At 44.1% G+C, this 288358-nt stretch overlaps 2 protein-coding genes and 1 non-coding gene across 9 annotated transcripts in view; 2 read left to right on the plus strand and 1 right to left on the minus strand.

Moving 5' to 3' along the window:
• Positions 1-3501: 3501 nt before the first annotated feature.
• NRF1 (nuclear respiratory factor 1) lies at positions 3502-148897 on the plus strand. Of its 3 annotated transcripts, none has more exons than XM_047097458.1 (12): positions 3502-3578; positions 52494-52725; positions 61651-61765; positions 63804-63930; positions 82355-82495; positions 98331-98489; positions 99262-99459; positions 100304-100405; positions 104215-104373; positions 106774-106931; positions 114462-114586; positions 146861-148897. In XM_047097458.1, the coding sequence occupies exons 2-12, from the start codon at positions 52503-52505 to the stop codon at positions 147022-147024; spliced, it is 1671 nt and encodes a 556-aa protein (XP_046953414.1). In that variant the 5' UTR covers positions 3502-3578; positions 52494-52502; the 3' UTR covers positions 147025-148897. The 3 variants fall into 3 exon arrangements, with proteins under 3 accessions (XP_046953414.1, XP_046953415.1, XP_046953416.1); XM_047097459.1 differs by having other exon boundaries at positions 104215-104361; XM_047097460.1 differs by lacking the exon at positions 104215-104373.
• On the plus strand, positions 138717-138820 carry LOC124525264 (small nucleolar RNA U13). The gene has a single exon (XR_006965471.1). It is a non-coding gene; the product is annotated as a small nucleolar RNA U13 (small nucleolar RNA).
• Positions 148898-214186: 65289 nt separating the features above from the next.
• UBE2H (ubiquitin conjugating enzyme E2 H) overlaps positions 214187-288358 on the minus strand; it is a 104187-nt gene continuing 30015 nt past the window's right edge. For 2 of the 5 annotated variants that reach the window (XM_047094471.1, XM_047094472.1), the window contains exons 2-7: positions 260764-260840; positions 259865-259939; positions 239772-239811; positions 238259-238311; positions 223312-223440; positions 214187-218536 (exon numbers count right to left, since the gene is read on the minus strand). In XM_047094471.1, the coding sequence (XP_046950427.1) occupies positions 218412-218536; positions 223312-223440; positions 238259-238311; positions 239772-239811; positions 259865-259939; positions 260764-260840 (499 nt within the window). In that variant the 3' untranslated portion in view covers positions 214187-218411. Of the gene's footprint in view, positions 218537-223311; positions 223441-238258; positions 238312-239771; positions 239812-259864; positions 259940-260763; positions 260841-287427; positions 287482-287562; positions 287601-288358 lie in introns of those variants that run through there. The other 3 variants (XM_047094470.1, XM_047094473.1, XM_047094474.1) reach the window with 3 other exon arrangements.

Raw genomic sequence — 288358 nt, forward strand, 5'->3', positions numbered from 1 at the left:
TTATCGCTGAGTTCTGAGGAGTCCCTTGTGAAAACAGTTGCTTCAGCCACTTTCCTTCATCTTTATCTCCCTTGCCATCCCCCCATCCCCACCCCACCCCACCCCAAGGGACACAGGTGACACTAGAAGACTCTGTTCTATAGTTAAAAACCTCCTGCAAATCAGCTCCTGTCAATTGTTGTTTAGAGGGTCTGTCCCGCTAGTGAGCAAAACACCTCACACAGGCCTGAATGCTGGCTGCTCCGAGACCTGCCTTGCTGCTTTACTTACTAAACACACTCTCACCCCCGCCGATTGCTCAGTCTCCCCCAACAATCCACCCAGTTAAAGTTATCTTCACCTTTCTGCTCTATGCCCATAAGAATCTTGCCCACCCTTCAAGGCCAAATCAAGGTACATCTCTCTGTGAAATGCCCCACATAACTTCAATTCTGATTACCTGAGTAGGGCCACTCATTTGGTTCTCAGCACACACTCTAATTTTTTCTGGGTGATCAGTCAGTCAAAACGACCAGCAGCTTATTGAAAGCAAAGCCAACCTAGGAATCTCCTTCATTATCCAGGCTGCGGAACTCCCTATAAGTTCTCAAGGGTCTGGGCTTCTTTTTATCCTTGCTCTGGACCCTAAAGTTAAGTCATTTTAAGCCTTCCTTCCTCCCTTCTTTCATTTTATTTTTAATCTGAGAGAGAGAGAGAGAGAGAGAGAGAGCGCGCACATGAGCAGGGGGAAGGGCAAAGGGAGAGAAAATCTTAAGCAGGTTCCACGCTCAGATGGAAGCCCAATGTGGAGTTTGATCCCACGACACTGGCTGGGATTATGACCTGAGGCAAAATCAAGGACTGGATGCTCAACTGACTGAGCCACCCAGGTGCCCCTCTTCCTTCCTTCCTTCCTTCCTTCCTTCCTTCCTTCCTTCCTTCCTTCCTTCCTTTTTTCTTTTTCTTTCTCTTCCTTCCTTCTCTTTTTCTTTCTTCTTTCCTTCCTTTCTTTTCTTTCTTCCTTTTCTTTTTTCTTTTCTTTCAAGTAACCTCTATATGGGGCTTAAAATCACAACCCCAAGACCAAGAGGCAAATACTCTACTGACGAAGCCAGCCAGGCGCCCCAAGTCATCCCCTCTTCCTTAATGCAGCCACTACCTACGTCTTACCTTATAGAATTGTCTTCCCACATTATCCTATCTGTAGTTTTTGACTTCCTTGTGCTGAAGCTGATCATTATGACTTCGCTGGAATCCATTCTTTTAATCTCTTAGGGTAGATTTTTCTGCTTTTTTCCTAAGACTGATTCTAGAATCTTTGGTTATCCAGAATAAAAAGCCTTTTGGACAGAGCAACAGGGGTACACAGGCTCATTTGTCTTAAGAAAATAATTTGCATTTCTGAGGAGGGTGGACATATAGGTCTCTCATTATATGTTTACTGAAGGTCTACTATGAGCTGGGCATTGCATGGTATATAATCATGAACAAGATGAAATCCCTGCCTTCCTGCAGCTTCTGGATTACAGAGAATTCATGGTCTGAGAAGTGCTGTGGAGAAAGTAATGCAGTGCTTTCCAACTTTTTGTAGCTGTAACCTGGTACGAAATGTGTTTTATATCATGATTCAGTACAGATACACGCACCTATGTACATACACTTATATATCTGAAATAAAAGTTTCACAAAACTGGAGCCTTACTAAGTTTGGTGTTCTCTGATATTTTCTATTTCTTTTATGATATCTTGGTCATTACCCACTAAGTTAATTGTGTGCTTCATCAGTGGGTATCAACCTGCAACATGAAAATTCCAGTAATGGTCAAGAGCATAACTCTGAGGTTAAGCTGATGGCTTTCAGGCCTGGCTCCACCTCTTACTGTCTGGATTTGGGCAAGTAATTTCTACGTGCCCTTGTTTCTCTATCTGCAAAATGAGATAATAATAACAGTAATATCTGCCTTGTGGACCCTCCTTGGGAATTAAATGAGAAAGGAGATAATGTGTGTAAAGGACTAAAAACAGGGCCTGACACATTGTGGGTGCTCAATAAGCACAAGTGAGCACAGAATTTTCTGGGTATGATGATGGAAGAGTCAAAGCACTCAACTGGGGGGATGGGAGAATGCTTCTTGCAGAAAAAAAATGGCATTAATGTTGAGACCTTAAGAAGTGGCGGGAATTATTCAAGTTTGAGCGGGTGACTCGAAGGAGTAACGAGTGAGAAGCAAGTTCCGTGCAGAGAGAGCAGCCCTTGCAAAAACTATGAGGCGGGAGAACTTTCTGCCTTGTATGACTTGAGAGCTTCCCAATTTGGCTGCAGTCTGAGGGGGGTCAAAGATGGCAGCAAGAGTGAGGTCATGGAGGGCTCTGAAGCCAGCTCAAAGAATTTTAGGCTTTAACTTACGTGCGCTGGGATCTCATTAAACCTGTTAAGCAGGGAAGTGACATGATTTACTTTTTTGAAAGACCATTCAAACTGTAGGGTGGAGAATGGATTAGGGAGGGCAATTCCTGTGGCAGGGAGATCATGAAGTCTTTTGCAGTGTCTTGATTAGAGATGATAGAGTAGCCTGAACTAACCATGCATCTTAATGCAATGCTTCTTACATTATGCTGTCCATGAGAATCATCAGGACGTGTGAGTAGGAGCGTTTTTAAAAATGCAGGTTCCTGGGCTAACAAGCCAAGATTGTGGCGACACCACTTGGGGCCCAGGATTTAAGTAATCATTGTTAGTGGTTCTGAAGCATGTAGTTTCCTCATCACACTTTTAAAAACCAAGAACACAAACTACCTCTCCTATGTCTCTTACATTGTTTTTCTGCTACCCACTCCTCTTTACTTCTCACCTGCTTCGGGGGGGGGGTCCCTCTTGCTTGCACTCCACGTACAAAACCCTTGAGAGCAAGGACTTCGTCTACATCTCCAGTGTGCCCAGGGCAAAACTGGCACATAAAGGGTCCTCTAGAAATGTTCGCCAAACGAATGAATGAGCGGATAAATTAATATATTGCTTTGTACACAATTTTCTGCTTTTAAATACTTGGGCAGGGTTTGAAATCGGAAAACAAAGGTCATTCCATAAGAGGATGTAGATACGACTGGCAAGGCTGAGGAAACAGAGGAAGCTAGTTACCGATTGCCGAGGCTCATTCAGGAGGTGCTAATTCTCGGGGCCGGGGGGCGAGAAATGTTACTATTTCCAGATTAGCAACCATCTTGGGCTGCTTGCGCCACTCTCCCGAGAGTCCCAACTAATCCAGTTGCCTCCGTGGTTCCGGCCCCATCCAATCCTTTGAAGCTAAATGCGTACTCGAGGAGGCCGAAGATAACGGCAGGGACCCTAGCTCAGAACCCCCTCCGGGCCAGCCCCGCAGAGGCAGCTCCGACCTCCCCATCATGGCGGCCGCCGGGCGGGGAAGCCGAGCCCGTGCGTCGCGTGCGTGCCTCATCTCCCTCCCCTCCCCCTCCTCGGCGGCGGCGGCGGCGGCAGAGGCGGCAGCGCTCGCCATTGCCGCTGGTGGCAGGAGGCTGCGAGGAGCCGGCGCGGTCGCAGTCTCCACGGCGCAGGCCCACGGTAGCGCAGCCGCTCTGAGGTGAGTGCCCTACCGCGCAATCTCCAGCTATTTCAGCCCCGGCGCAGCCGCAACACGCCGCCCGCCCGCCGGCCGGCCGGCCCGCCCCGCAGCCTGCACCCTGCCGCCCCCGGCTCCGGGCCTGGGCCCCCGCCGGATTCGGCCCGCCTCGGGCGGGGGGCCCCGGCCCGGCCCAGTCAAACCGCCACCCCGAGGATGCGCAGGCCGCACTAGGCCCCAGGCGTCCTGGCGGGCTCGGGAGGGAGGCGCTGCCCTCCCGAGAGCCCCAGGGTTCCGGCCTCCCCCGCCGCCTGAGGCTCTAGGGGCCGCGGCCTCCTCTCCACCGTGGAACCCGGGGCCCGGGCCCGGCCTTCCCGCGGGCTCGGGAGCGGGAGGCCCGGGAGAGCGCGCCGGGAGCGGGAGGTGGGCGGGCTGCGCGGGACCGGAGCCGCGGCTCCCCGCTCGCCCCCTCGGCCCTTCCCGGGGCTGGTCTGCGGGCGGCGCGGCGGGCTGGGCCGGGGCGCGGGAGCTGCTGTCTCCTGCGGGAGAGGAGGCTGGCTCTTGGGCGGCTTCCGAAGCTTCCCTCCCGCCGGGGTGGCGTGGGCTTGTTACCCAGGTAGACCGGGGGACGCTGGAATATGGCGCGTTGCCCACCTTCTTGCAAGTTAGGAGGCGGCCCGGGCAGCAGCGGCGGCAGTTGGAGGAGGAGGGCGCAAAGTCCTTTTGTACGCAGAAATAAGGAGCGACATTGTGTTTTTTCCCCAGCTGAGATGCTGCCCGCGGAGGGGCCTCGGTTCTTCCTGTGCCTGGGGTGGTGGTCCCCTGGGTGAGGAGAGGGGGAGTGGCGCGACCCTCGGAAGGAACAGAACTGTTGCCACTGTAAAGACGGGGTCTTGGCCTTGTGCATGGGTATTATCTCATGTCCCCAGCCTTTCGGGGAACTCAAGGGTTTGCCCCTGCATGTTGTCCACCTCACTGTGCAGTGATGTCCACCGCCTCTCTCACCTGTTGTGTCGTTGCCGCTGGTCCCAAAGTTTTATAGTGCATCTGATTGTACCCATCAGAACTTGGAGTTGTTTAAAAATCTTAGTATTTTTAGGGCTTCAAATGATAATCTGCTCCAGCCAGTTGGAGGAGCTGTTGCCTGAACTCCATCCCTTCTTAAGCGTTAGATTAGAATATATTAATTCCTTACTTTAGAGCTGGTGTCAGTTGTGCTTAATTCTTTCTGCGGTCAGAGCAAAATTCACATTTTCTTAAGTGTGTAGAGACAATGTATCGGGAAACTTCTAAAGCGAAGGCAGTGTGAGTGAACCTGTCAGCTTGGACAGTGCTCACAGGAGAATGGGTTTGTGCATCTCACCTTTTTCCCCAGGGCATCATCTGTGCCCACAGTGATCCTTTTCCTTTTCCTATTTCATCTTGGTCCAGGCCTTTAAAAAAAAAAAAAATCCTTTTACTCTGGCTTTTAACAGTAAGTTACTGGGTTGTTTTTCACTCAAGGAAAGAGGGGAGGAGGGGCCTTGGAGATGCTGGGGATTTTTTGTTTGATTTGTTTTTAAAATTCAGTAGTAGTATCCCGAATCCCTAGAATTGTGTTTGAAATCAGTTTGACATGTTTTCTCATAAGGTAGTGAAAATATGAGTGTTCTATCTGCGCATGAGTGTAATTGCCTTGTTTTATGAGCAGGAGAGGAAACATACAATTATCACATGTAGTGCAGTATATTGGGTCCTAAATTGTGTGCAAAATTGTTTGTGTCAAGGGACTTTTTTTTTTTTTCTGACAGGAGTTAGATGTGACTTTTGATTGGGTTCATGACAAAGACAAAAAATATAATGAGATTAATAAATACTGCTTACTATTTTTTGGCACATCCTTATTTGAAATCCTTTGATTTCATCCTATGTGCCTTTCCCCTCCCCCCCCCCCCCCGCCCAACGCAACATATATGACAAAAAATGACTTTTTGCTTAGTGGCTGTCATATTTCTTATTTAGCAAAAAAAAAAAAAAAAATCTTAAGCCAAGCGTTTTCATGGAAATAGATTTCTTATCAGGTTTTAAGGAAATTTAGCTTCTGGATTTAGGAAGTAACTATAAGAACAGGAAATAATGAGAGACTTTGTCCAGATACAGAAAGGATTTCAGGTTTCCCTTCCAATTCATGTATATTCCCCAAATTATAGGTTTCTTGTTTTTATTGAATTGCAAGTATACATCCATCTCTAATTTTGTTAGGGAGCTGAAGACAAACTCCCTATGATTTAAATACCTGAATTTGCATTGCCTATGTACTGTGAATTCAACCAGACCCCTGGGTTGGTCTTTGAGAAGTATTTTATGTGAAGTAATCACAAATGGGTAACTGTTTTAAGGGAAATTTAAGCTCCTTGGGGTCTGGGATTAACTTTTTTATACCTCTTTCCTTATATAATGATATTCAGTAAATAACTGGGGAATAATAATGATGAACAGTAATTTTTGGAATTAAAATTTTTTTTCAAAAGTATTTGAAAAGACATATTGACTTTTGGGTTTTGAAAGGTTTATGAATTGTCAGCCTATAGAAGCACACCCTCCAGTCCTCTGGAGAACAGGAAGTTATTGCGTGTGTTCAGCTCCTGTCAGACCTCTTTAGGCAAGCCCAGCTTTGTGTGGCAGTGAGCTTATTCATCTACTCAGTGCCACTGTGAAAAACTGGAAGTTTAAAGTGGGAACTCTGGGTTGTTGAGTCTCAGAAGTGTCTACTCTAACCTCAAGAATTTGAGTGCACCCTCTTGGGTTGTAATTAGTCCAGGAAATGTGATATTTGAATTTAGATGTTTGTGACTGTGTGATGCTCATTAATTATATAATTATGTGTGTGTGTGTGTGTATCTATGTATGTATATATGTATATAGTGTATATTGTATTTGGAAAAGCAGCCTTAAAATAAATACCGATCTTTTGTTTTCTAAAAAAAAAAAAAAAAAAAAAATTAGAAGATTTTTCTCTCCATTCTTTCATGTTTTTCTTGAGAGTTAAAGCTAGCCTGAGCTTACCCAAATATAGTTTTCCATAAATGCTCAGTAAAACAGCAATGAAAAAGAAACCTACTTGTTAAGCTTATTTAGACCAAGTCCAGTCATTGGGGGGTTGTTTGTTTGTTTGTTTGTTTGTTTTTGAGGCTCTGGATACATGTCAATTTTTGTGCATTATGTATCATAGTTCCTTTCTTATTAGCTAGGGGATAGATTATCCACTTTCTGGACTTTTCAGTTAGAACTTTTGTCCATCAATATTCTCCTAAGGTGAACAAGCTGGAAGAGAAAGAGTAAAAGGAGGTGAAACAAATCAATTTCAGGTGTTTCCAGAAGATTACAACCACATTGAGCTATTGGAAACTTTTAATCCTGGAGCAACAAGAATGCTTTGTCTGAAGTTATTTCGATGTAATATGGACAAAACTTGGAAAATGAAAAGAATTTTTGACTGCTCAAGAAAAATAAGTGGATTATATATGCTTTGGAGCATACATTTTTTTTTTTTTCTGAAGTGCAGTTCAGAATTAGGCTAATGAGTTTTTGACCCTGCTCAGTGCAGTTTAGTTACTGAAGCTTCAAACACGTTTCATCATGTCTTTTTTTTTTTTTTTTGTCTTTTCACCAGGTCTGTATGCCTAAAATGTGAACATTTATATGAACTGAAGAAAAGACAGAAATACAAGTTGAGAGTGAGATTCTAGTATATTTTTAAAAGACAAAAAACAAAAAAAGTAGGGGACGGTTATGGCAGGTCTACCACATTTGTGATCTCTTGAGGCAAATCTGTATTCTGTCACCAACAGCAGTCTCTTAGAAGATAATTGTATCATATGGAATCTTCTCCAGAATCCCAGACTGTGTAGCCTGCCTTATCAAACTGCTCCTAAGCTATCAGATCATTTCTTGAGGAAACCAGGTCTGTAAAGGGAGAGGTGTGTGTGTGTGTGTGTGTGTGTGTTTTAGGAAAGTTGGTGGGGAGAAGAGGGAGAAAGGGTGATACTGATAAAAGAATCTAGTCTTATAGATTGGGATGATCACTGGAATTTTGGACATGTATTTTTAAAAGAAGCTAAAAGAGCTAATTATGTATGGGTCATCTGGTGACTTAGACTACTATTTATAGTGTATTTAGTATATAAGCATATTATTTAGGTTAATTCATGCATGCTGATTTCTATGGTTATGAATGTGTAAATTTTGGTTGAGATAGTTGGACAAGTGGACATTTTCTTAAGAACTCTTAAATGGTGCCTGTTGGATAAACTATGCCAAACCTTTTTCAGAATCTTGAAGAATGAGATTTGTATGCATAAACGTTAAGACTATTTTTAAAAAGGAGCTTGTATTTTACTATTGGTAATTGTAAAGTCTTTGCTTTTTAGAACTTGGAGAGTCTGTTTTGTTGCTGCTCCTGAATGCTAATGTGGTTAGGCTGGCAGCTAACCCTACAAAGAACAAGAGGAAGTGAGGAAATGTCCCCATGAAACCTTGCTTAAAACTAAGCAGTAGACTAGAAATGGGGAGTGAGGGACTAGGGGACTTAATTATTGTTTTATGTTCAAAAGGGGGCATACCCTCCATTGAGAAATAACCTTAACTATGTCCTCACTTTGGAGTTTTGCCATTCATTCACCAGACATTGATTAAAGACCTACTTTATTCCAGGCACGTGTTAAGTGCTACGGTAACATATAAACCACAGGCCTTTTCTACTAGGGGAGAAAGATAAGGGCTCAACTATCCATTCATATAGCATGTTGAGAAGTAAAATAAAGAAAAATTGGTGTGGGATTTATAGAGGGAGAGGGTGAGTGATGCGAGTAGAATAAGTGAGGTTAGGGAAGACTTCATGTAGGAGATCTTTAAGCAGGGCTTGGAAAGGTGAGTCGCTGTTTCGCCTGATAGAGAAGAGGCTAGGAGAAGGGCATTCATAGTCTGAGAAATAGCCAGTAGACTTTTCTGTACTTAGGGAGTAGTGGGAAATGAAGCTGATGAGGTTGTGACCTGATTGGGAACAGCATGGGGGAGTTCAAAGATTAGAGTTCGTTAATGAATGATGATGCCTTTAATTAAGATAGGGAATGTATTGGAATAACAGAATTTGAGGAAGAAGGTAATAGGGTATGGTTCTAAATGTGGGAATCGAGATATGTCATATAGGTCACTATTGACAAATTTGGGCTGGCGCAGAAAGGGAAGTGGGGATCAATTATGAGATTTGTATTCATTAGCATAGTGTCATATAGAAATTGCCAAAGAGTATAAAATCAGGACTGAAGAAAAGACTAAGGGCGACCTTGCCAAGCAGCTACATTTGTAGGTCAGGTGGAAGAAGAGGGGCTTATGAAGGAAGTTGAAAAAGAATGGCTAAAGAGGTAAGATAAATAGTATGGGGTTGAAGAAGCTGAGTCTAGAGGGTAAGGGAATTTTAATGGGGAATTTAGCAACCTGAAATACTACAGAGAGCTCATTAGGGTGAAAACTGGATTTGGCAATTCAGAGATAAAAGGAATTTTCAGAGATAAAAGGTGTGTGTGTGTGTGTGTATTGTTTTGCCAGGAATCATGTTAGTTTAAACACAATAGATTTCTGGAGCATTATTGAATACAGGGGGTAAGGTTTATAAAACCCGATTTAATAGATGACCCATGCTTAGAAATAGGTCCTATTCTTCCCCTTCTCTTACGGGAATTACAGTATAAAAGCTTTGGGAGGAAACTTAAATTCTAACAATTAGAGTTTATAGATTTGGGGTGCCTGGGTGGCTTAGTTGGTTAAGCATCGACTTTGGCTCCGGTCATGATCTCGTGGTTCGTGAGTTCGAGCTCCATGTGGGCTCTGTGCCGACTGACTGCTTGGAACCTGGAGCCTGCTTCAGATTCTGTGTCTCCCTCTCTCTCTGCCCCTCCCCCCCCATGCTCTGTCTCTGTCATAAATAAACATTAAAAAAAATAATGGAGTTTATAGATTTGAGTGTATAGTATAGTATGTTTGAGTTTATAGTCTCTTAAAATACAAATTCCTCTTGAAGAGTTTTGAGGTTTTATAATATTTACATGTTAAGTGCAGAGGTATTTTAACCTGGGTTTTATAGTTCTGGGACTCATGGATATATTTTGGCCATGTAACCCTGATCTCTTGAAACTGTATGAAAAATTTTGTATGTGTGTGTGATTTTTCTGGGGAGAGGGTCCATAACTTTTCTGAGATTCTCAAAGCATTCTTGACACACAGAAAAGTCAAAGGCCTTTTCAGTATTGGTAATTCAGTCAGATATTTATTGTGTTAGTTGTCTGAAATCAGTTAACCAGATTGACTGGGACAGACCAAGGGGAAGAAATTTTGAGTGAGTATCTCAAGTGAGGAACTTTGGGAAGATCTGAGGCACCTCTAGGAGATGGGACTACGAGCACCAGAAGGAAGGTGGGAGGAATGTCAAAGCAAAGCTTCACCAGTTTCAGAATCTTGCCAAGTCTTCTGGATTCCTTGGGGTTTTGTTTTGTTTTCTGGGGTTTTTTTGTTGTTGTTGTTTTATACTCCAGGATTCACACTAGTATATGACTATCTATTCATGCACTATATACAGTGGGCTTTGTCGGGGATCAAGTTACTATTTTATTTTTATTTTATTTATTTAATTTTTATTTTTTTAATGTTTATTCATTTTTGAGAGACAGAGTGTGAGCGGGGGAGGGGCAGAGAGAGAGGGAGACAATCCAAAGCAGGCTCCAGGCTCTGAGCTGTCAGCACAGAGCCCGGTGCAGGCATTGAACTCACGAACTGTGAGATCAAGACCTGAGCTGAAGTCAGACACTCAACCGACTGAGCTACCCAGGCTCCCCTCAAATTACTATTCTAAAGAGAAAATAAGTTTTGAAAGAAATCTAACTGGTTCATAGATTGCACTAAAAATTTTTTAAGTTGGGAGTTGCTTGTACTTTGGAAATTTTCTGAAATGCACAGATGTTTCAGTCTACTCATTTGGGGCAAGAAATTCTCTCCTTAATTTTTCTGACTATGAAATGAAAATACCTTTGGACCCCTATAGAGTCTTTCAGAAGTATGACAGTTATGGAAGGGCAGAGAAAAGGGGACAGAGGATCTGAAGCAAATTCTGCACTGACAGCAGTGAGCCCCATGTGGGCTCGATCTCACAAACCAATCATGACCTGAGCCAAAGTTGGATGCTTGACCGACTGAGTCACCCAGCGCCCCAGAAATTTAGGCAAATTTTTAAAAATGTTCCATATTAGATCTTATTTATTCCAAAATTATTTCATTCTAAAATTCTAGATAACTGGTCATTTTTACTTTCTTCCTCTATAATTTTTGGATCTTTGATATTAGGAGACAGTTTTGTTAGCTAGGCCCTAGGTTCGGGGTGATCTCCAACTTATTTTGAGAGAGTGCGTGCATGTGCACGTGTACATGAGTGAGTGGCAGAGAGATGGGTAGAGAATCCCATCTAATAGTGCAGAGCCTGACCTGGGGCTTGATTCCATGAACCATGAGATCATGACCTGAATTGAAATCAAGAGTCAGAGGCTTAGCTGGCAGCCACCCACATGGCCCAGTGATCTCCAACTTTTGATTGTCATCCTTACAAGTAAAATTTTGAGCACACATTCTGAATCGCATTTATTTATAAATGATGTTCCTGTGCTCTTGTACTAATACATTTATGTGCTTTATAAACAATATAGAAGGTGGGGCGCCTGGGTGGCTCAGTTGGTTCAGCGTCCAATTTCGGCTCAGGCCATGATCTCGGGGCTTGTGGATTTGAGCCCGACGTTGGGCGCTGTGCTGACATTTCAAAGCCTGGAGCTTGCTTCAGATTCTGTCTCCCTCTCTCCCTGCCCCCCCCCCCGCTTGCACTCTGTCTCTCAAATATATAAATAAAAACATTAAAAAAGTAAAAGTGTATAGAAGGTAGGAATTTTAAAAGGACAAGGTAAAGGTGAAATAGTTTTTTTTGATGTCTTGCAAATTGAGTTGATGGTGGTTCAGTAGCTTATGAGTTTGATTAGCTTATTTTTATATTTGTTCATAACTTACGTGTTTTCTATAATTAATGCCATCAATGTTTTTCTAAAGTGCTCGTTTATTTATTTTAAAAGATTTGTTTATTTTTGAGAGAGAGAGTTGTGTGCACACACCTGGGGTAGGGGAGAGAGAGGGAGACAGAGGATCTAAGGCAGGCTCCATGCTGACAGCAGAGAGTCAGATGCTGGGCTCGAACTCCTGAACCATGAGATCAGGACCTAAGCCAAAGAGCGACGCTTAACTGACTGAGCCACCCAGCGACCCAGTGCCAGCAATTTTTTATAGAATACCCTATAGAAGTATTGGTAAATGCAAGAAAGCAATGAATAAATATTTTGGGTAATCTTAAGCATAGAAAATGTGTGCTTGTAACTTGTAATTAGCTTGTGTATGTGGATTATCTTTACAGTCACTAAACCTACAGATAAGATCCCTAAATAGAATTGGAGTATTTTTTTTTTTTAACGTTTATTTATTTTGAGACAGACAGAGACAGAGCATGAGCGGGGAAGGGGCAGAGAGAGAGAGAGAGAGAGGGAGACACAGAATCAGAAGCAGGCTCCAGGCTCTGAGCCGTCAGCCCAGAGCCTGACGCGGGGTTCGAACTCACGGATGGCGAGATCATGACCTGAGCTGAAGTCGGATGCTCAACCGACTGAGCCACCCAGGCGCCCCAAGGAGTATTTTATCTTATCCTTTGTTCGCTGCGTTTTGGTCCTTTGTCTTTTTGTTGTTGTTGTTTAGAAACATACTTTTTTAAAATGTTTATTTACTTTTGAGAGAGTGCAAGCAGGGGAGGGGCAGAAAGAGGGGGACAGAGGATCTGAAGAAGAAGTAGGCTTTGTGCTGACAGGCTGACAGCAGGGAGCCCCAGGTGGGACTCGAACTCACGAACTCATGAACCGTGAGATCATGACCCTAGCCGAAGTCAGACGCTGAACTGACTGAGCCACCAGGTGCCCTAGTCCTTTGTCTTTTATTAAACAATTATGAAATAAAATTCTTAGCCCCTACATAAAAATAACCCACCAATTAAAGAACCAACCAAGGCTTGCTAAATAAAAATGCCATCACAGAAGTAGTCTTTTGATCCAAAACTGGCTTCAGGTACTAAGTCTAAGAAAGTAATGATTCAGACATCACCAGTTATATAACGGAATGTTAAAATTTTTGTCTTTTCTTCCTTAATTTTTGGTTCTATATTTTAAAAGTTTTTCTATATTGAAAATATATAATTTTTGTAGTGAGCAATTTAACAAAGAAAACAACCCAAAAAAACCCTTCAAATTAAATGGTTATCTTTGATTTATAAGCATATCGGTGATTTTCATCTTTTTTCTTGTAACTTTCAAACTATCTTTAGTGAAAATGCGTTAACTTTTATAACCTCACCCCCCCCCCCACCCGACACACACACACAAGCATGGATGATATAATTACGGCCCTAAGGACTCACTGTCAGATTTTGGGCAGGCAAGTTATTTATCCTCACTGGGCCTGTTGTCTCACTTGAAAAATGAAGAGGATAGAAATGATATCTAAAATTTCTTCTGAATAAAAATTCCTTCTAAAATTAATTCTGAGTCTGTGTTATGACATGTTAATAAATCTGGTATTTTCTTAAAGTAAAAAGGTATGTATATGTGTTCATTGTAAGAAAGCAAAAAGAAGAAAATTTAAAATATAATTATACAAAGATAATGAATAATATTTTAGTTTTAGATATTCCTTTAGGGGTATATGTATGTGCATGCACATACTGTATATGATAAATGGAATTATACCCTGCATATTGTTTTGAACCAAAAATGTCTGAGGATATTTAATTCATCTGTTTATCTTTGCCCTGAAATATTCTTAGTGCAGCAGTTGTAAATCCGTTTGTTTTAATGAAATATTAAAGATATTTAAAAGTTTCTCTCCAAATTCAAATTTGTTCAGAAAATACTTGCTGTTTGTTTCGTGCTCTGTGTGGTTTTGCTGAGGCAAGGATAACTTGGAGTAAGGGCGAAAGGGCTTGCCTGTGAAAGCTTACTTAGTGAAGAATGAAAGCTAAATCCTGGGTTAACCTCAATTTCATTCACATAATAATTCCTTTTTTTCTCCACTCTGCTCTCGTACTTCCTGAGCTAAGATGTCTATTTGCAAGATAGTTTCTGAAGTGAACAAGTTCATCTCAATATATTATTGGTTCTTTTATTTTACCCTAGGACCTTCTGAGTTTTTCTGTTCCTATTGAGAACAAATTAGATATTAGTAGCATCAGTAGTGTAATACAGAAGTATTAATACTTGGGTTTTTAAGCATTATCTATGGGGATTTCAAAAGATTTTGTACATATAAAATTAAATATGTGTACAAATATAAAATGCAATGTAATCTCATTTGTGCTTCCCCTCAGTGAAGTACGTGGTATATATAATACTAATTTTATGTAAAATAACTTGATTTTTCTCAAAGTTAACTTCCTTAAAGATTTTATACAGTGGATTCTCTTTGCAGTTGGTGATATAACCCAATTTTCCTGCCTTCTCATTTAGGTCTGTCTTTAATCCCTCTGGTAGTTGGTTTGCATTTTGTATTTTATACAAAATGGAAAACAAACCTAGGGTAAATAGTTCCTTAGTTATGGCAACTAATGTCCAAAGCAATTTAGTCCTTTTTCAAGCAAGTATAGTATAAAGCCTGTGGAAGTGTGTGTCAGAAGAAAAAAGTTTGATTTGTTTATTCTCTTCCCTTTTACTTTGAAGATTACAATCTTTTTTAGGAGAAAAACTATACCTGACAGTTAAGATGCTTAAGTCAGGGCCGTCTGGGTGGCTCAGCTGGTTAAAGCGTCCGACTTTGGCTCAGGTCATCATCTCCTGGTTCGAAGGTTCAAGCCCCATGTTGGGCTCTGTGCTGACAGCTCAGAGCCTGGAGCCTACTTGGGATTCTGTGTCTCCCTCTCGCTCTACCTCTCCCCTCCTCACACTCTCTCTCTCAAAAATAAACATCAAAGGGGCGCCTGGGTGGCGCAGTCGGTTAAGCGTCCGACTTCAGCCAGGTCACGATCTCGCGGTCCTTGAGTTCGAGCCCCGCGTCAGGCTCTGGGCTGATGGCTCAGAGCCTGGAGCCTGTTTCTGATTCTGTGTCTCCCTCTCTCTCTGCCCCTCCCCCGTTCATGCTCTGTCTCTCTCTGTTCCCCCAAAAAATAAATAAACGTTGAAAAAAAAATTAAAAAAAAAAAAATAAACATCAAAAAAATTTTTTTTGAAAAAAAGATGCTTAAATCAATGTCTTCCAGACAGCGAGAGGTAGAAAATCTGAGAATAATACGTACAAACTTATTGCCTCTTAAACTTGTTTTCAGTTTTTGTGTCCAAAATACTTGAGAACAGTAGCTAATTCTAAGTTGAGAGTCCACCAAGATGAATTGTCTTTATTCTGAAGAAATCCATTTTGTAGCCAGTGAGTGGTATATATCCAAATATCCAGTACCCTTTAAATAGGTAATCTTTGTTTAGTAGTAATTTAGGGCTTTGAGTACAGTAGTGATTCTTGTCTTTTAGCATGATTTTGAAATTATCTTTTTTTAAGAATAATGATTACTGGGGCGCCTGGATGGCTCAGTCAGTTGAGTGTTTGACTTCAGCTCGGGTCATGATCTCACAGTTTGTGGGTTCGAGCCCTGTGTTGGGCTCAGTACTGACAATTCAGAGCCTTGGAGCCTGCTTCAGATTCTGTGTCTCCTTCTCTCTCTGCCCCTCCCCTGCTCGTGCTCTCTCAAAAATAAATAAATGTTAAAAAAAATTTTTAAGAGAATTGATTACTTTGTAACAATAATTGGTTTCCCTTAATGATAAAAGTCTGTGCAGTTGTTCCATGTAAATATGCACACTCAGATTCGGCCTACAGTGAAGTTTCAGAACCCTAGATCCAATGGCCCAGTTGGCATTTCTTGGATGCTTCAGAAGCACTTCTCAAAATGAAATTCCCTTATCAAACTTGGTCCTGTTCAGCTCTGGCTCACCTCAGTGAATGGTACCACCATTTCATCTGGTTTCTTAGAAACTTTCATCTTTCAGTGCCACCAAATCCTTTAGAAAGTTTATTTAACTCTCTAAACTCAATTTGCCCTCTTCATTTCACCTTTACCACTTATGTCTGAGTTGCTATGGTTTCTTTCTTGGACTGTTGGAATAACCTCCAACTGGTCTACCCGCATCCACTCTGGCTAAGCCCTAGTCCATTCTCCTCAGTGCAGCCAGAATGAATCGATCTTTTCTAAATACACAGCTCTGGTCATTTCCCCCATTGAATTTAGGATGAAGACAAAGCTCTTTTATGTGGTACCTAGTAACTTTTGGACTCATTTTGTATCAGTCATGCTCCCCTAACTATAAGGTCTTTCCTGCTGGTGTTCCTTCTGCCTGGAAAGCTTTTCCCTTTCATCTCTTTTTAGTAAAATCATATACATTTTATGACTTTGAGGTCCGTCCTCGAGCATAATTTCCTCAGGAACTTTATTCAGATATTCCTCATTTTTGCACTTTACCATGTGTGTTATACATGTCATTTTACATTTGTTTGTATATTACTCGATACATGTCTGTCTTTCCCACCGGCTTGTAAAGCTTCATGATCATAGATACAAACATAGTGTCCATTATCAACCACAGTGCCTGACAATGTAACAAGCAGTCAGTATTTATTTGAATGATTGTGGAAACATTGCAAAATTCATTTAATATTTTACCTTACTACCACACTTTGTGGTGCCATCTAATACTTTATAATTTCTGGGAACGCCGGGTGGAACCAGATTCTAAGTCATCTAAGCCACCCCTCTTCCCCAAAGTTACATGATCATCAGTCTCTCCTTGAACACATCCAATGATAGGAAATTTACTACTTAACAAAGGCTGTTTAATTTTTAATCTTTAAGACATAAATTAGAAAACTTAGTTTCAACTGAAATTTCTCCCTGTAAGTTTTACCTGCTGGTCCTACCTTTTGTTCTCTAGGACTTCCCAAATCAATATTTTATATTTTCTTTATAAAGTCCTCTGAGTTGCCTTTTTTAAAAAAAAAAAAGTTTATTTTTGAAAGAGAGAGAACATGCAAGTGGGGGGAAGGGCAGAGAGAGTGGGAGAGAGAATCCCAAGCAGGCTCTGCACTGTCAGTGCGGAGCCTGATGCCATGGGGCTGGATCCCACAAAACCGTGAGATCATGACCTGAGCCAAAATCAAGAGTCAGATGCTTAACTTACTGAGCAGGTGCCCCTTTTGAATTGTCTCTTGGTTTAAATGTCCCTGGGACCTTCAGCCTTCTTGGAAAGGTAATGGGGTATGCTGGAAAGAGTTGAGGGGGCTGTTTCCTAGGGCTACCATAACAAATTACCATAAAGTAAGTGCCTTAAAATAACAGAAATTCTCTCATAGTTCTGGAGCCCAGAAGTCAGGAATCAGGTGTTTGTAGGGCCACAATCCCTCTGGAGGCTCTAGGGAGGAGTCTTTTCTTTACCACTTCATGCTTTTGGTGACTGCTAGCTTTCCTTGACTTGTGGCTATATGCCTCTGAGCTACTCTCTGTATAATCTCTGTTGGCCTCACTCATATAGGGGCACTTGTCGTTAGATTTTGGACCAACCTGGGTAATCCAGGGTGATCTCCTCATCTCAAGATGCTTAGTTTAGTTATATCTGAAAGACCCTTTTTTTCCGAATAAGGTAACACTCGCAGGTTCCAGGAATTAGGATGCGGACTTACCTTTTGGGGAGCCACCATTCAATCTGTTACAGGGGCTCTGGGTTTAAATCCTGTTAATGCTAAGTTGCATGCAAATTTGAGCATGTTACTTGCCCTTTCTGAGTCTGAATCTGTGTAATCTTAAGACAGGGTTAGTAATGCCTGTATCATTGGTAATGTGAAGATTTAAGAAAAATTCATGTGAAGGGAGCACCTGCATAGCACAGTTGGTTAAACATCCAACTTCAGCTCAGGTCATGATTTTGTGTTTCATGAGTTTGAGCCCCTGTGTCAGTCTCTGTGCTGACAGCTCAGAGCCTGGAGCCTTCGGATTCTGTCTGTCTGTCTGTCTGTCTGTCTGTCTGTCTCTCTCTCTCTCTCTCTCTCTGCCCCTCCCCCACTTGCACTCTGTCTTTCAAAAATAAACATTAAAAAAAATTCATGTGAAGTACTTTCCACATGATACCTAACTCATTAAATGTTGCCTTCCACATATCAAACTGTTCTGACCCTACTGTGCTTTGTTAGGGTCTCTAGATGTTATGTGTGGCCTAGAACCCAGCACGAGTTGTGAGATTGGCCTGATAAGTACAAACTACAGTGGGTATTTGTATTCTGGGCACTGTGTAGCCACTATGATTAATAAGCCCACATTTGAATATGTGTATTGTAGCCACATCATGAGATTGGCTTGTTAAACCGGGAAATTGGTTAAAACCTCCATCTTTTTTTATTGGTGTAACTATTAAATCCAAAGCGTGTAGTTAGGTTTTAGACCCAGGTGTACATTGTTACGCATTATGTTGTGTGTTACGAGTGTTACGTTATCAAGTCATGGTGCCTAGTGCATAGTAGTAGCTCTATTCTGAATTTTATGTTGCTGCGTGGTTTAAAGGAGTCTTTAAACTTACCTACTCTGGTGGTATTCCGAGAATATTTCTTAAAGCAAATGCTGTAGTGAATATAAAAAAGAAAAAAGTTACCATTGAAGTAGCAACTATATCAATGTTGGGCACGTGGATAGCATTGTTAGGTGCTCCTTCTGTAATCAGGTCTTGGTTGATGGACAGGCTGCTTTTGATTCTTCTGTCAGGTATATGAAATGTGTGTCCACTGCTTATGTAATAAATATGCATTTAATGATTTCCATACCTACTAGTAGTGTTTGGAATTTGCATTTGAGATAAAAGACTAGAGGAATGGATGATGTAGAAGTGATGTTCTAAAAATATTTATTTTGGGGGCACCTGGGGCGTCTGACCTCGGCTCAGGTCATGATCTTGTGGTCCATGGGTTTGAGCCCCACATCAAGCTCTTTGCTGACAGCCAGAGCTGGAGCTTGCTTCAGATTCTGTGTCTCCCTCTGTCTTTCTGCCCCTTCCCCACTTGTGTTCTCCCTCCTCTCTCTCTCTCAAAAATGAATAAACATTAAAAAATTAAAAATATTTATTTTGCATAAGTTTTATATGCACATGGCTAAAAGATCAAATAATATAAAAGGAATACAGTGAAAAAATGAGTTTCTCTTCCAGTCTCCCTCTCCAGAAATCATCACCACTGCCAGTTTCTTGTGTATCCTTTAAGGTAGGCTAAGCAAAAAGTATGTTTGTATCTCCCTTTTTAAAAACACAAATGATTGCTTATGTGCGTATGGTCCTTTAGAAAGTGCTTCCCTTCCACCCCCTTTTTGGAATGACATCTTTTGTGTCCTGATCCCCAGCACCAGTGTAGGATTTCTAGGTTTTTTCCCCCCTATTGTTGAGAGGCAGGGAACCAAATTCCATGGCTTTCCATTACTAATTTGATTGTGTGGGATGCATTTCCAGTGGAGTTGTATATTATATAGTCCTTTGTGAAAGACTTCTCTTTATAGGCTAAGTTTATACCAGAGAAATAAAACCAATTTAATTCGGGCCATTTATTTAGAAAACTAGTAAAGAAAAAACTATCACTTCAGATTGGTTTAACATGTTATCTTGGTATTGCTTAAGCCCTTTTTATGCTTGCTTAAAGACTTACTCATTTTGATTATTTTGATTATTATTGACAGCAGGGCCAAATAAATTACTTCACGAGTCTGGTAGGTAGCACAGGCCTAGTTAGGAAGAGCCGGGATGCCCAAGAACAGATGGTCCGTGACGGTGGTCACACTTTCGACCTTGGGTTATGACTTGTGTTTTCTGTTTTTTCTCTTATTATGCTGGTTCTTAATCTTTGGTCTCAGGACCCTTTTATATCCTTAAAAATTACTGAGGTTTATGTGGGTTATAACTTTTGATATTTACTGTATAAGAAATTTAAACAGCAATTTTTAAATGTTTATTAATTAATTTGAAAATAATGGTGCACACTACATGTTATAGAAAAAACTGTATTTTCCAAAACAAAAATTTAATGATGAGTATTGTTTTACAGTTTGTGGAAATCTTTTTAATGTTTGGCTTGACAGAAGACAGCTGGATTCTATCTGTTTTTGCATTCAGTCTGCTGAGTATGTTGCTTTGGTTGAAATATATGGAAAACATCCCATCTCATACCAAATGTGTAGTTGGAAAAGGGAAAAGCGTTTTAAGAGCCTTTTAGGATAATTGTGGATACTCTTCTTTGATATTACACCAAAACTCAGCAATATTAATTTCTTAAAGGTGAGTTGCCGTGGAGATTCAGAAACCATGATTGTACTTTGTTTGGCTCCAGTCTATTGGCTTCTCATACACTTTGAAAGAATCTTTTAACCCATGCATGATTTTATAACATCATACATTGGTCAATTTGGAAAATATCAGTTCACTGAGTTAGGCATATCTTCCAACTATTGACACAAAAATCATGTTCATTAACACTACCACGGATCTTATCCAAAAAGGCTTTTTAAAAGTAAGAGAAAGCTATCAGGCTCACTGTGGCAGATACAAGTTTTCCAAAATCCTAATTATCATTTGAAATCCCCCAATTTTATCATTGGCAACAAATACTGTCAGTTATTTTCCTTGAAGTGACAGGCTCACTTGTTATTTTTGAAAAAATATTTGTCCTTTATCCAGGTCTGAATAACCATATAGTTTGTTTATTAGCTGCTCTTTGAAGTATAGTAAAGAGAAGTAAAGTAAAGCTCTTTGAAGTGAAATAAAAATGGTGTTTTTTGGGAAAAAATAGCTAATTGAGTTTGCAGCTCAAAGCATGATACGTCTGCTTTTGAAACAACACACTTCTGAACACAGAATTACTTTGTGAATACTTTCCATTTGGTTATACAGAAGAGTAAAAAGACAAGAACTCAAGGGTGAAGATTTAATAAAATTAATAATTTGTACTCTTTCATCAACACGTTCTTCAATAAAATTGACTGTTTTACTATGTGCACATAACGACGCGGTATACATGGTGCTAAGGTGGCATTTAGTTTTACCCTACCATTGCGTTTACACCGTTAGTGCAAATATAAGCACAGTGAAAAAGGCACATGTCTTGGCTGATAAATTGTTCTGAGACCAATTGTGTTTTTTTTAATGTTTTTATTTATTTTGGGGGGGGCGGGGTAACAGAGGATCTGAAGTGGGCTCCACGCTGACAGCAGAGAGCCGGATGTGGGCTCAAACTCACAAACTGCAAGATCATGACCTGAGCTGAAGTCAGAAGCTTAACTGCTCAACCGACTGAACCACCCAGGCACCCTGAGACCAGTTCTAGTGTGTGTGTGTGTGTGTGTGTGTGTGTCTCTCTCTCTCTCGGAGAGGTGGTTTCCTATACATACAACCAAGCAATTCTTGGGCATCAGCAGGGTATCCAAGAATTCAAGTCAATTCTGACACTATTGATCCAGAGATAGCATCAGGTTAAGGGCTCAATCCCATAAGACTGCCCCCTGGCCCCCTACTTTAGGCACCAATCACAAGTCCCAGGCTGTTACCTGTGCCTCTGACCAACTAGCTGCAGATGGAGGTTGCAATGACTCCCTCCCACTCAGAATGCTAATCACAAGTCCAGCTTGTACCTACACTTCTAACTGGCTGGCGGTAAATCAGACATTCCCACGAGGTTTTACTAATTTGCTAGAGAGGCTCGCAGAACTGAGGGAAACATTTATTTTTACCAGTTTATTAAAGGATATAGCAAAGGAAATCAATCAACAGCCAGGTAAAGAGAGACATCAGGCAAGGGATGGGAAGAGGGCGGAGAGGGCACGGGATTTCCATGCCCTCTACAGGCGTGCGACTCTCCCAGCATTTCTATATGTTCACCAACCTAGAAACTCTGTGGACCCAGTCCTTTGGGTTTTTATGGAGGCTTTGTTATGTAGTCATGATTGACTAAGTCTTTGGCTATTGGCTGATTAAACCTTCAGCCCCTCTCCCCCTTCCTGGAGGTGGGGGTGGGGCCAAAAGTTCTTCCCTGCCCTTTTGTAGACTCCCAAAGTCACCTTAAATAACATAACAAAAGAAAGATAGTTTGGTTGGTCAACCTTATCACCAGAAATTATAAGGGTTTTAGGAGCTGTGAGGCAGGAACTGTGGACAGAGATCAAAATACAATACTGGGCATTTACCCCCAAAATACAAAAACACTAATTTATGGGGCTCCTGGGTGGCTCAGTCTGGCTCTGCACTGCCAGCTAGCTCGGAGCCTGAAGCCTGCTTCAGGTTCTGTGTCTCCCTCTCTCTGTCCCTGCCCTGCTTGTGCTCTCTTTCTCAAAAATAAATAAACATTAAAAAAAAAACCACATTAATTCAAATTGGGTTTTTTTTTCCCCTGAGGGAGAGCATAGGGGAGGGGCACAAGAAGGAGGGGAGAGAACCTTAAGCAGACTCCACCCTCAGCACAGCACTGCCCTACCTGGGGCTTGATCTCATGACTGAGATCATGACCTGAGCCAAAATCAAGAGTCACACGAGGGGCGCCTGGGTGGCTCAGTCGCTTGGGTATCCGACTTCAGCTCAGGTCATGATCTCACAGTCCGGGAGTTCCAGCCCCGCGTCGGGCTCTGTGCTGACAGCTCAGAGCCTGGAGCCTGCTTCAGATTCTGTGTCTCCCTCTCCCTCTGCCCCTAACCCACTCACATTCTGTCTCTGTCTCTCTCAAAAATAAATAAACATTAAAAAAATTTTAAAACAAAAAAGAGTCTCAAGTTTAGCCATCTGAGCCACCCAGGCACCCCCCAGAAACACTAATTCAGAGAAATACATGCATTCCTATGTTTATTGCAGCATTATGTACAATAGCCAAGATATGGAAGTAGCCCAAGTGTCCATCCATAGATAAATGGATAAAGAAGATGTGGTGTATACACACAATGGAATATTATCCAGCCGTAAAAGAGAATGAAATCTTACCATTTACAACAACATGAGGAGAGCTAGAGAATATAATGCTAAGTGAAATAAGTCAACCAGAGAAAGACAGATACCAAATGATTGCACTCATGTGAACTTTAAGAAACAAAACAAATGAACAAAGAAAAAAAAAAAAGAGAGAGACAAACCAAGAAACAGACTCTTAATTGTAGAGAACAAACTGATGGTTAACGGGGAGGGGGGGGCGCGGATGGAACAGGGGACAGGGATCACTTACTGTGATGCTGTGATGAGCACTCAGTATAGAATTGTTGAATCACTATATTGTACACCTGAAACTAATATAACACTGTATGTTAACTATAATGGTCATCCCCCATTTGGATGGCCAAATATATACTTCTTGTAAATCACAGTATCACAGTTATCAAATAGTTTTGATCTCATGGATCCCTTGAAAAAGTCACAGGGGTCCTAGGGTTCCACGGTTCACTTTGAGAACTACTGCTATAAGCTATTTGAGGGTTAAACTAATTATTCAGATGTCCTTCTTCAGTTTCTGCTCCAGGATTTTACACAGAGCAGGTGCCTAAAGAATGTTTGTTTAGTGAATGTGATATGACATTTAAACAGGACAAAACTTGGTGAGTAAAATAATGTAGGTAGTCTTGAATAAGCAGCTTTTCCACAGTTGTTAAGGATAAGATGGTCAAATGAAGTATTGATGATAATATATTTAGTAAATACAAATTATGAAATAAAGAACTAAATATGAGGTGATATTAAAATCAGGATTAACCTGGTTTCAGAGAAGCACAGGGAACGGACACACGCATCCAAGTACCTACGGGAGCCAACAATTCCAGCCTTGTTAGGCTTCTGTTAAGGAGTCCTCTAGTTTTTGGGTCCTTAAATTTGTAGTGGTCTAAGAAAGGATCCTCAAGTCCATGGATTTGATCTGAAAAGCAAACATGTCATTTAAATTTCAATGGGTCACTGCTTGATCTAGTAAAATCTTTTCAAAAACAGTTACAGAAGGTGAATGTTAAAAACAAGTCACTTTTTATGAAGAATAGTAAATAAAAGTCTTGTGTTCGTATAAACTGCAGATCCAGGTAGATAGTTTTAATTGAGTCATTTTCCCCCTTTAAGGGAGCCTGTCTGATGAATACTCTATTGTGATTATGGACTATTGTTTTCTCCTTTTGTTTGGGGCAGAGAATTGGGTTCTAAAAACAGCACGATATATCCTTTTCTTTTAGTGTAGAAGGAAGCCTCAATCCATCTTGCTACTTTGATAATTTCAGTTTGCTAAATAAATAGTACTCCTTTTGTTATCTGGTGATTTGTTTGTAACAGTCTATTTTTGGTTTAGGGCTAGGTTGTAAGAATGGGCGGTGACATTGAAGGTGGAAATGGGGAAGAACAGTACTCGTTCTTCTTAAACCTTGCAGGTCTTTCCCTACCCACCCCCCATCCTTACTTTTTAAAACCTTTGACTTTTATCTCAAGTAGGGATTGTAAGAGATAGGCGAAGGCATTTCTAACAATCATAATAGTACACTTTTTGGTTTCATGTTAAAAGTTACTGGATTTACCTTAAGGAATTTCTTTAAAGATCTTGTGAATTTACCTTCTGTCCTTGAAAGTTCTTGATTCAAATTATAGTGGAGACTGTGAAAAACTTGGGTAGGATAGGCCATTACCTAAACTTTTGTCATTATCATAGCTATGTAACAAATGTGAGAGGATGTAGCTAATACAGGGGTTGTGTTACTATGTGAGCTACTTCTGTGGCGCTTTTTGTGGTAGATGTCATGTCCTGGTTAGAATCCATTTTAGGGGCACCTGAGTGGCTCAGTCGGTTGGGTGGCCGACCTGGGCTCAGGTCATGATCTCACAGCTCATGAGTTCGGGCCCCCATCGGGCTCTGTGCTGACAGCTCAGAGCCTGGATCCTGCTTCGGATTCTGTGTCTCCCTCTCTCTCTGCCCCTTCCCTGCTAACGCTCTGTCTCTCTCTCGCTCTCGCTCTCTCGCTCTCTCTCAAAAATTAAACATTAAAAAGATTAAAAAAAAAAAAAGAATCCATTTTAAATCCACCAAGATGGAAAATACGAGTTCAGAAATTAATCTTATTTTTACATCTTTAAAGTCTACCGTTTTTAAACCGACTAAAGGAAGAAGTCTGCTTTAAAATGGGGTTGCAAGTGGAAATGTAAAATGAGGCCATACCCCAAATAATTTATATATTACATGGGACAGATTTAATTTTGAGCTATGTGCAAGGTACCGATTAGAATGTTTGCTGCAGATACTTTATGGAATATAGATTTCAAGTTTTTATTTGCTTGTACAAATACACATGAAAACCCACTTTCAGAACCTCTGCTTTAAAATTGCCCAAGAATGTTCTCACTTATAAAAGATACATTTCTCTCTTTTATCCTCTAGTATCATATTCCATTTAAGTAGTTTGAAGAGATCGGGGTTAAATACTGCTTTGGCGTGACTTCTGTAGCTGCTGCTTTAAAAGAATTTTGAAATACTTCAGGCATAAAGAAGGATATAGAACAATATAATGAATACAACGTACCTACTACCCAGCTTAAGAAATAAAGTATCATAGGTATTATTGAAGCCTCCTGGACACTCACTCCTTCATCCTAGACCCCGTCCTTCCCAGCTTTGACCATTATTCTGAATTTGGTGTTTATCATTCTCCCGCATTTTAAAAACCTTTATGTGTTGTATCCATGGAAAAGACATAATATTTATATGGTTTCAAATTTTACACAAGGAATTAATCTTTATTGATCAATGTAGTTATAGTGTGCTCATTTAACATGCTGTAAATATTTGATTTAATGGAGTTGTGAAAGTAATATGTGATCTTTGTAGAGAATTTTGAAAATAAAGTACAAAAGTGAAAATATTTGTAGCCCTGCCATCCAGAGATGCCACAGTTAATATTTGGGTGTGTTTTGTTTTGTTTTTCCCCTTCCTAATTAAGTTTATGTATTTTTGTTACCTTTTAATATATAAGTAATACAGTTTTATTGATTACACAGAATTGCAAAACAGCCACATAAAGGCTGTAACTCCGTTTTAGTTGCTTCTTTGCTGGAAATAGAAAATGAATGAGCATTATATATTAGACATATACCTGGTAAATTTACTGTTTATACCAAATATTGTGGCATATTTTTTAGTATAGAAACACTGTATAAAGACATCTGGGAGCACCTGGGTGGCTCAGTTGTTAAGCGTCTGACTCTTCATTTCTGCTCAGGTCATGATCTCACGGTTCATGGGTTCTAGCCCCACCTCAGGGTGCAGAGCCTGCTTGGGATATTTTCTCTCTCTCTCTCTCTCTCTCTCTCTCTCTCTCTTTCTCTCTTTCTCTCTGCCCCTCCCCTGCTCACTCTGTCTCTGTGAGCATATTTTAAACTTACATGAGAGATTTTTATACTGAGCAAATTTACTGGATAAGTGATGCTTATCTTTAAATGTATTCTTAAACTTACATGAGAGATTTTTATACTGAACAAATTTACTGGATAAGTGATGCTTATCTTTAAACATAAGTACTGTTTTGGTTTTAATCATTTTTTATTTTAAAAAATGAAAAAGATGAAATACTTGGTTATACATATAACAAAATAAGGACAAAATCTATATGAGGAAAATTATAAAACTGATGAAAGAAATCAAAGAAGAACTAAATAAATAGAGATAGATTCTGTGTTCATGGATAGGAAGACTCAATATTGTCAGGATGTCATAACTTGATCCCACAGGTCCTGTCCCCATGCTTTAATAAAAACACCTTTTGATCTATAGACTCAGTGGAATCCCAGTCAAAGTCCTAGCAAGTTATTTTATGGATACTGACAAACTGATTCTAAAGTTTATATGGAGAGGCAAAAGACCCCAAAAAAGTAACACAATATTGAAGCAGAAGAACAAAGTTGGAAGACTGATACTACTTGACTGACTGTAAAGCTATAGTAATCAAGGCAGTGTGGTATTGAGGAATAGACAGACAAATCAATGGAACAGAATAGACAGCCCAGAAATAGATCCCCATATATATAGTCAACTGATCTTTAACAGAGGAGCAAAGGCATTACAATGGAGCAAAGAGAACCTCTTCAACAAATGGTGCTAGAACAATTGGATATCCACATGCCAAAAAATGAATCTAAAAAAAAAAAAAAAAGGAATCTAAACACAGACATTATACCCTTCCCTAAAATTAACTCAAAGTGGATCATGGTCCTAAATGTTTTAAAATATAAAACTACAAAAATCCTGGAAGATGACATAGAAAATCTAGATGATCAGGGTGCCTGGGTGGGTCAGTCGGTTAAGTGTCTGCCTTCAGCTCAGGTCATGATCTCGCGGTTTGTGGGTTTCAAGCCCCACGTGGGGTTCTGTGCTGACAGCTCAGAGCCTGGAGCCTGCTTCGGATTTGTGTCTCCCTCGTTGTCTCCCCCTCCCTCACTCATGCGCGCTCTCTCTCTCTCTCTCTCTCTCTCTCTGTCTCAAAAATGAGTAAACATTTTAAAAAATTAAAAAAAGAAAATCTAGATGATCAAGGGTATGGTGGTGACTTTTTAGGGACAACACCAAAGGCAAGATCTGTGAAAGAAAGAATTGATAACTGGTACATCCATACAATGGAATATTATTCAGCACTCAAAAGAAATGACCATCAAGCCATGAAAAAACGTGGAAGAACCTTAAATGCATATTACCAAGTGGAAGAAGCCAATCTGGAAAGGTTACATGCTGTATGATTCTAACTATATGAGATTTTAGAAAAGGCAAAACTATGGAGAAAAGAAAAAGATCAGTGGTGGAGATAGGGGGAATGAATAGGCAGAACACAGAAGACTTAGCGTAGTGAAAATACTCTGTATCATATAGTGATGGATATGTCATTTGTCTAAACCCATACAATATCAAGAGTAAACACTAAGTAAAAAAAACAAAAAACCTTTTTTAGGTAGGCTCCACGCCCAACACTTGAACTCAGCACCCTAAGATTTAGAGTTGCATGCTGTACTGACTGAGCCAGCCAGGTGTCCCAAAAATAAGTCTTAAAGAAAAAGCGCCTACAATGTGTATTTCTGTACAGTTTAAACCAGAATACTATGTACTCTTTATAATTTTATCTTTTCTTGGCAACTCAATTTCACTGTGGAATGCGCTGATTACTGAACTGTATTGGAACTTCTTTTGGCCTCAGTGCCTCCGTTTGAACTCTTGTGCACTTTTTAGTTGAACTTTATTAGCAGTGTTGGGAAAGCTGTAACAAGCAACATCATCTCTTCATGAGATGAAGCTGTCCCACCCCCGGTTTCTTCAGTCTTTCTTACCACCATACACTCCATACACTCAAATGTATTTAGCACTGTATAACTATTATAAACTATAAGCTATGTATACATTTTACATATAAACCATATTTTAAGAATAAATATATATTATATATAAACTGTGAAAATAAATATCACATATATGTTACTATTCAGCATATGTAACTCTAGGCTATGGTGATTTAGGATTAGAGGAACTCCTGGCTGTGCCTGAAAGTTCCTGTCCCCCACCTTTACCCTGATTTCTTATGGGAACATTGATTTTTGACATATAGTTAAAAAACTAATATACTTCATTTTTTAGAGCAGTTTTAGTAGAAAAATGGAGCGGAAGGTATAGTAAGTTCCTGTATACTCCCTCGCCACCCCATCCTTCTATTAACATCTTGCTTTAGTGTGGTAAATTTCTTACCGTTGATGAACCAATATTAACGAAAGGCCATAGTTTACATTAGGATTCACTACATTGTACAGCCTGAGGGTTTGACAAGTGTATTATGATGTGTCATCCATTATGGTATCATACAGAATGGTTTCAGTGCCCCCAAATCCCCTGTGGTCCTTCCTTCCCTTTTTCCCAACCCTAATCTTTTTACTGTTTCCCTAGTTTTGCCTTTTACAGAATGTCATATCGTTGGAATTATTACAGTATGTAGCATTTTCAGATTGGCTTCTTTCACTTAGCATTGTGCCCTTCAGGTTCCTCCATGTTGTTTCATGGCTTGATAGCTTATTTCTTTTTACTGCTGAATAACATCCCATTTTCTGGGTGGACCACAATTTGTTTATTAATTCACCTATTGAAGGATATCCTTGTTTGGCAGTTATGAATAAAGCTACTGTAAACATTAATGTGCCAGTGTTTGTGTATACGTAAGATTTCGACTTATTTAGCTAAATACCAACAAGTGTAATTGTTAGATCATATAGTAAGAGTATGGTTTAGTTTTGTAATAAACTGTCAAACTGTCTTCCAGAGTTACTGCCATATGTATTTTAGGTTGTTCATGTTTTGTGAAAAACACATTACTCAGATATGTAGAAGAATGCTTGTTCTGTGATAGGATAATGCCCTTATACGCAGGTGAGGTCTGTAGGGCCGTCTGTCCCTCCATCACACCAGCTCGTGGTACTTTGTTCTTGTCTGCTTTTTGTCTTTTGTTCTTACCCTCTTTGCCTTGCTTTACCACCTCTGCATTAGCCCGGGAAATCAGAACTACACTTGTTAGAATAGCACACAAATTTAAAGGCAAAGTAAGTCAAAACTAAAATCCTTTCCCAGGCTCTCTTGGCTATATTATGGGTGACTGAGATTACAGCATTCAGTAAAGGTGTTGTTACATTATCAGTTTCACTTTACATAATCTTCAAAGATGAAGCAGTGCGTTAATAAAACCTGCTCTCCTTTACAATTTGTTACTAAGGAAACTATAAAATGTTTTAAGACTATGATAGCAGAAGAGTTTTGGTGTTTTCCTACATTTCTCTAGGAAAGCCTTTCAGCTTCTGTTACAGTTCTCAGAGAAGACTAACCCTTTGGTTAAAGCTAGTTTTATACTATGTGCATGATTCTGTTTGTGTGTACATTTGTACACACCCCCAAATGCAGTAGAATTATAGATCAAAAAATTATATTCTCCCAATAAGTGAAGAGCAAGGACTGAATCACAGTTTATTTGGGGTATGTATCCATTTCGCCTGGGACAGCCTCCCTGATATAGTTCACAGTGGACCCCATGGTGCAGAATCTGTTTTTTGCTCCCTTAGTTTCTGCATACTAGTTTGATGTGCCCAAGCCCACTTCTCGAGCGCCCCCAAGTGGTTATGTGTGCTTTGCATGCAGGTATCTAGTGACGGGAGAACTTCTGTTTTCTGACAACTCACTGTCTTCACACCCCTGTTAGATAAACGATCTGTTAACCAGAATTCTGCCCTTCCTACCCTAACTTCTGGCCTGTTTTTTCTTATTGGGGCCATACACCCCATTTATAATTCCTCTTCCTTATGACAGCCCTTTAATATTTGGGAAGTCATTTTCCTAAAGCCCTTTCTTCTCTAGACTTAGACATCTCTATTTTTTTTTCAACTGTTTCTTAAAATATTGGATTTTTCCGCATCTTTAAAAAGTAGAGTGCCCACTTGTTGGGATGAACACTGGGTGTTACATGTAAGTGATAAACCACTAAATTCTACTCCTGAAACCAATACTACACTGTATGTTAACTAACTTGTGGTCAGGCTGATGCAGAAACCACCTTTGATTATCCACATTTATATGTGTTACTTGTCCTATGCTCATTTCCATACTAAGTTTAGTGTGAACCAAACCCTTGAATCTTTTTTTAAGTTTGTTTGTTTGTTTTGAGAGAGAGAGAGCCCCAAGCAGGCTCCATGCTGTCTGTGCAGAGCCCAACACAGGGCTCGATCTCACAAACTGTGAAATCATGCCTGAGCCAAAATTGAGTTGGACACTTAACCACAACCACCCAGGTGCCCCAGCACCCCAGAACTTTTTTGTGTGTATGATAATGATATAAGTCTTTATCATCCTATGTTTTCCTGCAATGATTTTTTTAGACCAAAGTTCAGAATGGTATGTTTATCCCTCTTAAAATACCTCCTATGAGATTTTGTTTATTATTATTTCTTTTTAAGGCATCTATTTTTTTGTTTTTTGTTTTATATTTGAGAGAGAGAGAGAGCGCACGAGCAGGAGAGAGGCAGAGAGATGGAGACAGAATCTGAAGCAGGCTCCAGGCTCTGAGCTCAGCACAGTGCCCCACGTGGGACTCGAACCCACCAACCGTGAGATCATGACCTGAGCCGAAGTCGGACGCTTAACCAAATGAGGCACCCAGGAGCCCCTTGTTTATTATTTTTAGGCTGTTGAGAGTGTATGGAATTCGATTTTACCCTTCAAGGGTGGACTTCACTATCTCTTGCATCACTAGACTTGCTACTTGACCTTCCTACTTGACCAACGTACCTTTTCTGACATTTTAGTCTCAAACTGTCCTGTTGCTGCCTTGTTTCCACTTCTTTATCTCAGTGGCAGATTCCAGTTTCCATTACTTTGATGGATATGTATGGCTAAACATGACCCTCAGACAGTAGAAAAACACAGTTGCAAAGCCACTAAGTTGTGTCTTGAATCATGTTGAATAGCAAGAACCTTTATGTTTCTTTTTCCTTTTTGGACATTTGTACATTAATTTTTATTTTGCGGTGTTCTTTTGGTATTTTGGAGCCAATGGATCTATCTTTCCCACTTTCTGTAAACTATTCTGTATGTATTTAAAAAGATAATGGCTCAGGGACTATGTCCGTCATGACTAGCAGATAAAATGACCCTGGGGCCAGTCTGTAAGGCAGAGGCCTTAACAGGAAACTAATCCTTGGGGTCAGCTTCCCAACTGCACAATGGAAGACTTGCATGAATCAGGGAGTTTCCACTTGTGCTCTGTGGAGTCCTAAGGAGCCTCAGAAGGCCTTGCAGGAGATGAGGAGGATGAGTGTGTATAGCTGTCTGTTTCCCAACTCCTTCAATAGGAGAAGTTCTACTGTTATCCTGTGTTTTCAGATTCCACGTAGGATTCTGCTTAAAGAATTCCCACAGAACCTCATGGAGCTTTGACAGTCTAGATTGTGTCTTTGTGACTTCATGAGCTTGGAGGCCATCCTCAGATTTTTCCTTTGGTAAAGGGGGAGAGAGAGACTTATTACCGTGTTTGTCTTTTCTTTCCTAGACCTAGAAATCTCCACCCCCACCCCCATTATAAAAGTAATTACATACTTATTATTTTAGAGGGAAAAATTATATAAAAGAAATAGTCTTCATAATTCCATTCTGCACAGAAGCATTCTTAATAGTTTCAGTATATCTTTCTAGATTAATTTGTTTGCTCATAACCATATCTATACTTTTTTTTTTAGTGAGACCACACTCATTCTGGTGGATTTTTATCATCTATTTTTTTTTAATTTCATACATATATTGTGGACATTTTCTATGTCAGGACAAATTCGTCTGCCTCACACTTTATTAATACTTCGGTAGTATTCCTCCTATACTAGGTTGGAGTGACTGTTCCTCGTTGAATAACACATGGAATCAGTTCTAAAGTATAACCCTAGTTGTACTTACATATTGCTACTGGCATAGTAATTTTTTTTAAGTAGTCTACTCTTTATTCACTCTTTTTTGGGGTTGTGATATTTGTTGCTTTCTTTTCCCCCCCAGTTGGTTCTCTTTCCTCTGGTCTGATTACCGATCAAGACCTCAGAAATATTATCCCAATTAAGCTACAGATGTAGATAGTCCTTTTCTTTTAGGCAATAGCTCTAATTTAATGTCGCCTTTAATAGTTGCAAGTCTGTTCTTAAGAACAAAGTCTTGGCAGTCAGAATTGTACTTGACACTTTTATTCCAGTATATTACTGCTGGTGAGAAAGGCAGTTGACTTGTTTTGACCTTAGTGAGCTTAGTTCTAAGAGATTAGGAAGGTGGGTGACAAGCAGCTTTTAGTGGTTTGACAGCCAGCTGCAGGATGTCTATTGTGGCCAAGGCCAAGTGGCTGCTCATAAATGTATATGGTAAATTACATTTGATGGTCCCTTTTCCCCTTCTGTTTTTTAGAATTTTATCAAAGATCACATTGGGAAATGTAGTGAAAAAAATTTTATTCTTACAGGATGATTATTCTTCGTACAGTGCTCTATAATTCTTCAAAGACTTATTCTAAATGGATGCAACATTTGATAGTCATGGAAAAAAAATTTTTTTTTTTGAATAGAGAATATAGTATAAGTATTATTTACAGAGCTTTTGTTCCTTTAGAAACTTAGGGTAGCATTCCCCCTCCTCCCATCAGCTTAGGGATATCTTGGACAGGTTAAACAAATTCTAAAATGGAAATGTTATTCCTAGTTTTAAGTGAAGTCGTTTAAATTTTATATTCAACCACTTTCTAAATTTCATTTATTTCAGTCCTGAAACATATGTGCTTTTTTACTTTTCTCTAACTTCCTTTTCTAATCTAGGATTCTAAGATGATTTTTTCCTTCTTACTACTGTTTGTAACTTTGATTATATGCAATCCTAAATTTAATTTTGTAAGTAATTCAAGATACAGTTTATTTTAATGGATGGATTACTCACAAAGTAAATGTGGGGATTTTTATTTCTGAATGGGTAGTATTCAAAATTTGGATGTCTGACACTTTTTGAAATGTTTAAGGGTAGAAACTGTTACTTACTATCGTATGCCATTCGGAAAGATGGTTTTATTTGTTATTGTTTACATCACAAAATCTCAGTACTATTTATCTGTGTCTTAAAATGTATTTCATGTATTCTTGTCCAAGTAATTTAGGAAATTCTAATTTCTCAATTTTTTCAGCAAATGAATTTGAGTGATTACTGTGAGCTTTGAATAGTTTCTGAACAGCACTGAGTAAAACAGAAAACTCTTTGCCCTCGTGAGCTTACTTTCTAATGGACTGAGAAAATATTACATCAGATAGTGATCAGTGCCATGGGGGAAAATAATGTCTGCTTGAGATTCTCTCCATACCTTTCAGAATATTAATGCTCAAAATACCAAGACTGCAAATAGAAACGTGGGTTATTTATAATGGACATATATATAATGGACTTTTTATTGACTCTTGATTATTGATGTGCAGTTTGAGTGGATTTCTGTATATATAGTCTGATCCCTTTCATACTACTTTCAGTGTCACAGTTGTATTAATAGTTCTTTTTTAAAGTTTTATTTATTTATTTTTGAGAGAGAGAGGGAGAGAGAGAGAATCCCAAGCAAGCTCTGCCCTGTCAGCACAGAGCCCGACACAGGGCTCGAACTCAGTAACTGTGAGATCATGACCTGAGCTGAAACCAAGAGTCAGACACTTAACTGACTGAGCCACCCAGGCACCCTGTATTAATAATTCTTAGTGTGGTTCTATTTGTTGTTGCCTAAAATAATACCTTCCATAGTGCTTTACAGTTAAAAAAAATTCATATTTCTTTTTTTTTTTTTATTAAATTTTTTTTTTCAACGTTTATTTATTTTTGGGACAGAGAGAGACAGAGCATGAACGGGGGAGGGGCAGAGAGAGAGGGAGACACAGAATCGGAAACAGGCTCCAGGCTCCGAGCCATCAGCCCAGAGCCCGACGCGGGGCTCGAACTCCCGGACCGCGAGATCATGACCTGGCTGAAGTCGGACGCCTAACCGACTGCGCCACCCAGGCGCCCCAAAAAATTCATATTTCAATTTTTAAGGTGTCTATAGCATAATAGTTAAGGTTGAACCATATGAAATTGATTTGACTGTTTTGGATCTACAGAAAGCAATTTCATTTTTTCTAATACTTAAACAAAATGAGATGTGAGCACGTTTTGTACACTGTAAAGCTGTGTGCATATTGTCCAGATTTAAATTTTGTTTCTGCTACTCCCTGTTGGCTCTAGAACAATTAACTTGACCTTCTTGTATCTTACGTCATTGAGGATAATAATGAACAATACCTCATAGAGTTGAGGATTACATGAGATTATATATGTAAAAGTCTTAGGAAAGCATCCAGCATATAGTTATAAGGACTCAATAAATGTTAGCTATTACTGCCCTATGAGGTGGGCATTATCATTCTCAGTTTTGCAGATGATAAAACAGAAGCTTGTGGAAATTTTACGATTTTTTTCCCCCAAGGTTATGTGACTAGAAATCAAGCATTTCTGACTCCAGGTTCTGGTTTCTTTCTGTTTATACTAGGGCAGCTTTTAGGGAAAGAAAGAAAAGAGAATGAAGAAAGAATACGTCCATAGTAATTTATAGAGCACATTCTCGAATCTCTCCGGTGGTTACTTTAACTTATTTATGTATATTTATACGTATGTGTGTATATATATATATAGTTTTTATTGTATACATATTATATATATAATTTATATATATTAACTTATTTATGTATATATATATAAACATATAGTTTTTGTTGTTTATATGTTATATATATATTTATATATGTTGTGTATAGAGAGAGAGAGAGTTTTGTTGTTAACTTATGTATGTATATATGTGTGTGTGTGTGTGTGTGTGTGTGTGTGTGTGTGTGCATAGTTTTTGTTGATTGTTTATCTCCCTCTGGTAGGATGCAAAATCCAAAAAGGCAGGGATTTGTTTTGGTCATTGCTGTCTCCTCTGTCTGCATCAGTGCTTAACATAGTAGGTAATAATCATGTATGTGTTGAATGAATGAAATGTATTGAATCTTGGCAAGTCATTATCTCAATTCTTCTTTCACTGTATTGTTGACTTCTCCCTTCATTTGGCTACCCTGACACTACTGTCTTCTGATTCTCATTTTTTCTTCTAACCCTCTCATTCTTCTTTGTATGTTACTGTTTTTTCCTCCTGTATATACCTTTTGATTATTCCCCAAGTTTCCTTGCTTCTTTTTTTGTCCAGCTTTACATATTTACAACAATTACATGCATTTCCTGGTCAGTTTTATTCACGCTGTCTGCTTTCCTTGCCATCTCCTTGTTGATGAATCCCGAACTTAGACCTGTATCACAGCTCCAGCTGTGGGTGTCTGTTTGGAGAGCTCATGTGAATATTGTCATGAACTGTCTTCCTCTGCAGTTCTGTTCTCCTTGCCTCGGTTAATGAGCCACTCACTAAACCTGCCAGAAATGTGGGCATCACACTGGACTTACTTTGCTCTCACTCTTCACATCCAGTTGTTGACTAAGTCCTTTCCATTTTCACCACCTAAATAGTTAAGACATGCTTTGCCTCCCCATTGTCTTAGCTCAGGTGCCTGTGAGTGCTTCCTCACGGACCATTGAATTAGTTTACCTGACTGGCTTGACTGTCTCCTAGCTTCAGTTCACCCAAACCATTCTTTAACCATCCAGTATTACTTATTTTAAATTAGTAAGAGAATGCATACACCATCCGAAAATTGTGTACAATTTATGGAAAATACAGCAGATACTGGGGTTTTGGTTATTAGCTCTTTTTTTTTTTTTTAACTTTTATTTATTTTTGAGACAGAGAGAGACAGAGCATGAACAGGGGAGGGGCAGAGAGAGAGGGAGACACAGAATCGGAAGCAGGCATCCAGGCTCTGAGCCATCAGCCCAGAGCCCGACGTGGGGCTCGAACTCACAGACCGCAAGATCGTGACCTGGGCTGAAGTCGGCCGCTTAACCAACTGAGCCACCCAGGCGCCCCTGGTTATTAGCTCTTGACTGCTCTGCATATACTTGCTTTCCAATGATTGGTCTGGTCTCCATTTTTACATGTTTTTTATTTCCATGTTTCCATAATCTATATAAATAATAGAGACTTTCATACCATTTAAAATTTGATTTTAAAACAATTTTTATAAAATGATATAATCATCACAAACATAAAAATAATGTGCACAATTCTCCATTTTCCTCAAAATTTGTAATCAGTTTTGTTCTCTTTCCATCTGCCAAAAGTGAGAGTGGGTAGTTAGCTAAATCATTTAATCTGGGTGAAGAAAAACATGAAATCAGTTGTCCACCCTGGTGCTCACAGCAGACATTGCTTCAAAAGACGGAGCTTTGGAAACCGTGCATTTATTCCTGCGGCTGGGAAGCGTGCTGTCAGGCCTCTTGGCTTTAGGGGCCAGTCCTCAAAGTAGCTGTATCCTTTCAGGCAGGGCTGGTGGGGGCATCAGGAGGCATTGTAGTGGGTGACTGCAGGTGCAGTTTTGAAAAAGTATATGCATGCATATTTGTAATTTTTTCAAGTGTATATATTTTTCAGAGAGAGAAAGAGAGAGAGAGAATGAGTGGGGGAAGGGCAGAGAGAACGGGACAGAGCATCCGAAGGGGGCTCTGTGCTGACAGCAGAGAGCCTGGTGTGGGGCTCGAACTCACGAACCAAGAGATCATGACCTGAGCTGAAGTCCGATGCTTAACTGACTGAGCCACCCAAGCGCTCCCAACATGCATATTTACAATACAAATTTATTATGATACAAATTCACTGCACCCTGAGTAAAAGCCACATTTTGGCTTGAAGGTATAGACATAGTAGTGTGGGATTAGCAGTCAAGGAGCCCAAGCCAATAATAGATTGTACTCCAGGACAAAGGGTAGGTCTCTGATGGAACGAAAGGAGCACTTGATTGGAAGGCAAGAGATGTGGGTTTGAATTTTGGTTTTGCCACCAACTAGAGATGTGACTTTGAGTAATTCATTTAACTTTTCTGGGTCTCAACTAAATCTGTAAAATGAGAAAAATCAGACTAGATGGTCTTCAAGGTCTTAAGTATTTTTAAGTTTGCCTCTGGTTAAAGGAAAGCTCTATGGGCAGTTGAGTGTGACTAGCTATCAAGGTAGAGGGATATGAGGGTTCCCGGGTGGCTGTCAGTTAAGCGTCTGACTCTTGATTTGGGCACAGGTCGTGATTCCAGGGTTGTGGGATCGAGCCCCGCATTGGGCTCTAGGCTGATCTTGGAGCCTGCTTAAGATTCTCTTTCTCTCCCTTTCTCTCTGCCCCTCTCCCACTCGCACGCTCTCTCAAAAAAAAAAAATAATAAATAAAAAAGGATAGAAGGATATAGTCAATGGGAATCAAAGTGAATAGTTACAGATTTTTTTAAAGTTTATTTATTTATTTTGAGACAGAGAGCATGAGCGTGTGGGGGGGGCAAAAAGGGGGGAGAGTCAGAGAGAGAGAGAGAGGGGGAGAGAGAGAATCCCAAGCAGCTTCTGCACTGCCAGCATGGAGCCCGATATGAGGCTTGAACCCACAAACCATTAGATCATGACCAGAGCCAAAATCCAGAGTCGGACACTCAGCCAACTGAGCCACCCAGGCACCCCAGTGGTTACAGCTTCTTTAACCAACCTTCATCTGGATGGGAAGAAAAGAGATGAGGCAGGAGACACGTTTTTTTCATCATAAGCTTTTCGATGTTAAAAAATCGAATAGGAGGGAGAAGCTTATGATGAAAAAAACGTGTCTCCTGCCTCATCTCTTTTCTTCCCATCCCCAGCCTTACCATCTAAAGACCATGTTTAAAAACTATTTCACTGGGGCACCTGGGTGACTCAGTCAGTTAAGTGACTGACTTCAGCTCAGGTCATGATCTCACCATTCGTGAGTTTGAGCCCTGCATCAGGCTCTCTTCTGTCAGCACACAGCCCACTTCATATCATCTGTTTCCACCACCACCACCCCCCCCACCTTACCCCACTCGTGCATGCTGTCTCTCTCTCAAAAATAAATATTTAAAAAAAACATTTCACTATTTCTATTTAAAAAACTTTTTTTAACATTTATTTATTTTTGAGAGAGCGCACGAGCGAGGGATGGCAGAGAGAAAAGGGGACAGAGGATCTGAAGTGGGCTCTGTACTGACAGCCCGATGTGGGGCTTGAACTCATGAACCATGAGATCATGACCTGAGCCCAAGTGGGATGCCCAACCGGCTGAGGCACCCAGGTGCCCCCACTATTTCTATTTATAGCTTCTCCTGGAGTCACTTTCATAAGGCTTATTAATATGTATAAACTTCTGTTCCTTAGTCATCAACTTTAGACAATATCTTGTGGATTTTTTGATATGAAAAATAAGAATTAACTCAATTTTACTGCCTCTTTCTCTCTCCATCTCCCATTAGTTGATATTTATATTATTTTTAGACTCTGATTAGTTATCTTTAAACTTTTAAGAGATAAATTTTTATTTTTTGATCCATCAACTTTCAATATGGTCTCAACTTGTCATTTTGTAAAATGGTGTGAGTACCCCTCCACTCACTTCCCTCTTCCTATATTCTACCTTCTGGGAGCCATACCTCCATTTTTCATTGTCAAGGTTAGTATTTTCATTCTGTCCTCCATCCACTGCCAGGTACGTGCTTACTTTTATGTCTCGGTTGCTGTTTTTACTGCATTACCTTTCCATGCCTGCTATGATAGCAAGTCCAGAATTATAACTGTGTGATGAAACAAAGTTTCATGTCCTTTAGAAACTAAGGACATAATCAGGTATATGCGAAGACTTAGCTCAGCAAATCACTTGTCTACTTATTTATTGAACAGATATTTATTGAATATCAGAATTGTCATCACAGTGCTGTTTATAATAGTGAAAACTTGGAAACAACCTAAATCATTGACTTTAGGGAATTAGTAAAATAACCATTGTACAGTTTTACAGGGGAATGCTCTGTAAATGTTAAAAAATGGTCTGAAAGTGTTAATAACATGAACAATTTTATTATGTATTAAATTTTAAAATATTTATGAGACGGTATGTGCACTTGGGACGCCTGGCTGGCTCAGTCGGTGGAGTGTGCCACCCTTAATCTCAGGGTCGTGAGTTCAAACCGCACGTTGAGTGTAGAGATTACTTAAAAATAAAATCTTAAGTAAAATAGGATATGCACTGTAGCCACACTGTTGTTTTTAAAAGGAAGAAAACAAAAGCAACCATATAAGAAGCTTCGCCGCCACAGGGGGAAGAGGGATGCTAGAAGCATAGGCCAAATTGGTAACTTGGTAACGTGGCCATCTCAGGTTGTAGTGATTCCTGTTTCTTTTTTGTTTCTCTCACCTGTGTTTCTCAATTGCCCAAACAGTTGCTTCTATAACAATACATTTTTTTAACTAAAAATAAAAAGTTAAGAGCTGCCAGCCATAGTTTTTCTTGGACTGCTGTTGCTAAAATAATCTAGGAGTACGTGATAAGAGTTCAGTGAATATTTGTAAAACGAGTGAGAGAATGACTGACTTGCAGGTCCCTACATCTGTAGTACTGACATTTCTTCCTTCATGATTTTCTCCAGAGACCAGCGTTAGCATAGTTATCTCAAGAGAAAAATGATGGGTTGAACGGTCCGCCAGAATCTAAGAGACCGCTTTAACTGAATGTCGGCTGTGTAAAGGCAGATCCGGCAGGACTGAGGCCCAGCACAGAGGCAGCCAGGCAACAATGCTATATTTCACAGAAAGCAGGATCTGAAATAAACGTGTCCTTTGTGCTTGTCTGAGATGGAGGGATGGGACTTCTGGCAATTTAAGTTATTTCTCCTTAATGGAAATTGAGGCAGCCTCTGATCTTGCTGTCACATGACAACCGCTAATTTGATTTTTGGTGATTTGGGGAGCAGCTGTGGACAAATGATTTTTCTGCAAAAAAGGGCCAGCTGCTTTCTGACCGTTAGCAAATGCCTGGGCATACTCAACTCCCTATCCACCGTGTTTCTAATCCGGGGATAGCTTCAGCAACTCACCTGCTTTTTATTGATATTCGTGGCTGTTAATAAGCATCCGAATAGTTGCAAATGCATTTTCTAATCCTTCTTATCATTGTCATCAGCATTCAGTTAGGTACCTTTTTCATTCAGGGCACCGCGATTGACACAGGGTTGTGAGCTGTGAGATGTTTTACAATGTGGATAGACTACTGTTCTCTGACAGGTGGGTCAGCATTAGCTTTATTTTTAGCAGATTAAATTGCAGTATAAAGAAAGAATCTGGAGTGAAGGCAGCCGAGAGCTGTGTTCCTTTGGTCCTCTGACTTTTTGTGAGTCCTCTATCTGGATGTTCGTGGATGCCCCCTTAAAGTTCTTTAACAATGCTGTATAATGCCTGTGATTAGAAGCAAGTCATTTCAGAACTTAAAAATAGAATGGAGAGCTGCACTCTTCAGTGTGGTAGCCACAGCCACATGTGGTTTTGAAGTTAAAAATCAATTAAAACTAAATACAATTTTAATTTTAATGCCTTAGTCATAGTTGTCACATTTTCACGTGGTCAGTAGCCACACGTGGTTAGCGGCTTCTGTTTTGGACAGTGCAAATTCAGAACATTTCCGTCGCAGAAATTTCTGTTGGATGGTGCTCATCTAGATCCTGTAGAAGAGTTCATGTGTTTTACAGCATTGGGTGAAGTAGATTCACCCCATTCTTCTTTTCTGTGGAAGGATGTTTGCTTCAGTTGAAGAATTTTAAGCAATCTGAAATTCTCTGTGCTTTCTTTACATTTTTGTTTGGTTGTGGCACCCTCTAGTGTTTCAGCTTTGGTGTAAATGCATTATCATGAAATAATCTGTGATTTGAGTCCAAGAATGTTGAAATATTTTGGAAAATTCTGTGTATATATGCATTTTTATAGGGAGGACGTCTGTAGCTTTCATATATCCTCAGAAGGGTTCATAATCCAAAAAAGGTCAAGAACTACTTCTGGGTAGAGGTCCTTATAAGCCCCAAACTTTTTTTTTTTCCTAAGATTTTATTTTTAAGTAATCTCTACACCCAGTGTGGGACTCCAACCCACATCCCCGAGATCAAGAGTCACATGTTCCACTGACAGCCAGCCAGGTGCCCCTGGCCAAAACCTTTTGGTTTGTGATCTATAAGCATTTTTTCCCCCAATATAACAATAAATCATGTAACTTTCCTTTTGGCATTTCTATGCTTTGCTTATATTTCTATGTGGAATTAATAATGATAATAATAATAGGTAACACTTACATAGGACTTGTTACATACCATGTCCCGTTTTAAGCCCTTGTACCTATTAACTTATTTGGTCCTCAGTAATTCTATTAAGTAGGTTCCGTTAGTCTCCCCATTTGAGAAAGCTGATGAAACCAAGGCATAGAAGTCAAGTGGAACTTGTCTAAGGTGCTAGTGAATGGCAGGGCAAAGACATGAATCCAATAATACTTGAGCTTCACACTCTGTACTCTTAATAACCACCTCGCTATAGAAGTGGGGTTAAGCCTTTAAGCAGGTATGAGGGGGAATGGAGAGGAGACTTTGTACACCCTTGTACACTTTGTGTCCGGTTCTATTCTAAGAAAAAATAACAACTCTGAATTGCTGCAAGCCACACTGGAAATTATAGATAGTACCCACTGTTGATTTTCAATAGATGTGCAGGATCTGTGCCGTCTGCCAAGAGCTTAGAGCGGTAGATGAAGGTCAAAACTGCCATCGCTGCCACGTTTTCTTTGATTGGTCCAGACACCTCAACTAGTCTGTTAATTGAATAATATGACAAATATTTTTGTGAATAATAGTTTGTCACTAATATTTCCATAAAAATACATTCATTGTGTTTCTGTGATGTTGATTTTGAGGTGTCTGGAATGTTAGACTTTTTATAGGTGCATCCGGCTGGCTCAGACGGTAGAGCATGCAACTCTTGATCTCGGGGTCCTGAGTTTAAGCCCCATGTTGGGTGTAGAGCTTATTAAAAATTAAAAAAAAAAAAGAGTCAGTAAGATACACTCAAACAGATACAGGGTTATATTTATATCTCCCACCTCCCTTTCTGACTGTTACCCTCTTAACTTCTAAGTGGTACATTTCTCTCTTCATGACTCATATTATACTCTCTAACTTAGCCTTGTTTTAATGATTCATCAGACTCAGGATTTGAGTTCACCTTCCATCAGTGTGTGGAAACAAACCCTAGTGGTAATCTTACCAGAAAATGTCCTTAGAATCTACTTTATTGACAATATAAAATATCAATACATTTTGTTGTATTGACTTATACAAGTCAGTATAAAGTTTTGCTGCTTACCAGCACCCTAGGAGTTATTCCTGATGAGGGTACATATTTTCTTCCCTTTGTATCAATCCAGGCCTAGTAAACCATAGGAGATATTTCAGGGCATTTAATTCTGGGAATGGGCTACCCAGGTGCTGGAAGACTGAAGGGGCAAAAAGTGGACATCGAGGTAATCCAGATACTAAGAACTACGGCTGGCAGCCACCACCCCTAGGGCTGGAGGAACAGAAGAGAAGACTCTCGGAGTTCAGAGGGGCCCCCACACAGCTGGTAGCCGGATCTCTGAGTGGGATGCCAGGCAGCTGGTGCTCACCCACCAGGGGAGAAGGGGCAGCTGGAGCTGGGAGATAGAGCTGCCCTCTTTGCTGGAACAACATGGATAGGAATGAGAACTACAAGGAAATCCCCTGTCCCTCCCTCCTCCTAGTCCACGCTTTTGCTTCCCCTTGGTAAAACCTAACAGGAAACTGGCAGGCAAGTCTGGTAAAGGTTGGCTGCTGACCCAGCCCAAAGCTGGGTAGACAGCACTTCAGCACAATAGAAGGGCTTGGGACTGAAAGACAAGAGATGAATAGCCATCACAGCCTTATGGGGAAACTACAGAAACTGTAATGCCTGGGTTTTGCTTTAGTAATTAAAATATGCAACCAATTATATACCCAAACATTTATTAAAGAGCAAATGATGACAGCTGCTATTCATAGAGACTTGATGGACCCAAGTGCTGCCTTCAATGAGCTTACAGTATTATTTTGACAATACTGCGAATACTCATCCGTAAGTCATTATGATGTCGTGTAGTGAGCTTTTTTTTCCTCACATATTATATAACAGCACTATTATTAACTGGATTCTTGGGCTGTTATTAATAGTAACGAATACCTACAAATTCTGTCAACATATCAGAATGAAAAATACTATGTGATTGCAGTCATACAAAATGTTGTTACTTTCAGATGCTCCAAATTAAGAAGTTACTCTTTCGCAAGGCAAGATGATTTCTAAACTTGATCTGTGCTGTTCTCTTGATTCTTAGCATAAGATAAGAATTTGATTTTTCTAGTGACGATTTGCTATAGTATGTCACTTAAATTTCAAAAGGCTCAGTTCGGAAGGCTATCTTCTCGTTATTTGTTTTAAAAGTTTATTTTGGTAGAAGCCAAAGTATACACTCATGATAAAAAATCAAGTAGAAGGATTTATAATAAAAATCAATGGCCTTTGCCACACTCTTCCCTACCCCCTGAAAAGTCCTACTTTTCAGAGATGATTGACCATTTTTGTATCTCTATAAAATATATAAAATAGTTAAATTTTGTTTATGATATTGTCAAACAATAAGCACTCTGTAACTGTAAATAATATATCAGTACCACTTCTTGGTTTATCAGATGTGGGCATTTTTGATTTCCTTCTGTATAAGGATTACCTCACTGTTCCCTGTGCTCCCCTCTAGTTTTGTTGGTTACATCATCATACTGAGTTCTTCCATTCGCTCTTTTTTTTTTTTTTATTAAAAAAAAAAATTTTTTTTTTACTTTTATTTTTTTTTTTTTTGAGAGCTAGAGTGAGACAAAGCATGAGCGAGGGAGGGGCAGAGAGAGAAGGAGAGAGAAGGAGACAGAATCTGAAGCAGGCTCCAGGCTCTGAGCAAGCAGTCAGCACAGAGCCTGATGCGGGGCTCGAACCCATGAACTGTGAGATCATGACCTGAGCCGAAGTTGGACACTCAACCGACTGAGCCACCCAGGCTCCCCTCTTTTTTTTTTGATAGAGAGTGTGAATGGGGGGGGGGGAGGCACAGAGAGAGAGAGAGGGAGAGAAAGAAAGAGAGAATCTTAAGCAGACTCCACACTCAGCACAGATCCCGATGGGGGGCTTGATCCCACGACCCTGGGATCATGACCTGAGTTGAAATCAAGAGTCCAACTGAGCCACTGAGGTGCCCCTTCCATTAGCTCTTAATAGCATCTCCTGACTCCCTCACTGCATGAAGATGGGATGTCATTGCTCCTAGCCATTCCTCCACTCCCCCACCCCTTCTTCCTCATTTCTCTCAGTTTTATCTGTGCTTTTACATGGTCATGGTTCATAACCCTTACATTCTATTTTGTACTATATTTAATTTTCTGCATTTTTACCTATAGTTGGAGTCTGAAAATGGAAAACAGTCAACTGTCTACATGACTGTGGCTTCATTTTTTCTCCCTCTTTGGAGAGCACAATGGTGTGGGAGGATATTTTTTTCAAGTCCGGTATCACCAGTGGGCTATTTGAAAGAGAATATTCCTAGGAAGGTCAAATGGATTCTTCTAGTCTTAAGCTCCACTTATTACTCAGAATTAAGCTACATTTTACCCATGCTGCTCTTTTCACCTTGACTTTCTTGTGCAGTTTTTTTTTTCCTGCTGTGTTGAGATTTTGATCCATTACTTTACATTCCCCCAAGAATCAAATTCTACTGTTAACTTTAGGCTTTCTTGAGAAAGGCTCTTCTGTCGAGCGAAATTTCTATCCTAGTTATGGAGTTTAGATTCTGGACATGTCCGAGAATATAGGTTGAACCTCTTGGTTTTACTCTGCCTGGTTTGGACTGTGGATGCAGCCTGGCTCTGAGATTTTCCCTTCGGCAGTTCTTGGCAGTTTTTCTTTTGATATGATAATGCTATTGATTAGCCAAGTGTTTTCCTTTACGTTAAGTTATACCTCGATTGGATTTCCTGGCCTGCTCTTTATACTTTGATTTTTTAAAATATTCTACACTTAATCTTACCCATTGTGTGTGGATTAGATTAAATTGAACTCTGTTGGATGTGTCATCCAAATTCCGGTAGCTTCCTAGGCGTTATTGACTTCAACTACCAGGGTGCTTGGAGACAGGCAAATCCGTTTTTCTGGGCCTTTTTCATTACCTTTCAGTCTCGCCCTTCCTGGCCCAGAATGGCAAGAGCAGGAACTCCTCTGTACCAGACCACTCCTTCCCAACCCCATGATGATCCAGCTAAGAAAGAAAGGTTTTAGTAAACTTATTAAATGCAATGTTATTGTTTTGGGGAATGACTTTCTTGAATGGAGTGTTGACTAATCTGCTGAACATCACTGGCCCCACATGTACCATCATTTGGATGCGGTATCTAGAGTGACAAGTTGCTTTCACCTTGCTTCTCACATCTGTTTGGAGGAGTCACTGTAGGTTCATCTACTAGCTCTCCATTTTGTGCACTCTCATGCAATTAGGCTGGAGTTGTGGGTTCTCTACTGTTTCCTTATGTCTAGGAGGACAGTATCTCAGTTGCCAGAGTTAGTATAATAAGGAAGGGCTTTTTAGATGCCCGACTCAAAATCTTGCACACAAGAAAACCATATTCTCAGAGCTGGATGTCTCATGTAAAGATAAAGAAATTGAGACCCAGTCCTTGCAAGACTAGTCAGGTATTGAGTCAAGAAGGGTATGACCATAAAGGGTATGAGGAATTCTGATGTCATCATCATAATTAATATTGAGCATTTATGTGCCTGAGCATTGTGTTTTTCACTTTATCTGGGTGATATCGTTCATATGCTTTGAGGACAGGTACTATCGTTTTCTTTTCACTTAAAAACAAATGTTGAAATTGAGGCTTACGGGTTAAGTAACTTATCCCAAGCGTCCTGGACAATCTGATAATAGTCTGTGCTGTTTTAAACATTCTTACTATCTGTTTTCATTTATTAGCATTTCCTATCAGTTTTGCTGTCTGCAGAATCTGACTCCGCATGGATGAAAGCTAAAATGGTTTACTAGAAATGATGACCTCCAGCAGTGTGTGTGTGTGTGTGTGTGTGTGTGTGTGTGTGTGTGTGTGTGCGCGCGCGCGCCAGTCATATCTGGCTTTAAACACCCTATTTTATGTGTTATTTTATGAAAACATCGAAAGCATCATTTACAAGTATCCCTCTCTGGTTCAGAGAAGTCTGAAATACCTTTGCCTTTGCTTTTTACAGAGTGCTGAAAGAAATGGTTAGAGAGGCTGCAGGGTGGGATGGGGAGAGAGGTGGAAAGTGATGAGGCACTGGGCACAAGTGACAGGCCTGTGAAACAGACTGCCGTATTGATTTATGCCGCAGACCGCATTCTGCAGGAAAAAATGGAAATCCATTACACCAAGTACATGGTGGACAAATCCCTTTGAAAGGCAGTTAGATTGCCATCTAATCCCAAATCATTTAAAAACAATTTTGAAGAACCCAGAATTTAAAAATGACCTACGTAGTTTGTCTCTCACTCTAGAACAGTGAAATGGATGGAAAAACAGTATTTCATGGTGTTTTCCTCTCATATATTGTGTTTAATTGTGCAACTTAAATAGTGTGTCCAAATTGCATTTTGGATATGTGCAAACCTGGGAGATAGGATATAGTCCCTTGAATATTCTGAAACACACCAAACTTAGGATATGGAAGAAACCTTACTAGATAGCTTTCTTTAAAGAAGAAGAAAAGAAGAAGAAGAAGGAAAAGGAGGAGGAGGAGGAGGAGAGGAAGAAAAGAAAAAAATGATTTCAACATAATTTTAGATTTTTAGAAAAGTTGCAAAAATAGTATAAAGATCTCTCATTACCCACATTTCCCAAATGTTAACGTTTTACCTTTTTTAAAAAAAATTTTTTTTCTCTTATTAAATACATGCTATTTTACCAGGTATCTTCCAAAGCTCCATTTGAAGAAACAATCATGAAAGCATTATGCCACACAGAGATACAGGGCTGGGGAGATGACCTCAAGCAGAAAGAACGTGTGGAAAGAGGGGGGTCAAATGATAATCAGTGATTCCTGACCTTTGTAGATTTGAGACATCATGTGGTTGTTTTATTTTGTAATTAAAGTGAATTTTATTTTGAAATAGAGAATACTCCTTGAGATAATTGAATAGTCCCAAAGTTAGGAATCAGAGTTAGAAGGATGAGTTGTTATATGTATAGTGGTGTGAGAGTGACAGAAGGTAATAAAAAGTTAGAGCAAAAAAAATTTTTTTTGGACACAACACAAGAATATTAAACAGAAATCAAGAGCCTCTCTGAAAGGCGAAGATCTGGTCATCATCTACATGGAACCAGTTGACCTGAAGAACGAAGACATAACAAGATGGGGCTTAAGAAAGCTCTCTGGAGGGGTAAGGGTAGGGGTAGGCCTTTAGGGAAAAGAAAGAAACAAAGCAATCACTCAGAGAAACCAAGGATCTCAGAATCAGAAGTCTTCAAAGAAGGAAAAGGAGAGTTTTACAATAGAGTAGAATAAAAATGATAGAAGAATTTTGCTTGAATAGATAAGTATGTTCTTCTTACTTATAGCCATAAGGCTATACTTATAGCTATCTGGCTGCCTTTCTTTTTTTTACTAGTAAACTCTAGAATGCAGTGCTGTATTTATTCTGTTGCATGCTGGTTGAATTCCAGATTGGGGGTGGGTGGCTGGGTGGGTTATACAAGTAGAGATTAAACACTCAGCTTGTCAGTAAGCGTCAAAATTTAAAATCTATATACTCTTGACTGAGAAATTTTACCTTTAAGAATTTTTTTTAATTAAAATTATTTTTAAATTTTAATTCCAGTATAGTTAGCATGCAGTGTTATATTAGTTTCAGGTGTACAATATAGTGATTTAACAATTCCATACATTACTCAGTGACTCTTAATTCCCTTCATGTATTCCCCCCACCCCCCTGCCTTCTGGTAACCATCTGTTTGTTCTCTATAGTTAAGAGTCTGTTTCTTGGATTGTCTCTTTTTTTTCTTTGTTCGCTTGTTTTGTTTCTTAAATTCCACATATGAGTGAAATCATAGCATTTGTCTTTGACTGACTTATTTCAGAGTATTGTACTCTTTTTAAATATTTTTTTAAAGTTTATTTATTTTGAGAGAGAGACAGTATGAGCGGGGTGGGGGGGCAGAGAGAGGGGGAGAGAGAATCCCAAGCAGGTTCCGTGCTGTCAGTGCAGAGCCCGACGCAGGGCTTGATCCCACAAACCATGAGATCATGACCTGAACTGAAACCAAGAGTTGGACACTTCACCAGTGAGCCACTGAGGTGACCCTGTATTCTTTTTTTTTTTTTTAAATCAAACAATATGCAAAGTTTTTTTTTTAAGATAATAAGGGCTACTTTTATTGTTCTGCTCTATGATGTCATTCATTTATCCTTCACACAGTAGTTACACTGATGTCAGGGATGATTTTTTTTTTTTAATTGTGGAAAAATCTACATAACATAAAATGTACCCACCACCTTAACCATTTCGTAGTATACAGTTCAGTAGTGTCAAGTACGTTTATATTGCTGTGTAACCTCCAGAACTCTTTTCATCTTGCAAAACTGAAACTCTGTCCTGTGAGGCAGTCCCTCTGTTTTCCTCCCCTCTCAACTCCTTGCAACCACCCTTCTGCTCTCTGTCTATGAATTTGACTGCTTCAGAGACCTCATATAAGTGGAATCCATCATACAGGATTTGTCCTTTTGGACTGGCTTATTTCCCTTAGCGTGTCTTCAAGTTCATCTATGTGGTAGCATGTGTCAGAACTTCTTTTCTTTTTTAACCTTTATTGAGGTATAATTGACACATAGATGGGGCGCCTGGGTGGCTCAGTCGGTTAAGCGTCCGACTTCAGCTCAGGTCACGATCTCGCGGTCCGTGAGTTCGAGTCCCGCGTCGGGCTCTGGGCTGATGGCCCAGAGCCTGGAGCCTGCTTCCGATTCTGTGTCTCCCTCTCTCTCTGCCCCTCCCCCGTTCATGCTCTGTCTTTCTCTCTGTCTCAAAAATAAACGCTAAAAAAAAATTTAAAAAAAATTGACAGAGGGGAGAGCATAGTTTCCCCATGGACCCCCCCTCAGCCCCACACCGGCACAGCCTCCCCCAGTACCAACATCCTCCATACCAGAGTGGTGCATTTGTTCTAATAGGTCAGCCTACACTGCCACACCATTATCATCCCATAATTCACATTATGGCTTACTGTTTGTGTTTTCGTTCTATGGGTTTGATAAATGCATAATGACATATTTTCTACCATTTATAGTATCATACACAGTAGTTTTACCACCCTACGGAATTTGTGCTCCACCTTTTGATTCTTTCTTCCCCCTTATCCCTAGCAACCACCGATTCTTTTACTGTCTCCATAGTTCTGCCTTTTCCAGACCTTTCATATAGTTGTAGTCATACAATATGTAGCCTTTTAACATTGACTTCTTTCACTTAGCTATGCATTTAAGGTTCCTCCATGTCTTTTCATAGCTTAATAGCTCATGTCTTTGTAATGCTGAATAATATTCCATTATCTGGATGTTCCACAGTTGATTTATTCATTCTGTTGAATGGATATCCACCTACTGAAGGATATTTCAGTTACTTCCCAGGTATAACAATTATGAATATGCTGTAAACATCTCTTAACAGGGTGTTTTTTTTTTTTTTTTTTTGTGGACATAAGTTTTTAACTTCTTTGGTAAATACCAAAGACCACAATTACTGGATTGTGTGTTAAGAATATATTTAGTTTTGTTAGAAACTTCCAAACGATCTCCCACAGTGTCTATACCATTTTGCATTCCCACCATTAATAAATAAGAATTGCTGTTGCTTCACATCCTAACCAGCATTTGGTAGTATTGGTGTTTTGGATTTTAGCCATTCCAGTAGATATATATTATTCTCTCACTGTTTTAATTTACAGTTCCCTAATGACATGATCGGACATCTTTTCACATGCTTATCTGCCATCTGTATAACTTTTTGGTGAGGTGTCTGTTCAGGTCTTTTGCCATTTTTTAATCAGGTGGTTCATTTTCTTATGGTTTAGTTTTAAGAGTTCTTTGTATATTTTGGAAAATCGTCCTTTATCCAATGACTTTTACAGATATCTTCTCCTAGTCTGTGACTCGTGTTCTCATTATCTTCATAGAAAGTACTTTTCATAGAGCAGAAATTTTTAATGATGTCCAGCTTCTCAATTATTTCTTTCGTGGATCAAGCATTTGATGTTGTCTGTAAAAAGTAATCACCATAGCAAAGGTCACTTAACTTCTCTCCTATGTTATTTTCTAGGAGTCTTATAGTCTTCCATGTTAATTTAGGTCTATGATCCATTTTGAGTTAATTTTTGGAAGGGTGTAAAGTCTGTCGAGAGTCACTTTTGACATGTGATGCCCAGTTGTTCTAGCACCATTTGTTGAGGAGACTCCTGGCTCCGTTGTATTGCCTTTGCTTGTTTGTCAAAGATCAGTTGACTGTATTTATAGGGATCTATTTCTGGTCTCTCTATTCTGTTCCATTGATTTGTTTGTTCTTTCACTAATTCCATATTGCTTTGATTACTGTAGCTTTAATAAGTCTTGAAACAGAGTAGTATCAATCTTCCAGCTTTGTTCTTCAGTGTCATGTTTGCTATTCTGGGTCTTTACCTTTCCACATAAACTTTAGAGTCAGTTTTGATATTCATAAAATAACTTGCTGGGATTTCAGTTGGGATTGCATTGAATCCATGGGTCGATTTAGGACATCTTGACAATATTGAGTCTTCCTATCCATGAACATGGAATCTGTTTCTGTTATTTAGTTCTTCTTTGATTTCCTTCATCAGAGTTTTGTAGTTTTCCTCAAATAGATCGTGCCCATATTTTGTTAGCTATATACCTAAGTATTCTGTTTTTTGTTTATTGGTTTTTTTGGTTTTTTGTTCACCTGCTAATGTAAATGGCAACGTGTTTTAAATTCAAATTCTACTTGTTTATTGGTATATAGGAAAGCAATTGACTTTTGTATATGAACATATGTATGTTTGCTTCAAAAAAATTTTTAAGGATAACACACTTCTGTAGGTTGAGGGGGAAGAGGGGACAGATTAAAATTGCCATAGAAGTACAAACCTTTATGTTACTACTTTATAAATTACTGCATCATGGGGAACCTGGGTGGCTGAGTCGGTTGAGTGTTGGACTCTTGATTTTAGCTCAGGTCATGATATCACAGTTCGTGAGATAAAGCTTCATGTCAGGCCCTGTGCTGATAGTGCAGAGCCTGCTTGAGATTCTCTCTCTCTCCCTCTCTGCCCCTCTCTGCTTCTCTGTCTCTCCCTCTCTCTCTCTCAAAATAAATAAACTTAAAAAATTACTTTATCATATCAAGGTTTATAAGAATCACAGTTTTATAAGCAGAAAGACCATTTTAAGTGATTTATTTTTGGGAAAAATAAAGCTTAACTTCCATTTGTCTGAAATACAAAGAAAATGTTAAGTATTCATTTACTTCCTGGTTTTTTTTTTTAAGTTTATCTATTTTGAGAGAGAGAGCGAGAGAGAGTGCACATGCGCGCACACGCAAATGGGGGAGAGGCAGAGAGAGAGGGAGAGAGAATCCCCAGCAGGTGCCATGTTATCAGCACAAGCCCGACACGGGGCTTGATCCCACAAACCAAACCATGAGATGATGACCTGAGCTAAAATCAACAGTTGGATGCTTCACCAAATGAGCCACCCACATGCCCCACTTACTAAGTGTTTTTATGTCTACAATTTCAAATGCGAGTCATCAAGATCTTTAAAGTATCTTTTTATTGTTCTTTAAAGTATCTTTTTATTATTATATGTGATATCAAGAGTACTTAAGGTTTTGTGACCTGAGGCATAAAATTAGCACAGTGAATTTCTATCAGAATGGTTTTACATCAGGGAAACATTCTACCATTTTTAGGTCATATTTGAATGGTGCTTTCCATTTCCTATGACTTGGTGTGGTGAGGTATGTAGTGAAATTGTAGCCTTCCTCTGCTCTTAAGGAAAATATTGCTTAGTATAAGCATTGTGTTATATTACATACTGAATTCTGTTCTTTGCCTTTTCTTCTGACAGTGAATCTTCATGGAGGAACACGGAGTGACCCAAACTGAACACATGGCTACCATAGAAGCCCATGCAGTTGCCCAACAAGTACAGCAGGTCCATGTGGCCACCTACACTGAGCACAGTATGCTGAGTGCTGATGAAGACTCTCCTTCTTCTCCTGAGGACACCTCTTACGATGATTCAGACATACTCAACTCTACGGCGGCTGATGAGGTCACCGCTCATCTGGCTGCTGCAGGTAATGTTGTTTGGATCAGAGGCTCTTTATTTTTCGCTTACCTCTGGTATTGTGCATATCTGAAAGGGCCTAGGATGCAGGCACTCTCACATACATCTCCATATCATACCTTCATGATTTTTTTTTTAAACCTTGCATTTACAACTTGTGCTTGTATTATACTGAGACTGAAGCTTTAGAATCATATAAACGATATGACTGTTTTTGTTTTTTCATCCATTCCAACAGTCTTTTGACTTTTTAACTAAAGCATTTAGTCCATTTACATTGAATGTAGTCACTGGTATATTTCGATTTAAATTTATCATGTTTATTGTGTGCTTTCTCTTCATCCCACTTATTCTTTGTTTACATTTCCTTCATGTTTTGGAGGGACTGGAAAATTTTAAATTTTTTTTCTTGTTAGTTTGGAAGTTATACATATTTTTACGATGAGTGGTACCCCTAGAAATGATAATATATCTTTAACTTATTTCGAAGTCTTCTGTAACTGGTACTTTTGTCCTCTTAGGGATAATGCAAGTTTCTTGGAACACTCGGATTTTATTCCCCTGATCCTGATCTGTATGCTCTTGTTGTTCTGTGTATTGATTCTTTGTGTATTTTAAGCCATGCAAGACATTATTTTTTGTTTTATCCATTGTTAGTGTTCGTTTTTTAAAAATTTTTTAAGGTTTTATTTATTTGAGAGAGAGACAGAGATAGACTGTGAGTGGGGGAGGGGCAGAGAGAGAGGGAAACACAGAATCTGAGCTGTCAGCACAGAGCCCGACATGGGGCTCGAACTCATGAACCGTGAGATCATGACCTGAGCCGAAGTTGGAAGTTTAACCAACTGAGCCACCCAGGCGCCCCATTGTTCGCTTTTTCCTTTATATCCAACTTGCCTTCTGAGAATTTTTCTTCTACTTAAAGATACCATTTAGTATTTCCTTCATCATGGAAGTCTTTCAGTTTTTATTTGTCTGAGAATGTTCTTATTTAACCTTCAGTCTCGAAGGATGTTCTTACTGGGTATAGAATTCTAGGTTGGTACTTATCTCCTCCCCCCCCCCCCCCTCATATTTAAGAAACTGTTTCCACTGTCCTGGCCTCCATCCTTGCTTTTTGGAATTCAACTCCTTTATTCTAACAGCTGCTCCTTTGAAGGTTATCTCCCACACAGACCCCACCTCCCACTGTTCTTAAGATCTTCTCTGTCTTTTGTTTTGTTTTGGTTTGGTTTGGTTTGGTTTGGTTTGGTTTTCCTGTGTTCAGTTTTTGTGCTGTATCTGGCTCTGGACTTCTCATTTAATTGTTTAGGATTCTTTGAACATCTTGAATCTGTGTATTGATGTCTTTCATCAGTTCCAGAAAATCTTAGTCACTATAGATTTTGCTTCAAGTTTTGCCTTTGCTCCATTCCATCTCTTCCTTCTATGACTCCAATTAAATATGTTAGTTTTTCTCATCGAGTCCTTTATGTCTCTTACCTTCTATTCTGTATTACTATCATTTTGTCTCTTTATGCTTCAGTCTGTGGACTGAGTTTCTTCAAACTCTTTTCCAGTTTATTAATTTTTCTCTTCAACTGTGTCTAAGGTGCTTTTAAATCTGTCCACTGAGATCACTGAGAAAGCTAATTTTAGTAATATAGTTTTTTTTCTTGTTTTAGAATTTCTAGTACGTTTTTTTCTCCCCAAATTTGTACTATTATAGTTTCTAGTTGTAGTAGAAAAAAAAGTTTTTTTATTCTCTGTGAGTGAAGTAAGCATCATGATTTTATAGTATATTTGGTAATTCTACTCTCTGAAGTGCCCGTGAGTCTTTTTCTGTTATATGTTGTTAGTGCTATTTCTGGTTTACATTAGTTTTTCTCTTTATCTATTGGTTATATTTAAATGAATGCCGGATGGTGTGTTTGGAAATTTACTTGTAGAAGTAATTTGGGGTCTAGAATAATATTATTGTCCTCTAGAGAGGATTTTTCTTTGCTTCTGCCAGATGCCCAAGGACACTAGAAATCCTGTATTATCTTAATCCAATTTAAGGTTTTGAGATGTTCTGGGCCACTAAATGACTTAAAGCTGGGCTATATTTTGTACCATTCTCTTTGCTATTTACATTGTATGTTAAGCACTATGTGGAAGACTCCATGTAAGCCATGCCTGGATGGGTTTGATACTGTATAAGGAACATTGATCTTATAAGATATTTAGGGAAAGCTGAACAGTAAATCAATTATCGGGAATAGCCAACGTATTTCATCTTTTTAGTATTTGCTATGTTTCAAGAGAAGAAGACAAGTGTAATGAAAAACGATCTAATTACTATCAGTTATTATCCACTGTGTATTTCTGGAATTGTGATTTTTAAAATAAAACTTAGTGGCAGGAACACATGAAATGTTTGCAAAATATATTTTTGAAATTTTTATACTTCCCAGAAGAGGGCATCCTAACATAATGAATCCAGGTCAACTTCTTTCCTAGGAAGGAAGATGCTTTTGAGACAGAGTTTTGCTACATTACTGTATGTGCTGAATTGTCATAGTGTTAAAATTAGGAAAGGAGTCTAATCTAACACTTTCATGTGGCAAATGTGGAAACTGAGGCCTAGCTAGTAGGAATGATATACCATTTAACCATTCAGCAATTATTGAGGAATTACTATATACTCTCTGTCACTATGTATAGCCACTACCAACAAGACAGGCAGGAGCTTGCTCTTACAGTAGCTTACAGACCAGTGGTGGAGAGAAGGGTACAAATAATAAAGTAAAATAAAGAGCACGGAGGACTCTGGAGAAAATAATGAAGTAAGGTGAATGGAGAGGGAAGGGAAGCAGGTTGCTGCTTTTCTAATCCTATTCTTTTCTCTCCCTCCACTGAGGTAACCGCTATTCTAAATTTGATCTTTCTCATTCTCATGCATTTCTTTTATACTTCTGCTGTACACCTATGTATCAATAAATAATACTGAACCTGGTTTGACATGCGTTAAATTTTATATAAATGATATCATTTCTAATCCTCTCTCTGTGTAACATTGTTTATTCAGTTTTGGTTTTTTTTGAGATTTCATTCATATTGATAATGTGGCAGTTTTATTTTAACTGTTATTTGGTATTCCATTCATCATCTAAATACGTCATATATCATAACATTTAGGTTGTATAAGTTTTTGCTATTACAGTAGCTACAAATGAAAATTATTTTGTGTTTTCTTGTACAAATTGTGAGAGTTTCTTTTGGCATTGGTTTTCAAACTCTCGACAGTTCCCACAGTGATACATTTTACATTGTGATCTAGGAGAAATGAATGCACATATAACTGAGTAAGTTTCTCATGGAGTAACACCCCTCTGCAAGTGGCATGCTCTCTGATATGTTCTAGAATCTTTCACTTCATTGCATTTTATTTTAAAAAACACAAAATACAGGGGCGCCTGGGTGGCGCAGTCGGTTAAGCGTCCGACTTCAGCCAGGTCACGATCTCGCGGTCCGTGAGTTCGAGCCCCGCGTCAGGCTCTGGGCTGATGGCTCAGAGCCTGGAGCCTGTTTCCCATTCTGTGTCTCCCTCTCTCTCTGCCCCTCCCCCGTTCATGCTCTGTCTCTCTCTGTCCCAAAAATAAGTAAACGTTGAAAAAAAAAATTTAAAAAAAAAAAAAAAAAAAAAACACAAAATACAAAAAAAAAAAAAAACCCAAATTACTCATAAACCACCAAAGAACAGAAACCTGCAGTTTGAAACCAATGCTGAAGGGTATACCCAAGAGGAGAATTAGAGGGCAAAGATGGGCACATTTTCAACTTTACTAAATGTTCCAAATGTCTTTCCAGATCGTTGTATGAACTTACATTCCCACAAGCAATATGTTAGAGGGCCTTTTGCTTCCAATCCATACCAGATTTGGTATTGCCAATCGTTTTTTGGTTTTGCCAGTTGGATGAATACGAAATAATATCTCGCTGTTGGTTGAATTTACTTGTGTCTGCGCAAGAGGCTCCAGACAGTGCAGAAAGACAAGATAGAGCACCACTTCAGATCTTTTTTGACTATTCACTTTTCTTCTTGTGCACATTTCCTATTTATGCCTTTGTCCATTTGGGTTATCGTTTTTTTTCTTATTGATTTGTAAGAGTTATTGATATATTTTTAATACTGTTCTTTTCTTGATAATATGCATTGCATTTATTATCTTCTCCCAATTTGTTGACCACTCCTTTCCCTAAGTTTTTATTATTTCTTCTTGTCCATAAAGGTTTTAATTTATATTATTGTGAAATTTATCAGTTTATCCTTTTGGAGTCTTATTTAAGGAATTCTTAACCCTGAGTTTATAAATGCTCTACAACAGTGTATTATAGAAGTTATGAAGATTTTTACTATGTTGGGTTTTTAAATTTTTTTTCTGATGTTTATTTATTTTTGAGGGGGGTGAGAGAGAGCACGCACGTGCACGCACACAAGACGGGGAGGGGCAGAGAGACGGATAGACACAGAATGTGAAGCAGTATCCAAGCTCAGAACTGTCAGCACAGAGCCTGATGCAGGGCTTGAAACCACGAACCATGAGATCATGACCTGAGCCAAAATCAAGAGACATTCAACTGACTGAGCCATCCAGGCACCCCTGTCCCAGTACCCTTTTTTTTTTTTAATCTTTCAAAATGTTTATTTTTGAGAGAGGGATAGTGTGTTAGCAGGGGAGGAGCAGAGAGAGGGAGACACAGAATCCGCAGCAGGTGCCAGGCTCTGAGCTGTCAGCACAGAGCCCGGTGCGGGGCTCGAACCCATGAACCACGAGATCATGGCCTGAGCTGAAGTCAGACGCTTAACCGACTGAGCCACGCAGGTGCACCCCAGTACCATATTTTTAATAATTCATCCTTTTCCCACTTTGGTCTTCTGACACAAGATGTGTGTGAACTCTTCATTCAGTTGCATTGGTTTATTTGTCTATCCTTCAGGCAGTTCTACACTGTCTTAATGACTATTGCTTTATAGTAACTACTTTATAGTAACTACTGATATTTGATAGGAGTGCACCTTTTAAAATTCTTAAAATTCTTCACAGTTATTCTGGCGGTTCTTGGCCTTTTGCATTTCCATTTAAATTTTAAGATCAATTTATCAATTTCCACAAAAACCCATACTGGGACTTTTATTCGAATTGTATTGAATTCATAAATTAATTAAGCATCTTTATTCTTAATAGCCTAAAACTTGAAATTCCCTGAGTGTCTATCAGTAGGGTAATGGATTAACTATGACTTATTCATACTATGGAATATTACTCATCAATAAAAAGGAACAAACTACTAATACATATAACAGTGTGGATGAACCTCAAAGACATTATTCTAAGTGAAAGAAACCTTACACAAAAAAGTATATTCTGTATGATTTCTATTTATTTGAAGTTCTAAAATAGGCAGAATTAGTATAGGATGATAAAAATCAGAATTGTAGGTACTTTTTGGGAGATTGGATAGGAACTGACTGGGAGGGGACATAAGAGAACTTTGTGTAGCAGTGCTATTATATATCTTGATAGATTAGTTATCATCGGTGTGTACATTTTTCAAAATTGATTGAAGTTACACTTAAGATTTTTACATTGCAGTATATGTAAATTTTACCTCAAAAGAAAAAATTATAAACAAATATAGAACTCTAGCCCATGATTTTCCTACTGAATACTTAGGAGAACCATATATGAATCAGAATTTAAAAAATGATATGGATAGAGAGATGGATGGGGGCACCTGGCTGTCTCATGCTCAGTCAGTAGAGCATGCAACTCTTTATTTGGAGGCTTGTGAGTTCAAGCCCCATGTCGGGTGTAGAGATTACTTAAAAATAAAACAGTCTTTAAAAAAAAAAGATGGATAGATGCAGATAGTAAAATATTAATAGTAGAGTGTAAGTGGTAGATATATGAATATTTGCCATAAAAATCTTTCAACTTTGCTCTGTATTTGAAAGTTTTAGTAATAAAATGTTGGACTCCTACAACTCAATAGAATAAAAACAAATAACCTGATTAAAAAATGGACAGGGGCGCCTGGGTGGCTCAGTTGGTTAAACAACCAATTTCAGCTCAGGTCATGATCTTACAGTTTGTGAGTTTGAGCCCCATGTCGGGCTCTGGGCTGACAGCTCTGAGCCTGGAGCCTACTTCAGATTCTGTGTCTCCCCCTCTATCTACCCCTCCCCTGCTCACGCTCTGTGTCTCTCTGTCTCTCAATAATAAAACGTTAAAAAAAATTTGTTTTAAATGGACAAAGGACTGAAGTAGACATCTCTCTAAAGAAGATGTACAAATGGTCAACAGGCCCATGAAAAGATGCTCAACATTAACTAATCATCAAGGAGATGCAAATTGAAACCACATGAGATGTTACCTAACACCTGTAAGGATGGCTCTTATAAAAAAAGGCAGGGGGGGGGGGGGTGCCTGGGTGGCTCAGTCAGTTAAGCATTTGACTCTTGATTTTGGCTCAGGACATGATCTCATGGTTCATGAGATTAAGTCCCCCATTGGGCTCTGTGCTGTCAACACAGATTCATTCTCTCTCTCTCTCTCTCTCTCTCTCTCTCTCTCTCTCTCTTCTCTCTCTGCCCCTCTCCCTCTTGTGCTCTGTCTCATAAATAAGCATTTAAAAAAAAACAACAAAAAACAGAAGATAAATATTAGCAAGGATATCGAGAAATTGGAACCTTGTATGCCGTTGGTGGGAATGTAAAATGGTACAGCCTCTGTGGAAAACTTAATGAAGTTTCTGCAAAAAATTAAAAATAGAACTACCCTATGATCCAGCAATTCCACCTCTGGATATCTATTTGGAAGAATTGAAATTAGGACCTCGTAGAGTTATTTGCATTCCCATGTTCATTATTCACAATAGCTAAGTTGTGGAAGCAATTCAGATGTTCACTGATGGATGAATGGCTAAAGAAAATGTGTATATCTAGAAGGGGATATCTTTTTAAATGTTTTTTTTTTTAATTTTTTTAATTTTGAAAGAGAGAGAGAGTGTGTGTGCAAACAGGTGAGGGAGGGAGGGAGGGAAGAAGGGAGAGGGAGAGAGAGAGAATATCCCAAGCAGGTTCCATGCTGTCAGAGCACAGCCAACAGGGGGCTCGGTCTCATGAACTGTAAGATCATAACCTGAGCCAAAATCAAACTTACGCTTAACCAACTGAACCACCCAGGAGCTCCTATATAGAATGGAATATTATCCAACCATTAAAAGGAAGGAAATCCTGCCATATGGCAACAACCTGGGTGAACCTTGAGGGCATTATGCTAAGTGAAATAAGCCAGTTACAGAAGAACAGATCCTGCATGATTTCACTTATATGAGGTATTAGTCAAACTCGCAGGAACAGGGGTACAATGGTAGTTGCCAGGGACGGGGGTGTGGAAATGAAGAGTTGTTCCTCAACAGGTGTAAAGTTTCAATTATGCAGGATGAATACATTCTAGAAATCTGGCGTACAAAATAGTGCCTATCTTATACACTTAAAATTTTAATATGGTAGATTAAAAAAATAAAATTAAAAAAAGGAAGAGCATCAGAGAAGGAATAAATGAAGATAAAATTTTTAAAAAGTTAATATGGTAGGTCTCATGTTCAGTGTTTGTATCACAATTAAAAAAAATAAAATGCTGGATAAATGCATCAGTAAGATTTTTTTCATCTATCAGCTGTTTATGTTGGAAAAGAAGGTAAAAAGGATGAATTTATTTTTTGACTTGCTCTGGGGCTCTTTAGAGGAATTTATTTAAGTCAGACTGATTCTACTACTAAATAACATGTAGAGAGATTTGTCTAGATTTTCAGGGAGGCTTATTTAAATATTTTTTAATGTTTATTTTTGAGAGAAGGACAGACAGACAGAATGTGAGGAGGGGAGGGGCAGAGAGAGAGGGAGACACAGAATCTGAAGCAGGCTCCAGGCTCTGAGCTGTCGCACAGAGCCTGACGCAGTGCTCAGGCTCATGAACCGTGAGATCATGACCTGAGCTGAAGTCAGATGCTTAACTAACAGCCACCCAGGCACCCCCAGGGAGGCTTATTTTAATTGAGCCACTTAGAACATATATAACACATATGCCAGTATAAATGTGAGTAAATATAATTTTCATTTTAGCTTTTTATAGGGTTTACAAAAAAAGATAAAAGTGGATCATCTGCTTAAAAAAAAGAAAAAAAAAAGGAATGTCCTTGATATATTGAGGTCCCATGGATCAGAGACTCCAATAATTCCTTAGGGCCTACGCTTCATTTTAATCTCAGGGCAAGCCAGACCAACTTTTATTAACATGTTTTCCTTAAGAGTGGCATGGTTTTCATCTCTTTCCTGCCGGCGTCAGGTTTTTTGTGATCAACAACTCCATTTTAGGCACATTTCTCAGATATGTAAGGAAAGAATATCCAATTAAGATAATATTCTTCCAGATACTCCTCTTACAGGTGTTGTTACTGTTTGAGATCCAAGTATGAATGATTGTCCCTGACTTCTTTAACTTGGGGTAATGGAAAGAGGGGCACAGGGATGGAAGTGAGATTTGAAATCTGTGATTTTGTTTTCTTTTGGCAAGCTCTTCCTCTCAATGCTGCAGTTTCATCTGGCACCTCTGAGAATATTGCCTCAACAGTATGGGCATGCTGGCAACCAAAACATGATGTAAAATTTAGCTGGTGTATGGTCGGGAGGTGTTTAAATCCATCACTTTTCTAGATTCATTGTAAGTTTTATTGGTAAATGAAAATATGACTCATGTTGCACAATAATGAAGTATGTTGATCATATCAGGAACATTCTGTATTGAGAAGATACTAGGAGATAAGTGCTGCCTTTTTTGTACCTCTGTTTTCTGTCTTGTACAGTTCACAGGCTTTGCCTGATGTCGTGCATACGTTGTTATTTCAGGTCCCGTGGGAATGGCTGCTGCTGCTGCTGTGGCAACAGGAAAGAAACGGAAACGGCCTCATGTGTTTGAGTCTAATCCATCTATCCGGAAGAGACAGCAAACACGTTTGCTTCGGTGAGGGCTCCCTTATCCATATCGTTGCTGTTCCTCAAACGCTTCATGGTGCGGATGACAGTTAGAACATATGTTATTTGGTGCATTGAGGATACCGAGTTAGATCCCTTGATGGCAGAGTTAGACTTCAGAGTACTCCTATGGAATTAAATAAATGAAACTAGAAATGATGAACAGATGTATAATATCACTTCAGTTCATTCAGAGAAAATTTTTATGCCGGCTCTGTGCCAGACATTGTTCTAGGCCTTCCTAGACACGGTTCTAGGAATAGAACAGTGAATACAACAAATTCCCTTAAAGAGCTCTTATTCTAGTGGGGGGAAAAAGAAAAATGTCAAATGAAGGTAGGTACTTTGGGAAAAAATAAAGTGGAGTAAGGAAAATAGAAAGGTTGGGGCTTGGGGATATAGAGTAGTTTATTTTACAGGGGTAGTCTGGGAAGTCTTCTTTGACAGGCAAACTTTGAACAGAGATCTGAAGTAAGTGCAAGGGCATTGTTGACATCTAGGAAGAGAGCTTTTCAGACAGAGGGAATAGCAAGAACAAAGTTTCTGAAGTAGGATGGAACATGCTTGTCATGTTTGGGGAACAGTCAGGGAGAGAATGAGAGGAGACTGAGTCAGAGTAGTAGTATATATGATAAAGGGCGCCTGGGTGGCTCAGTTGGTTGAGTGTCTGACACTTGATTTCAGCTCAGGTCATGATCTCAGGGTCGTGAGATCGAGCTCTGTATTGGCTCCCGTGCTGGGTTTGGAGTCTGCTTAAGATTTTCTTTCCCCCTGCCTCCCCCACTCACCCTCACTCTATGTCTCTTAAAAAAAAAAAAAAAGTAGTAGAGAGCCATGTCATGGGGTCTTTGGTCCAGTATAAGGGCTTTGACTCTTGTTCTGAGTGAGATGGGCAGTCAATGAAAGCTTTTTTTTTTTTTTTAAGTTTATTTCTTTATTTTGAGAAATAGAGAAAGAGAGGGAAAGAGAGAGAATTCTAAGCAAGCTCCATACTGTCAATACGGAGCCCAGTGTGGGGCTCGAACTCACAAACTGAGATCATGGCCTGAGGCAAAATCAAGTCAGATGCCTAACTGACTGAGCCACCCAGGTGCCCCAAGAAGTCAGTGAAGGCTTTTGACCAAAGCAGTGATATGGTCTGATTTATATATATATATATTTTTTTTTTAATATTTATTTATTTATTTTGAGAGAGAGAGAGAGAGTGCTAGTGGGGAAGGGCAGAAGGAAAGGGGGAAAGAGAGTATGGGGAGGGGGAGTGGCAGAGGGGTGCAGGAAGAGAGAGAGAATCCCAAGCAGGCTCCGAGCTGTCAGCGCAGAGCCTGACAGGGAGGTCGATCTCATAAACTGTGAGATCATGACCTGAGCCAAAATCAAGAGTAGGACACTTAACTGAGTCACCCAGACACCCCCTAATGTATATTTTAAAAGGATCCCTTGGGCTGCCATGTTGAGAATAGAATTTGGGTGTATAAGAAAGGAAGCAGGGTGAGTAATTAGGAGGTTATTTTAGTAATCCAGGACAGAAATTATAGTGTCTTAAAACTAATAGAGCGGGGCTCCTGGGTGGCTCAGTTGGTTAAGTGACTGACTTTGGCTTACGTCTCGCAGTTTGTGAGTTTCATTAAGCGTGGAGATGATATGATAAAGTCTACAAGAATACCTCTCAGCAGTAATCTTTATTATTATAAGTAGCAGTAAGAGGAAACCCCTTTGGTGGTTCCGGAAGAATTATATTCTCCATGTTCAATATTGTGTCACGTCTGTATCCTGAAGCAAACTTGTGGCGACCCGTATATCAGTGGGCTAGTCATTGGTCTTTAGGACAGAGGAATGCACATATTTTAAATGAATGAGCTATCCAACCTCACGCTCCCCTTTTCACATTTCACATAAAAACAAAACAAAACACCTGTATCTAATCAGAATACATTGTCAAAGTAAGTTTTGTTTCTGTGTCACCATAATTTCTATGTCACCATAATTTCCTTTAACTGTTTTTATTCTTTTTTCATTCTCTGATTCAGGAAACTTCGAGCCACGTTGGATGAGTATACTACTCGAGTGGGACAGCAAGCTATTGTCCTCTGTATCTCACCCTCCAAACCCAACCCTGTCTTTAAAGTGTTTGGTGCAGCACCTTTGGAGAATGTGGTAAGAAGACTCAGCTGTGTTCTCGGATACTCTTTGCTTTCTGTGGGTTGTTGTTCATTCTTTTGATCCTCTGTCTAGTACAATAGCTATTACTCCTATCCTCCCCTCATCCAGGGGTGGGAGTGGGACCCATTTTCAAGCTACTTTATGTAGATCAAAATAAAAAAGATTATTTCTGTTTCTTTCTTTCTTTCTTTCTTTCTTTCTTTCTTTCTTTCTTTCTTTCTTTCTTTCTCTTTCTTTTTTTTTTAATTTTTTTCTTTTAAAGTAATCTCTATACCCAACACAGGGCTTGAACTCACAACCTCAAGATTAAGAGTCACATATTCCACCAGCTGAATCAGCCAGGAGCCTTTATTTCTGTTTCTACTTATTATAACCACATATTCTACCCTATTAGATATCCTATCTGATAGATACGTTGCTATCTATCAGACGCAAGGGGGGAAAGTGGTATTATGTTTGGTAAGAAACCCACGCAGGTTTTGTAAGAAAGTTACTGATTTATGTCAGAAACAAAGTGGGAAATAATTCCACAATACAAATTTCATGAGACAAACCTCAGGAAGCATTTTACTGGTTGTCCGTATTTGAGTTGCCTATTTAAATCTCTTGCATTTCTTCAAAGAAATCGATTTAACACTCTGCTTCAGTTTAGAAATAGAGTTGAATATTTTGATTGCCTAACTATCCATAGCTAAGTTGAGAAAGATAGTATTTTACCCTTTCATACTTATGCTACGTGAACTGCTTTTTCTCTGGCCAAAATAACTTAGAATAATGGTCTGTCCAGATTTAAATTATATTTTGTTTTTATTAGGATAACTTTTTTTTTTTTTTAATTTTTTTTTTCAACGTTTATTTATTTTTGGGACAGAGAGAGACAGAGCATGAACGGGGGAGGGGCAGAGAGAGAGGGAGACACAGAATCGGAAACAGGCTCCAGGCTCTGAGCCATCAGCCCAGAGCCTGACGCGGGGCTCGAACTCACAGAACGCGAGATCGTGACCTGGCTGAAGTTGGACGCTTAACCAACTGCGCCACCCAGGCGCCCCTATTAGGATAACATTTATTAGCTAAAGAGACATTCATTAGATTTTTCCCATATAAAATATAGATATTTTAGGAATTTATGACTGATTAGTGAAATTTTGTTTATTGGTTTTTCTTTCACATACAAATGTCGTGGTTCCTTTCCAACATGTTTGTGTTTTGCCAAAAATTCCTGAGGCCCTAGAATGGGATGCATATTAGGACCTTTCCTTAGAAGAGTATGGTGGAAGGCTTCTACCTCAAAATGGCACCTGAGAAGCACTCATTAGTGTCATGATGTTCACAAACATGAAATCTGGGCATGTCTTCTTTTCTTCGGTGTTAAAAATTTAAAATAATTTTACTACTACTAATAGTAATGTGACCTATGAAAAAGACTCATCTAGAAGACTCAGAAAAATACCTCTGAAAATTACTCACTGAAAAGAGGGGTGCCTGGCTGGCTCAGTAAGTTGAGCGTGCATGACTCTTGACCTCAGGATTGTAAGTTGAGCCCCATGTTGGGTGTAGAGATTACTTAAAATCTTTAAAAAAAAAATCAAAAAGAAGTTTTTGGGAAATTGTTGGAGTCTTCCATAGAGTACAAAAAGGTATAGACTCTATGAAACAGAAGCAAACTATTGTATGATAAACTAGACTGAGATAAAAAGCAGTAGCTATTTTTTCACTGACTGACATTTGATAAATACAAGCTAAAGAATAAATACTAGTAGAAATAGAAGCAACATATGTCTTCAGAACACTAAAGAGAAAAAAAAAAGTCCATGTAAAAGGAATTAAAAAAACACAATATATAGAACAAAGTAATTTGAGTGAGATCAATTAATTTTGTCATAAATCATAAATATAAATAGATTAACTCCTTTGAGAAAGACAAAGATTGGGGCGCCTGGGTGGCGCAGTCGGTTAAGCGTCCGACTTCAGCCAGGTCACGATCTCGCGGTCCGTGAGTTCGAGCCCCGCGTCGGGCTCTGGGCTGATGGCTCAGAGCCTGGAGCCTGTTTCCGATTCTGTGTCTCCCTCTCTCTCTGCCCCTCCCCCGTTCATGCTCTGTCTCTCTCTGTCCCAAAAATAAATAAAAAAACGTGGAGAAAGACAAAGATTTTCTTTCAGATGGAACAACAATAATCTAAACCAAAACCCAACTGTATTTAATTTATATGACATACTTACATTGACCACAAATGTCCAGAGTGGCTGTAAATGATACCATTAAGAAAGTGAAAAGACAATCCACAGAATGGGAGAAAATATTTGCAAATTATGTATCTGACAAATAACTTGAATCCAGAATATATAAAGAAAAATAAACTGAAAATGGATTAAAAACCTAATGTGAGACCAAAAACTATAAAACTCTTAGAAGAAAACATGGGCAGTAATTTCTTGTACGTTGGCCTCATCAAGATATTTATGGATGTGTCTCCTCAGGCAAGGCAAATGAGCAAAAATAAATTATTAGGACTACACCAAAATAAGCTTTTTGTACAACAAAGGAAGCCATCAACATAATGAAAACGCCATCTGCTGAATGTGAGAGGATACTTGTTTTTTTTTAAGACGTTGCTCTAAACGTATTTTATTTTTGAGAGAGAGAGACAGAGCATGAGCAGAGGAGGGGCAGAGAGAGAGAGGGAAACACAGAATCCTAAGCAGGCTCCAGGCTCTGAGCTGCCAGCACAGAGCCCAGTGCAAGGTTCAAACTCACAAATGACAAGATCATGACCTGAGCCAAAGTCAGATGTCCAACTGACTGAGCCACCCAGGTGCCCCGATGTGAGAGGATACTTGTAAATGATATATCTGTTAAGGAGTTAATATCCAAAATACATTAAGAAGTTACATGGCTCAACACCAAAAAAACCAAACAATCCAATTAAAAAAGGGGCAGAGGACCTGAGTAGACATTTTTCCAAAGAATACCTACAGGTAGCCAACAGATATATTAGAAGATGCTCAACCTCATTCATCATCAGGGAAATGCAAATCAAAACCGCAGTGAGATGTCACATCACACCTGTCAGAATGGCCAGTACCAAAACAACAAGAAGTAACAAGTGTTGGTGGGGATGTAGAGGAAACACCACTTGTGCACTGTTGGTAGAAATATACTTTGGGGCAGCCACTGTGGAAAGCAGTATGGAGGTTTCTTAAAAAATTAAAAATAGAGGGGCACCTGGATGGCTCAGTCAATTGAGTGTCCAACTTTGACTCAGTTCATGATCTCGTGGTTCATGGGTTCGAGCTCTGCCCTGGCAGTGTGGAGCCTGCTTGGGATTCTCTCCCTCTCTCTCTCTGCCTGTCCCCCACTTATTCTCTCTCTCTCTGTCTCTCTCAAAAATAAATAAAACTTAAATTTTTTCTTTCTTTTTTTTTTTTTTTTTTTTTGAGAAGAAATAACCAGGGGCACCTGGGTGGCTCACTCCGTTAACTGTCGGACTCTTGGTTTCAGCTCAGGCCATGAACTTGCTGTTTGTGGGTTTGAGCCCCACCATTGGGCTCTGTGCCGGCAGTATGGAGCCTGCTGGGATTCTTTCTCTCTCTATCTGTCTCTCTCTGCCCCCAAAACGCTCGCTCTCTCTGTCAAAATAAATAAACTTAAAAAAAGAGAAAAAGAAATACCATACAATCCAGTAATTCTACTACTGGGTATTTACAGAAGAACATAAAAACACTAATTCAAAAAGATATATGCACCCCTATGTTTACTGCAGCATTATTTACAGTTGCCAAGATGTGGGAGCAACCTAAGTGTCCATCCATTGATGAATGGATAAAGAAGAGGTAGTATATGTCTACAATGGAATATTACTCAGCCATAGAAAAGAATGAAATCTTGCCATTTGTGACAACAAATATGTACTCTAGAGGGTATTACGCTAAGTGAAATGAGTCAGACAGAGAAAGACAAGTATCATATGATTTCGGTTATATGTGGAATCTAAAAAACAAACCAAACCAATCAGAAACAGACTCATAAATAGAGAACAAATTGGTGATTGCCAGAGGGGAGTGGTGGGGATGGGCAGGCAGGTAAAGGGGGGCAGATGGGTAGAGGGGAGCGGGAGGTACAAGTTTCTAATTATGGAATGAATAAGTCCTGGGGATGAAAGGTACAGTATAGGCTATATACTCAGTGGTATTATAATAGCGTTGTATGGTGACAATAGCTACACTTATGAGCATAGCATAATGCATAGAGTTGTCAAATCACTATGTTGTAATAGCTGAAACTCATGTAAATTGTTTTCAACTACACTAAAAGTTTTTTAAAAATGGCAACAAATCTGATTACCTATTTCTCCAAATATATATAGAGAAGTGGCCAGCAAGTATATGAGCACTAATGATGAATAGTCATTAGGGAAATGAAAACCAAAACCAGAATTAGACAGGATTATTCTAATCAAAAAGATGGACACCAGTAAGTGTTGTTGAGAATATGCAGAAATTGGAACCCTCCATACATTGCTACTGGGAACATAAAATGATAACAGATGCTTCAGAAAGCAGTTTGGCAGTTTCTTAAAATATTAAAAGTAGAGTTACCACATGACCTGGCAATTCTGCTCCTAGGTTTACCCAAGAGAACTGAAAACAAATCTTATGCACACAGTGTCCATAGCAGCAAGACTTATACATAAAACTTACACATGATATTTTTAACAGCATTATTCATAATAGCCACAAAGTGGGAACAACCCAAATGTTCATCAGCTAATGAACGGATAAATAAAATGTGTTATTATCTATATATGGACTATTACTCAGCAGTAAGAGGGAATGAAATACTGATAAAAACTACAGCATGGATGAACCTTGAAAACATTGCACCAAGTAAAAGAGCCCAGTCACAAAAGACCACATGTTGTATGATTCCATGTATATGCAGTGTCCAGAACAGGCAAATCTGTAGAGACGGGAAGTAGATTGATTAGTCGTTGCCAGGTTGGAGAGATGGGAGGGAGAAATGGAAAGTGACAGCCATTGAGTACGGAGTTTATTTTAAAGGGAATCAAAGTGTTCTAAAATTAGATTATGATGATGCTTGCACAACCCTACATATATACTTAAAAAGGTTGAATTGTACACTTTAAATGGTGAATTGTATGGTCTGATAGGCTGAATAGTGACCCCCAAGGATATCCAGGTCTGAATCCCTGGAACTTTGGTGTGTTACCTTGTGTGGCAAAAAAAACTTTGTGATGTGATTAGGTTAACAATTTTGAGATGGGGGAGATTGCCCTAGATTATCCAGGTAGGCCCTAAGCCTAACCACACTGTCTTTATAAGAGGGAGACAAAGGGAGATTGATAAGGAAATAGAAGATGTGTTGGTAGGAGTAAAAGGTTGGATGCAAGAGAAGGGGTCAGGGGCCAAAGAATACAGGCTAGGAGCAGCTAGACAAGACAAGGAAATGGACTCCCCCTAGATCCTCCAAAGGGACCAGGCTTGCCAATAACCTTGACTTTAGCCCAGTGAAAAACTAAGAAAATGAATTCCTGTTGTTTTAAGCCACTAAGTTAGCGATACCTGTGTCAGTCATACGAAACTAGTAGATAAGGTGTATGAGTTATAGTCTCAATAAAGCTGTTAAAAATGTTAAAAGTAAAATAATAGGCAAAGACATGTCAGACAAATGCCTACAAAAATAAATCATGGATTACAGCATTAATATCAGACAAAGCCAAATTCTCGAGACAATATTAACTGAGAACCAGAGGTAATTTGGTATTGATAAACAGTATAAATTTACACTGAACTTTTTATGCCTCAACTACCATTAAAGCAAAGTGTGCAGATCAAAAAATTACAAATACAAGAAAAATTTTTAAAAATGACAGTGGCAGGAGGCCTTAATAATCTTGGTCAGGTTAAGGAAGAAAACTGTAAATAAGAATATAGAAATCTGAATAAAAGAATAAACAAGGTTAATATAGAAGATATGTATGCTAGGGGAGCCTGGGTGGCTCAGTCGGTTGAGTGTCCGACTTCGGCTCAGGTCATGATCTCACAGCTCGTGAGTTTAAGCCCCGCGTTGGGCTCTGTGCTGACAGCTCAGAGCCTGGAGCCTGCTTCAGATTCTGTCTCCCTCTCTCTCTGCCCCTCCCCCGCTCATGCTCTGTCTCTCTCTCTCTCTCACAAATAAACATTCAAAAAACATTTCAAAAAAGAAGATATGTATGCTAGTATTATTACTACACAAGGAAATAACATGCCATATTTGAAAAATAACATGAATGAATTATAAGAATTGACCATATATTAGGCCCCAACAAAAATCTTAATAAATTACAAAATGCAGAAACTATACAAGCCATATGTTTTTTTATTCAAGGAACTACTTTAATTTTGTTTTTCATCCAGAACTACAAATCTCTCTTTTTTTAAAACTGAAGTATAATTAACATACAGTGTTATATTAGTTTTGGGTACACAATTCAGTGGTTCAGTGATTCTGAAAATTGCTCAGTGCTCAAGCTAAGTGTACTCTTGAATACCTTTTATCTATTTTATTCATCCCTCACCCCTGGCAGCCAACAGTTTGTTCTCTGTATTTAAGAGTCTGTTTTTTTGTTTGTTGGTGTTTTTCGTTTGTTTTGTTCTTAAATTCCACATGTGAATGAAATCATGTGGTATTTGTCTTTCTCTCTGACTTACTTCACTTAGCATTTTACCTTTTACATACATCCATGTTGCAAATGGTAAGATTTCATTCTTTTTTTATGGCTGAGAAATATTGCATTATGTATATATACCACCTCTTTTTTATCCATCTATCTATGGATGGACACTTGGGTTGCTTCTGTATCTTGGCTATTGTAAATAATGCTGCAATAAACATTATAGGGCACGTATATCTTTTCAAATTAGTGTTTTCATTTTCTTTGGGTAAATACCCAGTAGTGGAATTATATAGGCCATATTTTTGACCAAATTACAGGAAATTTTGAACTTAAAATCAAAAGATGGACAGGAAAAATTTTTTAGCTACATGGAAATTTTAAAATGCTGATACATACATACATGCATACTTCTTAAACTTTTAAAAAATGGTTAGGGAGGTGTGGCACCTGGGTGGCTCATTGGGTTAAGCGTCCACCTCTTGATTTCAGCTCAGGTCATGATCCCACATTTTGTTGAATTGGGCCCCGAGTTGTCTGTGCTAACAGTGTGGAGCCTGCTTGGGAGTCTCTCTCTCAAAAATAAATAAACTTTAAAAAATGTAAAGCAAAACTTAAAAAATATGATTCGAACTGGTACTCAAAGGAATATTCACTGCCTTAATTTTTTTATATACGCAAGAAAGATGGAAAAGAAACTATTGAATTCGAGAAGCTGGAAAGGGAATATTAACATGAGTCTAAGAAAAAAATAGAATAAACATGTGGAAGAAATGAACGAGTCTGTGAGCAGAAAAAGTAGAATTGTTACATTCCAGAAATGATACTATGAAAAATCCAATGAAATAGAAAAATTTCTAGCATGCTAGTTGAGGAAAAGGGAGAAGAAAGCAAATATATAGACTTAGAAATTAGATAAGAGTTTTAACTGCAGATACGAATAGATTGAAAATTGTAAGGAAATTCTGTGCATTAATTCTGTTCTTCTAAATTAAAAATCTCAACTAAGTGGGTAAGTTAGTAAAAAGTAAAATCACTAAAATATACCTAAACCTCAGTAGAACAATAAATATGTACAAAATTGAAAAAGTAATTAAACTCTATCCCTCAAAGGAAACACTATGCTCCGATTATTTTGGGTGACCTCTGTTGACTTGCAAGGTGCAGGATATTCCTTAATCTTACTATACACTGGTATAGAAAGTGGTATTAAATAATTAGAGCCATTGTTTACCATAATCAGTATGCAATGTATTACACATAATCTCTTGTTAATAAAAGTTAAGGAAATGATTTAGATTCTGTAATAATGTCTAACATTTATTGAGTGCTTACTGTGGCATATATACTGTAGGTATAACTATACTGTAGGTATGTTATAAGCACTTTGTATGTATACTCTCATTTAATAATTTTAAAACTGATATTTGCATTTTGTCCTGCCTGAAGCCATCCTTAATCTTCCTTTTTGCTTTTCTAGCTGGAAGCTGCTGAGAACTCTAGGAAAATTAAAATTCAGTAGGGCTGTTCAGTTTTGGAATATGGATTTCAGATTCAAGATTGTCTGTTATTTTATGAGTTTGTTAAAAGGGGATTGGAGGGGCGCCTGGGTAGCTCAGTCGGTTGAGCGTCCAACTTCGGCTCAGGTCACGATCTCACGGTCTGTGAGTTCGAGCCCCGCGTCAGGCTCTGTGCTGACAGCTCGGAGCCTGGAGCCTGCTTTGGATTCTGTGTCTCCCTCTCTCTCTGACCCTCCCCCATTCATGCTCTGTCTCTCTCTGTCTCAAAGAAATAAATAAATGTTAAAAAAAAAAATAAAAGGGGGAGATTGGAAACTTTACAAGGCCTTTAATAGTTGATGTTAAAATGTTTTGTAAATATTTTTCTGCGTTCTGCCCATATTACCTCCTTGCCTACAATTGGGGTGTATAGCAAAGCACTGTAAATAAAATTAAATGGCTCACAACAAACTGGAAAAAATGTTTTCAGATTAATAACAGCAATTATAATTTATTGAGTATTTTTAACATGCCTGTTTTCTGCTGAGTACTTTATGATTTTTACTTAATCATCACAATAACCCTATTTTATAGATAGATAGATAGATAGATATAGATAGATAGATATATCTGTTGTTATTTGTGCTTTACAGATGTAGCAATTTGAGGGTTTGAGAGCTTAAGTAATTTGTTCAAGATCATACAGTAAGTAGTGAACTAATGATTAATATTCTTCATATATAAAGAACTCTCAAAAGTCAACAAAAATATGAACAGATGAATAACAAAGACCCAAAGATAGGTTTGAATATGGATTAGCTATTAGGTGATATTAAGGAATTCTGTTATTTCTGTAGGATGTGATCATTGTATTATAGTTATGTATGAAAATGCCCTGATATTTCCAGGATGCATGCTAAAGTATTTAGAAGTGTTTAAAATATACTTTAAGTGGTTAGCCCCAGAAACATTGCATGTGTATATATATGTACAGATGGAAGATAAAGTAATTATGCCAAAATATTGACAATTATTGAATCTGTGTGGTGAGGGTAGAAGCACTTATTTACTGTTCTTTACATCTTCCTGGATATTTAAATTTTTCATTTAAAATTCTATTTTCAAACACCCAAAGACAAAAAAGAAAAAGACATAAACAGAAGGAGGAAATACAAATGTCTAACAAGCCCAAAATTTTCAAAGAAATGGGAATTAAAACAGAAAGCCATTTTACATGGCTTGGGAATGGCAAACGTGAAAAAGATGTACATCTTGCAATGTTGGTATCTCAGACAGTGTAATTTTCTACAGGGCAGATTGGCAACTGGTATAAAAAGTGCCCAAATGTACACTTTTTAACCCAGCTTCCTTCTGAAATTTTATCTTAAGGAAATAATTGGTTAAGTGGGCAAAGATGTATGTACATTAGTCACTGTACTCTTTATAGTATTTTTTTAAAATTTGAGAATAACCTAAATGTTTAAAGATAAGGGATTAAATTGATGGCCCATCCAGAGATAGGACTGCTATCCTGCCATTAAATATCATGACATAGATCTTTTTCTTAACATTTTCAAATGGTGATATTGTATTAAATGAACAAAGCACGTTATGGAACCATACAAAGAGTCTGGTCCTACTTTAAAATTAAATCTGCATTTTATACATGTTTATCGAACCTCTGCATTTGTATAGTATAGCAAATATATGGTTAGTAAGTTACTAACATTTGTATCATTTTTTATAAAAACTATTAAAAAAACTTTGAAGTATACATAGTCTCAGTAATTCTGGCAATAACCTGGAGGTGTAGGGATATTACTATTTTCATTTTGCAAGAGAATACTAGACCAGAGAGGCTAAGTGATTTGCCTAAGATTCCCCACCTTCTGTGTAATAGAGCCACTGTTGGGATTTGGGTTCAAGGTGATGGCGTATTACATCTTCCATAGGTTTGTCTAGGGCATTAAATATGGGGTTTCAAATTTAATCTCATTTCCTTAGTCCTTGCCTCTTCTAAAAGGGAACAGAGCTACCTTTCAGTTCTCCACAGTCCTGTGAAAGAAAGGTCAGGATGGTTGTTATAAAGCAAATACCCACTGTAGCTACTACCTGCTTCTTTCTGGGGAGGAAAGGAGACAGTTTAAAGCACATTTTTCTGGTGGTGGTAATGAACAGCAGAAGTCACTCCTCCTTTCCCTCTTCTTGGTCATACCCACAGAAACAAGAGGGGAGGCCAACAGGGCACCTTGAGGGTGAGTGAGTGATGGGGTGAAAGATAGTAGGACATAGAAGTGAAATTTTGGGGGCACCTGGCTGGCTCAGTAGGTAGAGCATGTGACTCTTCATCTCAGGGTTGTGGGTTCAAGTCCCACGTTGCATGTAGAGATTACTTAAAAACAAAATCTTAAAGGGACGCCTGGGTGGCTCAGTCGGTTAAGTGTCCGACTTCAGCTCAGGTCATGATCTCACGGTCTGTGAGTTCGAGCCCCGCGTCAGGCTCTGTGCTGACAGCTCAGAGCCTGGAGTCTGCTTTGGATTCTGTGTCTCCCTCTGTCTCTGCCCCTCCCCTGCTCATGCTCTGTCTCTCTTTGTCTCAAAAATAAACAAAAACATTTTTAAAAATTTAAAATGCCCATCTATATGCCCATATGTTTGTATGCAGTTTTTAAAAAAGAAAGAAAAGTTATTTCTATATACATTAAAGATACAAATAACAGAAAACAGACATTATCAAAAATACTTCCCAAAAGATTGTCACTGAAATAGAACAGGAAAGAGAAAAATCTCCTCCTAGATATCTTAATAGCACTTCAACTTGAGCAAAACTATAAACTTAAATCTTCTCCACCAAAAAAAAATTCTTATGTCTATTTCAGTGTCTGTCTGTCCCTCATCCAGTTATGCAAGGCAGAAACATAGAGCCATTTCTGACACCTCCCTCTCTCCTCTCTTCCCCATACCCATTATCTTGTTCTCCATTTCCTAAATAGCTCTCAAATTTGCCCAATTTTCTCTCTTTCCATTGCCATAAGCCTGGCTACCAACTCTGGTGTCCATCCAGTTCCCTTTCCGCAGGAGGCCTTTGCGTGACTCTCCTCCACCTCTAGCCATATCTTCCCCCCTCCCCAGCTTCTCTCCACTCCAGCCACAAGAGTGTCCGCTCACTCCTTTGCACAAACTGTGTCATCCCTCCACAGAGCTTTTGTGTATGCTCTTAACTCCAGTTTGCTCTCTTTCTGACCTCCTTCCTCACCTTATAACTCTGACTTGTACTTAAGAATTCAGTTCAGTCGACACTTCTTCTGCGAAGCCTTCTCTCACCTCCTGCATAAGTCACAGCCCCTCATTCTAGCCAAGGCTCTCACCGCACCTCCGCCTACTTACTACAGATGCGCTCTTATTTGTGTGATTATTTGGTCACTGTCTGTGCCCAGCTAGATTGTGAGCCCCAAGACAGGAGGGGCTGGATCTACTTTGTTCTCCATTGTGCTCCCAGTGCCGCACGTTCCCCCTGCCACGAGTAGTTGCTCGGTAATATTTGTTGCATGAAAAAAAGCATCTTAAACATTCGGCAGCACTCAGCAATGCAGATTTGGTTTCTAGGCTCGAATCCTACATTGGCTCTCAGTTGAGACCTTGGGAAGTAAAGAACTACGAAGTTAGCTTGTGTCCTTCTTTATAGTACTTGTCCTGGCTTGTAATTGTACATTTATTTTTGTGATTATTTTTTGTTTGTCCTCTCCACTAAACAGGAATATACACAATAATGGGACACTGTGACTGATTTTGCTTTCCATTTTGTCCACAGCCCTTCCTTAGCACAGTGCCTCACATACGGGAGATGAATAATAAATATTTGTTTGATGGCTGGCCGGATGGGGGAGCTGCCGGGTTCAGAAGTCACATATGCCATGTCTATACTTGTAATGTGGGATAGTGAAATAAAACCAGCTAAACTCTCAGAAAGAGCCTTCGACTATGATGTAGAACGAGATTTCCTTATCCAGAAGCTCAAGGCTTCTCTACGTCTCTTGGGATCTAGACTTTCAGATCTAATGTTCTCTGCAGTTTAAAACCTTTGTCTTTTTAAGCCTCAGCTTTTTAAAACAAAAAACAAGTTAAAAGACCTCCACAGCAGCTCCATTGAGTGTTTTGACCCTTTTTGATATCCTTCCTAAGTGAAGGTGTGGCTCCCATAGTAAAACATAGCATTATTAACATTTAGACAAGCTCATTCAGTTTTGCCAATGGGTTGGTATTAAGCTAGAGTGGGCATATATAACTATAACTCCACATTTGTGAAATCTGTTTTTAAGCTTTGATTTTTTTTGTATAGTTCCGCACATGGATTTTTCCTGTATGTTGCTCAGTGTCCTCGTGTAAGATAATACCTACCTCACTGGGGAGCAGTAGAAATTAATTAAAGTTGATTATCATCCCCCATATATGTTTAGAGAGAGCTGGCATGAGAAGCATTGGCAAATGGTAGATTTTTTAAGTTGCTGTGCCCTGAGGGCATTCTCTTGGCTTACTGCCATATCCCATACTTTCATAGGTGTAGTAGGAATAGGCCTAGAAATATTTTGTTGAGGAACAGAGAGAGAATTTCTATCCGTTTTTAGAAGAACTTCAAGAGTCTCTGGAGATGTAGGTCTTTTCTCAGAGTTAATAATCCATAGCAGTGGGGTGCCTGAGTGGCTCAGTCAGTTGAGCATCCGACTTCGGCTCAGGTCATGGTCTCATGGTTTGTGGGTTCGAGCCCTGCGTCAGGCTCTGTGCTGACAGCTCAGAGCCTGGAGCCTGCTTCAGATTCTGTGTCTCCCTCTCTCTCTCTCTGCCCACCCCCCCCCCCCCGCCCACACTGTCTCTCTTTCCTTCAAAAATAAATAAACATTAAAAAAAATAATCCATAGCAGTTAGATGGGGACACACTGGATATGACTAACCAGTTCTACAGGTACAGAAATTAGTCATAGTCACAGAGGCAAGAGGTAGCTCTGGGGTTGTCACCAGCTTCTTTGAAATCATTCTTCTGTCTTTAATTCCTCTTTCCCAGTAGATGGGTGAGCCCTGGAGTTGGTCATGATTTCTTGTTCTAAGTCATTCACTTTTTTGTATAGGTTTTTAAAAATAGCTTTGAGTTAGGAAATGTGGAAGCATATTTAAAAAATAGTAAAGTAAAAATACCTTATAGTTTCACTCATATGTGGAATTTAAGAAGCAAAACAAATGAACAAAGAAAAAAAAGAGAGAAACCAAAAAGCAGACGCTTAACTTTAGAGAACAAACGGATGATTACCAGAGGGGGGTGGAGTGGATGGGTGAAGCAGGTAAGGGGATTAAGAGTACACATTGGGGCGCCTGGGTGGCGCAGTCGGTTAAGCGTCCGACTTCAGCCAGGTCACGATCTCGCGGTCTGTGAGTTCGAGCCCCGCGTCAGGCTCTGGGCTGATGGCTCGGAGCCTGGAGCCTGTTTCCGATTCTGTGTCTCCCTCTCTGTCTGCCCCTCCCCCGTTCATGCTCTGTCTCTCTCTGTCCCCAAAATAAATAAACGTTGAAAAAAAAAAAAAATTTAAAAAAAAAAAAAAAAAAAAAAAAGAGTACACTTACCATGATGAGCACTGAGTAATGTATAGAATTGGTGAATCACTATATTGTACGCCTGAAACTAGTATAACGCTGTATGTTTACTGGAATTAAAATGTTTAAAAATAGTAAAGTAAAAAAAAAAAATAGTAAAGTAAAAAATCTTCATTTATCTACGTACTTAACAAATAACTAACACTGTTAGGTACAAAGTAGGAGAAGATAAGAATTCCATCCAAGTCCTTTGAGGTTTCAAGGTCCAAAACTAGGGATCCGGGGGCGAGGGGAAAATTAGGAATCTGGACTGAGGCGGGGGAGGAAAGAGGCTAACATTGGGGCTGGAGAGAGAACAGGGTGAAGCCAACATAACTTCATGGGCCAGAGTCTGGCCTGGCTCCACGCCAGGTGTGCTTCAGGATCACAGGTCTGAGGGCAGCTCTGCACTAGGGCATCTTTTTGTTTACCTGAGATGGCAATATATTTTTCATTTTAGAGGAGCTCATAGATAAAAAAAAAATTTTTTTAATCTTCCATGGGACCTTCCTGAAGACTTGTCTTTTCTCCAGAAAAGCTTCAGGTATACAGAACTATGGTATTTTGTCGGGGACTGTTTTTTCAACCAGACGAAAGGCCTGTTGATACTATGTTTGTAGCAGCCAGTTCCTAAATCCTCAACAAGCACATTCTGTGCCCAGAACTCTGATGGCTCTTGTAAACACCTTAAATGCTTTCCATCTCTGGCAGTTATGAGAATGTTTGTTAATATATCTTCTGCACATGTCTGAGTATGTCAACTGTTTCATAATATATGTTAAATAAAAGACCCAGTCCCTGTGCTCAGTGATGTCACACGCTAGTTGTATACGGTATATATAACAATCTAAGTGACCATTTGAGTTTGTAGGAATTTAAAAAGGAGTAAGAGAATTATGGGTAGAACACTTGGGGATTTTTCTTAAAAGAAGTGGAAATGGGGTTGGGCCTTGAAAGATGGATAATGTTTGGATAGGAAGCAGAATTAAAGACCCAGAGGTAGAAAAGAACTTGCTAGATGCAAAAGTTAGTGAGGAAACTGGCCAACTAAGAGGGTGCCGTCCCCATAGTCTACAGAACTGGGCAGGCACAACTGTTATCTGGTGGCCCCAGTGGAAAAGTAGGGAATGATTAGAAAGGTTGAAATGCTGGACTGAGAGTTTGGCCTTCATCCTGTGAGAAGTAGGGAGCTGCAGAGATGGTTTTGAGAAAAAAAGAAATGATAGCTAAGTGGCTGAACATACAGGCTTTGGAGCTAGATAAAAATTAGTTTGGTTTATACCTATATTACTGTTATACTAGCTATATGATTTGGGGAAGTTACTTAAGTTCATTAAGCCTTGTTTTTCTTAGCTGAACAATGGGTATACTACAATTTTCCTTATAGAATTGTGTGAAGATTAATTGAGATAATATATGCAGTGCTTGGCACCTGGTAAGTGATCAGTAAATCATATTCAGTGTTTCAGAAACTTACTTATTTTCATATAGTCCCAAAGGGGCTGAGATTTTTTTTTAATACTTTTTTTTTTTTTTAAAGGAATCTCTATACCCAACATAAGTTTGAACTCACAACCCTGAGATCAAGAGTCACATGCTCTACTAACTGAGCCAGCCAGGCACCCTGGGCTCAGATATTTTAAATGTCATTGGTCAATAGGATGAATTGGGGGAAGAGAGATTGGTAGACAGACCAGCTGATTTTGTTTGTAAGTGGTTTTTAACTTTGTAAAACCAGTTAGTTGACAGTGACATTGGTATGAAGTAATAAAGGCTTAAGCTATGGTTTTTGAAATAGAGGATAGAAGTTGGAAAAACAAACCTCTATTTCATCATATCTATGACATCAGCAGTTATAAGATGCACCATTATTTATTTACCATGAAGAAAGAAAAAACATTGACAAACTCTGGCACAGTGCTTATCACTTAGAATTTTTATTTTATGTTTATTGAAAGAACTTTTTCAAGCTTATTTAGACATAGATTTTAATCACATTGCATTTTTATATAATACATAAAAAGGAAAATGAAAGTGAAATAAATTGATACTCCTAAAACGTCCTCACTTTCACAGCTCAGTGCTTCTGAATGACTTCTTGTTTCAAAGACATCATTGGCTGTGACATTTCATGTGATATTGTCCTCGGTGCCATCAAGAGCATATGGGTGGTGCTGCATGTCTTTAGAAAGTGCTCTGAAAAAAAAAAAAAGAAAAAGAAAGTGCTCTGCTGCTGTCTCCAAGCTGCAACAAGTTTGATGCTGGGGCTTCTTGATCTTACCAGAAATATCACTGGGGAGATTATCCAACTATAACCAAGACTCACATTCTTTCTCAAATGTTGCTCAATGGTTTGTTGATTGAAAAGGCAAGGGATTGCATTGCTCCCAGGGATAACAGCCATGTTCATATGTGCAGGAAGTGACAACTGTGCCCCAGGTTGCCTCATCCACAGCAGTTTTAAGATGTATCCCAATTTCAGGGACACCTGGGCGGCTCAGTTGGTTAAGCGTCCGACTTGAGCTCAGGTCATGATCTCGCGGTTCGTGGGTTCAAGCCCCAAGTCAGGCTCTGTGTTGACAGCTCAGAGCCTAGAGCCTGCTTTGGATTCTGTCTCCCCCTTTCTGCCCCTTGCCTGCTCACACTCTGTCTATCTCAAAAATTTTTAAAAAGAGGTATCCCAATTTCAGAGGACATTTAAATATGAAAAAATATGCATTTCAGAGGTGATAGAATTAAAGCACTAGCTTGATAATTCTGGGAAACTTTATTGAGCAACCTTAAAAATACTGTGGTCACAGCTGAAGTTTTGTTGTAAATTACTTGGAGGAATGCTCTACCAACAATTATGGTTTTTTTTGATACTCAAGATATTTTTAAGGAGTTATATGGCACTGATAAGTTTAGCAAAATGCCTGGTTATAAATTCCTAGCATTTTACTGACCCATAAAAATGACCAAAATTGTTTGAAACTAGCTAATAATGTAATAGTAGTAATCTAATGATTTCCTGTCTTTGAATGCCAGGTATTTCCAACACAGTGAAATTTATTTTTATAAATAAATATATTTATATATATCCTTACTATGGGCCTGCATACTAATATAATGATTTAACCTAATACATTAAAGTTCAAAGACCAGAACTTAGGCTAATAAGATTGAGTTTTTCTGTGGGCTGGTAGTGTAAACGCTCTACATCAGATACAGAAACCTAGAAAGCAGAACATATAAATCCTTAAGTGGGCATGGCAACACCCGCTGCTTTTGTTATAATAAATACGTGTTGGCAATGATTTTTCAAACTTTCTTTTTTTGTTAGAAACCAGGATAAAACTGAATCTCTAGGATGATAACGATTCTACGCCTTTATACAATTTTTCTGTCATCCCTTCATTGTTGACCTATTTGGAAGGTTCTGTAACTGCCAAAGTTGTACTTCATAGCCAACGATGATTTTTAGTTTTCCACAGGCTTGAGGTGGAGTATGAGAATCTTTCTTTTTTTTAGCCCTCGTAATGAGATACTTACAAGGAAACTTGTCCTGATTGAGAGTCCAGTCTGGAGTAGAAAACCCAGGACTCAAACATTATCCTAATTTCTGGGATACCTCATTTTCTCTTCCCTTATTTCCTAAGATAAGTGAGCCCTGAAAACAGGTTAATTTCCTGCCTCACCTTGTCACATTTCCAAAATTCCCTGGCTTTCGTGTTATCCACGAAGGTGTCCTTATCCCCCCCGCCCGGTGTCCTTGTAAGTGAATGCACCCGTTATTGGTGGTTGTGGGGTCCTGTGTCTGCCTACTATTTGTGCTCATCATGGAAGAATGTGTGTATGTACAAATGCGCTGCTGTTAAGTTCTGTGTCTTTGGAGAGACCTTTCACTGGTAGTAGAAGGAAAGGAGTCAGAACAATGACATCTGGTTCAGACCCACATGTCTGAGCTACAGAGACATCGTGGATTTGAAGTTGACCTCTGTCACCAGGGAGTACCAGAAACAAGGAAGGCATGACCTGCAGGGCTCTCTTTTGGCCCTGAGCCTTATAGTGATAGTGGCACCTTTGACATACAACTACAGTATATGCTTCTTGTTTTTATCTCAGACGCTCTCAGCCCAGCCTCTCAAGCACTGAATCACCTGTTGGGTAGTCTGGCCTTGCAGGAAGGTAGCAGCAGTTTCAGATAGGTTGCTAAGAGTTTTAGAGATGCAAGTCCTTGATGATCTTGGAAGTGATTTTGGTGATGAACTGCCACAGCTAGGTTTTATCAGAGGGCCTGGGCAACACAGAATAAAGAATTCCATTCCTATTAGATCTGCAACAGGTGATGGTGCCAGTGTTGATGGAGAAAACGTGATTTTAACTGAGAAGCAGTGTTTCTGTAAAACTTCCCACTGGCTCCTTTCTGCTGTTATTACCTGTAGTTTCATCATCTTTTCACTGAACTCTGTACGGTGTGATGTCTTTGGGGCCATCGGGTATTTTTATCTGCTAGTTGTAGAAGTGTTTGTGCTTAGGACTCTGCTGTGGTTGAGGGGGGCGGCCCTACCCACCTTCCAGTTGCTTGGCACCAACCCTCCCTGGCTGTCGGGCATCTTGTTTATTTCTGCCCTTAATTCCCTGCAGGTGCGTAAGTACAAGAGCATGATCCTGGAAGACCTGGAGTCTGCCCTGGCAGAACACGCCCCTGCACCACAGGAGGTTAACTCGGAGCTGCCCCCTCTCACCATCGACGGAATTCCAGTCTCTGTGGACAAAATGACCCAGGTAAGGGGCGGGCCGTGAGGAGGAGACAGGCGAGTGGCCCAGGTGTGGGCGGGCCTCAGATCTCATTTCTCGGTTTTGTGCTTGGTGACACCAGCAGAGAGAGACGCAGGCTGGAGTCTGACAGTGAGGCGGTAACAGCCTTGGGGAAGAGAATGTAGTGTTGGAAGAATGCTCCCACCCAGAGAGCACGGACGTGGTCTCCTCCTTGGTTGACAGCTCTTTTCTTTCACTTGGGCCATTAGATTAAAGAAACTTGGCTTGGAGTTGGTTTGGACAGGTGACTGTTAGGACTTTGATGAATCACCATCAAGCAGGCAGATAAACTGTTATTCTTTGGGGCTGAGCTGCTCCTCTTTCCATGTAAATCTGAATACCGCCATGCTGTCACCAAGGCTCCCCTCTCTGGGGAATAAGTATGGAAAACTCAGAAGGACACCCTCCTGAGTCATTGTTCTCTCCTCTTTCTTTGACAAGGGAAGTCAAAATGGACTTAGCCTGATAAATCAGCATACCTCAGGAATTTTGCTGAGATGGTCTGTTTTACATATCTTAGCTTTGAAAGTGATAGCTTGATCAAGATCAAATGCCCTTTTGTGACATTTTCCCACCGTATTTCTTTATTAATATACTCCTCTCTTGCTAAATCCAGTTGTGAGTTTCCTTTCCTTATCTTATTCAGTGTCTTCCAGCAACATTTAACACAGTTGATTATTCCTTCCTTCTTAAAATGTTCTCTGTTTCTGACCCCATACTCTCCTGAATACCCTCCTACCTCACGGTGCTCCCGCTCAGCTCTTCTGCTGACTCTTCTTCCTGTTCTCACCTGATCGATATTGGCATGTCCGTATCTTTAGTTTCTTTCCAAGTGGTCTCATCCTGTCCTGTGGGCTTTATGTCTTCTCTATATGCTGTTTATAGCCCAGCTTATACCCCTGTTTGATCTCCAGTGCCCAGTGTGCCCCAGACAGGACCTTTCATCGCCCAACCCTCAGTTCCCCCTATCACTGCCCCCCCCCCCCGACCCCATCAGTTAACAGCACCACCATCTGTCTGGTTGCTCAAGTGCTGGCATAGGAGCAACCCTTCGTTTCCCTGTTTTGCCCTCGCTTGCAACGTGATTCATTAGCAAGTCATGTCAGTTCGGCTCTGAGATGTCCCCTAAACCTGCCTGTTCTTCTTAGTTCCCATTACCACCCTCACCCAAACCAAGTATCTCTCCCATGGAGACTATTTCAGCTCATCAGTTCTGTCGCTCTCCTGGTTGCTGTTCCTGCTTGGCTGCCGTCTGTACCTCACAGAGCCACCAGAGATTTTTTTAAAAACTTAAATCGGCTCTCATCACTCTCTTGTTTAAGCTCCTTAATGGCTTCCCACTATTCCTAGAATCAAATTCAGACTCTGCTGTGGCCTCTGAGGCCCTGTATAATCTGAGAATCCAGCCTCTTCCAACTTCATTCTTCATTTTCCCTCTCAGTCACTGTGCTCTGGCCGCACTGGCCTTTTTTTCTCAAACGCTCCAGGCCAGTCTTTCACTTTTGCTGTTTCCTCTGCCTGAAACACTGTTTTCCCACGTCATTGCCTGCTTAACCTTACCTTATTCAAAGTCTGGCTCAGACATCACCTCCTGAAACAAGCCTTTCTTGATTATGCCATCTAATGGAGCTTTCTCTTTGCTACCAAGTCACTTCCTAATGCATCCCATATTTTATGTCTTTATAACACTGATTACCCTGGAGCTATCTTATTCGTCAGCATTTATATTTGTCTGCAGTCCGTCTTTCCAGCTAGAATTTGAGAGCCAGGATTTACTTTCTATCCTTTACTGCTGTCCACTGCAGCTCGCAGCACCTAGATAACATCTAAATTCTAAATAATAGTATCTGTTCAGTAAATGACCTAAGGGTCAGAGTAAAACGAATCCCATGTGGTAGGTACCCGGATTGCAAGTCTTCCGAGCGGGGTGTTCACTGGCTGCAGACATCGATGCTGCTACTTGGGAGGTGGCACTTTTTTTCTTGCTGAGTCTGAACCTGCAACTTAGTCTAAAGCAGTACAACATTTTGTAAAGCTAAATTGTGATCTTTTGCTTTTTGGATTCATAGGTCTTTCTGCAGACATTTGGAGACTATCTAGATAATGGTTCAAAAAGGAAAGCATTATCTAAACTTTTTTCCTGTCACTTCATACCTGCTATTTTGTCCTTAGGACCATTCTGAGTAATGAAAGAAAACATAAGGTGAATTTTTTTTTACCTGATTGATATAAAGAGTCTACTCTGGGGGCACCTGGGTGGCTCAGTCAGTTAAGCATCTGACTCTTGATATAGGCTCAGGCCATGATCTCACAGACTGTGAGATTAAGCCCTGTGTCAGGCTCTTTGCTGACAGAGCAGAGCTTTGGGGGGATTTTCTCTCTCCCCCTCTCTCTGACCCTCCCCTGCTTGCTCTCTCTCTCAAAATAAATAAATAAACATTAAAAAGAAAAGGATCTACTCTGTGTCTCAGATATAAAGTATATGTAAAACTGACTAAGCTTCTGCTTAAGAATACTATGTCAGGAGGCACCTGGGTATCTCAGTCAGTTAAGCGTCCAAATCTTGATTTCGGCCCAGGTCCTGGTGTCATGGTTTGTAAGATGGAGCCCCACGTCGGGCTCTGCCCTGACAGCATAGAGCCTGCTTGGGATTCTCTCCTTCTCTTTCTGCCCCACCCCCTGCCCGCCCCGCTTGCATGCACGCGTGTGTTCTCTCCCTCAAAATAAATAAACTTTAAAAAAAAGAATACTGTGTTAGGTATGTGAGGCACTATGTCCTCTCCTGTGATGGGCATTTTTTTCTTCCTTGTCACATTTGATGTGTTAGATTGAAATAATCTGAGGTTTTGATTATATTAAATGATTAATATCAATCAACAATAATATCACTGATAATTACAAAACTTGGCTGATGGCCTCAGAAGTCAGAACGAACAGTTTAATTTTCATGCTGGAGGTAAAACATTCGAAACTGTGTTGTTTTCCATTTTTGTGAAATATACACTCAGGAGAGCTTTGTGTAATGATGGATCCAAGGGAAGCTGGTACTTTGTTGGGGGCATGCATTTTCTTTATCATCCTACATTCCTTTCTTTCCCTTCTCATCACAGATCATGACTAAAAAATAATACATAACAAAACGAAACAAACAGATGGTGACAAGTGAGCAGGGCAATGAAAACTCCAGCTCCTAATTAAATGGGAATTTCTGAATATTTGGTTCCCAGGTTTTCTCCTTGGAACCTTTTTTTTATTATTATTATTTTTTCTCAGATACTTGTTCTTAATGTGAGCCAGTTACCATTTTTGTAATTGATCCTAAGATTTTTCACTATTAATGGCAGAAAAGCATGGTGTTATTTCAAGCCAAACCTCCAAAGGAAAAGGAATGTTAAAAAGCATTTTAACACACTGTCAATAGAAATGTGCAGTGGTACGATCTTTCCAGAAAGCAGGTTGGTAGTGCATATCAAGACGTAACACGTGTATGTCATGCCCTCTAAGTGAGCAAAGATGTATGTTTGTGGCATTGTTTATAATAGGAAAATCTGGGAACAATGTGGTTGAATAAATTATAGTAGTGATGTTTAGTGTTTACATGCAAGAAGAACAGCTCCCAAACGAGACTAGAAGTTTATTATCCAATGAAATATTAGACACTAAAAATGCTGGCTTGCTCTCTATTGCTGTGGGATAGAGGGTTCCAATTGTTTTAACTGCTTGTAAAATAACATTTCTTATGTACTCTAATTTGAGTGCTTTATTCGAGTACTTTGTTTAGCACTTCATTTTGTGTTTCTTTGGGAAGGGCTAGTTTTTTTTTTCAGGGAATGTATAATTGAGTTCATCAATTTCATTTGTTTAAACATGCACACAAAACTTGGCCTGTGTGTGTGTGTGTCTGTGTGTGTATAAAACTTTAGAGAGAGATAAATCTGTTTACTGTAGAACCAAAATATTACCCGTGATTATCTGGAAAATGAGAGTTATCTATCCCCTCCTACTTTATGGAGTCAGGGGAAGAAAAAATATTATAGGGAAGGTAGTTTGAAAACTAAAGCATCACACAAAGATATTATTACCAATTATTAATACTAACTATATACAAACTATATTAACTTTTGAATAACCTGAACATACCATTTCTCACCCATTTTTCACCTACAGAAAGTTAGTGAATCTGGAATTTTTATTTGGCTCGGCAATGAAGTGGGACAATACAGGTGACAATATATTGAAAAATTGAGGCATAAAGAGAGGAAGCAATTTATGAAGCAAGCTAGTAACAGAAATGGAATGAATGGTTGAGTCCATATTGCCAGTGCTTTCTCTGTCTCTCTTTATATAAAACTATATTGTAATCATCACTCAGGTTGAGTATTTCAGCTCATCTACACTGAACATTTACTGTTTTAAAAGGATTTCTTGGGGCGCCTGGGTGGCTTATCGGTTAAGCATTGACTGGCCCAGGTCATGATCCCAGTTTGTGAGTTCAATCCCTGCATTGGGCTCTGTGCTGACAGCTCAGAGCCTGGAGCCTGCTTCAGATACAGTGTCTTCCTCTCTCTCTGCCCCTCCCCCACTCACGGTCTGTCACTCTGTGTCTCTCAAAAATGAATAAACATTCAAAACAAAATTTAAAAAAAATTAAAGAAGAGGGTTGCCTCAATGGCTCAGTCAGTTAAGTGTCCAACTTCAGCTCAGGTCATGATCTCAGGGTTCGTGAGTTTGAGCCCCACATCGGGCTCTGTACTGACAATGCAGAGCCCGCTTGGGATTCTCTCTCACTGTCTCTCTGCCCCTGTCCTAGTCTCTCTCTCTCTCTCTCTCTCTCTCTCTCTCTCTCTCTCTCAAAATAAATAAATAAAATTTTTGAAATAAAAAAAATAAAGAAGAGTTAATACCTAAGAGTTAATACCTATTCTTCTCAAACTATTGCAAAAAAAGAGAAGGAAGTGAAATTTTCAAATTAATTCTATGAGACCAGTGTTGCTATGATACCAAAACCAGAAAAAGACACTCCAAAAAAGAAAACTACAGGCCAGTAGCTCTGATGGACATAGGTGCAAAAGTCCTGAACAACATATTAGCAATTTGAATTCAACAATACAAAAAAAAAAAAAAAAATCATTCCCATGATCAAATGTTATTTATTCTGGGGATGCAAGAGTGGTTCAGTATTGACATTCAATCAGTGTGATACATCACATTAACAAGAGAAAGGTTAAAAACCATATGGTCATCTCATGAGATGCAGAAAATGTAGTTGACAAAATACAACATCCACTCATGATAAAAAACTCTCAACAAAGTGGTTTTAGAGGGAACATACCTCAACATGATAAAGCCCATATATAAAAAACCCACAGCTAACATTATACCGAGTGGGGAAAAACTGAGAGCTTTTTCTCTAAGATCAGGAAGAAGACATGGATGTCCACTCTCGCCACTTTTATTCAGCATAATTCTGGAACTCTTAACCACAACACTCAGACAAGAAAAAGAAATAAAAGGCATCCAAATTGGTAAGGAAGAAGTATAAAACTGTTAATATTTGCAGATGACATGATACTATCTATAGAAACCCTAAATACTCCACCAAAAAACTATTAGAACTGATAGATGAATTCAGTAAAGTTGCAGGATACAAAATTAATATACAGAAATTTATTGCATTTCTGTGCACTAATAACAAAGCAGAAAGAGAAATGAAGAAAATAGGTCCATTTACAATTGCACCAAAAAGAATAAAATACTTAGGAATAAACTTAACCAAGGAGGTAAAAGATGTGTACTCTGAAAAGTATAAAACACTGATGAAAGAAACTGAAGAGAACACAAACAAATGGAAAGACATTCTATGCTCATGGATTAGAAGAATTAATTAATAATGTTAAAATATCCATACTGCCCAAAGCAATCTACAGATTCACTGTAATCCCTATCAAAATTCCAATAGCATTTTTTCACAAAATTAGAACAAATAATCCTAAAATTTCTGTAGCACCACAAAAGACCCCAAACAGCCAAAGCAGTCTTGAGTAAGAAGAACACAGCTAGAGGTATCACAATCCCGGATTTCAAGATATACTACAAAGCTGTAGTAATCAGAATAGTATGGTACTGGCACAAAAATAGGTACATAGATCAATAGAATAAAGAGCCCAGAGATAAATCCACCTTTATATGGTCAATTAATCTATGACCACAGAGGCAAGAATATAAAATGGGGAAAATATAAAATGGGAAAAATGGTGCTGGGAAAATTGGACAGCTACATGCAAAAGAATGAAACTGGACTACTTTCTTTCACCCTTACACAAAAATAAACTCAAAATGGTTTAAAGACCTAAATGTGAGACCTGAAACCAGAAAACTCGTAGAAGAAAACATAGGCAGTAATCTCTTGGACATCACTTTAGCAACATATTTATGTATATGTCTTTTTAAGCAAGGAAAACAAAGAAAAAATAAACTACTGGGACTATGCCAGAATAAAAGTACTTTGCCCAGCAAAGGAAATCATCAACAAAACAAAAAGGCAGCCTATTGAATGTGAGAAGAGATTTGCAAATGATGTGTGTGTTAAGGGGTTAATATCTAAAATACATAATGAAGTTACACAACTCAATACCAAAAAACCCAAAGAATCCAATTAAAAAAAAAAAAAATGGTTGCAGGACCTGAATAGACATTTTTCCAAAGAAGACATATAAGTGGCCAACAGACACATGAGAAGATGCTCAACATCACTCATCATCAGGGAAATGCAAATCAAAACCACAATGAGATATCCCCTCACACCTCTCAGAATGGCTAGTATCAACAAAAAGACAAGAAATAAGAAGTGTTGGTGGGAATGTGGAGAAAACAGAACACTTGTGCACTATTGGTGGAAATGTACATTGCAGCCAGTGTGGAAAACAATGGGAATTTCTCAAAAAATTAAAAATAGAAATATCATGTGATTCAGTAATTCCACTACCGGGTATTTACCCAAAGAAAACAAAAACATTCATTCAAAAAGATATATGCATCTCTGTGTTAATTGTAGCATTATTTACAATAGCCAGATTTACAATAGCCAGAAGCAGCCCAAGTGTCCATCCATAGATGAATGGATAAGGAAGAGGACGTATATATACAATGGAATATTACTCAGCCATAATAAAGAATGAGATCTTGCCTTTGCAACAACATGGATGCACCTACAGGGTATTACGCTAAGTGAAATAAGTCAGACTGAGAAAGAAAAATACCCTATGATTTCACTTATATGTGGAATCTAAAAAACAAAACAAACAGACTCTTAAATACGGAGAACAAACTGGTGGTTGCCAGAGGGGAGGTGAGTAGGGGGATGGGCAAATAGATACAAGGCATCAGGAGGTACAAACTTCTAACTATAAAATAAGTCATGGAGATGAAATGGCATAGGGAATGTAGTCAATAATGTTGCAGTAACATCATATGGTAACAGATGGTGACTACAGTAATTTTGGTGAGCATTGCGTAATATATAGAATTGTCAAACGAATATGTTGTACACCTGAAACTAATATAAATATTGTATAATAATTACGCTTTTAAAAACCCCACTGCTTTTTCCCTTGTCCCTTCCCTTTCCTCACTTGAACTTACTGTCCTCCTCTTACTCTCACTGGGGCAGTCTGTGTTGCTTTAATATTCCCTTGGAGTGATGATGCAATGGGATAGTAATTCTTCACCAGTTTTCAGGAAAAGCCTTCAGAAACATTCAGCCTAGTGACTGCTTCATTAGGAAGAAGTTATTCACAGGGTTTGACATGCTTTACCTAGAAAATATTCATTCGTTTAGGTTTTTTGAGTATTGTTTTGAAAAAGCATAGGTTTGGTCTCTCCTGCCCAAAGAATGGAAACATTATGCTATGTGAAATAAGCCAGACACAAATGACAAATACCATGTTGATTCCACTTATATGACTTACCTACAATGGACAAATTCATAGAGACAGAAAGTAGAATCAAGAGGCTGGGGAGTTAGTGCTTAATGCATGCAGAGTTTCTGTTTGGGATGATGAATAAGTTCCGCAAATAATACAGCATTCTGAATGTACTTAATGCTCCTGAATTGTACATATTTAAGTGATAAATTTTGTTATGTATATTTTATGACAAAAAGGATTATTTTAGTAAAGTGGTCTTTAAACTTGACCACATAGTAGAATCATTCAGAGAACTTGTAATCCTAGTACCTAGGCCATACTCCAGACCAATTAAATCAGAATCTTTGGGGGTGAGATCCAGGCATGTATAGTGTTTAAAGGCGATTCCACTGTGCAGCCAACATTGAGAACCACTGTTGTAGATAATTTGCAAACTACTTCTCCTTCCTGTAATGTCAAAACCTATATGCAGGGGCGCCTGGGTGGCGCAGTTGGTTAAGCGTCCAACTTCAGCCAGGTCACGATCTCGCGGTCCGTGAGTTCAAGCCCCGCGTCAGGCTCTGGGCGGATGGCTCGGAGCCTGGAGCCTGTTTCCGATTCTGTGTCTCCCTCTCTCTCTGACCCTCCCCCGTTCATGCTCTGTCTCTCTCTGTCCCCAAAATAAATTAAAACGTTGAAAAAAAAAAAAAAAACCTATATGCAGAGTAGGCTTTTCCTACTAAATTATCAAAAAATGTTTATGTATACGATGCCACTACACATTTGGTAAATGTTAGGTAGGCAGGATGAAATTAAGAGAATGACAAAATTATTGGTAACAAAAATATTGAATTCTTGGGGCACCTGGGTAGCTCAGTTGGTTAAGCCTTTGACTTTGGCTCAGGTCATGATCTTGTGGTTCATGGGTTCGAGCCCCGTGTTGGGCTCTGTGCTGACAGTTCAGCCTGGAGCCTACTTCAGATTCTGTGTCTCCCTCTTTCTCTGTTCCTCCCCTGTTTTCACTCTGACTCTATCTCAAAAGATAAATAAACATTACCAAAAAAATACATATCTATCTATCTATCTATATCTATCTATCTATCTAGATAGATATATCGAATTCTTAAGTAGAACATAGCATATTTTGAGTAGAGTAAAAGAATAGTGGTATAATTAGGAATACTAATAAAAGGGAGTAGGCATATAAATTCCATGTGCAGGATACAACTAGACTAGCGAAAAATATTTGCAAATTATATGGCAAAGTATTAATATCCAGAACAGATTAATATATCCTTCAGATTAATAAGAAAGAGATGATTTGAAAAATAAGCAAAGCATCCTAAACAGTTCACAAAAGAGAAGATAATCAGTGAACGTATGGAAAGATTCTCAACCTCACTAGTAATGAAAATTAAAATGATTACCATTTCCCCCACATTCGATGAGTCAAAATAAGAAAGCTCGGTAATAAATGTGAAGGATGGTGTGAAAAAATGGGTATTGTTGTGTACTGTTGATGAGAGCAGGATTGGCCAACTTTTTGGAGGACAGTTTGGCAGTGTCTATTAAAACGTTAAATGCATGTACCTTCTAAGCAGCAATTTCACTTTGCTACTAGAGAAATACTCATGTGCACAAAGAAACATTTTACAAGGCCCGTAAATAACCTAAATGTTCATCAGCAGGAGAATGGTTAAATAAAAGGGCAAAGTCTGTATCGTGGACACTAGGCAACTACTTTTTAAAAGTGAGGTTATTCTAGTTGCACTGCCATGAGAAGATCTCTGTGACAGCATGTTGAGGGAGAAAAGTGAGTTGCAGTAAACTATGTACAATATGGTACTGTTTGTGTTTCATTTCATCACATAAAACTTTGCTCTTCCATCATATATTCATGTAAATGTATAGATTGGCCTATCAGGAAGGATGTTCTGCTTCTGACAGGTGACTGGATTGGGGAAGGTGGATGGAAAAAAGGACTGTGTTATTTCAGTTTTTTTTTGTACAAAAGAGTACAGCTGGGATGAGGTAGCAGAAACGGACCAATCTGAGACTCCTTCAAAGAGAAGGTAGAACTTTAAGAGCATTTTGATGAATGTGAGGGAGACAATTTGGTAGGTTGATGGGATGTGGAGACAGAGCAGAAGGGCTGGCCTGAGAGAAGAGTCTTGAAATGAGTGTCTTCATTGACTTGTGTTCTCTGAACTTCTTGTTCCTTCCAACTTGTTCTTCCCCTGTTTCTATGGGACTGTGTTTTATGGAGAAATGAGATTAAAAGAAGCTGCTGTTTCTGCTGGTGCTACTAGGGAATAGGGATATAGGACTGGCATTTCTAACAAGGAAAGCCACTTGCACTGTGAACAGAGGTCAGTGGTACAAATAATTCCAGATAGTGAGCAAAAAAATCTTTGCTTTTGCTTTCTAATGCCCTTTATTTTTTTTTTATTTATTTATTTTTTTAAGGAAAGATGTTTTCTTTTTTTTCAATTTTTTTTTTTTAACGTTTCTTTCCTTTTGAGACAGAGAGAGACAGAGCATGAATGGGGGAGGTTCAGAGAGAGAGGAAGACACAGAATCTGAAACAGGCTCCAGGCTCTGAGCTGTCAGCACAGAGCCCGATGCGGGGCTCGAACTCACGGACCGCGAGATCATGACCTGAGCCGAAGTCGGACGCTTAGCCGACTGAGCCACCCAGGCGCCCCTCTAATGCCCTTTAAATATCCATTTGAATATAATTGAGTCTGTCAACCTGGAGGGTCATGATTTTAAATTAAAATAATGAAGCCGCATTTCTCGAAATTTCTCGAAATTTATTATGTATACTCTTTTCCGTAGAGGGGGAGTTGGCAAACATTTTAATTTGCGAGGTCTTTTCTTGGTAACTGAATCAAAGTAAACACCAGGAGCCTCAAAAATCCTAGACTCGGGTACAAGCTGAGCGAAGAGTAGGCAGGCATTTGGGAATGTGTAAGGGTAATGTGTTGCTGGACGGCAGATTTATAAGGGGAAAATTTCTAACATAGTAAGGATTATTATTTCATTTTGGACAGATTAAACTTTTTAGAATTTTAGAGAATCTTTTTAAAAACCCTCTGTGGTTTCCACATAATCTTTACTTTTGACTGCCACTGGCAGGAATTTGGTATGTTTTTTCTTTGCTGAATGTGCCCTGGAAGGAGTGGTACTCTCCACTCTTTGCTGGTTTGGGGTGAGTTCACTGACCAAGCTAGGCACTTTAAGTCCATTTAGAACCCTGAATCAGAATGGGAGGCTGGGAAAGCTTGTCCAATTAAAGGACAGCCTGGGAGGGTAGGCTTTACCTTTGCTGAGCCTATTGATTGTCTCCCCTGGGGATTAAAGACAAACCTTCCTTAACAAGCACATTGAGTAGCTTGGGTTTCCAAAACTCTCCAGGACCAGTAATTAATCCAACTGGTAATGAGAACACAGTGCTGAATTCTGGAAAGAAATCATTTAACTCTTTCTGTACTGAACAGTTCATTTTCTCTTATTGATAGTCCCTTTAGCCTTAGCACTGTTTATTTGGGACATTATAAAAACAGCCTGATGGGGGCGCCTGGGTGTCTTAGTTAGGAGTCAGACTCTGGATTTCATGGTCTCATGGTTCATGAGTTCTAGCCCTGCATTGGGCTCTGTGCTGACAGGGCAGAGCCCGCTAGGCATTCTCTCTCTCCCCCTCCCTCTCTGCCCCTGCCCCAAGTATGTGTGCTCTCTCTGTCAAGATAAATAAATAAACTTTAAAAAAAGTCTGATGGAAAATTTCCTTTTTCAGTGAAGTCACATTATTTCTGTGCATTTAAAAGCAAAGAACAGTCTTCATCCCCCAAATGTACAGACTTGACAAATGAACTTTTATTGTACAAAGTGCTTTTTGCCTCTTGTTTTGATATGTGGGCAAATTTATACAGTTGGTAATTAATAAAAATCTAAAATCTGCCTCTGAATCAGAATTTGTACACCAGCAGTTACATTGCACTCTGGTCCCATTTTTTAACTGTTAATGGAAGTCTTTGCCTGTGGGCGTAACCATCCCCCCCCCCCCCCCGCACCCGCCCGCTCCACCGTGTTGCTTGTCTCTCCTACTCTCTTCTTCCCAGGGCTTTGAAACATTTCCTATCCAGGTTTCTGACACATAGAACATCTTTGACGGGCTTCCTAGGTCTTGTTCTCTCTTTCTTCTAATTATGGTTACACTGAGTCCCATTTTCTAGTAATTTCCGTTAGTAATCTGCTTGTACACTTTAAAAAAAAATGCTCAGGGTCGCCTGGGTGACTCTGTCAGTTAAGCGTCTGTCTTCAGCTCAGATCATGATCTCATGGTTTGTGAGTTCGAGCCCCACGTCAGGCTCTGTGCTGACAGCTCAGAGCCTGGAGACTGTTTCAGATTCTGTTTCTCCCTCTCTCTCTGGCCCTCCCTGGCTCGTGCTCTGTCTTTCAAAAAATAAACATTAAAAAAGGAAAAAAAAAATTTTAAATGCTTGAAGATCCCGCAGAACAAATCACCTGCACTATCTATGTATTGGGGATATGTGAGTAATAACTCCCTTCCTGAAGGCATGGAATTGGTCTAGATGGTCGCTTTTTGATTCTAGCATTCTTTATTTCTCTTCTTCAACCATATTTACACAGATACTTACAAACTCATTCTTCTCCCTCTTCTGCATTTTTTCACCATACCCACCTTGAAGAACTAAGGATAAATGTCTTTCCGTACATCACTGTGTTTAGTATTAGAAAACCATTTCAGAACATTGGTTTTTTTCATTGAATTTGAAGAGGCGGGTGCCTGGGTGGTTCAGTCGGTTGGATGTCTGACTCTTGGTTTTGGCTCAGGTAGTGATCTCACTGTTTGTGGGTTCAACACCCACATCATGCTCTGTGCTGACAATGAGCCTGTTGGGATCCTTTCTCTCCCAAGGCTCTATCTCTCTCTCATATTAAATAAATAAACTTAAAAAAAAAAAAAAGAGGGCTGATGACTGAAGTAATAATAGTAAAACTGCTATTCATCCAATGCAGCTATGTATATATACCCACTATGTGATCCTTTGAATTGACCCTATATGCTTGCCATTATCATTACTGCTTTGCAGTTGAGGGAATTAAGATTCAGAGAGCGAGCTAGTGTTCCGAGCCAACTCTCTGAGTCTAGAGCTTGTGTTCTTATTGAGTGATTGAGAACAAACTGACTCAAGAAGTAGTCAAGATCTATTTCACAAAGAATGTGGGATTTGCTGGGCAATAGGGAACAAGTGTCGGCTTGAAGCTTGAGCTTGAGAAGGTGCTCCCATGGGGGGAACAAATCCGAAGGCATAGAAGCAGAAATGAGTTCAGTTTATAAGACAGTGCAGAGACTCACCTAATGAGGACCAAGGCTGCTTGTTGGCAATTAGCGGAAACTGGGTGTGGTGGGAGGCCAGGCGGTGGCAGGTGGCAAAGCTGGACAGAGGAGTCCAGTTGAGTTGCTAGTAGTGAGAAGCCATTTGAAAGTTTTTGAGCCTTGGAGCTGCGCAGCATTTAGGGAAACCTGTCTGTTAAGGATTCATGGGATGGGAAGAGAGGGGAGAATGTGGAGTTACACAAGAAGGTCATCTGGAAGGATGCACTAGCCTTGGGCTGGGAAGTGGGGACAAAGGTGGGACTAGAGAAGAAGTGATGGAGAGCCCAGGCACTTCAAAGAAGAAAGAGCTGAACCTGCGTGGAGTAGCTAGATGGGTTTGAAGGAAAGAGGTAAAGCTGACCGAGATTTTGAGCTTGGCTGTCTAGGGAAAGAAGGTGGGGTTCTCCTGGCCAAGAGTAAGACTTCAAGAAGATAGGTGGTTGGAGAGAGGGCAGAGGAGGCTTTGAAGTGAGTAGGCTGGTGCTCTGCCCACACTTCCCATAACCTATGAGTCCTTGAAACCCAGTGGAAAGCCTGATATGAGAGAGCCAAAATGCAAGACAGCCATGTGCCAGGGTGACCCAGGACTGGGGAGTGTGGGAGACTGTGGTGCGAACGGGTGGGGCATCAGAAGCTGGAAGTCAGAATTAGAGAATGCGTGAGGTTCCAGGCGGGATTTGAGCCGACTCTGACAGCAAGTTCTTTCTGAACATTGTCGTCTTTTGTTAATTTAAAGGTATTTAGCCTTCTTATTTCATTATCTCCAGCCTCTGCTAGGTACAGATATAAAGAACTCTCCTTTTGGAGAATGTTCGTTCATGGGATTAAAAGAAAAGAGACGGACGAAAGCCATTTTTTTTTATATGAGGAAACACAAATATTGTGTGTGAGGATTAAGCCTTTTCCTTCTCTATGTGTCTGAGGCTAGAAAAAAACACACTCCCAGGAAACTAAGATAAAGGGAAAAATGACTTTGAGATGCACTTTCTTAAAATAACTGAAGAGATGACCTCATGAGCCAGCTGATAGCCTGGGTTTGCAAACGGATACATTTCTATTAGCCTGCTGCTTGATGTCGCAGAGCCAAATATATATGCAGTGTATTATATCATATCCTGTAGGCAGGAGACTGTCTGGGAGAGGCGGACTTGGGGAGGTGAAGTAGCAGGCTGGGCACAAGGATTGACGGTGTAAATATCGTCAACCAGAGCTCTGTTTATTAGGGAAGCATGATTCCCTATTATTATATGATATGATAATTATATAAGAATTGGTATCATCTTCTGGTAAAATATTATTCAGATAAGAACACCTGATATTTAAATAGGCTCTTCAGTATAAAAGTGGTGTTGCACTCATTCTCTCATTAATACTTAAGTATTTCCATTTCTGTTGCCCCTCCCCCCCCCCACCGCCTTCTCTCTCTTTTACACCTGCAAGCCCATGTCCTTGGGTCTGACTCATTGCCGAAATTGTCTTATCCTTTTGGTCTTTAGGTATAGAGGCAGTGTGAGTGTGTCCTTAGTTGAAGGATGCTGCTTATCTCTGAAGTGTTGCAGGGGTTAAAAGGAAAGCAGTAGGTCTGGGGAGGGATGTTATAATTTGATTAGTTGCTTCTCTTGCCAAAAATCATTGCAGACGATTAAGAATGTTCACAAAGTAGGCTCCCCTTCTCCTCCAGCATATACACTCAATATGGTTACTGTGCCAGGAGATAAAGAATGGCCGTTGTCTCTGGTTTAACACCTGCTTGGTCTGGATTCAGTTTGTAAAATAAATCTGCATGAAGTCCATAATGTGTTTAAGATGACATATGCTTGACTCTATTTGTATGTCAGACTCACAGACATTGGCCTAGCATACTAGAAATTTTCAGGAAAAGCTTTAGGGTCATTTTCCCTTTTTAAGTAGAGCCTATTTATTTTCCTGTTTGTAAACAACCAGCTTCCTGAATTCTCTTGCTGTTTATAGTAGCTTTTCATTTGATTCTCTGGGGTTTTCCAGATGCACAGTCATATCACCTACAAATAATGATGATTCTACCTGCTCCTCACCTCTTATTTCCCTTATCTAATTGCCAGGTTCCTAACTCCAGAACAATACTGAAAACATGTTGACTTTGTTAGACACCTTGAATGCATGGAAAACTGTAGAAGGGAAATGAGGGAAATATCATCAGTGGTATCTTAGGGAGAAATCAAACTTGAGGGCAGGTATTCATCTTCTAAGGACAAGTAGGGGCTGTGAAATACAGCTTAATGTATACTTTACCAACATACACACACACACACACACACACACGTGTATAATTCTCAGTCACCCATGGAGCTGTGGTAACCTGTGGAAAACAATGGGTTCTCATCATTCACATCTTGGAATTCTCTGGGACCCTCCAGGAAAGCTCTCTGTTTTATTATCTTAGAATTTGGTGGAAGATACAAAGACATCCCAGATGTCTTTCATGACTGCTGATGACCACACTCTTGTCTTCTAGGCCCAGCTTCGGGCATTTATTCCAGAGATGCTCAAGTACTCCACAGGTCGGGGAAAACCAGGCTGGGGCAAAGAAAGCTGCAAGCCCATCTGGTGGCCCGAAGATATCCCGTGGGCAAATGTCCGGAGCGACGTCCGCACAGAAGAGCAAAAGCAGAGGGTGAGGGTTTCTCAGACCTGAGTAGCCTGTTGTTTTTCCATTCTGAATCAACTATGCTAAAAAGCCTAAAAACATGTGTGTGATAGTTGAACCTGTCTCCCAAAAGAAGTCTGATATTCTCTGATTTGCAGCCTTTCCCATTCATCACATCATCACTGTAGACGTGGGATGGGTCCCTGAATTTACACTTCCTTCTGCCTAGTTGCCTTTTGGAGCAGTTTTTATATTATGAGATGATTGGAAAAAACGGAAGAAACTTCACAAAAAAGCATAAATTACTTCAAAGACTTAGAAATGTCCTTATTCCTGGTTAGCAAGAACCACCGTTGAAAAATATAAATAATAGAATTAGATGTGAAGTTGGTGGAGGCGGCTGATAACGACACTTTTTAAAAAGGTGGACTCAACTAATTGTCATCCCTTGCCTTTTCTGCATATTTGTTTCTTAGCTTGGAAGTTTATTGGGAATCTTAACATAAAATTCTTGGCAAAAGAGTAAGCTTCTTTTGTGAGAAGTTTAAGAGTTGGCCTCAGGTTAGGATGGGGTATAAAACCCAAAACCTAAACCAGACTTTGCTCAGGAGGGAAACCGGTGGGAGATCTTTGGCATTTAGTGCCGAGTGTCTTTGTGCCACAATCGGCCTGAGGGAGCTCACTCTGTATAGGTTTGATTTGGTTTGTTAAATAAGCAGCTGCTTATTCCGTAGTGGGACTGAATGGCCAACATTCTTTGTGACTTTTTAAATGTGCTTTTCTGGTCTTTTCGTGACAGGTTTCATGGACCCAGGCACTACGGACCATAGTTAAAAACTGTTATAAACAGCATGGGCGGGAGGACCTTTTGTATGCTTTTGAAGATCAGCAAACACAAACACAGGCCACAACCACACACAGTATAGCCCATCTTGTACCATCACAGACCGTAGTCCAGACCTTTAGTAACCCTGACGGCACTGTCTCACTTATCCAGGTGAGTAAAACTATGGTTACGAAACTGTGGTTTCTGAGGTGGACCGGTGGGCACCTCACCTCAGACTGGAGAAAGTTTGCTTCATGTAAACCCTTATGTAACTTTTTAAAGCTCCTCAAGATCTTTCTATCTGAAATTTATTTTTAAAAAATATTTTAAATTGTTCCCAATTTGTTAGCTACAGAGCTATAAGATAGCTTTTCTGGACGTTTCCCGAACAAAGCACTATAAAAATGGCATCTTTTTTATGCTTTCATTCTGTCAGGGGCTAGGAGCTATTCCTTCTAAATTACCTCTTCTGAGGGGCGCCTGGGTGGCGCAGTCGGTTAAGCGTCCGACTTCAGCCAGGTCACGATCTCGCGGTCCGTGAGTTCGAGCCCCGCGTCAGGCTCTGGGCTGATGGCTCAGAGCCTGGAGCCTGTTTCAGATTCTGTGTCTCCCTTTCTCTCTGCCCCTCCCCCACTCGTGCTCTGTCTCTCTCTGTCTCAGAAATAAACATTAAAATTAAAAAAAAAAAAATTACCTCTTCTGAGGTAAAATGCAATTTGTTAGTAGATAGGGAATGTCTAAAATTCAGATTGGGATAAGAATAGAAAGTTGGTTGACTGATATTGGGCACCGATGGTGAAACATGATAGCTTCTAATATTGATTTATTTGGTTGAAATAAAATTCTGGAACTCCTGTAAGTGTCTGAGACGACTTTAGAAACTCATTTCACATTATGAAGCATATTAACCAGTACCTATGCTGAATTGTGGATTAAATGAATCTTGACTCCTGAGTAAAGGAAAGGTAGAAGAATCCATCCACTGACACGTCTCACTTTCCATATTTTTCTTTAGGTTGGTACAGGGGCAACAGTAGCCACATTGGCTGATGCTTCAGAATTGCCAACCACAGTCACTGTTGCCCAAGTGAATTATTCTGCTGTGGCTGATGGAGAGGTAAGAAAGAGGATTTGTTCTGCAGCTGCTTAAATACTTAAATGTGTAGGTGAGGGAGTAGTTAGGGTCCAGAAGATAACGACACCAGGCAGCTTACACATGTGTAGCATAAACCTTTTGAAACATCAGACCATGACAGTTTTGCAGAGTATCTCATGCTGTGTATATGAATTATAATAACTAAAAGTCCTAGATCTTTATGATTTAGACCAGTCAGAAACTTACAACTTTACGTTTGCAGTATAGCATTTTTGTATAATACATAGCAAAAAGAGATCATCTGTGTCATACTTTTATGCTGTGAATCCCAAAGAATTTAATCGTTGGGCTTAATTTTTTAACAATTAGATCGTTAAAACTAGAGCTGACCAAAGAGTTCTTTGAAGGGATAAATATGTTTGTAAATCAGTAGTCATCAGTTATTACATTTTAAATATGCCTTTGAAAAGACTTTATGAGAAAATACTCCTCTACCAAAATCAAGGTAACCATGGGATGTTAACCTAAAGGTAGCTACCTTTAACTGAGCACTTGATAAACTAAGTGCTCAACCCTCTATTAAGAATAGGTTCTGTTATCATCTTCACTTTATAGATGAGAAAACGGAAACATGTAGAAGTTAGGTGACTTGCCCAAAGTCACAGAATAAGTGTCGGAGCTGTGTAACACGTTTAGAAACTGCTGTCTAGGCTCTGAGCTCTGAGCCATCAGTGAAGGTCAGGAAAGGGTTCGTTAAGGCACTGCAGGCTTTTCCCCTAAAGGTACCAGGGTGGTATACCCGTGAAGTGGGAAAAACAGCGAACAAATGTCAAAGAGCAGTGTTAGAAATAAAGCTAAAGGTACCCTTGTTCAAAACCATGGCGCATTTCCACTCAGAACACCACAGAGTCATTTTCACTTGCGCAACTCAGGAAAGGGAGAGAACTGATAAAAGTCTCATGGCTAGGGGGATGAAGAGAAACAACCGGGCTACCCGGTCAGCCAGCATGAAGTGAGCCCCTGCCATAACGCAATGATATGTTAGATGCGTGGAGTTGATTTACACAGGAACCCTGCTCCTCAAGAAGCTCCTGTCTGGAGGGGGAGAGAAATGTCTGCAGAAATGAACCATGGTCCATGCTGTACGACATGCTGCACAGTGGTCTATGCCTTCAGGAGAGATTGTTTCCAGCTAGGGAGTCTGAGGTTTGGGGGGAGGAGCCAGCGTTTGGTTTTGCAGTATAGAAAGGTAACAGTCAACAGGATATTTACTTTTAGAAGCATATAAACATCATGTAAGAGTATGGAATAGCTGAGGGAAAAACTCGTCAGTCCCCAAACACTAAAACTGGAGGGCTCTCCTTGAAGTGTGAAAGAGAGAGAAAAGACAGTGGTGGGTGCGTTTACTGAATTTGTTAACTCTTTGACTTATTCAAAGTTATCAACCATATCTCCTCCCTACTGGATGTTTCGTGATACTATTTAAAGAAAGTGACTTTGTGTTTCTTAAACACTTCTCTAGGGACTAATTCTTTGGAGCCCATTTTACTAAATAACTTCACATATATGGTGGTAATTAACACATTCAGAAGTTCACGGAAAAATATGAAGAATAAAAAAAAAATCTCAGTTACTTACCTAGGGCTTTTTCAGCACACTAACATTATTTATAAGTCATCTGTTGTAGAAGTGGGTGGATGACAGAAATAGCCTGCTGGTACACACCTAAATTCAGTCAGATTAAAAAAAAAAAAAAAGGAACTCCTCCCACGCTTCCAATGAAACAAAACAAAGAGAAGAAGCACAGGTTATCTCAGAAAGTGACAAAATGTTTTCCATTTTATAGTGTGATTTATTTGGCTTCTCATTTGTCCTAGATGTTGACATGGTTGTTAGCATCTCAGTTGTGAGCCGTAAGAACTGAAATTACTCAAAATACCTCACTACTTAACGGCAGATAAGACCACATCAAGTTAATGAAACATTACATCAGATGACTCAGTAAAAACATCCTACTGCCTTTTATTTAGCATCTTTTCTCCCAAGGAATAGAAAGTACTCTACAAAAATAAACGATACCTACACTTTTAGAAGTTGTGAGGTCATTTTGTTATCCTAACCTTGCCTGTGAGAGGGAGCTCTTACCATGAGACCACACTGCCTTCGAAATCCAGTTAGTTACCTTTAGTTACATTTATTAGAAGGACCGCTGGGGGTCTGTCTCTTGTGGTAATATATGGTCTCCCAAATCTTTTTGAGTACTCTTTTTGAGTACTCTGTGTGCTCAGAATACCCAATAATTCTAAGTACAGTTGACCCTTGAACAGCATGAGAGATAAGGGCGCTGATCCCCCTGTGCAGTCAAATTCACGTACAGCTTTGACTCCTTCAAAATTTAATAGCCTACGATCAAGCAGAAGCCTTACTGATAACATAAACAATCGATTAGCACGTATTTTGTATGTTATATGTGTTGTATCCTGTATTCTTACAATAAAACAAGCTAAAGAAAATATTAAGAAAATTATAAGGAAAACACGCTTACAGTACTGTACTACTGTGTTTATTGAAAAACAAATCCACTTATAAGCAGACCCAGAGAGTTCAAACCTGTGTTGTTCCAGGGTTGACTGTAGTTTCAAAGAAACAAAAAAATCTCTCACCTTAGGCAGCTTTAAACTAATTAAGGACACAGAACAAGTTGCATAGACATTTAGAAATGAACAAGGAAAGAATTTCAAAATATTGTGAAATAAACTATGTTGATTTCAAAGTATTTATACAATTTCAGTTTTGATGGCATATTTGCAAATGCACATGAGTTTGAGAATTTACTCTGTTGTGTGATAAGACCACCAGTTGGTAGTGGTGATGTTAATTGCATTTAAGTGGCAAGAAAGTCAAATTTTGAAATAGAATGGTATCTGATTATCATGGTATATATATGTGGTTCTGTTAGAAGAAGAAGAAACCAAAGTACAAAGACATTGGAGACATGAATTTTAAAGTTGTGTTGTGGTTTTTTTTGAAGTTTATTTATTTTGAGAGAGAGAGTGCAAAGTGGGGTAGGGGCAGAGAGAGATGAGAGAGAGAGAATAATGCCAGACAGCCCCGATGTGGGGCTCCAACTCACGAACCATGAGATCATGACCTGAGCTGAAATCAAGAGTCGGACGATTAACCGACTGAGCCACCCAGACACCCCGGAGACATGAATTTAAAACTGAACCATCAACACGTAACAATAACAGTAGCACAACTTACTTTAGATGGTTTTTTTAACGAATGTCAGTTTAACTGAGATCCAGGTAGGCTAAAGAACAAGTAGGAAAACATGAATAAAGGAATACGTTCTCCATCCTGCCATTCAGTATACTTTCTGAGCCCTATGCCAGGTACTGTAGATTCTGTAGATACAGGAAATTAAAGGCTGCTCTTGCTCTTCAGGAGCACACAGGTAGGTGGTAGAGAAAAACATACCAAAGCACAATGGCAATGAGGTAAGAATTTAGTAGAAGCAAGCCTGGGGTGCTGTGGAACACAGAGGAGAGGTCCTGAGCCTTGGACCATAGGGGAGTGGAGTTGTCTGGGCTCCTTCGGGCTCACCTGAGTTCAGACTAGAAGGGTGAACGGGAAGCAAAGCTAGGAGTTGTGTTCCTGTCAAAAGGAGTGCATGTAGCGCACTGCACTGGGAAGGCGTGGAAGGGCCTCGGGGTTCACTGTAGCTAGAGGGATAAGAGTAACCACAGTTTGGAGGGCCTCGTTGGAGTGGGTCTCTCAGAAAAGCATTGATGCTAACTGTACATCCTCTGAATATCTTTCCCTCCTAGGGCTTGGGGCCCTTTCTCTGGGACATGGTGACATCCGGCATAGATAACCACACAGTGGCTCCCAACAGATGGAAAGGGAGAGCAACAAGAGCTCAAGCAAATACAACTAAAGCACTGAGGCTGAAGAATAGGAAATTCCAAAGAAATGTTAACACCCAAGTGATTTATTTATCACCTGCCATTATTCTGAATAGAAATCTCTTCGTCTGCTTCTTCTTCCTACTTCCTCTCTACCCTTTGCCACCATCCATTAATCTTTCATGCCATATAATTTAACTTCCTTAAAGTATACTGTATATGGCAACTTTCTAATACCATTTTTACTGCAAATACAGTTGTAACTAAATGTGTATACATTAAATTGCTACCATTGGAGTCTGAGTCTTGGGAGAGCTGCACTAGGCCAAGCTCTGCAGTGGGATGGGCAAAAATCTAGACGGGCAGATCTGGAAAGAGGAAGACTGTTTAATGGCAAAAGGTGACAGGGCTGGCCGGCTTCGGCTGATGTTTTGAGCGCAATCATAGACCATCTGCGGATTCGCGGTGTAGCTTGCCGTTGAAAGTGGCATTATTTACACTGACACTCACTGGAGTAATGAAATCAAAGAGATACTAACTCCCGGGAAGCAAGAGTTTTGTGAGTTCCCAAGTGGGCAAATTTGCAGCTCTAAGGGAAGGAAGTGGGATGTCTCTGCCTCTTAGTGACGGGCCCTGAAGTTTTGCTGGCACAAGCCACTGCCTGTGCGAACTCAGGGCGAAAACTAGGGTAGTTCAAAGGAGTGTCCCATTTTCTGGGAGGCTTTTGGCAGGCATTCTGAGAAGCACCATCATAACCTAAGTGTGGTCATAGAACCAAAGCAGGAGGCATTTTAAATCTCTACCTCTCCTAAGCTTGGGACACAGTAAACATGCAGGAGGCACGAGGTCTCCACTCACCGGGCCCAAGTAGTACGAATCAGGAACAGTAAGAGCTCCAGTAAGCAGAGCTAATGTCCTGAGACCCGAGTCCATAGAAACATTGTACCTGAGCTGATTGATTTGCCACCCTCCATATTTTCGAATAGAAATTGCTTTCACGCTGTCCCTGCCGCTTTTTGTTTTTGAGGGGGAATAATTCATCAACTAACACTTACCGAGCAAAACCGACTGAAGTAGCTAGACACGGGTATCTAGGACTGAGAAACCTCTACATGTGGTTCTCAGGGCACCGCCCACCACACACCCAGGACATTTGATAATATCTGGAGATGTTTTGGATTCTCATGACCGAGGAGGGTGCTGTTAGCATCTGGTAGTAGGTAGAAGCCAGGGATGCTGCTAAACGTCCTGCATGGCACAGGACAGCCCCCCACAGCAAAGACTTGTCTGGCTTCAAATGTTAATCGTGCCGATGCTGAGAACCCCTGTGCTAAATCTTGCACACCTGAAATCTCATCTGTCCTGTCACCAGAGTTTTTTGTTTGTTTCATTTTGTTTCTTCATAATTCTACCCCCCTCCCCGCCGACTAAAAGGCAAGCAGTTTTTGCTACATTTAAAAAAAAAAATTGTTTCCTGAATTTGGCAGTTTCCATCAAAAATTAAAATACAGCGTAACTGATATACAATCCCACTTCTAAGAATTCATTCTATAAATAGACTCCCCAAAAATATACAACATAGGATGTAAAGATATCCATCACAGTATTGCTTGTAATAGCAAAAGACTAAAAACTACCTAAATGCCCTTTAAAAGATGGCTGGTTAAATAAATCATGGTGTACCTCTACAATACAATGCTTTGCAGCCATTGTTATGAATCATGAATGAATGAAGCAGTTTTATACATTCCAAAATAGAATAATTTCAGAGATGTATTGTTGGCGACACAAGCAAGGTACAAAAAGATAACAAAGAATATGCTGCCATTTATATTTTTTAGGAAGGCGTAGAAAGGGGGAAATAGTGAGTGTGTGTGTGTAAATAAGCTTGCATATAAAGAGACTATCCCTGCAAAGCTACACAAGAAATAGGGAACAGTAGTCACTTCTGTACCCAAGGTCTGGAGTACTGGCATTATATGCCCTTTGGTACCATTTGAATGTTTTCAAAATTATATTTATTGTCTATTCAAAAATGCTAATTTTTAAATTTTTTGGTTTAGTCAAAATGTTCAATCTGAGCCATGTCAATGTATTACCTATTCAAAAGAACTCAAAAGAATAGGTAATACATTGATATGTCTCAGATATTTTTAAAAGTATACATTGGAAAATCTTGCTTTCTGTCTCCTATCCAACCTATTCCCACAACTCCCTTCCCCCCACACACACCAAGGAAAATAATTTCAATGGTTTCTTTTGTGTCCTTCCAAAATTTCTTTATGCAAATATAAGTAAATTCAAATATATATTCTAATACCCCCCTTTTCATACACAAAAGATAGCATACTAAAAACCCTGTTCTGTACATTGTAGGTCATGCTAATTTAAAAATGTGTCTGTATTTGGCTGAGCACATAGCAATGTATCATAAGCCTTTTGTGACTTTGATTCTTTACTATCGTGTCCTCTCTGCCTCAGGTGGAACAAAATTGGGCCACGTTACAAGGAGGTGAGATGACCATCCAGACGACGCAAGCATCAGAGGCCACCCAGGCCGTGGCGTCACTGGCAGAGGCCGCAGTGGCAGCTTCTCAGGAGATGCAACAGGGAGCTACAGTCACCATGGCACTCAACAGGTGGAGGCAGGGGTGGGGGACTAGATGAGGACAGTGGATCTGCCCCTGCCTGTAGGTTGTAAAGAGAAATGTTGCACTGCAGTTTGTCACAGTTGGCAGTTGGAGCTTAATCCTCTCAGCCCACGGAGTATCGTCATTTGACTTATCACCAGCCTTTCCCAGCCCGTTCCTGCACTCCGTCACCCACCCCCACAGCCAGTCCTGCCTTCTGACTTCCAGCTCGAGTCTGCTGGTCAAGAGACCGTGACCCCTTTTCCTTTCTCCTATTCTGTGCCCTTTAACCAACCAAAAAACGCAAGGTTTGAGGACTTTGTGTTTTTAATGGGACCAAAGGATATAATAAAGCAAGAAGCTTCAGGATTGATTTTCTATTTACCCTACAAAACAAATTGCTTTTAGTCATTCTTTCACTTCTACAAAAGAAACCACCTTTTTTTTTTTACATTTATTTATTTATTTATTTATTTATTTATTTATTTATTTATTTATTTATTTTTGAGAGAGAGAGAGAGAGAGAGAGAGAGACAGAATGCAAGAAGGGGAGGGGCAGAGAGAGAGGGAGACGCAGGCAGGCTCCAGGCTCTGAGGTGTCAGCACAGAGCCCGACGTGGGGCTCGAACTCACGAACCACGAGATCATGACCTGAGCTGAAGTCGGACGCTTAACCGACTGAGCCACCCAGGCGCCCCTACACTTATTTATTTTTGAGAGACAGAAACAGTGAGCAGGGGAGGGACAGAGAGAGAGAAGGAGACACAGAATCCAAAGCAGGCTCCAGGCTCCGAGCTTTCAGCACGGAGCCTGACGCAGGGCTCGAACCCACGAACCGTGAGATCAGGACCTGAGCCGAAGTCGGATGCTTAACTGACTGAGCCACCCAGTCACCCTGAAACTACTTTTTGTTAGGGACATTAATCCATTTAATCCATGTTGAGAGCTGATTTTACTGACTTTCCAGGAAATGTTTTCCTTATCAGTGACTTTCTGAAATCAGTTTTGGCTTACTGGGAAAAATCATTGAAATATTTCTTTTCAGGGATGTTTAGGAAGGATGCTGCAGAATGGGTCACTCCAGTGATTGAAGGTTTCCAAAACTAAATTATATTGTTCCCTGCTTGGTTTCCTTCTGTTGGTTCTGTTGACAGAAAAGATCATCCCCACATCGTTCTTTTTCTTCTTCATTGCGGACATAATTTTATTTTCCAGTGGACCCAGGCATTTGAACCAATATTTAAGAGTGTGGGCCTTGAAGCCAGACAATCTGGGTTTAAACTACAACTCCATCACCCACTTAGCTGTTTGACCTTGGATAATTTACTTGAACTCAGTGCCCAGGCTTTCCTCTTCTGTAAAATGGGGATAAAAACAGCAGCTACCTCTGTTGGGTAGGGGTGTTGTGAGAACTGAGAAGGCCAATGTGTGCGAGATCCGTAGATCAGTGCCTGGCATACGATAGGTCTGTTGCCACCATTATGTGCAACAGCTGTTGTTAGTCTCAGACAGTCACTGAACTCTTAGGACATGCCTGCACTCTGCTAGGTAAGGTTGTAAATAAACAGCGCTCTAAGATACCATGCCTGCCCTCAAAGAAGTCATGTTATTAACCCTGGGGAAATTGACTTAAGTAAAACAGTTAGTGAACACTATTCCTCAGAATTTAATGCACTGTCGAATCATGTAGTACACACCACGAGCACTGCAGAAATTCAGAGGAAGGGGATCACCTCCTCCAAAATTGAAGAGTCAGCCGAAGTTTAGATTGGTTGTGATAAATAACTAGAAAGCCTCAATAAGCTGACGCGCAAATGACTTCCATGTGGCTGTATAGTATGGGGGGCTGAGAAGAAGGTTCTGAGGTCACATAGATTCAGGTTCGAATTCTAGCTCTGCCACTTACTAGCCATTTGATCTTGAGAAATTTAACGCCTAGGCCTTGGTTTCCTCATCATTATAAGGCTAATTCTCATCATATGGAATTAAAAAAGTTTCACGGAGATGATGTAAATAAAACTCTCATCGAAGTACACAGCCCCTAGTTAGCACTTCAGGAATTACAGTTACCATGTAATTTTCATTTTTTTTAAGGTTTTATTTTAAAGTAATCGCTATACCCAACTTGGGGCACAAACTCACAACCCCAAGACCAAGAGTCACATGCTCTACCAACTAAGCCAGCCAGGCACCCGAGGGTTATCATTTAAGTTGTATTTTCAATTTTGTGTATTCAGAATCGCTTATAATGAGAACAGATTAGCAATAGAAGGTCAGTTAGGAAGAGGCGGACCAGGTGTGATTTGTTAAAGACTTGGAAACTAAAGTAGTAAGAGTGGCGGTAAAGTGAGTTTGAAGGGAGTGTGGCCAGACTTGGTGGTTGATTAGGTATGGAGTGCACGAGCGCGCGCGTGTGCACGCACACACACGCACACACACATGCACTCACCCAGGGGTACTCTAAGTGACCTGGGATTGAAACTCTTTTTCTTAGCCCATTGAACCATGTGGCTTTTCAATACCGTGAAAGTCTTATTTGACCCCTTACACTTTGGCCCAACCCCACTCCTTTGAGGAAGGACCACAAATAAACTTCCTAAAAAAGCCATGGCCAGGGTAGGAACCTCCCTCTGGCCTGGTAACCCCTTACTGTGGCATGGAGCCTAACCATTAAAGACCAGCAAAACTTGATTTCATTGAGCCAGCACCTTGGATATTCCAGTGAAGTGTGAGTGTCCTGGGAACCCTACACATAGTGGAAAATATGAGGCCCATTCTGGCTCCCTTTAGTGTAAGGAGCAGGGCTTATTTCTAAAGGCAAAGAGAGTAATGGTTTCCCCTGAGGGCTTGTTAACAAACTCAGATGCAGCTGCGGTGGCTATAGTGTTTACTCCAAAGGAAGGAGAACATGGTTCACTGTGGCACGTAGGAGGAGTAAAGATGTTGAAATCTGTTTGCAATCAGTTCAGAACCCAGTGAGTGTTGGGGGATGGTGTTTTGCAGCCTCTGCTGGGGGTGAAGAAACCAAGCCTGGCAACGAAAACTAGACTATAGCAGGCTACTAGGGGCTTTCTGATTCCAAGAGAGGTAACCCACTGGCCAGTGGCAGGAAGTTTGGACTTAAGACACACACCCTTGGTGTTTGCTGCTTTGTGGGACGAGATGATACTCCCAGCCTCACCACAGAATTTGTTGCTGGAAATTATCTTAGAACTACACTGAGAAATCCAGCCTTTGTTCCCATGGTAACAAAGTGATTTCTTAGCGCTGGTTCCTTCTAGCCTCTTTCAGGTGCGGTTGGAACAAGCATGGTTCTTTACTGATCACCTGCCCTCCGCTGCGCCGTAAGCGGCAGATGTGGGCGCAGAGTGAGGGGAGAGAGGGAAGCCGCACAGCATGGCAGGTGGGGAATAAGAAGACAGAGGAGCTCCTTCACCTGTTGGAGGGGAGATGGGGATAAGGACAGATGCAGGACAGACCTGTTTTTCAGCCACGCTGTTTAAAAGAGTTTTGTGTAACAAGTCGGAACAAGGGCCCCGGGCTCAAACAGCCCACCCTGGCATTATAAATAATCCAAAGAGGTATGGAGAAACAGTCATTAAAAAATGTGGAAACTGGTTAATTTTTTAATTATTTTCAAAATACATATAAATCAGCATCTTTAGAAAGGAGATGGGGAGAGAATCAAAATGAACAAATGAAGTGCAGAGCATTACAGCTGGAAAAAAAAAAAAAGTATTCGGCCAAACAACCAGAGGGGAAAGGAAGTGAAATCATCATGTGATTTGTTGCGATAAAAAGATTAATTTGATGTTTCAGTGTGTTGGTTAAACTGTCCTGGATTATATTCCCTCTTAAACAAGTAAATTTAAGTCAGTACAGCCCTTGCATATACAGATACATGATAAGTATTCATAGACTGAGTCTACATTTGCTCTAGTAGAAATTGACGCTGTGCTGTCGACACGAAGACAATTTTTACCGTCTCCTGTGACTCGGCACTATGGGAAAGCAAAGGCTCGCATTGAGTCCTCTTGTTCCGGAACTTAGAGTTGCTTTTCTTTTGCTGTGAAGACACTGGGTTCAAAAAAAAAAGTGAATCATATTTTTGAGGAAAAATTTACTGTTTTTTTTAAATGAAAGTACTATTGACTTAAAATTAGACATATTTGTCAAAAACTTGTGAAGCAGTAGCTTAAAGCCCTTTTCATCCCTCTTCATCTTAGAAGTTAAAGGTCATCTTTTTCTAGCAGTAAGTTTGCCCTCTCTCCATGAAATCTCGTGTCAGCGGTTTTAAAGTAGATTTGGAAATGAAGGCCTGCTGACCACAGAAGTCACAGTTGTCTTTATGCCCCCATGGAAAAGATCCCTCCCTCGCTGCTTTGCCTCTGGCCTCTGGCAGCCGATGAAATAACTGACCTCGCTGGCCTACGGGCCTGTCATCCCCCTTGGACTGCTGCTCCCAGGTTGCACTAGGGTTGTGCTTGTTCACAGCCTTTCTTCTACCAAACATATTTTAGAAAGTTGTTAAAGAAAATGACCTCGGGGCACCTGGGTGGCTCAGTCAGTTAAGCGTCCGACTTCAGCTCAGGTCATGATCTCGTGGTTCGTGAGTTCGAGCCCCGCGTCAGGCTCGGTGCTGACAGCTCAGAGCCTGCTTCAGATTCTGTGTCTCCTCTCTCTGCCCCTCCCCAACTTGTGCTCTGTCTGTCTGTGTCTCTCAAAAAATAAATAAATGTAAAAAATTTAAAAAAGAAAAGAAAGAAAGAAAAAGAAAAAATGACCTCAAACACGTGTCCAGGAGTTCCAAGACTGGCAGGACGTCACCTTGGATGGTCACAGAAATAAAATTATACACATTATGATAAAAACTGGGGAATGAACAGTCACCGAGGTAACGTGTAAACAAAGACAGTATTTCCACATAAGCAGTTTTTATATACAGCTTCCTTCTTGCAAATACCACACTGCTGCAGCTTTTCGGAAAGAACAGAATCTTCAGCTTTCTAGGAAGTCTCAGGCCAGAGTATGAAATATTTTTGTCATTAATCAATGACACCTGGGTACTGTAAACTTGGCTGGTAGTGTTATTTGACATAAGTTTCTTAGAAAAATATTAAAGATTAAGGATGTAGACACTGAATCATCACTCATTTTACTATGTTTAATAAAAACTCTTGAAGGACTTTGAAATTAAAGTCTACCATGTGAAGTGTAAAGAATAGCCTTGGTAGGAATTCCAGATCAAAGGTCCCCTTTAGTTCTAAATTCATGTTATAGATACCATGGAATGACTGGCTTTGGACATCACATCACCAAGAAGTGTGCCTCTGAGTGGAGGGTGATCTTAATTTTTACGGACTGCACGTGCACTCCATGACTGGTGAGCTTTTTGCTCAGGCTCAGTTAGTCCCCAAATGTTTATGAATGGGGGCGCCTGGCTGACTCAGGGGAGCATGGGACTCTTGACCTTGGGGTTGTGAGTTCGAGCCCCACAGTGGGTGTAGAGATTACTTTAAAAATATATATATATATATTTACATTATTCATAAATATATAAAATATGTAATAAATATATAATATAAATATTCACAATTATAAGTATATATAATATTTATGAAGGAAGCAAATAAATTTGAAATATATAACTATAACCTTGAACTAAGTCAAAGGAAGCCTGGAAATTAAAAGTTGCCACAGATAAATGACTAGGAAAAAAAGCAGGGGGATCAGCAATTTTAATTTATTTATTATTTTGAATAAAGGTCGGAATGTTTACATGGGGAAACAATGTTAGGTGAAAAAAGCAGGCTATAAAACTGTAGCAGTAAGTGTAATCCTCATTATTAGCTGTTTAAAGCTGTATTTAAGATTAGAAGGAAATAACTTATGTCTGTGATATTTTTAAAGTTTCTTTTATACTTAATGAAATTTTTACAAGCCTTCCGCATGTATTTTATTATCAGAAAAAGATAGCTTGAACACAGACATAAAAATTAAGTCAAGTTAGGAAGAGAGTGGGAATATTCTATTTAATGAGACTTTTCTACCCATTGGGTTTCTTTTACTGCTTCCTAGAATCCTTCTATTCCCCCAGGGAAATGAGAGTGTCAGTTGCTTTACTTGTCTGCTGGCTTTCTTAAATGAAAGTGACACTACTGAGTGTGGTGCATGTTGCTTTGCCCATAGTCAGGACACGTCTCCCCTAACCAGTCCACAGTCCCTCACCCAACCCCGCCTACAGCTTGTGACCACGAAGTGTGCCTGCCAGAGTTAGGCAAAGTCTGCAACTCAGAGCAAAGCTTATTCATCTGGCTTATTTGGTGTCAAATCCAGGGCTTTGCCCCCCCTGCTAAACTAAATGACACCACCTCCTCCACTCTGAGCCCACGTTTGATACTCCTTCAGGAATCGTGCAGAGTGGGAGCTGACACTTTCCCAGGAGAGGTGCTGAATTTCTGCTTCTTTCACATTTTAACATCTCTGAAATTTGAATGGTAAACCACAGTACTACAATTGTCAGGCTTTTTTTTTTTTTTTTCCTTGCTTGCTGGCACAGAAAATAATGGTGCATTTTTAGTTTGTGGTATCATAGAATCAATAAAAATGGGTATTTGTGCATTTGGGACCAGCATATCACAAGAAGAAAGGAAAATAGGATACAGACTGCCAGAATAGTGCTCACTATAAACAGATGGTTAATACCTTTCTATTCTGCAAAGTGTTTGCAAGGAAGGGAGATTTTATTGTTTCTTTGTGTTTCTAGAGGCTGGGAGTTTGGGCTTATGGTGATCATTTAAAATTTCAAGCCTTAATTTAGCACTGCCCACATGTATAGTGAGGCAAAGAGAAAACCTAGACTTCGCAGGATGTTACGGTGTTAGCCATTACTTTGTACTTGAAGTCTCGCATATAAACCACATTGTTACTATTTAATATTAATTGAATAGCCGGTCCACGTTGTTGACTCCTCGTACTGTCATCCTCGGCTACAAAAGGGTAGTTTTTGTTTTGTCTGTTTGGGTTTTTTTGAGCAGCAGGCAAAAGTTCATTGGAGACAAGATCAGAAAGGAAGAATAGTATGAAAGCTCTCTTTACAGAGAGGGGACATTCGAAAGTGAATGTCCCCAAAAGGGCAGTTTTAGGTAATCTGCCTAGTGTTGCCATAAAGAGAAAAGAAAACAAGAAAACCTTGTAATTACCAACCAGACAGGCTTTCGCGCTGTCAATGTGGATCATACCTTCCACTGGCAGTGAGTGCCTTCTGTCCTCAAACACCCGTTTCCTAGATTTAAAGAAAATCTCACATTAGCTCTTTAAATCTGTAAGACTTGGGGTTTCTCTAGCTACTTACTGTTACCATTTAAAAATTCCCCTGGCTCTCCCCAGCAGCAGTGGACTCCAGTTTTCGCTGGTAGGCTCATACCCATGGAGTCAGTAGAGAGATCCAAGGAAGGGTTGGAAGGATGGGTTGTCTTGCTGCAGTGCTGTACCTTTATCCAACTTACACGTCCCCCTCTCCTGTTCCTGTGCCCACAGCGAAGCCGCCGCCCATGCTGTCGCCACACTGGCCGAGGCTACCTTGCAAGGAGGGGGACAGATCGTCTTGTCTGGGGAAACCGCAGCAGCTGTCGGAGCACTTACTGGAGTCCAAGATGCTAATGGTAAGAGAGCATAAATATTTTATTGAATGTCTTCCCCGTTTCCATTTAAACCTTCATGACATGACTGACAGCAGACCCTTCAGAAAGAGGTTGAGCTTTGATTTGAGTTTTTCTTTATTGATAGGCAATTGATGCCTAGGAAAATTCTAGGAGCCTCTGATTCCTTTCACTAGGAGGAGACTTGGGGTTTTCTGAAGGAAAAAAAAATCCATGATAACGCATATCTAACTGAAATGCTCATTTGAAAACTGTTTTGCTGTGACAGGACTTACCAAGAGGCACTTTAAAATTTGCCACGGGCCACATTTTGTCCTTTACTCTCCCATGGGGTAGATCAATGTCCTCTGCTATAGCAGAGGTCCTCCCATGGGCGGGTGCGTTGTGGTAGGGTAGAACGTTCCATCTTGAGAAAGGCACCACCATCTCACACAGATCAGCCAGCAAGCTGTGACGAGGGCACTTTTCTGGTTGGTGCTCTGAGTCTGCATCCTGTTAAATGTGTCCTCACCAAGGACCTCTGGATTTAGCCAGTTACACACGCCCACCCTTCCCTTCTTTCCCAGCTCTTTGACTACCTAGATATTGGTGACTTCCTGAATAAACAAAAGGGATAAAGTTCATAGAAATATGGTGGCACAAATTTACAGCTCCAGCCCAGCTCTTTGGATCCACTTCGGCAGGCTCCAGAAGTCAGTTACCAAGACTTGGGCTGCCCTGGGAAGTGCCTCAGAAGTCTGGGTCAAAACGGAGGACCAGCCCCATTTGGCTGATTATTTATTGAATTTTTAAAATGAAACGTGTATATATGTATCTATGTGTGTGTGTGTGTGTGTGTGTGTGTGTATATGTATATATATGTATATATACATATGTACATATGCATATACATACACACATACACTGCTGGTACTACTACTACTCTACTAGGTTAAGTAGAACAAACTAAGTACTCCATGGTTTTTGGAGATTTCTTTTGTCTTAAAAAGAGGATAAATAATAACATACTTTTATTTAGGCAGAAAGTTCCTTACTGACATTAGTAGCTGAAAGAAAAGTGCCTGGAACTTTTTAAAGGATAGGTCCCTCATCAGTGAATAGAGTTAGTTGGAAAAGTCTTTGAAGAAAGACCCCAAGTTGTGTCCTCCTTTGGAAGTGGGAAGAGGAATGTGTTTGTGTCTGTCACCCAAAGAAGAATTAACACAAGAAATGTAAAGAGCCACTGTGGCTTCTGAGAATCATTTTCCTAAAAAAAAAAAAAACAAAAACAAAAACAAAAAAATAACTACAATTATAGTCTGCTTTTTCTGTAGGGCTAGGGCTTCCATGAACTAACCCTAACAGGGATAGGCTTGATCTTAGCCAGAACACTGCAGGATAAAGGGCATCTTCCAGCCGTGTATGTTCAGGATGAAATGGACCACAGGAAGAAGTAAGGAAAACCTCCCTCTTTAGCTAGAGTCCTACCCCTACTTCCTTACCTTACACTGTTCCTCATCTCAGTCCTAATCTACCTTGAACAGATAGGACATCTGGCTATGTGACATTCTTCTGAAGTGCAAATTGCTGTTATTTACAATGGAACTACTACAGATCCTTCTCTGCCTGCATTTGATAGGAGACTGTTATCCTTTCTAATGGTCTTGACCTGTCTGGGCAAGGAGAACAGACAGCTTTATCGTTCTGGCTCCTTCTCAGCCTCACCTTTTCAGATGAATTTACATGTAAGTATTTGGACCCTGTGGGTCTCGGGCCAAATAGATCCATTCGGCAGTGTGGGGGGAAAGCTGAGCCACACCCACTATTGATTCCTAGAAGCTGCCTCTTTTCCGTAACCTTAGGGTTGTGTGACTCCGTTGGGTTGATTTCATGTCTTTGGCTGTGTGTTTGCGATAAGAGAAAATTCTGGTCTACATCCTAAAAGCCAGTGGTTCCCAAAGAATACCATCCCCAGTTTGTGACCACTGACATGTGCTGAACTAAGACTTGAGAGTTGGAATTAGCACTTTCTCGGCACAGCTTTTCTGTGTCAAATCAGGCCATTGAGTTGCGCCTTACTCCAGCAATTTTAGGCAAAGGCCGATCATTTCATCTCTTCCTTGGGAATCCAGAAAATGACTCTAATATTGGATATGATTCAAATAATTCTGACGCTCCTTCTGTCTTCTGACATTTCACCCAGAGTGCTGTAGGATTTGCTGTGGGACTAGAACCAAATTTTTCCCATGTAACTAGCCAATTTGGTTTCTGGGTAGTCTTTTAGGGATTCTCTTTTCATCGTTCTTTCAGACCGTGTTGTCTTGCCAGAGTTTGTCACTTCTGTGATGGCAACCTTATGGGGTCAGCCGATAGACCAAGCTGATTATCAGGAAGAGTTTATTATCAGGAAGAACCAGATGGTAGCAGAACAGTGTGCTATTTGGAAACACCACTACCAGGGAAAAAGAAATACATCCCAGATTCCACAGTATGTTTTAAATAAAACCATAGCAGACAGCTCTTCTAAGAGCAATCTGGATATTGTTTGTGCCTGAAGCAGAGGAGGATTTGTGTCTTCTGAGATGGAGAACCATTGGGTGTGGAGCTTGATAGAGTACAGTAACTGGTGAGAGATGGCCAGGCAGCACAAGGATATGAAGCAGTGTCCTGTAGGACGGTGGTGTGCGAGTTAGAGATAACCCATGCATGCATGGCAGAAGTTTAATTTCTGGGTCACCAAGGCAGATTGGACAGAGACCTTGCACCCTGTAGACATCTCCTTTTTTCTGGACTCTACCCTGCCCCAACACTAAGGGGACTGACTACTCAAGCACTAGTATTACTTTATTTTATGCTCCTCCTTTTTCTATAGCACTAAATGAGTTTTTGGTCTCATGGAATCTCATGGTTTAGTTCAAAGTAAAGCTTTTCACAGGCGGCTTTCTTTTCATTGAAGTGCAGATAGAATTGCCTAAGACTGGAAAAGGCCTCTCCGTGAGCGCCTTCCTTTACCTCTTTTCTTTTCCTTTCTTTTTCTCACAGTGGTTCCTTGGCCCTCCCCCTGCCCCCCACATCTTAATATAAAAGGTTGTACAATCTCTAAAGGCAGGCCCACACAGGGATTGAGGAGCTCTTTGAGTGATAACCACCTCTCACCTGACCTTCCACCCATGGATAGCAATCTTCAGGGAACCAGATCTCCCACATCTTTTTTCTGCCTTCCTATTTCAGCAAAAATAATTAAAAATAGGAATTATATTGGCACCTGGGCACCTCTTCTGAGGTGCTGTTATGTCTGAGATCTTATTGCATATTCATGCAGCCGCCTTCTATTCCTCAAAGCTAGATGGGGGCGGGGGAACTAAGCAGACAGTTCATAGTTAATCAATAAAGGTAATGGGGATCATCTGTTTCAACTATTGTCCCATTAAGACTCTCACCAGAGCTGCTGAGAAAGTATCCTATATTAAAGGTATAACCCCTTTAATTGTATACGTTGCAAATAGGTGGGGTTTTTTTTTCAGTTTATTTTTATTTTATTTCTGTTACTTTCATTTTTATTTCCTTAATTATTTCTCTTTTGCCTTTACATTTGCATAGGCCCCAAATCAGATATAGATATTTATCTATATGGAAGTTCTTCTATGGTCTCATTTTTTTATTTTAAATACTCTGAAATATCTGGAATTTATTTTGAATGTGGCATTAGGTAGGGATCTGAATTGATTTTTTTCCCCTATATAATCTATTCCAGCACCATTTATTCCATAAAAGGTTGAAATCCATCCTTTCTAAACTGATTTGAAACGCCATTTTTATCATGCAGAATGTTTTTTTTAGTTTATTTTCATTCCAGTGTAGTTAACATACAGTGTTATATTAGTTTCAGGTGGACAATAGAGTGATTCGACGGTTCTGTACATTACTCAGTGCTCATCACGATAAGTGTACTCGTAATCCCCTTACCTGCTTCACCCATCCTCTGACCCACCTCCCCTCTGGTAACCACCAGTTTGTTCTCTATAGCTAAGAGAATCTTTAAAAAAAAGGGGGGGGGGGCGGCTTCTTCGTTTGTCTCTCCTTTATTTATTTCTTTTGTTTATTAAATCCCACATATAAGTGAAATCATAAGGTATTTGTCTTTCTGACTTATTTCACTTAGTATTACACTCTCTATACCCATCCATGTTGTTGCAAATGGCAAGATTCCATTCTTTGTTTAATGTTTTATTTATTTATTTTGAGAGAGAGTGAGCATGCGCACATGTGGGGGAGGAGCAGTGAAAGAGAGAGAATCCCAAGCAAGCTCTGCACTGTCAGCACAGAGCCTGACCTGGGGCTCCATCTCACAAACTGAACCGTGATATGACAATCTGAGCCAAACCAAGAATCGGACGCTTAACAGATTGAGCCACCCAGATGGCCCAAGATTTCATTCTTTTTTATGGCTGAACATTATTCCGTTGTGTATATACCATATCTTCTGTATCCATTCATGTATTGATGGATACTTAGGCTGCTTCCATATATTATTATAAATAATAACCAGACATGGGGGTGCAAATATCCTTTCGAATCAGTGCTTTTGTATTCTTTGGATAAATACCCAGTAATGCAATTACTGGATCATAGAGTATCTCTATTTTTAACTTTTTGAGGAACCTCCGTACTGTTTTCCACCGTGGCTGCACCAGTTTGCATTCCCACCAGCAGCAAGAGGGTTCCTTTTTGTCCACATCCTTGTCAACACTTACTGTTTCTTATGCTTTTAATTTTAGCCATTCTGACAGGTGTGAAGTAGTACCTCGTTAGAGTTTTGATTTGCATTTCCCGGATGATGAGTGATGTTAAGCATATTTTACATACTTTTATATCTTCCTGTTTAGCAGATTGTCTTTTAGTTTTGTTTCATTTGCTGTGCAGAAGCTTTGTATTATGATGTAGTGCCAGTAGTTTATTTTGCTTTTATTCCCCTTGCCTCAGGAGACATATCTAGAAAAATACCGCCACATATGGGGCACCTGGGTAGCTCAGTTGGGTGAGCATCTGACTTTGGTTCGGGTCATGGCCTCACGGTTTGTGGGTTTGAGCCCCATGTCAGACTCTATGCTGACAGTTCAAGCCCGGAGCCTGCTTCGGATTCTGTGTCTTCCCCTCTCTCTCTCCCTCTCCCACTCACACTCTGTCCCTCTCTTAAAAATAAACGTTAAAAAAATTTTTTTATTCATGTCTTTTGCCCATTTCTTCACTGGATTATTTATTTTGGGAGTGTTGAGTTTGGTAAGTTCTTTATAGATTTTGGATACTAACCCTTTATCTGATATGTCATTTGCAAATATCTTCTCCCATACCGTCAGCTGCCTTTTAATTTTGCTGATTGTTTCCTTCACCGTTCAGAAGCTTTTTATTTTGATGAGGCCGCAATAGTTCATTTTTGCTTTTGTTTCCCTTGCCTCCGGAGATGCGTTGAGTAAAAAGTTGCTGCGGCCAAGGTCAAAGAGGTTTTTGCCTGCTTTCTCCTCAAGGATTTTGATGGCGTCCTGTCTTACATTTAAGTCTTTCATCCATTTTGAGTTTATTTTTGTGTATGGTAGAAGAAAGTGGCCCAGGTTCATTTTTCTGCATGTCGCTGTCCAGTTTTCCCAGCACCATTTGCTGAAGAGACTGTCTTTATTCCATTCTATATTCTTTCCTGCTTTGTCAAAGATTAGTTGGCCATACGTTTGTGGGTCCATTTCTGGGTTCTCTATTCTTTTTTTTTTTTTTTTTTTAAGGAAGGAGCAATCTCCAACGTTTATTTATTTTTTGGGGACAGAGAGAGACAGAGCATGAACGGGGGAGGGGCAGAGAGAGAGGGAGACACAGAATCGGAAACAGGCTCCAGGCTCTGAGCCATCAGCCCAGAGCCCGACGCGGGGCTCGAACTCACGGACCGCGAGATCGTGACCTGGCTGAAGTCAGACGCTTAACCGACTGCGCCACCCAGGCGCCCCTGGGTTCTCTATTCTGTTCCATTGATCTGAGTGTCTGTTTTTGTGCCATAAAAATTTTTTTTTTATTAAAAAAAAAAGAAAAATACTGCTACGACCAATGTCAGAGATATTCCTGCCTGTCCTTGTTTCTATAATTTTTATCGTTAAGGTCTCACATGAAGGTGTTTAATCCATTTTGAATTTATTTTTGTGTATGGTGAAAGAAAGTGGTCCAGTTTCATTTTTTTGCATGTAGCTGTCTCCAGTTTTCCCAACACCATTTGTTGAAGAGACTGTCTTTATATTCTTATCTCTTTAGTCGAAGATTAACTGACCATATAATTGTGGGTTTGTTTCTGGGCTTTCTATCCTATTTCATTGATCTGTGTGTCTATTTTTATGCCAGTACCATACCATTTTGATTGTTATAGCTTTGTAGTATAACTTGAAATCTGGAATTGTGATACCTCCAGCTTTGTTTTTCTCTTTTAAAATTTTTTTTTAGCTATTTGGAGTCTTTTGTGGTTCCATACAAATTGTAGGATTATTTGTCCTAGTTCTATGAAAAATGCTATTGGTATCCATATGCAGAATTCTTTTTTTTTAATGTTTATTTATTTATTTTGAGAGAGCAAGTCAGGGGAGGGACAGAGAGAGAGAGAGAGAGAGAGAGAGAGAGAGAGAATCCCAAGCAGGCTCCATGCTCAGCGCAGAACCCAACATGGGGCTCGATCCCACGAACTGTGACATCATGACCTGAGCCGAAATCAAGAGTCAGATGCTTAACTGACTGAGCCACCCAGGCGCCCCCATATGCAGAATTCTTAAATTGACTGTATGGGGAATCTTCTATTTCCATCCATCTATTTATTTTGTTCTTTCTACTGTAGTATTTTATTATCGTGCTGTTATTATTAGCTGTCAGTGAAAGTCCTGTCTCCAAATTTGAAAAAAATTCAATCAGAATTCCAAAAAGGTTTGTGAGGGGAGTGACCTTTACAGTAATTTTAAAGTTCATCGAGAAGAATTAAGCCTTTTTTCCCCCCTCAATTTTAACTCCAGTGTAGTTAACATACAGCGTTAAAGCTTTCTTTTAATTTAACTAAGTGTTCTCCTCTCCTTCTGCCCCATCTTTCCCTAGGGCAGGGGAAGTGGGGAGTATTCATTATCACAGAGATGGACCAGAAGTGGGAAGCAAGTGCTCTTAATACTGCCCCAATGAATTGAATGAGACACTAATTGTTGCTGGAGGAAACACTGTCTCTGTAGTCGTGCTTATTTTCTTAAGACCAAACCAGGTGTGTCTTTCTAGATTAAGAAATTGTGGCTGTCCATTCTGTGTATGCAGAGTTGTATAGAGGCTCAGTTCTTGCACTTTGAAATTTTAATTTCTCTCCTTTACCCCAACTTCTTCAATTTCATTTTTTGTACTAAGATGAGGGTGGGGCACACCCCACTTACAGAGTACTCCAAGCTAGGAATCTGCATTCCCACTATCGACCTTGTATTCTGTATCTCAATTCCATTGTCTTATTAACTTTATTTAATAAACATTTATATAATGCTTGCTATGTGCAAGTCTTCTGCTAAGTGTTTCACATGCATGAACTTACTTAAAACTCAGAATAACCCTATTCTGAGGTAAACACTATTGTCTCCATTTAACATATGGGGAAACTGAGACACAGAAAGTTTCAGTGACTTGGCCACGTGCACAGAGAGAGTGGCAGAAGTGGAATTTGAATTCAGGCAGTTTGTCTCCACACCACTCAGTTATGCTGCCTCCCTGTGATGTGAGCCAGCTTCTGCCTGGACTCCACAAATACAGCGTGATGACTGTCTCCCGGTGTTGAACAAATAATTTAGGGAATGTCGGGCCTCTCTCCCCATCCCTGGTAGAAGCTACTTGCCTTTGTCTGGTTTGGCCACAGTGCCCGCCTGCCCCAGCCTGTTCCCGGCGATAGGGATGCTCTGGTGGTTTCTGATGCCAAGTGCTCCGCTGTCCAGCAGTCCTCCCCTCCACATGTGTGAGAGCTCGCTTTGCTAAGTCCGGGGGAGCCCATAGGTCTGCGTTTCTCCAGTTGCAGAAATTATAGAACCATTCAGCGGTCAGCTATCAAATTTTAGTATTTCCAGTGAGCAGATCACCTTGCAATTAGTGAACATGTTTTATTTTCATTCAGTTGGGGGGAGGAGGGGTTGCTGTTTAGAACCAGGGGACATTGTTTGCGGGAGAAGCACATGATGTTCCCAAAGAGGTGAACCCAGCTTAAGAGTTGTTTCCTCACCCCTTAGAAGCTTCTGTCCAAGCCCTCCTGCAGCCATTCGATTTATGCCAGCACTCTTGCAACATTCCCACCTGCCTCTAGGGAGATAGAGACCAAGGGGGTAGAAAGTGCTCGGGGGAATGTGCATCTCTGCCCTGAGCCAGCTGGTGGCCGGTTTGCTTCCCCTGCTCCTCACTGGGCCTTCCCTTTGGCTCTGCCTCCAGCCCTTGATTGGGTTCCACCAGACAGTTTGGAAAATGCATCTTTCTCCCTTGCCCGACACCCAGAGACCATCCACTGTGGCCTGTGCTGTCCTGGCTGAGACTCGCGGCTGCCTACTTGCCTCACGCCCTCAACGGAGAGAAGTGGACTAGAAGGCTAGGTCTGTTTCAAAATTAAAGCTGATTACAAGGCATTGACATTATACTTACAGAAAGAGCAGCCCTTCTCATTTCTTCGCGGTGCCACGTGTCCCTCTTTGTTCTGACCCGGCCCTGGCAACAGTCCTGCAGCCAGGGATCCCCCTTAAGACTCATCAACATAAATGTCCTACAACTACAAGGCCCCACTCAGTCTTGCTACACTGTAAAACAAGTGCACGTTTTACTACCCACATCAGCTGCCAAATCAAGCCAAATCAGTTTTTGAATTCCTTTAGAAACAAAATTCTGTCTTCTCCTTCACACTGAATATGTCTTCTTCACCTTTCCACCTTGCTACTTTTCTTTGACCCGGTTAAAAACTTGTAAAAATGTGTTTCCCTAGTTTAGTTTGATCTCAGCTATGCTCATTGGAATACCTTTTTTTTTTTTTTTTTTTAATTTTTTTTCAACGTTTATTTATTTTTGGGACAGAGAGAGACAGAGCATGAACGGGGGAGGGGCAGAGAGAGAGGGAGACACAGAATCGGAAACAGGCTCCAGGCTCTGAGCCATCAGCCCAGAGCCTGACGCGGGGCTCGAACTCACGGACCGCGAGATCGTGACCTGGCTGAAGTCGGACGCTTAACCGACTGCGCCACCCAGGCGCCCCTGGAATACCTTTTTTTTAAAAAAATGATCTTTTTAGCAAGAGGGATAAAAGAGTAGATATATGAGGACAGAAACATGAAGTTCAGATAAGAGAGCAGGATTCCTGGGTGGGGTCCTTGCATGAGAAATTGGAACCCACATTCCTATTCCGCAAGGCCTCCCAAGTGAGACAGGATGCTGCAAAGTTGTGTTCTGTATTGATTATAAAGAGGTAAGTGCGGCTGCATCTGCAGGAGGCAACGTGTGTGCTTTAATTCTCTGTGGAAACCAACCCTTATGTGCATTAGAAGGACATTAGGGCATCCTCAGCCTGGGGTCTTGGACCCTGAGAAATTCTATACGAGTTTTGTTTTTCTTTTATCTGTATTTTATTATTTTTTAATTTAGGGGCGCCTGGGTGGCGCAGTCGGTTAAGCGTCCGACTTCAGCCAGGTCACGATCTCGCGGTCCGTGAGTTCGAGCCCCGCGTCAGGCTCTGGGCTGATGGCTCGGAGCCTGGAGCCTGTTTCCGATTCTGTGTCTCCCTCTCTCTCTGCCCCTCCCCCGTTCATGCTCTGTCTCTCTCTGTCCCAAAAATAAATAAACATTGAAAAAAAAAAAATTTTAATTTAAATTCAAGTTAGTTGGGGCGCCTGGGTGGCGCAGTCGGTTAAACGTCCGACTTCAGCCAGGTCACGATCTCGCGGTCCGTGAGTTCGAGCCCCGCGTCAGGCTCTGGGCTGATGGCTCAGAGCCTGGAGCCTGTTTCCGATTCTGTGTCTCCCTCTCTCTCTGCCCCTCCCCCGTTCATGCTCTGTCTCTCTCTGTCCCAAAAATAAATAAACGTTGAAAAAAAAAAAATTTTTTAAATTCAAGTTAGTTAACAGACAGCACAGTCTTGGTTTCAGGAGTAGAACCCAGCGATTCATCTCTTACATATGACACCCAGTGCTCATCCCAAGAAGTGCCCTCCTCAATGCCCATCACCCATTTACCCCATCCCCCCACCCACCTGCCCTCCAGCAACCCCCAGTTTGTCCTCTGTATTTAAGAGTCTCTTATGGTTTGCCTCCCTCTCTGTCTTTATCCTATTTTTCCTTCCCTTCCCCTATGTTCGTTCATCTGTTATTTCTCAAATTCCACGTATGAGTGAAATCATATGAAATCTGTCTTTCTCGGACTGACTTATTTCTCTTAGCGTAATACACTGTAGTTCCATCCATGTCTCTATACACGTTTTCTGTAGTTTTCCGGGACCCATAACTTTGGTCAGATGTGCAAATGAATTAGAGAATCCCCCCTTCCTCAGCCCCCCGCCCAAGGATTAAGAGCCTCTGTCATAGAAAGTGGTGGCTGGGGCCATAGAACTTTGTGGATATTTGGTCTAGTGCTGTGAGTAAGAGGGGCAAGGGAGATGGGAGAGTCTGTAGGCCTAGCTTATTCTAAAAGCTGCACTAGCAAGCTCTGTGATCTTGGGCAAGCAAATTAACCTAAGCCTTCACTATAAAATTAGGCTAATGACAGTTCCATGCTTATGAGGTTGATGTGAGCATTAAACAGAATGATTTCTATAGAGTGCTTAGCATAGTGCTTGGCACATAGGTACACTGTGAGCATAAAACTCTTACTAGCTGTCCACATAATTTCATCTCCCCTTCGTTCCCCAGAATATGTTCAGTTATACTTCAGAATACAGGGTATTCTTGTGCCCTCCTGTCTTTAGGACAGATCCAAATGCTTACCTGATGCCGTTGAAGGATTTATGTTCCAGAGGTAAACACTGCAAAGAAATCGGAGACCAGAAGCTCTTTCTGTGTAGGCTTGAGTAAAGGAAATTGAAGGAACTTTGACTGAAGGTGACATTGTTTAACAGCTCCTGGATTTGGTCATATCACTGTTCTCAGGCAGGGCTGCCGTTCTCTTCCAGCTGTAGTTGCTGTGGCCTTCGTCATTCTCAGGGCGTAATCTCTCTTCACATCTCACGACTGCATTGTATTTCAATCTCCATCATCAAGGGGGACTTTTTTCACTTCTTCCTTATTCTCTACCACCACTGTCACCCATTTTTACTGAGTAGATGTCCCTCTGTTCCAGCTCTTCTTTAAAAGAGCTAAAACGCCAGTCCTCATCTTGATGAACTGTAAAATACATCTCTCATTCTCCCTTTTTCTGTGTGCTCATTATCTGGACACATCAGTATATGGACTTGTTCCCAGAAGAGTCAGTGGATATCAGTATTAAATTAATTTAGGAAATATGTCAATGTTGCTCCTCCAAAAAGGTGCTGATATGCTATTCTAGTGTAATAAATGAAATCAAGTTTTATTGTAAAGGTAAATTTTCAGTCACCGTAAAGCATGATAGTCAGCTTTGAAAAGAGCTGTTGCATTCTTTGCTACTATATTATTTGTACCTTTAATCCACAGATGATAAGCTCATCGCCCCCAGGACTCAAAGCAGGGAGCCCCTGAGCAAATAGTTTTAAATTTTTTTTTTAAGTTTACTTACTTATTTTTTGAAAGAGAGAAGGTGTGAGTACAAGCAGGGGAAGGGCAGAGAGAGAGAGGGAGAGAGAGAGAATCCCAAGCAGGCTCTGGGCTGTCAGCACAGAGCCCAATCCGGGGCTCGACCTCACATACCGTGAGATCATGACCTGAGCTAAAACCAAGAGTCGGACGCTTAACCGACTGAGCCACCCGGGTGCCCCTGAACAAACAGTTTTATATGAGCTATGAGCCTCCCCTCCTGAAAGTCCCCCAGAGCAGTGCCTACAGCAGCTGTGGGTTTGGGGGCGGCCCTCCTGGGGAGTAAATGGCTCTCTTCTCCACTGACAGGAACACGTGAAGGGAAGATCTCAGACCAAGCTGAGGTGTTACCTATTCTGTCAGAAAAAGCAAATGAAAATTCATCTGTCCTAGAGCTCCTATCCCTTCAGAACTGTAGGTCTTTTTTAATGGAGGGGAAGGTAGAGCACACTCCCAAACCTGAGTCAGATGAGGAGAGCTCTGAGCCGTGGCTCAGAAAGAACAGGGTGAGGAGTGAGTACGTGAGCCGCTTGCTCTGGGCCGACTGGGAAGCAGGTGCTGCACAGTGTCCTCTGGGCACCATGCTTTCTTTGCAGACAGTGTTTCCCTCTTTCAGTCAGCTTTTGTCTTAAAATGAATAGTTTTCATCCTGGAAAACATGTTGGTAGATGTCATACCAGGAAAATAACTTTCAGTTTTGCTCTGCTTTTGACTTTTGACTATAAACATTGACCATCATTGTTTAGGCCCTTCATCATTTTCTTTTCTTTATTCTTTCTTTCCTTTTCTGTTTAAGTTTATTTTTTATTTATTTTGAGAGAGCAAGCAGGGGAGGGGCAGAGAGAGAGGGAGAGAGAGAGGGAGAGGGAGAGAGAATCCCAAGCAGGCTCTGCTCTGTCAGCCCAGAGCCCAATGTGAGGCTCAGAGTCACCAATCGTGAGATCATGACCTGAGCCTAAATCAAGAGTCACACTTAACTCGCTGAACCACTCAGGAGCCCCTTTCCTTTTCTGTTTTTACTACTATGACTGTTGCTGTCACCATAACCCCCTTTCCAGTGACTAAACAAGCACCGTCTGCATTATTCTACCTTCACCCAGGAAGGTGGGTAGAACAGAGCTTCTGAGCCCTATTTTGCAGACGCAGCTAAAGCTGGGCCTTACCTGTCACTGATCAACTAAATGGTGAGACTGGAAACCAAACCCAGTTCTGCAGTACCCTCTACAGCCACTGTGGGTCCCCTTCCTTCCTCTTCACTCCCTCTTGTCAACCCACGCAACCAAAGAAGTCAAGGAGATCTAAAACAGGTGAAAATCATTGTCTTTATCATTCATCCGATTCATCTGTTCCTTTGTATGGGTCACTCTTTTGCAGGATTGTTTTAAGGAGTGGGTATGGTATATTTTACTCCCTTTAGAAGTCAGTGTCATGGGGTGTCTGGGTGGCTCAGTCGGTTAAGCATCTGACTCTTGGTCTCCCCTGAGGTCATGATCTCAGGGTTCATGAGATCGAGCGCTGCGTTGGGCTTTGCGCTCACAGCGTGGAGCCTGCTTGGGATTCTCTCTCCCCCTCTCTCTCTGCCCCTCCCCTGCTCTCTTGCAGGCACAGGGACATGCACATCTCTGTCTAAATAAATTGACTTTTTTTTTTAAGTTTGTGTCATGATAAATTTTAGCAGAGGCAAATAAAATAAATGGCATCAAAACCCAAGATGTAGGGGCGCCTTGAGTGACCGACTTCAGCTCAGGTCATGATCTCCTGGCTTGTGAGTTCGAGCCCCCCATCGGGCTCTGTGCTGACAGCTCAGAGCCTGGAGCCTGCTTCAGATTCTGTGTCTCTCTCTCTCTCTCTCTCTCTCTCCCCCTCTCCCTCTCCCTCTCTCTCCCTCTCAAAAATAAATAAACATTAAAAAAAATTTTTTTTAATTTAAGTAAAATAAAATTCAGTTATTGGGTCACATTAGCCACATTGCATGTGCTCAACAGCCATGTGTGGCCTGAGATACTGGATTTTTTACTCTAATTTATTCACATTTTTAAAAATATTTATTTATTTGTTTATTTGAGAGAGAGCGTGAGTGGGGGAGAGCGGCAGAGGGAAAGAGGGAGAAAATCTCAAGCAGGCTCCACACTCAGCACAGAGCCCGATGCTGGGCTCTATCCCGGGACCCTGGGATCATGACCTGGGCCAAAAGCAAGAGTCAGATGTTCCACCAATTGTACCACCCAGGCGCCCAGTCACGTTTAAATTTAAATAGCCACAGGTAGGTGGTAGCTACTCTAATGAACTGCACAGATACCGAACATTTCCGTCTTTGCAGTCAAGTGTATTGGATGGCGCTGATCTAAAGGCTCTAGCAAAAAAGACTGCCCTTCTGGCAAGCTGTGCCCCTCTGCGCGGGAAGGGCAGCACCAGTACTTCCAGAGCCTTGCCTCCCAGTGACCTTCTCAGCTCATAGACAGCATGGCTTTGCTTAAAAAAGAAAACAAAACCGCAAAAAAAACATCACCATGTGACTGAAGTAATCCACAACGGGTGAACAGCTGGGCAGGAGGGTTGCAAGAAGAACTGGCCTATTTTTCTAAGGACAGAGCCTCGCAGGAAAACCTGAGACAAGAGGAAGTGCAGACACCTAGACCCGCTTCCTAGTCTCTTTATGCACAACTCGGGCCACTCACACACTTCCACCCAGATGCCTTCCAGAGGCAGATTTCTCTTCTTGGCTACAGGCATCTTGAGGCGAGGTGCATTAATGATTTATAGTGACCCCAGAAAGGATCAAATATCCAGAGCCTGGTGGGTCATAAGGCTGAAAGAAGCCATTACTATTGGATGAATTACAGATTTCACAATGAAAACATGGCTGCTTCTGAAATAGAAACGTAGAGGTGTATACTGGGGCTCTCATTTCTAGAATACCCAGAGGGGTTTACAGTTTTCTGCCCCAGATATGTTCCTTCCGAGCCCTTTTCTAGCATTGAAGTTTGTCCTCCTTCCTGACGCCCTTCACAGTTACCTCCTAAAATCCAAAATGCCTTCCAGAATAGCTGTCACAAGGAAATGGCAAGTTTTCTGACTCCCCATGCTTCCCCATCCAGGGGGATATGTCAATCACACTAATTTTAGGGGCAGCAGAGAATTTTCTTTTTTAGTGTGTATTTATTTTTGAGAGAGAGAAAGAGGCAGCGTGCAAGCAGGGGTGGGGCAGAAAGAGAGGGAGACACAGAATCCAAAGCAGGCTCCGGGCTCTGAGCTGCCAGCATAGAGCCGACGCGGGGCTCGAACTCATGGACTGTGAGATCATGACCTGAGCCGAAGTCGGAGGCCCAACCTACTGAGCCACCCAGGCGACCCAGGAATATTTAGTCCCACTCTTTTTAGTGCCTGGAGCATTGTAAGCATGCAATAACTTAACTACTATCACTGCTACTATTGCTGCTGCTGCTGCTGCTGTTGTTGTTATTATTATTATTATTATTATTATTAAGCACTCACACCGAATGGGAAGGAGATTAATCTTGAGAACGTTCACTCTTAGCTCTTCCAGGACACATTCTTAGGGTCTGGTCCAGTGAGCTTCCATTTGGGGGGAGCAGGTAGTGCTCCCACAGAATCCCAGCTTTCAAAAGCCCCTGTTGCTAATGAAAGCATATTGTGTCCCTCAGGCGTGCTAGGGAAACAAAACTGAGGTTCACTTCTCCAGAATTACCAGGTCTTTCCTGTCTCTCATCAGAAACAGCCCCCACAGCTGGAGGGGCTGGTTGTCAGGGGTCTTGGTGCCTTTGTCCACCTACAAAAATGCTAACCTATGGATACCTTCAGAAGGAGCAGAACTGTCTCGTGAAAGTGCCAGTGTGATGTTTAGATTCATCTTTCTCCTTCCGGAGTCCGCAAGTCCAGAGGGGATGTACCGTCTCCCCTATACCATTATACACTAGGGTGGCCTCGGGAATTCATCATTCTTACACCAGGAACTGCTCACCTAGGCTCTGCTACTTGAAGACTGCAGAAAGAAAGCGCGCGTACAATGAAACGACAGGCCTCTACTCGTTGTTCTCTATTCTTAATATTCATCTGAGCCAGAGCCACGTCCTTCCCATGTAGCTCTTAGACGCTTTCCATATTAAAAGCTGAATGCCTCCAGAGTTGGCCCCTCGAGGCCCAGAGGGAATTAGCCCATATTATCCAACCGGGTTGGCACACCTTCGTCTGTCCCTCAGTCTGACTATGTCAGGTATTCTCCACTTGGGGAACTTGGTGAGCCGGGGTATTCTGACCAGAGGACTCCGACCAGAGCCTCAGGGCAGAGATTCCCAGAAAGGGGCCTGCCACCTGGCAGGTGGACTGACCAGTCAGTCACCTCCCCATCCCCAGTGTTATGAGGGCCAAGTTACATGTTTCCTTATCTCATTCTCCTTCCCTTTAGGTCCCCACATCTTTCTGAGTCTTTGTATTCGAAAGGCAGATTCTGGTCTTAGATGATTCCAGCAGAATCTTGGTGCCTGTCATTGCAGGTAATATTCTGTAAAGGGAAATCTTTTTTTTTTTTTTTTTTTTTTGGCATACCAAATCCAGAGCCATATTGGACAACTTTAACTGGAGTCATTTCTATTTAATATGTGGATGAAAAAGTAGGTTTTAATTAAGCATGTTAAAAGGGGATTGATCACTGTTCGCACAAGAGCCAGAATATTGTGACAGGAAGAATTCCTATAGAATGAAGTCTTTAAGTTGGACTTTCCTTTTTTACTTATGCTTCCATTAGGATTTTGGAGGAATGTCAGCGCACTGTTATTAACTCCGATAGCTTGTACATCGCAGCCAGTATGGTTTGGGGCCCTCTGGCTCTCAGGTTACCTGTATAAATACAGGGATTCACTTCCCAGCTCTACCATTTGCTTAATAAAGAGCAAATGTGCAGAACCCAGCAGCAGCAGCAGCCTGGCAGAGCCGTAATCTGAACAGGATAAACATGCTTCTTTTTGAATGATGCTCTCTCCCCATCCTCCTGCCAAGAGCAGGATATCAAATGAAGGGGAGGTTGTGGTTGGAGTCAGTAAAGTAAATGTCTAAGTGGCACCTGCTCCATTCAGCAGATCTGCTTTCCCGGGGCCTCCCACTGCACATCTGCTCCTGACAAAGCCTCTTTTCTCCTCCTGTTGGTCAGGCTGAGAGCAAAGGCCTAGCAAGGAGACATATTGGTTTTGCTCTGTCAGCACAATTGCCTGTGACATTATAATTACACCAAATCTTCATTATTAGAAAGGCCCCAATTTAGAGATTTTCAGAGCCAAAAAGGGGTTTTCGAAGTGAAATTGGTAAACACATCTTTTCCGTTGTAAAGCTAGCAATTGGATCTGAAAATCATTGAAGGGGTCTAAATATGGAAACTGAGACATTGCTCTGAGTGAGACTACAAAAACCCTGCTATCAGATTGGCGCATGAAAGAGGCGTCCAGCAATTCTGATTTTAGCCAGCCCAAGCTTTCCGTACTGCCTGTAGTACTGTCATGTAGAGCTATATTATATTGTTCTCAAATGCTGATTAAGTTTCTCACCTAGGGCCCCTGGGGGGGTGGGAGGTGTTAAAAGAAGTTGATGGGTAGAGCAGCAAAGGAGAAAACCCTACAGTCTAAATAAGAGAAATGCCAGGAAAATATATTTTAGGTGAACGCAGAGCATCCAGTTTCAGATTGAGTTTCCATTTAACAAAGGCAACTCTTATCATGTTCTATGGTGTGTGTACGATCGAAGCGTGTTTATAACGTGGAGTTGGCTCACTGGAAGCTCTGGAAAGGTTTTAGAGCTGCACTCTGGCTATTGAAACTTTAATTAGAGTCGAAGTAAAGATGGATTCCTCAGTCCTACCAGCTACGTTTCACGTGCTCTCTAGCCACCATGTTGGCCAGTGCACAAACAGAACATGGCCATCTTTACAGTGAGTTCTGGTGGACAGCGCTGTTTTAGAGATTAGTCTGAACCTTTTGAAATGTCTTGACTGCTTTAGCAAGCCTTGGGAGGTTCCTGTTTCAGCCTCATTTGGAGGGGGAGAAGAGAATTTGCCTGGATGTTTTTGGAACGGCTCCTTCCAGCCATGTTACTTTATCTTTTCACCTTAAAAAATTGTTTTCCTGCAAGAATCTCCCGTCCTTTCTCCACCCTCACACACACCCAAAATAATAGTAATGAATTATACCTATCAGAAAGGACTTTCATTTTAGGAAGGTCCACTTTCAGCTGACCTACTCCCTGGTCTCCCCTTCCTAAACCTTTCACGGCCCTGCTGTTTGCCTGGAGAGTTTTCTCATTAAACAGAGCTTCTGACTAACAAGGGCACACGTGAGTGCTCAAGGGCCAAGAGGGTGTATGTGAATTGTTCATTTTGTCTACAACGTGAAGCGTGGCCAACACACTGGGGTGGACCATTGAGCTAGTGGCACCTTCTGTTTTCAGCAACTCTGGGGACCAAGAGCAGGGTCTTTAACCTTGCTTCCTTCATTTGTCTGCCTCTTAGAAGTCCCTGCATGGTTGCTTTGACTCCTGAGAGGAAACCTATGTGAAATAACAAAACTACCTCGAATCTAGATATTCTCCTTTTTCTCGAGAACTTAAATCATGTAAATATGATGTTCCTTATCCTCATAGCAGCCCTATGAGACAGAAGTAACCCATTTGTTTTATAAATGTAAGTATAGTCAACTCTCAGTTGCCACATACAGATCATCTGTCATGCAGATTACTCGTGACACATTTTAAATCCTTGGACAGTTTCTTTCAACAAGCAAGCATAAGCCTGGACCATCTCCTCCACCCCCCACCCAGCTGCTGGGTACTTAAGGAACACAAATTAGTTTTCATATTAGCTTAAGGAAGACATAATTAGGAAAGTAAGTCTAAGTAAGTCTGCCGCAAGAAAAGCGCATCATAAATTCCAGGTTATGGGAGAGACGGCTGACCCTCCCTTCGGCTCAACTAAGAGCCGACTGTAAGATCTGCTTTTACGAACACGCACACCGTTAGCACTCCGTGTGCTGGCATGTTTACCAAAGGAATTGTAGAGCCCTCCATGGGAGGTTGTCAGAGATGGCTTTGTACCCCGGGCACCGGGGCATACAGGGGAGACCGTGTCCTGTGGCCGCTCCTCCCCGCCGCATCCCGGAGGCGCATCTTGCTCAAGTGCTTTTTAAAAGTTCTGTCTGGCCCACCGCCCATCGCAAGCAGAGGCTGACCGAGCATCGCAGGGGGCTCATGTTTGGGCAAAGACGGCAGCAGCCTCAGTGTAAGGTACCAGAAGCACGGCACCCGGCACGGATGGCGGACCGCTCCGTTCTCCGGCCACCGAGTGGTCTTAGCCGCTGATAGTTTTGTGCAGAGAAAGCAACCTGGGGATTCCTCTAGTGTCATTCCTTCCGCCTTCTGGCAGAAGCTGGAATTCTTCTATAAAGAACTTGTCCCCATTAGCAATCTGATTATGCTAAATACAGTCCAGATAGGAAAGGCAGGATAAATAGTTGAACAAAATGAAGTTTATTGAGATAGATTTCTTCCTTTGACTATCAAACCCCGTAACTATTTATTTCTACTTTCCAGTGTACTGTCTTCAGGTGTCTTACTGCCTAAAGACAACTTAATTCTGCTCTTTATATGCTCTTAGAATGTTCTAGTGTTTGTTTTCTAAATGGTACTCTACAGGTTGTGCTTAGTGAGGGATTGAAAAATAGTAGAACATCTTTGGAAGCTTTTTTGCCTCAATCTTTCTGTGTTCAGTTAGCAGAGGCGAGGGCTGGATAGTGGGCACATTTGGAATGTGGTGGGGGGAGGGTTCCTTGTGCTAGTCTCTCTCCTCTTGTACCTGTTTGAAATTCTCCATAATGAAAACACTGAAAGTAATAACAGAAAAATAAATAAATCTCCGTTCCCAACTCTAGGTAACTCCTGATTGGCTCTTGTATTCACTTCCACACCTGACTGTTGGCAAAGCCTTAGTGTGATAACTTTCCCCTGAGGTTTCCATCATCTTGGTACCATGGGGCACCTGGCTGGCTCAGTCAGTGGAGCATTTGACTCTTGATCTCGGGGTTGTAAGTTTGAGCCCCATGGTGGGTGTAGATATTACCTAAAATCTTTAAATATATATATATATATCAACACTTACTGTATTGCTCAGACCCTTCCATTGGTATATAGACTTTGGGGACCTTGAGTGTCCTCCTTCTTCCCAGTGATTTTTCTGGATATTACTGAGCATCCCTTTCCCTTCTCTGGAAGGTCAGATCAGATGTCCTCCTAATAAGCACATACGTGTCCCACAAACTTCAGCTGGATACTTTTCTCTCCTGCCATTTTCAGTTTAAAGCCCTGTTGGTCAGACCAGCAGGCCTTGAAGTCATCTTGTTCAGCCCCACGCTGGGGGCTCAGCCTGCAGGATAATACACCACAGTGGTTCTGAAGCACAACACCCTGACTTCATGAATATTCCTGGACACCAGTAGTTTCGAACAGAAGTTGTAGAATTGTACCTCTCACTAGCAAAGTAAAAATGAATTTATTTTTAACATTTGGCTTATGGGATGAGGGCAAGAGAAATTTCTCGGTGGTCTAAAAAATTAGGCAAAGGACAGAGTCTGCTGTGAAGGTTATCGCAGAAAGTGGTTTTTCCAAGAGAGGGTTCACGTTGTCTAGCAAGAGGGGAGAAAACCTTGTATGCCGAGAGGTGCCTGTTACCCCAAGGCACTGCGAGGCTGCTGTTGGCTCCATGAGAATACTCAGCACGCCAAGTGTAATACATATTTTAATCCATAAATCCCTCAAATGCACCCAAAAGCCACGGACTTAGAAAACACGGAAGAGGAAGATTAAATGTCCCAGAAGCAGCTAATATAACAGAAGCAGAATGATTGGGAGAGAAATACTTTTTCTGTTTCCTCCTTGTCTCAGTGTCTGGAAGGTTACCTGGATCTCCTTTTCATTTGCTATTGGCATTCTTTTCATGACCTTCCTTTTCTTGCCCTGAGACTGTCCTCTTTCTTTCTGGTCCTTGTTTGTCATTCCCAGCTTCTGTATCTGCCTGCCTGCTGGACGAGCTTCTCTCCCTGCTTTCCTTCCCGTTCTCCCATCGCTGTACCAGTACACACGACGCCTGTTTTTCTTCGTATAATAGTGGCTTGTCTTAGGCTTCAGTCCCTGGTGTAAATTCTTTCTCAAGCCTGCAAATAAGACTTTAAAGGACTTCCCTCCTGCCTGTCACCCCTAGAGACACCTGGAGATAACCCTCGATGGCTCTTTAAAAACTGCAGAGGGGCGCCTAGGTGGCTCAGTCAGTTAAGCGTCTGACTTCAGCTCAGGTCATGATCTCACAGTCTGTGAGTTCGAGCCCCGCATCGGGCTCTGGGCTGACCGCTCAGAGCCCGGAGCCTGCTTCGGATTCTGTGTCTCCCTCTCTCTCTGCCCCTTCCCCACTCATGCTCTGTCTCTCTCTGTCTCAAAAATAAATAAAAACATTAAAAAAATTATAAAAAATAAAAAAAATAAAAACTGCAGAGTATTACTTAGGTAATATAATTTATGATTTCATTTCTTATCTATTCCTAGCTTTTCCAGTCACAGTCTTCTGGATCCCCATTCAAGCCAGCATTTTCCTGGTACCTGTAGCTAGCTTTCACATCCATAAACTACAGAAAGCATTTTGTAAATTTTTCCTTTGGGTTTTAAGAATCCTTTCTCTTCCACCACATGTGTTGATTTGATAAATTTATTTGTTTAGTTCTCAGTTTCTCCCTGACAACCATCAATATTTGTCTCCCAACTAAAGATATTTCCATGACCAACTTGGAAGGCCTTTGGGCTGAAAGATTCAGTTACAGCAAACAACAATTCCCAGAGGTTTCCCAGATTGTGAGGGCAAATGAAAGGCCCATTCTTCCCCAGGCCGTCTGTCCTGCTCTATCTTGTCGGGCTGGGGCGGGGTGGGGGGAGGGCAGTCTGGTTCCGGGTGACCGTGGCCGGGCCTGTAACCCTGTGCTCTGCTAGGCTTGAGCCCATGCTGTTATTATCCGGAGGGCTTTACACATTTATCAGAGTGATGACATCATATCGTACTGTCCCTCACCGTGTATTTAACATTCTTGCTATTGATCAGTGGTTTAGCCTGGATTTTTTCTTCACCGATGCGCTGAGTCGCCAGCCATGTCATAGATGCCAGGGTGCCGTTCCAGTGCCAGTTACCATCGCCGCATTTCGGAAAGGAAGCTGCCCGCCAGTCCATCTGCCCTGATTTCATGGCTCTTATCTCTAATCTTTACATCTTTGAAGGCCTTTGGCAAATGATGTGCTTCCTGGCAGGAGCACATCACTGCCGAAAGGAGATCTGTGCTGTCTCTGCTTTCCTTTCTGTTTGCTGAGAGCTTTAGTCTAACGTCTGTGACGCCACCAGACTTCATCAGACACCTCATTCGAAGTCATCGTCAAAAAGTAGCTGGCATTCATTGTACACCTACTATGTGCCAGGCACCGTGCCAGACTTCACCGAAGTCAGCACATCTAGTCCTCGACAGCCCTGTGAGATTAGTAACTGCCATTTTACGTTTGAAGCAAGCAAGGTTCACAAGCCATTCGATGGCAGACCCAGGAGTCACATGTAGTCCTTCTGATTGGCACGCCTTTAAAGGAAATAAAATAGCTTATTTGACCCTCACACAGAATGCACGAGAACTACCGATACAGCATTTGGCTACGCTGCCTTAAGGGTCTTGTTGTGAAAATCCTGCTGCACTTGGGAACAGAGTGAAAGGCTTCAAGGCCTTCAGTCTGCGGAGGCCAAGGCTGATAGGAATGTAACCAAGTTCCTGAAAATCACAAGGAACGAGATCTGGAGTCATATTTAATTAGTAAGCATCTACTGTGTTGAAGCTGCCCAGTATTTTAAAGACAGCAGATTATACAGAGAACAACAACAACTACTTGGAAACAGGTTGGCACAGAGCCGGTGCCAAATGGTGGAGGGAATAAAATCACAGGAAGGAAAGAACCTGACGGGCCATTCTATCTGTGGTATCTTCATGAAATGTTTGGAAATCAGTGGAAGAATTGGACTTACACTGGCAGGGGATCATTCTAGGTAGAGGGATCTGTCTGAGCAAATACATGTGATGTTAGGGTACACTAAGGGGACAGGTATGGTTGTAATGAAGAGAGAATGTAGAGTAATTTGTGGGAAAGGCTGATGTAATCCTTCAAACTAGTAGCTCTTTGGCTGTTATTTTTCCCATAATAGACAGCCATCAAAGTCCTTTGTGCGTGCGTGTGCGTGCATGCGTGTTTTGGGGGAGTGGGGGGAGTTGGGATGGCCGTTGCCAAACAATATTTCAAGAAGATTTAGCTGTGATACGTAGATGTATTCCTCAAATCACAGAATACCAAAAGAGTTAGTGTTGAGAAAAGTAAATGAATTCCCCTAAGTAAATAAATTGCATACATACGCATACACACGTGCACATGTGTGTGTGTTCCATTATACAGTAGGTAAGTGATGGAACTCATTACTTCAGGAGAGGTCAGGAATAGAGTAGGTCAGCTCATGAATGATAAATTCAGAGTGTGCAAGGCTATGACCCTAACCTTTAAAGTTACTCTCGTTGGCGCCCATGGTCTACCACAAAGCCTCCCCTCATTCCCCCATCAGAGACAGACCACTACAAACCTCAAGGCCTCTTGTTTTGCAGAAAATAGGGCCAAGCCCCTAAACGTGAGCAAATGATCACACAGATGACAAGACCAGACCAGACTTATGACTAGATAGCATTAGCTGCTACCCATGTAATATGATTTGAGAGGCTCAAAGACAAATGTCTGTCCAAAAGTGTATTCCCCTGTCACCCATCATGCCTTAATCTTAAATCCCACTACTAGAGGTAGATTATTTTGAGTCTTGAAAGGAATTGGGCTGAGCGGAACAGTTGAGTCCCCCATTACTACACCTATGAAATTAAAAGAAATTTTTTTTGGTAATGTTTATTTATATTTGAGAGAGAGAGAGAGAGAGAGAGAGTGCAAGCGGGAAAGGGGCAGAGAGAGAGGGAGACAGAATCCGAAGCAGGCTCCAGGCTCTGGGCTGCCAGCACAGAGCTTGACACGGGGCCCGAACTCAGGAGCTGCGAGATCATGACCTGAGCCAAAGTCAGACGCTTAACTGACTGAGCCACCCATGCGCCCCTGCACCTATGAAATTTTGAAGTATAAATACCCTCTCAAGCAGTCGTAGTCTTTGATATTTATTCTTGCATATGTGAGAAATTGCAATACATTAAGCACAATAGCAAAAGATTGGAAAGCCAAGACGTGCGTCATTAGAGCACTGGTGAATCAAAATCAACCGCCTCCAGATCCTTTTGTAGTACGTGAGCATGATGATCGGGTGTTCGCACTGTCGTGTGACATGTGCCTCCCTCAAACCTTGTTGCGACGTTGGCACGCTACCCATCTGACGTGAAACAAAAATTAAGCACCTTCATACAAATGGAATACTCTGCAGCCGTTCTCTTTGTGTTGTAAGTAAAGATCTCCAAAAACGCAAGGTGCAGAAGAGTATGAACGTATGCAGTGTTCGAATGGGGAAAATACCCAGACACACGTATACACATCTCCCAGTCTTGGGTGGACTACGGACGAGCCCAGAAACTGGCCACAAGTAGTTACCTCTGGGAGGGAGATTGACTCTTTTCAACCCCATGCCCTTTTTGCACCTTTTTTACTATGCCCTCCATGTGTTACCTATTTTTCGAAATTAAGTCTCTATTAAAATAGACATTCTCCTGAAAAGGGGAAACTTAATGGGGCACCTGGGTGGCTCAGTCGGTTGAGCGTCTGACTTCGGCTCAGGTCATGATCTCACGGTCTGTGAGTTCGAGCCCCGCGTCAGGCTCTGGGCTGATGGCTCGGAGCCTGGAGCCTGCTTCCGATTCTGTGTCTCCCTCTCTCTCTGCCCCTTCCCCGTTCATGCTCTGTCTCTCTCTGTCTCAAAAATAAATAAATGTTAAAAAAAAATTAAAAAAAAAAAAAAAAGGGGAAACTTAAGAGCCAGATGATCACCTTCTGAGAGATGATGGCCCTGATGAGAGGAGCAAGCCCCTTGAAGAATGGACCCCGTGCCGGGGTCTCCTTGGAGCACTCTGAGTGGCAGCATGGCCGCCTTGTTGGTCAGTCTCCCTGCATGTCCTCCCCCCAGAAGGTCACCTGACTTTGAAGGGTGTTGGGTGGGAAGTGTGTGAGTTGTGTCAGAGGCGGCCTCGCCCAGGGATCTGAACCTTCAGAGCCTGTCCTGATACCCATCGTGTCATGTGAAAGTTTTAGCAGGTCCCTCTGGCTACAGTGGAACAACGGCTGGAGCAGGGCGATGACGAAGGAAGATAAAACGTCAAAACGTCGTCCTGGCAAGAGAGGATAGGACTTTGTCCAGGGAGGCAGCAGAGAGAAGTGGCGGAATTCCGGGTTTACGTTTGTAGGGCGAGTTGACAGGATTTGCTGATGGTGTGTGAAGTCAAAGGCGGCTGCAGTTTTGGCCTAGGCAACCGGAGGGGTGCAGTTGGGCAAGACTGGGTGGGGCATGTCTGACCACGTGGGCTCAAGTACGGGACACCCAGGCAGGAGGGAGGTGAGCAGGGTTAGGTCTCATTGTCTTTTGCAGGGAAATGTGGTCCTGGAGCCAGCAACTCCTCCAGAGATTTTAGTCTGACTGCTGTTTGACAAGGAAATCCTTATGCCGGGACGGTGGCTCCTGAGGCCCCTTTGGCCTCTTCCCAGTTTGGCCAGTTCTGTAAACCTAGCCTGGAAGCCTGAGGGGAGAGGCAGCAGTGAGCCCAAAAAGGGAAGTCCCCTGCCTCCCTGGGCCCTGCTGGCCTGCTATTCGATGGTGAGGGTGGCTGAGCCCACAGAATGACTCCCAGATCGACAGGCTGGACGCCTGGCTTTGCCAAACTCCGTCATCTTGGGAGAAAATCACTCTGCTCTGTGTTTCCTTTTCTCTTCTTTTCTTTCTTTCTTTCTCTTTTTTTTTTTTAATAAACTTTGTATCTGCTTCCTTTTGAGTTTAAAGAAAAAGAAAGGGGTTTACTAATCCACATGAATGCTAAGGTTTCTTATGGCTTTGAAATATTGGGGTACTCGAGACTGGGGCCCTAAATCTTCAGTATGTGCCCTTAGGATAAGTTTGTGTTTCTGCCAAAGGAACTTGCCTGTCCTCTTGCAAGAGGGAGGCACACCTGCCCTGCCCGCGTCTCTAGGGTCTTAGCAGAGATCAGATGATCCACACTGGATGTAAGAGGGCTTTGAAAAGTGCCAAACAGATGCCCAGAGGCTTACTGCTAGGATTGTACAGGGTCTCTCAGACAAACAAGATGGAGAACTTCAAACTCTGAAAGCAGAATGTGAAGGGCTTCCTGTTGCTTAATCAAACAAAATGACCCAGAATATAAACTGAGATTAACATACACCTTCTAGATTAGGGCTAATCAGGGCCAGGCTGAGCAGATGCAGGGACAATCCCAGCCTGATTACTGTGCCTCAGCATTTAATCATCTCTCCTCCAAGGGCAGGAGGCCGACTTAGCTCATGCTGGCCTGCAAGCCGCCAGTCCCCTCCCCCTTCCCCTTCCGTGGACAGAAAGGGTCAGAGCTGCTGAGACGGTTTAATCTAATCCCATGCCAAAATGGCTGTGTGTGTGAGAGAGAGAGATTCTGAAATTCTAAAATCCCCACAGTAGGATGGTAATGCACTGATTTAAGGTGGAACCGCATGTAGAAAATAATGGAATTGGGATTTCGAGGCATTTGGGGTTATGGAATGACCCTGCATGTGAAATTCTGAAAAGCTCTGAAAAGCTTTTCGGGTATGTGGTTGCTGTTCCCAGTCATTCACTCTCGAGACAGCCTTGTGGAGGGGGGCATTCCATCACCCAGTTGCAGAGGCCAGATTTATTCCTCCCGATTGTGAGGTGAGATACAGAAGACGAAATCTTTATAAATGAGCCCCTCTTTGGATGAGTCCTGAATGCAGTCGTGTTTACATTACTGTTCTGTTGACTGGGAGCTCCTGGCTCCAAAACCGCCTAATCACCCTAGGACGGGGCCACTCCAGTCACCCTGTCTCCGGGAGGGACACCTGTGCGAGCTTCGAAGGCAAGTTTCTCTGTGAGTGCAGAAAACATTCATTGAGCCCCTGCTGATTGCTGAGGACTCTGAGTCCCTTACAGAGTTGACCGTCTTCTTGAAGACATGCACACAGTGCCTGTGAGTACGAGCACTGCCTCCACGGAGGCCTGTACAGAGTGCTCAGGACCTCAGGAGAGAGGCTAAGGCCAGGGAGGAGAGACCAGCTGCCATGGAAGGAACAATAGGAGCCCATTCAAGGAACAAGTCCAGGGCCATCATTGCAGGCACAAGGCATGCTTGTGTGCAGGTTGTGGAGGCCCAGTCAAGTGGTTCACCTGATGGGAGTGTACGGGGGGGAGAGGAGGGCTGGATACGTGGTCACTCGGCCTGAACGGAACAACAGGAGCTGACGTGAAGGGTTTAAATCCTGCAAAGAGATTTGGACCTCATGTCCCTTGGGCCAGTGAAGAATTGTGAAAGAAGGCAACAAGATCCATTTATGTTCAAAAGATTGTTCTAGCTATAACAGTGGCAGCGAATACATATTTTTGCGTTCGCACCTTTTTCCGTTTTATTCTGGAGCCAATCTCCCACAATACTAAAACTTTTAACGACAGTGTTGGACATAGATCCACGTCCTAGGAAACAAAAACATATCATAAATCAGAGATTTAACTGTGACAATTCTTGAAATCCCCACCGCCCGCCTTCTGATCCCAGCATGATTGTTCGCGGTGAGGAGGTCTCCTTGCTCAAAGTGACCCCTGCGTTTATGAAGTGTGCGACTCGTTCCCCAAGTTTGCAGCTTTTGGAACTGACTCAAGCTCAGAAGCAAGAGTAGAGAAATAAGACTGATCTTTGCTTCTAGTTTCAGTTGCTGTTTGCCAGCATGTGGCTTCTTTGCAGGATGACACAGGTGTCCTGGCTTGGCCAGTGTGCATTTGGGGTCACTTCATTAGTTTTGCCCGTTGTGACCAGAAGAGAGGATGAAGGCGATGACGATCGTGAATACACTGGAGCGATGGAAGGGGCCGTATGGTCTTCACACATACTCAGGCCAGGCCTGGAGTCTAGAAGCCAGGGCAGAGGGCCCAGCTGCACATTGCTGAGGCCAGTAATAGACTCCCTTGGCCTATTGCCAGAAGGAGGCATCTGGTACCTCACACTGTGGGAAACAGAACATGAACCAGAGCCAACCCTGGCCTTGAAGTAGCCCTCTGTCAAACAGCAAGGTCTATCCACGCGCACTGACCGGGCCACGCCAGAATACGCACTACTGTCCTGGTGCTTGCTGAGAATCCAGAGGAGGACACTCTCAAGTATCGACTGGGGCTGGGATGGGGCCAGCTTCCGAGAGGAGGGACCACTGAGCTGGTTTTTATTTTTTTATTTTTTTATTTTTTTTTTTTCAACGTTTTTTATTTATTTTTGGGACAGAGAGAGACAGAGCATGAACGGGGGAGGGGCAGAGAGAGAGGGAGACACAGAATCGGAAACAGGCTCCAGGCTCTGAGCCATCAGCCCAGAGCCCGACGCGGGGCTCGAACTCACGGACCGCGAGATCGTGACCTGGCTGAAGTCGGACGCTTAACCGACTGCGCCACCCAGGCGCCCCTGAGCTGGTTTTTAAAGGGGAAGGCGTGGGGAGTGAGGGAGTTCCCAGTGGTGAACAACTTGAGCAGAGACTTAGAGGAAGGAGCGTGCCGCTGGGTCAGGAGATGAGAGTAGCCGGGGTAGCACCCGAGCACGGAGTACCTGTGTTGGAGAACGTGAGCCTGCAGAGCTAGGCCAGGGCAGAGCATAAGATGTCTTGAATGCCATGTCCAACAGGAGCATTTTTTTAATAGGCTTTGGGAACCTTTTGAACGTGGAGTTTGAAGAGTTTGAGATAGAGGATTGATGTGGGATGGGAAGCTGTCTCAGGTGGCAGGGAGGGGGAACTGAAAGAGGACTGGGTAGAGACAGTTTTTTGTGTTTTTTTAATGTTTATTTAGCTAGTCTACAGGACAATATTGGTTTCAGCAGTAGAGTTTAGTGATTCATCATTACATGTAACACCCAGTGCCCATCACAACAAGTGCCCTCCTTAGTACCCATCACCCATCTAGCCCATCCCCCTGCCCACCTCCCTCCATCAACCCATAGTTTGTTCTCTGTCAGTAAAAGTCTCTTGCGGTTTGTTAACCCCTCTTCTCTTTCCCCCCTCTTCCCATTTATTCATCTGGTGTGTTTCTTAAATTCCACATGTGGGTGAAATCATACGGTATCTGTCTTTCCCTGATTGACTTTTTTCTCTTAGCACAATACATTCTGGGTCCATCCACATTGTTGCAGATGGCTGGTTAGACACATTTAAGAGCTGTATGCGAAGTCTAGATGAGGGAAATTGAGCCCCACAGCGTTCTGGGGTCAGTGCCTGGCCCTCAGCCTGCTCTCCTTTCAGCCTAGCGTGCAAGTGTAGGCTGGCCTCTTCTGTGTGAGCTTCATTCCTGTTAACGCACAGCAGCCTGAGCCCAGATTTCCTAAAATGACTGTCCCCAAGCAAAACATCAAGCCCATTTCATGTTGTATCATCAAATACGGATGTCTAAACTGGCAAGATTTTCCTCTAGAACACAGAATATTGTTAAAATAACATTTTATTTGGGTTTGTTTTTTTTTTTTGGCGTTAGAAAATATTCTGATAAAACATCTCTTTTTAAAATTTTTATTTTCAAAAAAGTGATACGGTTTTAAATGTCAATAAAAGGGAGGCGACCTTTCATGCTCTTTCTGATGTCTTTACTGCTCTAAATAATAGTCATCTCATTAGTCCTTGAGTTGAGACATGATTGCAATTTCCTGGTAACCCAGTTTGTATGTTTATATTACCGTAACTACATCGAAATTGTTCACTGCTAAGACAAGTATATTATTACGGTTACTGCTTGCTTTATTCCTTCTGATTTTTAGGCAGTAATCATCAGTTCTACCCCCTTCTGGAAGACCCCTCTGAGTCCTCGGCCCCATGTGGTAGTGCCAGTCCTGCCTGTCTGTCCTCCCAGGCATGCCGCACAGCTCTGGTCCTGGGTCCCTCATCCTTCCCCAGAGCTCTTCGCAGTGGATTCTGTTTTTCTCTCTCACTGCTGTGCAGCACCTCCTTCAGAACCTCCCGAGAAACCATGGAGGGGTGACCAGCTTCCAGACCCCGCCCCCCCACACGTCTGAAGATGTCTTTCTCCTGCCCACACACCCTGTTGAAAAGGGTGTCATTTCATGGGCGGGGAACCCAGTTCTCCCGGAAGGCATTTTCTCCCAGACACTTGAAGGCGTTTGCTTCATCTAGCTTCCAGGTTTGCTTTTGACAAGTCCCATAATATTCTGACCCCTGGCTCCTTGTGTAGGACTTTTTTTTCCGTTCTGGAATTCTTCAGGGTCCTTGCTTTATCCCTCATGTTCTGAAATTTTGCAAAGATGTTCCTTAGAGTCTCGATCTTTTGTCATCTTTTCTGCTGGGCATCTCGTGGGCCCTTTCTATCTGAAATGCATGGTTTTCAGTTCTAGAAATTTATTTACAATGTATCTGATAATTTCCCACCTTCTGGTTTTTTTACCCTCTGGCATCCTGTTTCATCAGAGGTTGGACTCCTTTGGCCTCCTATTTTTCTCTCCTCCTTCCCATCTTTTAACCTTTTCTACTTTGTGAAAAACGTCCTTGATTTCTTCATCTTCTGCTTTCTTTAGAATGTATTTCATCTGTTAGATTTTTCATCCTAAATTTTTTTTCATACACCTTTTTGACAAAAGCATCCCATCTTTATGCTACAAATCTCTTCTCTCTCTGAAGATACTAGAGTTTGGGGGCTTTTGTTTTCCTCTGCCCCCAGCATTGGGCGTTGTCTGCCGTCTTGTTCCCGATGAGCTAGCGCCTCGGGGAGAGCAGGGCAGAGCTAGGTAGTCTATAGGCCCGGGGATGGGGGTGAGTGTTTTCGGTGTCTTCCCCCCGCCCACTGCCCCACCGACAGATATCATGACAGATAGCACTGTGGTCTTTTCCCGGGCCTCTCCAGGTCCCTTTCTCAACACAGTGGTGGAACTTCAGATGTCCTGTCAACAAAGGTCTGGGTGTCTGGGTGTTGGAATTGGTGGGAGCTACTGATCCAGTCAAGCTGAATACACACTTTTACCAATTCCCGTTTTCAGCCTCGTCTCTTAGTACAGTAGTGAGAGCTACATGTCCCGCGCCCTCCGTGAACACGGGACTTGCTTCCGCGTCTCTGATAAGTCAGAACCACTTTACGTGTGCTTTTCATCTTCAGAAAACATGTTGACATCCTTCATTTATATCCTTTCCCCTCCCCTTAATTATTTAGTTTTAAGAGGAAGAGGAGCTTGATATGTACATTAATTCTGCCTCATTTAACTGGAGATCCTTTTTTTAAAAAAGATACGTCCTATAAAACGATCAACTTTTCGGGGCACCTGGGTGGCTCCGTCGGTTAAGCGTCTGACTTTGGCTCGGGTCGTGATCTCGCGGTCCATGGGTTTGAGCCCCGCATCGGGCTCTGTGCTGACAGCTCAGAGCCTGGAGCCTGTTTCGGATTCTGTGTCTCCTCCTCTCTCTACCCTTCCCCTGCTCACACTCTGTGTCTTATTGTCTCTCAATAATAAATAAACATTAAAAAAAAAAGATCAACTTTTCTTATGAAGGACTGCCGTTTTTCTGAGATCACTTGCTTCTTCCTTTCTTTGTAGTTAAACCTTCCTTTCTACTGTGAAATGATAGTGATATTAGGAGACAGTTGGGTCTTTTCAAATTGCCCCAAAATTGTATTTTAAAATTGTAGTGGTCTGTGGCTCTAAAATCAAGAAAACCATGCCCTAAGCATTTTTTTTTCAAATAAGTGAACACTGAAGGGAGGGGGCGGTGGCCAGAAAACAGGATAGGATTGAGGGAGACATGTTTTTAAGCTGAGAGAAACTCGAGCATAGGCAGACAGACGATTTAAGAAGTCAGTAACAGAACATCAAAGGAAATTAATGGCAGCCTCTCCTAGAGGAAGGAGGCAGTCAGCAGGGATGGGCTGGGGAGGAGGGTTCACACCTGACCGGCCTGGCTTCCTAACGGTGGAGGCAGGCAGGGTCATCTCCTGGCAGATTGGGGAGACCCTGCCCTGGGGCATGTTTCCACAATTTTTTTCAAACTTCCCTTTCCTGATAGTCTATTTTAAAGAATTAAAATGGGTAAGAAGAGGGATGTATTTATGCCTGTGCAGTCGGTGTGCGACTACAAGAGGCTGGAACAGCGGTGCCCTGAAGGGCTGGGGTTGGCTGCCCTGTCCTGCTGGCATCTGGGAAGCTGAGCCCGATCCCCACCAACAGTCTCCCCTTTGTCTCCCCAGGACTGGTCCAGATCCCTGTGAGCATGTACCAGACTGTGGTAACCAGCCTCGCCCAGGGCAATGGGCCGGTGCAGGTGGCCATGGCCCCTGTGACCACCAGGATATCGGACAGCACAGTTACCATGGACGGCCAGGCTGTGGAGGTGGTGACGCTGGAACAGTGACATGCGGCCATACCATGGCGTCGTTTTCTAGTCTACTTCAAAATTTTTTACACGTTTGCAGAGGTGCAATCAAATGGAATTAAGTCTCTCGACTTTGGAAGAAAAGTTTTGTTAACCTTTTTTTTAAAAAGGAAGAAAGGCAGTGGGTTTTGGAATTGCATTTTTTAAAGCACCACTCTTGATTTTCTGGGATTGGTGGAATAAGATACTGTGTTGTCAGTTTCACTGTCCCGAAAAAGCCAAATTGTGGCAGGACCTCTTTCTGCAGAAACATGTGTGTATACTTATGTGTGTGTATGTGTGAGTGTGAATATATGTATATGTGTACATATGGATATACACATTTACATATATATAAAGTATATATATATGTATGTATGTAGATATATATATATATATATATATATATATATATGAAACCCGCATGGAATTATCTATATGAAATCAAGGTGAGCTGTGGAAAAATATAATTCACCCAGTTTAGTGGGTGTAGGGTACGTGGCCAGACACAGTCACCCGGTTTTTGTTCATACCAGGGTCATGCGTTGAGCTACTGACAAACTCAGGCGGAGGTGACCATGCCCTTCACCAAAGCTGCCTCCCAGTGGCCACCCAGAACTCTCCCTGCTGGACTCACCTGAAGAAGGAGGTTCCAGAATGGGGTGGGGTCCAGAAATTGTGTTTGCAAGGTCCAAGGGCCTCGTGGTCTGGCAGCTGAGATGCTCCTCGGGCTGGCCCAGGTGCTGACCTTGCCACAGGCAGGTGAATGTCCTTAAAGCTCCAGGCCGGGACGAGAGGGTTTTCCTCAGCCTCCCATCTCCTCCCCTTCCCAGGAAGTCGTCTTGATCTCATGACTATTAAAATATTGCTCTGGTTTTAAGGTCAGTCTCCTGAATTGGTCATGTATATGAACTGAAGGTAACAGAAGTATTAAGGGTTTTTTGGAGCGCGTGCGCGTCCGGTGTGCCTGGGGGTGTGTGCTTGGAGGGGAGAGAGTGGGAGGGGGAGGGGAGGGGTTGGAAGGGGAAAGGAAGGAGGGAGAGAAAAATCTTCAAAGACCAGGGCACACCAACGGGAGCAATTTTTTCCCTTCCAGTACGTTTCTGTAGCTTCACAGAGGAGACTGGAACTGACAGGGCCACCTGGCTCTTCCTACTGCGGGACCTCAGAAGAGAAAGGGACCTAGGATGTTTCCTGCACCCCGGCTCAGGCCCTGATTCAGAAGGGACCCTGCAGTTTTCCCAGGCTCCTCCTGGTGGGTCAGGCCCCACAGCTTCCTCCTCACAGGTGCCGACTGGTCTGGGTGTTCTCTGTAACTGTTAAATTCTGTGATTTCTCAGCTGCAAGCCCTGAGTCTCCAGTGGCTAAATTCACCTGACTTCTCGACAGGCCAAATCTCTGCTCCTTGAGTACAGGGACAACTCTTCCTCCCTCCTCCCGGGCCCCCCATGTGTGATCGTGTATTTAAATGTGTTTTTTTTTAATGCGACATTAAAAGATTCTTCACGTCTTGCTCAGCCTTTGAGAAAAGTTTCAGATTCTTGTATTTGCTTGTTTTATATAAAATTATCTAATGTTCTTTGTATGTTTTTTTCTGTACGTAATAGGGGGAGGGAAGGGAAATTTACATATAAACAGTCCTAGTTCTACAACTTGTTATTTTTTTAATTATTATTTTTTATCGTCATTGTGAAGCTGTTCAGGGGCTTTAAAGTCCGTGTTCCATTGTGGTGAAATAACCTCCTAATAGTTTGAGAAATTGCCAAGAAGAAGAAAAGCAAAACCCAAGTAGCAGAGCATGGATTCTGTGTTGTTTCCCATTCTGTCTATTACTGCCTCATTCAATAAATAGTTTAAAATGTGGCAACAGGAAGTGGAATGTTCATCTCTATAGGAGCACTTGGCCTCTTAGAACTCTTTTGGGGTGGCCTGTTCTGCTTTGTAAAAGGTGCTTGTAACTCAAGCTCGGTGGTCCTTGACTGGTGCTCTGTGGCGTTGTGGAGGCCTGCAAGGAGAGTGCTAGGACAGGGCCAGGGCCTCCTGGCCGGCGCCCGCCTCCAGAGCAGCTTCACTGAGTTCGTTTTATAAACTGCTGTCCTGGGGGTGCAGGGCAGGGAGGGGGTTTGGGATCTAGTTTGAAAAACCCTGAAGATAGTTTGAAAACTCTACTCTGGAGTTCTTTAAGGGTTAATTGCATTCCACATTAAAAATCAGGATGCATGATGGTGCCTGTCCATCAGGGTTCCCTCCACGTGAGTGTTGTTCAGTATTGCAGTGGATTATCCTTCTTGAAGCAGAGGCCTCAAGCCATTAATTGTTCCCTTAAGTCCTCGCTCCTTGGGTTCTGTCACGGCTCACGTGGCGACCGCCATCTTTCCAGCCGTGCCTCCTCCCACAGCCCCAGCTTTAGGCCATTGGTTTTGAACCTCTGTGTTTGTGGCCACTCTGTGCCTCAGCCTAGAATGATGCCCTCCTCGCTGTTGCCATCACCCCCTTCCCGGTTGCTGGATGTTTAGGTCAGTTTCGTGATAATGATTTAAATGGATGAATGGAGAAGACAAGATGTTTTCCTTGATGACTGACAGCGGCTCAGTAAAACCAGCGCCACCTCTCCCTCTTCCTGAACAAACGACACACTGTTGGCTGCTTGCACTAGAGGGTGAACAGAGAGGATTGACTGCAGCCAAATCGACCAAACGTCATTGCCATTGACCACCCAGGAACAGCGGGTTATCTAGAGTACCTCCTAATGGGGCCGGCATCTCTCTGGAGGTGCCTTACCGCACAGTGCGTTCTGTTTGCCTGGCAAGACCCGGGTGCTGCCTTTTCCACAAGCATATGTTGAAAACTGTCTTTGGAGCTGATGGAGACCTTTGCTTTCATTGCTGCCTGAGTTACCACCAGCGGCGGCTGCAGGGACCAGGTAGGTAAAGTCGCTAAGTGAAGTGGGAGCTGCTGGGGAGGGGAGGTGCCGCAGAGTGGAGAGCATCTGTCTAAAGGGAGCAGCCTCTCCTGAGTGCCCAGAGATTGCCACCAAGTGGAAGGAATATGGGCCCTAGAGGCCCCATCTTCATAATTTTCCAGAGACGATGGGGAATCCAGATTGGTGTACGAATCTCCTGATTTCAACAAATCAAAAATCCTTCACATATTCTGCAGGGGAAAAAAAGAAAAACAAACACCCGTAGACCAGATCTGGCCCATGTGTCAGTTTTAACTTGGTGAAACCCTGCCATGTGCCAGATGAATACAGCCTTGGCAGGTGCCCATGGGAAACACGATGAGAGGAGACATCTTGTGTGAACGGATTGCTGCAGCCCAGGGTGATATGGTGGCATCGGGATGGAGTGTTGTAGCAGAACAAGTTCCCTTGTCTCTTCTTATCTCCTTGAGGGTCCTCTGCCTAAAGTAGCTTATCATCCAGGTAGCAAAGCTCCGGTGCTCACAGAAACTAAGACTGGCCTAGGAGTTCTTGGCTGTACATCCTACATCTGAGAAGATACTGGCGATGCTGGTGACCACTGGAGTTTTCTGAACTCAGATGAGTGAGCTGAGAACCAGAAGGGCAGGGAAGAGAAGGGGCTCTCACTCTAAGCTCAGGCTGCCGGTGCACCCTGGACCTCACTCAGACCCAAGCCAGGCTCATCTTCAGCTGCTTCGCATGTGGAAAAGGGCCTACTCCTGCACTCACCTTCCTCCCTACCTGCAGCCAGTCCCCGTCCCTCCTCCATAATGCCCCCATTATGTGGGTGTGGCTGGGTGGTACCCGGCCTTGGGGTGTCCACACCAAAACTGAAGCTTAATTATTGGAAAGAGAGCCCACATTTCCTCGATGGGCTGTGGGTCAGACCATCAGCCCAAGCCAGCCTGTGGCCTCAGCACAGCTCACCCTCAGATGCCAGAGTCAAGGACACCCCTCAGTGCACTCCCACCTAGCCTCTGCTGTTTGCTCCTGGTTGGCAACTCTTGAAGAAGATCCACTGGGGATGGTGGAGGGAGCACAGAGGGGCAGGTAGGACTTAAGGACAAGACTCTGAAATAGCTAGGCAGAGTAGGCTCTCCCCACCTGCTATCCCACTGCCAGTGCTGCTGGGCCCCTGAGTAAGTCCCCAACTCATTCTGAATTTGAGTTTCTCCCTTCTGAAAATTGCTGGGGTATTAGCAAATATTTACCAACTACTGGTGTCTTGGGAGTGTATTTCTACAGAACAGGGAAATTACCCATCTGCAGAGGGGGAAAGCAGGGTCCCCCTGAGAACCTAGGACTTACCCAGGGCCATCTTGGGAGGCAAGGACAAGCCTGTGTCCCAAGCCCATGTCACCAGCCCTGTCCAGAGGCTTTCCTAGCTCTTGTTTAGGAGAACTATGGCTCGTCTGCAGTTAAGAGTATTCATATGGTAGCAATAATAACAGTTAACGCACAGCCCTTACAATGTGCCTTGTTCTGTTTTAGAGATTTACCTATAGATTACCTTAATCTTTACAAAGTACTATTATTATCCCCACTTTACAGATGAGCAAGCAGGTACAGAGGTTAAGTTGAAAGTCGCTTATTTAATATTTGGGAGAAAAGGCTAGAAACTATCGTCCCAAATTTAAGGCATTTGTAATTAAAGTATGATTTTTTTTTAAAGTAGGCTCCACGCCCAATGTGGGGTTGAACTCATGACGATGAGCTCAAGAGTCGCACACTCTACCAACTAAGCCAGCCAGGCACCCCTAAGGCACTTGTAGTAACAATCGTTGGTGCAACTTAAATTCATTGGGCCTGAACTCAGATTTTCTTCTGAGTTTATCTACCCTTTAAGAAACTAGTGTTCTAACCAGCAGTAACTAAAAGGCTGCTCTGAGCAGGACACTGTGCAAAATGCTGTCCACCTTTACTTCGAATCCTCTCCGCAACCCTGTACGGAGGTGAGATTTCATTTTATAGGTGCGGGAACTGAGATGGCAACTTCAGAAGGTAATTGCAGAACTAGTGAACCGGAATCTGTCTCTAGAAGTTCCGCTCTTGGTACCAACCATTCAGAGGGCAGGTGTCGGAAAACCAGCTGCACATTTTTTTAGATTCTCATTTTTAAAGAAACCTGGATTCTCATTTTTAAAGAAACCTGCAGGTGAGTCCTGAACTTAGCCCACGTGCAGCCTCAGAGGTCCCTGCTTTCTGACTGTGCCGTGGTGGCTGTCCAGGGCTTGTCACACTGGAGGAGCGGCCTCCCAGCCCCTGGACCTTTTCACCACGTGCACTCACACAGGCGAACACACACAGGAACTTGAACACAGCAGACTCTCAACGTCTCATCAGACGAGTGACCTTAGTTTCCAGTGGCTCCTTAATCAGAGAATTCAAGGAACCTAAAACATCCATTCCCACACATTCTCATTACACACACTTTCTGCGAAAACCCAGCGTTAACGTTGTTAAATAATTTGATGTGAAAATAATGTTGACGCTATTCCCAAGAAGAATCTGGCCCTGTGAGATCCTGCCAGGGATGAAGGGTAGGGAAGACACTGGTGCCCGAACACCTTCTTGGGCGTGAGAAGTTACATTGTCTTCGTGAAACGTCCCAGGGCCCAAACGCTAGAGAGAGATCAGTTGATGTTAAAACCCAAGGAGCTCTGAGCAAGGAGGCCAAGCTAAACCTTGGCAAAGTAGTTGGATTGTGAAGTGGTCAGTTGGGCCGAAGCCCCATACAGTCTTTGGCTCCTCAGTGGCCTCGCATGGAAGAGAATTTTAAAGCTGGAAAGGACACTAGCCACCACCCCTCATTTAGGCTATGAAGATTAAAGCCTAGAGGCATAGAGAGACTCAGGACCACATGAGTGTAACACTGCACCCAGACTTCGGACTCTTGGCCGGGATCCAACCCACACTGAACTCTGAGCTCCTCCTGCCCTGGCCTTGCCATCTAAATTCTTAAAACCTTAGAATTTAGGGGTGCCTGGCTGGCTCAGTCAATACGGCATGCAACTCTTGACCTTGGGGTTGTGAGTTCAAGCCCCACAATAGGTGTAGAGATTACTTAAAAAAAATTTAAGGTAAAAATAAAACCTGAATATAATCTATGCCTACACATTCCCCTTGCCAGAACTATTTTCATAGAGAACAATATTTAAGCCAAATAAATTAATCTGAGTCTGAAATTTGCCAGAATTTACCAAAATTGTTGCAGAAAAGAGCCATAAAGGGATACTTTGGCGGGAGAGGCAAAAAATATGGTTTTAATTCACAAAAGAAAGACATCACATAATAGGATTCTTTACCCTAGCCCTCAGGCTTCTCATCTGTGCGAACAGTGGGTAATGAACAATTCGGGGGACCGTATCACCAACAAGGTGCAGTGGTCCAGGTGACGTCCCTTGCTTCTCCTAGTGGATTAGCTCAGTCGAGTACAGATAAGCTGCACGGAGCTGAGATGGTCCAGGCTGTGAGTCCTGGCCTCAGTTTCCTCCTGTGCTCACTGGTCCCAACACCTCTGGCAGGGCCCAGCCCACCTGCCCAGACTGAATGAGATGACGCCAGAAAGAGCCTGGCGCCCACTGGGCACCAAAACCTTTCTGGTGTGAACAGCAGAACCCAGAGGTGCCAGAGTAAAGATGAGCTGCGAATGGAGCCAAGGATCTGTGTCTTCCAGGTCAAAGTTCATCCAAACTCCTGGCCCAACTCTGAGCCTTGGTATCAGGAGACCACGGACAACTGAGGTCACGTGTCTACCTCTGGGCCAATCAGCAATGACCGGTGAGATTGAGGGCGGTCTCCTTCACAGATAGAGAAGCTGGTGGAATGCTGGTCCACCTAGTGTTGATTGCCATCATTTCCACACAACCCGTGACAACCCGGGGACAATGACGCTGGGATCCTAATAGCTTCCCTGCTATCTCACGTTGCCTCTACCAAAGAACCCTCTTAGGTCTTTGAATGTCTGGAGTCAGTAAATTAGGAGGTCACTGGGGTAACTGTGCCCCATCTGCACAATCCCACCATCCCAATAATCTCACAGTGGTTAAAAATAACTTTATTGAGATGATTTACATGCCAGTCAGGTAATCCGTTTTAAAGTGAGCATCTTGGGGCGCCTGGGTGGCTCAGAAGGTTGGGCATCAGACTCTTGATCTCTCAGCTCAGGTCTTGATCTCTGATCTCTCAGCTCAGGTCTTGATCTCAAGGTCCTGAGTTCAATCCCGCCTTAGGCGTGGAGCCTTCCTGGGCTGGAGGGGGCGGGGGAGGGAGGGCGCTGAACAGCTCAACAATCTTTAGAGTGTTTACAAAGTTGTGGGACCATCACATAATCTAATTTTAGAACACTTTCATCATCACCCCCCAAAAGGTTATTTTTAACACTTACCCCAAAAAAGAACTTGAAGGTTATATATAAAAGATACATGCGATGAAATAAGGAAATGGGAATGAGAAATCAAGACCAAATAAAAGGAGGCCACGCATTTGCCAAGGTGGAGCCAACATTGGTGATTTGATGAAGTCTCCCTTTAGCTCTGCTCTTGACAAAGAAGTCCTGTTACCAGAAGAAAGGAACAAATCATCACTCAACAGAAACAAAGCACTAAATCCTTTTTTTAAAGTTTGAGGGAGCTCGCAAGTTATTTTACATTCAACATCTGCTACATTTTTCCACCGCAAACGATAGCTTTGATTACTTCCTTAGGCTTTTAAAGCCTTGAGCATTGCTTCAAAACACCTCAATTTTGAAGGTATTTTGGGAGGATCTAAACTAACGTGGCCGTTAAGTGTCTATTCAGAGATCATTAACTATCCAAGGAAAGGGTAGGCAAGAGGTAAGTGTGGGGAGCTGTTATCAATCAATGAGCCATCTGAAATGGCCCCTTCCCAGTCCTTGGAGACCTGCAGGGAATGGGAGGAGCATTAAGGTCATTGGCCTTGAGGAAAGTGCTTTGCTATTATGATATCTGCCTTCCCTTTCCATCTTCCCTGCCTGCCCGTCACCATCCACCCCCACCTCCCCAATCTTGGAGGATCTGGAGCAAGAGGACAGAGGGTAGGTAGCTGACTACAAAGCAGACCATACTGCCAATCAAACACTGTGGGTCCCGGAACTTGGAAGAAGGTGGAGTGGAACTCGAGTCTGAGACTGAAGCTTCAAGGGAGTCTGGATTTAATGATGAATCATGTTTATACAGTTACGGAATTCACTCAATATGTAATTAAGGAACTAGAAGAGAGAGTCAACAGAACATGGTCAAGGTAGTGAGTGTGGAAAATAAAACCACACTGTGTTCAAACTCGCCAAGGCAAGATGCCTTTGCCTTTGTAAAGAGAGAAGACACTTGAAACGTGGGTTCGGGGCACTTGAGTGGCTCCATTGAGTGTCCAACTCTTGATCTCAGCTCGGGTCATGATTTCATGGTTTGTGAGAGCGAGCCGCATCAGGCTCTATGCTGACAGCACAGAGCCTGCTTGGGATTCTCTCTCTGCCCCTCCCCCACTGTATCTCTCTCTTTCAGAATAAACCGGATGGCTTAGTGGGTTAAGCATCTGACTTCGGCTCAGATCATGATCTTGCGGCTCATGAGTTCGAGCCCTGCGTCAGGCTCTTTGCTGACAGCTCAGAGCCTGGAGCCGGCTTTGGATTCTGTCTCCCTCTTTCTCTGCCCCTCCCCACTCGTGCTCTGTCTCTCCTCTCTCTCTCTCTTTAAAAATAAACTTTAGGGGCGCCTGGGTGGCTCAGTCGGTTGAGCGTCTGACTTCAGCTCAGGTCACGATCTCGCAGTCCATGAGTTTGAGCCCCGCCTCGGGCTCTGGGCTGATGGCTCAGAGCCTGGAGCCTGCTTCCGATTCTGTGTCTCCCTCTCTCTCTGCCCCTCCCCCGTTCATGCTCTGTCTCTGTCTCAAAAATAAAAACGTTAAAAAAAAATTTTTTTTAAATAAACTTTAAAAACCAAATAAACAAACTGTTTTTAAAAGTCTGTTTCTTGATTAAAAAAAAAAAAACTGGTGGGTTCACCAGTGGCAGTGAAGGGCTGGATCTCTTTCCCATGAGGGGCACCTCTGTCTGCATCTCCCCTCCCCCATAACCTCCACAGGAAGTTGTCCTTGCTCTCCTGGTCCTAAAGGTGCCTGGCCCCGTCAGGCCCCCATGCCACCTTCCCAGGATCGCTAAGGAGGCAGAAGACTGGCTCCCAGAAGCTGGGGACCTCCAGTGCTGCTGGAGGTGAAGGACGCATACAGGAGACCCTCCAGAAGTATCTACTGATGGGCTAGGCAAGAACCATGGTCGGGAAAAGGGAGCCTTCATTGCCGCCTCCATCACTATCCCCTAGACCTGCTGCCTCTTCTTCCACCTGACATCTCACCCTGAGAAACCCCAGTGGAGCCAGTGCAGCGGGGAGGCCTGAAAGGTTCAAGTCAGGCTTCAGCCAACACTTAATGGCAGAGCTTTGAGAACCTTGCATGGGACAGATCCACCGACAAAACCGCACTGCCCACCAGCCATGCCACTACAGTTTTTGGCTTTCCAGTATCTGCTGGTTGAGAAAAGACACATCCCCTATGGATCCAAAGTTCTTCAATTAATTTGCAGTTTGTTCGCAACAGCCTTTACGTGCATTTCAAAAGCTGTGCGCACGTGAGCTGAATAATGCCTAGGTCACAGCCCAGGAGCTGAGCGAGATGTAAGCCACCTGCACTTGGGCAAGGAAGCAGCTTCAGCGCAAAGCGACGTCTCACACAGGGACAAAGCATCTGGTCCAGCCCCCATCTGAAGCGGCCACCCACCCCAGCACCCCAACGCCTTTGCTGCAACATCTCCAGGGACGGGGAGCTTGCCCATCCTAAGTCACAGCCCGACGGACCAGTAAGGAAGTTCTGGGAGACAATCTGCCTCTCTGTAAAACCTGCTCACTGCCTCTGCAGTCACAGAGAATTATGAAGGTCCCCTTTCTTCCAAATAATTGAAAACAGCCTTCACATTCCCACCCAAACCTTTTCACAGCCAAAATCTCCAGTTCCGATTTTTCCTGGAGATTGGTCAGCTGTTTCCAAATATAAAGTGGACCAGATTTCCTGAATGATCCTCCCAGTGAAAACCAAAAAAAGCTGAATTTTAAAACTTTTTTTTATTATTTTTTTTTTCTAGTAATCTCTACAGCCGATATGGGACTTGAACACACAACGCCGAGATCAAGAGTTGTATGTTCTTCCAACTGAGCCAGCCAGGCACTCTTAAAATACCTCTTTTATTTTTTAATTTTTTTTTTTTGAGAGGGAAAGAGACAGAGGTGAGCGGGGGAGGGACAGAGAGAGAGAGAACACAGAATCTGAAGCAGGTTCCAGGCTCTGAGCTGTCAGCAGAGCCTGACATGGGGCTTGAACTCACAAACCCCAAAATCATGACAAGCTGAAGTCAGGATGCTTAGCTGACTGAGCCACAGGCAATTATGTAATCCTCAGAAGAGCATGTGGGTACCCGAAATGTCACTGGTCCCAGCTCGCCGATGCAGACCCTCTGAGGAGGGTACCAGACCCTGACCAAGGTACAGACACAGCCTACTCACCTCCCGTGACCCGCTGCTGTCCCTCCCTCAATGCCATCTCAGGTGAATGTGTGGTCAACCAAAGTCACCAGATCTTTCTGCCTTCATTTCAGTAGTCCGGTCTCCTCCATTCTTACCCTAGTACAACTGAGGTTTCTTCCTCACCTAAGCACAGGATTTTCACCTCTTGAGATGTCAACTTGCTTCTAACTTATTCTACCCTGGGGGTCCTTGGCCTCTGCTCTATTGATATTTGGAGCCTATTACTCTGTGGCGTCCTATGCATTGCAGGCTCTTCAACAGCATCCCTGACCCTCACCTACTGGAGACCAGTAGCAACCCTCACCTCCAGTTATGACAATCAGGTGTCTCCAGATATTGCCAGATGTTCCCCAGAGGGGCAAAACTCACCCCCCTCCACTCCATTGAGACTGCTGAGGGACCATCAGGCAAGCTAAGGGCAAAGCCCGAGCCAGCACCCCCCCACCCCCGCCCCCACAGGTGGGGTATGTGTGATACTCCTCAGGCACTCCTGGCTGCCCAAGAACAAAGGAAAGGAAAGAAAACAAATGGTTAACTGATAGAGATCACAGTCATCCTGGACGTGAGCCTCCATCAGTTTGCAAATGTCTTAGTGAATTACAAGAAAAAGGCAATCTTATCAATAGCCGAATCTCCGGTAACCTGTAGACTGTTTCCTGGAGCCCCAACATCACCCCTCTGTAGTGATGTGAGGGAAAGGCAAGACGGAAATGGCAGGTAAAATTAAACTTCCTTATAATCTGCAGCCCATTGACTAGTACTTGAGGCAAATACAGGGTATATAACATTCCTCCAGGAAGCCCCTGCCATCCACCTTGGCTTGACAAAAACAAGGCCTCAGGTATCTTAGGAGTCCTCTAGCATATCAAAGTCCCTCTGGAGGCCTCCTTTTTGTCTTTACCTCTCCCAGTTCCAAAGTATATAAGCAGTCACTCTTCACAGCCCCAGCGCAGCTCTTCCTGCCCGCAGGTCCCGTCCCATGCTGTAACAAAATCACCATTTTGCACCGAAGAAGTCTTCGGGAATTCTTTCTTGGCCATGGGCTCCAGACCCCAAGAACCCGACCACCATCACCCCAAAACCTCATCAAGACCACTGTTCTGTACAGACCTGGTTGTGTCAGCCACATGCTGTATCCTGGCAGCAAGTGGGCACAGAGAGAACAGGATCCTACCTTGGCACGGCCATCCTTCAGCCCGAACACAGACTGGGGGGCGGTTCCCAGGCTTCTCCATCTCCCCTACTCCTGCTCTGGCTTGTTCCTTCGCCAGGAGCTGCTGCTGCCTGCGTCTCTCCCCAGACCTTCTCTAAGGCTCAGTGCAGGTGCTGCCTTGAAAGCTCACAGGCTCCCCCTGCCCCGGGGGCCATTCCTGATTCCAGGCCCAGCACCTCGCACCATCTGACTGCTTGCACCTGCCTTCTGTCCACACTGCCCCGCTTGAGCTCTACATCGGCCCATGGGCCTCTAGCAAGCCCAGGCCTTCACCATTACCACCCAACAGGATTATCAGTCAACTCATGGCACCTGACTTCTCTCTGCATTAAGGCTGGTCTTCCAGGGAAGCCTGTCACACATGGTTTCAATGGACACTGTGCTCAGAAAGCTGCCAGACCTAAAAGAGGTGGGGTCCCTGCCACCTCAGTCCTCAGACCAGAGCCATCTGCCAGGCCCTGACCCTGGGGCAACACTTCCCTTTGACCTTGGCATGGGACGGCCGGGGGGAGGGGGGTGGGAGTGTTGTTGAGGGTCTTTTACATTCCTGGGGAACTGGGACTCTGGAGGTGACCAGGAATGGTAGAGGTGTCCAAGATCACAGAAATCAATCCCTACAGGATTCCAGGACCTCCCAGTCCCATGCCAGGCACCTACCATGTGGTCCCAAGCGCACAACTATGAGTGAGAGAGCCTGGCCCTCGAACAGCTTTGAGCTGATGGGGAAACAGACCCACCAACATGCTTTCAAGTGAGACAGCCAGGGCCGGGCCCAGGGAAGGCTGTGCCCTGGGCACTGAGGCAAAGGGAAGGTGGCTAGACATGGACATTGATGGAATCTCCTAGCAGAGCATGAGAAGCTGGGTGGGGGGGTGGTGAGAAGGGGGCAGACTGCCTAGTAGGCAGGGTCCCAAAAACCAGGTAAGGGGCCTGGCTTTATCCTGGTGGTGGTGGAGTAGGGAGGGTTTGTCACGGTCAGATTAGTGCACGGGACAGTCAGGAGAGAACGCGGAGCCCGGCAGGGAGCCAGCAGTGGTGGTGTCCGGGCCTTCCCTGCCGGCCCTGGTTCTGCCTCCACCTCCCTCAGCAACCATGGCCCCCCAGACTGGGGCAAGAACCCCTGAGGTGGCTACCAGGACCCCCACGGAGGCCAGTGTCCCAGCCAGCTCCCTGCCCCCTGGTTCAGAGCAGCGATTCACAGCTCTGGAGGCAGATGGCCAGGGCTCAAATTCCCTGCTTCTCACCAAGGTCAAGGTGCTTCATGTCCTAACCCCGGCTGGCCCGCACTTGTGAGGATTAATTGAAATCATGAAAATACTGCACACAGCAAGTGCTGAAAGATCAGTAGCTTTAACCACGACTAAACCTGTCCAAAGCCCCCCAATTTCTTCTTTTAATTCCCCTCCCCATGAAGGCCCAGGAATAATCTCACTCCTGCCTGCACGTCCAAGACCCAAAGTAGCCAGCCCGAGGCAGGGGAGTCATGGAGGACGTCGGCCCACCCTGGCCACCGGCTCTGCTCACCTCCGCTGGCTTTGGCTATAAATTTATTCTAATGATGTTGCTTACCTGTTACCATTCAGCAGCCACACCGAGCGCTGTGATTGCACAGACGGTTAATTACCCATGATCTGCCTGCGGGTGGGCACCGGCCTTCCCGTGCCCACCCCCCACCCCCGGCCTCCATCCCTCCATTCATTTCACCTGATCACATCCCCCTCTGCCTTCCAAGGCTCCCACTGCCCCCTGGGCCTGCTTCCCCATACAAAACCTGCACTTTCTCAGACTTTCTTCCTCTTCCGCCCCTAGTACCAGGTCTCACTCCTCCAGCAACCCCCCCACCCCGATCCGGGGCCTTTCAGGTGCCCCTCGCACCCTTCCTCCCACTGCCCATTCTGGCCACAGCCCCAGTGCTAATGCACCGCCTGGTATGCTGGGTGCTTAATAAATGCTTGGCAACAAGGACAAACTCACGTCCTCATGTCTGGCACATAATGTATCAGGTTTTTAAACTCAGTTGCAGCCTGTGAGAGGACAGTGTTTCTTCCTTTGTCTCTTTCTTTCCAAGAGCCATGGGTTCAGATGGCCATGCGCCCCCACCAGCCTGCTTCCCCTCCCTCACACCCCCATCTTCCTTGTTCAGCCCAACTCTTCCCAAAAAACGTTGCAGCTGTGTGGAGTCCGGAGTCCAGAGTGAGCCAAGGGAGGTCTGCCTGGCCCCGCCCACCCACCAGCCCATGGCTGGTACCACTCTCCCCCCTGAAGGCAAGTGAGGGGGACAAGGCTAGACTTGCAAGGGGATGGGGGTCTCCCAGGAAATGCAGGGCTGGGGAACAGGGAAATGGCCTTTGCATTTCTATTTCTACTGTTCACCTCCAGTCAGAACGCATTCTTCCCCTCCCCCCCCCCACCATGGGGCCCTAGTCCTGGGATCCAGGTCTGTCCACCGCATTCACGCCCATCCCAAGCCACGCTGGGTCCCTGACCCTCTGGCCTGTCTTGGAGCCCCCGCTGCACCCCAGGCTCTGAGACACCAGCCTGACACTGAGGTCCAGCCCACAGGCCACCCACTCCCCAGGGAGCCAGCCCTGAATATATAGAAATGGCCTAACCAGACCCCTGATCACACCTCCAGGTCTCTGCCCATCCATCTGTCACTGCTTTGACAACATGACACAGATGCCCAAGGATGGACGGCCTGCCCTCATCCCGCTCTCAGTGATGTGTGGAAGGGAAGGAGACCCTCCCTCGAGGTCTCAGAGCCCACCCTGAATGGAAGAGCTGGGTGAGGGTACCTAACCCCAAATGTTCCCTCCTTCCTCCCACCCCCCAACACCCTCACTTTGGGCGGGACCTCAAGCCCTCTTGGTAAAACCCCCAAAGGCCAGAGGACAGCTTCCCAGCTGACTCAGAGACCTGTGACCTCAGGGAGATGCAGGGAAACACCGATTGTCACTTCCAGCTGCATCCGCCCTCTGCCACTGCCCGGCACCGGGGGCACCCCCCATCCGGGGCCCGGAGTCCCTCCCTCCCCCCCCGGAGGTCAGCAGGTCCAGCGCGGCGTGGTCCCTCCATCGGAGACTGGCTGCAGAGACTGGCTGCCCGCTGAGCCCTCACACCATAGTTGGCAAGTCTAGAACCACCGGATCCCATTACCTCACCAGTGTGAGTTCTACCATTGCCAAAAACGGTGGGAGGTGAGCTGCGGCAGTGGCGGGCGGGCCGGGGAGCTGAGGAGGCTACAGAGGCCACTGCCTATGCTGAAGAAGAGATGGGAGAGTTAGCCATGGTCCGTGGTCCAGAACGGTGGAGGGAGGCACCCCCCCACACCGACGGGAGAGAACAAGGTCACGTCCTTCTGTCCTTCCGGTTGGCTCCTCAGCTGCCCCCGGGCAGCACCTCTGCAACGGGACTGTGCAGGCAGGGAGGGAGGGAACACAGGGGCAGCAGCTATCAGCTACTGGGACCCAGCTCAGGACCGGGCCTGTCCCCACCCACTCTCAGGGGAACCCTAGAGGGCACCTCCACTCCACGTGGTCCTCTGCCAGGACTCCAGGGGAGAGGTAGCTCAAGTGGGCCATGCTCGGCTGCCTACCGAGCACTGCACTCCAAGTCACTGTCTCATTCGATCCAGGGAGACACGACCCCCAAGTCATTCTCACCACCTGGCCCACCCCACAGGGAGGAAGGCAGTTTCTGTACCTGATACTCTTGGGTATCAAGCCCCGGAGAGGCAAACTGCTTGCTGTGGTCTCTTCCCTGGGGATGGTGGGCTGACCCCTGGGCTAGTGCCATTCCTCTAGGCCCAGCAGCCTTGTGGGCCCACTGACATCACTCACCTTGGCCAGTCAGTGGCAGAAATGAGCCAAGCCAAAACCTGTGGAACATCCCATCCACGCAGCGTCCTCCTGACCATGAAACCCACCATATACACTCATGCCCTACCTGCCCACGCCTACACCCCCGGGGGGTTGGCCTCAATCTTATCCCCCAAAGCGCCGCCTCCCCAGGCCTCAGGAAACTTACCCCAAGGAGAGCACACTTCTGTGCCCCACATTCCCTAGGTGCATTGAGGCCCTTTCCTAAGGGGTGTTTGAAGCCACCTAAGGTCACCCCAAGTCTTCAGCCAGCAAGCAGTCCCAGCCCTTTAAGGCTTGGAAGGGTCCGTTTGTCTCAAGTCCCCTGGGCAGTAAGACCCAATCACAAGAGGACCCCTTTCCAAACCAGAAGCCCAAGCTGGAAAAGCAGCTGCCAGGAGAGAGCGGCCACTGCTCCTTCTAGGGTAGAGAGAGGCCCCTGGGAAGATGGAGTAGAAGATCCAAGATGCAGGCAGAGGCCATCCTCAGGCTCCCGCAGGGTAGGGCGGGGGGGATAGCTGCAGCCCCTGGGGAGCGCCGGCGGGCACGCGTGTGGGGAGAGACCCTTCCGCGGAGAGAAATCTGCTTGGTGCTGAAGGTTCACAGAACTGGGCAAGGTTCACAGACTGTGGGGTGCGCGGGCCTGTTTGGGAAACACCTGCAGGAACTGGGTTCTTGGTCCCGGGGTTTTCCCCGGGGGCCGGTGACGAGGCCAGGAAGCTCCTCCAGCTCCCGGCGCAGCGTAGGTGGGAAGGGCGGGTCCCTTGTCCCCACCCCCCTGCGGTGGCTGGAGCACTGGGCTGGGTGGACACCTCGGGGAGGGAGCCTCCTCGCTGCACCAGCCAGGCTTCGCTGGCCCCCGCCCTCGATCAATGGAGCTGGATCGCATTTCGAGGAGCGGAGGAGCGGAGCCGAGGCTGGGACCGGGATAATGGCTGGGATTGAATAAGCAAATGGAGCAGAGGGGGAGGGGTGGGGAGTCTGGAAAATCCACTTCACAGTCCCTCCAGGGGCTGCCATCTCCAGAAGCCCCAAGCACCAGAGACAAGCAGGGGCCCTGCATGGGGGAGGCCTCTGGACACCCTGGACTGGCTGCTGTTGAAAAGCACCGAAAAATCAGCAAAGTGCTTCCCACTCTTGACAAGAAAATGCTTTCAGCTGCAGCGGGAGGGACTTCAGTCAGACTACAGGAATCCCTGTGGGGCACAGGGCATTGGATAGATCAAACATCTCCATAACCGAGCTGCCTGTTGAGTGGGTAAAACCTTCTGCTTATTTCCCCGGAGAGACACAAAGGAGGATTCAGGCCCAGGGTACAGGGTGGTGAGGAACAAAGGCTGGAGGGGTAGGAGGAGGGGAAGGAAGGCATCCCACCCCAACTGCCAGGAAATTGGCCCCTGGGGAGGAGAGCTGGCTACAGGGGTCCCAGTCTGGCGTAGTCGCTATTGTGGGCGAACTCACCACCCGGGCCAGGAGCTGGGGCCTGGTCTGGGACCGTCTAAATTACGAGGTGAAACTAAGTCAGGGCCTGAGGTCTTTCCCCTGGAGCACTGGAGCTGGGCCCCAGAGACAGCCAGGCATGGAGGCTGGCCGCAGGGACAGAACTGGCTCCTCTACACCCCCGACTGGCACCTGTGACTCAGGGCTCAGCAAAGGCACCCACCTGCGCAGGTGTTGAGATGCAGAAGCAAAGCCACAGGAAGAATGGAGCCCAGCTGCAGACCACCCAGGGGGTGAGGGGCAGCTGCTCGATTCTCGGGCTGGAAGGGCTAGGCAGGAAGGTACAGAAATGTGGCCGGACATTTCCCAAGTTCCAGGGATGCTCTAGACGCTATCATGCCCAGGGGCCTTCCAACTCCCCTTGCTGGGCTTTGTGTCCACCCCACCCCCAGGGGTCACTCTGATGGACACCCTTCTTCCCTGCCCCTCTCATCTGTGGCATGCAGCCCTGGAGGGAAGCTGTCAGGCAGGCCGGCCATTTTAGCCCTGAGGAGAGAGGGCCTGAGCAGAGACCGGATGAGCCAGGCCCTGTAGGGAGAATGGGCCATCAGAGGAGAGATCCATGCTTCAGGGGCTGAAGTCTCCTTCTTAGGATAAATAGCAAATAATTAGCATCCCTCCTTTTCCTGCAGCACTTAAAAGAGCTTCTGCACAGGGACACCGTCACCTCATCCAGGAGGGACTCCTGATGAGGGAGCTCTTCCCTATTCGACACACAGGGAACCAACACAGAGAAACGGCCTGACTCCTTCCTCCAAGGCAGTCCGTCCCTAGGGCCCTAGGCAGGAGGGGTTGGTAGCTCGTTGAATCCCACCATCCTCCAACTGACAGCCTCAACCACACACTACCCTCCCTCCCCACCCCAGGCCTGAGGCTCACTCCCTAAGGAGAAACAGCTCCATCAGGAACTGGGGCCAATGACTTCAGCCCCCAGCTGGTCAGTATCCCAGGCCACCCGGCTGGCCTCTTGCTGAGTGCGCAGGTCAGTGGGGCCTCACACCGGGACAGCCTGGCTGTGTCCAGGCCCCTCAACCTCAGTAGGTTGTCTGCAGCATCCGAACCCAGGCCTGTGGGTTCAGAGCTGAGACGCCTCCAAGCACTGGGGGCCAGGAGTGCCCAAAGCACAAAACCAATGAAGCTGACCCCACACAAGTTGTGGCTGGTGACTAAAAAGCAACACTGGCCTAGCCTGACTCCTCACCGACTGACCTCTTCAGCCAGGCCGTTCCTCTCAGAAAGGTCTAGAAGATGACTGAAAAAATGTCCACACCCCACAGGGCCGTGGTGGGGAACCGAGGAGATGACATTATGTGATGTGGCCCGTGCAGGTTCCACGACCACAGCCCAAGTCCGTAGACCCAGGGAGTCACATGCCGGTGTGTGGTACGTGAAGGAGACCACTGGCCCCTGCCCCAGAACCTGCCAGGAGCAGGGCCTGAACAACACATTCCAACTCCAAGCCCACCAAGCACCCTGTTCCCAGTGCCACTCCATGGCAGGCTCCGTCCCCAGATAACAGCCCCCATGAAACACCGCGCCTGACCTCGAGGACGCCCCCACCGCCAGGAGCTGTCTCCCTCAGTTCCTGCAGCAGAAGGCCAGGCCCTGTGCTGCCAGCCCAGGTCTCACCCCAAGGGTGTGCTGGGAGCCGAGCTGGGCCTTCCCGATCCATGGCATCACCCGGGCTGGCCCTACAGATGGTGACCGCCCCCCCTCCACTGCTGCAGGCGGCCCCATCTGCTGGCCCAGCTCGGATTGCCCGGCTTGCAGCTCTGCTGTGGCCCGAGGCAGTGTAAGGCGATCTGGCTGCCCACGGGGCTGCAGCTCTCGCAGCAGCTGAGCCAGATGGGCCAGGGAGTGGCGACGAGCCGCTGGGGCCCCGGACACAAGACGCAGGGGAGGCGAACGCGGCTGCGGCGTCCCGCTTTTCCCATATTGGCACTGCACATGATTGCTCAGAGCGGAGAGACACAAGCAAAAATGTGCTAGTGCCAAAATCGGCCAAGCAGACTGGAAGTGGTGCAGGCCCCGTGGGGACACGCTGAAGGGGGCATCCCTGCACCTACCACCCCCCACCGAAAGCAACCCCTTTCCGACGTCCAGGCCCACCGCGGGGCCCGAGGGGGTGAAGAGTGCTCCCGGGACGCTCGCGGATCTGTCTCTGCTCTGTTTATGGCCCTTCGGTAATTCACTGACCGAGACTGTTCACAGTGAATTCTACCAGTGCCATACACAGAACAGGAGTCGCGCTCTCCGGCCTGGTGACCCTGCAGAGAGACTCCCTCGCCCCGATCCGCCCCCCCCACCCCCCCACCCCGCCCCAACCCTGGGCAGAAGGGCCAGCCTCCCACCAACGGCTCAGCAGCCCTCCTCACCCCACACCTTCACAAGCTTGACACGCCTTGTCTTAGCCCCAAATGACCTTCCGAGGAAGCAGTGACAGTGGAGGAGGGCTGAACACTCACAGCTTGGGAGAGGGTGGGGTGAGATGTCCACGTCCTCGGGGTGTTTCCTGTTTCCTGTCTCAACCTGAACGCCCACCCAGTCCCTCCACCCTCACCCAGCCCACCCTTGCTCAGGTTGGGGCTAGAGGAAAATCCAGTTTAGAATAGCAGATAGCTGGCCAGATCCTCCTCTCTGCCCATCACACCAGGTCCCAAGGGGGCAGTGGCCAGCGGGACGTCCAAAGTGCCTCCCCTGACCTCTGAGCACGGAACCCTCCTGTTTGAAGATGTCTTGTCTGCACCATCCTCCAGCCCCCAGCCCGCGTGGTGGCAGAAAAAGAGCCCCGGGGACAAACCAAACCTGCCGCTTCCCCCCCCCCCCCCCCCCCCGCGGAGGGGACTCCCATCCTAAACCAGACCAGATCCTGAACTGCCCTGGTTGGGCACCTCTGCCGCCGGCCTGTGGCCAGGACGGGAGGGCAGGTGGGCAGAAGTCTGTTGGCCAAGGGGGCAGCATGGAGGGAGCTGGAGACACAGCTGCTCTCCAGCAGTGGGAGCAGCTTCTGGCTGGCACAGAGGGGACTGCAGAGGGAAGCAGAGGTGAGGGAGGCGAGGGAGGGGCCGGGAAGGTTGCATCAGTGGTTGCCAGAGTGGCTGCCTCGAGAGAAGTCACCGTGGCAGCTCCTGCCTCTGGTGCCGGGCGCCCTGGGGAAGGAGAGGAGGGAAGGGGAGAAAGCGTCGGTCTCAGAGGAGCTGGCGTCCAGGCAGGAGGGCTGGGGACTCTGCAGAGTGGCAGTCTCAGTCTGCTCCAGCCCCAAGTAGGGACCAGGGGGCAGAGTGGCTAGCAAAGCAGCCTGGAAGGGCCAGAGAGGGAGTCCCCTGGCCCAGAAACTATCGAAACCCCTTGGTGATGCTTCTCCCAGCGACCTCAGGGCTGCTAGGAGCCGCGCTGCCTCCTATGAGCACCTATACTAAATCCTCATCCACTCTGACCCTGGGACGCCAATGACTGAGCCCAAATCACTGCTCAACGCTCCCCTTCCCCCAGGCCCCCGGGGCTCCTCACCCTGCTTTTCAACACAGGCCTACTGCTGGCCTCTGGTCTCCAGCTCGCTGGGATGGAGGTCTTCGAAAGTCACTCCCTGGCACTCCACCCCAGTTTTTTCCCCCCACTACGTCGGTGCACTCAGCTAGTGAAAAGAAGGGACCCGATCTCTCCTACCCTGGGGGAGGGGGTGGGAGGTAGGTGGGAACGTTGGTGCCGACTGTGGGTCACGTGGAGGTAGTTATCAAAAGAGCTCAGGGTGTAACCGGCAGACTCACCCAAGGGGCCCCTGAGATGCAGATTAGTGGGCCACTCAGAAATCTGCATCTTAAAAGGTACCCAGGCAATTCTGCCACAGGGGATGCCGACCTTTGCGGAAGGTCTGGGAACTCTTTCCTGAGGCCACCACTCCAGACCATCAGAAGCCTAACCCCAGGGTACTTAAACAACCCTAAATTCTTTTTTCTTTCTCTCTCTGGGGAGAGAGGGGCAGGGAGAGGCGGATGTTGGGGGAGACTAGCCTGGCACCAGGCAACCAAGGAGCAGGCAGAGGACAGCAGTTAGGGACCCTGCTCGCTCGCCCTGGTACGGGACATGAAAGGTAAAGACAGCGGCGGCCGGCCTCGGGGGTTGTGCGGGCTCCTGACTGTGGCATCCGTGGAGACACTCGGTCTGTTTTCCTCATCTCTGCAGCTGACTCGGGTCTCTGTAAGCAGAGAATAGCTTAAAGGCCAAATCCCCTTCCAGCTTCCAGTTGGAGTGGCAAAGCTGGGCCAGGCTCCTCCCCTGCGCCTGCCTCGCCCCTGCTAAGCCCAATGCGGCAGTGCCGCAGTGCTGGGGCGGCGCCATACCCGCCGCCCCAGCCTCCGGGGTCAACCCCTAGAGCCCTGCGGTACCTCTCTGCTCTCCCCCGGGGCAGGCTCAGGCCTGGATCCTAAGGGAGCACGGTCTCCCTGCTCTCCTGAAATGAGGGCCAAGGGGAGCTGGGAGGGTATAAGCAGCGAAAAGCCTCATTTGAAGGGTCAAAAGGGAACACTGAGGCCTGTAGTTCAAGGTGACTCCTCAGAGCAACATCCTCCGCCACGGTGGGGAGAAGGGGGTAACGTGACCGAGCCCTGACCTTGAGATCCAAAGGCACAGAAATCCACTTCTGGGAGCGGGAAGATGAGGATGAGGTCTGGCAGCAGGCGGGTCCCTGCTCCCACCCTGGCCAGGGGGAGATGGGGAGATACTGACAAAGAAAAGAGCTCCAGAGCTGCTGTGTCCTCATGGGGACCTGACCTGTGGGCCAGGTGGGAAGGCTGCTGACATTAAAGCCCCCCAAGCGTCCACAGAATACTTGAGGGTCTCACACTGTGTGTACCCTATACACTCTACAAGGTCGCTGCTGACCTCGCCGTCAGCCCCACCCTCCAGAACTCAGCTAGGACCATCTTCAGACACCTCCCTGGTTCCTGCTTCCTCTAGAGGTTTCCCTCCTCAGGGCACAGAGCAGGGCCCAGGCTCCCTTCCAAATTCTAACAGCTCCCAGGAGGAGAGGGTCACTGGGACACAATGCCATGACTACTCCAAGATCGTGGGTCTTGGGCCATCAGAAGACCCCCTACAGCTCTGCACTGGACGTGTACAAAACGATTCCGGAGTCGCGAATCCGAGGGGCACCACCCGCCGCCAGCCCGGGGCCTCGTCCCTCTGGTCTCCAACGAATGCCCCCAGGCCCAAGAGGCTAGAGGCTGGGCACAGCTGGGGCCCTCGGACATGCCCAGGGCCCAGTGCGTGCCCTTCTGTCTCCCCAGAGGGCCCAGGGAAGAGACCCAAAGCTGCTTTCGTTGCAACCCGGGTCGCCAGAGCTCCCACCTTTAATGCGGGCGGCTGGAGCTGTGCGAGCTCACGCCAGGAGCCACTGCGCTGGTTTAACTCGACTGGTAGGGGTAAAGAAATAAACGAAATTGTCACATTCGTTACCCCAGCATTCTTTCTCCTTTGCATAAGGTCGATTCCAGAGGCTCCCCGACTCCCCCAGGAGCGGGCCAAGGCCTCAAGTACACGAAGGGGCAGCCATGATTGGTAAAGAAATCGGCAGCTAGGCTGCAGCTCAGAAGCCGGGATCCGAACCCAGAGCCTCCTGGCGCGCTGGCCTGTCTCAGCTGAGATGTGGGGCCACATTCCTTTGGGTGAGCTCGGTCCGCGATCTGGACAGATTTCTGGGAAGGCTCAATCTCTGCTCGGAGACCGGACGACTCGGAGCCCGCCGGGCTCACTGCGGGGAGGTGGTGCACACCGGGTGGAGCCCAGTGACCCCGCCAGAGGGCCAGGGGCACAGCGCAGACATCAGCCACCTGGCCCCCAGGAGGAAAATCGGGCTTTTAATCCTCTAGAGCTTTACGAAACCCCGACAGAACGCAGGGAGGCTCCGTCCTCACCTAACGAATGGGGGTGGGGAGGTTGATTAGGGCACCGCCGGCTCCCGGCTCCTAATCGCTCTGAGCCTGTATTAGCGCCCCCAGCCCCCAGCGGGTACGTCTATACACAGGGTAGGGATGCCAGGGCTGGGGGAAGGGACAGCGAATGGCTGAGCTTAGAGGGCTCGGCGGAACCGGGCGACCCCTGACTCCGAGGCGGCGCCCTCACGGCCCAGTTGCCAGGATGCGCGCACGGGTGAGGGACCCGGCACGCCGTCCAGCTGCCGACCCCGAGGCAGAGCTCTGGGGCCTCGGGTGCTCGATAGCTCTAACGAGGATATGGGGATAGGCGCAGGGCGGCTGGGTGTCTCGGCCGCGTGCTCCAAGGCTCCCAGGATGGGTGGCCCCGAAGCAGAGGCGAGCTGGAGGTCTGAGACTACGTTCCCCTAGAGACTGGGCGGGGCCGTCCTGGGGCCACAGAAATGGTAACGACCCATCGAGAAGGCCGGAGAGGGGGCTGGACAAACTAGCTCTGGGAGCAGGAACTCTCCCCCAGCCCAGATCGGCGCCTGCCTCCCAGCCCTGCGTTTCCACCTGAGCCCACCAGGGCGGCGAAACGCCGACGCGACCCCTGATCGGTTCCCCAGGGAGGTGCTTGGGCCAGCACCGATACGCACCTCGCCAAACACAATCCGCACCCAAACCGCGCGGCCGCCGCGGGCCCGGGTCGCAGCGGGGTGTGGGGGGGGGGCGCACAGGCCGACTCCACCGGGGGACCCAGGACCACGGAACCGCGTGCGCACCTCTGCCGGAAGGCGCGGGAGAGTAGGGAGGCCGCACTGCAGCGTCATCCCCGAAGGCCGGCCGCCCGCCCAAACCGGGTTCTAGGACTGCTCGCCCCGGGGCGCCCGCCTCCACCTTCTCTTCCTCGCGGGCGCTGGCCCTACCCGGCCCCGCCCCGGACACTCACCTGCGCCGGCTCCGGGCTGGGCGCACCGCCGCCTCCCAGCTCCAGCTCCGTGCGGAGTCCACATGGGAAAAACAAGATAAAAAGGGCCCTGGTTCGGAGCGGGCCAGATGGACGGAACCTGGGGCGCAGGCGGGCCGAGGGCGGCGCCCCTAACCTCCACAGCGCTACGCGGGAGGAGGCGGCGCCCGAGCGCGGAGTCCGGCGGGGGAACAAAGAGGAGCCGGGATGGGGCCGCGCGCTTCCTGGGTGTCGGGTGACAGGTCTGCTGGGGGAGGCCCCGGCCCTGCCACCTGAGGAGGAGCCGCCTCCGCGCGGCAGGCGGGGCCGGGCCGGAGAGACACAGGGGCCCCGAAGGCCGAGGGAAAGGGTGAGCCGGACGCCCCGGATTGCGCGGCGGGAGAGAGGCCCGCCGGCTCCGGCGCAGAGGTGTAGGGACTCGACGGGAGCGCAGAGATAATGACTCTGGGAGGGTTTACCGCCCCCTGGGCCCCGCCCGCCCCCCGCGCTGCGCTATTGGTTCAGGTGCCTTGAGGCGGGGAGGGGCAGGGGGCGGGCCGAGGGTGATTCACCTTGAATGTGGCTCGGGTTGGTGCACAGCGCAGGGCACGCCCGACCGGGACTGCGGAGACTCTGGGAGCCCCGCCTGCTTGCCCAACCCGGCCGGCTCTGGCCCCAAGGGGTCTCGCCGCCCGCCTTTTACCCCTGCCTCCTGCCCTCAGGCTAGGGTGCCGCAGGCCAAGGTGCGCCCAGACGCCCTGCTACCCCGCCGCCCTCTAAGCCCGGAGCTAGCCGAGGTGTGTGTAGAGTAGCGTGCTTGGAAATATGACCCTGTGCTGGGGGAGGGGAAGTGCATTTGGAGCTGGGACGCCCTGTGGGGCCACTGGACGGATCTCCGCAGTCTCCCCGGCAGAAAGGTGCGCAAGTCTGACCTGTGTCAGCGGGCCATCCCGGACCCAGGGCTGCAGGGCTGGAGCGGGGACGAGGAGGCTCCCCTCTACCTCCTCACCCACCTAGCTTGCCCAGCTCTGCGGCCTCACAGGTGTCTGGCCACTGCGCCGCGGGAACAAAGGCTGCCTGTCCCGGAAGGGGGAGGGGGAGAGGAGACGCCCCCAGACCCGTTGCCATCTCCCTTTCTTCCCCCAACCCCTCTCCTGCTGCAGTGGCTCCCCCGGGAGGGGGCGGGGCGGGCCTAGGTTGGCGCGCAGACGCTGATTAGATACTTCTCTGCGGTCCTTTGCTCCGATACCATTCGGAGCATTCCGAGGGGCGGGGCAGGGGCTAGGAGACAACCAGGCTGTTGGCGTTGAGGTGGCCTCTTCCTACTTCCCCAGCATCCTCAGCACCCCAGCGCCTCCGCCCTCTCCCTCTGCTTTGGGCGCCCTTCCCAGTCCCAGCCCCTCCTGGCCTCCCCAGACGGCAACCACAGTTCAAAACCAGATTAAAATAAAACGTTAATCCGTCTTCCTCCCTTTTAGCTCCTATTTTCCCTTTTGAACCTCGCAGGTCTGGCGGCTGAGGTGCCCCTAAAAAGGAGAGTGCTTAGCCAATGCCCCCCACCAAATCTAAAACTCTCTTGTGTTAAAATTGAAGACCGTTAGCACGCTCTTCTGGGATCCAGCGAAGGCAGAAAGTAGGCGGTGGTCATGCGGCGGCAGGGTCCATAGTCCCCACTACCCCAGGCCCTGCCCAGCAGGGAGGGGCCGAGAGTTGAGGTGCGGATACAAACCGTTAAATAGGTCCGACTCCTGGGCGGGGCCTGCTCAAACCCTGCTTGTCTCAGCTAGGGGAAGAGGCCAGATCCCCCCACCCGAGGCAGCCCGCCCGGGCGAGTCGCGGGGCTTCGGTGTCCTTCTTAAAGAATAGCCCGAGATGAGGCGTGGTGAGCCAGGACCCGGACAGGGGAGATCTGGAGCAAAGCGCGGGGCCCAATGGGCCAAAGGAGGGGCGGGGGGTCGTTCCACGTTAACCCCTCCCCGGCCGGCACGCATTCCCCTGCCTGGCCGAGTCGTCCTGAACTTCCCTGGCTCTGCCCCCAGCCGCGCCCTACCTGCTCCCCGAGAGCCATGGGATGCTGGGTGGTAGGGGCGCGGTGTGGCAGGAACCGCAAAACCAGAGGGCTGGCAAGGCCGGCTGCGAGTGGCCCCCGCGGCCCGTCGCGCCCTCTTTATAGCGCGCGCCCCGCCCCCCCGGGCCCGGCGCGCCCCGCCCGGGCCCATTCACCTGCTGTTGAGAACCAGACACCGCTCAACGCAAAGCGAGCCACCCGGCAGCGCGGTCCGGCGGTCGGGGCTGGCGGGGCGGGGGCGCCGCCGAGACGGATCCAGTTTCCACCTTTTCTTAAATGCGCTGCTGAAAACTGAGACGGCCCCGGCCTCAGGAGCCAACGTTGCTTTCTCCTCCCGTGGGTCCCCGCGCACCCCAAGGCCCCCAACCCCACTCCGGGAGGGCGCGTGAAACTGCACCCTCAGGGGCCTCATACATATTTTAGGGAGCAGGACAGGCCGGTAACTGGAGCCAGACCCGGACGGTGAGGGGGTGGCCCCCGGGGACCCGATACCGTGTATCCCTTTCGGCCCCGGGGCACAGGCAGGGGAGGAGGTGGCACCGGACGACCTCGGGTCCTCACTTTGCTGCCCTGTCCTACGTACCCTGTGCCCTCCCTCAGCAGGTCGAACGCTTGTCTGCCCGGCGGCGGCATCCTCCTCCTTCTAGAGAGACCTTTTCCGCTTCTGCACCAACATCCCACTCTGCCCAGGACGCGTAGGTTTGGGTTCCTCGACGCTCGGGGTCAGGCTTAGGAAGGACCCCTAAACCTGGGCTACTCCAGTCTGGAAGACGGCCCCCCTCCCTCGTCCCTGGACACAGTCCTTTCTTGCTCCTGGTGTTTTGGCCTGTCTCTGGCCAACTTAATCCTTTCCCGCCCCCTGGCCCACTCTGCTTCCCTAGCCTCGCCCTCTCCTTGGCGGTCCCCGTTGTGCTGAAGATGTTGAGCGAAGAGCTCATCAACTCTCAGTCTCCCCTCCCTTCTCCCTCTGCGGGGCAGGCTGTCTGGGATGCAGCCTCCTTCCCTCACCTAGACCCTCCCGGGCAGCGGCCGTTCTGCCTGCCGCCTCGCTCAGATTGGTCCGCACCCCACGCTGACCCGGGCTCTAGGTCCACAGTATGCGTGAACGAGCATTCCCTAGTGTGACGGAGTCCCAGGTTCGGGTCCTCCCGCGCTCCAGTTAACCAATTGCGCGATCTCCAGCCATTCACTTCAGAATCTCAGAGCCTCAGTTTCCCCATTTGCAAAATGGGTATAATGACTCCCACCTCTCAGGAGGATAAAGAAAATGCACCTGTGGGCACGCACGTACTTCGTGACCCGTAGATCTATGCAAACTACGGAACCGTCGCGGACCGTGTACGCCCGCCTGCGCGAAGCCTTCCAATGCCGGTCCCCTGCGGACGGATCCAGGATTCTTAGTGCTGCCCCTCGAGTTGTCGCCACTATCACCCGACGCCCCGCCGGCGCCTCGTGCTTGGGGCTCCGGTCCGCTGGGGGAAGCCGAAGTACTTTCTGTCTTGGGCCAGGCCCGGCCCTCAGATCCCGGGCCTTTGTTCTAGACTCTAAATGTGCGTTGGTCGACCCTTGCAGGTGTATTCGAAAAACAACGAATCCCCCATCTTTCGAGAAACAGTGCGTGTGTGCGTGTGTGCGTTTTTGTTCAGCGGCGCGCTGTCTCTGTACCATTTTCAAAGGGTCCCGACACCCCGAGATTTAGCTCCCTGGTGCAGGGGGCCGCGAATGCAGGGGTTGATAGGGAAAGAACGAGAAAAACAGAGGCACAGACAAATGAAAGGCGATCCTGTCATAGGAATCTGCTCGGCTGTTAAAACCACTGAGGAAATTATATAGGGTCCGTAATATGTCCTGGGAAATGTCCTGGCCCTTAGGTGAAAAGCGCAAATGACACACGGGTTTCTGTTTGTGTAAAAATATAAGTTGGGGGGGGGCAGTATCTAGGTGTCAGGTTTTCTCCCACCGGCCACCCAAGACTCGAACAGGGGTGGCTTCCGTGTGGGAGAATTGGGGGGCAGGGGAATTTCTCTTTGCTGTATGTCTTTCTGGACTGTTTATTTACCATATGCGCGTATTAAATTTTCAGTTAAAAAAAGAAACTGCATAAATTGTTATTTTTAAAAATCTGATTCCGGACGCTGAAGCCTGAAGGAGTCCAATCAGAGAGGGTGAGCCAGAGGCTAACCCAGAGATCTTGCGCTGTGGCGAAGGGCAAGGCAGTGGTTTGGGGTGGGGGGTGCCAAGGGCCCACGGCTCTCGGTGGCTTGGGTCCGTGCAAGGACCATCCGGGAGGGAAGCAAGCTTCCGTGGCCCCTGCGTCTGTGCAACATTCTATCTCCTACCTCCCCCCGCCAGGTGACACTGCGGCTGAGTTTGGCTCTGGCCAAAGCTGAGACTTGAGCGCCACCCCAGAGATGTCATCGGAGAGGATGGCTGGTGGGTGCTCAGGGCGTGGGAGTTGAGTCTAGCCTCCGCTTCTTCCTCCGTAGAAGAAAACGGAGAACGCCCGTGCACTTCGTTCTGGAGGGCAGGGACAGGAAACGGGCCCATGGCCCCCGGAAAGAAGCACCGTCCACCAGGGCTCAGCCGGGGTTCGCTCCAGGGCTAGAAACCTACCATCCTCACCTCCACTTAGGGCCCCAGCAAGGCAGCCCCCACCTTCTGGCGCCCATGGGCATGGAGCCTGGGTCCGAGCCCCAAGGCCTGGGAATGACTTCAGGGCTGCAGGGCTCCAAGCCGGGAGGCTCTAAGGAGAGATTGTGCCTGCAGTTGGTGGGGTAGGCGTTTGGCAGCCTTCAGCAGATTATCCAGAGGTCGGTGACCAGATATGGTTTTGGCCACGGTCCAAGTGTCTTTCACTTCCTGTGTCCAAATCGGAATTTAGCTGAATAATTCAGCCCCCAACCAGGCAAACGCTTTTGTTTTGGGATGCTTTAGAGAGTTAAGATTTGTCTCAAATTAGAATAATCTGCATTTTTAATCACCTAACACGTATTTGTTGGGCACCTGCTTGACGTTTCCGAACCTCAATTTCTTCACTGGAAAATTGGGAGCTTACCCAAGTCAGAGAGGACTGTTTGGGGAATCGAGTAACGAAATGTTTTTGCAAGCGCTTTGGAAACAGCAAAACGTTTCTCCAGGGGACGGTTCTTTTTAGCCCCGCAGTCACCACGCAAATCCAAGTCGGCAGCCTGTGTTGGATGAGGACGTACAGCTCCCGCAGGGGCATAGAACAGTCTTTTTACCCGCGTGCAGGCGGCCGCAGAGCAGACGATGCGTTCTGTTCAGGGGCGTTGTGTCCCTTCTCCCTCGCTCCTAGCCGGCGGCATCTCCCAGTGAGCACCCCACGGTGCCTTGAGGACGCCCCCTCGACGTCGTGCATCCTGCTGGCCCCGGGTTCGCCTCGGGTTCCTCTCAGTCTCCGCGTCTTCGAGAGTGTCTCCTCTTGCTTGTCTGCCTTGGGGCATGTTTGGTTGGCCTCCCTTCCTCTTTGACGCTCCCAGGGCTCCAGGGGATGTCTGATCCAACCCCTCAATTATTTCACAGGAGAGATCAGAAGCCCAGCTAGGCCCTGAATTCGTGCCTGAGCCAGGACGAGCCCTGTTCTCTGGACCCCAGCCGGAGTTTTCTCCACCCCATTGGGTAGGGAGGGTCCAGAGAGAACTGGAACTGGCGATTAAGAAAGAAATGCTGAGGGACCCCCTGGGGCAGGGCCCTTAGGAGCTCCAGGTCTCAGAATTGACCCAGTCCCCTGAGCGAACATCGCCTCTAGCCTCGTAGGGCGGGAGGGGGCTCCAGGAACTTGAGATTTTCTAGGGTCAAATCTGAGGAGTAGGTGAGAAGCAAATGCTGGGACGCCTAGAAGAAAGATTCCCTCCATCCCAGGCCACAGGCTGACAGACCCCCCCCTGTCAGGAGCTGGTGGGGGCGGGGTGGAGAACTGGTGGAGGCGCAAAGGGAGGTGGAAAACCGGAAGTTTGGGTGGGGGTTGGGAGGACTGGGCCCACCGTGAATTTGGTCTGCTCTTTGCAAAGCTCCACCAAGAACCTGCTCCTACGGCCCCTCCAGAGACTGGTGGCAGCTGAGGGAGGGATGGCCCTGCAGGTGGTGAGGTCCCTCTGAAGAAGCAGACTTCGGCCTTTGTCAAGGAGTTGGGGGTGCTAGGAGCACCCTGGAGAGCTGGATAGGGATGGCCTGGATGGCGGAGGGGGATCGCCTGCCCGGGCTTTTAACCGCGATCCTGGTAACACAAAATGCAAGCTCCAGGAAAGGAAGGGCTACATCTGTCTAGTTCACTGCTGTATCCCCATGCCTGACTCTCAGAAAGTGCTCCACAAATACGTATTTGAGTGAATAAATGAGCAAGGGTTCAGAGTGCAGTCCCATCAGGGTCCCACAGGATTCCCCCTGCAGCACATCGAGAGCCATTTTGCAAAGGAGCTCGGCAGCAGAATGGGGGCCAGAACCAGCCCGCACCTTTCTCTCCGTTGCGGCTGCCTGCTCGACATTTCCCCTCTTCGCAATGACGGAGGCCATCTCCAGGGAGGCAGAGACTGCTCAGCATGACTTCTGAGGGCCTTTCGTCTCCTCATTGTCCCATCTCAGGGACATGGGCTTTGGACCATCAGTTCCGCCTCTAGATTTCAGTTTCCTCAGCTGTAGAGTGAGAGAACCAGGAAGAAACCTGAGCTCTGTCTGCTTTTCCAAAGCTGGTCTGGAAATGCCTTCCCTTTCTTCTTTCATCCCTTCATTTCTCTTGTTCAAGACACACGGAGGAAGTGCGCCGTAGCCATTTCAATGGAGGCAGATGAGCTGGGCTGGGCTTGGACCAGAAGAGCTCCACTGTCTGAGATCTGAGGCTCCCACTGTGTGCTTTGTGCTGCGTGGGGTGGCCGAAGTCCCAGGATGCTTCTGATGTCACCTGCTCCTGCTGGTGAAACTAGCACATGGTACCCCAGGAGCTGAATCACCAAGTTCTGGAATTCTCTGGATCATAACACAGACTGGGCCTTTGAGGAGTTCACGTTCTCTTTGAAACACGAGGGTGAATGCTGGGCCTGAAACTTCCCCTCCGGCAGAGACTGGATGGGATGGGATGGTCCAAGATTGCAGGGCCAACAGACTCAGCAAACACATCCCAACACCATTCCTCATTCTGTCTTACTGACCTGCAGAACTCCTGTGGGTACAGGCACAGGAACCCCCGGGAGTGACAGGAGGAGTGGGTGAGCCAGAGCTGGCTATCGGGGAACCCCCCCCCTCCCAGGGTGCTGGGAATCTGCCTTCACTTTGGACCTCCCCTTGGGCTCCCTCCCATCCTCTGTTTTGGAGTTGGAAAGCTGCCCCCACCAGGTCCCGCTTCACTGGATCCCCAGCACTGGGTCCCCATCACATGCCCAAGCCTCAGCCTCAGGCCACTTGCCAGCGGATGGGGTCTCGTTAAAGAATTGATTTCCACGAGTCCCTAAAGTGATTCCTCGGCAGTAAATCTCCTGCCCCCCGGGCTCTCTGCCCCATGAATGATTTAGCGCCTCAGAGGGGTTGGAACAGTCTTCCTGTGCACTCGGAGGCCTGAAGCTGTGACATCACCATCCCTGCTGGTGATGGATGCTCTCTTCTGCCCTAATGGGAGGAGAGTGCACGGGGCCGTCTGGGAGGGGGTCGGGCCATGGATAAGTACCCATCTGGCTCCACAAGCTTCTGGTTTGGGGGTCTTACTGATGGACCAGCCAGCTAATTGCCCTCCAAGGTACCTAGAGAAAGGCCCTGAGTCCACCTCTCTGTCCTCAGCCCAGAGGGACCAGGCTCATTTCAGAGTGGTGTTTGTCTTTCCGATTCCTGAAGTGCTCCAGAGAGGAATTCTACATACCGAGTGCCCTCTTGCCCTGCTCTGACTTTACAACATACGCACGCTCACGCACACACACACACCCCTACGTGGGTGTGCACACACATGTCTACCTTCTCACGAGCGCTCTCAGGAAGTTCATCATTATGCACCACCTAAATCTTTCCTGCTACCGGTGCAGGCTGTCGTCTGGAACCGACAGAGAACCGCTGCTTGTTACCTGCCCTGTGCTAATCCTCCCAGCACGCAGGTGAATGATGACATGGTCCTGACCCCTCCCTGCCCTCATCCCCCTCCCATCTTCTTTCCTCTAAGCTTCAGTGACCCCAGACCCCTCAGTTCCGCCCACCTTCACGGGAAAAGGCAAAGTTTTTGTCATTCGGCATCCATAGGTTACCAGCTTCTTCAGGCGGAGGGCAGGTGGAAAAGATGGCCCCTGAATGGGAGAGAAGCTTCTGCCCAGTCTAGAAACCCTGACCCCAGCCGGCCCCACCTCCTTGGAAGAGGGGTAACTTGAGGTGGCAGCGCCTGCTTCCAAATCGCTTCCCCATTGGTCTATCCTACAGTCAATCGTCAGGTGGAGGCATTTTCTAAGACCGGATCCTGGCGGTGCAACGGACAGGTCCACCAGGATCCCGTATGTATTAGCAAAGACCGAAGGGAGCGCAATGCGGAATGGATGTGTTTTTGGTTTTGTTTTGCTTGGATGGTTGTGTTGAGATATAATTGGCATCTGATAAAATTAATCAAATTTAAGCCTATAATTAGATGGGCTTTGACAAGCATATACACCCATGCCACCATCACCACAATCAGGATATAGAACATTTCTACCATCCCCTCACCTCTTCCTCATGCTCCTTCCGGGCCAGTCTCCCTTCTCCATCACCGTACCCTCTACCTCGCCTCTGGCTCCCGACAACCACTGATCTCTCTATCACTATAGTTTTGCCTTCTCTAGAATTTATTTTTTTTTAATTAATTTGTTTATTTTGCGAGAGAGAGTGCAAGCAGGGGAGGGGCTGAGAGAGGCAGAGAGAGAGAGGGAGAGAGAAAAGATCAGCACAGAGCCCGACGAGGGGCTTGAACTCACGAATCGTGAGGTCATGATCTGAGCCGAAACCAAGAGCAGGACGCTTAACTGACTGAGCCACCCACGCCCCTAGAATTTCATATAAATGCAGTCATGTAATGTGTAACCTTTTGAACCCGGCCGCTTTCACTCGGCACAATGTCTTTGAGATTCATCCAAATTGCGTGTCTTGCTAGCTCACTCCTTATTGCTGACTTGTGTTTCATTGTATGGCTGTACCACAGTTTACCCATCCCGCCCTGCCCCCCAGCTGATGGACACATGAGCTGTTTCCAATTTTCCGCCATCGTGGATAAAGTTACTAGGAACGTTCACGTGCAAGTCTCTTTGTGAACGTATTTCCATCAGAGTCTGTGCTGGTTAAACGTTCAACAACCAGCTCTCTGGGGTGGGAGAAAGCCCTAACCTGTAGCATTGGCTGGTTTCTGAGGTATAAATATAAATACTGGGGAATTTGAAGCTTTCAACGTGCCACCACCGATTTTCATTTCCCTGGTCTGATGAGAGACATGAGAGATCTGGTTGCTCCCCGTCCCTGCCAACACTTGACATGCCCGTCTTTTTAGCCTTTTTTAATTTTAGCATTCTATACAGGGTATGCTGCACATCTCCCGGTGGGGTTAGTTGGCATTTTCTTGGTGACTGACGAGGCTAAAGGTTGTTTTCACGTGCTTGTGTGCCTGGCTGGGTAAGTTTTGTTTTCTGTAGGCTCCATGCCTAACGCGGGGCTCGAACTCACAGCCCCAAGATCAAGAGTCACCTGCTCTACCCACCGAGCCAGCCAGGCGCCCCTGGATGGGTAAGTTTTGAGGGGGGCTGGGAGGAGGGCCTGAGTCTGGAGCGTCATGGGGAAATGTGGTGGAGCGAGATGATGGGAGTAAGGGCTGCCCGGGGCACCCGGGTCAAGGATGGGCCAAGGAAGCAAGCAGCCTTGACTGAAGCCCACAGACAGCACAGTTTAGAGTTCTTCCTCAAACACTTTCATTTCCCCCTCAGATCTCAGTGGTGTAGGAGGGAAGATCTGACGCTTGATGGGGGTGTGCATTTTCCAGATTTGCTCAGGATCAAGGCTCAGACCTGGCCTTGCTCGCTCCTAGCTGTGATAACACCCCTTCGCAGCTGACGAAAAGTTCTCACGTACTTCACCTCACCGGGTTCTCAGGACAACCCCACTCCACTAGTGAGGAAACTGAGGCTCTGGGGACTGAGTGACTTGTTCAAGCCCCACAGTTCATGAGTGGCAGAGCCAAGACTTGAACCCTACCGACTTTCTTGGCTCTCTGGCTTCACTGTATGTCCTGCCGAGGCTCATCTGCCCTCCACTTGTGTTGAGATCCAAGGATTCCCCTCCGTCCTGCTTAATTCTGTGGGGGGCCACAGTAGGAGCTGACCCAGGCCACCTGCCCTAGGCCTCAGCCAGTCCCAGCTAGTTTGACCTCAGCGACCTTTAAAGAACTATTTTCTCAGGGGCACCTGGATGGTTCAGTCGGTTGGGCGACTGGCTTCGGCTCAGGTCATGATCTCATGGTCTGTGGGTTCGAGCCCCGCATTGGGCTCTGTGCTGACAGCTCGGAGCCTGGAACCTCCTTCAGATTCTGTGTCTCCCTCTCTCTCTGCCCCTCCCCTGCTCAAACTCTCTCTCTCAAAAATAAATAAAGATTAAAAAAAATTTTTTTTTAAAGAAAAAGAAATATTTTCTCAGTTGGTAGAGCGTGCAACTCTTGACCTTGGGGTCGTGAGTTCAAGCCCACATTGGGCTTAAAAAAGAAGTGTTGAAAAGGAAAAAAAAGAACTCTTTTCTTAACATGGTGGCTTTGACCTTGCCTGAAGACCCCTGGAGACCTTGCGTTAGGTTGCCTTCGGTCGTGAGATTAGAAAACCAGGATATTCCTGGGGCGCCTGGGTGGCGCAGTCGGTTAAGCGTCCGACTTCAGCCAGGTCACGATCTCGCGGTCCGTGAGTTCGAGCCCCGCGTCGGGCTCTGGGCTGATGGCTCAGAGCCTGGAGCCTGTTTCCGTTCTGTGTCTCCCTCTCTCTCTGCCCCTCCCCTGTTCATGCTCTGTCTCTCTCTGTCCCAAAAATAAATAAACGTTGAAAAAAAAAATTAAAAAAAAAAAAAAAAAAGAAAACCAGGATATTCCTGCTGAAGACTCTGCCCACGTGTGCTGCATCTTCTGTCTTCATCATGAAAATCCAGACACAAGATGCCTTGGGTCCTTGTGTGTGTTCCCCACCTGTGGACCCAGACGCCCACCTCTGTCCAAGAGGTCTGATGTGAACAGTACCTTTCTGGCACAGAGTAGGCACCTGTTAGAGTTTGCTAACTAAACGAATGGCATTCGTTAATGAACACGGTTTCGGGAGGAAGGAGACTACGTTTATTGAGTGGGTGTTTTACACTCCTCACCGCAACTGTGTGAGGCTATCATTATCATACCCACTTTATGGATGAGAAAACTGAGGCTTACTAGCTTTAATAATTTGGCCTAGGATGGGGTGCATCCAGGACTCAAACAGAGTCTGAGTGTCCTGCTGACCCTCTATTGTATGTGAGGACAGGGAGTGCTGACATCCCTGAATGGGCCCTGTGGCCTCCAGTGGGCAGCGGGCAGCCTGAGATCCCGAGCTCCAGACAGGCCTTGGCCCCTTCTGGCGGACTACGCCTGTGAAGGTAGGTAAGATGTCAGTCGTCTTCCCTAGAGCGAGATCTCCAAATCCAGCATCAGCCACAACCTCAGAGATCATCACTCTACTCCAAAGTACAAAGCCCAGGAGACTTTCTAACCATTTTGAAATCAAACGGGTCAGCCCCCGGCATCTCAGCCAGTGCAGGCCTCAGGCCACACTCAGCAGCCATTGGCAGCCTGTGGCTTCGGCTGGCTGAGGCCACAGGAGGCCTGAGTATCAGTGTCATGGTTCCCTGCCACTCTCTCTTGGTGGGGGGGGTGGGGGGGGAGGAGGGGGGCGCATGGCGGGCATGGTGGGGACGGTAATGCTACTCTACTAATGTCCAGCTTCCTGAAAACCACTGAGACACATTTCATTTGGGCACTTGTTTATTTGAAGCCTGCTTCCAGAAGGAGCAGGCAATGGAAGACCGTCTACAGAAGAGCTGTTCACGGAAGAAAACCCCCAGCAAAACCCCCTCAGAAGAGGAGGATAAAAGTCCACAGAACCACTAGCTAAAGCAGCAGGGCGACTAAGCCCTTCACAGGTGCTGACCTCAGGGGCCCAGGGAGCCCTTACCACTTGCCTTGCGAGAAGCGGGCTAAGGGTGGCCTTTCAGTGTGTGGTGGCTTTCCCCACAGCAGCTCACGCTTTGCCTCCACCTGAATGTCCAGGGGACCTGAGGGGCCCGCGTCTTGGTCAGAGGCCAAACCTGAGATTGTGTCACGTGGGATTCTCTTGCGAGGGCACAGGTTCCAGCAAAAGTGCCCAGTGGGAGTCTGGTTTGGGGTGGGGCGCTGAAGTCAGGTGACTGGGCACCCCAGCGGCCCCTCGTGCTCTGCAGGGTCCCTGGCCCTCTGGTCTGGAGCCCATTGTCAGGGCTGTTTGGGCCTTTTTCAGCAGAGACCAGTTCCCAGCCTGGAAGGAGCTGGGCGTGAACTGGGGCCCAGCCCAGGCGGCCAGGCCCCACGGGGTCTTCCTGAGGGCCCTCAGCAAGAATAAGCAGCAACAGTGATACTTCAGGGCACCAGGAGGAACCTATCATCTTTCTCTCTTTCCTTCCCAGCCCATTTGGTGGGGGCTTGAAGGGAGGGGCAGGGAGGCTGGTGAAAAGCCACCTGAGGCTGCTTTTCAGTGAAACTATCCATGTACAGGATAGAGTTACCTGTATCAAGCACACAAGACTCTTAATCCACTTTGTAATCAAACAGGGCATCACTCTGGGCTGCTGGGAGCCTGGGATCACAGCATATTTCCACCCACTTCACAGGTGGGGAAACTGAGATACGGGGGAGAATGAGAAGTAATCCACTCAAGCCTGCCCGCACCTTTGCAGAGGTCAGGGCGGGGGCAAGGCTTAGCGTCCAGGGTGGGGGCTGCTTCAGGCACCTCTGCTATCTTTCAAGTTTCCAGAATCCCTTCTAACACAAATCGGGATCTTCCAAGACCATGGGGGAGGCGGGGGTGTTGTGCGCAAAGCCAAATATTTCACCATCCAAGCATGCCCCTGGACTTGAGTTCGTGTCTGCGGAAGCTAGGTACTTTCTCCGGATCCCAATCCACACTGGCTGAGGGATTAGCAACACATTGCCCCGGGGTTCCTCATTCTGCCTTCAGCCAAGACAGCCCCCTTCTGGTCGGAGCTCAACCATCTGTAGGGCTTTGGGCTGGTCTCTTGCACCTGCCTCAGATTCTGCACGTGCACGTGCAAAACCAGGGGCAGTGCTTGTGGCTCCCTTGGGTCTGGAGTTAGCTGTGCACCTCCAATGACACAAAGGAGGGAAGAGAACTTTGCTAAGTAGAAAATGCTAAGCAGCCATAACCTGTCATGGCCCAAGGCCAGAATGGTGAGAGGTGAACCCGTCACGTGACTGGGAGGAGCCCCCTTCCTGGCTGCGTGAAGATGGGTGCCGTCTGGGGGGGGCCTCAGCAGCTGAGGAAAACGCAGGCCCTGGGTCTAGGGTTGCCAGATGCAACACAGGACGCCAGTCAGAATTTTAGGCAACAGCAAATCATTTTTTTAGTGTGTGTCCCAAATATTGCACAGGACATACTCATACTAAAAAAGTATTTTTATCTCGCCGTCCGTGGGTTCGAGCCCCACGTCAGGCTCTGTGCTTTGGATTCTGTGTCTCCTTCTCTCTGCCCCCTTCCCCGCTCAAGCTCTGTCTCTCTCTCTCTCAAAAATAAATAAATATTGGGGCGCCTGGGTGGCGCAGTCGGTTGAGCGTCCGACTTCAGCCAGGTCACGATCTCGCGGTCCGGGAGTTCGAGCCCCGCGTCGGGCTCTGGGCTGATGGCTCAGAGCCTGGAGCCTGTTTCCGATTCTGTGTCTCCCTCTCTCTCTGCCCCTCCCCCATTCATGCTCTGTCTCTCTCTGTCCCAAAAATAAATAAACGTTGAAAAAAAAAAAAATTAAAAAAAAAAATAAATAAATATTAAAAAGGTATTTTTACCTCATGCCATCCCCACCCCGCTGCTGACTGCAACGTCTGACCAGCTGCTGGGCCCAGTTGTCCTCCTGTGCTCTCCAGGAGTCTCTCAATTTTTTTTTTTAATTTTTTTCAACGTTTATTTATTTTTGGGACAGAGAGAGACAGAGCATGAACAGGGGAGGGGCAGAGAGAGAGGGAGACACAGAGTCGGAAACAGGCTCCAGGCTCCGAGCCATCAGCCCAGAGCCCGACGCGGGGCTCGAACTCACGGACCGCGAGATCGTGACCTGGCTGAAGTCGGACGCTTAACCGACTGCGCCACCCAGGCGCCCCCAGGAGTCTCTCAAGTTTTCTGTTGTCTGCTCTGCTGCCTGTGTTCCCATCTCTCTTGTCTTCTGCTCATCTCTTTCGCTCGGGCCCTCCTTCACTGTCTTAGATAGTCCTTCCTCGGCCTCCATCCCATATACCCGGCTGCCCTGCAGGTGACACTGTTCAGCAGGACTGAGAATGCCTGGTGCTGAGGATTCAGACCACCCCCAGGGGACCAGCCTGCACAGCCATGAAGGCGAGACCCCTGAGGGTGAGGGGAGAGTGGGGGATTAGGCCCTGCCCAAAGTCATGTGAGGAACACAAGCCTGGGGCTCCCGGCCACAGCCCTTCCCACCCCGGCCTTTCGGGAGACCCTTTCTCAGCTGGGAATGGGTTGAGACATGACCTTTATAAAGGGGTAAACACGGTCCCTCTGTACCAGGGGAGGGGAGCAGCAGGAACAGCCCAGGCCCCACCCACCTGAGGCAGGGCTGCCCTGGCCTCGGAGCAGAGGGCCTCACCAGACCTGTTCCATCCAGAGGCCCAGCCCAGCAGCAGCAGAAGGGACCTCCCCTGCCTTCATACCCCAGGAAAGGAGCTAAGACCCCGCCCAGTCGGAACCAGCCTGGGAGAAGGGAGCCGAGCCCCACCTGCAGCTAGAAGCATCTGCTGGCTTTCCTGGCTAGTGGTACCTGAAACAAGCTACCTAACCTCGGAGCCTCAGTTTCCTCACCTACCTCGTGGGAACATCGGGCTCACCGTCAATAATGTATGTAGAGCTTTGAGCACAGTGCAAGGAAATGGGAGACCCTTAATACATGTTTCTTCTCTGTCTCTGCAGGTCAGGAGCCAGCTCCAGTATCTTGTTACATGGTAATTAACCATAGAGGAGGAAGCCCCGGGCAGACAGGACAGCCACACGACCTCAGAGGGTCCTGCAGCCCTACTCCAGCTACTCCAACTACAGGATTTTCCTGCCAGCCACGGCAAGCCTTGCCGTCCGGCCTGAGGAGGCATCTCTCTCTTCTGGGCTTGACCCCCAGGCCCAGGAAAACAGCTGCCTTAGGGACAAGAGCCCAGGAGATGGAGACCCCCCCTCACTGGCTCGCTGGGAGGCTCGCGTTACGTGAATGACGGAGAAGCCATGGAAAGGGGGGAGGGGAGGGCAGCCATGGAGGTGCCGGGCCTACGCATGACCTTGTACCATGGACGGGCCACCCGGCGAAATTTGTTCGGGTGCTTTGGATTTTTCTTTTTTCTTTTTCTCTAATTGTCTTTTTCTTTTCTCTATTTTTAAAATGTTTTATTTAGTTTTGAGAAAGCAAGAGAGAGCATGAGCGGGGGAGGGTCACACAGAATCTAAAGCAGCTCCAGGCTCCAAGCGGTCAGCACAGGGCCTGACGTGGGGCTCGAACTCACAAACTGTGAGATCGTGACCCGAGCCGAAGTCAGACGCTTAACCGACTGAGCCACCCAGGTGCCCCTAATTTTCTTTTAAAACTGACGTTTGGTGACACCCGCAACCCCAGACGGCAGATAAAGAAGACGGAACAGATAATGCAAACCCCAGAAAGACACTGACCACCCCCTACTTTCCAGTCTTTTTTTCCCATGTGCATTTTATCTTAATAAAAACTAAGAGCATTTGGTATACACTGTTTTGTCTCTTATTTTTCTCACTGAATTATCTTTTCTCATTTGGGAATATTGTGTCCTGTGATGATCGGTAATAATCTGCAGTATTTCATCCTATAGTTATTCCTCAATTTATGAAGCTCATCTTAAGGACATTTGGGTAATTTCCAATTTCCTGCTATAATACAAACTCTGATTTTTTTTTTTTTAGGTTATATTTCAAGAAGTGCTATCTCTAGGTCAAAGAGTATGCAAATGTAAATTATCAATTTTAAAAGGATTATTTATTATTATTTTTTCAGTAAACTCTACCCCCCAGCATGGGGTTCGAGCTCACAACCCTGAGATCAAGGGTCACATGCTCCACCGACTGAGTCAGCCAGCTGCCCCAAATTTAAAACGTTATTGTTTTGGGGCACCTGGGTGGCTCAGTCGATTAAAACTTGACTTCAACTCAGGTCATGATCTCACTGTTCATGAGTTTGAGCCCCACGTAGGGCTGTCTGCTGTCGCACAGAGCCTGCTTCAGATCTTCTGTCTCCTTTTTTCTCTGCCCTCCCACCACTTTCATGCTCTCTCTCTCTCAAAAGAAATAAACTTTAAAAAATATTTTTGAAGACCACTATTGGTCCATATTACAGAAGCCACATATGCCCTGTCATAAATTCCAGCAAGCAGGTGTTATATGCAGCAGGTGCTGGCCTGGGTCCTCGGTGATCAGGACAGCAGTCCCTGGACCCCCCACCAACCCTCCACACCCACAACAGCACCCAGAGGCTACGACAATGAGCAGGGCTAAGGGGCAGGTGGTGTTCCCTTGTCCTCTGTCCCCAGGGCCATCCTCCTCCTCGCTCTGGGCCCAGGGGCCCCGGATGCACAGGAATTCGGACAATATCGATGTCTGGGGAATCGGGGTTGTGTGGCCACCGGTCTGGGCTGGCTCCTCCTTCTTTTCCAGGGCTGGGGCTCAGGGCGTTTGTTCCTCTCCCAAAGCCAGTGACAGCCCAAGAGGGGTCGGCACAAGCCAGCTTGAACTGGGGATGAGTGGTGAGCAGCGGGGGATTATTATGGGGTGGGGTCAGGACGTGGGAGCCACTGTCAAGACCCATTCCTAACCCAGTGATTGTCAACCAGTCTCACCACAGACACAAGAGGGGAGGCTAATCCACTTCTGAGCTCCCTCCCTCCATCTATTCGCATGGCTCTATTTTTACGCATTGTCCTTAGGACTTCCAAGCAAAGGAAAAGCTTCCAGGCTCTAACACCAAGAAAACATTAGGAAAAATGACTACTGGTTTCATCTGCACCCCCCACACCCTCATTTACAGATGACGATGAGACCGAGTGTCAGGAGTGACTTGGCCAAGGTAACACCAGGTCAGTAACACACAGTGATGGAACCAGATAGATTCCAGGTGCTGTCACTCTTCAGGTGTTTTGAAACCCCCACCTGCAGAAAGATTGTTAGCATTGTACCCCTCAAATCGCCCCCTACTTCTCATCTGCCCCTCCAGTGCTGCCAGGCCCCTCCTGAAGGTTTTAGGGTTTTAGGGAAAGGGGGCGCTTTCTGTGCTCTGAGGGGCTGTTCTGACTGATTCCCCTCCTGGGCAGCAGCCTCTAGACCCAGCCTTCTTGCCTCAGCTTCGCCCATGCTAACTCACCTGCCCCAGTGCCTCCTGGCCCACCCCCAGCCCGCCCATCCTCCAGGACCCACCTTAAAAAGCTGCTTCCTTCTGGAAGCTTTCCCTGACCCCCAGCTGGAAGTGCTTTCTCCCTCCTGCAGCACCCGGACCACAGTGCTCTCCTCCTGGGGTCTGGGTCTGGGGCCTGAGACCTGTTTGGTGGGAGCCTTGCTTGTCTGGGCAGGAGGGCTGGGAACTAAAGCCATGGTGGGTCTTGGAGGTTGAGAACTTTCCGTGTGACTCTGTCAGCCATGAAGGGCTTTGGCATGAAAGAGAGCAGCTGCTATGGCAGCAGGTGGAAGGTGGACTGGAGAGAAGGAAAGCGCAGGAGAGGAGGGGTGGGCTAGAATCCCAGGGAGCTGGTCATGAAGGTCCCAGAGGATGCTGGCTGTGGGCATGGGCGGAGGGGGCTCGCAGGGCTCTGTGGAAGGAGGGCTCCCACGTCCATGCGTCCCAGCGTCCACCACTCACTGCCTGTGAGCTCAGCCCAGCTCTCCTACATCCCTTTTTCCTTACCCGAAGTAACTGGGGACAGTAGCGCGCACCTTGCAGGGCTGTGGCCTCGAGACACCAGTCCGACCGAGTATGTGAGGCATTCCGCACACAGGGGTTCAAAAGCATAGCAACTGGCCTTCTGACTTCTAGGCGCCGGCAGGGTCTGCTCTCGGACCTCCATGTGGTCAGCCTTGGATGCTGCCGGGCACCCTATGAGGGGCTCTGCCCTGCCAGGCCCTAGAAGGGCCTGCTGAAGATCACAGTGTCCTGCCTTCAGAGCCATGGGCAGGGGAGGGGTCCAGAAGAGGGCTGGGAAGGGCTGTAGGGGGAGGGTGGGTTAAGCAGCCGCAGGAGACCGCACACCGGCCAGCACACCGGCCAGCACACAAGGAAGCAGGAGCAGCCTCTGCCCAGTGGATGCGGGGGGCGGGGGGGAGTCAGAGCTGGGCCCCCCAGGTGTCTCTGTCCCGCCGCAGACAGGTGTCTCTGTCTGGCCTGGAGGCCTCAGTGTCACAAGCTCCTCACAGCATCTGCATTACTACAGGACGTCCTGTGCAGGGGCAGTGAGAGACGGGAGGAGGGGAGGGGCTGGGAGAACAGCAGGGAGGATTCCCCCTGGCAGGGCTGTCCTCTGGGGCATCCCGGAGTCCTGCGATCCGGGACACCCTGCATCTCAGCAGAGTCAAAGAAAGGCCCTGTGTGTGTGTGTGTGTGTGTGTGTGGTTAGAACAAACAAGCACATCGCACATCACCTGCTGAACGACGGGAGCTATTGGGGGGCCGATGTGGGCAGCAGTCTGAAACTGACTGTTTAGACTCCAGGTTATCTCTGTTTACCACTGAGAGAACATAAAGCCGAGCGCAGGTATTAACTGTGCCCACCTGCCTCCAACATTAATTTGCTCATCCAGGGTTCCGGCCAATGGCGCCAGCAATACAGGAAATTGCTTTTGAAGTTGACAGAGGCTGAGAATAGAGCTCTGAGGCTGGCCCTATCCCCTCCAGGTGGCGGCTGGTCCCTCCCCTGCCGCCTGCCCCCCAAAACCAAGGGCTTGTGGTTGTCACCATGGAGCTGGACAGGAGCCTTCAATCCTGATGTGCATTTTTTTTTTTTCCCAAAGCCCCCTCTGCCTGTGTCTCCAGCCCAACACCGGGCCATCTGCCAGGCCTCCAGCATGAGAGCGTTAAGAGAGGTACCAAGCCGAACTCCCCGATGACAGGCACCTTGAACACGAGCAAGGGTGTGGCATCTCCTGCCTACGTTCTTTGGGGAAGCACTCTCAGGCCTGGGGCGTCCGAATTCAACAAGGAGGCCTTCCTGGCTGGGGCACCCACTGGTCTGCATGATGCTTGAGTGAGATTCATGAAGATATTCCTCCTTCAAGGGGTTGCCCTGCCGAACTCTCACTTTCCTAGGTGGGGAGACCTCAGGGGGATGGGTCACTGCCCCAGTACCTCTGGCAATGTCTGCAGGGGTGCTAGGCTTTCCAGCCACATCAGTCCGCCTCCTCCTCTGGTGCTCATGACGGTTACCACCATTAGTGACCACTTAATATGTGGGTGCGAAAATCTTCCCGGTGGCTCCCCTTTACCTCCCACACAACTGCCCTCAAGGTGGGCACTCTTATCATCTTGCTTTGATTAGGGAACTGTGATTCTGGGGGCCATTCTGGAAGGTGGTCTGCCAGCTCTGGTCCAGGTTCTCCAGTATCAGCTCCTTCCCCGCCTGCGGCCTCCAGCTAAGAGCGAACCTTGGCTCAGTCTGGCTCTGGGCGTCTTCTCTTTCCTCAGCACCACCCCGGACCAGTTCATTTTATTTTAAGTAGGCTCCACACCCAACATGGGGCTTGAACTCATGACCCTGAGATTAAGAGTCATGCGCTCTGCCGACTAAACCAGCCAGGCGTCCCTAGACCAGATCTTTCATCACACAGGTGCACATTTCCCCGGGGCCCCATGAGCCCCAGGGATGTGGGGGTGCTGGTGAGGAGCTGCTCACGGCCTATTCAGGGGGGTCATGGTCTAGAAGGGGCTTTTCCCTAGGCAAAGGAGGCACCCGAAACTTGCAGGGTCTGGACTCCTCTCTGTCTTCTCCACTCTACTCCCCCCCTGCCCCTCCCCACCGTCCCCCCCCCCCCCGCCGCCATCTCCCCTCTGCCCGCTTTATTTCTGCACAGCACCACAAGCTTCCAGAGGCGCCACAGGTGGGAAGCCTCGTGTAAAGGACAGTACCTTCCTTGATGGAACAGAACCCTGACTCTCCAATGCTTGGCCTGAGAGGAGGCTTCCAGGAGGGCGGGACCCTCGGCCTCACCACGCTGACCGTGCTCCCGACTCCCCCTTTCCTCAGTCTCTCACTTGGATGGCCGCTGACTCTGCCTTGGCCCCACGTGAGCTGAACTCCCTCTGTTACTCTGGCCCACGAACCGGGTTCTTCACGGCCAAGACCGACTAGAACTTTCAAAGCAGACTTTTGCTAAATCACAGAGGAAGGAAACCTGAGGAGTCGAAATCGCATCAAAACAAAGGAGAAATATCGGCTCCCACCTTGTCTCATCCCGGAGTGGGTCCATCAGCAGCCCAGCCCCGTGACTCCATTCGGAGTTCTTGCCTGTTTCTTCTTAAAGGCTGGGGTAGTGGGTTGAATGGTGCCCCCCCCCCCCCGCCAAGATATGTCGGTGTTCTAATCCCCAAGACCTATGAATGTTACTTTATTTGGAAAAAGGGTCCTTGCAGATGTAATCAAGTTAAGGATTTTTGAGACAAGAAGATCATCCTAGATTAGCCGGGTGGGTCCTAAATCCAGTGACAAGTGTCCTTACAAGAGACACACAGAGGAGACAGGCACAGCAGAGGAGGAAGCAATGTGACAGTGGAGGCAGGGACTGGAGTGACCTTGTACACGCCAAGGGACACCAAGCGTGGCCAGCAGCTACTGCAAGCAAGGAGAGAAGCATGAAACGGTCTCTCCTGGAGTCTCAGGAGCGAGCTTGCATTTTTTTTTTTAGGCCCTTAACTGTCTTTCCAGGCAGATCTCCTCCACGAGGTCCAGATCCCTGTTACCCGGGGCCCCGTGGACACCTTCACTCGCCATCCCACAGACACCCTGAAGCCAACGTGTTAAAAAGCCTATAAGCTGCTCCTTCTCTCAGGCTCCCCCCTTCCGTGAATGGGACACCTCCCCCTCTCCTGGGAGGCCTCATCGCCCCCCCGTTCACATCTTTCCCGGCCCCACCTGCCACGTCCAGGACTGCACCTCACATCTCTCCGGGAGCAACCACCTAGCTGCCTCTCCATTTACATGGCACCCTCTCGAATTAGCCCTGCAATATGGAGGATTTGTGGGAACGTCACCACCCAGACTTCTTTCTCGTGCGAGTTGCTGCGTCCAGTGGGAAGGATGCATTTTCTGCTGAAGATTCCAGAGGCTTTCTGCCGGAGAGATGTGGTTCCTCCGGGCTCCTCCCCTGGCTCTTGGGGAACATGTTCCAGTCGGTGGCCACCATAGTCAGCCTGTCCCAAGTGAGGTTCTACAGGAAACCGTGAGGGGGCTTGTCAAGCCTCTAGCCCCTTCATATGTCAGTCATCGCAGCGTAAGTACCTTACACAATTCTAAAAACACCGCGTCACTTGTCCTGAAGGTTGGGATTCCCCGCACAATTGTTAGCCTCCCACCAGGACCTCTTGCCATGCTGTCTGAAGGTTCCTCAAGAATGGCCAGATATTGGGGCACCCGGGCGGCTCAATCGGTTAAGCGTCCGACTTCGGCTCAGGTCACGATCTCACAGTCTGTGAGTTCGAGCCCCGCGTCGGGCTCTGGGCTGACGGCTCGGAGCCTGGAGCCTGCTTCCGATTCTGTGTCTCCCTCTCTCTCTGCCCCTCCCCCGTTCATGCTCTGTCTCTCTCTGTCTCAAAAATAAATAAAAACGTTAAAAAAAAATTTTTTTAAAAGAATGGCCAGATATGTCCCATGGGTACAGTCCCCTGTGACCAGTGACGGCAACCGGCTGTGAACCCGGCTGTCCTCGTCTCCCGGATCCATAGATGAAAACACGTCTGTGTGTAGAACTAAATGTATTTCTATGTGCCTGTACACATGATGAAAAAACACAAGCTTTCTGACTTCACAGCTTATCCTAGTCTCCCCTCTTTACATGTTTGCACCCCCCCCTTGCCCACAGTGAGAAGTCCGGCTCCTGTCATTCTTAAAATATTGACCTGTTTGATGAATCCCTGTATATAGCTAACCCCACGTGACAGCCGCTCTTCCCTCAAGGAAGAGCGTGGGAACAGAAGGGTTGCCTCGGTGGAACGGAAGCGCTCTCACCTCTGCTGAGCCCCAACATCTCATTCTAGTTCTCTGACCCTCCATAAGGGGCGGGCCTCCCTTGGGGGTGCCCATCTCATCCCATTCAGGCTCTGACACCCAAGTGGGTGAAAGCCCAGCTCTGTGGACACACCCTCCTTCCCCGTTCCTGCTCTGACACCCCAGGCCACACCCCTCCCGCACAGTGCCCTCCTCACCCGGCTCAGGCCGCCCCTCATCTCAGCGTGCACACCCGCCTTGCTCAGCCCCCTTCATGGCTTTTGGAGTGAACTTTTCCAGGGGCGCCTGGGTGGCGCAGTCGGTTAAGCGTCCGACTTCAGCCAGGTCACGATCTCGCGGTCCGTGAGTTCGAGCCCCGCGTCGGGCTCTGGGCTGATGGCTCAGAGCCTGGAGCCTGTTTCCGATTCTGTGTCTCCCTCTCTCTCTGCCCCTCCCCCGTTCATGCTCTGTCTCTCTCTGTCCCAAAAATAAATAAACGTTGGAGTGAACTTTTCCAGGAGGGAAGGGAAAAGAAAGAAGAGGAAGAGAAAGAGCTTACCTTAAAATTGTTTCAAAATTTAGTTAATATATCTGGGAGGTCATGCCATAGAAGCAGATAGAGAAATTCTTCCTTTCTTTCATTTAAAAAATTTTTAAGTGTTCATTTATTTATTTTTGAGACAGAGCGAGTGAGCGAGCAGGGGAGGGGCAGAGAGAGAGGGAGACAGAATCCCAAGCAGGCTCCGTGCCATCAGCACAGAGCCCGATGGGGGGCTCGAGCCCACAAACCGTGAGATCATGACCTGAGCCTAAACCAAGAGTCGGACGCTTGGCCACCCAGGGCCCCCCTTCGTTTCTTCTGTTTTTTGACAGATGCCTGATATTGCATTAGGTAAATATAGTTTATTCAGTGACCATTTGGGTTGTTTTTCATGTTTTGCTGTTTCAAATAGCTGTCAGATATATTTCTGAAGCACCGAGGAACAAGCGAGTCTGGTATTTTGGAGATTCTGTGCCCACAGCCCTGTTGTATACAAGACACCAGATGTTCCTTTCAGAACATGCCCTGGATTTCAGAAAATCCAGGCCACCAGCCTATCAATGACCAACCGTGCCAAGGATTGATGCTTGAGCCAGACATTGAACCACAGACTAGACTTCAGGGAGTCCAACAGCGTGTGAGGAGGTTTGGAAACAAACTGCCCACTGGGGCTCTCCATACTGGAAGGAGACAAAGGATCAGATCAGAGCCTTTGTTTTCGGAGATCTGAGTTCCTTTAGCATAAATGGAGAAAGGTCACAAGTGCTCTGACTGTACCCAAATGGCCCTGAGATCTGTTCCATCAGAGAGACCTTGGGACCCAGGGTTCAGCTGAGGGGGAGGCAACCTTCTGTCTTCAGGTCTCCCTGCTACAAGCTCCGAAAGCGATCTTGAAGACGATCTTTGTAGGATATTAAGTTTTTTTTCTCAATCGTGCCATTTATCGACTTACACTTTTTTTGCATGTAGGGTGGGTGCAAAGGTACATTTCCTCTTAATGCACTGTTGCTGTATCACAAATGTCAACTCATGAATTAAAGATGTCCTAGGGGCGCCTGGGTGGCTCAGTTGGTTGAGCGTCTGACTCTTGATTTCGTCTCAGGTCATGATCTTGTGATTGGTGGGTTCAAGCCCCGCATCGGGCTCTGCACTGGCAGCATGGAGCCTGCTTGGGATTCTCTGTCTCCCTCTCTTCTCTGCCCCTCCTCCACTGGCATGTGCAGTGCTCTCTCTCTCTCTCTCTTAAAAATAAGTAAGTAAACTTAAAAAAAAAGATGTATTATTGTAGGGGCTCTTGCAATGTGAATGAGTGTGTGTGTGTGCGTGTGTGTGAATGTCTCATGTTTGCATTTGGGTCGGACCCAAATGAATGAATTTATGAACGTGACTCTGATCAGGGTGACACAGGTGGCATTCAGGGCATGAGATGCCCACCTGACAAGGACAGAGACATTATTTGACTGCCTTCCTTCCAGGAGGGGAAAGAACTGACCAAGAATTTTGAACACACGGGTCCTCCAGCTTGCTAGAATGGGCGGGAGAGCTGCCAGAGGGAGAGCAGAGAGGCTGGCGTTGGCGTTCTAGAAAAGTGAGAAGAGGGCTGTGGTCAACGACTGCTCTGCCAGGCTGGTGCAAATTATTCATGGGGAGGTATGGGAGTCCGGTGGAAAGAACCCTGGGCTGGCGATAGGGCGGTTGGTGTTATGACCTTGGATGAGTTCTGTTTGGCCTTGAACAAGTCTCTCGAACTCCGTGCTGGAGCACCTGTGGCTCCCCTCTGTGGCTCCCAGGACCAAGGGGGCTACTGGGTGCAACACTTTAATGCCTGAGACCCTTCCTGCAACAAGGCAGCGTATAAACAGAGACACAGACCTACCAATCCAACCAAATGCGTCCGGACCCAGGTGAGGACACTGAGGCCCAGCCCAGGAGAGCCACGTGCCTGAAGATCCAGGGAGCATCTTGATTCTGGCTCTGGCGGGACCGGACACGTCTGGAAGAGCAAGGAGACCACCCAGGGTGGAGGCCCTGGCAGGCAGCACAGGTCATTTCCCTTGTAAAAACGAAATTCAAATCCGAGGTGCTATCAGTGCTTGGGAAGGCAGCTGGCACAGATATGTCCGGAGAGGTTCTGAGGGACAGGGTGTCACATCACACGGGAGCCCTAGACCGGGATGCTGCCTGACCCCTCCTTTGCCGGTCTGAGCTCTCAGCCCGAGGGGGGTGGTTGTCCACTCAGGCCAGTCTTGGCGTTTCCCCAGAGCTGGAGTGAACGTGGGCCCCAGCACCCTCCCCGAGCCCGCCCTGGCCCCACCGGGCCCCATCTGGGGAGGCTGACATGGCCACAGCCAGCACATGCATTAGTAATGGCCACCGATCCCGCTGGCCCCGGGCCCTGTTTCCAGACTGGGGCAGAAACCCGAGCCTGGGGGCCCCCCTGCCCTCCCGACTCCACCCTGTGGTGGAGCCATTGCACACCCTCTCTTCCCCCGGGGCCCTAGTCTCTGCATCAAGTCGAAGAGAAATGCACACAGGTTCTTTCTCTTCTGACGTCCTGAGCACTGGTGGTTCACACTGTCACTTCTTTCAGAGGTCCCCCAGCATGGAAGTGTCAGGAAATGACCCAGGGAGCCTCTAAGGAACGATTTGCTCGGGTGCAAGGCCTCCCTGGGCTGGGCCTCAGTTTCCTCATCTGGAGTGAGCTGGTCCGCTTCGAGGCTGCCTCCGGCCTGGTGTTCTGGAGCCCTGGGATTTGGTCTCTGCCCTCATGGGGGGTCGCAGTAGGAGGTGGGAGACACAGTAGGGCCACAGTGAGACCCTGGCAGGCTAGGCTCAGTGGGCCAAGGGCCAGCAGCGGCCCAGCTGCGGGGGCTCCTGAGGGCATGTCCTGGGTCAAGTAGGTCTGCATGATTGTGGGTTTTGGGGAGAACAGGACAGGGGGCATGTGGGAGGGCAGGGGGCACTGCTCACACCCCAGCTATTCTCCTCAGGCCCAGGTGGAAGGGGGGAGCAGGCCATGGGAAGCTCACCCCCCCTCCCCAGCCCAGGAGTACATGTGGCGAGATGCTCTTCATTCCCAGGGGCAGAGGCTCAGGCCGTGCCTCTCCCCTGTGCCGCCTGGTGGCCCCTTCACTTCCACTGCAGCTCTGAGACATCCCTGAGGAACTCAGGCTCTGTCCTGGGGCCTGTGACTCGTCTCCAGCAGCTGCCCTGGCACGGGAAGGTCCTGGCTGCCCCAAAACGCCTCTCCGAGGAGCCCTGTAATTCTCCTGTGAGAGATAAGGCATCGATGCCTGGATGGACATCGCACTGGAGGAAAAAGCTCTCCAGGACTTAGGCCATCAGCTACTGGACGGAGAGGTCTGTGTGGGCAGGGAAACTTCAGTGGAGGAGCACATCTTAGGTGGGGCGAGTTGGGGTCTGAGCAGCTCAAGGGCACTGAGGAAGAGTGGTCCTAAAAGGAAGTGGGACAGATCAGCTCCTCACAGGAAGGGGGGTCAGGCCGGGCCCTGTCAGTGACCAGCCATGTGACCTCAGAGAAACCATGACCCTCTGGAAGGAGGACAGCTCGTGCACCCACGGCCCTGAGTGTGCCCCAAGTTTGCTCTGCACAGAACTACTGACACCACTGGAGGCTGGTTTCTGGGTTCACGATGGATATAGGCCAGGGGGACAGGGACGGGGGTCTCAGGGGCTGGATGACCAGAGTGGTCTTCTCTGGTTGAGGCTTTTATCAGGGGCAAGTATTGCAATCGATTGCCCACCTCCGGGCCCCAAAGGTCAGGACCAGAAGCTCCTGCATCTGGCAGGCCAGGCCCCCGCTGCTCACCCTGCCTGGGGGGGGTGCTGCCCAGCACCACCATCCTGGGCCCGGTGGGGGAACTGGTCTCCAGGGTGACGAGCAGACGATGATGGGAGCTGAGACCCTGGACTAGGGTTAGGTCACAACCTCCCTCATCAGCCCTCCCAGGGTGCCAGCCCCCACCAAGCAGAGCCAGTGGGCCAGGCTTCAGGCCTCCAGGAAGTGGGCAGGAGGGAGGATGTCAGGGAGACTGTGCCTCCCCCAGCTCGGAGGCCCAGCAGCCGGTGAGGGGCTCTCTCTCCCCGGAGGCTCAGGGCTCCCCTGTCCCCAGGCAGCCAGCAGAGCATCCCGGGTTTCCGGTACCTGCTAAGGCCCTGCTAACGCAGTCACAGCTGAGAGGCAGTGGCTGAATAATTCAGCAGATCCGGGTATCTTGACTCCCAGTGGGAGGCCAACTGCTGGCCCCAGAGGCCTCCACCTGGGCAGCAAAGCAAATCCCCAGCGCCCGAAAGGCTTCTCCACACCCCAGAGGGTCTCACTGCCAGAGTTGGTGCCCCCCCCCACCACCCCCCGCCCACGGCCCCCATCACCAAATCTTTCCAATTCCACCTTGTACGTAGACTCTTTGAATCCATCTGCCTGGCCTCTAGGCTGGTCCAAACCAACACCGCCCTCTCCCGGATGAGGGGACAGCCCCCGGCCAGGGCTCCCTGCCTGCACAATAGCCCCTTTCATTCTACACATGACGTACCCGTCTCCTGCTTCAGGCCCGTTCATGGTTACTGCAGTGTCTCAGGATCAAGTCCCTGGGCCTGCTTGCCCTTCACCCTCCAGGATCAGGCACGACACGCTAGGCGGTTCCCCTCATGCTGTTCCAATATCTCTGCTTTCACTTGGGCCTCTTCCTCAGCCTGGAATGTCAACCCCCCCCCACCCCCGCCCCGAACATACCCTCACCTCACCTCATATGTAAGACTCAGCTCAGACCTCTCTCCTCTAAGGAGACTTCTCTGAGCACCAGGGTCCCACTGTGCCCTGCCTGTGTCCCCACCACAGCTCTTTCTGCCAAGTTTATAAATATTCAGTCCTGCGTCTGTCTTTCCCGCCAAGATATGTATCTTTATTATTATTATTATTATGCACTTACCAGGTGTTCTATATACATATATAGACATAGTAGATATGAGAAATAACCAACCAGAACTTCTAGAACTTTGACACAATAAAGAATTCATTACATATAGTGCCCATGCAACGAAATATTATACAGCTATTAAAAAGAACAAAACTGGGGCGCCTGGGTGGCGCAGTCGGTTAAGCGTCCGACTTCAGCCAGGTCACGATCTCGCGGTCCGTGAGTTCGAGCCCCGCGTCAGGCTCTGGGCTGATGGCTTGGAGCCTGGAGCCTGTTTCCGATTCTGTGTCTCCCTCTCTCTCTGCCTCTCCCCCGTTCATGCTCTGTCTCTCTCTGTCCCAAAAATAAATAAACGTTGAAAAAAAAAAAAAAAAGAACAAAACTGCTCTATATGTGCCGATGCGGAATTATTACTATGAAAAACAAAGCAACGTGTAGAGCAGTGTGTATAATTGGCTTCCATTTCTGTAGCAAGAATCTGCTACTTCATGCTTATAAACACAGGAGTCATCTCGGGGGTGGGGGCACTCATGAAGCTTCAGATAGTGGTTACCTCTAGGAAAGGAAACTGAGCACGGAAAAGGAGGAATGACAAAAAGATTTACCTTAACAAATAAATTAATTTTGGGGGCACCTGGGTGGCTCGGTTAAGCGTCCGACTTCAGCTCAGGTCATGACCTCACAGTCCGTGAGTTCGAGCCCCGCGTCGGGCTCCGTGCCAACAGCTCAGAGCCTGGAGCCTGCTTTGGATTCTGTGTCTCCCTCTCTCTCTGCCCCTCCCCTGCTCATGCTCTGTCTCTCTCTCTGTCTCAAAAATTAAAAAAAATAATAAATTAATTTTTAAAAATTAAGGCTATTTTTTAGGGCAGTTTTAGGTTCACAGCACAATTGAGCGGATGGTACAGAGATTTCCCATGTGTCCCCTGCCCCGCCCCCCCACGCACAGCCTCCCGAATTATCAACAACCTCACCAGAGTGGTGCACTTGTTACGGTGGTCGAACCTACATTGCCACATCATTATTGCCCAAATCCATAGCTTACATTAGGGTTTACTCTCCGTTGGTATGTTCCATGGGTTTGGACAAATGTTCAACGACAGGTATTCGTTCTTCACGCAGCATAGGCAGTATTTTCACTGCCGGAAAAATCCTCTGTGTCCCGCCTATTCACCCCTCCCCTCCAGTTCAACTTCTGGCAACCACTGATCTCAGTACCTTCATAGTTTGCCCTTTCCAGAATGTCATACAGTTGGAATCATACGGTGTATAGACTTTCACATTGGCTTCTTTCACTTAGCGATAATGCATTTAAGGTTCTGCCATGTCTTTATATGGCTCAAGAGCTCATTTCTTTTCAGTGCTGAATAATACTCCATTGTCTGGAGGTGCCACTGTTTGATTATCCATTCATCTCCTGAAGGACACCTCGGTCACCTCCAAGATCTGGCAATTACGAATAAAGCCGCTATAACCATCAGTGTGCAGGTGTTTTGGGGGGGACACAAGTTTTCAACTCCTTTGGGTAAATATAAAGGAGCACAATCGCTGGTAATTACATTAGTTTTATATTATTTTAATTGTAGCTGCCTTTATAATCTATTTTGCTAGCTGTATTTTATAATTTATTTCCCAATGGTTATTTCCCCAAGTGCATATTAAAGCATTTATTTGAGTTGAAAAGTGACATCAGGCTTCTTCAGACAGAAATTAAGCCTGATTTGGTTGATTGATTTGAAGATCGAATCGGTTATATAGTAAATATTTTCTGTAAATTGAATCGTCAAGTCTGCTATTTTAAGGTTTTGACAAAAAAAATTATGTATGTGTGCATGTGTGTATTACACATATATGTGTGTATTCATATTTATATCTATATCTATAAAATGTATGACAGATAAAGGCACTTTATAAAAAATTATGTTGGGGCGCCTGGGTGGCTCAGTCGGTTAAGCATCCGACTTTGGCTCAGGTCACGATCTCGCGGTCCATGAGTTCGAGCCCCGCCTCGGGCTCTGGGCTGATGGCTCAGAGCCTGGATCCTGCTTCCGATTCTGTGTCTCCTTTTCTCTCTGCCCCTCCCCCATTCATGCTCTGTCTCTGTCTCAAAAAAAAAAAAAATAAAAACGTTAAAAAAATTAAAAAAAAATAAAAATAAAAAAATATAAAAAAATATTATGTTAATGAAATCATTAAAATTAATAATGTTTTCACTCTCCCAAACCTTCTGAGTATGATCAGTTAAGCAAGTTCCTAAAAGTGAAAAAAACAACAGATATAATTAACATATTTGATAAGTCTTTGATATAGTTGATAACTTATCCACTAAGTCTTGGCAAAGTTTTCTTGATATACTTGCCATAATTGACAGAATAACTTTAGCAATGGAGTTAAAAAAAAATTGTTTTGTAAGTCAAGTGACTTCCAAGTGACTTTCCAAAGTGGTTACAACATTTTACATTCCCACCAACCGCTGCCTGAGGGCTCCCTCTGCTCCACATCCTGGCCAACACTAGTTATTGCCCACCTTTTCTTTCTTTCTTTTTCTTTCTTTTTCTTTCTTTCTTTCTTTCTTTCTTTCTTTCTTTCTTTCTTTCTTTCCTTTCTTTCTTTTCTTTCTTTCTTTCTTTCTTCTTTCTTTCTTTCCTTCCTTCTTTCTTTCTTTCCTTCTTTCTTTCTTTCTTCTTTCTTTCTCTTCTTTCTTTTCTTTCTTTCTTTATTTCCTTCCTTCCTTCTTTCTTTATTTCTTTTCTTTCTTTCCTTTCTTTCTTTCAAATGTTTATTTTGGGGACAGCACAAGCTGGGGAGGAGCAAAGAGTGGGGACAGAAGATCCAAAGTCAAAGTCGAAGTCTGAAGCTCAAAGACTGAGCCACCCAGGCACCCCGCCCACCTTTTCTATTAGAGCCTCTACGGCCATTCTCCCAGTTATGAGTGGTATCTTGTGGTTTTCACATGCATTTCCCTAATGACTCATGATGTTGAGCGTATTTTCATGTCCTTATTGGTCATTTGCATGTCTTCTTTGGAGAAGTGTCTAATTAAGTCTTTGCCCACTTTTAAATTAGGTTATTTATCTTTTTTTTAATGTTTATTTTTGAGAGAGAGCATTAGAGAGGGGCAGAAAGGGGGGAGGGGGACAGAAGATCCAAAGCGGACCAGCTGCTGTCAGTACAGTGTCCGCTTCGGATCTTCCGTGGGGCTCGAACTCACAAACTGCGAGATCATGATCTGAGCTGAAGTTGGACGCATAAACAACTGAGCCACAGACGCGTCCCAGGTTATTTGTCTTTTTATTGTCGGGTTATAACGGTTCTTTATATATTCTGGGCACTAAACCCCTATCAAATATATGATTTGCAAGCATTCCTCTCGTTCTGTGAGTTGCCTTTTCATTTTGGTAAAATCAAAACTTACTGAGATAAAATTGACATGCAAAATTGTGTGAAGTGTCATTTTCTTTTGGGATGTCTTTATCTGGTTTTTGTATCATGATAATGTTGGCTTCATCAAATGAGTTGAGAAGTGTCTCCCTTCTTTACTATTTTTTGGTAAGAATTTTAAAAATTGGTATTAATTTCTCTTTTTTTTTAAAAAAAAAGTGTATTTATTTATTTTGAGAGAGAGAGCACGCGCACATGAGAGAGAGTGAGGGAGGGGCAGAGAGAGGAGAGAGAGAATTCCAAGCAGGCTCCCTGCTGTCAGCACAGAGCTGGACAAAGGGCTCCATGTCAGGAATCATGAGATCTGACCTGAGCCGAAATCAAGACTTGGATATTAACCAACTGAGCCACCCAGGTGCCTTATGTATCAATTTATCTTTAAATGCTTCATAGAATTCACCAGTGAAGCTGGTTGGACCTGAGCTTTACTTTGTGGGTATTTTTGTTTGTTTTATTTTGTTTAATGTTTATTTTTGAGAGAGAGACAGAGAGACAGAGACAGAGCATAAACAGGGGAGGGGCAGAGAGAGAGGGAAACACAGAATCTGAAGCAGGCTCCAGGCTCTGAGCTGTCAGCTGTCAGGGCTGGAACCCACGAACCGGGTGATCCTCACCTGGGCCAAGAGTTGGACGCTTAACCGACTGAGCCACCCAGGTGTCCCTTGTGGGTGGTTTTACAATGACCGTTTCAAGTCTTTTGTTTTAGGTCTGTTCAGATTTTTATTTCTTCTTGACTCAGTAGTTTGGGTCTTTTCAGGAATTTCTCCACTTCATCTAACGATCTAATTTGTTGTTGACAGTATTCCTTCCAAACCTTTTTTCTTTCTCTGAAGTCAATAGTGATGTCCCCTCTTTCATCTCTGATTTTAGCGATTTGACTCTGCTCTCGATTTTGCTCAGTTAATCTAGCTGCAAGTGTGTCCATTTTGTTGATCTTTCGAAGAACCAGCTTTTTTTAAGGATTTTATTTTTAAGTAATCCCTGTACTCACGTGGGGCTCGAACTTAGCCCTGAGATCAAGAGTCGCACGCCCTTCCTACTGAGCCAGCCAAGCGCCCCAAAAGAACCAACTTGTGTGCGTGATTTTCTCTACGATTTTTCCATTGTCTGTATCATTACTTTCTGCTCTAATCTTTGTTATTTCCTTCTGTTTGCTTCGAGTTTAGCTTGCTCTTTTTTTCAGCGTTTTATGGTGGAAGCTCAGGTGATTGGTTTGAGATCGTTCTTCCTTTTTAACGTAGACATTTACAGCTAAAATTTTTCCTCTGAGTACTGCTTTACTACTTCTCATAAGTTCCAGCATGTTGTATCATCATGTTCATTCATCTTAAAAAATTTCCTAATTTCCCTTGTTATTTATTCTTTGATCCATTTGTTAGTTAGGAGAGTGTTGTTTAATTTTCACTATGTATCCATTTCCAGAATTTCTTTCTGTTATTAATTTTTAATTTTTGTTATTATTTTTACATGTTTACTTGTTTCTTGAGAGAGAGAGAGAAACAGAGAGTGAGCAGGGGAGGGGCAGAGACAGAGGGAGACACAGAATTTGGAGCAGGCTCCAGGCTCCGAGCTGTCAGCACAGAGACCCACGTGGGGCTTGAACTCATGAACCGTGAGATCACGACCCCGGCCAAAGTTGGACACTTAACCGACTGAGCCACCCAGGCGCCCTTCTGTTATTAATTTTTAAGATTCACTATATTGTGATTGGAGGGCATGCAATTTTAATCCGCTTACAGCCTAGTCTGTGGGCTACCCTTGACAATGTTCCGCGTTCATTTGAGGAGAATATGTGTTCGGCTGTTGTTGGCTGGGGGCTCTATTGATGGCTGATAGGTCTGGTTGGTTTATAGTGTTGTTCCAGTCCTCTACTTCCGTGTGGATCTTCTGCCTTCTTATTCTACCCCTTATGGAAAGAGGAGTATTGAAGTCGCCAACTGTTACTGTCAAATCGTCTCTTTCCCCCTTCATTTCTGTTCGTTTTTTTTCCCTTCACGTTATCGCCTTCTGATGGATGGACTCTTTTATCATTGCAAAACGTCCCTCGTTATCTCTAGTAACATGTTTTGTTTGAAAGTCTATTTTGTTCACGAACAAGCAAAGGGACAGGGCACCTGGGCGGCTCTGTCATTTAAGTGACCGACTCTCGATTTCAGCTCAGGTCATGGTCTCGTGGTTCCTGGGATTGAGCCTTTTCCGTCAGACTCTGTGCTCACAGGGAGGAGCCTGCTTCAGACTCTCTCCCTCTCTCTCTGCCCCTCCCCTGCTCAAATGCTCACTTGCGCTTGCTCTCTTTCTCTCTCTCTCTCAAAATAAATAAATAAATAAACATGAAAAAAAGGCAAAGGGGAAAAAAATCAGAGAGAGAGAGACAACCCAAGACACAGACTCTTAATTACAGAGAACAAACCAATGGCGACCAGAGGGGAGGTCAGGGGCGGGGGGTAGGTGATGGGGATTAAGGAGAGCGAGCACTTATGATGAGCCTCAGGTGATGTACAGAAGTGCTCAATCACTATACTGTATACCTGAAACCAACTTAACACCGCAGGTCAACCAACTGGAATTAAAATAAGAACTTAACAAAAATAAAGTCTATTTTGTCTGATATTAACAGAGTCACTCTAGTTTTCTTTCGGTTGCTGTTTGCATGATGTATCTTTTCCCTTGCTTTTCAACCTGTTTGTATCTTTGAATCCTAGTGTGTTTCCTGTCGATGGTATATAGTTGGCCTTTGTTCAGTTCACGTTTAAAAGAGGGACGTTACGCTGGTTAGAAGCTCCACGTGCACGGGTAAGTTTGAGAGTCGGTGGCCTTTCCCACTTGTGATCTAACTGGGCCATTTCACTGGGAGGCTCCCAGTGTTCGTGTCTTTGGGCTCCTTCCTCTTGAGAGTGTGTGTTCATGGAGGAATCCTCCCATTTCCTGCCTGGATCCAACACGCTGCTGGGCTTCGGGGGCGCTGAGCGGAGGAAGAAGGTGGAGGTTCAGTTCCGTATGTTAACTTTCACTTACGCCCTGGTTTTCAGTACAGCGATTTCCCCTCAGCTGTGCTTGTAACCCCCTGGTTTGCTCTCTCCCTCGGCAAAACCCTCTGATCTGTCCAGTGGAAAGGGCCAGCCGCCTGGGGGGACAGAACTAGGGACGCGATCTCAAGCTCTCCGTGTCCAACACTTCCAACCCTGTCTCCTTTTACAGCCTTCAGTCACTCCCAGGATCAAAAGGGACCTGGAGCCACCAGCCATGGGTAGGGGGGCGGCGTGGGGCTCTGCAGTGCCAGTTGGGTCGCTTGTTCATTTCCCTCCCTTCTGGCTCAGGAACAGGGTTTTGATGAGACAAGTTCCATTTTGTTGTTTTGTTTTGCTGTTCCTGTGGTTATGGCCCTTCCCCCTTCTGTGACCCTATACTCTCATTTTTAGGGGCTTTGGTAGGGAGTGAGGTTAACTTGTATGACCGCCTGGTCATCTTAGTTGGAGGCCATCCTCTTCTATATAAGGCTTTGGCTTAAACCTATTCTTTTTGCTGCATTTTCAGAATTCTGTCTTCTAAGACTCAGGGAATGGCTTCTAAGGGAATGGCTTCTAAGCAGACGCGGTAACCTCGGGCTTGTAACTGCACCTTCTAGTTTCCTCACCTGAATAATGGAGGTGCCTATCAGTCAGGATTCTCGAGTGCAAATGACAGAAAGCCAGCATGATCTGGCTTCAATAAAAACGGGGCTTCATGTTCTCATCTAAAGGAAAAGTCTAGGGGCAGCTGGGTGGTTCAGTCAGTTCAGCGTCCGACTTCAGCTCAGTTCATGATCTCCCAGTTCGTGGGTTCGAGCCCCGCGTTGCGCTCTGTGTTGACAGCTCAGAGACTGGAGTCTGCTTCAGATTCTGTGTCTCCTTCTGTCTCTGCCCCTCTCTCGTTCGTGCTCTGTCTCTCGCTCAAAAATAAACATTAAAAAATTTTTTATGAATGAATGAATGAGTGAATGAAAAGTCCAGGGAGAAGGTTCTTAGGCAGGCTGTCTAGCCTTGTTCCAGGCTCACCTCCTACCAGCTCGGCAACCCTAGAGGGAAATGCATCTGTTCGTCAGTGGTCCATGCAGAAATCCCGGTCCTGGGCTCCTCTTGGAACTCAGAGCAGGATGTCTGACTGGCGGCAGGGTCAAAGGGGCCCACGTTGGAGGAAGGGGGGAAGAAGGAGTTAGCTTCCAAAAACCACATGGAAGAGAGTGAGCAAGGAGGGGTAGACCCTGCCAAGGAGCATGGTGGGACTGATTCCAGAAGGAGAAGGAACAGATGCTGGGCAGGTGAAAGTAACAGGTGTCTACTGCAGGGAGATCACACCAGCCTTACAGACTTGACGTGAATTAAAACCCTCAGCTCAGGGGTGCCTGGGTGGCTCAGTCGGTTAAGCGTCCGACTTCGGCTCAGGTCATGATCTCGAGGTCCGGGAGTTCAAGCCCCGCATCGGGCTCTGTGCTGACTGCTCAGAGCCTGGAGCCTGTTTCAGATTCTGTGTCTCCCTCTCTCTCTGACCCTCCCCCGTTCATGCTCTGTCTCTCTCTGTCTCAAAAATAAATAAACGTTAAAAAAAAAAAAGGAAAAAAAAACACCCTCAACTCGATGCTGGGAACCTTCAAACTTTAGTTGTTGCTGCTGCTGTCATTGTCACTGTGCACGGGAGACTTTGTGACTTGGCTTTTTATCCTTAAGAACGAATTCCTGGGGCACCTGGGTGTCTCAGTCGGTTAAGCATCCGACTCTTGGTTTCAGCTCAGGCCATGACCTCCTGGTTCATGAGTTCAAGCCTGCTGTCAGCCTCTGCGCTGACCGTGCGGGCCTGCTTGGGATTCTCCCCCTCTCTCTGCCCCTCCCCCACTCGTGCTGTTTCTGTCTCTCTCCAAATAGATAAATAAACTAAAAACAAAACAAAACAAAACAAAAACAAAAACCGGGGCCAGGAAGAGGCACGGAGTTGTAGTTTCCTCCAGCCCCTGCGACAGGCAGTGTCTCCTCTCACCACATTCGCCTCGTCCCCTTATCAAGTCAAGCCAAGGCCCTGTTCCAACCTGCCACCTATGGGTCTCCTATCCTGGCGTCATTACGTGGAGCGTGGGGGTCCTTCAATTCACGCTGTCTGCTCAAATAAATCATAAACTGCTGGGGACGAGGGCCTGGATCTCACACGCCTTTGGTTCTACCCCCTTCCTCTCAGGCCTCTAATGCAAATCTGGGCATTCAGCAGGATCCAGGAAGTGCCAGGCAACCGAGGAGGCTACTGGTACCACGGCCTAGAGGACAGGTCGCAAGCCTGTCGGAGGATACCAGATCATGGAACATTCGGACAATCTCTGTCAGTTAGGAATTGAGCTTAATTGCTAGCGACTGGCGGAGACCGTGTGTGCCCCCAAAGCCATACTCCACTATTTTTTAATAACAGAACGCCGATGTTTTAGAACCCCGGTTTTAAAAATATAAATCTCAATACTTTTACTTCATAGCAGGACTTTAAAGGAAATTTTGTAACCTATTCAAAAATCCCTTCCCCTCCCACCCTTGGATTATTATTGTTTTTCTCGTGTGTGTGTGTGTGTGTGTGTGTGTGTGTGTGTGTGTTTAAGAGAGAGAAAGCGCATGAGTGGGGGAAGGGAAGAGAGAGAGGGAGAAAGACTCCCAAGCAGGCTCCAAGCTGTCAGCACAGAGCCTGATGTGGGGCTTGATTTCGTGAACTGTGAGATCATGACCTGAGCAGAAATCAAGAGTTGGACACCTAGCCAACTGAGCCACCCAGGCGCCCCCTCCCTTGGATTATTGTGAAACAAATCCAGACATCATATCATTTCATCCATAAAGTCAGTATGTAAAGGTGGTCTTTGAACACACACACACACGCAGCATAAAACACGATACCTTTATCACCCATAAAAAAGCAATGATGACTTCATGATAATTTCTTCATCATATATCCATTCATTGTTTACATTTCTCCAGTTGTCTCCTAATTTTTTAAGAGCTGACTTGTTCCAACAGTTTCTAAATATAAAAGATTCATACATTGCATCAGTAGAATCCCAATTTTACTCAAGGGGGGGGGTAATACACAATATTAGACATCTATGTCCGTGTAACTAATTATACACCAAACTTAGAAGCTTAATACAACTGATCATCTGTTTCAGTTTCTGGGGGTCAGGGATCTGGGATTCCAGAAGCCTGAGCTGCAGTCATTACCAGCTTGCGTGAGTCTGTAGGAGCCGCTGGTTCAGGGCTTCAATTCCCAGCCATGTGGGTCTCTCTCTAGGGCACCTCAAAGCCTATCTGGGCTTCGCCCAGAGAGACTCAAGACTGAAAGAGGCAGCAAGGGAGAGTGCACTCAATGCAGAAGCTGCTGTCTTCCACTCAGTCTCAGGACGGAAAACCCCCTTGGCTGTTTTACCCGTTGTGCCCTTGTGCTCCACCCCCCATCCCTCTTGCCTAGCTGCCCTTCCTACCCCCCCTCGCCCCCCCCTCCCGCCCCCGTGTCCCTCCCCGCCCAGCTCTCTTGCTTCTGGAGAACACGTCAGGTCCCCGTCCGCTTCCCTGTCTCCCTCTCTCTGTTTATCCTCTGTACCCTTGCTATGCCTCTGATGCCGGACATGGCCCCAAGCCACCATTCAACCTCCCTTCCCACCACGACCTCCAGGCCAGCCAGAATCCTTCACCTTCCCCTCTGACCCGCTCCCCACTCCCCTCCTCTCCGCCCCAGGGCAGGCTCCTGGCCTCTCTCCTACCTGGACTGCCCAGCCCCCTTCTCCCTTAATACTGTTCCTTCCCGTCCAGCCAGGCCCTGATCAAGCCCCCTCCTCCAGGAAGCCCCTCCCTGTGGTTTGTGGTGCTTTCAGGACTTTTAGTGCACCTTGCCTGAAAGTTGGGTTGGGGAGGCGGGGTCAGGAGGGATGAGCCGCCTCCCCCGGCCCCGGACTTTGCGGTGGGCTTGGTAGAGGGGCTGGCACGGAGGTAGTGAGCGTGTAGGCTTGGCTCCCTTTCCGTCCTGGGGGCTCTTTTCCCAGAGGGATCACATGGAAGAGGTCTACCGCCCTCTTCTCTGGTTTCCCACCCGCAGAACGGGGGCCCTGGCTCCCGCTGGGACTTCATCTTTCCCACGTGATGCAGAGAGGAAGGATTGTGAGGTGCATGCAGGGTGGCCTTGTTCTGGCCCGACTGTCCCGAGGCGGCCGGGTCTCCAGAGTCCCTCAGCTCCTCTCCTTTTCCAAATCTTGTCGTACAGCCTCCTCGGAATTCTGGAGCCCCATTTTGACCTTCCAACAAGCCCCTGCTTGCTTCTGCAGCCACTTCTGTCGCTGGCCACCCCGGCCGAGGGCGCGGTCAGGCTGACAGGCCCTGTCTCCGGAGATGGGCACGGAAGGTCAAGGCCGGTGACTCTGGGTGGGGCCGCTTCCCCGGGCTCGGCGTTCGCTGGCCTCGGGGTTTTCTCTTCCGCAGCTGCCGGGCCCCGCGGGCGGGGCGGAGGGTCTCCGGCGGGAGAGACGCCCCAGGCCCCCGGGGCCAGCCCCGCCCGGCTCGGGGGGCTCACGCGCCGAGGGCCGGGGCAGCCCGGGAGCTCGGGGGCTGCCGCGCGAGGCTCCGGCGCCCCCTGGTGTCCGAGGCAGGGACGGCCGCCGCGCAAGATGGCCGGGGGTGGGCCACGCCTCTCTCCGCGCGCCCTCGATCTTTCGCCCCCCCGGCCCCGGGAAGAGCCCTCCCGACTCCTGGGTGGGCCACTTCCGTTTCCGCAGACGACGGCCGGGATCCCCCGAGTGCGTGCGGCGGGGAGCTCGCGGGCTCCAGGCTGCACGCGCGGCTGGGCCTCGGGGGTCCGCCCCCCCCCCACCTCGACGGCCCCGCTGCACCGACGAACTGGGTGCGCTTCCCGCCCCTCCGAGCGGAACGGCCTCTGCGGAGTGGGAGCGTCTGGGTTCTGTCCCCATTCCCGGTAACTGTCGCTCCGGTGATTTATTTGCTTCGCCAAGAAGTTGCTGCTCTACCTAGAGGCTTCCAGGGCTTGCGCTGCCCAGTAGGCAGCCACGAGCCACGTGTGGCTATCGAGCCCTTGAAGAGTGGCAACCGAAGACACCGATTCTTCATCTTATTTAGTTTCAATTACATTTAAAAACGAGGCGTGTAAAATTTTTCTGTAACGCAACTTTGTCTTGGTAGGATGACGTGCCCCCTTTCAACGTCGAAAATGCAGTATCCAAATTGAGATGCGCTGGGTACACTGCACACTGGATTTCAGAGTTCGTGCAAAAATGAGAACGCTGAATATTCATTTTTAAGTAGTAATTACACACTGAAATATTTCGGATATGTTGAGGTAAATAGAACATTAATTTTACCTTGTTTTAAAAGAAATACGGCTACTAGGAAGTTTTGTGGCTTTTTTTTTTTTTTTTTTAATGGTTGAGAGAGAGCGCAAACAGGGAAGGCCAGAGAGAGAGAATCTCAAGCAGGCTCTGCCCTGTCAGAGCCCAAGGGGGGCCTGAACTCACAAACCGACCAGCTACCCAGGCGCCCATAGGAAGTTTTAAATTGTGTCCCTGGCATTCTAATTCTATATTTGCTCTAGGGAGTGGGTTGGGCTAACTTGGCGTTTTGCATATTGTGACTCCTCGGCAGCCCCAGTGAACCGTGGGGATGTGTGTGGGCAAAGACCTGACCTTCAGGGCCCAAGCCCGTGGGAGTGATCGCTTGACAGAAATCACAGCGTTAGGCTCACTGGGTCAACCTGGAGGCATCTCACAGGGGCCCCCAATGGCGGGAGGAGGCTCACACAGACACTGGTGCCCGCGGCCCCCACGGGTGTGGCACCGGGCTTGGCACAGTGTGAACACACGGAAAGAATACTCGCTTAGGGCCTCAAGACTTGGCCAGCATTGCTTGGGCCACTCGCTATCTGTGTGCTTGTCTCTTGGTGCCTCACAAGCAGCTCCTGTGAAACGGGGCCAAGTCCGGGTCTACTTCCCTAGGGCCTCCCAAGGCCAGGGAGAGGATGTAAGGGAAAACCCTCTTCAGCCAAGGCTGAGGTCACCATTATCTTTGCGTTATCGCCGGAGGAAGGCTTTATGGAAGACTTTCACGCATTTCTGGAATGATTTGTTACCAGGACACAATTCTTTTGAAATCTTTAGAACTGCGTCTTTAAAAGCTTCGTTCCACACATTTTAAGTGCGTATTAATGGACTAGAGCAGGCACTTGATTCACTGTTTATAGAACTGAAGAGAACAGAATCTGGGCTGAAGCTTCTTAAAGGGAGCTGCTTGTTGTGTTCTTAGCTGGGAGGGGCCACAGGAAGTGAAGCGAGCGAGACCCAAAGGTTCCTTCTCCTGGTTAATCATCAATGGCTGACCGGCCAGGAGGGACATTTCTCTCGTAGGGAGCCCAAGTCTGACCCTGCCTGCCCTGACCACTTGACATCAGGTCCTAGGAGCCGAAGGGAAATATCCCTGTATCTTTAGCCTACCATTAAATCCCTTGTCAGGGCAACCCTTCAGTTCTAAGAAGTTCTGAATGCACAAACCCTACACGAGGCGCAGGGGAGCAGGGCTGGCCCCAGGTGGATCATGCTGGGTTCATCTGGGGATCTGGCTCTCCGAGAAGCCTGTGGGCGCCTCATAAACAAGTCTGCTCAGTCTATCAGGCGGCTCCGGGACCTCTGCAGAGCCCGGGATTGTGGGATCCACAAAAACTTTCTTTGCCCTGGTTCCGGGTGGGGAGCAAGAAACACCAGGGTCTAGAGTCACGGGAACTCATTCCCTGGGATAGAAAGCAGGCTTCTGAGATGGCAAGAGAATTTAAGGGGATAAAAAGTTCTGGGGCTCTGAGCCCACAGTTCTTTTCTAGGACAATATACCTCAGAAAGCCTGGGTCCCCCATCCCAGGAAAGGGGAAATGCCTTAGGCAGGCAGTGGAAAGTCAGCTGCTGCCTGGGAAGCAGCTGGGCTTGGGCTAGACTGAGGCGGAGGCAAGAGTGGCACTGGGTGAGATTACTGGGGAGCAAGGGAGGGACCCAAACCCCCAGCAAGTGCACTGAGACGCCTCAGGGAGTTTTTAAAGCAGCTCCCTCGCGTGAGGTGGATAGACTAGACCATTCATAGGACTGATACATCTCTTCTCCTTTCAAGTGAAAATGGATGTTCTAAACTCCCAAAGAAAGCCGTTTGGGTCCCCAAACTGTCTGATCTTGAAACATCAGTGTTTCATGGGTTGCCAGAATATCCTCTCAGGACACCATATCCCGATATATTGTAACCATATCCGTATTGTTTCAGAGACTGGACGGAATTCTGAGTTGCAGACGGGTGGGAGTCAGAACTTACCAGTTGAGGCTCATTTTAAAGACGAACCGGAGCGGGGCACCTGGGTGGCGCAGTCGGTGGCGCAGTCGGTTAAGCGTCCGACTTCAGCCAGGTCACGATCTCGAGGTCCGTGGGTTCGAGCCCCGCGTCAGGCTCTGGGCTGATGGCTCAGAGCCTGGAGCCTGTTTCCGATTCTGTGTCTCCCTCTCTCTCTGCCCCTCCCCCGTTCATGCTCTGTCTCTCTCTGTCCCAAAAATAAATAAACGTTGAAAAAAAAAAAAAAAAAACCAACGAACCGGAGGCCAGGCCAGCAGAGCTCAGAGACCCCGGAGCTAGTGACTGAAAAGGCGGGAAGGGAACTCAGAGCACTGGTTGACCCACTACCCCCGGCTGAGGGGTCAGTGAGCATCACCTGCAAACCTGTGGAATGTTTTGCTTCTGAGCACTGGAGGCATGTTGAGGGCTTCCTTGTCCCAGGAGAGCTTAGTGTGCTTACTCCCAGCAGAGCACCATTCCTAGGTGGCTTTACCCTCCCTCTCCCGGGCAGATATAAAGCTCGACCTACTGGAGAACACATTAGGATTCAGTGAGGAATAAAACTTTTCTGGGGAAAGTGAGGAAGCAGAAGAAAACAGAAGAGGGCTCGGGGAGTAAAAGCATGTGACCAAGTCTTCCCTTTGTCTTAAATCCGGCACAAGACCATTTTCCAGGAGACTAGGCAACATCGCCACCTGGTGGCCATTGAGGGCGCATGCTTTAGAAAGGAGTAGAAATGCTGCGCCAGGGCTCCCCTTCTGATGCAAAGCCCACCGTGCCCACCCTTCCCTCACCCCTTCCGGGGGGGGGTACAGTGGCATTTGGCACAGCGGGGCACCTGTTTAGGCAGCAGGAAGCTACACTGCCTGTGACTCCAGGCCAAGTGGACACCCTTCACTCGGCATTAGCTGACAGTGTCTAGAAGGTTTGGGCTGACGAGCAAAATGGAAGCCATGTGTGCTGATCCACATGAGGGCAGGTGGGGTCTTTTAGGCTCCAAGACCTTCGAGAAGACATGGCCTTTCAAGGCCTTCAAGGCTGTGAAGAAGCCTCACAGCCAGCCCTGTTTGTAGTCATCAGTCACCTGCTACTCCAGGCACTGAGGACTCCGCGGAGGTGGGGGCCTCCTACTGTCTATAAAGGCGACACTCCTTTCCCAAACTAATCCAGTCATCTGCCTTTGTAAGAGCTTCTCAGTCAATGGCGGGGGGAGGTGGGGGGGGGAGCTTCTCAGTAAAAAAAAAAAAAAAGAGAAAAAGAAAAAGGAAAAGCCAACTTCTGCTGCTCAGTCATCAGATGAACAGGGAGAGTGTTTTTAAAAGTAGTCATGGAGGCTATTATCTTATTGATCAAAGTCCAGCCATTTGCCAAGGTATATACACATTTTATTTAAAAAAGTTTACAGTTTTCATTATACACAACTATTAAGAGGTTATAGTCAGAGGAGGCATTTGTCCTGTTGACAGAAGTGCCCGCTAGATCATCACAATGCAAGGAAAAAGGTGGAAGGGAGGAGATAGGGCAAGGAAAAAAATAAGCGATAAAAAGCTTAGATTTCAATTAAGGGCTGGTAAGTCCCTTTTATCTCTTCAAGTATCACACAATATGTACCAAATACAATCAGTAAATAATGGCCATTTCTTCCCAAGCCCACAGCCAAGACAGTATTTGCTGAATGGAGTCCTGGCCCCTCCTCAGGTTGCGTGGAGAACCTGAACAGCCGAGGGCCGCTAACTCCCCCTCCCCAAGGGGCCTCCACGCCAATCCCTGACGGAACCACCAAGGTGTTCAGTGGCCAGAGAAAATAGGAACATGGATTTAGAAGTCCAGAGAAATGCAGGTCTTTGCGCCCAATCAGAAAGGATTTGATTTTAGTCAAGGCGGCTATGAACCCGGTTAGGAAGTTGATGAAATAAAAAAGAACTCTTGCTAACTTTTGTTAATGGCTTTCACTCTTCTAATTGAGTCCCTAGAACATAGAAGGGCCGTCTGCCATTCAAAATCAAACACCGGTTCCCAGAAAGCTGGGGTCTAGAAACTTCACCCATGAAGGCTAGCAGAGGACCTGTCTTTCATGATTCTCAGCCATCATAACAGGAGGCCTAATAAAAAGCAAGTGTCAGGCCAAGGCCGACCAGGGCTCGAGAGAGCGTTTCGAGGGGAGACACTCCTCAGGAGCCTAGATCAGCCAGTTGGCAATGAGAACGGCTTCTCAAGTGGAAGAACAATGTTAGGTACTGGAGACAGATACGGCAACTTCTGGTAACGATCTCACTAGTATAAAATGCTGGTTGAAACCGCACAGGAACCTCAGGGAAGGCGAGAAGGTTGAAAGCACACGAGCAAACTGCCAGCATCTAGCTTGGCTACCACTGAATGCAACCCACCAGGCCCGCGCGCTGGGGCTGCAGGACAGCAGCGGTCACGTGCTGCGGGCTGCGGCCACCTCGCTCGTCGCTTTTGGCGCGAGCTTGAGCTCGGCCATTTGAACAGGGGCAGAGGATGGCTTGCGCTGGTCAAACCACAAGGTAAGACTTCAGAATGAACCATGGGTACGCTAAGAAAGGGAGGGAACCTGCCAGAAGCAACTCCGACCTACGACCACCACCTTTAAAAGCAATAATGTTCAGCCTTTCTGAGGGGCTCTGGGTGCTTTTCTGAGCATTATGATGGGAAACCTGGAAAAGCTTTTGGTGCCGTGACACCCCCTGCCTTACTGCATCTCATCTATTACTGGGGGCCCAGAGTCCTCTGATTCACAGCCAGGCCTCCTTCTAGCTCCCGCTGTACCTAGAAGCATGGTCTCCGCCTCCAGCCTCCCTCTCCCAGGTACAGGAAGGGACAAAAGTTAGCATAGAAAGGGATTCTGTCCGACTTATCAAAAACCGGTTTCTCAGAGGAGAGGGAAAGCCCCACACAGAGCCCAAAACATGCACGGGACCAAGGTGAGCGCCCAGAAAGGACAGATTTGCACAGAATGAGAGGGTACAGCGTGATTTGGGTAGCAATTCCAGGAGCCTCCTTGTGCTAACAGGGAGCCTCATCACATCTTCATCAGACAGACTTGGATGGACAAACACACACGCACACATGCTACAGCCATGCTACACTCAGATCTGCTCCTTAAGCCCTGCAACCTCCCCAACACGTCTTCGTCTGAGAATTCCACACCACCAGGCTCCCAGTGCCAGAGCGCTCCGTCGGCGGGGAGCTGTGATGTCTTTTTATTCGAGAAAAGCGGATCTAGTTGGGGAGCAGAGCTGTGGCTCACACACATTCCCCTAAACTTGGCTCTACTAGCTTGTTTTTTGTTTTTTGTTTTTTTTTTGACAAGATTAAAAGCAATTATTATCTGGACATTATTATTTTTTTTGAAAGGTAATTAGAACACTATTGTTTATACAATATTGAAAAAATACAATTTTTTATTGTTTGAACTCAAATCACCACCCAGCACTTTAAAGCCTACCCTAAGTCGCACCTACAATTTAAACGGTTATAGCACAAGCAAGCTGCTAATTCAGCAGGTAAGCAGGTTAGTGCCAGCAGAGACCCTCCCTCCCCCAAAGTAATGAGAAGACAACGCGCTAGAAAAGAGTTAAAGCACACCATTCCATGTTAAATAGTTAACACTACCCCTCCAACAAGCCACAAATGCTAGATAGATAACTCAGTACGGTTAACTAACCACAGCCCTACATAACTGCACTTTAAAAAAAATGTCTTTTTTAAGGAAACCTTTTGCTTCATGCCCGTAATTAACATAAGTAAATTCTTTGTCTTTTATTTAGGAAAATAATCATGCTAAGAGCAAGTTGTACTTTATATAGCTTTTTAAAGAAAAGACTGATTGTGCTTTTTGAATAAAAAAAGACAGGGTATCTTCCAACCTCACTGACTCAAACCTTGTGAAATAGTTAGCACTTCTAAACTAAGACACACATCAGAAAGAAAAATCATCCCTGTGGGACACTCAAAAATTGTCTTGAGAAAGTTTTAGGATTGGCTAATTCTGCTATTGTCCTATTGGTTGTGGCAAAAAAGGGATACAGACTTGCTGTCTAAAGTTCTCCAAATTCAGCAGGCAACACTCCTGTTTGAAGAAAACCCTGCCGGCAACCTGGACCTATGGTTAGCTGAGCAAACATCTGATTAGCAGGCATTTTCAACTGTCTGATTTCCTCTTAACGCTTACAGGAGAGAACATTTTCCTCCTTCAAAACCTGTTCTACCACATCGCATTTCCGAATCTTCCCTCCTATCCAGTCACACTCTGAAAACAGCGGTTTTTTTCCCATGCAGAGTCACTCTGGGTACAAGGACCTTTATTTGTTCCAATTATTACTCATTTTAAATTTAGAATGTGTGTTGGGTCTAAAATACCCATTTCCCACTCCCACAAGCAGATGATGACCAGGCCGCTGCCAAGAGCGGCAGCAGAAGAGAAAACAAACCCAAAACATGAACGAGAGCACCCAGGAGTCACAGCCACCAGACGGGTCTTCTTGCGAGTCTAATGGTCCACTGAGTGGCTGCCCAAGGAGGAGGCCATCTCTTGGTGAAGATTAAATTTGCACCTTGTCTAAGCACGATTCTCACACACACACACACACACACACACACACACACACACACACCAAAAAAAAAAAAAAAAAAAAAAAAAAAGCCCCAACCACAACAACAACATAAAAACACCCACAACCACCCTCCAAATTAAAGCTCTCAGTCCAGGGTAGCAGTCCCAAAGTGGCCAACAGGATGGGGATGTGACTCTGCACGTGTTGGATGAGACGAAACAACTTCTCTTCTCCTCCTGTCCTGTCCTCTCAAAAAGGTATGGATTATAAGCTCTACCCCCAAGAAAAAGAATCAGGTTCAGAAAACACTTCCAAAAGGTTCTCCAAAGCAAAACACTTGCGGCTGCGGGGCCTGGTAGCGAGAAGGGCAGGAATCTACATATAAAAATGTACTTAAAATCCAGAGTCAAAAAATTGTTGTTAGGTTTCAATACTCCAATTAGCTCCCTGTTTTAAACTGTTACTCCGCGGAAACGGGGCCACCAAGGCTTCCCGGGAAGGAGCGGTTGGGGATCTGCCGTGGCGGCTCTAGGTGATCCCACAGCAGGTGCAGGCCTTCCTCCCCGCCCAGTTCCTCCCGACCGTTTTGAAAAAGCGCTATATTCTATGTTCACGTCCAAGAGCTGGTTGGTTTGGTTTGTTTCTTTGGAACCATCAATAAAAGAAGCCACTTTTTCCTGTTATTTTTACTCACGTCTATCTATCAGAGCGGCTGTTTCTTTCGACAGTTCAGTAGCACACAGGCTGACTTGGCCAAATGGACTTATGAATGCATGCATTCGGACCGCATATTGCTACCAAAATGGAATGTGGGGATATGCTATGCACCTCAGGTTGAGAAATGACCAGGAAATCAAGATCTAAAGGGTGATATATAATATATATATATCAATGCTATTATTCATAAAAACCTTGTTTAGTAATAAAAAAAATTGCTTTGTTTAAATATGAATATTATAGTCTGCTTCTCATGGTTAGGAAATAATAGTCTTTCTGAAAAGCAGGTGCTTTTTCTACTACAACTCCATATCCTGGGCCTCATCTTCCGAAAAGTCAGACATAGAACTCTCCGACGAGCTGTCACCGGTGCCCTCTTCCTGCTCTTTCAGTGCTTCCTCCGTCGCGTATTTCTGGATGTACTCTGCACAGAGGGTGGGGAGAAAGAAAACACAGGGGTAGTGAGCAGGCAGGCACGCGCTTCAGTGACCCCCAAGCTGGCGAAGTCCCAGGGAAGTTTGAGCTTTCCTTACCTGCCAGGGGGCGGGGGGAAGAAAAGAGGCCAGTTCCTATGGTCACTAAAAACTAAAGGGAAAATCCCTCGGAAGACGTCTTTGGAGTTCGTGCATTCTGCCCCCTTAGTAAGGGAGGCAAAGCAGGAACCTGACTTGCAGAAATCTGAATCTCCATCCTAGGACTCCCTTGGGCCATCACCTCCCAGGTGGATGTGTACAAGGCAGCCGGCCACCCTGGGTCTTGGCCGCAGGGCACGGGAGAGCCGGCAGACATCCGGGATGGTGTGGGTGCGAACCGGCCTCCGGTTCTGCTGCCGGGGCGCCCTCGTTCTTGCCTTGTTGGGGTGTCCACGTGCTTGCACTCCTCCAAACTTGCAGAACTGGGGAAACGTGAACCTCACGCTTTCTCTTTATCTCCGTGTTAATAAAACTATTCACCTCCCAGGTAGAACAGGACTAGGTATGATTCCATGGTAATTTATAAGGAAATCCCCCATCATTTTTAGACTTGCAGTTATATAATTATAGTCAGCCCAAATCTATTATTTTAAGAATAGATTTTAGTCTAAACAGATCCTGCCTGTCAGGTTTTTGAAGCAGCTGGTAAAACAGTCTCTCAATCTGCTCAGGAATGAGCTGCTATCTGGAGACACGGCTCACCCGAGTGACTTTATCATCTACTATTTACCTGAAGATTTATGCTGCTGTAGTCTAGGCTGAATCTGCTGGCTGAAAATTTTAAGAGCTGCTGAACAAGCAAACAAACTTGTTCCTAAAAACTCGAAGTGCACACTGTTTTTAAGTAAATAGCTCACACATGATACGAAGAGACAAGACAGAACCCTGTTCAGAATGCCAGCAGGAGAGAAACACATCCTCACGTCCTTATGCTTTGTTTTTCTTCCTACGGAGTTGCAGGGATATAGCACGAGAGGAAGAGAAGGAAATTTGAATAATGTAATGCAGGGGCCTAGCGAGGACTATTGTTTTATATATATATTTTTTTTCAACATTTATTTTTATTTTTGGGACAGAGAGAGACAGAGCATGAACGGGGGAGGGGCAGAGAGAGAGGGAGACACAGAATCGGAAACAGGCTCCAGGCTCTGAGCCATCAGCCCAGAGCCCGATGCAGGGCTCGAACTCACGGACCGCGAGATCGTGACCTGGCTGAAGTCGGATGCTTAACCGACTGCGCCACCCAGGCGCCCCTATTGTTTTATATTTTTAAAGGGTTGTTTAAAAAGAAAAAAAAGAATGGGTGACGGAGACTCTATGTGGCCAAATCTGGCCCTATTTACAGAAAAAGTCTGCAGACTTCTGACTTAGAGCCCTACGGATTCCTCATAATGAAGCTTGATGCGGAGATGAGGTTTCAAAAGCTCCTGACTAGGTAAGAACTTACCTTATCTTTTAGGCAGACAGAACGGTTTACTAGTCTTAGAAATTTTATTTTTACCCTCTAGTGGGTCAGTTCCTTTGCTTCATTTGTAGAAAGAAGTGGCTGCACTTTGACATTGTTGACACTGTAACGTGATACTTATTAGCTCTCTTCAGTATATTCAAGGGAACAAATATGTTTTATTTATTTATTTATTTTTTTAATTTTTTTTTCAACATTTTTTATTTATTTTTGGGACAGAGAGAGACAGAGCATGAACGGGGGAGGGGCAGAGAGAGAGGGAGACACAGAATCGGAAACAGGCTCCAGGCTCTGAGCCATCAGCCCAGAGCCCGACGCGGGGCTCGAACTCACAGACTGCGAGATCGTGACCTGGCTGAAGTCGGATGCTTAACCGACTGCGCCACCCAGGCGCCCCAACAAATATGTTTTAAGTGCTTAATAGGTCAAGGCCTTTCAGGAGATAGAAAAATGGAAGAGCAAGGTCAGTGACGAGCAGGAGACAAAGACGCAGATAAAAGCAGTTTGCTGCCAAGTGCCATCGGAGAGAAGCCTGGAGGAAGGGGCTCCAGCCTCTGAGAGCCAGGAAGGCAGGCACGCGTGCGCTGACCCTTGAGGGAACTGTCAGCTGCAGCGAAGGAGACGCCATTCCAGGGGGGAAGCACAGGGGAGAAGGAAGTGGCTGGGATGGTAAAACGCAACACTGAGAACTACACTTGTAGCTGAAGCACATAAGGCAAAATGTATAGGTCTTGTAATAGGCTGTATGGTGGGTATATGGTTAAGTTACTCTGTTCCGTTTTTGTTTTTTTTGTAGGGTTGAAACTTCCCTGAAATAGGGTATACTGTAATATGTATTGTAATAATAGATAGTTGGGTATCTGAAACTCATCCAATTTGATGGTCACATATTGATACATTTAGGAGTGCAGGCACAGATGTAGATCACACAGAGTGAGAGAGAGCCCTGAACAGCAGGCCAAGGTGCCACGCAGTCAAGGTTTTAAGCAGAGAGTGCCCCATCTTTAGACAGCTCCACTGGTGCCCGTCTGTCCTACAGGCAGTTCATATTTACCTGATAAAAAAAGCATCAACTATATATGAATGCTGACTAATATCCATGGTAAGAAAGGTTACATACCCTGACCTCTAAGGCTAGGCATGGAAATGTCTGGTAAGGCAGCCTGGGAGAGAGGTCACATCTAGGCACACTTTTGGAAATCGTCTACTTGGAGGGAAGTATCTACAGCTGTGAAGGGTGAATTAGCTCCCCAAGTGGTGACTGAGGATGAGAGAGGGCTGAAGAACTGGTTCTTAAGAGAATGACCATGTTTAGGAATGGAATGAGAAAAGCTGTCAGGAAGGGAAGGGACAAAATACCAAAGCTGCAGAGAAGTCAGGATAATGGGTCTTAAGAAGGGTCCAAATGACTAGGAAGAAATGAGTTCACAGATTACCAGTAGAGGAGGGAACACAAACTAGACCTCAGGGGTTTAGGGCAAGGGAGAGAGAACTTTGAAAAAGGCTTCTGAAACGGGGGTGCCTCTGATAGGCTAGGGGTGGAGGAAACCCAGGAGGAAGAGGAAGACCAACAGGCTGGGGGCCAGAGGAGTGAGTCTAAGCAATTAGGATAGTTCTTCCAGCCCTGATTTTCAGATTCCGAAGGAAGACAAATGATAGCCAACACTGACATTTCAGCAAGCTAAAATGCCCTAAAAGCTAGAGCTTGTCATTCTGAAATAAAAATGTAAATCAGGTTTCTTTTGTAACTGGAACTACAGCGGGTCTGTACTAAAACAGGAATGGTGCTAAAGTGCTGAGGCACAATGAATGTACGAACCATAGAAATCCGCTCCACACCGAGGTATCTGTGGGTTGCAGACATGGTTAAGTGATTCCTATGCCATAATTTTAATAGAGTCTCGTAATAGAATTTTATCTGCTTGAAACGGACTGCTCTTTTTTCCTTGAAATACAGGTTTATTTGGCTTTACAGATACTCTGCTACATAAATTAGATTTTAATTTGCAAAATACTTGAGACTTAATTATCTCAACAAAAGTACCAAACAATACCCGACAGAGATCAGAGCAGGAGGAGAAAACAAAGAAAAGGTAAGCTATTGTTCAAAAAACAGCCTCAAACGCACCTGTCTCATACCTACACGGTGTAGAGTGAAGGCCTATCTAGTCCAGGCTCTTATAAACTGTTTCTACTGCCACCTCTTGCAGACGGACCTCACAGGGGACACACAATTGGCAGGAGGTGACATTCCGAACTGCTATACAGATGGGCAAGTCACGCTCAAAATTAGGTGATACCAAGGCCTGCCATCTGGTTACAGAGCAGGCCTACTTTCATGGACTCTGAATTCCTTCCCTTTCGGGGGGGGTGGGGGGGGGCGGGCGGGGGGACTTTATCTAGGCTCTTCACTATGAAGGTTCTCAAGCACACAGTGAGGTAAAAACGAACACCAGAAAACCTCTGTGGAGTTTTAGAGGTTCTTTCGAAACTGTAAGTTTGTTTCCGTGAACGTCACGTCTTACTAGCAGGTAAGCTAAGAAAGAGGAAGCGGGGTTTTACCTCCTGAAGGATGAGCAAGCTAGAGCTACTGCCACTGGTACCTTTCTAACTCAAACAGCACATTTCAAGTTTTACTAGAAAACTGGGCCCTGGGGCCAGGTATCTGCAGCAGATAAGAAATGGGCCCAGATGTAAAGTCTCCAAAGTCAAAGAAAACTAGTACGGGGCCAAGAAAAGAAGCCAGTTGGGTCTTCTTAATTCAATATGTAACATGATACCAAAAAAAAAAAAAAAAAAAAAAAAGTATAAGGATAAAGTTGGCGTTTCTCAACTGCCAGTTAACTGCTTTCCTAAGGGGCCAGGATGACACTGTCTGGAAACAAATGTGAGGTTATGCCTTTCAGTTAATACTTTACTATCCAGTCCAACTTCCTAATTTTACAAGACAAGAGGAAGCAAATGAAGGCTGAAGTTCTTTTGCACGGGTATCCACAGGGATTTCTGGCAGCGCCCAACACGTGCCTCCTGCTTTCTCATCCTCCCTTCTGCTCTCTCTCTCCTCTTCCTCCTTGCTGGGACCTTCAGCCTCCCGAGGTGTCCATGACCCTCGGAACTGTAGGGGCTAGTGAGCTCTGCTCCGGCCCCCAGACGGCAGTCTCTTTTTAGGCCTGTTTCAGTAACTAAGGGCTTTTCTTTTAATGATCTCAAAGCCCCAAAGACAGAACTTCTGTCTCCAGTTGAAACCATTTGCCTTCTTACCTTTAATTTTCTGCTTGTATTCTTCTGGTCGATGGAGGTACATGGCTGCAGCATCACCATTGAGAGGATCTATGGGGTTGGGATAGGCCAACAACTGGGGCAGGAAGGACTCAAATATATTGGTAAGATCTGAAAAAACAAACAGAAATATGTCACACATAGAAAAAACAAGTTCTCCTAAATTTACTTGAATTCAGTAGTCAAAACTGCTTATCTTCCTAAATAACCGTATCGAAGTTTTCCATAAAAGTGTGCTCTCTTATACATATGACCTATATCACATATTCCTTTCAACACCAATTGAAAAAATTTTAATTTCATTTTAATTTGAAGAATCAGAAAAAAGGTGTACCTGATATTTGCTTTCAAAGGCAACTGTCCCAGTTCTAATTCACTCCACATTTTAAACCAAGAATTCAGAAATAGTACATTTGTTTAATTAAAATGTGTGTCCCCATACTCAACATTCTTACAAAATGAGTATCTCTTAATATCGCCTTTTTCTACAGCTTTGAAAATCCCCGCTCTGAAAAGTATTCAAGCACCAGATCTTACAAAGAACTTTATATGCCTTGACGTTTAATTCAATTCTCATCAGCTTTAATGGACATAAATACAACCAGGTTTTTTTTTTTTTATAACCAGTTTTTCAATTATTCTGGCTGATGAAGGCAGGAACCTACATAGACCACTTAAAATCATAGATAATTGTAAGGCAGAGAAATATCAATTTATTGAATTTATTAACAGTCATTTTAGTAAACATTTATTGACTCCCGTCTTGCCACATGCAGCACAAGGTGGCAGGTATACACATGACATTTACACACACAGCAAAGTCAACAAGAGCCCTGCAGTCACACAGTGTTTTATAAAGGGAACAGGCCTTGTAAACCTGTGAAATAAACTACACGTTCCCACCACTTCGGTGATGCTATGACTCCAGTCCATTTGCTCCTCAGTGCACAGACCGTGAAGTGTGATCTTAGCGCTTCCAGCTCTCTGCCCTGCGCCAGTTACTGTACCCCGTTTGGTAGAGAAATTTCTCTTTCTGGAGGGAATGCTAAAGTATAGCATAAAAACTACTCTTTCATTTATTCTGCTCTTTTCATGTATTTTCTTTCCCTTTAGAGTGAGCACTCTTATGCAGTATTTTAAATGAGCGTTTGGTCAAAGCCAAATCACTTTAGATTAGTGGTTCTCAGCCAGCGATGATTTGGCGTCTGGAGAAAAATCTGGTTGTCACATCTGGATGGGGGAGGAGGACAGGTGGTGCCACCAGCACTCACGGACAGAGGCAGGGCTGCTGCTAAACATACTACAATGTACAGGACATCCCTTTACAACAAATAATTATCTGAGCCAAAATGTCAACAGTGCTGGGTTGCCTGGGTGGCTCAGTCAGTTAAGCATCCAACTTCAGCTCAGGTCATGATCTGACGGTTCGAGAGTTCAAGCCCCCTTTCGGGCTCTGTGCTGACAGCTTAGAGCCTGAAGCCTCCTTCAGATCTGTGTCTTCCTCTCTCTCTGCCCCTCCCCTACTTGCTCTCTTTCTCTCTCTCTCAAAAATAAACATAAAAAAAAATTTTTTTTTTAATGTCAACGGTGCTGAGGTTGAGAAATCCTGGTCTAGATAAAAGGGGTTGACAAGCTTTTTCATAAAGGGCCAAAGTAAATACTTCAGACTCTGGGGGCCACATTAAGTCTCTGTTGTAACTATTCAACGCTTAGCTCTACCACTGTGGCTCAAGAGCAGCCACAGACAATAGGTAAACAAATGGGGGTGGCTGTGTTCCGATAAAACTTCATATACAAAAACCAGGCTGCCAATGTTTGTCATCCTCTGCTTTAGAAAACCCTATGGATAAGGGACAAATCTTCCTTGTCAGCGTAAGGCTTCCTAACAGAGTGAGCAGCTGGGAGAATAAGCTAGAGCCACACCATTTAACAGAACTTTCTACAACAATGAAAATGTCCTGTATCTGCGCTGTCCAATATGGTAGCTGCTAGCCACATGTGGCTGTTGAGGCACTGTGGCTGGTGGGACTGAAGAACTGAATTTTTATTTCATTCTAGTTAATTGAAATTTACAGAACTACACATGACAAGTAGACCCCACACTGGACAGTTCAGGTATCGATAGTGATGTCAAGGACAGTCCCAGGACAGTTAGCACAGTGTGCTCCCGGGGAGCAGGTATTGACAGAGCACGTTCATCTTGAACCCCGAGTTATGGGGCCTTGGTATTACTATATGGACTGCAGCTATGTCACCTTCAATAGACTAACTTCCCAAAGAACAGCGTTATTATAAGATTCTCCGATACCAGGAAATGAGTGCAGAGATTCCTAGTCAAAAGAGCAAAACAGAAATAATCTTTCAAGGTAACCCCAATCACCTGCAATAAGGTTTTCCCTGTTACCTTACTTACAACTTTTTTTTTAAAAGGAAGCAACAAAAAAAAAAAAAGGAAGCAACATCAACATAGTCGATAAACCAACTGAAAACTACTCAAAGCTCAAAGGCTGATAGAGAGATAGAGAAAAACAGAGAATAAAAAATAGGAGGAAAATATTTATGCTGTAATGATGGAAGGAAAAAGTCCATAAAGTGGCATTTGTCTAGAACTGGAAGTATGTACAGTACATATAATAAAAGTATTTAAAAAAGTCATCTTAAGGCAATAGGCTTACGACTTCTACTTTCACACTTCAAGTGACACTTTGCTTTTTTACCTTTAAAAGCGGCATTTTCCTAGAAGCGTGTCCTTTCTACTTTTGCATGTTTGAAATGTTTAAATAAAACACAAGTCTAAAAATTAAGGTAAATAAATTCTGAAGAAAAAACAAGGTGTGGAAGTTTTACAAACTGAACACGATCCCAGAGAAGAGTTAACAAGAGTTACATCAACACTAATAATAGTAACAGGAATGGTAGCAGCCAGTGTGCTTACAAGCCAGGCCCTGGTAAACACTTCACATGTACACTCTTAGTTTCACTGCAGCCAAAGAGCTAATTACCATCTCCATTCTGCATATGGGGAAACTGCGGCACAAAGAGGTTATGCAACTTGTCCAAAGAGCGGATTTCAAACCTGGGCTTATCTACCATGCTGCCTTTGTCGGTAGATGAAATGAACGCTGTCTAAATTTTCATGACCGCACGAGCTACCACATCTGGGCATTCAAACTGCATATCCTCAGAGATGGCCACCCCCTACCTCAAAGTGTTCCCTTCTCACAAGTTCAAGGCCAGTAGAATGATCTAAGCAGAGAATGTTAAGGCATTTCTGTGGCTGAACTGTCTGATACTTCACAGAAGCAACGTGCTTGTTTTCAAGTAGCTCAATCACAGAAAAGTAGCCCACGGCTCTTCACGGATATCCGCATGTGGTGACCTGGGAGGTCTCCTGTCGCATCGTCATTATAGGTGCTACTCAAAAAGGTTAGCACAGCTGGGGTGCCTCGGTGGCTCAGCAGGTTGAGTGTCCGACTGTTGGTTTAGGCTCAGGTCACGGTCCCAGGGTTGTGGAATCGAGCCCCATGTTAGGCTCCACGAGCCTGCTGAAGATTCTCTCTCCCTGCCTCTCCCTTTGCCCCTCTCCCCTGCTCCCCCCATGCTCTTGCTTTAAAATTTAAAAAAAGATTATAGATATATATAATATAAAGATTAGCAGCTGAATATTCCTATCAACGACAAAAACCTTAAAAAAAAAAGTGTATTTTTATTCTCTTTAAGTAACTTCCAGAAGTGCTTTTGGACTTGAGAAATATGGCAGACAACATGTTTCATAACTAGGTGTTTCATGTGTTCCAGGAAGGGATTTTTATACCCTTTCCCCACTACTTTTAAGTTTCTCAAGCTACCGATAAGTGGCTCTGCCTAGGTATTTGTTCCCAACAAGTAAAAGGACCCTCAATTATTTGTTCTACCTTCCTGCGTTCTCCTGTCCTCCTGCATTAACACAGTTCTGATCCATTTTACAGATGTGCTGAGTCACACCTGTAAGACAGAAGAGCAGAAAAGGAAAAGTGCACAGCCCATTCCAGGCAAAGAGGGCAGGTCGTAAAGACCAGGATGCCGTGGCTATGGGCATTTTAAAGTAGTAACACGACCCTGAAAGTGGCCGACAGAGTGATTACTATTGAGAGGGTCCTCCCCCACAGAACATCTCTACCAAATTGCAGATAAAAATGGTCTTTCAAGATAAATACTGGCAGAAAAGACCTGAACTACAAACCAGGAGTGAAACAAAGATACTCATCTTTGGAAAAATCCATCATAAAATGAATATTTTCCCCTAGAATTTAATAATAAGAATAATTATTATTATAATAATTATAATTATAATTATAATAATAAATCAATAACAGTTCAAAGTCTTTTCAAAAAAAATTAATCTTGGGGCGACTGGGTGGCTCGGTCGGTTAAGCGGCCGACTTCGCCTCAGGTCATGATCTCTCGGTCCGTGAGTTCGAGCCCCGCGTCGGGCCCTGTGCTGACAGCTCAGAGCCTGGAGCCTGTTTCAGATTCTGTGCCTCCCTCTCTCTGACCCTCCCCTGTTCATGCTCTGTCTCTCCCTGTCTCAAAAATAAATAAAACGTTAAAAAAAAAATGAAAAAAAAATTAATCTTCTACTTTTTGAAAGGGAGAGAGCCAGACACAGGTTACGCAGTATAGAGATTATAGTCAGCTGGCTCCACTATTGGCTGCCTTAATTTTTCAAGGAAATCCAAAGATCCCAGAGAAGTATTTTTTTTTTTAAGTTTATTTAGAGAGCACATGAGTGAGCAGGGGAGGGGCAGAGGGAGAGGGAGAGAGAGAATCCTAAGCAGGCTCCACACTGTTAGCACAGAGCCCAATGTGGGGCTCGATCTCATGGACCAGGAGATCATGACCCGAGCCAATATCAAGAGTCAGATGCTTAACTCTGAGCCACCTTGAAAAGTATGGTTTTTGATGAGCTTTGGACTAAATCAGCATTTATAAAAATGCAGTCCATTAAGACAGATTCTTCAGCCTGATCTTATAGTAACAATATTAGAACACTCAGTCCTCAGTTTAGGCACTTAAACTAGTAATTTATATTCATATTTAATTTTTAAAAACACTCAAATCATACTGATCTCTCATCAAAAGAAGCACCATTTACCCCCTTCGGTCCAGAGCAATGGTTCCTAGGTAAGTCTAGGTCCTGGCTGTTTGTCCATCAGAATTACCTGTGGAGTTTTTTCAAAACATGCATGCTGAGACCTCATACCTACCCCACGGACCCTGACTTAGGACAGGCTGGCATCCGTGTGTATGGAAATGCATAGCCAGGAAACACTACCTACACTATATACCCATATCCATAGAGAACAAATGGGAAGAGGGCCCTCTGCGTGTGGTTTCTCTGAAAATATTCAGGGCTCTCAGCTAAGTTGCTCAGGAGGCTCTAGTGGAACCACTCCCTGACCCTTTCAAGCATTCCTTCCTGCACACTGCTGTCACTGTCACTTCCTCCAGGTGGAGGTATTCTGAACTGACGGTTGGAGAAAGTGGATCCATTTTAGAGGGGCAAGAAAGGGCTGCTTTAGAGCAGAAGAGGCAGCGATGTGTATCACCTAACACACTGTGGACATCGGGTAGACTAGTAAATTCCATTAGACCAGACGCTCTCCAGCAAAATGGCAAACCACAGATGGAAAACCTAGAAGACCACAAGCCTAATCTCAGGCCTTCCACTGACTTGTTCTTTGACCTCGGGCAGGTCTCTTCCTCTCTGCATCTCAGTTTCTTCATCTGCAAAAAGGGAAGTATAATACTGCAGTTCCTCACAAGGAAGAATTACACATCACTAAAAAGGACTGTAGAATAGGCTTCATAGGGCATCAAAGGACTAGACTAAAATATTTATAAAAATACGCCACCTTCTTAGAGTAGAAATTTCAGCTACCTGTATCCCTCAAGGAATACATGTTAATTAAAATGAGTCACACAGGGGGAAAAAAAAGGCACCAACAGTTAAAGTAAAGCCACCCTACTCCAGGTGACTCACAAAAAGACAGTACATGACTTAGAAGAGAAAACACAGGAGGGGATGAATCACATATCATGTTTTATTCTTGGCTGTTTACAAACCAGTGACCAAAAGTTATTTCTTCTTCCTCTATTTCCTCTGAACATTAAAATGAAAACTTTGGTCAAGCATGCTGCTATCTTCAGGTTAAAACCCTGTGGATGCCCAAAGCTTGATGTGGTCTGGCCCACCAGAAACTAGAATCGCCAGGCAGCAGTTCCCCCAGAGACATTAACTTGCCTAATACTCATTTGTTTTGTAGCTTTAACACCCAAAATGCTGTAACTTAGAAAGCACCATGAATATACACGCACAGTCATGACTAGGTGTCGAGAATCATCAAAGCCACTCCCCCTCTCCTCAAAGGCCACCTATCCCTCTGCCCCCTTTTGTAATCTACTCCTTGTCCCCCACATGCCCAAAGCCCTTTTAAAGACCTTTTAAAGCCAAATAACATAAATAAAAATCTGCTCGGAAAGACATCATTCATTTGCACAGCAGTGTGAACTCTGAGGTGTTTGTAATTTTGGAAGTAGCTCCATACACACTTACTCGGGGAAGCTCATCATCTTGCAATTTTAAAGAAACAAGTCTGTGCTGGTAACTACCAAATCTTTCTAATCAGCCGTTTATATTTCTGGTCTTATCAAACTTGATATGCCTGAAATTACTTCCTAGAAAACTTAATCTTTTTTTCCTGATACCTAAGTAGACTCTAACACCCTTGTCCCTAAGGCTGCAAACCCCCAGAAGGACTTTGGTTACGCCTTTTCCTCCTTTATTCCATGTACTACTCATGTATTCGGGCAGTTTTCCAGACTCGCTACCTGTCTAAAAACGGCTCTGGTTCTTCTGTTTTCCCTGGTGTGCAACTACACCAAGTCCATTGTAGCATTCCACCCCAGATCAGGGCAATCACCCTCCTCGGTGGCTTTCCAGGCTCCAAACTCTTGCCTCTGTAACCAAAGAAGCTTCCTTAAAACAATCACTCAGGTCATTTCCCATCAAGATCAAGTCCCTCTTGTTTTCCTTCCAAACTCTTCATATTCCAGAAGCATGCTATCCAAACAAACTTAGAGTTCATTGGTCCCCTCCCCTCTGATGGAGGATCTCTGGCTTCTCAAGTTGAAATTCACTGTGTTAACCACAACTCCTTACAGTATTTATCTGTCCCATAATTCAACAGGGAGCAGGGCTGAGAAGAAGAAAATAAAAGTTCCACTCACAATTAGAGGTAAAAATGTGGAGAAAAGTCACAAATTGTTGATTCTAGTGGGCTAGAACTAATGATTCTCTAGGACTTACACAGATCTCTGTCCATGGACTTTCAGCCATCATGGTTGAAGCTAATGGCTAAATAGTTGAGATCAATGGAAAATTTCAACCATGTTATTCATATCCTTGATTTATTAGAGAAAATTAGCAGCCGACCTTTCAAAACCCCATTAATTGACTTTTGTTCATCTTACATGCAACTGTAGTTAATCCATCATAAACTGCTAAGCCAGTCATAAATTTATATGCATTCAGAGGAAAACCAACCATAAAATCCATTTCATTCAATTATTTTTTTGTAGGGGCGAGAAGGTACCTACTATATGTATAAAAAACACATATAATGTACATGTAGTCATATGTTTATCAGACTGAAACAGGGCAGATAAGATCTTCAGATTTCTTTATTTAATAATTTGGGTTAACTGATAGATGTTAGCTAGCTAGCTCCTAAGAAGTTGGAATATTAATGATGGATTTTTAAATTTCTCCTGCTTACAGTCTGTGAACACTAAAAAATGTAAAATTCTACCCTCACAAACGAAGAGGAGTCAGAAACCTATAAACTTCTTCAACCTGAGGAACGGCATTTCTTATGCTCAAGCAGTCGTTCTATGTGCAGGACTTGGTAAGCAGGGACCGTAAAAGGTGACAGACATCTTGAGGAAAACTTCAAAAACGCTGCTCAGGAGGAGTGCCCTCAGATAGGTAGGTGGACTTAAAGAAGAAATGGCTTCGAGATTAAAAATAATATTCTCTAGGGGCGCCTGGGTGGCTCGGTCGGTTGAGCGTCCGACTTCGGCTCAGGTCACGATCTCATGGTCCGTGAGTTCGAGCCCCGCGTCGGGCTCTGTGCTGACAGCTCAAAGCCTGGAGCCTGTTTCAGATTCTGTGTCTCCCTCTCTCTCTCTGCCCCTCCCCTGTTCATGCTCTCTCTCTGTCTCAAAAATAAATAAACGTTAAAAAAAATTTTTTTTTAAATAAAAAATAATAATATTCTCTAAAGAACTAATTCAAATCCCACTTCAGTGAGGAAAACCTATTCCTGCAGCTGTTCTGAGGGCACACACACGGCGAGCAGAAGCAGACCACCCCACAAAGACTTCCTGTGGTGCCGTGGCACAGGACCAGCTGGCCACAAGGCTTGCCACACCACACTTGGTTTACTGAATGCTGACACGCTGCTAACGGAATCATATATCAAGCCACCAATCTGCTGGAGGATGAATTCAAGAATGTATCCAATTACTTCACCGAGAGGGTCTCCTGTGTTTATGTGGATAAAATATATAAAAGGTCTGAATTCATCAGATTTACAAATGTTCTTGAGTTAGTCCATGGGGATCTTTTAAAGACAGAATAAGGTCTTATGAAGAGGGTCATGCAAGCAAAAAGCCAAACGCTTCCCTCCTCACACCTTTCAAAAAAAAAAAAAAACAAAGTGCAATTAGTAGGAATAACAATTAATGAACAAAAATTTTTTGCAATACGATTGATACACTGAATCTCACCAGTGGTAGCATTATAATTTTTAAGTATTCCAAAGTAAAAACAGGTATTTTGGTTATATGTTGGAAAGGGCAATGTCAAAGACATAAGGGACTAAACCCTGGACGAACACCAGATACATTCCGCTAAGTGCCAGATCACCAGGCCACCAACCAGAGGTGTGTAGTTACAGAACATGGAACATTTTGTGGCACGCTGCCAGACTTAGAAAAATCATCTCCTGTCCACTGCAGTTCCCTCCCCCAGCGTACTTAAACTGTAGACATCTATAGAAGAACACGAACGCTGCTAGAGATCGGAAGGAAGAAAACAGGTTCCTGTTCACCAGAGACACGTCCTTTGTTGCCATGTCGGTCTCAAACACTTTCTGCCTTACTCGGGTGCTCTTTAGAGGATTCATCCTAATTCAAACCTGGTAGGACCCTGCTTACCTTAAAAGACTGCCAGCTGAAACAGTAATAGGATTTGTTATTAACTTTTCAGAAATGAGGGCAATTAATGTATAATTAGCTAGCTGGTATTCTTACAGTCACACCAAAACTCATTTTTAAAGTTTTTAATTACTAGATAATAATTTAGTTTGTCTTTGAGGTCAGGAGCAAAGATATCTTCATGAAATTACCAGATAAGTGGCCACACATGGCAAAGACTACCTCTATGCAGTGATCACAAGCAAATGAAGAGAAAACAAATCTGTATCATCACGACTGGGCCCTAAAACTGAAGCCTCAAAAAAGCTAGAACATAGCTGTGTCTCTCTGGAAGGGCCACAGCCTGGCTCATGTCCTACCCTCTGCAAAGCCTGACCACTCCATGATCCTGATACTGACCACCAGTGAACACGAATGGGGGTTTTTTAAGGAGTTTCTGCAAGTTTTTAAATTCAATTCTTAAATTCTGTGCATAGTTAATTCATCTCTTGGGCCACATACCAACACCACATCTGAATATCTCCAAGCAGACAGACAGAGGAGGTAGACCATGGAGCTAGCTAAGTACTGTTGAAGCCATCAAATACCAAACTCGGCATGTTTCTTTATCTCCTACAGTTGACATTTCCCCCACAGCACTGGAAAGAAACTGCTCTACCTGGCCTCTAAGAGACTTATAATGACATCCAGCTGTTCCAAAGGCAGGATGATGTTTATGATTCCACCATGGACAGATCAATACTGAGTTCTCGAGCCTGTTCTCAAATGTTAGTTGTTGGCCAATCATCCATGCAGACAAATGCATGTATCTCTTGTCTGCGCAGCTACATTAAAGTGGCTAGAAAACGCAGTTAGCAAGCACTAGTGAACACAAAGCATTATTTTGAGACACAGTTACCTTTAGCCAGAATTTTAATTGTTTGGAAAGATTCACAGGCTACCTGACTGAAAAGAGGGATGGAATAAATATTTCCAGCAGGAGAAAGCTTAAATTCATTAGGCCCACAGTATAGTATTATTAAATAAACTTATAGTTTAAAATTGTTCTAAATGCTTAGTAAAAGAAACTTCGTTTCTCTTATCTAATTTTATTTATTTTTTTTATTTAAAAAAAAATTTTTTTTTTCAACGTTTATTTATTTTTGGGACAGAGAGAGACAGAGCATGAACGGGGGAGGGGCAGAGAGAGAGGGAGACACAGAATCGGAAACAGGCTCCAGGCTCTGAGCCATCAGCCCAGAGCCCGACGCGGGGCTCGAACTCACGGACCGCGAGATCGTGACCTGGCTGAAGTCGGACGCTTAACCGACTGCGCCACCCAGGCGCCCCACTCTTATCTAATTTTAATCTCAAAGTCCCTGAAGTACTCCTTTTGTTGTAGGCAACTTCATTTGTCTGTGATTGACTCCCCAGACGACTCTAGGGGAAGTAATTTCCCAAATGTTGATTTTTCTCACCAGCAAAATAAGAGGAGTATCCAGTCCATTGGCTAGCAACCCTAAAGATGAGAAAGAATAAAACTGTAAACTGCCCAATTTTATAAGAAAATTGTCTTTGACCTTACTTGTCCACAACTTAATCCACAAAATAAGTCATTTACCAAGTCAGTTGAGAAATGAGTAAAATTAAACCGGAGAGAAACACAACTGACAGAGGTCAAGAATGCATGGCCCAGAACGGTGGGAAAGAAATTAAAGCTGAATTGCGGTGGCGGTACCGGGGCCTCCAAGAGTGTGGGTAGAAAAGCCAACTGTGGATAAAACATATTTGGGAAAAAGGGAAACTGGAAAATAGTAGGAATGCTTAAAAAGCTACCTGTGGCTTAATGAACTTTCCTTCCATCAATTTTTAAAATTACAGTTGTTTCTGAAACTAAAATTCAGATCCCCTTGGCTGCATTTTAAATTGTCCAGAGCTTTTATCATTGTGTCTGGAAGAGCAGGAAGGGATACAAAAAAAGCAAGAAAAAGATGTTATCACACAGGAAATCAAAACGAATCAATTTTGTGATGGCATCTGCTACTCTCCTTTTAATGGCACAAGAGTAACAATAGTAACTTCATACTCAGTGACTTCATATGATGACAAGCATCTTTAGGAAATTAACCATATTACCCACTATAATTAGCTCTCTTGCAAGGTTAAATAATAAAAAATTGAAAATTACTGGGTGATTACACTATAATCACACCAATTCTAAGTTTCTGAATGAACAAACTGCACGGAAACTTGGCAAAGGGAAACAAATGACAATAGAGGCCATGAGTCAAAATGGGCTACCAGAAATCAATGGTCTTTTTTTTGGGGGGGTGGGGGGACGAGAGGATTAAATCTGCTGGAAACAAGAACACTGACTGGTAGCAGGTTACGAGAAGTGTAAATCTGAAGTTTCAACTGGGAAGTGCTGTTATACTACAAATATGTACATCCATTGCACAGCGCATGCCTTGGGGCAAAGTTAATTGCAGGAAATTTCACAAGTCACTCCCTGCTCCGTACTATATTATATGGTAGAGGTGTTGAGACAAGTTTTGGTTGCCAGGCTAAGCCTTTTGGTTTTCAGCTGAATATTTGTATTAACATGCCAACTTTCTCCTATTCGTTGTTTTATATTAAATTAGGTTTTTTGTCCTTTGAACTAAGATTCTCTCAAGAATCACAGCAGGAGACGGAATGACTCCAAATTTACCAATTACAGACTAACCTCCAATGCCAGAGTCTTTAGCGGTTTGTAATAAAAATTTAGTTCACATTTCAGGGATCAGGAAGGTCTAAAAGAAACTTCAAGGTCATCGGTGCCAACCATTACTATGTACTTTTACAATAAATTGTAATTACCTGCTCCTAAAACTGCCCATGAAAGAAATGTTGAATCTTCTGGAGGAGCAGTTTGGGTCTGAGCAAAATGTCAGAACAATTCTCCCATGCTGAGTACATTTTTGACTACACTCACTCCTTCATGGGTCCCTGCACTTATCTACAGTGTTAGTGTTCTCCATGTTCATATGTTACAGAACACTTAATGATAACTTATACACATGTAAGAGGGAAATAAAGGTTCACTTTGACCAATGTAATTTAATCCTTGTTACTAAGTGCTTCACAAAGTAATGCTTTACACCAACATTCCATACATGTGATGAAATAAATCTTAAGTCACGTTGGGCCTCTGCTTCCAAATCTGTTCTGAACTTCAAACACCCTCTGGTAGGAAAGTAAAATGGTACGACCACTTTGGAAAATAGTCTGTCACTTCCTCAAAGGTTTGCCCAGAGTTACCATGTCACTCAGCAGTTCTACTCCTAGGTACACACCCAAGAAAAATGAAAACATATGCCCGCATAGAAACTTTTGTGCACGAACATTTACATAGGCATTATTCAAAACAGCTGAATGGTAGAAACAACCCAAATGTCCATCATCTGACAAATGGATAAAGACGTAATAGCTGTAAAATGGAATATTATCTGGCCATGAAAGGTATGAAGTACTGATTCGTGCTACAACATGGATGAATCTTAAAAACATTATGTGAACTCAAAAAAGCCAGTCACAAAAGACAACATATCAGAGATTCCATTATAAAAATTCCAGAATAGGCAAATCTGTAGAGACAAAAAGTAGACTATCAGTCATTACCTAGGGTTCGGGAAGGAAGGTTAAGGGGATGAGGGGGTGACAGCTGAAGGGTATGGGTTTTTTTTGTTTTTTTTAAGGTGAAGAAAATCTTCTTTGACGAGAATGTGGTGATAGCTGTACGTAATTGTGACTTTGTTTAAAAACTATCAAATTGCATGCTCTAAATGGGTGAATATCATGTATGTGAGTTATAATTCAATAAGCTGTTGTTTTTCAAAAATCTGTTCTGAGATGTGAAGTACTTGAGAATCAGCAAGTCTCTTCCACAAAGCTTTTCTGGTCAACAGTAAAAGAATTAGTTGAAGTCCAATTTACTTTACTGTAATTGGAACCAGCTCGTAGTATTTTGTTATGTACATTTCTAAAATGTGAATGCAGTTTAAGAAAATACATCATTACATCAGCTATTCCAGGCAGTCTGCCATGGGACATTTTTACCAAAAACACATCTTGAAAGGAATCCATTTAACCAACCTCAGAGTATATGTTCTTTCTTGTTGCCTCATCTCCTCATAAGCCGTTGTATCCCTAAAATTCTCGTGTTTCACAGTACTAGGCGTGATTAATTCAGTCAATAATCCCACAAATATCTGCACCCTTATTGTACACCAGGCACTGTTTCAGGCACTTGTATACATGTGTGTACACACACAGCCCCTGCTCTTGTGGAGCTTACAGTCTAATAAGATAAACGATAAACAAATGCTGGCTTTAAACACAGGTTTTTAAAACAGGCTGCTATGCTATGGAGGAACGCTGTTTTAGATGGAGTAGCTAGGAAAGGAGGCTTCTCTGAGAGATGACTGAGGTGAGAAAAGAAGGTGCCAGCCATACAAAGACCAGGGAGGGTAACTCCAGGCAGAGGAAATGATTCTTAAATGGCAGAATCAGGAGGAGAAAACATGAAAGAAGGATTAACTGTGTGCTGCTGGTGACCAGCCTTCCACTGTGAGTCTCATGCACCGTCCTAGTACAGGGATGTCTGGCAAAGTAGTCTGCAGACTGTGGCTGGAATAAAAAGGTCTCCTAATTCTTCAGTAAGAAAGGCTCCCTCCGGTCAAGCCCTGCCTAAGGTGACTTTCTTGAACCTCTTGGGGACTGTGTGTTGCCTGCACCACTGACTCTTTCACCGCATATGGGTACGAGGCTCTGCTAGGGAGTGCTGGGACACGGACACCAGACGTGCACCCCAGAGACCCCTATGACCGGAAACAATCTAGTGGCACAAAAAAGTAGGCATGAACGACACTCACAGGTAAGAAGTAAAAATGGGCCACAAAAAGCTATCAAATGTAGGGGTGTGCAGGGATCAATTGCTGCTGGAGCATCAGGGGAAGCCTCACGGGGTGGGGGGGGGGCACGAGAGCAAAGAGGCCCATGGCGCCTGACAACCTGGACACGTGGGGGAATACAGACTGATCTGTTGTATCCCTAATTAACTTACATAGATTTCCACATATTTGTAGCTCCCCAACCAAGTTACAAGCTCAGGCAGAAAGGGCCTGATATTCCTTACATATCTCTGTGACGCTGAGTATTGTACTGCATAAAGCTGTGCAATTCACAGGTTGGTTCACTATAAGAGAGGAGATGTTGATTTCAGCACTGAGGCAAGGCTTCATAATGAGGTTTTGGCCTTCAAAACAGAGGACTCCCCAAACCTGTTAATGCACCATCTCACTTCACAGGGACATTGCTAGGAGTTTTCCCAAAAGTCAAAGGGATTACAGGTAAACATGTATACAATGTGCTTCTGAACACACACCTATGTTTACATGTTTATTTGTATGTCTGCATATATACATCACTATACCTTAAGTTCAAAATCTCACAAGATTATTTTAAACTTCCGTTGCTAAGTCAAAGTTTGTACTTGAGAGGAAATATTTTTTTCACTGATCAAACATTCCCATCCAGGCCCTCTTAATCCCTTCCCATTCCCAACAAAACATCTTAAACCAAAGAAAAGGCAAACAACATTTTTTAGGCAGTGTCTCAACATCTCTAAAAAATATTCCATGGCCAAACTCACCATAGAGAGCTGTCCAAGTTTGATTAATTACATCTAGACACACAGTTCCTGACCTGAAACAGATGGAAAGAATGGCATTTTTTTAAAAATTAGAAAGCTAGTTGCATGTACCTGGCAACTAATTTTACTTATCAAGAATAGTACGAAAGAAAGAAAGAAAGAAAGAAAGAAAGAAAGAAAGAAAGAAAGAAAGAAAGAAAGAAAGAGGAAGGAAGGAAGGAAGGAAGGAAGGAAGGAAGGAAGGAAGGAAGGAAGGAAAAAACATCCCAATTAGGGAAGTATGATGAAGAGCAGAATATATACAAAGTCTTACTGTTTCCTTAGAGATTAAAAGGAAAAATCAGCAAGTATACAACGGTGAAATCAGACAACACCTTCACCAGGTGATTGGAATTAACACTGGCAACCAGGGGCAGACAAACCTGTGTACCTCGCCAGTAGCCTGAGGACACAATTACACTTTGTGGTTTTCTGGTCTTAAGTACGTATTCTGAATCTAATGATGAGGAAACATCAGACAACCCCAAATTGAGGGATGGTCTTTAAAATAACCGATCTATATTCTTTTTTAAAATGTCAACTTTATAAAAGCTGAGGAACTATTCCAGATTAAAGTATTTTAAAGAAACGTGTAATTAAAGTAGTTTAAAGAAACAAGTAAATGCAATACATGATCACGGACTGGATATTTTACTTACGGGGGGAAAATAAGTGCCAAAAAGGTACACTGCTGGAATGTGGCAGTAGCTTAAAACTGACACTCAATTCCTGAACCCAGCGAGTACACTGTGCTTATGTAACAAAACATCTTTGTTGTTAGGATGACTGATACACATAAGTATAAAAAGGCAGTAGGGCATGATGTGTGTATACAACCTACTCACACAGAGTTCAGAATACCTCGTGTGTGTGTGTGTGTGTGTGTGTGTGTGTGTGTGTGTGTAACAGCAAAATTTAGCCACGACAAGACTGCAGAACAAAAAAAGCATGTATTGTAAACAGCATCAGAAATACACAATAGGAGGCACATTTTAAAATATCACTAATAAAATATTAGAAGGAAAGAAAGGGTACGTAAGACTCATTAACTGAAATGAAACCACAGTCATTCATGTTTGCTTTACTCTCCAGAACTAAGAAACACTTTAAGGGCTGAAAATAGTGAATCTGTATACAGAAAACTTAGCTCTCTGAATTGTGTCTATGCAAAGAGAAAAGAGATGTGGAATATTACACATGCTAGCTGGGTATCAGGGGGGAATAAAGGACCTACTCATGGCAATGGGAAAACTAAGCAGCCCAACAGCAGAATGTGCACTAAAGTGGTTTAAAATATCATATCCCTGGGACTCTATAGTTTAAGTGACCATATGGTCCTCTCTGTTGATAAAATCTAGAAAGATAATTGAGGCGCTTCTTTTTTTTTTTTTTTTAAATAATGGAGAGAGAGAGAGATGAATGCTAGTAAGGGCAGTTGCTGCTAAGATTTAAACATTTTTAAATAGTTACTTACGCTTCATCAATGTTGGGATGGAAAATTTTATTCATGAATCCTGTAAAAAGAGATGTTAATTAGCAGCAAAAAGTATCCAGAGAACAATTCGTTTTAAAGTATTTTAGTACTGGAAACAATTTCATTATTAGAAAAAGGTGATGATACCCATAACTCATTACTTTTAATCTTAGATGTTTGGTTACTGTTAATACTATATGATCTGACAGTGTCACTTACTTAAAACACAGGGTTCTATCAGAGTTCTATTAAAAAACAATGAGCAAACTTTGAAAGCAATGCAGCTTCTTATACAAAATAATCATTAAGAGAAATTGTTTTCTGAGCTATGAAGGTACTTGCGAAGAAAATTTGTAGTTCTAAGTGGGTTATACCTAGTACTGATTACTTTTATCAGCAAGTTAAGAAAGCTACCCTGACTTCCCGCCCAAGTTTTATTGTTCAGTCTCTAAATTTGGAGGTTCTGCATTTAAACTTCTCCTTCTGAAGCTCAGTTACCGGTATCATACCACCACACTGGGTGCGGAACATGAATGAAGCTGTTGAAACACTAAAGGAATACCGCTACCAAACCACAAAGGATTTCATCACAGTGACCAAAATATTTAACTTTAGTCTACTCATTCCAGGAAACCCAGTTTTGACTAAAATTGGGGCAACCAAGAAATGAGGCAAGGAATTAAAAAAGAAAAATCTGTAAGATGGCTGCATCTGTCAGGGATTCAAGTTTTTTGATATATCCCTAGAAGAACAAGTAGAGACTAACAAAAGTAAGTAAGGACTTATAAAGAGTTTATTTTTAAGCAATCTCCACAGCCAACGTGGTGCTCAAACTCACAACCCTGAGATCAAGAATCACATGTGTTACTGACTGAGTCGGCCAGGCGCCCCTAGACTTTAACATATATATTGACGTTTAAATTCCAAGGAGAAATTAGTTTTTAGTCTAATTAAAACCAGTGACTGAATCAGTTTGTATATATGCAAATGACAATACGCGAAAGCAGAGGTCCACTGTCAGAGCGGTCATTTTATCATCCATATCATCTCAAGACTTTATTCCATTCCATACTTTTGATAAACTGAAGTTCCCTACTAAAGTGACTATCATTGTGTCCGTCTCAATCCCACCCTCCCTCACCCCCACCTCGTATGTTTCTCTTTCCCTCATTCACAATGTATTCGGTCAACACCTACGTGTCAGGCACTGTGCTTTTTCAGGGTATGAGATAAGTAAGGCAGTACACTGTTCTCCTGGACGTCAGCGCAGCACTGAGACAAGACACAAGGAAGTGCAATATGCACAAAGAACGGACACAGCTGGAGGGAAAGAGGAAGGTACCAGGAGAGATGCAGAGAAGTGGCATCAGAGGAGGATCCTCAGGGACGAGTTCCAACAAAGGTCATTACCTGGGAAAATCTAACAACCTTCTCCAGACTTAGAAAACGGGGTTAATAATACAAAATTCCAGGTATTCCATAGTCTTCACTTGCTCTAGTCACTCTAATACTAACTACGTTTCTACTTTTTTTAATTGTTTTTACATTTTTTTTGTGTTGGAATGGCTTCATGTTCTTACTGCTGTTAAGAGAGCTCAAGCAATGTTTAAATTACTCTAATGCAAAAAGAAATGCCTTGTGTCCAATTACTATTTCATATTAATTTTTCATTAAGGAAATAAGATGCTTCCAAGTCTAGATTTAAGAAGTCTGTGTTTATTGAAGAGATTAAACTAAGCCAATACAAAACGTTCATGTCTTAATGTTAAGAGGATAAAAATTCTGTATGACCCTAGAAAAACACTAATAAATATGTTCAAGAAGACCCATGAGGATATTCATTGCAGCTTTATTTATAAAAGCCAAAAACCTAATGCAATCCTATCAAAAGGGACTAGGGGAACTGTAGTAATATCCACATGTTGGGAGTCCGATAAAGCCAAGGTAATGAACTAGATCAGTAAGTATCAACTTGGATAGACCCATCGCTAAGGGGAGAAAAAAAAAGCTGTATGAATTTACAGCATGATAACATTTAGATGAACTAAAACAAAGCAACACTACATATCTCTATGGTAACAAGTATAGAAAACTGTACTGAACCAACATATATACTAAACTTAAAAAGTAATTATTTCAGTGAGGGTGCAGGGTCAAGGTCATGGTGGGAACAGGGAACAGAATGGGAATGGTGATTAAAGATGAATCTATCTGTAACACTATATTCCTTTTAAAAAGAGATAAAGAGAGAAAGTACTTGTATTTTTTTTTTTTTTCAAAGTCCGCACATAGGAAACTGGAAGCAAACATCTACAACTGTTAACAGCACTTAATTCTTTGTGGTGGGAATATTTTCTCCATTACACTTTTCAGATTACATCACTACCCCCACCCCCATCCTGTACCAGAAATGGGATCACAGCAATGTAAAAAATAGAAGGAAACAAACAAGTGTCAACAATAGTCAACTTTGAGAGACTCCCACATTCTATTATTCTCCTGAATTTCCAAAATTTCTATACTGTGTAATTTTAATAATTGAAAAAAAACCTTAATAATTGAGAAAAAAATGTTAAAAAATTAAAAATGTAGGAAACACTTTTTTTTTTAATTTATTTATTTTTTGAGAGACATAGAGAGACAGAGCACAAGTTGAGGAGGGGCAGAGAGAGAAGGAGACACAGAATCCGAAGCAGGCTCTGGGCTCCGGGCTGTCGGCACAGAGCCTGACGCAGGGTTCGAACTCACAGACTGTGAGATTATGACCTGAGCCAAAGTCGGACGCTTAACCGACTGAGCCAATCAGGCACCCCAATGTAGGAAACATTCTAAAGCGGACCTAATTATACACAGGTTATCCAGTGCTGAACCATTTTTAAGGAAGAAGGTCACTAAAATCAACTATTTTATTTTCTCTCAAATCTTAAACACTTTTTTGTTTAAATATTACAAGTTCAATACAAAAAAAAAATCAAAAGATCTTCAGATTATAAGACATATGGTCCTCAAGATCAGTTACATACAGGAAAATACTGCTATTACAACTGCCAAGAACCTTTCTGATGAGTGGGAAACAATGTTTAGCCAGTAGATGGTTTAATTCAAGAGACTTGTTCTATTATGTGAAAAGTATTTTGGCTTGAAGCTACAACAAAGAACTCACAATTCATTCTTGATGCTGAAAATCCTGCTTCTGCTAGATGTCTCCTAAGTAACACCTCGTAAAGCAACATGTATGGCAGAGGTCCCCAGTGCTACAGGTAAGAATCACCTGGAGAGCTCTTTAAAAACAAGTGCTACGCTAGAATGTGGCAAGTGTTATGGAGGAAGAACAGCAGAGAAGGGGACTCAGGACAGGAATGCTTGGGTGGGAGCTGCAATTTTAAATGGGATTGGCAGGGAGGGCCTTATGGAGAAGCGGAGAAACGGACAATCGGAAGGAGTGAAGGAGGTAAAGGAGGAATCATTCAGTATCTAGGGGAAGAGTGTCTATATAACACGAACAGCCAAGTGCAAAATGCATCAGGAGCTCAGCAAAGGGAGTATTAGGAGACCAGCAAAGGGAGTGGTGAGGCTGAAGCGTGATGAATAAGGAGAAGCCTAGAAGTGAGGTCAGAGAGGTGAGGAGCATTTGTGGGCCCTTTTAAGGATGCTGATTTCCATTCTGAGTGAGGTGGGAAGCCAGAGACTATGCTAGAATGGTGTTACATACAATCCCTCCTTAAGATTTTTTGTTGGTTTTTAACACAAGCCTTATCTTCGGGCAGGGGGGAGGGGGTGGGGGCTAATAAGGGAACAGCTCAGTAAGGTCACAGCACCAGCACATCAGTGCTGGGGACAGAACAAAGGTCCCGAGCAAAATGAGTGAGCTGTGTTCTGCTTTAGAATGTTTCCTACATTTATAATTTTTTTTTTTAACTTGAAAGGTTTTTTTTTTTCAATTATTAAAATTCACAATGCAGAAATTTTGGAAAGTCAGAAGAGTGAGAACGGAACTTCAACAATTTCATGTCATAGGGAACCTCAAAGGTGTAAGTTGAGAAAATAGCTAGAGTCAAAAGAGATTTAAATGTTTACCAAAAACGGTCTCTGAAAGATTAAAGTGCCTCCCTTCTGGTACAAGGCCCAGAGATCCCATTTGGAATCAATACAGCTTCCACACTGTTTTCAATTAAGTCGAAATTCTGGCTTGGTTGAATCCAAGAGTACATAACAGGGAGGGCCAAAAAGGACTCAGTAAACATACTCTTAGTAACAAATGGGTTGGGGGTGCCTCGGTGGCTCTGTCGGTTAAGCATCCAATTTTGGCTCAGGTCATGATCTCACAGTTGGTGAGTTCGAGGCCCATGTCGGGCTCTCTGCTATCAGCACAGAGCTTTGGATCCTCTGTCTACCTCCCGCCCCACTCATGCACACGTACTCTCTCTCTCTCAAAAATAAACAAGGAAGGAAGGAAGGAAAGAAGGAAGGAAAGAAGGAAGAAAAAGAAATGGGTTGGAGCCCAGACCCCAGTGCCCCTGCTAAGTATAAAACATCATCTGAGCTCTGAGACAGAGGGCAAAATCAGACTGGAAAAAGAAAAGTATTAACAGGGGCTTGAGGTCTAGTCCCAACCCTGCTATTAACTGCAGACCTTGGGAAGGTCCCTTCACTTCTCAGCCTGTTTCTTTACCTGAAATAGCTAGACTGTATGATCTCCAAAACCTCCATTCTTATTCTGTTTATAAAGGAACTATCAGCACTAAAAATCTAGGATTTAATAACAATGGCCAGAGCTCTGACAACAGAGGACTTTAGAGGAAATGTCTAAAGTTAAGTCCATAAAGGAAATTAATTCTGCAGGGCACGTTTTTAGGTACAGAAATATTCTAGAGAATACAAAGCTAACAACATGCTAAAATACCACAAAGAGACACAGAATCCACTGACTGGTCCAAAGTAGGCAGAAAGAGTTTATACCTTTGCCTTTGAGGAACAAGTTTAACCAGACCGATTCTGCCCAAAAAACAATCTCCAGACTACAACGATCTCTTCCAATACCAGGCATTTTCAATGGTTAGAAAAATACCCAAAGTAAGTAAACAGAACGGAGTATATATCCTTTAACATTTGCTCTTGGACAAGCTGTGGGCAGTATTTCTGGCAAAGCCCTTTACACGCTGAATGATGATGGCAACAATGGCACTTCTAGACGAGGAGGGGAGGAGACACAGAAAGAACAGGCCAGGAATTCAGAGAAGGAACATTCTCAGGACTCAGCGTGTTTGCCCTGGCATGTCCTCCTTCCTTTTGGCAATGCGATCACCACACTAACGAATACGTCTGCGACAAGAGAATTTTCCCAACACTTGTTTCCATTCAACCAGGAACTAGCTTGAAGATATTTTAAGAAAACATATTTTGAAAACTGCTTTTGTGAAAACATGATAGGCGGAAGCAAGTCATTTTTAATCTACATGATTTAAGATTTTATTCACAACCAGACATTTTCTAATGATATATATATTTCAGTGATTTGACCAGATAAAATCCACGACTCCTTCAAATCTCTGAGACAATTATCCTCTGGCACGACCCAAGCACTTATAAAAGGGAAGGCAACAGGAACAAACGTTTGGCTAAAAAGCTCACCACCTCTGTCCTCTATCTTTTAGCAGAGGGGAATGAGGTGATTTATAATTCTGGAGGAGGAATCCAAATCATGCTTAGTTGATGTGAAAAACTGCATTATCTCATAAAATGAGAGATTATTAAAAAGGAAAAATATGCCACGCTTTAGCTTGTGACACTCCCAATACTCAACTGTTCTAGACTAACACTTTTTTTTTTTAATTTTTTTTTTTAACGTTTATTTATTTTTGAGACAGAGAGAGACAGAGCATGAACAGGGGAAGGGCAGAGAAAGAGGGAGACACAGAATCGGAAGCAGGCTCCAGGCTCTGAGCCATCAGCCCAGAGCCCGACGCGGGGCTCGAACTCACGGACTGCGAGATCGTGACCCGGGCTGAAGTCGGACGCTTAACCAACTGAGCCACCCAGGCGCCCCGACTAACGCATCTTTTGACCCATAGGCTAATAGGCAGAGGAAGTAAATAACATCATGCCGAGTCATGCTGAAAACCGGTGTTTATTTCAGCCCGTTTCTGTGTCTAATCCCAGCAGGGGATCTGTACAAAGTTGTACACGCTTTCCAGTAACTTCAGATACTGGGGTCAATATGTAAATAAGGGTGGCAAAAATTAATCACCTTTGTTTTACTTGTGAGGATATTTTTAATGATCAAATGTGTGGACAGAATGAAATACCTAGGGCCAGTCATCTATACAGAAGTTTCCTTCAGAATAATCTTGAGAAATGAGAGGTCCGACAAGTGACTCATGAAACAAGGTAAATCCACCCTAAGGTGAGGAGGTGAAAAACGCCGAAGGCAAAAATAGAGGAGCTCCATCCCAGGGATAAAATGAGCTGGGACTGCAGACGGCTAAGGCGGCTGTGGCTGATGCAATTTAATTACGAGTTTATGAATCCCTGTGAGAAAAGGGTAAGTGAAAACATTAAGCCATTCTGATATTCCATCTTCATGATAGATGCCCACACAAGGTAGACCACTCAGAATCAACCTGATGGATTCGTTTCTTAGGCAGATATAATTGTTTTGAATCTATTTATTAAAGACTGGATCTTATCGCTCCTAGCAGCATCTCGGACTGTACATTTTTTAAGGGTAGTAACTTGGATCTCCATTCCTAGCATGCAGGAGGCGACCAGGGTTGGGATGTTCCAGCTAAAAAAGGGGTGGGGGGTGGGGCTGCCGCTGGCTTCACCAGTGACGGCCGTGCCGCCAGCTCTGTGCATTAGCGCACACTCAGAGATTTTCATCTTACCTCGGACGGCCAGGCCCAGCCCGTGGCCGCCTGCACCCAGGCAGAGGCCTCTTCCGAGAGCCGAGCCTTTCCTACTCAGGAGAGATGGACCTGGGCCGGTCTCTTCCTGGGTGAGGAACCCAGCAAGGAGCTCACTCTCAATGCCCTGTGTCATGGGAACTTCTGAACTGATCCTGTGTGTGTTCAGGAGATCTAAACTCAACAAGGGGTCGTCTTTTCTGTTTCTTCCTTTCTCTCTGATAATATGGAATCTGAGGGATGGGCTGGATGGATAAGAAAAGTTCATTTATAACTAAGAAAAGGTGAAGTGTTATCCTTCAACAGCCTAACCCTGCTACCAACCTAGCAGCCTACCAAAACCTGCGAGCCTTACATCTACTCTCCTGTAGTTTCATTTGTGGAAGACTGTAATGCTCTTTCCTGTCTCCACAGGGTCTCTTTCACTCTCCTGATCATTCATATAACCACACTGTCTGAATCTGGAGGACTTTGTTCTCATGGTCATTACTCCCTGCCTCAGTAGAGGCAGTATAGAACACAGTTGGCCACTCTTCTTAAATAAAGTCGTGGTTAAAAGATCAGGCTCCAGTCACACGGCCCAAGTTTCACTCTGCAAGCCTCAAGCAAGTTAAGAGTCACTGAATCTCTTTGCCTTTGTTATGAATAAAGCTAAGTTAAATTTTGGTATCTGCACATCATAGGACTGTTATGAAGATTAAATGAGTATATGTATAGCATTTGACCAGCAACTGGCACACAGTAAGTACTCAACGTTATTATAAGCCTCATGAGCTCGGGCAAGTAATTTCACCTCACTCTCCTCATCCTAAAGATGAAAGTATCTGCCCCTACCTACTCCTCCCTCAATCCTTTAGAAGTGTCCAGAGCATTAGAGTATATTTTGATTAGTGGGTATCAGGCTTCCTATAACCCCATCACACTGGAAATAGAAAATACAGGTACTCTAACATTTATCATGAAGAAGACCATTCTAATTGCATTTGGTTTGGGGGGAAAAGACCAGACTGGAAACCAGAAGGCAGACTCTGCAATTAGTTAGTAGTCAGTCATTTATCTCCACCTTCCTGAGTCTCAGTTTTACTATCCTTAAACTGACACAACTGGATGATATCATCTTTGACGTTCCTTCTAGCATTATGTTTTCACCAACACCAGAAACACGAACAAACCTTAAATTGTGGTGAACAAGTTTTCAAAGGGAACTAAGACACTACTCTTACTTGTTTTTAAAAGGATCGCAGTTTAACTAAAGAGGAAGCCAAAAATACATGTTTTCATTACGATAACAATCCAAAAAGGAGGAAAGGAGTTAATGCCAGAAAGATGTCAGAATAACCAGCTCAAAAGCTACAAGGTCAGCTACTATAATTAAAGTAGGAACTAACCTAAAGAGTAAGCTGGATGGAATTATTATATAGCAAATGGAAAGATTCTATAATAACGAATTGCCAAAGGCAGAATTGAGACTGGCATAAGCCAGCTTCTAGAAGGAAATGGACAAATCTTCTGACAGAAGCAAGCATGTACAAAGGCAAGGTTCCCCTTAGAGGTGGCCTGGGGGAGGGAAGGCCAACTACTATTTTTACTCTGGCTAATAGCAAGATAAAGGTCAATGAATTTAAATATTATAGACTGCCAACAGGAGGTTTTTCATTTAACAGGGCCGATATGACCACTGGCTTCTTCCATTACTGAGAACTTTAGCACCTGGCGTCCAAGTCTCTTTCTTGTCATTTTTAGTGACATTATCACCCACATAGATCACACTCCTGACACCCTGTCTTCTCAATCCCTGAAGCTTCTTCTCAGTGACTTTTCCTCTATCACATCTCATTCACACTCCCATCACACTCCCAGGACATACCTGGGATTTGTCATCTTATAAACAGCTTCACCTCCAAAATCACAGACCACCCCCATCCACCACAGTCCCTAAGAACTCTAATCCACTGACCTTCCCTTTTCTTCCCACCTACCAGCCCTCCTATCTTCACTCCTCTCCTTGCTTAATTTAAGATTTGAGGCGCCTGGATGGCTCAGTCGGTTAAGCATCCGACTTCAGTTCAGGTCATGATCTCACAGTTCATGGGTTCGAGCCCCGCGTCAGGTTCTGTGCTGACAGTTCAGAGCCTGGAACCTGCTTTGGATTCTGGGTCTCCTTTTCTCTCTGCCCCTCCCCCACTCACACTCTGTCTTTCAAAAATAAATAAACGTTAAAAAAAAAAAAAAGATTTAAGACCCATTGCCATCATTGCTTTGCAGCAACCTTCTGCAAACCCCATGCACTCTCTCCTCAGAAACACCCATCTGCAACTGGAGGAAACCAATCATTCATACTCGCTGTACTTGGACTTGAAGGTGTCACTAAACACTGATGCATTCATTTACTCCCCCACCTCAGTACAGAGCAGGCCATGTACCAGGCCCTGAGGTGGGGAGAAGGAATGTTTAGCAGAACAGACCCAGGGTCTGCCTTCATGGAGTTTATATCTACTGGGCTGGCAGGGAGGAAAGACATTATGCAAATGCACCAACTTTAAAAAATATGCTCAATAACCTTTTGTGGATTCAACATCACAGATAATTTTCCTTTCTCCTTTCACTAGTAGCCCGTCCCCGATTCTCCAACGGCTTGTGCATTTTCCTCATTATTCTATAAATCTCCAGTCCCCTTTGCTCCTCTCTTTCTCATTTTGACTTAAAAGCTCTGCCTATTTTGAGAGGATGGGGGCTGGTGGGCAGGGTCTCTCACTCTCCCCATCAAAATCCTCCCTGCACACACGCTAATTTTTCCTGCCTCAAGAGCTCATTCAAATGTTTAACGTCTTCCTACTGTCTCAAAGGCACTGTGCCTTCAATCCTCATCCTGATGCCCAGCATCACCAAGCTTTCCCTCTTTTCTAGACAACTGCCCCTACAATGAGCACATCAACAACCTTCAGAATCTCCCATTTCAGAAGTAAAAACTGAAACCTTCCTTTTATCTCCGCCCGCCATTTGCGTGCTCTCCTTCACACAGCCAAATTTCTTCAAGGCAATGGATTATAGACACCAGAGTTTCTCAATGTTGGCACCTGTTCCAAACCACCAGTATTTCTACTCTTCCCCTATAACAATACAGTGATCATGAAAACCTGCTTAAAACCTTTCAATAATTTTTCCATTGCATTAAAAAGAAAACTCATGCTGAGGCATGTGGGTGTTTCAGTCGGTTGGTTATACGTGCGACTCTTGGTTTCGGCTCAGGTCATGATCTTGCGGTTTCATGGGTTCGAGCCCCATGTCGGGCGCCGTGCTGGCAGCTTGGAGCTTGCTTGGGATTCTCTCTCTCCTCCTCAATCTGTCCCTCCCCCACTCACATTGTCTTGGTCTCTCTCTCTCAAAATAATTACAAATACATTTTTTTTTTTAATTGCAAACGGCTTTTATTTTTATTTTTTTCAACGTTTATTTATTTTTTTGGGGACAGAGAGAGACAGAGCATGAACGGGGGAGGGGCAGAGAGAGAGGGAGACACAGAATCGGAAACAGGCTCCAGGCTCTGACCCATCAGCCCAGACCCCGACGCGGGGCTCGAACTCCCGGACCGCGAGATCGTGACCTGGCTGAAGTCGGACGCTCAACCGACTGCGCCACCCAGGCGCCCCACAAATACATTTTTAAAAATTCTCTAAAAAATAAAATAAAACCAAAACTCAAGCCTTTAATCTCACCTACAAAGCCCTGTGGGACCTGACCCTGCATGCCACTTGGAGCCTCTCTCTTATTTCACTGCTCACCCAGTCTCCCAGCCTTATTTCTCTTCCTTGAGCATGCTAAGCTCCTATCTGCCTCAGGGCCTTTCTGCTCACAATTTCTTCTGCTTAGAATGTCCTCATCCCTGATCTTGGAGGATCAGGGCTGGGGTTTTTTGTTTTTGTTTTTGTTTTTTCCTTTTCATTTAAACCTTAAGCTTGGGGCACCCAGGTGGCTCAGTCGGTTGGGCGGACCACTTCAGCCCAGGTCATGATCCCGCACTTCGTGGGTTCCAGCCCTGTGTCGGGCTCTGTGCTGACAGCTCAGAGCCTGGAGCCTGCTTCCGATTCTGTGTCTCCCTCTCTCTCTGCCCCTCTCCTGCTTCCACGCTCTCAAAAATAAATAAGCATTTAAAAAAAAAACCCTAAACCTCAAGCTTAAGTTTACTTTGTCTGAGAAACCCTTCCTGAACACCTAATCTAAGATATCCATATGTCAATTTCACCACATCAATCTCTGCATAAAGCTATCAGCATTTTAATTTTTTGCTTCATTTTTTTCCTCAAAGAATTTGTTCAACCTCTGTTCCTCTAGCACCTGGAATAATGAATGCCCTGCACATATTTGGTATCTAGTAAATTTGTGAAGCTGATTAGAAAAAAATGGTATAAAAATGTATCAGTTTTCCGAAAAAGTAAATTCTGTTTCAGCTGCCAGACATATTCTTAAAAAAAAAAAAAAAAAAAAAAATCCACCCTGGAAAACTTCATTTTCAGAACAGCAGTAAAAAGAGAGCTTTTAACAATGGCTTACATTCTCATAGCATTATCTAAAAAAAACTTTTATGAAATTTCTTACTAGAACCTTGTTTCTCTCTACTGGAATTCAAAAGATATAGATCGCTACATAGTAGCAATTATGTATCTTCTGGAGACAGAAACTAAATTCAAAACCACCGTCATGAAAGCCAAGAAGAAAGGAGGTGATGGAATTTTGCTTCCTTGGTCTCAGAATTCATTCTGTTTGTGAAAATGCAGTGGTCCAAACAGGCCTCTGTTAAATAACTAACCCCCAAACCTTTCAGAAATGACATACTCTACTCCAAATCCTCGTCCACCCCTAGCTTACTGGCTCCCTTAGCTTACTCCTAGTTCCCAGGAGGTAATTATACAATGTTTCCATCTAGGAAGGTACACAGTGAAATGGTAAATATTCTCAACTCTGTATTTTAGTCATACCCTATTATAAAATTCCATTCCAAAAATATTGTGATGTAATTTCTGGCCATAGTGAAATAAATTTTTACAATGCCAGAGGTGTCTGCTATTCTGACAATGAAAAAGGTTAAATCACTTTCCTTAACCGCTGGCAAAGTAAAAAGAGTAAGGTGCACTGATCATCAGAGTACCTTCTAATTAAGAACCTATGGTAGACTGGGAGATTCAGAAAGTACTCTGACAGGTTATCTAATCTAGTTTCCCTTGAAATAGGAAGATCTAAACCACTCTATTGAGAGGATACCCGACCTAGCAGTAAAGGCCACTGGTAGAGCTCAATACAGTATTCCAGCTACTGTTAATTGCCCATGACCTTTCCTTTTTGTCTCCATTTACTGATATGGGTTTGGCTAGCTCTTGCTATATGCCCACTGACATCAAATTCCATTGCACAACGAGTGTGGTTTTTTCCCTGACCATTCTATCAACATCAAGCAAATTATTAAACCGCTCCCTCCAGAATCTTGTTCTCAATCAACCATTTCTCTTACTCTGCTTTGGCATAATCAAATTTGCAATCCAGACACACAGTACATGCAGCCTGCTCCTGTGAGGCAGTCTTCCTCACTGTTAAGATGGATATGTATATAGGTAGTGTTTCAAAAGTTAGTTTCTAGACTTGTTAGGTGGATGTTAAAACAGTGTTCTATTTGTAAAAAGTATAAATGAAAAAAAAATTTTTAAATACAAACGATAGGGTGCCTGGGTGGCTCAGTTGGTTAAGCGTCTGACTCTTGATTAAAGGTTATTTACAAAAGACTCTAAAATACTCTACAGTTCTATCTGAAATTAGTAGAATGAAGTTTTATTAACATACTACCCAGTAATCATTTAAAAATATAAAGGCCAAATTCTTCATTTTCTCTTGAATGCTAGTGTTTAAGTAGCTATGGTGTGATGGAGACTACTGTAGATCCTGAAGGAGACTTCATGATATTTTCAAGGCCTTTAGAGGTGGAAAGACTTAAATCTAACATTTTATGCCTGTATTTTATTAGAAGACATAATTCCCCCCCCGGCTTAAGTTTATCAAAAATGTTATTATTTATGAGTTATGAAACAGGAATCTTTTTTGGTTCATAGGAGAAAAATGGAGCAAGGGGAAACACATGTGAAAGAGTCAGATTGGAAAGAGAAGTAGGTAAGAATTGTTACAGGTAGCAGCCCAAGAAAAGGGAGAAAAGGGAAAGAAAGAAAAGGAGTGAAAAAGAGTTTTGTGTAAAGGTGTAAAGATAGTACCCAAGATGGAATAAACTAAATTATAAGCAGAAAAACAGAGAGAACGGTATGTAACCCTTATACACACACATAATTAAAATTGAAAGGAAGTAAGAAAGGAAACTGGTGGAAACTTGGGGGCCAGCAGGGCCTTAGCAAGCTACCAGGTGAAAAATCTGGCCAAGGATATAATGGCTTTCTAGAACAAAAGACAGGAAAAAGTATAGACACAGACAGGACATCTGAAAGACATGCATTTGCCATATGTTTAAAAATATAAACTTTTAGGGGCGCCTGGGTGGCTCGGTTGGTTATGCATCCAACTCTTGATTTCAGCTCAGGTCATGATGGCACGGTTCATGGGCTTGAGCCCCGTGTTGGGCTCCACACTGACAGAGCAGAGCCTGCTTGGGATTCTCTCTCTGGCCTTCCCTGACTCGCACATGCGTGTTCTCTCTCAAAATAAATAAAGAAAAACTTATATAAAAAAAAATATATATATATTATATATAAATAACTTATATATAATATATATAATTCATATATATAGTATAAAGGAACTTACTATTATTTAGAAGTTATAGAAAAATGTTTTTAATCCCTTTTTTAAGTTTTTTTTTTTTTTTGAGAGAGTGAGAGAGAGTGAGCATGAGAGGGGGAAGGGCAGAGAGAGAAGGAAAGAGAACATCCCTGTTTGGGATCAAACAGGCTCCATGCTGTCAGTGCAGAGCCCAACGTGGGGCTCAAACTCACACACCATGAGATCATGACGTGAGTCTAAATCAAGAGTTGGCCTCTTAACCAACTGAGTCACTCAGGCACCCCCAAAAACGTTTTTAATCCCTTTTACAGCCATGGATAACTGTAACAATATTTTGGCATTCATACTTGGAATTTCATGGAAAAAATTAGAGTTAATGCTATACAAGATTACCATTTTCCTGTGTGTTCCTTTAAAGATAGAGTTAAAACATTAGTCATGACTAAAGCATTTTGTCCATTAAGACGTACCATAATTTAACTACTTTATGATCTACTGGGTCATTTAGATTGCTTCAAACTTTTTAAAGTAAAAGTTTTTAAAGTAACACTGTAATTTGCATACTTACACATTAATTTTAGTGCACAATTCTGAATCTTAGGATAATTTAAGTAAAATCACTCAAAGAATATAAAATCTTCAATTAGTATATACTAAGTTGGCTATATCATAATACCTTTGCCAACAATGCTTAACCTGCCAATGTGTTAAGTCCTGTATCTCTCATTTTAAGTTTATTTTGAGAGAGAGAGACAGACAGACAGACAGACACAAGAGAACGAGTTGGGGAGGGGGTAGAGAGAAAGGGAGAGAGAGAATCCCAGGCGGGTTTGACTCTGTGCTATCAGCACATGGGGCTCTCTCTCACAACCGACCTTGAGATCGTGACCTGAGCTAAAATCAAGACTTGGACGATTGACCACTTAACCAACTGGGCTACCCAGGCACCCCTCTCACTTTTTTTTTTTTTTTTAATATTTTTAATGTTTATTTATTTTTGAGACAGAGAGAGACAGAGCATGAACGGGGGAGGGTCAGAGAGAGAGGGAGACACAGAATCTGAAGCAGGCTCCAGGCTCTGAGCCATCAGCCCAGAGCCCAACGCGGGGCTCGAACTCACGGACCGCGAGCTGAAGTCAGACGCTTAACCGACTGAGCCACCCAGGCGCCCCCCTCTCACTTTTTTAATAAGCATTCTCTGGAGTAGACATAAAACCATTTTGTACTCTACGCTTATTGGTTACTTTTGAATTTTTATTCAAAGCTGCTCTATTTTACCCTCTTTAAATGACATCACTCATCTTTATTTCACCCCCTCATCAACTACAAGTCTGTTTCCTTTGGTAAAAACATTTTCTTAATAGATGAGCACATGCTGGAAACTGAATCTAGAGAAATATGGCATACTCTCTGTAGCAACTTCTCTGCAAAAAAACCAAAATCTTCATGGACTGGGGATTACGTGGGGTTTTGAAACAGTGTTCTAAACTCCTTATGCACACCTACACATCTCTGAAGCTCTGTAAAAACTGTATTCTCAAAAAAAAACCTCACCTTTCTTGTAAAAGCCTATCTTTTCCATACACTCTCTCTCAGCCACTAACCCACACCTCTCCTAAAAAGCAATCAAGTGTTGTCACTAAAGTCTATGCAACATTTTATTTATACTGATTTTTTTTTTTTTTTTTTAAATTTTTGGGACAGAGAGAGACAGAGCATGAACGGGCGAGGGGCAGAGAGAGAGGGAGACACAGAATCGGAAACAGGCTCCAGGCTCTGAGCCATCAGCCCAGAGCCCGACGCGGGGCTCGAACTCACGGACTGCGAGATCGTGACCTGGCTGAAGTCGGACGCTTAACCGACTGCGCCACCCAGGCGCCCCTATACTGACCTTCTAAATAGTGAGAGCCTTACATGATCTTCCTAATTGCCTAGTAGAATGCCATCTATCCTGAGTATTTAGCATATTGGTCAATATCAAACATGCAGAGTTCATTTAATTCCATGATGTCATTTTTTAGAAGAACAACAGTTGAGTATCAGTCTCATGGTCAAGGAGAATGAGGGCCAGAAGTGCTCTTTCCTGATATCCACACCACTGATCAAGCACACTCTCCTAACTCTACATAGTTGGTGACTAAGCATTCTAGGAATGTTTCTGAATGAAAAATACAAAAAGTCTGAACTTTCAAATAAATCTGAACTTCAAGATTCTGAGCCTGGGTGGCTTAGTCGGTTATGCGTCCAACTACGATCAGGCCATGATCTCGCGTTCTGTGAGTTTGATCCCGGGGTCAGGCTCTGTGCTGACAGCTCAGAGCCTTGAGCCTGCTTTGGATTCTGTGTCTCCCTCTCTTTCTGCCCCTCCCCTGCTGACACTCTGTCTCCCTCTCTCTCAAAAATAAATAAAACATTAAACATTTTTTTTTAATTCAAATATGATTTATTTCAAAGCAGTCTCTCTGGAAAGCTATGCAAATACTTACTTCAATGATGTTACAACTGATTAGGAGTTCTATAAATTCTCTTTGAAAGTGCTGTTAGGGCCAGTTCACAAGAAAATCATAATTCTTAAGCCAATTTCATAATCATATATCATTTTACACTCCGATTGATGTTACTCAGCTTTTCCATCATCTTATTCTGTGAAATTAAATGATCTTTAGCCATCTCAAAAATTTATATCCAGCCTCAAAGCATCAAGATGATTTCATAAACATCATTCATTGCTTATGATACTCAAAGAGAATATAAAATTCCAAAAGACCAGCTTAAGATGATGGCATTTAAAAAGTCAGTTCATAACCTGCTTATATTCCTTCTATATATATTGTCTGTTTATATTCCTTCTCTTTCCAAAGATAATTTGAGATAGCTTTATTGCTATTTTCAAAAAAAAACCCAACACTTATATAATGATATAAATTGTTTTCAAAAAACATTTTTTCTTATAACTCAGGCAATCATGTAACTTCTGAAAAACTCTCCAAAACTTATTTTTTTTAATGTTTTATTTATTTTTGAGAGAGATACAGAGTATGAGTGGGGAGAGAGCAGAAAGAGAGACACACAGAATCCGAAGCAGGCTCCAGGCTCTGAGCTGTCAGCACAGAGCCCCACGCGGGGCTCGAACTCACGAACCGTGAGATCATGACCTGAGCCAAAGTTGGACGCTCAACCGACTGAGCCACCCAGGTACCCCTCTCTAAAATTTATTTAAAGGATACTCTGAAAGATAAGCATGTCAAATTATATTGAATATATACTTAAATGTGCATAGAAAATTGTCTTAAAGTACATATACCAGGATGTAATGATGATATCCATTGAGGGACAGGATTATCAGACATTTTTAATTTTTCTTTATTTTTGGTCACCTGGACCTTCTTACATTCATACTAAGAATATGGAGCATTTATGCAATCAATCAATCAGTCAATCAATCAACCAATTGGGGCACCTGGGTGGCTCAGCTAGTTGAGTGTCAGATTCTTGATTTCGGCTCAGGTCATGATCTGACAGTTTGTGAGACTGAACTCCAGTCAGGCTCTGTACTGACAGCATGGAACCTGCTTGGGATTCTCTCTCAATCTCAATCTCTCTCTCTCTCTCTCTCTCTCTCTCTCTCTCTGTCTGCCCCTCACCCACACGCATGCATGCTTTCTCTCAAAATAAATAAACATTTACAAAAAAATCAATAAATACCAAACATATATATATAAATTTTTTTTTTTAACATTCCAGGATCTAAGCATTAAGGATGCTTAATCCTGCATATCTTAATATTTAAGAGCTCAAAATTTGGCTCAGGAAGAAGGGTATGCCTACCTAGATACTACAGAGGCAGAGTTTAAAAAGAACCTTATGTCTGGGTTTATCTCATCTCCTTGCCCTTCTGCATAATTCTACAACTATCTATACAACCCAAAAAGGAAACCTCGCCTATTCTAAATGAGCTACTACCTCTCAAAATGTTTAAGGCAAATTCAACAATTACATTGTTGATGACCTGAAAATGGGTCACCACACACAACTGATTATAACTCTCTTATGCAATCCTTCCTTTGGAGGAAACAAACACAGCTTGTACAAATATTTCAACTAGACCTACTTCCCTAAGAGAAGATGGTACGCATCTGTAAGCATTACCACGTTCTAAAAGCGCACAGCAAGGCAAAGGAAAAATTATGAAGAAGTTAAATCAGCCTAGTCATTTGTCCCAAGCAATTTCATATTACATCATTAATTTAAGAAAGTACATAGGCTTCTATTGCGTCATTAGTTAATAAACAAACCAGGCCAAGTTAAGACATTTTTACTTTGAAAGTTATGATGAAACAGATTATCTGGAAAAATAAGATAAGGTTTCAGAAATAACTACATTTCTACAGGATATGTAATTGTTTTCTATAGTTGCCTGTTAAACAGCTATACTATTTTCTTTCTAACTAGGAATTTAGGGCTCAAAACTATATCCAGCATGCTTTTAGTCTTTAAGCAAACAGACACTTATGAAATATATCTGAATGAATTTATATGGTGTGGACATTCCACATGTAAAGATTTGAAGATCATACCGCTCAACTACACCCAAGTTCAGATGCCTGTATCAAAAGAAGAGATGAATGGGGGACAGGCAACCACAGCGTGAAAGAAAAGCCCTCCCAAACTGAGTAACACCACATTCCATCTCCCTGGGATGGAACTAGGAAGGGGTGCTGCCCCAACTATACAGGCATTAAATCAGATATACTTGGGGATTATCTCAAAAATGCAACACCTCACAGCTCCCTTCCTATTTCACCATCTGAGAACCCTACACCTCAGAGGCCCTTGTAGCAAGAGGGAAATTTCCAATTCAATCATTCATAAAGTATCTTCTCCCTCCCTGAGTTTAGAAAAATCAGCCCAGAGACCCTAAAAGGAAATCACCAATTTATCCTTAAAATGAACACCGAGAGTTCCCAGCCTAAGAAGGAGTTATAGGTGCTCTGTAGTGTTTTTAAGGCACAAAGCTTGAGAGCAGGAAGTAGCTAGATGGTGTGGGAGAAGCCGTTGCATTTGAATGAAAATTAGTCTGTAACGATCCTATCTTTTTCACATTACTTATCCTAGACAGAAAGGTGGGGGCCTAGAATCAAAACATAAAGCTTAGGATGTCTTTGGTCCACCTCTTTGGGGGAGGGGGGCGGAGAAAGAAAACTTTTGTTGAAGGGTGGGTACGGTGTGTGGTATCTAAACTCCAAGAGACCTAGCATTACTTCCAGAAACAAGCCCATAGCAGTAGCAAGATGTATGAACTCTGGCAATCTGAACATGAGGATCAGTGTGACTGTCAAAAAATGCATAATATATTCCAATTTTATTTTTTTCTTCTTTCCTAAAATTGGTCAATATTATATAATATTTCAAAATCATCTTTAGAATGAAAATTTTAAAGCCTAGGTTAAATTAGCTGAGTTACTACCATTACACAATCTCAAAATTTTTACAAGCATCAACCTTCAGGGCACCCAGGTGGCTCAGTCAGTTAAGCGTCCGACTCTTGATTTCGGCTCAGGTCATGATATCACGGTTCATGAGTTCAAGCCCTACATTGGGCTCTGCGATAACAGTGTGGAGCCTGCTTGGGATTCTCTCTCTCCGCCTCTCTCTGACCCTCCCCCACTTATACAGTCAGTCTCTCTCTCTCTCTCTCTCTCTCTCTCTCTCTCTCTCTCAAAATAAATAACTTAAAAAAAAAGTGTCAACCTTCAATCCGATAACATCTTTAGCATCTGATGCTAAAACGCCTAAATTGTCACTAAGTGCCTTAACGGGGGTGCTGGGTTAATAATATCACCAATTAGGGCAGAAAGAAGATGAAGGTGAAGAAAAAGTACCTCTTTATACAATCCCACTGAGGCTCCTACTCTACTTTCTTCAGCTGCTCAGGGGGCTAAAACGATGAGGAGTGGAGAGAACGGAAAAGGGTGATTTCACTGCTAGGTACCCAGAGTTGGAGTGAACAAAAAGCAAAGGAGGATCTAAAGAGGATTTTTAAATGACAGAATTAGAATAGACACTACATAACATTAACTCCAATAATCTAGCAATTAAAATGAGACTTAAGACATGTTTATTATTTTACTACTCAGCCTGAATGGACAGTGGGCCTTTAAGATTATTTAATCTTACCCTGACAGACAAATCTAGAGTTATGATCATTACAATCATGCAAAGGGTTCATTTCACCATCTTCTGTCACACTAGGAAGTCCCACAGAAAGTCACTAATTAATTAACCAAAGCCCAAAAAGGAAAAATTCAGTTAAGTAACCATTTCTGGAATTATCTCCCATAAAATGTAGGCTTTTTTTTCCTCTTTTTCTCTTTGATTTCAAAACTCTCTAATGAGACAAATTGAGTAGTTACATACCTATAGATGGAGATTTGAAAGGGTATTTATCAGGAAGATCCACTCTAACTTTCCATACTCCACCTTCATATGGTGCTGAAATACAAGTAAAAATGTTAAACATTGTAACCGTGTGTTTCCACATTAAAAAACAAATCTGAGTCAAGGTGAAACATTAAATCCTAATCTCTTTCGAAAACCTTGTAAATTAATTCCTTCAGGAGTCAGGGACCCCATAATTAGTAGCTATTATATGTTCAGATTAAAATACTTTTCTTTAAAAAAAAAATTTGGGTTTGTGGGTTTGTGGGTTCGAGCCCTGCATCAGGCTCTCTGTTGACAGCTCAGAGCCTGGAGCCTGCTTCACATTCTGTGTCTCCCTCTCTCTCTCTCTCTCTCTCTGCCCCTCCCTGGCTCTTGATTGGTCTCTCTCTCTACCAAAAATAAATAAATATTAAGAAATATATATTTTTTAAAGATCTAGACTTGGAAAATAAGCAAAGACTCATTTCTCCCCTACATTTACCTGATTCTGTAAAGTATTAAGCACTATCCAATTAATTGGTAAAAAACAGCCTCCTATTTCAATCTACCCTGTTGACCACCCCTAACCAAACCCAAAAACAGAAATAGAAAAAATACATGAAACTTTCCCCCAAACCATCCACTGAGTAGCCACTCATTAAAAAATAAATAAACAAGAGTATTCACAATTCATGTTTAATACTGTCGCATGGAGATAAAAGAGAAAAGCATATAAAGAGTTATGATAAAAGCAAGACTTCCTCACTGGTTCTACAGTTGCATTAAATTTACTGTTCAAATACTACCCCGCCACCACCTGTCACTGATATTCTCATTACTTATTAAGGAGTAGAGAAAAAAGAAAAAGAAGAGCGCACATCAACATGTGTACTTACTTCCTTGTGGTCCATAAAACTTCACTACAAATTCATTGAGTCCTCCCAGGATCGTAACCTCATGCTTACTCTCAATGCTAAGGCAGAAGGTAAAGGAAAGTACACAGGCTTTATATTACCTAGAACTAAAGATGATATCCCCAAGATATGCTATGTAAAGTGTTACCAACATTTGATATGAAACTGACAATATAAAATATACATAGTCATTCTGGTCACTTAGAAGGCAATATATACTCTTGTGAAAAGAAAGGGAATGAGCTTTAGATTCAGAGGCTGGAGTTCAAATCCCAGGACTGCCATTTGCTGGTTTTGCGGGCCCATGCAGAATAACATGAACTCACTCTTTGACAACCGGGAAACACCACTTCATAGAATTTCTGTAAGGACTGAATGGGTCAAATACGTAAAATGTGTAAGACTGCATTTTGTATATACATAATGTATATGTATATACAATACATAATGTATATTGGATATAATGCATGTACATAATGTATATACATAAATGAAAAACAGGCACTTAGTTTTAGTTTTTCTCTCTTCTGTGAGCTCTCTTCCCCAACCTACTCCCAGTGACCCTTTAACACAAACTCCATTATTCCCTTTAGTCAAATACTCAGCATAGCACTGATTCTCCTAAACTATAAATGCTGTGCTCCTAAAATTATGGATTTACTAATAAGCCAAGTCCCCACCCGTTCTCCCCCTGGCTTGGAGAATAATCAAATAATTAGTGATGCCACCTTGCTAACAAGTACTGTTAAATGCAAAAGACCAGCAAAAAAATAAAAACCAAAATGTTGTCTGTAGTATTTCCTTTCACCTATGCTTTCTCTCCCTTCCAAATCTCTCTGCGCCTTAGACTGGCCTCTGGGTTCTGGTGCATGCCAGGGCTCTCCTCACAGGAGCAACACTTCTGTGGTCTCTTCCTCAAAAACTTGCCTGTCCCTGAGACTCTCACCTCTTTAAGGTACTAATATTCAGCTATAGGAACCAAACCAACCCGAATCAGAAAAGAGAGCTACTGGTTTAATATGTACCTGTTTTATGTTTCTGTTTTGTAGTTCAAACAAATAATGACTCAGGAATTTTAGGTGCTGGGGTTTGGAGGGCCCTCAAATCTCACAATGAAATTAAACAACAACTAAACCCCTAACAACCAGTTATGATTAACTGGTCTTATCTTTCTCCGTCAACAATGCCAATTACATTTTAATTACATGTACTATTATATAAAGGGAAAGAACTGAAAGAAATGTAAAAACATTCTCTTATATAAAGAAATACGGTCTTTTTAAAAGATTTGAAATTACATATTTGGCTTTCTTATTTTGTGGTCCTACGGGCCACGAAACAGAGGGGCTGGGTGTATTTCTGGGAAAGTGCCTTGCTGAAGAGCCTTGAACAATCTCCACTGAAGACATGTAACAAGACAATTTAGTTTATGCTACTTTGATCTCATTCTTTTCTAAATGAAAACTATTTTAATAACATGCACACTGAAAGGACTCAAATAGTATCCACATTGTAAAATGGGCTTCATTTCTCGCTTGGTCAAATGAGACATTCATGGATGCTTCGGGGTAAATTCTACCTGACTAGTCACCTTCTGTCACCTGGCAAAATGTTCCAAAGCTAATGCTTATGTAATAAATAAACGTACAACAGGTTTAAATTGTCTTAAAACAAACAAAAGAGCCAAAAGAGCACCTTGTGTTGTAAGTTAAACCTAGTTACAATAAACAAAATTAAACACAATAAAGCCCTTGAAGAAAACAGACTTTTTAAAAAATACTCTTGGGGGCTCCTGGGTGGCTCAGTTGGTTAAGCATCTGACTTCAGCTGTGCTGACAGCTCAGAGCCTGGAGCCTGCTTCAGATTCTGTGTCTCCCTCTCTCTCCGCCTCTCCCCCACTTGTGCTCTCTCTCAAAAATAAACGCGTAAAAATAAAAAAATAATCTCGGGGCAAAAAGGCTTTCCTAAGAATGACACCAAAGCCAGAAACCAGAAAGGAAAAGATTAGCAGATACAAGCACAAACACACACGTAAAACTTCTGTATTGTAAAAAACAAAAAAATAGGTATGTATACATTTTTTTAAGCAGGCATCAAGCCCGGCATGGAGCCGAACGCAGGGCTTAAACTCGTGACCCAGAGATCAAGACCTGAGGGAAAATGAGACTCAACTGACTGAGCCACCCAGGCGCCCCATAAAAGGCAAAATTAAAACAAAGGACAGCCTAGGAAGGAAAAAAAAACTATAGCATATGACCAAAAAATGTGAATTAAAATATATGAGGTTATTACAAAGCAATAAGAAACATGAGAAACACCTTGACAAAGAAAAGACAAGAACAGCCAAGAAAACTGAATGAGCATAATTAAGCTAAAAAATTTTCAACTCATTAGTTTAAAAATCACACATTTTCAGGGGCGCCTGGGTGGCGCAGTCGGTTAAGCGTCCGACTTCAGCCAGGTCACGATCTCGCGGTCCGGGAGTTCGAGACCCGCGTCAGGCTCTGGGCTGATGGCTCAGAGCCTGGAGCCTGCTTCCGATTCTGTGTCTCCCTCTCTCTCTGCCCCTCCCCCGTTCATGCTCTGTCTCTCTCTGTCCCAAAAATAAATAAACGTTGAAAAAAAAATTTAAAAAAAAATCACACATTTTCCACCCTTTTCCACTATACACTGATAAAGAGGAAAGAGCTGATGAAAACCTCGTGTTCAGTGGAATACAAATTAGTATTCCTGAGGGTAAATTTAACACTATATTCCAAAACTCAAAATGCATTTATCTTTTATTCAAATTTCCTTTTTATGAAGTTATTTTATAAAAAAAATAACCAGAAACTGCTGGCGGGAGTGTGACACAGTTTCAACCATCCTGGAAAACCGCTGGCGTGGTAAAGCTCCACACGTGCACCCTCCCAATAGTCAGGTATGGCCGTGATCACCAAAACACAGGTTCAAGGATGTTCACAGTGCTACTTACAAATCCAAAAATTAGGTTACGACCCAGAGACTCCCCAATAATAAAAAGGACTTACAGTTGTCACCCAACAGAATACTGCACAGCAATAAAAAATGAATTGCAACATGTTAAGTGCATGAGTCTCCCAGATAGGACAGTGACAGAAACCAGATACCAAAGAGTAGACACAATATGATTCCAGCCATACACATTTCAAAGAGACTAAATAAATCAACGGTGTCAGACATCAGGACAGTAGCTACCCTAGTGGAGACTGTGAGCACCGGGAAGTGGTTTGAGGGGGGATTTCTGGGGTGCTGATTAAACCATTACTGTTTCATTTATCACTGAGCTACAAAAACGATTTTTCATATATATATGCTATTGTCTAACCAAAAGTTTACTGAAAGTAAGACAAAGTATATCTGAAACGTGCAAATATGTTTACTGGAATATGTGAAATTTAAAAATGGAAATTAGGGGCGCCTGGGTGGCTCAGACGCTTAGGCGTCCAACTCTCTTATTTCACTAGTGTTTACTGATGCCCTTTCCCCACCCAGAGCTCTTCCAATGTATGTTTCTGCTCAGCTTGGGGTATCCAGTAGTAGTCAACTGAATAAAGTAGTACAGATAAAGATATCCCAGTCATTAAACAAAACCAAATAAATTCACAAGGATAATGAAAGAATAGAGTAAGGCAGAAATTTAAATGAGTTTAACAAAAGAAGTCATAAACTAATTTTTTAAATATAAAAATCTGTAGAAGCAGCATTCCTCATTAGCCAGACCTAACTTGCTATGAGTAGCACTGATTAAAATATTTATTTTTGAGAGAGAGAGGGAGAATGTGGGGGTGGGGGGCGAAAAGAGAGGGAGACTCAGAATCAGAAGCAGGCTCCAGGCTCTAACCTGTCAGCACAGAGCCCGACGAGGGGCTGGAACCCACAAATCGTGTGATCATGACCTGAGCCAAAGCTGGACACTCAACCGACTGAGCCACTCAGGTGCCCCTGACAGCAATTACTCTTAATCACTTAAAATTCTGTTATCCACATGGATGGCTCTTCTAGAAAACTGAGATCATTTCTATCCTTTACATGGCTGCAATAAATCTGGGTTTCTTCCATTTTGTGACCTGTTTGAGAGTTAGTCCATGCTTTTATCACTCTCCAAAGAGTCATGTTAAAATGAGATTAGAAATCAGTGCTCCGGGGACGCCTGAGTGGCTCACTTGGTTGAGCACCCAACTTCAGCTCAGGTCATGATGTCGCGATTGGTGAGTTCAAGCCCTGTGTTGGGCTCCTCTGTTGTCCGCATATAGCCCGCTTTGGATCCTCTGCACCCTTCTCTCTCTGCCCCTTCCCTGCCTGTGCGCGCTCTCTCTCTCTCTCTCTCTCAAAAATTAAAAATAAACATTAAAAAAAATTTTTTTTAAGGAAATCAATGCTCCAAACCTCCCCTTTCCCACAATCCCTGGTATGGTCTTCCAACGTCAGATATACTGGCTCTGTCTTTAGTTACACGTTATTAGTGAATTAGAGTTCTTAGAGTCCATTTCATATGAAAAGCTCAAGTAAGCTGAATGAAACCTTTAAAACTCCTACCAAGTTGGTAAAACGAAGAAGCTGTGCTAAATTTATGCTGCCTTGGAATGGTACAGACAACTAAATCAGATGGAAAAAAAGAATTTAAGTTTAGTTGAAAGAAAAACACTGCATTAAAAATAAGCCATTTCATCACCATGAATGACTGACTTGCCCACAAAAAATATAAAATTACTTGACTGCTGTTACCATGTGTGTTTATGGTAGAGGCCGCAAGTTTCTTTCTCCTCTCTGCTGCAAAGTCAAGGGCAAGGAAGGCAAATGAGAAGGCAGGTTACAACGACAAAAATAATGATCTATTTCTGATCAGGCTAGTAGACTGGCAGGAGCTCACTAGAAGGTTTCTTCATTACTTTCTCAGTTTCAAAGCTTAAAAGCAGAAAATAACCTTCAGATACTGTTCTGGTAAAAATATGTTAAACAAACGCATAAAGCCACATTTTACTCACCTCTGATCTAAGCTGTTCGCAAAATACTGCGTTTTACTTACTTAGCGTTTCACTATTAAGTACTATCAGCATTTTTGGTAGAATAATGATTAACATTCCCAGGAACCCAAGTTCATTTCACTTTTAAAATGCCAGCCACCCACCCCCTTATTTCCCCTGAATGGCATTATGATTACACAATCTAATATTTAAAGGTTAATGCCAAACTGTCAAGAGATAACTGACATTCTTGGCAAAACGTGTCTATCGGGATTTTAGAAATGATTTTTATATAGTTCTGGAATTTTCCAGAAAGAGAGCCAAGGGCTAAAAGCCTGTGCCGCAGGATTGACCTTAACAGGTCAAAGACCTAGGAATCAGACAGCATTGTTTCCTAAGTTTACTGATAATGAGCTTATAAAATAAATGAGGGTGGCCTCCCTGAGCTGTGTCCATGGAAGTAAGGGACTGGGGTGAAGAATGTGCTTCTGTACAGAAAGTAGAAGCAATCTGTGTGGCTTTCTCTATATATGTTCAGACCAGTCTATTTCCAACCCTCCTTGAGATTAATCACATTCTGAAAGTTGAAGAAACTTGCCAACCTTTATTTACTACCTGGTATTCTTAATAAAAACACAGCGTGTCTTGTGAACCCATTAATGTGCAAAATATCACAAAAATAATATTGGGTTATGTTTATAGAGAATCCTCCTTTAGGGATGTACACTGAAATATTTACTAACTAAGCTATATGATGTCTAGAATCTGCCTTAAAATAACCCAGTATGGGCAGAGTTAGGAAAGGGGTACAGAAGAAATGGCGGAAGCCTTGAGGTAGGAATTACTGAATCTGAATGATGGGTGCCTGGAGGGGGGAGCAGTCACCACATTGTTCTTCTATGTTTGAAATTTTCCATAAGAAAAGTTCTAACAGTGTAGAAGAACTTAGCTGCTGTAGCTGTTTCTCAAAAGCTTATGAAGGGGGGGGCGGGGCACCTGGGTGGCTCAATCGGTTATGCATCTGATTTTTCTTTCAGCTCAGCACACGATCTCACAGTTCATGGGCTTGAGCCCCACGTCAGGCTCCGTGCTGGCAGTGCAGAGCCTGCTTGAGATTCTCTGTCTCCCCCGCTCTCTGCCTTTCCCCTTCTCGTGTGCGCTCTCTCCCCCGTCAAAATAAACAAACATTTAAAGGAAAAAAAAAAAAAAAAAGCAAGCTTATGAAACAATCCAACATCTTTTCCTGAGGTCCAGTACTTAGTCTGAGGAAGAAAAAGGCAGCAAATGATCCAGTACGTAAAAGAACAAAGACTTCTTATTGAGAGAGAAGAATACTCTGCCAAGGTAGCAACTCAACAAGTGACATTCTAGATGAATGAAATTCAAAAGGATGTCTAAGAAAAATCCAATCACTCAGAAGGAATATGAGCATAGCTTTTGCATACCTATGACAAATAGCCTCTGGGCAATAATTACTTATACCTTAAACAAAGGTACATCTGTAAAGAAAAATGGTCATGTACAACAGCAGAGGCTCCTGGGTGAGAGGAAAGTTTAAATTAAAAAAAAAAGGCTTTTAAAGGTTTGTATTCTTTTTATTAGGAGAGGGGAGGACTTTTACAGAAAAGAGAAATAATGAAAACAGAAATAAAAGCTATCAAGAAAATAAGCATGGGGAAAAGGATGAAAGGCAGTAATAGGGAAGAAAAAAGCCTTCTGCCAGTGATGAAATAAAATATAAAGAATAAGGGCATATTTTTATCATTTATCTCAATCTGGGAGACAATAATACAATGCCAAGAGCAATCAACAAAACAATATTCAGGTGTCATATTTCCTAAACTCAAACGATTTTATTCCCTGTATCACCCTCCAAAATATTTTAAGCTTTCCACATGAAGTGACAGGAATCTATTGTGCTGAGCTATGGAGAATATACTGTTAGCATCTATTAAATCCACAAAAGATCACAGGCTTTATTTCTGTTAAAAAGTTGGTTTACTAAATATTCTACACACAAGAGCCATAAGGCAAACACAAACCACTCTTGGACAAACCTGCTTAAAATTTAGCAAGGGAACAGGAGATCTGTAGGTTAAAGAGTAAAGGTAAAAAAGGGTTGCACCAAGTGCTACTAGGGTCTACAGAAATAGATTTCTTCTAGTTTGCAGGTATAGACAGAGATGGATTTACACAGGGCTTAAGAACAGTATGGGATTTGGATGTGCAGAGGTGGGAGAGGCATTTAAAACAAAACCAGAAAAGCACAGGATATGTCCACAGAATGGGGACCACTACGTTTTTATTGTGATGAGTGGACCATGGGGAGTGTAAGAAAGTAAGCCAAGACCAGATTATCAATGGCCCCAAAGTATGGATTTTATACGGTGAACAGAGACAGTTTGTATTCCTAGGCACGGTGAGCGCAACTGTGCTTTACACAAAGATACCTGGGCTGTGGTGTGTAGGACTGGCTGAAGGGGTGATAAACAGTTAAAGCAAAAGAGCAGAAAAGAAACATTCAAGGCCTCAACTAAGGTAACAGCCATGGGAATGATGGGAGAGATTAGAGAGTCTTCTCAGGCTTTGCAACTGACACAGCATAGCTGATAGAAAGCAGCTCCAGTGCTGCTAGAGTATCTCATTTTCGTGGGAAACCAAAAAACCAGATTTCTAAGTCAATCTCATTTCTAAATGTAAACAGAGCACATGTGCTCCAATGTCTCTCAGTGAAGCTTTCTGGGATCATTCTACTTACAACCACAGGCTGCTACATTCCCAGCAACTAATTAATATACTATGTATTTTACTTTATTTATCTCGTCTCCTACTACACAATGCAAACTTCGTAAGGACAAGGATTCTCTGGTTTGTTCACTGCTGCATTCTTAGAGCCTAGAAGAGTGCCTGGCACATAGTAGGGACGCAATCAACACTATATAAAATGAACATATGAAGTTGCAAGACAGGCATGACCTGAAACTGCCAATCTGAGGTCTGACTACAGTTTTAGCCTTGTCGGACAGCAGAGGTGATACTATTAATGGCAAGGTGGAACACAGGACAGAAGGGACAAATTTTTTATGGAAGATGCTAAGTTCGGTTTTGAACACACAAAATTTGAAGTATAAATGGATAAACCAAGCAACGATATACTATAAGCAGATGAACACTTGTGATTTAAAAAGTCACCTTGGGGTCCGGTCCCTGGGTGGCTCAGTCGGTTAAGCTTCCGACTTCCGACTTCGGCTCAGGTCACGATCTCACAGTTTGAGTTCGAGCCTCACATCGAGCCTCACATTGGGCTCTGTGCTGATAGCTTGGGGCTCATGCTCATGCTCTGTCTCTCAAAAATAAGTAAACAGTGAAAAAAATTTTTTTAAGGAGTTATCTTGTAAATCACTTAACTCTCAGCTTATTTCCCAATCTTTAAAAAAAAGGGGGGGGGGCAGTGGGTGACTGAGGAGGGATTTCTACCTCATTCACAGGATTGTTGAAGATGAAATGAAATAAAATCCCTACAAAGAAAGGTACCTGGCCCAGTATCTGACACAACAGGAATTCAAATTTTGGGGTGGGGGTGGGGGAGGAGGGGCAGAGGGAGAGAGAACCTCAATACAGGGCTCGATCCCAGGACCCTGGGATCATGACCAGAGCTGATATAAAGAGTCATACGGGGGCGCCTGGGTGGCGCAGTCGGTTAAGCGTCCGACTTCAGCCAGGTCACGATCTCGCGGTCCGGGAGTTCGAGCCCCGCGTCGGGCTCTGGGCTGACGGCTCAGAGCCTGGAGCCTGTTTCCGATTCTGTGTCTCCCTCTCTCTCTGCCCCTCCCCCGTTCATGCTCTGTCTCTCTCTGTCCCAAAAATAAATAAAAAACGTTGAAAAAAAAAAATTAAAAAAAAAAAAAAAAGAGTCGTACGCTCAACCGACTGAGCCACTCAGGCACCTCAGGAATTCAATTTTTTTTAATGTAAAAAATACACAAAACTGACTAGAGATTAGTTTCCACAGAACTAAAGTTTACTTAAGCAAAATCTTTTTTAATATCTAAAAAATTAAGTTTTCTTCTACATTCTTGAGAATACTAAAACAAAACAAACATCCTTTCTTGATGTTTTCATTATGACTAATGGTTGCTATATGGCACCACAAAATACAATGACGTCATCTGGAACTAACAAGGCATATGCTTATTTTGTGAAATAGAAACTTCCCATACTGTTATGGAGGCATTGGCAGGTGCTTTTCCTAAGTTTTTTTGTTTTAAGTAATCTCTACCCCCAACATGGGGCTCAAACTCACAACCCCAAGATCAAGAGCCACATACTCTTCTCATGGAGCCAGCTATAGGCATCCCCCTTGGTTTGTTTTTAGCTATGTTTGAGAGCTGTTAGTGGGCTACCATCCTTTAAAATGTTATCGATGGTGATAATCAAAATCAGATAACCAAAGTTTATGAACTTTTAATTTTTTTAATTTTTATTTACTTTTTTTAAGTAGGCATGGAAGCCAATGCGGGGCTTAAACTCATGACCCTGAGGATCAAGACCTGAGCTGAGATCAACAGTCAGATGCTTAACCTACTGATCCACCCAGGTGCCCCCATAAAATTTAATTAAGAAAAAAAAAATTCTAAAAAAGACATTCTCCAATAAATAAAATACACTTAAAAAAATTTTTTTATGTTTATTCATTTTTGAAAGACAGAGAGAGACAGAGCACAAGCAGGGGTGGGTCAGAGAGAAAGGGGGACACGGAATCTGAAGCAGGATCCAGGCTCCGAGCCATCAGCACCAGAGCCCAACACGGGGGCTCGAACTCATGAACTGCGAGATCACGACGTGAGCCGAAGTCAGATGCTCAGCCGACTGAGCCACCCAGGTGCCCCAATATACTTTTTCAGTTGTTTGTTTGCAGGTTTACAACTAAATTAGTTGACTGTAACTGCCAGAAACCTAAGTGATTGAGTGATCACTTATTTAAAAACAGTCTTTTCAAAATAAGTATGTATTCTCCAGAAGCTTGTAAAGCAAAAAACTTTGACAACTTACTAGGATACACTGAATATTTAAAGATACTTTATCTAAGGGGTAAAAGGTAGCATGTACTATTTTTTTAGGTAGCATGTGTTTCAAAAATTTTACATAGTCAAAAATTTCAATGGGTAATAACAAGGTTAAACAGCAAGCATGTTCATTACCACCCAGCAGACTATAAATCACACTAGCCTTAGAAGAGATTTTTTTCCCTCAAGTGTTATGCTTTCATTTAAAGCTTCCATGTCAGAAACCAAAGTAAACACTGGCAAGATCTAAGTAAATGTTATTTTTTTTAATGGGAAAATCATCATAACTTAGCTTTTCCTGGATGCATTATTCGGCTTCCAGAGCTCCAAATAATAAAGTAAAAGATTCCAAAGAAAAATTAAGAGTCATAAGTCACAGAAAATAATTCTTTCAAATAGATTTTAGAAAAGGGAAATATGTCAGAAAGACATACAGGAAATCTAAGCCCCACTCCACCCCCCACAAAAAGGTTTTATAAAGCAGACCTATAGGGGCACCTGGGTGGCTCAGTTGGTTAAGCGAGCGACTTCACCTCAGGTCATGATCTAGCGGTTCGGGAGTTCAAGCCCCGCTTTGGGCTCTGGGCTGACAGCTCAGAGCCTGGAGCCCGTTTTGGATTCTGTATGTGTGTGTGTGTCTCTCTCTGACACCCCCTCACCCCCTGTTCACACTCTCTCTTTCCTTCAAAGATAAACACTAAAAAATAAAGCAGACCTATAAAGCCCAATAGAAAAGCAAAGGAAAATATGGAAAAATGATGCCATCCTGAGACCAAAAAAAACCCCAGTCAAAACAAGTAAAATGGGGGCACCTCGGTGGCTCAGTCGGTTGAAGTGTCCAACTTTGGCTCAGGTCAGACCTGAGCTCATGGTTAGTGAGTTTGGGCCCCACATTGGGCTCTGCGCTGACAGCATAAGAGTCTGCTTGGGATTCTCTCCACACACACACCCCCACTGTGCCCCTACCCAACTTGTGCTCTCTCTCTCTCTGAAAATACATAAAACCTAAAAGAAAACAAAAAACAGAAATAAAATATATACTTTCTAAGAAGCTTGAATTCCAGTTAAGCACTTCAAAATATTTAGAAGATTAATAATAAAATATAAATAGCTCTTTAAAAAACTCTACTGCTTTGCTATTTTATGGCAACTGTTCATTTTGTTTACTTTCAAAATAAAAGGTTATCAATAAAATATAAATAGCTCTTTAATAAACTTCAGTGTTTTGCTATTCTGGCAACTGTGTATTTTGTTTACTTTTAATTAAAAATGTAGAAATCATATACATAAATTAACAATATATTAACTAAATAGTATATTAGTCTTAAATAAATCATAAGATTAATCAAAAGCTTAATTTTCATGATTTGTTATAGCTTGATTCAAAGATAAAATACACAGTATGTTAAAAATAAATCATTTTCCCAGAGAATTGCTTATTATTTTAAGCATGATAAGGATATTATGGCTTTTTAAGAAAATGTCCCTATTTTTAAGAGGGACCAACTGATTCATGTAGTTGTTAATGACAACAATGTCTGGGATTTGCCCTAAAATATTTCAGAGAGAAGAAAACGAGAAGTGTGAGAAAGTCCTGATAACTGCAAAGTTTTAAGTGACAGAGACTCAGTGTGAACTCATCTTTCATTTTGTGCACACTTGAAAAATTTCATAATAAAACAAAATTATTTACTTTTATTTAATTTCCAATACCTACCATTTCTTCTTCTTCCTTTTTTAAATCAGAAGATTGTATATATTTATTTATTTATTTTTTTTTTTATTTTTGGGACAGAGAGAGACAGAGCATGAACGGGGGAGGGGCAGAGAGAGAGGGAGACACAGAATCGGAAACAGGCTCCAGGCTCTGAGCCATCAGCCCAGAGCCCGACGCGGGGCTCGAACTCCCGGACCGCGAGATCGTGACCTGGCTGAAGTCGGACGCTCAACCGACTGCGCCACCCAGGCGCCCCTGAAGATTGTATATATTTAGCTACACTCTACCTCTCTGGAAGGTTGACATGCACTGTGAGGGAACTAGTCAAACATCCATATATTTAGAATAGAGCTTTGAACTGTGGAGAAAAAATGAGGATTTAAAAGATTCTCGAGACAGAAGACACCCCAGAGACATCAAGTTCACAATGAAAATCCTTAAACACTTTTCCAGAAAAATGGTCTAAAAAACAATTTTTGGAAAAATTTTAGGAGTAGGACACATTAAAAGATACTGGTACCTAATCACAACTTCCAACCACCTTTCCTGTTTTCAGTTTGGAGGCAGATGAAACCACTATCCACGTGTCAGAGAAGCTAACAGAAAGAACCCTGTCATTCCAAAGGCAGACTACCTAATCACAGGAGGCTGGAGGAGAAAAACAAATGAATCACAACCTTAAGGATGACAACAGCACCTGAACTTGAAAACTTTGTGAAGTCAAAGACAACATGTAATTTCCCCATAAATGATACAGAAACATGCAAAGAGTCCAGTGGCCCTCTGCAAAATCCTCATGCAACTATCTATTTAAAAAAACATGCTATCTCCCCTTCTGGGCTGTATGCTTCTTCAATGTGCCATCAACAGTCCCTAGGTCATAGTGGGAGGGGCTTCTCAGTAAGTATTATTAAGCTAAATTTAATATGGCTTTATGCAGTATCTTTGGCATTTCATGCTTCCAATGTTCTTCTCTTCTCTGAACATCTTTGAAAACTTTACTTCCTTTGTTTTCAATACAGTAGAGCAGTTTTTACCCTAATACTTGACACGTAGACTACAATATCACTCAATGAAAACAGAATTTTTTAATAATCCCTACCCACAGACATACTTAATCAAAGCATATGTGAATCATTTACAATAAGCAGTGACTTTTTTTTTTTTGAAGTAAGCTCTATGGCCAACATGGGGCTTAAGCTCATTACCCTGAGATCAGGAGTCGCATGCTCTACTGAGCCAGCCAGGTGCCTCAGCAGTGACTTTTTTTTTTCTTTAATGTTTACTTTTGACAGACAAAGAGAGCACAAGGGGCGGGGGGAGGGCAGAGAGAGAGGATTCTTCAAACTCACCAACTGTGAGATCACGACCTAAGCCAAAGACGGACACTTAACAGACTGAACCACCTAGGCGCCCCTCCAGCAGTGACATTTTTAAAGGAAATATATTCTTTGCCACTCTCCAAGTGACCTATAGTATATTACAACTGCAAAGTGTTGTATAAAAATTAACAAATACAAGCAGTGGTACCCATTCTACAGATGAAGATTATAGAAAAGTGAAAAACAATGGATCACAGAAAACGAGCAGGAAGAGATTTTAGGCATGCGGTCATTTTTTTTTTTTTAATGTTTATTTATTTTGAGAGAGAAAACGCGCGTGTGTGCATGTGGGTGGGGTGCAGAGATGGGGGAGAGAGAATCCCAGGCAGGCTCCGTGCTGTCGGTGCAGAGCCCGACTCAGGGCTCTATCTCAAGAACCAAACTGTGGTATCAAGACCTGAGCCAAAACCAAGAATTGGACAGTCCCAGGTGCCCCCAACCTTTCCTCTTTATGAAGCAGTCAACACATCTCAAAGTCATGGAGCTACTTATGGAAAGATCCACGTCCATAACCCAGGCCACGACTCTTCCTCCTTTCCTTCTCCATACTGTGTAATTATGCATTTGTGTCTCTAGGGACCAAGAATCCCCCACAGTAATTTTACAACATCAATAATCTCAAGAATTTCTTAAAGCAAGTTCTTTGAAATTCAAATATAAATGCCTATAAACCCAAAGGAAAGGGGGAAAAGAACACACATGCACGTACAAACCATTAGTTTGCCATTATAAATCATTGCTCTAAAGCTCTGGTCAGAAGGACCTCTTGATTCCCTAGTTCTTTTCCAGAACATGAAGGACCAACACCTGCTGTCCACTTTGCAGCTCCACATTCATGAGGCATAGCAGGTGTCAAATATTAGTAACACCTTAACCTCGATTTCATAAAAATTAAATGAGGGAAGACAGCGGCACAAACTCAGGCTTTTTAAAGCAATACACATATAAAGAGATAAGTAACAGGTTTGGGGAGCCTGGGTGGCTCAGTCAGTTGAGCGCCCAACTTCGGCTCAGGTCATAATCTCACAGTTCATAGGTTCGAGCCTCGTTTCGGGCTCTGTGCTGACAGCTCAGAGCCTAGTGCCTGCTTCAGATTCTGTGTGTGTCTCTCTCTCTCTGCCCCTCCCCTCTCCCCTGCTCACACTCTGTCTGTCTATCAAAAATAAACACGGGTGCCTGGGTAGCTCAGTCAGTTGAGCATCTGACTTTAGCTCAGGCCATTGATCTCACAGCTCACAAGTTCAAGCCCCGCCTCGGGCTCTGTGCTGACAGCTCAGAGCCTGGATCCTGCTTTGGATTCCGTGTCTCCCTCTCTCTCTGCCCCTCCCCCACTCACACTCTGTCTCTCAAAAACCAAACATTAAAAAAAATTTTTTTTTAAAGAAAAAGAAATAAACATTAAAAAAAACTTTTTTAATTGATTGTCAGGTACAATTAAGAGATATGGAAGTGATAAGGATAGGCAAGCTAGTCTAATAATTTAAAGTAAAAAAGTTCGAGTATTAAATATGCATAAACAGTAAGAGAATAAAAGCTGTATTGTTATGAGGTCCAGGAAGGAAATTAAAAATCAAATTTCTCACAAGGCGTGCTTCCTGAATAATTAAACAATGTGAAAAAAAATCAAACATAGCAAAACAAGAGAAAACAAACCTAGACACACACAACAGTGGGTGTATATATAGAAGAAAATCTGGCATTGAAAAGGTGACAAAACTATTAAGTTTCCCTCTCTCATGTTTGTACCACGGGGTCAAACAGGACTGATAGGTTCGGGTGCCACACCACAGGGCAGAGTGCTGTTCTGAGTGCACCTCTCAATACAACTGAATAACCTCCTCTGGTGAAGCACTGACTTGTAGGCCTTTTCCCTAAACTGTCTTTTAAAATGTGAGCGGGGCCCAACGTGGCCTTCCCATCCCCTAACCCGCTAGTCTCACTGCCCAGATGTACGAGTTTATTTTATATATACACATTCATATCATCACAGACACACAAGTGTAAACTGTTGTGTAAACACCTCTCTCCATGGAATACGTGGAGGACATCTTGATCAGTACACAGAGATCTAAGCCATCCCCCCCCTTTTTTTTTTTTTTCAACGTTTATTTATTTTTGGGACAGAGAGAGACAGAGCATGAACGGGGGAGGGGCAGAGAGAGAGGGAGACACAGAATCGGAAACAGGCTCCAGGCTCCGAGCCATCAGCCCAGAGCCTGACACGGGGCTCGAACTCACGGACCGCAAGATCGTGACCTGGCTGAAGTCGGACGCTTAACCGACTGCGCCACCCAGGCGCCCCTGCCATCCCCCCTTTTAATGCTCGCACGGTATCAAAGTACCATAATTTAATCATCCATTAGTGAACTGGTAGTTTATGGTCAGCTTTTTGCTACTACAACGTCACAAAGAACACTCCAGTACATGCCTGTTGCTATAGTTTTTCAAGTTTCTGTTTGCAGTTTCTACAAGTGGAACTTCTGGGTCAAAGGGATATATACCTAATTCTGATAAATGTCCTTCAAAAAGACTGCCTCCAGCTACTTTCTAACCATCATCCTAAGAGCCAACCTGGTTTCCTCACACCCTCACCAACACTGGCATTAACGCTTTTACAGTGAAACAAAATTCATTATCTTTAAACACTACCCCAATCGCCATCTGTAGCTCAAATTGCCCAGGGCTCTTGTTCTCTCATGCTGTTCACCAACTCAACTGCAACCCTGGCTGGGTCACCCAAGTGAAAAAGATCCACTCTACTGACCTTACTTCTTGCCTAACACGGCACCTTCATGTGAGGATGGTCCTTCAGGATTTATGAACAAGAACGCACTATGAAACACCCTTGGTTAGCTATCTCAAAGACAAGACTAGCCAATTAAATCTCACTTAACCCATAAGACAGATTAACTCCAGGACCTGGGCGCGAAAAGGTGAAAGGAAGGGAAGAGTTTAGTCTGACGTGGCATCATTTAATTAAGTGACAGGAATAGTATCTTACCTACTTCTCTAAATATACAAAGCATTCGCACTTCTATATCTATGCCCCAAATAGAATGTGAGGTTAATTTCTTATTTCTAGGGTAGACCTGATATTTTAAACATCTCCTTTTACCAAACTACTTTTGCTCTCACAGCATACAAAATAATAAATACTTAGGGCGCCTGGGTGGCTCAGTGGGTTGGGTGTCCGACTTCACTCGGTCATGCATGATCTTGCGGCTCGTGGGTTCGAGCTCCACATTAGACTCTCTGCTGTCAGCACAGAGCCCGCTTTGGATCCTGTCTCCCCTCTCTCTCTGCCCTTCCTCCGCTTATGCTCTCTCCCTCTCTTAAAAATAAACGAACATTAAAAAAAATAATGAATACTCACAAAAGATTTATACAGATTTACACAAAATCTCAGTAAAAGATACTTAACATTATATGAAAAAGTTAAATCTCTAATTTATTAGAAGCCATAGTCTACTCTTGACTCCTTAAAACAAGAGATCTAATAGGAAATAATTCAAACATATAAAATGGTATTCATTTTCCATATATCTACATATTATTTGATTTTCTGGCTACAAATATTATCAAAAGACTTTCTCACTATAGAATATCAGGATTTTCACCTTACCCCCACACTCCTTCTCCCTATCCATGGAACAAATGTATAACACCACTGTTGATCAAACTAACATTCAGAGATTACATTATTAAGGACCATGTAAATATTACTCACTGCAGAGACATATAGTGTTGTATGACCAGGTTTTTTCTTTTCAGTATTTTTTTCCCAAGGAAATAATGACTGCCTTAAAAAATTAAGCAAACAAGAAACCAATATATCTATCATTAATCTGTCCCTCAACTCTGACAGAACTGTCTCAACAGGTTTAAACACATCAAGACGAATATTCATATTTGAATGTATTCCCCTCACGAATTTACTTTTCTCACTCTTTGGCTCGATTGGGTAACATGTACTCCAATCCCTAAGCATTTGCTGGCTAGGTGGCAAAGGAAGGTGACTCATGAATATACTGGTTGACAGAAGGAAGCCAGAAAGGGATCAATTCCTGACTGCAATGTGCCCAGCAGTAATTAAGAATTTCTCTGTGAAAAAGGAACCACTAACATCACTTTAAAATAAACAGAAAATATTCAACATTTGCACTATCTAGACGTAAAATCCAGGACTGCAGAATCACGTGTTAGAGACAGAACACCAAGGAAGTCCTAAGGCCCAGTCACCTCTCTACTAGTGTCACAAAAATCACCCGGTTTCAGAGCTACCCTACCCCAGAAAAAGAGGGCTTTTTTTTTTTTCCCCAAGAACAGAGACTTCACAAGAAAATAAGTTCAGAATTCTAGTGGCTAGAGGAGTGGACTCATTAATGCGCATCTCAGCTTGATCATTTACTTGCCAGACGGTCTCAGGCAGGTCACTTAAACCTCTGTGTGCCTTGGTTTTCCTGATGTAAAAAAGGAGTATAGTAAATACAAGATTAAGGCAAGGCTCAGTATTTGCTATTATTAATATTCCAAAAACCATATCTGCAGCTTTCACAGGACACACCTACAATCTAGTCCGCCCTGGTTACTAAGACACAAAACTGAAATTACATCTCTTGCATCTCAAGTGTTAAATACACAAGTGACGTTTTACATGTAAATGCTTAGGCCCTTATTATATTGATGTCAGCAATTACTAATGACGGGCTTATTAACCTATAACTTGTTCCCCAAATGGCATTCTGCCCAACTTCTATGCCGGTGCAGCCCCTTCCCAATTTTTTAAATTGCTACTTCCCCTTTTTAGACACATGTATTCACAGCTATCTCGGTTAGCACTCAAATAGGCTGAGTACTGTTCTAAGCCCTTTGTACTAACTCAGAACACTCACAACAGCCAGGAGACAAGTTATTATTACAAAGACCTATTCGTACCACATTCTTCCTCTCTGCCTTTCCAGCCACACTGGTCTTCTTTCATTTCCTGAAACACAACAAGCTCTCCCCCTCCTCAGCGTCTTTGCAATGGCTACTTCTCCCGGCTGGCCCTGACTCCTCTGTGTCTACAGACAGCTTGCTTCCTCTGAGTATCCTTTATGGTGCGTCTCAAACGCCACTTCCTCAGATACCTTTCTGATCACCTGGATTACACACTCCAACAGAGTGTCCAACATAAGTGTCTCTACTTATGTCCATTTCCTTGTAGGTCTTATCAAAAGTACTACTTTGTTTAAAACCTCCCTCACCTCCAACAGAATTCAAGTTCCAAGAGGGCGGGAACCTTATCTGACTTGTTCTCTGCCTGGCAAAAATGAGTGCTCAACAAATTCTAGCTAAAGGAATAACGTGGGGGCGCCTGGGTGGCGCAGTCGGTTGAGCGTCCGACTTCAGCCAGGTCACGATCTCGCGGTCCGGGAGTTCGAGCCCCGCGTCAGGCTCTGGGCTGATGGCTCAGAGCCTGGAGCCTGTTTCCGATTCTGTGTCTCCCTCTCTCTCTGCCCCTCCCCCGTTCATGCTCTGCCTCCCTCTGTCCCAAAAATAAATAAACATTGAAAAAAAAATTTAAAAATAAATAAATAAATAAATAAATAAAGGAATAACGTGAAAAAATAAAAATAAATGAATAATATGAATGGGTGCCAGGCACTACGCTAGACAGTGGGATCTGAAAATTAGAGGGTATCTGCCCTCAGATAGCTCAGGCTTTAGTAGGAAACTGACAAGCAAGCAATTACCAGTATTACCATAAGAGTTACCCAGAGGATGCAAAGGAGGCTTAAAGAAGGTGCTCCTAACCCAGGAGGGTGAAAAAAGGCTGTTTTCAGGAGGTAGTGACGCCAGCTGAACCCAAGGGGAGATTAGTCCTTTGTTCTTATGTGGTGGCTGTAGGAAGTTTTGTCCAAACACATGAAATTAAGATGGCCTCCAAAGCTCAACTCAGTATCAGCACATAATGACCAGGAAGAAAGGTGTGCAAGCCATCTGAAGGAGCCAAACTGAATGTATTTATATATATAAAGAAAAAGGTATCAACAGAAAGGGTCAGCCCTCTCTCAAAATAAATAAATAAACATCGAAAAATTTTGAAAAAAAAAAAAAAGGGGGTGCCTGGGTGGCTCAGTTGATTAAGTGTCTGACTCTTGATTTCGGCCTAGATCATGATCTCACTTGTTTTTTTGGTTTTGTTTTTTTTTTTTAAGTTTTTTTTTTAATGTTTTATTTTTGAGAGACAGATCCAAGCTGGGGAGAGGCAGAGAGAAAGGGAGACACAGAATCCAAAACCAGCTCCAAGCTGTCAACACAGAGCCTGACATAGGACTGGAATTTACCAACTGTAAGATCATGACCTGAGCCCAAGTCAGACGCTTAAATCTTTAAGCCACCCAGGTGCCCTTGATCTCACTTCTTTGGATCGAGCCCTATGTTGGGCTCTGCACTGGCAGCCTGGAGCCTGCTTGGGATGTGCTTGCGCTCGCTCGCTCTCTCTCTCTCTCCCTCTCCACCCCTCCCCCCCCAAATAAACACTTTTTTTTTTAATTTTTAAAAATTAAAAAAGAAAAGAAAAGAAAGGGTCAGCCCTACAAGCACTGTGGGAAAAATTAGAGAAAAAGGCTGGCAGGGGCCACTGAGCAGGGGAGCAGGAGCCTTTGCTCATAAAAATGAGTTTTCTGGTCATAAGGGATCTATTATGAGATGACGGCACCATTAAATTATGAGAAGCCATTAAACATTTGACTCATCTCATTGTTTTTGTTCTGATTCTTTCTCAGATCATCTTTTAGTTATGGTATGGGCTCCTAGCGATATCTACCTACAGGGAGAGAACACACTGGTGCACACTGTAAATTACATATACAGGCTTTCCAATTTTACCTTTAAGATTCATGAGCTTGGTAATCTGATGCCAGGGAAATGGATCTGCTTTTAGTTCACCAGTTATGTACTGGGAGGTAGGAAGACCCTCTCCCAACAAAGGATGAGGCAAGCCTGACTTCAAACAAAAGAAAAACGTTTAGGCTTTAAGAAAAACATTTGACGTGAATCTGACCTTTCAGAAGGTGAAGGAAGAGGGCCAAGCCAAAGAGGATTCTAATGTTTTAGACCTGAGTTATCTGGGCATGGTGATACGATTCAGCAAGAGAGCAAGAGCAATCTGAGAGACACAAAGACTCACAGGGGGTGTTCTATTCAAGACATGTTAAATCTGCAATCTCCCAAGGGTGGTCTGGTGGAGATATCCCGTTGGCATTTGGCCATTCAAGACTACAACTCAAGAGACCAGGAATTTTAAAATTTTGGAGACACTTGTATTAGGACAACAGGTGAAACCACCCAAGAATAGTGTGTCTCCTAAAAAGAGATAATGACCAACTGTGGAACCTAAGTACACCCAGTATTTAAAGGACAGAAGAGGAACCTGCGTAGAGACAGGCATCTAGAATTGTTCTACACACTTGTTGGATGGTGATTCAACGTCGTATTCCAACAATTACATATGCAATTTTTTACAGATAAAGTACAAATAAAAAACAAACAAACAATTTGCTTATAGCAAAGTTACTGAAAAAGACACAAAAGTTCTTTCAGAACACCATAATATGGCTTCCTGGGACAGGAAGGAAATCAAGGAGATACACCCTCTTGACTTCTTACCAATACTTCAAAAAGTGAAATAAAGCTTGTTGAAAGGAACAAAGAACGTTCTTTTGGGACCTACTTTAAAATGTTTAAATCTTGCCAAGAGTTCAAAGTCCATGATGCTAACCACCTTTGAATGAATTTTCAAGGCAAAGATAAAAGCTCCAATGTGTACTTTAATCACTAAGGTTGGTTTTGAGAAACATTACTATACACACACACACACACACACACACACACACTCTGTAACAAGGCAAACCTTCATCCTGTAAGAGGTCTAGGATACAGCACAGTATCATTCTCCCCAACGGTGTCACTGAGTGTGTTTGTGACTCACTGAGTTGAAAAGTTTGTCATAAGAACCACTCACTGTTTTTCTGAGCAATGCCAAATGCTAAAAATTGAGCTGTACTAAACTTCCTACCCTATCATACTTGACAACTTTGTTGGAGAAGAACAAACTACTCCATAAAAAACCTGGGATTTCAATACAAGTTGCAAAGTTAAGTGCCAAATAATGGTATGATAGGTCAAATGAGGCAGTCATCACTAAAGCCTGGACTGCATAAGAAGAAAATGGGGTGGAAACCAGAGTTTTAAAGAAAGGCAAGACAGTCAAGATAAGAAGCAACGTGAGGTAACAGGAGTATTGCAAGCAGATAGAGATATGAGCAAAGGCACAGATGATACAGGAACTGTGCTAGGAACCAGCTGGTCAGTCTTTTTGGAGGAGTAAGAGATTAATTTAGCCAGGCAATAGTCAATAAGGCCAGAGAAGCAGACAAGAAGACGGCAGAGAGCCAGACCACAGAAGGCTGTACTTTATCCTATGGACGGTACAAGGCCGCGATGGTTTTATGCACAGGTGGGTGGTGCGTGCAAAGCAAGGTTCTGGAAAAATTAATCTGGCAACTGTGTACAGAAGAGGTAATAAGGTATCATGGTTGTGGTGAAAGTATACATATGTCAAAACTCAAACTGCACACCTGAAATTGCTGAATTTTACTGTACATAAATCATACATCAATAAGGCCAATTAAAAAAAAACAACAAAGGACAAAGGTAAAGACAGGAATGAAATTAAGTATTAAAAAAATCCAGGCTGGTTTAAAAAAAAAAATCCAGGCTATACAATTCTGGACCTTCAATCGATGAGGTTAATTCAGCAGTGTGCAGAAGCCAGCTGACTGTATGCATTTCTTCCCAACTGTAAGTTCAGTGACATCACATCTGTGGTCTGAAACCAGCCATGGTGGAGTCCTTGCACTTCAGAAATCAGCAAATGCTACGCATCAAGGCTTTATCCCCCCAGGGCAGTTGTTCAACATTCGCCAGCACACCACTGTGTCATTTCTATACAAGGTCTAGTACGAATATGGCACTAAATGAAGAGTCCCTCAACATTTTCTTCTAATTCAAAATAATGACATAGTTTTGAAGCACCATCTCTCAGTCTTATGCTCAGCAGATGGTTACCAAAAAAGTGTTAGATTTAAGAGCCTAACATTTTATTAGTTTGAAGAACTAAAGCATGCCTATGAATTAAGATAGAAACCTTTGTCTGCATCTCTCAATCAAGGTTTTCTAGCTATTATGTGGTTCCCCTGGGACAAACACCAATTGATGATGATAATGCACAAAAAATTCCAGCATTCACTCCATTATAGGAAAGGCTAATTGCATGGGCCTATTATTGGAATATGCTTTCCTAGTTTAAACTAGCTGCATTTCAATAGAGTAAAGAGCATTTTCTAGAGAAACCCTACCGTGAAAAGATGAACTTTTGTCTTAACAACTTTAGTTTCAAAAACTATTCACTTAGAGATGCCGATTTCACATCTCTGAAGCAAAATGGCTCATTTGTTATGTAGATTACCAAGCAATCACTTAAGAATAAAGAGGTTTCCTCTTTAGAAGCTCCAGCTAACTATCTGCACAGGCTGAATCTCAAAACCAGCCAAGTATACTTCTAAATATGACAGCAAATAACTGTTTGAATCTTTGTGATTTCACTGCACAGACATACAAGTGTGCACCTCCTTCCCATTATCCAACCCACCTTCCAGGGCCAACCTGATGTTCCTCCCCCCAAAAGGCTGCCTTTATAGAGCGCCTGGGTATCTATCTGCAATGGTAAGAAGTCAGGGTATCAGAGGCAGGTACAGCAAGAGGGACAGCATAATGATCTGTAATGGTCTGATTCCATGAGTCCTTACTTCGGTAACAGACTTACATTTTGTTCCAAAAGTTAAGTCCATTACTTAATTCAGAATGTATTTCTTTATGAATAAAAGCCAACTTAATTCACTTGTAGCTGAAGTACACGATTTTACTTTGGAACATTAATCCCCATCTATACCGATGTTTCTACTAGGAAGTACAAATGCATTCAGGGTTCTAAACTGAGACGCTAACATCTTCATTGTGTGGTCCTTATTGCACCCAAAGCCCCCATCTAAGAAGGAGGGAAATAAGACATGAGAATTATCAATGAAGAACTATGAAATATAAGGAGCAGGGAGAAAATGACAGGGGAAGAAATGACTGGAAACATGAGGAAAATCTGTAAGAATCACCAGGGTATTAACATGCCCTGCCCCACAGAGAAGTGGGGGTGTAGGGAGGGTGGTAGGTATTCAGCAGACACGTATACTTTGATGAAGAGCCCCATGAGTTCTGATCTCCACTCCAAATGAAGAACCATAGCTCTCAGGAGTGAGCTGCCAGGCCATGAAGAGCATACAAGGATCAGTTCCAAGCCCCAGGCCTGTATACCCAGCATTTTTTGCACTAGAGACCTGAGCCCAAGGGTTTTTCCTTTCGCTACTTTCCTTAGGCTTTTAATTCCCCTGGAAGAGTAAAAATAAGGACACCCCAAAAAGAAAGAAAAGTGTACCTGTGGCCCTACCTCTTTACTGATATTGCCCATTCTTCAAAACGTCCAAGCCCAGGTATACAGTGTACAGTTCTAACAGCTGGGGACAAAGGTACATAAAAGACACAGGATCTACCCTCCAGGGAGCAGCCTGTGTGTGGGGGCGGGGGTAGTTACTGTGGGGGGTTGAAGCTACAAGCACAGAGCTGATTATAAAGTGTAACTGCTCACGGGGAAAGCAAAAAATGCTACTGGAGCACACACAAGACAGGAAAAGCACCTAAGTTAGATACGGAGATGGGCATGGGAGCTCCAGGAAGGCTCAGAGGAAAATGCAATGCATGAGGTGAATACTAAAGGATAAAGGCAAGCGAGCCAGAAGAAGGGACCATGCACAACAGCCAGCCACTCCCCTCTGGAAGGCTGGTCACCTGCAGGGTGGGTGCAGTCCTACATCTTGGACCCTCACTGTAGGCAGGCACTACCCCTCCCTATCAAAAGGACCTTCTATACCCAGGTTGGGCTTTAAACCACAGGCACTGAAGAGCAACTAAGGGGTTTCCAGCAGGAAGTGGCAAGATCGGATATTCTGAAAACAGGATCACTCCAGCAGCAAAATGAAAGGCAGACTGGAAGGAGGGAGACTAGACACAGGGAGCTCTGAAGCTGTGGGGTGATCTGCAACAGCCCAGGTGGATCATGAGGGCCTGAATTAAGCAGTGGTGGTAGGGATGGGGGGGTGGGTAGGCAGAGAGAGTAAAGATGTCAAGAAGGCAGAATAAGGAGTAAAGGGATGACATTCAGGTTTCCCACTTGGGTAATAGCTGAGTGAAAACACACACACACACACACACACACACACACACACAAAATCATGGTCTGACTTTAGAGGATATAATACAGAAATCAATAGCAGACATGTTAAAGTTTTAGGGGCCAGTTGGGATATTCTTGAAGAGAAGTTTGAAAGGCAGGAAGCTGTACCAATCTAGAGTCTGGGAAACAGCTCAACTGAAGATGTAAACACCTGAGTCATTTTATGGTAAAGGATTTGTAATCTGCAAAGACTGAGCATGAAGCCTGTGGAATAATCAACCTTTAATCAATCTATATCAACCTACAGAGAGAGATGCAGGACCAAGGCAGGGATTTACAGTGAAACAGAACTAAGTATGTTTCTTTAGTCCATGGGTCCACCACCTATGGCATCGTCAGTTTTCATAAATAAAGATTTATTGTACCGTGCCAAGGTGATCTATTTATGTTTTTTGGGTTTGTTTGTGAGAAAGAGTGTGTGTGCACCTGCACGAGCAGGGAAGGAGCAGTGGGAGAGAGAGAATCTTAAGCAGGCTCCACACGCAGTCCAGAGCCCGATGTGGGGCTCGATCTCACGACTGACAGATCATCACCTGAGCCGAAATCAAGAGCCCTATGCTTTAATCAACTGAACCACCCAGGCGTTCCCATTTACATATTATTGATGGCTGCTTCTGTGCTGGGACAGCTGAGTTAAGTAGTTGGGGGAAAAAAAAACCGTAATAGTCCACAAAGTCTAAATTGCTATTTGGCCTTTTATAGGATATCTATGATTTGCCCACCCTTCCTTTAGTCAATAACTCTTGGGCAAAGTCCATTCCACTTCCTACCTCAGTTTCTCCATTTGAGAAACAAAAAGTACATTACGTTTAACTGCAAAAAGAACTTAAACGGCTCATGAATATTGCTAATTTCAAAGCCATTCATCAAAATGTATGCTCAACCCTTAAAATACTTTGTGCAACACAACCAACTGTGTTTTCAATTAAAGTCAAGGTTTTAGGGGTGCCTGGGTGGCTCAGTCGGTTAACTGTTTGACTTCGGCTCAGGTCATGATCTCACGATTCGAGAGTTTGAGCCCCGCATCGGTCTCTGTGCTGACAGCTCAGAGCCTGGAGCCTGCTTTGGATTCTGTGTCTCCCTCTCTCTCTCTCTGCCCCTCCCCTGCTCATGCTCTCTCTCTCAAAAATAAACAAACATTGAAAAAAAATTCTTTTTAATAAAAAATAAGGTCAAGGTTTTAAAGTATATAAAAATTTACAAAAGATCATTTGAGGATACAGTATTTGAATTACAAGGCAATTTACTGGTTTACATGTGACTACAAAATAAAGGGAATCCCAATCTTAACCTAAAACCCAATTCAGAATGTTACACCACAGTCTACTCCAGAAAGCATTCACCTCTACAAGAATCTTTGATAACGGAAGAGATGCACCATAAAGCAGATTAAACCACTGCCATCATTTTTTGGTCACCTACCATGTCCAGATAACTATGCTGAGCACCTAATGCCTGTTTGTCTCATTCAAGCCCTACAATGAGGGCACCCAGACATTTTACAGATGAGGAAACTAAGCCTTAGAAAAGAGCTTCATCTCACATCACCTAGTAGAGAGTGAATGGGAGAACCAGTAACTGGTCCAGCCATAATCAGAACCAAGTCTGCCCTCAGAGGCTCCGTGCTCACCCTCAAATCCACACTTTATAAATTTGTTACTTGTACCAAGGGAGATAACATCTGCAAAGAGACAAATGGAATCTGGAAACAAGTAGGAACACATATCTGCTTCTCTTCCTCCTCAGAACTCAGAGTAGGTCTCAGAACGGCCTTTGGTATCACAGGCGTAAGAAGGTGAGACATATCAACTGTCCCAAAGGGCTCTGGCCTCGGAACCACAACCAGGTTCAGCACTCACCGCCAGCAGAGAATGTATTCTGGTTTCCACGCCATCACCTCACAAATGAACTTTTTAAACAACCCCCTCTATAAACTGAGAGCAGCTAGCACCAGAAATAAAAAGATCTTAGTAAATCAGATATTACAGTAATGTACTCTAAGAGGTAATACAATACACTCAGTGGAAAGAACACAGGCTTTCCCTTCAAATTGACCCGGGTTTGAATTCTGGGTTCAACACTAGCCTTCTTTATGACCGTAACTTACCTTCTGCGAGTCGTCTCCCTTGGGAAAAGAAGACCACCTTCCTTTCCACATGGTCTGCCGAAATAGCAGCACTGTTATGACGACTTTAGTGGGTTTAGAGTCAGCCCGAGTTTATCACCCAGCCCTGCAACTTACTTGGCATGAGACTGAGGCCTAAGCCTCAGGTTTCTCATCTGTAAAACAGGAAAAATGACAACAGGATCTACCTCTTGGGGTATTTTGAGGATTAAGATATCTAAAGTGCTAACAGCACAGTGCCTGGCACACAGTAAGCACTCTAAGAGGCTTTTTATCAGTTTAAGTTACAGACCAAGTGACAACTCAACCTCACACCTTCCTAAAACTGATCTTTTAGGGGAAACAGCATCCCTCCCTCAGGCTATGAAATTAACTTTTATAGCTTTAAAGGAGTGGTAGAAACATATTTCCAAAAAAAAAACAAAAAAACAAAACAAACAAAAAAAAAAACACACACAGTGGCTTGGCTCCATTTTGTTAAATGGCGGGAAGTTTTCTCATTTCTTGCCTCAAACTTCAAAAAAAAAAAAAATTAAATAATCCTACTGGTGCTTTCAGGCAGACAACGCCCTTACCCTCTAAACTGAACAAGATCATTTTCCCCCACATATGGTTTTCAGAGCACCAGGAAGAAACACTGGAAAGACATCTGCTGAGAAGCAGAACTTTAACGCTTTGTAAAACAGTCTGCCTGCACCTGTGGCCAAAGCACAAGCAAACAGACTAAGCAACCCAGACTCCAGTCTGCCTGTCTTGCAAAAAATCCCCCATCCCCAACATGTAGTCATGTTTGAGCCTCACCCCCCCCACCTCAAAAGTCACAAAAATACTGAATTCCAGAGCTTTCTTCCAATCATTAGTTCCGGATTTAGAAACATATCAAAGGCAATGCAAAAACAACCTATAATAAAAA

The sequence above is a fragment of the Lynx rufus genome, unplaced genomic scaffold (assembly GCF_022079265.1).
Source record: "Lynx rufus isolate CCGP_SWC_20201006 ecotype Redwood Valley unplaced genomic scaffold, mLynRuf1.p SCAF_4, whole genome shotgun sequence".
Classification (NCBI taxonomy): domain Eukaryota; kingdom Metazoa; phylum Chordata; class Mammalia; order Carnivora; family Felidae; genus Lynx; species Lynx rufus.

Bases quoted from the DNA above. Each gene is read 5' to 3' on its own strand.
- NRF1 (XM_047097458.1), top strand. From the start codon at position 52,503: ATGGAGGAACACGGAGTGACCCAAACTGAACACATGGCTACCATAGAA. The intron at 63,931-82,354 runs GTAAGAAGACTC...AATTCCCTGCAG, and splicing joins CAGCACCTTTGGAGAATGTG to GTGCGTAAGTACAAGAGCAT. The intron at 82,496-98,330 runs GTAAGGGGCGGG...CTTGTCTTCTAG, and splicing joins CTGTGGACAAAATGACCCAG to GCCCAGCTTCGGGCATTTAT.